The 263,749-nt window shown below is 49.8% G+C and overlaps 14 protein-coding genes, 7 long non-coding RNA genes, 2 other non-coding genes and 1 pseudogene across 109 annotated transcripts in view, besides 56 other annotated features; 13 read left to right on the top strand and 11 right to left on the bottom strand.

The window, feature by feature from the left end:
- The window catches only part of ZNF594 (zinc finger protein 594), a 17,786-nt gene extending 11,116 nt beyond the window's left edge, over positions 1-6,670 (top strand). For 2 of the 6 annotated variants that reach the window (XR_001752666.3, XR_007065504.1), the window contains exons 3-4: positions 1,299-1,485; positions 4,883-6,670. The gene's annotated coding sequence lies outside the window, so the exon portion shown is untranslated. Of the gene's footprint in view, positions 1,219-1,298; positions 1,486-4,882 lie in introns of those variants that run through there. The other 4 variants (XR_001752667.3, XR_007065505.1, NM_032530.2 and 1 more) reach the window with 2 other exon arrangements.
- USP6 (ubiquitin specific peptidase 6) lies at positions 5,762-64,721 on the bottom strand. Of its 12 annotated transcripts, NM_001304284.2 has the most exons (38): positions 64,013-64,721; positions 62,463-62,553; positions 59,965-60,126; positions 59,003-59,378; positions 55,481-56,187; positions 54,815-54,932; positions 53,114-53,249; positions 51,620-51,801; positions 50,664-50,817; positions 50,314-50,386; positions 50,069-50,151; positions 48,318-48,357; positions 47,763-47,843; positions 47,203-47,310; positions 46,757-46,866; positions 45,471-45,519; positions 44,825-44,945; positions 44,019-44,113; positions 43,567-43,632; positions 43,003-43,102; positions 42,480-42,632; positions 41,079-41,498; positions 39,254-39,328; positions 38,612-38,750; positions 38,251-38,356; positions 35,890-36,063; positions 35,174-35,348; positions 34,579-34,730; positions 33,559-33,670; positions 31,986-32,197; positions 25,147-25,331; positions 19,139-19,225; positions 17,749-17,869; positions 12,630-12,821; positions 11,698-11,986; positions 9,838-10,274; positions 9,074-9,166; positions 5,762-7,948 (listed from the first exon to the last, which is right to left on the bottom strand). In NM_001304284.2, the coding sequence occupies exons 10-38, from the start codon at positions 50,383-50,385 to the stop codon at positions 7,775-7,777; spliced, it is 4,221 nt and encodes a 1,406-aa protein (NP_001291213.1). In that variant the 5' UTR covers position 50,386; positions 50,664-50,817; positions 51,620-51,801; positions 53,114-53,249; positions 54,815-54,932; positions 55,481-56,187; positions 59,003-59,378; positions 59,965-60,126; positions 62,463-62,553; positions 64,013-64,721; the 3' UTR covers positions 5,762-7,774. The 12 variants fall into 12 exon arrangements, with proteins under 12 accessions (NP_001291213.1, XP_011522355.1, XP_011522353.1 ...); XM_011524053.3 differs by lacking the exons at positions 54,815-54,932; positions 62,463-62,553; positions 64,013-64,721 and having other exon boundaries at positions 59,003-59,187; positions 59,264-59,378; positions 59,965-60,407; XM_011524051.3 differs by lacking the exons at positions 54,815-54,932; positions 62,463-62,553; positions 64,013-64,721 and having other exon boundaries at positions 59,003-59,160; positions 59,264-59,378; positions 59,965-60,407.
- Positions 14,692-14,892: a silencer, noted in NCBI's record as "peak2704 fragment used in MPRA reporter construct". NCBI's record gives its function as "represses an SCP1 promoter by STARR-seq MPRAs in K562 erythroleukemia cells {active_cell/tissue: K562}" and the evidence as "EXISTENCE:reporter gene assay evidence [ECO:0000049][PMID:32103011]".
- Positions 41,233-41,903: an enhancer, noted in NCBI's record as "H3K4me1 hESC enhancer chr17:5042145-5042815 (GRCh37/hg19 assembly coordinates)". NCBI's record gives its function as "activates a minimal SCP1, AML or CMV promoter by ChIP-STARR-seq in naive H9 embryonic stem cells {active_cell/tissue: H9 hESC(naive)}" and the evidence as "EXISTENCE:reporter gene assay evidence [ECO:0000049][PMID:30033119]".
- Positions 42,576-43,246: an enhancer, noted in NCBI's record as "H3K4me1 hESC enhancer chr17:5040802-5041472 (GRCh37/hg19 assembly coordinates)". NCBI's record gives its function as "activates a minimal SCP1, AML or CMV promoter by ChIP-STARR-seq in naive and primed H9 embryonic stem cells {active_cell/tissue: H9 hESC(naive and primed)}" and the evidence as "EXISTENCE:reporter gene assay evidence [ECO:0000049][PMID:30033119]".
- Positions 43,247-43,918: an enhancer, noted in NCBI's record as "H3K4me1 hESC enhancer chr17:5040130-5040801 (GRCh37/hg19 assembly coordinates)". NCBI's record gives its function as "activates a minimal SCP1, AML or CMV promoter by ChIP-STARR-seq in primed H9 embryonic stem cells {active_cell/tissue: H9 hESC(primed)}" and the evidence as "EXISTENCE:reporter gene assay evidence [ECO:0000049][PMID:30033119]".
- Positions 49,744-50,244: an enhancer, noted in NCBI's record as "H3K4me1 hESC enhancer chr17:5033804-5034304 (GRCh37/hg19 assembly coordinates)". NCBI's record gives its function as "activates a minimal SCP1, AML or CMV promoter by ChIP-STARR-seq in naive and primed H9 embryonic stem cells {active_cell/tissue: H9 hESC(naive and primed)}" and the evidence as "EXISTENCE:reporter gene assay evidence [ECO:0000049][PMID:30033119]".
- On the top strand, positions 57,637-75,019 carry ZNF232 (zinc finger protein 232). Of its 16 annotated transcripts, none has more exons than NM_001320953.2 (6): positions 57,637-57,776; positions 68,402-68,953; positions 69,534-69,677; positions 70,885-71,359; positions 71,701-71,827; positions 74,220-75,017. In NM_001320953.2, the coding sequence occupies exons 4-6, from the start codon at positions 70,943-70,945 to the stop codon at positions 74,927-74,929; spliced, it is 1,254 nt and encodes a 417-aa protein (NP_001307882.1). In that variant the 5' UTR covers positions 57,637-57,776; positions 68,402-68,953; positions 69,534-69,677; positions 70,885-70,942; the 3' UTR covers positions 74,930-75,017. The 16 variants fall into 16 exon arrangements, with proteins under 16 accessions (NP_001307882.1, XP_047292624.1, XP_047292630.1 ...); NM_001320954.2 differs by lacking the exon at positions 57,637-57,776 and adding an exon at positions 64,305-64,392 and having other exon boundaries at positions 68,479-68,953; XM_047436668.1 differs by lacking the exon at positions 69,534-69,677 and having other exon boundaries at positions 68,479-68,953; positions 74,220-75,019.
- ZNF232-AS1 (ZNF232 antisense RNA 1) lies at positions 66,371-68,818 on the bottom strand. Of its 2 annotated transcripts, none has more exons than NR_135657.1 (3): positions 68,635-68,818; positions 67,301-67,367; positions 66,371-66,595 (listed from the first exon to the last, which is right to left on the bottom strand). It is a non-coding gene; the product is annotated as a ZNF232 antisense RNA 1 (long non-coding RNA). The 2 variants fall into 2 exon arrangements; NR_135658.1 differs by having other exon boundaries at positions 68,652-68,818.
- Positions 68,515-68,564: an enhancer, noted in NCBI's record as "active region_11566". NCBI's record gives its function as "activates an Ori minimal core promoter by ATAC-STARR-seq in GM12878 lymphoblastoid cells {active_cell/tissue: GM12878}" and the evidence as "EXISTENCE:reporter gene assay evidence [ECO:0000049][PMID:35858748]".
- Positions 75,020-84,378: 9,359 nt separating the features above from the next.
- Positions 84,379-102,286, bottom strand: ZFP3 (ZFP3 zinc finger protein). Its single transcript, NM_153018.3, has 2 exons — positions 102,178-102,286; positions 84,379-89,256 (listed from the first exon to the last, which is right to left on the bottom strand). The coding sequence occupies exon 2, from the start codon at positions 89,246-89,248 to the stop codon at positions 87,740-87,742; it is 1,509 nt and encodes a 502-aa protein (NP_694563.1). The 5' UTR covers positions 89,249-89,256; positions 102,178-102,286; the 3' UTR covers positions 84,379-87,739.
- Positions 101,947-102,818: an enhancer, noted in NCBI's record as "H3K27ac hESC enhancer chr17:4981230-4982101 (GRCh37/hg19 assembly coordinates)". NCBI's record gives its function as "activates a minimal SCP1, AML or CMV promoter by ChIP-STARR-seq in primed H9 embryonic stem cells {active_cell/tissue: H9 hESC(primed)}" and the evidence as "EXISTENCE:reporter gene assay evidence [ECO:0000049][PMID:30033119]".
- Positions 102,510-102,579: an enhancer, noted in NCBI's record as "active region_11565". NCBI's record gives its function as "activates an Ori minimal core promoter by ATAC-STARR-seq in GM12878 lymphoblastoid cells {active_cell/tissue: GM12878}" and the evidence as "EXISTENCE:reporter gene assay evidence [ECO:0000049][PMID:35858748]".
- ZFP3-DT (ZFP3 divergent transcript) lies at positions 102,640-105,075 on the top strand. Its single transcript, NR_186458.1, has 2 exons — positions 102,640-102,866; positions 104,813-105,075. It is a non-coding gene; the product is annotated as a ZFP3 divergent transcript (long non-coding RNA).
- Positions 117,672-118,432: an enhancer, noted in NCBI's record as "H3K27ac-H3K4me1 hESC enhancer chr17:4965616-4966376 (GRCh37/hg19 assembly coordinates)". NCBI's record gives its function as "activates a minimal SCP1, AML or CMV promoter by ChIP-STARR-seq in primed H9 embryonic stem cells {active_cell/tissue: H9 hESC(primed)}" and the evidence as "EXISTENCE:reporter gene assay evidence [ECO:0000049][PMID:30033119]".
- Positions 118,448-118,985, bottom strand: LOC100421332 (zinc finger with KRAB and SCAN domains 1 pseudogene; annotated as a pseudogene).
- Positions 124,905-125,199: an enhancer, noted in NCBI's record as "tiled region #9431; HepG2 Activating non-DNase unmatched - State 4:PromP, and K562 Activating DNase unmatched - State 12:CtcfO". NCBI's record gives its function as "activates a minimal TATA promoter and a strong SV40 promoter by Sharpr-MPRA in HepG2 cells, with weaker activation in K562 cells {active_cell/tissue: HepG2 | K562}" and the evidence as "EXISTENCE:reporter gene assay evidence [ECO:0000049][PMID:27701403]".
- Positions 127,371-149,947, bottom strand: LOC105371501 (uncharacterized). Of its 3 annotated transcripts, none has more exons than XR_002958101.2 (4): positions 149,856-149,947; positions 149,582-149,732; positions 149,084-149,179; positions 127,371-127,634 (listed from the first exon to the last, which is right to left on the bottom strand). It is a non-coding gene; the product is annotated as an uncharacterized LOC105371501 (long non-coding RNA). The 3 variants fall into 3 exon arrangements; XR_934174.3 differs by lacking the exon at positions 127,371-127,634 and adding an exon at positions 148,136-148,831; XR_007065586.1 differs by lacking the exon at positions 127,371-127,634 and adding an exon at positions 148,136-148,831 and having other exon boundaries at positions 149,084-149,732.
- Positions 136,955-137,103: a silencer, noted in NCBI's record as "fragment chr17:4946945-4947093 (GRCh37/hg19 assembly coordinates)". NCBI's record gives its function as "represses an EF-1alpha promoter that drives an FKBP-Casp9 reporter gene in an ReSE screen in HepG2 liver carcinoma cells and K562 erythroleukemia cells {active_cell/tissue: HepG2 | K562}" and the evidence as "EXISTENCE:reporter gene assay evidence [ECO:0000049][PMID:32094911]".
- On the top strand, positions 138,339-148,151 carry SLC52A1 (solute carrier family 52 member 1). 5 transcript variants are annotated; one of them, XM_047436338.1, is made up of 6 exons: positions 138,339-138,417; positions 145,682-145,892; positions 146,040-146,276; positions 146,395-147,274; positions 147,369-147,492; positions 147,584-148,151. In XM_047436338.1, exons 3-6 carry the CDS (start codon positions 146,147-146,149, stop codon positions 147,794-147,796), a joined length of 1,347 nt encoding a protein of 448 aa, XP_047292294.1. In that variant the 5' UTR covers positions 138,339-138,417; positions 145,682-145,892; positions 146,040-146,146; the 3' UTR covers positions 147,797-148,151. The 5 variants fall into 5 exon arrangements, with proteins under 5 accessions (XP_047292294.1, XP_047292295.1, XP_011522253.1 ...); XM_047436339.1 differs by lacking the exon at positions 145,682-145,892; XM_011523951.3 differs by lacking the exon at positions 138,339-138,417 and having other exon boundaries at positions 145,327-145,892; positions 146,044-146,276.
- Positions 148,836-148,975: an enhancer, noted in NCBI's record as "active region_11564". NCBI's record gives its function as "activates an Ori minimal core promoter by ATAC-STARR-seq in GM12878 lymphoblastoid cells {active_cell/tissue: GM12878}" and the evidence as "EXISTENCE:reporter gene assay evidence [ECO:0000049][PMID:35858748]".
- Positions 148,996-149,085: a silencer, noted in NCBI's record as "silent region_8064". NCBI's record gives its function as "represses an Ori minimal core promoter by ATAC-STARR-seq in GM12878 lymphoblastoid cells {active_cell/tissue: GM12878}" and the evidence as "EXISTENCE:reporter gene assay evidence [ECO:0000049][PMID:35858748]".
- On the bottom strand, positions 152,352-182,803 carry KIF1C (kinesin family member 1C). 2 transcript variants are annotated; one of them, XM_005256424.3, is made up of 24 exons: positions 182,597-182,803; positions 181,707-181,740; positions 180,783-180,903; positions 180,401-180,533; positions 179,905-179,981; positions 179,352-179,531; positions 178,629-178,694; positions 178,111-178,289; positions 177,911-178,022; positions 177,064-177,141; positions 176,837-176,902; positions 176,680-176,755; positions 176,108-176,186; positions 175,753-175,898; positions 173,669-173,838; positions 173,411-173,490; positions 173,211-173,286; positions 167,021-167,100; positions 165,916-166,010; positions 160,674-160,757; positions 160,075-160,261; positions 159,875-159,947; positions 158,044-158,661; positions 152,352-157,285 (listed from the first exon to the last, which is right to left on the bottom strand). In XM_005256424.3, exons 4-24 carry the CDS (start codon positions 180,504-180,506, stop codon positions 156,602-156,604), a joined length of 3,312 nt encoding a protein of 1,103 aa, XP_005256481.1. In that variant the 5' UTR covers positions 180,507-180,533; positions 180,783-180,903; positions 181,707-181,740; positions 182,597-182,803; the 3' UTR covers positions 152,352-156,601. The 2 variants fall into 2 exon arrangements, with proteins under 2 accessions (XP_005256481.1, NP_006603.2); NM_006612.6 differs by lacking the exon at positions 181,707-181,740.
- Positions 157,754-158,318: an enhancer, noted in NCBI's record as "H3K4me1 hESC enhancer chr17:4925730-4926294 (GRCh37/hg19 assembly coordinates)". NCBI's record gives its function as "activates a minimal SCP1, AML or CMV promoter by ChIP-STARR-seq in naive H9 embryonic stem cells {active_cell/tissue: H9 hESC(naive)}" and the evidence as "EXISTENCE:reporter gene assay evidence [ECO:0000049][PMID:30033119]".
- Positions 159,585-160,784: an enhancer, noted in NCBI's record as "CDK7 strongly-dependent group 2 enhancer chr17:4923264-4924463 (GRCh37/hg19 assembly coordinates)". NCBI's record gives its function as "activates an origin of replication core promoter dependent on BRD2, BRD4, P300/CBP, MED14 and CDK7 cofactors, with strong dependence on CDK7, by STARR-seq in HCT116 cells {active_cell/tissue: HCT116}" and the evidence as "EXISTENCE:reporter gene assay evidence [ECO:0000049][PMID:35650434]".
- On the top strand, positions 160,660-161,539 carry KIF1C-AS1 (KIF1C antisense RNA 1). Its single transcript, NR_120665.2, has 2 exons — positions 160,660-160,804; positions 161,102-161,539. It is a non-coding gene; the product is annotated as a KIF1C antisense RNA 1 (long non-coding RNA).
- Positions 168,457-168,516: a silencer, noted in NCBI's record as "silent region_8063". NCBI's record gives its function as "represses an Ori minimal core promoter by ATAC-STARR-seq in GM12878 lymphoblastoid cells {active_cell/tissue: GM12878}" and the evidence as "EXISTENCE:reporter gene assay evidence [ECO:0000049][PMID:35858748]".
- Positions 176,133-177,332: an enhancer, noted in NCBI's record as "CDK7 strongly-dependent group 2 enhancer chr17:4906716-4907915 (GRCh37/hg19 assembly coordinates)". NCBI's record gives its function as "activates an origin of replication core promoter dependent on BRD2, BRD4, P300/CBP, MED14 and CDK7 cofactors, with strong dependence on CDK7, by STARR-seq in HCT116 cells {active_cell/tissue: HCT116}" and the evidence as "EXISTENCE:reporter gene assay evidence [ECO:0000049][PMID:35650434]".
- Positions 176,472-176,672: a silencer, noted in NCBI's record as "peak2701 fragment used in MPRA reporter construct". NCBI's record gives its function as "represses an SCP1 promoter by STARR-seq MPRAs in K562 erythroleukemia cells {active_cell/tissue: K562}" and the evidence as "EXISTENCE:reporter gene assay evidence [ECO:0000049][PMID:32103011]".
- Positions 179,876-180,486: an enhancer, noted in NCBI's record as "H3K4me1 hESC enhancer chr17:4903562-4904172 (GRCh37/hg19 assembly coordinates)". NCBI's record gives its function as "activates a minimal SCP1, AML or CMV promoter by ChIP-STARR-seq in naive H9 embryonic stem cells {active_cell/tissue: H9 hESC(naive)}" and the evidence as "EXISTENCE:reporter gene assay evidence [ECO:0000049][PMID:30033119]".
- Positions 180,487-181,098: an enhancer, noted in NCBI's record as "H3K4me1 hESC enhancer chr17:4902950-4903561 (GRCh37/hg19 assembly coordinates)". NCBI's record gives its function as "activates a minimal SCP1, AML or CMV promoter by ChIP-STARR-seq in naive H9 embryonic stem cells {active_cell/tissue: H9 hESC(naive)}" and the evidence as "EXISTENCE:reporter gene assay evidence [ECO:0000049][PMID:30033119]".
- Positions 182,341-182,440: a silencer, noted in NCBI's record as "silent region_8062". NCBI's record gives its function as "represses an Ori minimal core promoter by ATAC-STARR-seq in GM12878 lymphoblastoid cells {active_cell/tissue: GM12878}" and the evidence as "EXISTENCE:reporter gene assay evidence [ECO:0000049][PMID:35858748]".
- Positions 182,491-183,360: a silencer, noted in NCBI's record as "silent region_8061". NCBI's record gives its function as "represses an Ori minimal core promoter by ATAC-STARR-seq in GM12878 lymphoblastoid cells {active_cell/tissue: GM12878}" and the evidence as "EXISTENCE:reporter gene assay evidence [ECO:0000049][PMID:35858748]".
- INCA1 (inhibitor of CDK, cyclin A1 interacting protein 1) lies at positions 183,231-192,623 on the top strand. 9 transcript variants are annotated; one of them, NM_001167986.2, is made up of 9 exons: positions 183,231-183,257; positions 183,624-183,912; positions 184,823-184,947; positions 186,278-186,359; positions 190,488-190,601; positions 190,824-190,863; positions 191,129-191,325; positions 191,809-191,974; positions 192,199-192,623. In NM_001167986.2, the coding sequence occupies exons 4-9, from the start codon at positions 186,316-186,318 to the stop codon at positions 192,346-192,348; spliced, it is 711 nt and encodes a 236-aa protein (NP_001161458.1). In that variant the 5' UTR covers positions 183,231-183,257; positions 183,624-183,912; positions 184,823-184,947; positions 186,278-186,315; the 3' UTR covers positions 192,349-192,623. The 9 variants fall into 9 exon arrangements, with proteins under 9 accessions (NP_001161458.1, NP_001381719.1, NP_001381717.1 ...); NM_001394790.1 differs by lacking the exon at positions 183,624-183,912 and having other exon boundaries at positions 191,174-191,325; NM_001394788.1 differs by lacking the exon at positions 183,624-183,912.
- Positions 183,401-183,490: a silencer, noted in NCBI's record as "silent region_8060". NCBI's record gives its function as "represses an Ori minimal core promoter by ATAC-STARR-seq in GM12878 lymphoblastoid cells {active_cell/tissue: GM12878}" and the evidence as "EXISTENCE:reporter gene assay evidence [ECO:0000049][PMID:35858748]".
- Positions 190,808-193,009, bottom strand: CAMTA2-AS1 (CAMTA2 antisense RNA 1). Its single transcript, NR_187235.1, has 3 exons — positions 192,528-193,009; positions 192,161-192,337; positions 190,808-192,066 (listed from the first exon to the last, which is right to left on the bottom strand). It is a non-coding gene; the product is annotated as a CAMTA2 antisense RNA 1 (long non-coding RNA).
- Positions 193,059-193,598: a silencer, noted in NCBI's record as "silent region_8059". NCBI's record gives its function as "represses an Ori minimal core promoter by ATAC-STARR-seq in GM12878 lymphoblastoid cells {active_cell/tissue: GM12878}" and the evidence as "EXISTENCE:reporter gene assay evidence [ECO:0000049][PMID:35858748]".
- Positions 193,078-212,756, top strand: CAMTA2 (calmodulin binding transcription activator 2). 12 transcript variants are annotated; one of them, NM_015099.4, is made up of 23 exons: positions 193,078-193,160; positions 194,467-194,561; positions 194,770-194,873; positions 197,710-197,777; positions 197,861-197,996; positions 198,593-198,664; positions 198,922-199,075; positions 199,394-199,528; positions 200,132-201,069; positions 202,123-202,249; positions 203,561-203,695; positions 206,253-206,368; positions 206,984-207,168; positions 207,500-207,578; positions 207,762-207,984; positions 208,217-208,521; positions 210,217-210,413; positions 210,668-210,851; positions 211,052-211,123; positions 211,233-211,253; positions 211,416-211,603; positions 211,772-211,846; positions 211,934-212,756. In NM_015099.4, exons 2-23 carry the CDS (start codon positions 194,531-194,533, stop codon positions 211,995-211,997), a joined length of 3,609 nt encoding a protein of 1,202 aa, NP_055914.2. In that variant the 5' UTR covers positions 193,078-193,160; positions 194,467-194,530; the 3' UTR covers positions 211,998-212,756. The 12 variants fall into 12 exon arrangements, with proteins under 12 accessions (NP_055914.2, XP_006721541.1, NP_001164637.1 ...); XM_006721478.5 differs by having other exon boundaries at positions 198,578-198,664; NM_001171167.2 differs by lacking the exon at positions 193,078-193,160 and adding an exon at positions 193,292-193,799 and having other exon boundaries at positions 211,774-211,846.
- Positions 206,072-207,039, bottom strand: LOC124903901 (uncharacterized). Its single transcript, XR_007065588.1, has 2 exons — positions 206,951-207,039; positions 206,072-206,393 (listed from the first exon to the last, which is right to left on the bottom strand). It is a non-coding gene; the product is annotated as an uncharacterized LOC124903901 (long non-coding RNA).
- MIR6865 (microRNA 6865) lies at positions 210,603-210,667 on the top strand. The gene has a single exon (NR_106925.1). It is a non-coding gene; the product is annotated as a microRNA 6865 (primary transcript).
- Positions 210,692-211,891: an enhancer, noted in NCBI's record as "BRD4-independent group 4 enhancer chr17:4872157-4873356 (GRCh37/hg19 assembly coordinates)". NCBI's record gives its function as "activates an origin of replication core promoter dependent on BRD2, P300/CBP, MED14 and CDK7 cofactors, and independent of BRD4, by STARR-seq in HCT116 cells {active_cell/tissue: HCT116}" and the evidence as "EXISTENCE:reporter gene assay evidence [ECO:0000049][PMID:35650434]".
- Positions 210,692-212,536: a biological region, named in NCBI's record as "BRD4-independent group 4 enhancer GRCh37_chr17:4872157-4873356".
- On the top strand, positions 210,982-211,051 carry MIR6864 (microRNA 6864). The gene has a single exon (NR_106924.1). It is a non-coding gene; the product is annotated as a microRNA 6864 (primary transcript).
- Positions 211,182-211,858: an enhancer, noted in NCBI's record as "H3K27ac-H3K4me1 hESC enhancer chr17:4872190-4872866 (GRCh37/hg19 assembly coordinates)". NCBI's record gives its function as "activates a minimal SCP1, AML or CMV promoter by ChIP-STARR-seq in primed H9 embryonic stem cells {active_cell/tissue: H9 hESC(primed)}" and the evidence as "EXISTENCE:reporter gene assay evidence [ECO:0000049][PMID:30033119]".
- Positions 211,859-212,536: an enhancer, noted in NCBI's record as "H3K27ac hESC enhancer chr17:4871512-4872189 (GRCh37/hg19 assembly coordinates)". NCBI's record gives its function as "activates a minimal SCP1, AML or CMV promoter by ChIP-STARR-seq in primed H9 embryonic stem cells {active_cell/tissue: H9 hESC(primed)}" and the evidence as "EXISTENCE:reporter gene assay evidence [ECO:0000049][PMID:30033119]".
- Positions 212,537-213,213: an enhancer, noted in NCBI's record as "H3K27ac hESC enhancer chr17:4870835-4871511 (GRCh37/hg19 assembly coordinates)". NCBI's record gives its function as "activates a minimal SCP1, AML or CMV promoter by ChIP-STARR-seq in primed H9 embryonic stem cells {active_cell/tissue: H9 hESC(primed)}" and the evidence as "EXISTENCE:reporter gene assay evidence [ECO:0000049][PMID:30033119]".
- Positions 212,537-213,300: a biological region, named in NCBI's record as "H3K27ac hESC enhancer GRCh37_chr17:4870835-4871511".
- Positions 212,711-212,790: a silencer, noted in NCBI's record as "silent region_8058". NCBI's record gives its function as "represses an Ori minimal core promoter by ATAC-STARR-seq in GM12878 lymphoblastoid cells {active_cell/tissue: GM12878}" and the evidence as "EXISTENCE:reporter gene assay evidence [ECO:0000049][PMID:35858748]".
- Positions 212,801-213,300: an enhancer, noted in NCBI's record as "active region_11563". NCBI's record gives its function as "activates an Ori minimal core promoter by ATAC-STARR-seq in GM12878 lymphoblastoid cells {active_cell/tissue: GM12878}" and the evidence as "EXISTENCE:reporter gene assay evidence [ECO:0000049][PMID:35858748]".
- On the top strand, positions 212,936-221,527 carry SPAG7 (sperm associated antigen 7). The gene is made up of 7 exons (NM_004890.3): positions 212,936-213,033; positions 219,900-219,967; positions 220,206-220,294; positions 220,435-220,519; positions 220,642-220,731; positions 220,837-220,993; positions 221,110-221,527. Exons 1-7 carry the CDS (start codon positions 212,949-212,951, stop codon positions 221,217-221,219), a joined length of 684 nt encoding a protein of 227 aa, NP_004881.2. The 5' UTR covers positions 212,936-212,948; the 3' UTR covers positions 221,220-221,527.
- On the top strand, positions 213,040-214,931 carry LOC124900387 (uncharacterized). Its single transcript, XR_007065587.1, has 2 exons — positions 213,040-214,352; positions 214,434-214,931. It is a non-coding gene; the product is annotated as an uncharacterized LOC124900387 (long non-coding RNA).
- Positions 213,214-213,891: an enhancer, noted in NCBI's record as "H3K27ac hESC enhancer chr17:4870157-4870834 (GRCh37/hg19 assembly coordinates)". NCBI's record gives its function as "activates a minimal SCP1, AML or CMV promoter by ChIP-STARR-seq in primed H9 embryonic stem cells {active_cell/tissue: H9 hESC(primed)}" and the evidence as "EXISTENCE:reporter gene assay evidence [ECO:0000049][PMID:30033119]".
- Positions 214,570-215,247: an enhancer, noted in NCBI's record as "H3K4me1 hESC enhancer chr17:4868801-4869478 (GRCh37/hg19 assembly coordinates)". NCBI's record gives its function as "activates a minimal SCP1, AML or CMV promoter by ChIP-STARR-seq in naive and primed H9 embryonic stem cells {active_cell/tissue: H9 hESC(naive and primed)}" and the evidence as "EXISTENCE:reporter gene assay evidence [ECO:0000049][PMID:30033119]".
- ENO3 (enolase 3) lies at positions 223,624-232,043 on the bottom strand. 6 transcript variants are annotated; one of them, XM_011523729.2, is made up of 12 exons: positions 231,460-232,043; positions 228,839-228,925; positions 227,863-227,958; positions 227,644-227,702; positions 227,412-227,481; positions 226,908-227,041; positions 225,456-225,678; positions 225,149-225,346; positions 224,610-224,811; positions 224,072-224,180; positions 223,864-223,922; positions 223,624-223,775 (listed from the first exon to the last, which is right to left on the bottom strand). In XM_011523729.2, exons 2-12 carry the CDS (start codon positions 228,921-228,923, stop codon positions 223,706-223,708), a joined length of 1,305 nt encoding a protein of 434 aa, XP_011522031.1. In that variant the 5' UTR covers positions 228,924-228,925; positions 231,460-232,043; the 3' UTR covers positions 223,624-223,705. The 6 variants fall into 6 exon arrangements, with proteins under 6 accessions (XP_011522031.1, NP_001361453.1, NP_001967.3 ...); NM_001374524.1 differs by lacking the exon at positions 231,460-232,043 and adding an exon at positions 230,123-230,201; NM_001976.5 differs by lacking the exon at positions 231,460-232,043 and adding an exon at positions 229,529-229,634.
- Positions 228,368-229,102: an enhancer, noted in NCBI's record as "H3K4me1 hESC enhancer chr17:4854946-4855680 (GRCh37/hg19 assembly coordinates)". NCBI's record gives its function as "activates a minimal SCP1, AML or CMV promoter by ChIP-STARR-seq in primed H9 embryonic stem cells {active_cell/tissue: H9 hESC(primed)}" and the evidence as "EXISTENCE:reporter gene assay evidence [ECO:0000049][PMID:30033119]".
- Positions 230,484-230,713: a silencer, noted in NCBI's record as "silent region_8057". NCBI's record gives its function as "represses an Ori minimal core promoter by ATAC-STARR-seq in GM12878 lymphoblastoid cells {active_cell/tissue: GM12878}" and the evidence as "EXISTENCE:reporter gene assay evidence [ECO:0000049][PMID:35858748]".
- Positions 230,764-231,173: a silencer, noted in NCBI's record as "silent region_8056". NCBI's record gives its function as "represses an Ori minimal core promoter by ATAC-STARR-seq in GM12878 lymphoblastoid cells {active_cell/tissue: GM12878}" and the evidence as "EXISTENCE:reporter gene assay evidence [ECO:0000049][PMID:35858748]".
- Positions 231,264-231,433: an enhancer, noted in NCBI's record as "active region_11562". NCBI's record gives its function as "activates an Ori minimal core promoter by ATAC-STARR-seq in GM12878 lymphoblastoid cells {active_cell/tissue: GM12878}" and the evidence as "EXISTENCE:reporter gene assay evidence [ECO:0000049][PMID:35858748]".
- Positions 231,634-231,883: a silencer, noted in NCBI's record as "silent region_8055". NCBI's record gives its function as "represses an Ori minimal core promoter by ATAC-STARR-seq in GM12878 lymphoblastoid cells {active_cell/tissue: GM12878}" and the evidence as "EXISTENCE:reporter gene assay evidence [ECO:0000049][PMID:35858748]".
- Positions 232,014-232,353: a silencer, noted in NCBI's record as "silent region_8054". NCBI's record gives its function as "represses an Ori minimal core promoter by ATAC-STARR-seq in GM12878 lymphoblastoid cells {active_cell/tissue: GM12878}" and the evidence as "EXISTENCE:reporter gene assay evidence [ECO:0000049][PMID:35858748]".
- On the top strand, positions 232,223-235,101 carry PFN1 (profilin 1). Of its 2 annotated transcripts, NM_005022.4 has the most exons (3): positions 232,223-232,490; positions 233,933-234,125; positions 234,756-235,101. In NM_005022.4, exons 1-3 carry the CDS (start codon positions 232,359-232,361, stop codon positions 234,851-234,853), a joined length of 423 nt encoding a protein of 140 aa, NP_005013.1. In that variant the 5' UTR covers positions 232,223-232,358; the 3' UTR covers positions 234,854-235,101. The 2 variants fall into 2 exon arrangements, with proteins under 2 accessions (NP_005013.1, NP_001362920.1); NM_001375991.1 differs by having other exon boundaries at positions 233,933-235,101.
- Positions 232,624-232,693: a silencer, noted in NCBI's record as "silent region_8053". NCBI's record gives its function as "represses an Ori minimal core promoter by ATAC-STARR-seq in GM12878 lymphoblastoid cells {active_cell/tissue: GM12878}" and the evidence as "EXISTENCE:reporter gene assay evidence [ECO:0000049][PMID:35858748]".
- Positions 232,724-232,953: a silencer, noted in NCBI's record as "silent region_8052". NCBI's record gives its function as "represses an Ori minimal core promoter by ATAC-STARR-seq in GM12878 lymphoblastoid cells {active_cell/tissue: GM12878}" and the evidence as "EXISTENCE:reporter gene assay evidence [ECO:0000049][PMID:35858748]".
- Positions 234,314-234,393: an enhancer, noted in NCBI's record as "active region_11561". NCBI's record gives its function as "activates an Ori minimal core promoter by ATAC-STARR-seq in GM12878 lymphoblastoid cells {active_cell/tissue: GM12878}" and the evidence as "EXISTENCE:reporter gene assay evidence [ECO:0000049][PMID:35858748]".
- Positions 235,064-235,233: an enhancer, noted in NCBI's record as "active region_11560". NCBI's record gives its function as "activates an Ori minimal core promoter by ATAC-STARR-seq in GM12878 lymphoblastoid cells {active_cell/tissue: GM12878}" and the evidence as "EXISTENCE:reporter gene assay evidence [ECO:0000049][PMID:35858748]".
- Positions 235,294-235,383: an enhancer, noted in NCBI's record as "active region_11559". NCBI's record gives its function as "activates an Ori minimal core promoter by ATAC-STARR-seq in GM12878 lymphoblastoid cells {active_cell/tissue: GM12878}" and the evidence as "EXISTENCE:reporter gene assay evidence [ECO:0000049][PMID:35858748]".
- Positions 235,394-235,443: an enhancer, noted in NCBI's record as "active region_11558". NCBI's record gives its function as "activates an Ori minimal core promoter by ATAC-STARR-seq in GM12878 lymphoblastoid cells {active_cell/tissue: GM12878}" and the evidence as "EXISTENCE:reporter gene assay evidence [ECO:0000049][PMID:35858748]".
- RNF167 (ring finger protein 167) lies at positions 235,531-240,661 on the bottom strand. Of its 21 annotated transcripts, none has more exons than NM_001370304.1 (12): positions 240,393-240,485; positions 240,027-240,266; positions 239,760-239,880; positions 239,596-239,676; positions 238,287-238,412; positions 238,089-238,176; positions 237,812-237,902; positions 237,469-237,574; positions 237,234-237,327; positions 236,286-236,357; positions 236,115-236,195; positions 235,531-236,038 (listed from the first exon to the last, which is right to left on the bottom strand). In NM_001370304.1, exons 3-12 carry the CDS (start codon positions 239,841-239,843, stop codon positions 235,737-235,739), a joined length of 1,125 nt encoding a protein of 374 aa, NP_001357233.1. In that variant the 5' UTR covers positions 239,844-239,880; positions 240,027-240,266; positions 240,393-240,485; the 3' UTR covers positions 235,531-235,736. The 21 variants fall into 21 exon arrangements, with proteins under 21 accessions (NP_001357233.1, NP_001357237.1, NP_001357232.1 ...); NM_001370308.1 differs by having other exon boundaries at positions 239,760-239,830; NM_001370303.1 differs by lacking the exon at positions 240,393-240,485 and adding an exon at positions 240,523-240,661 and having other exon boundaries at positions 239,760-240,266.
- Positions 235,998-236,541: an enhancer, noted in NCBI's record as "H3K27ac-H3K4me1 hESC enhancer chr17:4847507-4848050 (GRCh37/hg19 assembly coordinates)". NCBI's record gives its function as "activates a minimal SCP1, AML or CMV promoter by ChIP-STARR-seq in naive H9 embryonic stem cells {active_cell/tissue: H9 hESC(naive)}" and the evidence as "EXISTENCE:reporter gene assay evidence [ECO:0000049][PMID:30033119]".
- Positions 236,314-236,363: an enhancer, noted in NCBI's record as "active region_11557". NCBI's record gives its function as "activates an Ori minimal core promoter by ATAC-STARR-seq in GM12878 lymphoblastoid cells {active_cell/tissue: GM12878}" and the evidence as "EXISTENCE:reporter gene assay evidence [ECO:0000049][PMID:35858748]".
- Positions 239,578-239,707: an enhancer, noted in NCBI's record as "active region_11556". NCBI's record gives its function as "activates an Ori minimal core promoter by ATAC-STARR-seq in GM12878 lymphoblastoid cells {active_cell/tissue: GM12878}" and the evidence as "EXISTENCE:reporter gene assay evidence [ECO:0000049][PMID:35858748]".
- Positions 240,041-240,235: a silencer, noted in NCBI's record as "fragment chr17:4843813-4844007 (GRCh37/hg19 assembly coordinates)". NCBI's record gives its function as "represses an EF-1alpha promoter that drives an FKBP-Casp9 reporter gene in an ReSE screen in K562 erythroleukemia cells {active_cell/tissue: K562}" and the evidence as "EXISTENCE:reporter gene assay evidence [ECO:0000049][PMID:32094911]".
- Positions 240,588-240,657: an enhancer, noted in NCBI's record as "active region_11555". NCBI's record gives its function as "activates an Ori minimal core promoter by ATAC-STARR-seq in GM12878 lymphoblastoid cells {active_cell/tissue: GM12878}" and the evidence as "EXISTENCE:reporter gene assay evidence [ECO:0000049][PMID:35858748]".
- On the top strand, positions 240,707-243,623 carry SLC25A11 (solute carrier family 25 member 11). Of its 3 annotated transcripts, none has more exons than NM_001165417.2 (8): positions 240,707-240,904; positions 241,541-241,693; positions 241,778-241,984; positions 242,151-242,241; positions 242,324-242,414; positions 242,500-242,599; positions 242,679-242,730; positions 242,857-243,623. In NM_001165417.2, exons 1-8 carry the CDS (start codon positions 240,843-240,845, stop codon positions 243,010-243,012), a joined length of 912 nt encoding a protein of 303 aa, NP_001158889.1. In that variant the 5' UTR covers positions 240,707-240,842; the 3' UTR covers positions 243,013-243,623. The 3 variants fall into 3 exon arrangements, with proteins under 3 accessions (NP_001158889.1, NP_003553.2, NP_001158890.1); NM_003562.5 differs by having other exon boundaries at positions 240,707-240,937; NM_001165418.2 differs by lacking the exon at positions 241,541-241,693 and having other exon boundaries at positions 240,707-240,937.
- Positions 240,798-240,867: a silencer, noted in NCBI's record as "silent region_8051". NCBI's record gives its function as "represses an Ori minimal core promoter by ATAC-STARR-seq in GM12878 lymphoblastoid cells {active_cell/tissue: GM12878}" and the evidence as "EXISTENCE:reporter gene assay evidence [ECO:0000049][PMID:35858748]".
- Positions 241,374-241,899: an enhancer, noted in NCBI's record as "H3K27ac-H3K4me1 hESC enhancer chr17:4842149-4842674 (GRCh37/hg19 assembly coordinates)". NCBI's record gives its function as "activates a minimal SCP1, AML or CMV promoter by ChIP-STARR-seq in naive H9 embryonic stem cells {active_cell/tissue: H9 hESC(naive)}" and the evidence as "EXISTENCE:reporter gene assay evidence [ECO:0000049][PMID:30033119]".
- Positions 241,900-242,425: an enhancer, noted in NCBI's record as "H3K4me1 hESC enhancer chr17:4841623-4842148 (GRCh37/hg19 assembly coordinates)". NCBI's record gives its function as "activates a minimal SCP1, AML or CMV promoter by ChIP-STARR-seq in primed H9 embryonic stem cells {active_cell/tissue: H9 hESC(primed)}" and the evidence as "EXISTENCE:reporter gene assay evidence [ECO:0000049][PMID:30033119]".
- Positions 242,426-242,951: an enhancer, noted in NCBI's record as "H3K4me1 hESC enhancer chr17:4841097-4841622 (GRCh37/hg19 assembly coordinates)". NCBI's record gives its function as "activates a minimal SCP1, AML or CMV promoter by ChIP-STARR-seq in primed H9 embryonic stem cells {active_cell/tissue: H9 hESC(primed)}" and the evidence as "EXISTENCE:reporter gene assay evidence [ECO:0000049][PMID:30033119]".
- GP1BA (glycoprotein Ib platelet subunit alpha) lies at positions 245,730-248,476 on the bottom strand. The gene is made up of 2 exons (NM_000173.7): positions 248,388-248,476; positions 245,730-248,154 (listed from the first exon to the last, which is right to left on the bottom strand). Exon 2 carries the CDS (start codon positions 248,146-248,148, stop codon positions 246,190-246,192), a length of 1,959 nt encoding a protein of 652 aa, NP_000164.5. The 5' UTR covers positions 248,149-248,154; positions 248,388-248,476; the 3' UTR covers positions 245,730-246,189.
- Positions 246,211-246,430: an enhancer, noted in NCBI's record as "active region_11554". NCBI's record gives its function as "activates an Ori minimal core promoter by ATAC-STARR-seq in GM12878 lymphoblastoid cells {active_cell/tissue: GM12878}" and the evidence as "EXISTENCE:reporter gene assay evidence [ECO:0000049][PMID:35858748]".

The following is a 263,749-nucleotide window of genomic DNA, read 5'->3' as shown; positions in this document are numbered from 1 at the left end:
CCTTTTTTTTTTCTGTCTCAGAACTGACACTAGAATATGGTCCCAACGATACAATTTTTTAAATTATTTATTTTTTAACATACAAAGAGATGAGGTCTCACTATGTTGCCCAGGCTGGACTTGAACTCTTGGGCTCAAGCACTCCTCCCTCCTCAGCCTCCCAAAGGGTTGGGATTACCGGCATGAGCCACTGCACCAGCCCCAGGGGTCTAATTACTTGAGAATGTTTTAAGGGATGTCTATCATTATTAAAATCATTATAAATCACTTTGGCAACAACCCCAAAACTAAATTATTCATGGAAAGAGCCATTTCAATCTTGACTTCCTAGTCGAGTGACAAGTTTAAATGTGGGAAAAAACCCTGTGAAAGTAATGAGTGTAGGCCAGGTGCGGTGGCTCGTACCTGTAATCCAGCACTTTGGGAAGCCAAGGTGGGCAGATCACGAGGTCACGAGTTGATCATGAGGAGTTACTATGCCCAGCCAACATACTAAAACCCCGTCTCTACTAAAAATAACAAAAATTAGCCAGGCATGGTGGGGCACGCCTGTAGTCCCAGGTACTTGCGAGGCTAGGGCAGGAGAATCACTTGAACCTGGGAGGTGGAGGTTGCGGTGAGCCAAGATCATGCCACTGCACTCCAGCCTGGGCAACAAGTGCGAAACTCCATCTCAAAAAAAAAAAAAAGTCTAACTCTTCTGCTTGTCTTTACAATGCTGTACAGTGAGAGCTAATGTTTATAAGGATAAACAGGATACTTACAGGGATTTGAAGGTAATTTAATTCAGTGGTTTCCAACTTTTTAATCACCAAGGCCTTCTTTTTACTCCCCTATGTCCTGTGTCTTAAAAGATTATGTTTACCAAACTGCATTTATTAAAGAATTATATTTTGCTACATAAAGGCATGTACAACACAAATCATGCTTCTGACTGGCACCATGTAGGCAGACCTAGGTACTAAAATTCCAGCCCAAAGCAAATAATTTACCATTTTCATTAGTCTTTTTATTCCTTTTGTGGGCAAACATATCGTCTATGTTAGGCTTTTTGAAATATTAACTATGACTTGTAAACTCCAGATTAAAAACTAACCAATTCATCTTTGATGGAGCTTGAATCAAACTAAGGGTATTGGACTTTTGAAAGATTGAAATTTTTGTTACAGTATGGAATGTTTTTAACTGAATGTTGAAATAAAAGTTATTTAAGAATTACTTAGTGACTGTTTAGTATGTGCCAGGGGCCGTAATTAGATGGGGCTGAAGAAAGATAGTCATTGTTGAATCTTCTTCAGGTAGACCAGGTCCTCCTTGAGGTTCTCAGGCTGCATCTCCAGGTTGGCTCCGGCCAGGGTCAGCTTGTCCAGCCCCTGGTGCAGCTCCAGAGACCCAGCCTCGCTTGGTGCAGAAGTCATTGGCAGCCAGGTGGGCATCATCCACCTGTAGCCAGCACTTCTCCATTCTGCCAACGTCTCCGGCCTGGTGAGTCTGGATGTGAGCGCATCCCAGGGGGCCCAAGGCACAGAGAGAGAGAGGAACGGGGTGGAGGGAGGGAAGTGTGTGCAGGGGCCAGGAGCGCCAGGCTGCTCGGGCTTCCCGGCCCCTGCAGCCCGCCAGGAGCTGTGGCCAAGGCAGAGGCCTGCCCTGCTGCTGCTGGCGCTGTCACCTCCCTGTGGTCCTGCCTTCTGGGTCCTTGAGGGCCTCCTGTCATCTGGAACTGGAAATAAGTTAGTGAAGCGACGTTTTGTGAATATTTATTGGCCTTTGCGTCTTTGTCTTCATTTTCAGTGCTGGCTTTTCTGTTGGGTCATTTGTGTTCTTATGTTGATTTGAAGAATTTAAAAAGGTATTCTATAAATTAATCCTTTATGGGGTCATTTCTAGTGCAGATAGTTGTTTCTTAGTCTGGTCATTGTACCGTAATTTTATTTCACATTTCTTTCTTGCTGGTAAATAAGAATCTAATTGATTTTATATATTGATTTTGTATCTTGTTACCTGGTTTAATTCACATATTCATAGGCATCATTTTTGGATTGTGGTGGGTTTTTCATGTACTTATGTACATGTAGTTATGTACTTATGTACTTAAATACTTAACGTACTTACATACTTATGTAGTTAGTGTCAGCCACATATAATAACACCTATATTGCTTAAATGTTGGTTCTTACACCTTTATTTTTCTTTATTTTCTTCTTTTATTGTCCCCATCACACCTCCTGAACACGGTGTGTCTGGTTCTGATTCCAGGGAACAGGTTTCAGTGATCCTGTATTCCTTATGTAGTTTATTATAATTTCATTTTAGACAAACAATGAGATTAAGGAAGCTGCCTTCTTTTACATATGCTAAGAGTTATTTATGACTAATTGTTGAATTTGAATAAATGCTTTTTTTTACATATACTGTAAATAATCATATGTTTTTCTCGTATTTTTCTGAAAATAGGATATTTTATGTGAACTATTTTTGGATGTTAACCAATCCTGCATTTTTTAGTATATCCCACTTGGTATCCATGTGTTACATTTCCATATGTGGTTTAATTCATATGATATGGTTTTTTTTAGAATATTTGTATTTCTGTTAATGAAAGAGTGGGCCTATAATTTTTTTTTCTAAGGTCCTGTTCAGATTGTGGTGTCAAAGTAATGCTGGCTTCACAAAAAAAAAAAACTGAAAAATATTTCCTATATTTCTTCTCTTTGGAAGAGTCTGAGAAATTTAGGTGTTTTCTTCCTTAAATATTTGGAATATTTCTTTAGGTATGGAATTTTCCTTGTGGAACAGTATTTTTGTTGGCTGGTTTGACTTCTAATAATTCAAATCCTTCGGTATATGTAGGAGTTTTCTTGTTTTATGTTATTTCTGTGTCCGTTTTAGTAAGTTTATTTTTATTTTTATTTTTTGGGGGACAGAGTCTCACTCTGTCTCCCAGGCTAGAGTGCAGTGGCGCAATCTCGGCTCACTGCAACTTCCGCCTCCTGGATTCAAGCAATTCTCCAGCCTCAGCCTCCTGAGTAGCTGGAGTTACAGGTGCGTGCCACCACCCCGGCTAATTTTTGTGTTTCTAGTAGACACGGGGTTTCACTATGTTGGCCAGGCTGGTCTCGAACTCCTGACCTCGTGATCCACCTGCCTCAGCCTCCCAAAGTGCTAGTATTACAGGTGTGAGCCACAGTGCCCGGCTGTATTTTTTAGTAGAGACGGGTTTTCAGCATGTTGGCCAGGCTGGTCTCGAACTCCTGGCCTCAGGCGATCCACCTGCCTCGAACTCCCAAAGTGCTGGGATTACAGGCGTGAGCCACCATGTCCGGCCTAGTAAGTTTATTTTTCAATGTGATGTTATTTGAATCTCTGTTGTCAAACTTGTAGTCCTAAGTATTTCACCGAACCCTCCTAGTGTCTTAATACACTGCTCTATGGAACAGGCTTTTGTTTTGGTTCCGGATATTGGTTTTCTGTGTCTTTCCTCTTTGCCTCAGTTGGTTTCACTAGTGGTTTCTTAAGTGTATTAATATTTATAAACCAACTTTTTTTTTTTTTTTTATGAGACAGAGACTCACTGTGTTGCCCATGCTGGAGTGCAGTGGTGCGATCTCGGCTCACTGCAAGCGCCGCCTCCCTGGTTCAGGCCATTCTCCTGCCTCAGCCTGCCGAGTAGCTGGGACTACAGGCACCCGCCACCCCGCCTGGCTAATTTTTTGTATTTTTTAGTAGAGACGGGGTTTCACTGTGTTAGCCAGGATGGTCTTGATCTCCTGACCTCGTGATCCGCCTGCCTCGGCCTCTCAAAGTGCTGGGATTACAGGTGTGAGCCTCTGCGCCCAACCCTATAAACCAACTTTTATCCTTGATTTGTTTCTGTTGCTTTTTTTTTCCTATTTCATTGATGTCTGCTCTTTATTACTTTCTCATTCTTTCATTTTGATCGTTTTTAATTCTTGAGAAGGGAGTTTATGTGATTGACTGTCAATCTTTTTTTCTATTCTAACATACTCCTTTAAGGCTGTAAATTTCTCTCTAAGCAGGGATTTATCTGACAGCCCACATTTTCCATCAGGTGTTTCCAAACCCTGTGTCTGCAGCCGCATTGACCTCCCAGTGTCTCCACCCTGTATCACCTACAGCCATGCCAGGCTTGTGTGTCTCCATCCTTGTGCAACAGAGACCCTGTCTCTATTTAAAAAAAAAAAAAGAAGAAACCTAAAAACAGACTGGCACTTAAAAGAGTTGTGCTTCATTTTTTGACTTTCCGTATTAATTTTCTGTTTGTTTGTTCCTTAAACAAGCTGCCACTGCTGCTGATTCAACATGTTTCATTTTATTCTTTTTTTTTTTTTTTTTTTTTGAGACAGAGTTTTGCTCTTGTTGCCCAGGCTGGAGTGCAATGGCGTGATCTCGGCTCACTGCAACCTCTGCCTCCCGGGTTCAAGCAATTCTCCTGCTTCAGCCTCCCAAGTAGCTGGGATTACAGGCATGCACCACCATGCCTGGCTAATTTTGTATTTTTAGTAGAGACGGGGTTTCTCCATATTGGTCAGGCTGGCCTGGAACTCTCAACCTTAGGTGATCCGCCTGCCTTGGCCTTCCAAAGTGCTGGGATTACAGGTGTAAGCCACTGGGCCTGGCCCATTTTATACATTTTTAATGTGTATTCTTGTTTTTGGAAAATGTGAACAGAGTACTATTAAACTCTTTTAGCGTCGGTGTAGCAAGGAGGTAAAGAAACAAACAACAAAACAAACAAAAAATCCCTCTTTGTGAAATAGGATTGAATATCGTTGGATTGAGCACTTACCAAGCAACTGTGCCAGGGTTTGTGTCCTTCATTTAATTCTTACAAGCCTGAGTGTTCCGTATTTTAACTTTATAGGTGAACAAATAGAAGCTGAGGGTGAAGGACCTACAGCTGTCACCTTCATCTCTTCTCAACACTGCCAGATGTCTCCTTGGATCTCCCAGACAGACAACAAGGGGCATCTCTGGTTTCTCGGTGCCCGCTAGAAACCTAGGGTCATTTCAAGGCATTATGCAAATGAGAAGCTTTCCTTCTCTTCACCTCATCTCCTGATCTGCACAAAAATGACTGTAGGACCCACTGTAGGTACCAATGTAGGCACCAATCCTCAGTTTACCACCTGCTCTCTACTTGCTTCCCTGCCATAACTTTCTAAAAGGGATGTGAGCCATGTTTAAAGTCACCTGGTCACTGGAGAGATCTTGTTCTACCCTCTACATCAGTGGTTGCCAACCTTTTTGGCACCAGGGATGGGTGTTGTGGAAGACAATTTTTCCACGGACTGGGGGGATGGGGGGAATGGTTTCAGGATAAAACTGTTCCACCTCAAATCATCAGGCATTAGATTCTCATAAGGAGCACACAACCTAGATTGCTAGCATGCGCAGTTCACAATAGGGTTCTTTCTCCTGTGAGAATGGCGTGCCGCTGCTGATCTAACAGGAGGCAGAGCTCAGGCGGTAATGGGAGCAAGGGGGAGCGGCTATAAATACAGCTCGCCACTCACCTCCTGCTGTGCAGCCCGGTTCCTAACAGGCCATGGACAGTACTGGTCTGTAGCCCAGGAGTTGGGGAATCCTGCTCTACAGAGTTTCCAACCTCAGAGATGAAGCATCCCCTCTGTATACAAGTCAGAAAGAAATTATTCAAGTAGGAGAATTAAAACAGGATCACAGAGAGGGAGGCTGAAGAATTTGACTTTCTGTGTTTACTTGTATGAGGAAAAACAGCACATAGAGGCAACCACAGTATTTAATTTGTTTGGATAATAGTTAACAGATAAACAGGTACACCCCATATACAATTACCAATACTTTTGATACAGTTCATATTTCAGTACATCAACACTATTTTATTTACACTCTATTTATGTACATTAACATCTTTCTAAAGTCAGTGCATTGTCAACAAGTTTTATACAGTAATTTACAAGGTGAATGTAGTTAATAGTTAATTTAATAAATTTTCCGCTAGTTCATGAATTAAAAAAATTAATTACAACCAGTATAACACAAATCACACAACATTAGTAGATTGTGCTACCTGTTTAAATAAAACATCTGTAAAGAAATTATTTAAAATCTTCCACTTTTTAATGGGACATGTCCAGGTAGGAATGGACAGATTTTATTTACTGAAAATCTTGAAACTATAAAGTGTGCATTTTGTCTGACTTTATTACATTAGACAATTTAGGCCACTCCTACCTACTTGCAATTATATTTTTTCTGAAAAGGATTTCAATTTAGGTAGCCATTTAAGATAACCTTTCCAAATGCTCTGAGAACTAGATATTAATAGTTACTGGCCTCAGATATCAGAACACAAATGCTTAGTTACATTGGTAATTACTACCTATGAGGAAGAAAGGGTAATGGAATCTGGCAATGAGAATCAACTTGCAGGGTCTAAATGAATAAACAAAGACCAAAAATAAGGTGAAACATTTCCTTCAAGTATATATTAAGAAACTACATGAAAAAAATTCTACCTCAAATAAATAATATTTATACTTTTGTTCCAATCTTAAATAATTAGAGGGAAAAAATGAAGTAAGCAAAGAAACATAACTTTCAATGACTACTGTAAAATTTAAAAAAAGACAAATATCAAAATAAAAAAACCAGTGGACATGCAAACAAAGCAAAACTAAAGTTGACTTCCTAAAACCACCAATTTCATTAAATATACTTATGAACTCCTAATGTCTGGGATGTGTTTTGTTTGTAATTTATAGCCCTTAGAGCCATCAAATACACACAAGCAAGTTCATTTGCATGTGTTCTCTCTTTTTTAAAGTGCAAAACAAACACAGAAAAGAATAACCACTAATTGTGAAACGTGATCTAGCTCCGATGCCGCTTACCTTCCCAGAAGCTCTTGTTGCAACATGTGCATGTGAAGATGGTGCAAATATTGGCAACTGCTCCCCTTCCCTCAGCATGGGCGGGGCCGGGGGTGCAGAATACATTTCTGAGGATACTTGAAGTAGCCTAAATGTAAGATGCCTCCACTGGGAGGGCCCTGGTAGCTGGATTTCCCAGGATGTTTTTCTTTCTACTGGGTCTCCCTCTGGTTGGAAGGCACATAGCTCTTAAGAGAGCCTCCCTTTCAGACTGACCACTCTATGCCCCTGCCACCAATGACTGGTTGTGTCTCAAACGTAAACACAATGGCAAAAACAAAAAGCAAGAAAAAGAAAGGGTATGGAAACAGTTTAAAAAATAAATTGAAAAATCCTTGTCCATGCCGTAAGAATCATTTGCACACCTTCATGATCTTGCTTTCTCCATCTTGTCAATATAATGGAATAAAACTTCAGGAAAAAGGAGGTAGCGTATCATGTCGTCCCTAGACAACATTATAATTGTTTGTTTTTTCCTCTGACTCCAAGGAAATCTTTAATATTTGTTATGATTATTGGTAAACTCTATACTCACTACATATTTGTTCATATCTGGACAAGCACAATTCAATTCTTATTTGGTCCCAGGTGGCTGGTGCCACACCTTTTGTTTACAGGCTAATGGTGGGATCTGCCTGAAAGTTCTCTATCAGACAGCTTGTATGAGACTTCAAAATACAATTGTTTCTACTCTTCAAGTTAACTATTTTAATTAGAATTTTTGTTCTAACAGGATAAAATAACTACATTTAGCTTGTCTTTCAGTGACACTTTTGCCAAGTATCAGCTACAAGGAGTCATCTCCCTCGCCACCAAGCTGTCTAGCAGCCAGAGTGGTAGCTTTACTGTAACATAGAGTACTTTTCGTAATCAGACTCAGAGTCTTCATCCGTACTGCTTGTGTCTGCCATCTTTTTGCCATCAATCTTTGGCAGAAATTGTGCGTAGTCTATCCCCTGCTGCTCATAGAAAAGAATGTAGGCAGAGTCGGTGTCAATTTCATCAGGGTGAAGTTCCTGAAAGGGCAAGAAAAACCTTTAACAAAAAGCCATCACTATTATGACTCTAAATCCTTGCCAGGAAAGGGAAGACCAACCCTCTGTAATTACTAACCTGATTGCTTCCAATAAGCTCACTAGTTTGGCTGTCTCACACCTGCCCCTTTAAAATGAGCCCCATTATTTCCAATGTTTGCTTTGGGGAAAATATTTTGACCATAGACAAGTCAAAACAGAATGACCTAAAACCCCATCAAATTCTAATTATTTATTTTGTATGTATTTATTTTTTTGAGATGGAGTCTCGCTCTGTCACCAGGCTGGTGTGCACTGGTGCAATCTCAGCTCACTGCAACCTCTGCCTCCCGGGTTCAAGCGATTCTCCTGCCTCAGCCTCCCGAGCAGCTGGGACTACAGGCATGTGCCACCACATCTGGCTAATTTTTTGTAGTTTTAGTAGAGATGGGGTTTCACCATATTAGCCAGGATGGCCTCTATCTCCTGACCTCATGATCCGCCCACCTTGGCCTCCCAAAGTGCTGGGATTATAGGCATGAGCCACCGCGCTCGGCCCAACCCCATCAAATTCTAACAGTCTAGAAGATAGGAGCTTTTTGCATTAACTAACTACTTTTTTTTTTTTTTTTTGAGACAGAGCCTTGCTCTGTTGCTCGGGCTGGAGTGCAGTGGTGCAGTCTTGGCTCACTGCAACCTTCACCTCCCAGGTTCAAGCCATTCTCCTGCCTCAGCCTCCCGAGTAGCTGGGATTACAGGCATGCGCCAACATGCCCAACTAATTTTTGTATTTTTAGTAGAGATGGGGTTTCACCATGTTGGCCAGTCTGGTCTCGAACTCCTGACATCAAGTGATCCACCTCCTAAGCCTGCCTCAGCCTCCCAAAGTGCTGGGATTACAGGCATGAGCCACTGCGCCCGGTCAACTAACTCTTTATTTTTCCTCACTACTCATGTTTTCATTCCCTGCTCTGCATATCACTTTTGTTCCTTTAATACTGACAGCATCTATATATTAATTCTAACAGAAATATCTATTTCCTATTCAAGAGATAGTCCATTATTTCAACAAATGTTCCCCAGTTCTGTTGATATTCTAACTTTCATTCAAAGATTGAGAATGTTTACCTCACAGCTGCTGTCATTATAACAGTACCACTTGCAGTTTGGGTTTTTGGCATAAGTGATGTAATGGCCCCCACTCAGAATTCCTGAATGGCACTGTAAGAGATAAGAGAGTGGAGGTATGTTAGTAGTTAACTGTACTATGGCCAGGGTATAGCACTAAGATCTGAGCAGGAGAACACTGATCATGTAAATGATCAATAGGTGAGAAAATATTTTAGAACCCTCTTTCTCTAAAACCAAAATAAGCAAAAAGCAAAATACAAAAGTCATAAGCTCCAAGTCTTGTGTGGATAAACAATCATTTTATAATTGTAATTACTATTATTATTATTATTATTTTGAGACAGGGGCTTGCTCTATCACCCAGGCTGGGGTGCAGTCGAGTGATCACAACTCTCTAAAGACTTGACCTTCTGGGCTCAGGTGATCCTTCTGCCTCAGCCTTTCAAGTAGCTGGGACCACAGGCACATGCCACCATACCTCGCTCCATTTTAAAATTATTTGTAGAGACGGGGCCCAAGCAGCTGGTCTCAAACTCCTGGGCTCAAGCGATCCTCCTGTCTCAGCCTTCTAAAGTGCTGGGATTACAGGTGTGAGCCACCACACCACATCTGTGAGCCCAGATTTCAATGTTAACTTTGTCTATCACTAAGCTCAATGCTAGGAAATTAGCAGGACCTGAAAAATACTTGCTGATGAATACATGAAGACAAGTGAACAAAACACAGACCACTCTCTGAAAACCGTATAATAAACCACTTACTGAAATTGCATATAGATTATAAATAGGCTTAATATGAGTGTCTTCTCTTTGGTCATCAGTGCTGTCTTCTTCACTGTGGTTTCCAAGCTGACCATTGCTGTAGCCATCGCCACAGCCATTGCCACATGCTTCATGCTCATAAAGGAATCCATTGGCCAAAGCTACCTCATGGTCCTGAGGAGTGACCAGCTCTGGTTGGCTGCCCCCCCGCATATGCCCTCGGCTCAAGGCGTCAGCCAGCTCACAGATCTGCCCAGCCCCATTCTCTTTGCTGGCATCCAAGTTCTTCTTACTACTTGACGGCTTATTTTTGCTGCCAATCTGGGGCAGCCGGAGCCTCCCTTTGCTCCTCCCCAAAGTCCGTGGGCTGCTATTAGGGCTGCTGTTTTTGCTGGAGGGACAGCTGGTTCCACTTTTTCTTGATGAAGAAGGAGAACCTGTGAACAGGACAGAAGAAAAGATTCACAAATCCAAATGCCAGAAAGTAAGCCAGCCCCAAATGCTAACTCCGAGGTTAGCTTTGCAACTGTACACACAAAGGTAAAGACAGGGGAGTCATGACTGGCTACCCTTTGGTTCCTATTGTGTAGCCAGTAAGTTACATTTTTGTCTTCTTCAATGCCAAGTCCCTATAAGCAACAATGTCCTGAAAATGTAAAGTGCATTATAGGGACTCAGAAAACAGCAGAAAGATGATTATGATTTATGATGATTCAGTTGAAAAAAATCCAACTATTAGAGTAAGGAGTTTTCCAAATACATATTCCTCTCCTTTGTAAAATTAGACAAAAAATGTGACCACCATTTACTGAGTACTTCCTATTGTTAGGCATGGTACTGGGAATTTCCTGCTGTCCGTTGTTACCTCTGTGTCTCACAAAAATCCTGCAAGGCTTTAAACCTTTTAGTTATAGCCTCTTACCCCTACCCCCTTTTATACCTTTAAAAATTATTGAGAACCTTTAGAACTTTTATGTGAATTTTATCTATCAATATTTCCTGTATTAGAAATTAAAACTGAGGAATGAAAAAGTACAATACATTAGCACAGACTTCACTGTCAAAGTGACGATATTATTCCATGTCATGTTTTCTCTTACACCATTGTACATCTGTGAGAGAAAAAAAGTGAAAAAGCACATATTTTCTCAGTATTTTTATGAAAATCATTTTGGGCCAGGCACAGTGGCTCACACCTGTAATCCCAGCACTTTAGGAGGCCGAAGCAGGAGGTTCACTTGGGTGCAGGAGTTCGAGCCCAGCCTGGGAAACATGGCGAAGCACCATCTCTACAAAAAATACAAAAATTAGCCAGGTGCAGTGGTGCATGCCTGTAGTCCCAGCTACTCAGGAAGCTGAGGTGGGAGGATTGATTGACCCCAGGAGGTCCAGGCTGCAGTGAGCTGTGATCTGTGTTGCACCACTGCACTCCAGCCTGGGTGACAGAGTGAGACCCTGTCTCAAAAAAACAAAAAATAAAATAAATAAATAAAAAAGGAGTTTTGATCCTCTAGACCCCCTGAAAGATGGGGAACCTCAGAACTTTCACTATAAGGGGACAAGACAGCAGCTACCATTCCTGTTTACCATACATCAGGCACTGTGTGAAGTGCTTTACTCTCCATGTGTCAAACTCTCAACTCTGTAAACCTGGCATTATCTCCATTTTACAGATGAGGAAATAGATTCAGGGAGGCTGAATCTCTTGCTACAACTTACATAGCTCAAATACAGATAGGTCTGATTCCAGATAGGTTCCTTCCACCCAACCAACCTGATGTTCCAGAACAGAAGACAGAGAAACATATGTAGCCTACAGGAGTCCCAAGAAAGCAACTGCATAAGGCCCCCAGGCCTCACCTTTTGGGCTGCTGCTGATGTTAGCGCTGAGTGAGGATGGGCTTTTGCTTAGGAGCATGTCCTCTTTTCCAGCCGAACTCTGCGCATCCACTTTCTTCACCTCTCTTGCCAGAATCCTGGGCTTGGAGAGCTCATCCCCCTGGGGTGTGAGTGGTTTATGCTGGCAGAGGGCCGGGTCTCGTGGTACCAAAAAAGCACTCGGATCAAAACTTTCCCGAAGAAATCTGACAATTTTCTGTGATTTTATCCACTGATCATTTACAAATTGAAATCGCTTAAGGTGAATAATCTGGAGAAGTAAAGGTAGAAAACATCGCATTAAAGGGTTCTGAAGATACAAAATTTACATGGAAAAAACAAGTCAAATACATGTGAATGTTTGGAAATATATAACAGAACATTTACTCTTCATTATTTTTTAAAGACTTCAAAAATATGGTTTCATAAAGGCCTCTACACAGGCCCTAGTGCACTGGCGTCCTTGTGCACACGCGCTCAACTCAGCAGTGTGGCCACAGCCACGTGACTATGTGCAGTGGGTATTGCCCCCGGGCTCAGTTGCTCTTCTAGAGTCCACAAAGGGCTAGCCTAAGCTTCCTCTCTCCACAGAGCCAGAAGTTCACCCTCTCCTGAAGTTCACATTCACCACGTTGTACCCCTTGTGGCAGTTCTCACATCGCACTGAATTGCAGTTACTGGGCTACATGATTGATCTCTTCTTCTAGGTTATGAGCTTTTTAGGAAAAGGAACTACCAAATATTTGTAGAAAGATTCATCTCTGTATTCAACATAAAAACCTTGTACAGAATGTGTTTTAAACACTGCTGCAGGAAAAGTCTTATTCTCAAAAATAACAAAACCTCCTGTTTGTTCATGTCTTCTTTCTTTTATGCTAGATTCCTGCTCTCTCAGAGGCAGGACCGTAACATACCAGGAAGGGTGGAAGCCTCCAGAGATCCAGCTTCTTTGTTGCTAAGCAGTGGGTCTTACACTTGGAACAGTAGTACATCTCACTTTCCCCTAGCTCTTCCTCACTGGTGAAAGCACGGAGACAGCTGTCCAGGTTGATGGGCTCGGCTTGCGCTCGCCGACTCTGCTCCACACTCTCATGCTTATCTACAACCTGTAGGTAGAGGGAACAGGAGGAAAGGGGTGTGTGGGAAGGCATTTAAACTGGTGATCTAGCTATGCATCAACCGCTCGGTCACTCACCCTTATTTTACTCTTTATAAGGAAAAAGAAAATACAACTGGCTGGGTATGATGGCTCAGGCCTGTAATCCTAGCACTTTAGGAGGCCGAGGTGGGGGGAATCGCTTGAGTCCAGGAGTTCAAAACCAGCCTGGCCAACAGAGTGAGACCCTGTCTCAGTAAAAGAAAAATCTAAAAATTAGCTGGGCATTGTGGCGCATGTCTGTAGTCCCAGCTACTCAGGAGGATTGCTTGAGTCTGGGAGGTAGAGGTTGCAGTGAGCTGTGATTACGCCACTGCACTCCAGCCCGGATGACAGAGAGAGACCTTGTCTCAAAAAAAGGGAAAAGAAAACACAACCCAAACTAGAGTCCGAGCAAATACAACACCTACACATTTATTCACAAATGTTACATCAGTAACATTCTGGATAAAATTTCTGTTTATATGACCATAACTTTTCTTGAAAGATTTTTGAATGCTTCAAAATGACAAAAACAAAAAGAATTGAATTTATTTAACAACTTTGGAATCCTATAAGGGGTTACATGTGAGCTGGCCCTCAAGCCAGGGGTGCTGATAGTAAGCCATTTATTTTTAATCAGAAAGCCAGAGCATTATTAGTATGCTGCAGAGTTTACGAGGCTAGGAGAAATAACATGAAACACAGAAACCAGAGCTGGATGAAATGAGGGCACAGAAAAGCTCACCATGAGAAGACAACACAGCAGAGCATGAAACACCACAGGGTACAACTCATTTGCATCTGATCCCATGTAACACAGAGTTATCAGAATACCAAGTCTATAATTATCTGTCTCCTCCCTCATGGGGCCTTTTTATCTGAGATGGCAACAAAAGGAAGAACAAGCTCAAGAGTGTGCTGCTTTTGTTGAGAAGGCCTCTAATACCCACCCAAACCTTTGGGGTCCTGTTAATCAGCATGTTAGGCTGTGGAGCAAGAAGGAGTCAAGTGTAAGAAAGGAGAGAGAGCAAAGAATGGGCGGGGTGCAGGGATGTATGTTGGGGGTGGTGTAGAATGAAGAAGGAGAGAAGGAAGGATCTAGAATGCAGCAGAAGAGAAAGAATTTTTCCCTCTCCATGCCTGGCTGCTACCTGACAAACAATCAAGAACCATAGAGCTGGGATCCTTCTGTTTGTCCCTCTAATGTATGGGAAGGTGGGTGAAGCATCAGGGTTATGAATGCTACCGTTAAGACTTCACACAGTATATATTTGTGTCCCAAAGCACAGCCCGGACCACAAGGCCCACACTGACTGCCTCTCTGTGGCAAATGTCACATATGTCCATCACCCACCCTATTTATTGCTCCTCCCTTCCAGAGGTGAACTTCCTCCATGAATTTCCCTTCCTGAAACTCATGATGGGAACCTTAGGCTGCCTGGAATACAAATTGGCACAGCTCAAGACATTCAGCTTAGCATGGGTTTTCAGGCGAGACTTTTTCCCTACATGAGAGTCACGAGGCTGTCAAATGCTGTTATAAACTAGCAAGGTTGGGTTTGATCATGCAGTTACGGTTCTAGCACTGCATAACTACCCAGGCTAAAGAGCTCATTTAAAAAGGGGAACTTAGAGGAAAATTCTTTTTTTAGAAAAGGAAATCTGGCTTGGACTTGGGTTATAGACTTCTTTTTTGAGTACAAATTCTGTAGTAACAAGATATTAACTGTCATCATCTTTTGAACTGGTCACTCAAGGAAAAAACACGTGCTTCAAAAGGAAACGTGCTGTATCATCGTTGTTGGAATGAGTAGAAAAAGGGGTGTATCATATACGATAGTGTTTCCTTTCTCATGGCCAGTTAAACATTATCTCTATTATCTCTACCAGGAATACTTTATGGCCAACCACAAATGAGAGTAAGCTAGTAAAGAATGTTGAATTTTATTGACCATATTTTCTGGGGAACACAGGCTACAGTGCTAGAGGAAGACAGGGAGGAAAGATGGCTGATAAACAACATATTTGTGGACTGTACTGACAGTAATTTCTATTTATCAGTAAAAGTTCCCAAAGTGATAAAGATTCCCTTTACCTCTTGGGATCTATGCTTAGATCCTCTACTACTGTTTAAATAGTCTATAAATTACCTATAGGAACCCTCTTCTTTTTCAGAGTTGCTTTAAAGCTCATCTTTAACACAAAACACAGGAAATGAAGTAATAGTTTTCATATAAGACTATTAAAGAGAGAGGCCTAAGAATTTGTCTAGTTTAATTTTTTTTTCTTTTTTGTTTTTGTTTTGTTTTGTTTTGTTTTGAGACAGGGTCTTGCTTTGTTACCCAGGCTGGAGTGCACTGGCGAGATCACAGCTCACTGCAGCCTTGATCTCTTGGGCTCAAGCAATCCTCCATCCTCAGCCTCCCAAGCAGCTGGGACTATAGGTGCACACCACCACACCTGGCTAATTTGTGCATTTTTTGTAAAGACAGGGTGACATCATATTGCCCAGGCTGGCATCTAGTTTCATTTTCTACTGAGGAATCTGAGGTCCAAACAGGAGAGAAATATAAAGGATAAGAGTGATTGCCCCTCTATTTTTTTCTGATTACTAGGTATAATATTCATGTGGAAATTTTGGAAAGCAGAGAAAAATGTAAAAAGGCAGGGAATCCTGTTATATTCTTAATACAAAGGCAACCCACTGTCAAAATATTGGCAGATTTTCTTCTGTCCTTTTTCCTAAATAGTATTTTTTTCAATATTGAAGGTATTATTTCCAGTATATGCAACTTTATGTCTTGTTTTTAAAACAATGTTCACATATCGTAAGCATGTTCCCATAAATGTTAGCAAAAACTCCTAGTAATCATTTTCAACAACTGCATTATATTTTATCCAATGAATACACCATGCTTTATTTAACCATTCCTCTAATGTGAGACAAATATAAGTTGTTAATAACTTTTTACTCTCCTAAAAAATGCTATGATGATATTTGCCTGCAAATTATGGAGTAATTACAGAGTATTCTCCCCTCAGATAAATTCCTAAAAGGGAAATCACTGGAATAAAAAATATAAAGCATATGGGCAATAATCCCAATTTAAACCACAGTATCTCTTTTGTCTACATGACTTTCTAAGCACATGCAGAAACCCTACATGTAGTGGAGCCCCGATTAGGCATATGGCCCCACTCCCTAGCAAGGCATCAACAGCCCTTCGTTTCCATGGTATCCTAAGTGCATCACTGAAAGTGGAAGTAGGGTAAGATTTAACAGGTCACGTAGGCCGTTTCCTATAAGCAGGATGTCCTAAAGAGCTTTTCCGATTGCACACTGGATTTGTTAAAAAGAGGAAGAGATTTATAGAGCCAAATAATTTATCATCATTGACAGTAATGTCAGAATAATGCCCTGTCAGATTTTGTGCTAACAAAGATTTATGAATCTATCAACTCGTAAAATTTTCCCTCCTTGCTAGTGAGCATGATCTAGAACATTAGTTTCTCTTCAGCTTTCTTTAGCTTTAGCCTAGTGATCTTTCATTTGACAAGTATCCACAAATTATACTTATTCCTGGCTAGAAAGGGCTCCCAGGAACCTCGGTGTGTGGGGCATATTTTGGGATCTAAATAGGAAACTAGGTCTAGAATTGGTAGTTTCCCCAGTCCTCCATAGCATAACAAGACAGAAAAGTCAGTTACCATTATTAACTTATCCAAAGGGAATGCTTTAAAAACTAGTAAAGGAAATTTCCAACTATCAAGAGCCATAAAAATGCAAAAACCACTACAATTCCTCATGTGACTTAAGGAACTCCTTTGACTCTGTTGCTTTTACCTCTCCATCAGATTCTTAATGTCTTTACCTTTCAAATAATATTTGGTTGATTAAAAACTGCCTGAGGCAAGCATTTTTAGGTATGGAATTAAAATTATTTCTGAAGCAACATTTTCAAAATTTAAAAATTGCTCTGGCCAGACAGCGACAATAGAAGAATGTGAAGTGTGAAGAGCGGCCATTGAGATGTGCTCTTAGGTACCCAAAATGGAAACATTTCAATCCTTTCTCTAACTGTTCTGATCACTCTGCCTATTAAAGGGAGCAGCTACAGCCCTGGGACACACTTGAACTAAGTAACTGTGGTTACCTGGTTACCAAATGCTGCAACTTCGATAATATTTAACAGAGAGATGCTTATTGATATGTCATGGCCAGACACAGTTTTGTTTCAAGATTCACTTATTAATATTTTTGAAATTTAATGCCTGCTATAGTTTGGATATGGTTTGTCTCCACCAAAATGCATGTTGAAATTTGATTCCCAATGTGGCGTTGTTAGGAGGTGGGGCCTAGTAGGAGGTGTTTCGGTCACAGGGGTGAAACTCTCATAAATGGTTGGTGCCATTCTTGCAGTAGTGAGTTCTCTTCTGAGAACTTAGTTTCCAAGAGAGCGGGCTGTTAGAAAGCGAGGATCTTCCTCCTGTTTGGTCCTCCCTCTTGCCTGTGTCTGTTCTCCTTTGCTCTTCTCTGCCATGTTATGATGCAGCACAGAAGTCTTTGCCAGAAGCCAGGACCATGTCCTTGAACTTCCCAGGCTGCCGAATAGTAGTAAGCTAAGTAAACCTCTTTTCTTTGTAAGTTACCAGCCTCACGTACTCTGTTATAGCAACACAAAATGGACAAAGACAATGCCCCAATACAATGAACTCCAGAAGCTGGAAAATGAAAAAGCTCAAGCAAACATGTCAATATATTAGGTGCCATAGAGGATGCCAATGAAGGTTTTTCTGGTTGTTTTTAAATTGTCAAACAGAAATGGCATAATAGTTACACTGGGGGAAATTTCCCATATAAAAACCACCATTTTACGGTGGCCCTAAATTCTTACCCTTTCCTGGGATGTTTGATAGCGAAGGTGAAGGGCTGTGGGGTGCCAATCCACAGCAATATAGGCATTTCCAATGAAAGCTCTGTCTTCCCCACAATCAATTTTACAGCCTCTGCAAAATCTAAAAAGGGGGGAAAGATCCACAGAGGAAGAAATAATTATGAAGGAATTTAAATTTTCTTAATAAAAAATATTCTCCCTTCCTACTTTTCTGCTTTCCTCTTGGGCCTCACAATTTGTCATGGGCTTCTAACTTCAGACTCTGATAAATGTAAGGATACTTATTAATAATTATTATCATTTCAGGGAATCATGCTTTTCACTTTTCAAGTCTTTATTTTTACAAAGTACTTGATAACCATCTGTTAATCACAGGAAGATGTGAACTTTATGGCAAATAAATGACATGGGAATTGGCTGTTTGAGATACTACAGCATGCAAGAAATTCCAAATTCAGTTATTTAATGCTCTGAGGTAGGACAATTTATCTGGTATAACACCTATCTCCTTGTTTGTAAAATGGCAGATTAAATAAATGCATATAAAAGTTTACAGAGGCTGGGCATGGTGTCTCATGCCTGTAATCCCAGCACTTTGGGAGGCTGAGGTGGGTGGATCACCTGAGGTCAGGAGTTCGAGACCAGTTTAACATGGCAAAACCCCATTCCTACTAAAAATGCAGAAATTAGCTGGGTACAGTGGTGTGCAACTGTAGTCCCAGCTACTCGGGAGGCTGAGGCAGGAGAATTGCTTGAACCTGGGAGGCAGAGGTTGCAGTGAGCCAAGATTGAGCCACTGCACCCCAGCCTGGGTGACACAGCGAGACTCCATCTCAAAACAAAACAAAACAAAAAAGGAGAGGTGAATTTATAGAGTAATAAATGTTTGTCACAAGTTATGAATTTGGTATGGACTGTAGTTTATAAAACCAGCTAAGTCTCAAAAGCAAAACTTATCTATTGACCTCAAAAGGAAGTGAAAAACTTTTTTTGAGACAGAGTTTCACTCTTGTTGCCCAGGCTGGAGTGCAATGGCGCAACCTTGGCTCACTGCAGTCTCCGCCTCCTGGGTTCAAGTGATTCTCCTGCCTCAGTCTCCCAAGGAGCTGGGATTACAGGCACACACCACCATGCCCCACTAATTTTTGTATTTTTAGTAGAGATGGGGTTTTACCAGGTTAGGCTGGTCTCAAACTCCTGATCTCAGGTGATCCACCCGCCTCGGCTTCTCAAAGTGATGGGATTACAGGCCTGAGCCATGGTGCCCAGCCACAGTTCTTAAGTTTCTCATTATTCACTATTTACTTCTCAAAATTGGAAATCTTAGGAAAATTGTATAATATCTAAAGCTGAAATTCTACTAAAGTAATTCTTTTGCAGGTCACTTTACCTATACTGTGGGCACCAAGCACAGGAGTTCCCATCTTTCTGCACAACTCGTAGAGTGAATGGATATTGATAGCCCATACAGTTATCACTGAAACAGAAGAGAACAAAAAGAGTGTAAGAAGCATTTCTGGTTCGAGGTCCAACTCCTTTTCATCTTCTCTTGAAGTAATCCTAGGAAGGGGCATTTGCCACAGCAGTATGCTCATGTTGACAGCTCAATGTTACTTACCCTAATCCATTAGCTGCAGCCCAGTACCAAATACACTCTGGCTTCCCATCCTCTATCTGGGCTTACAGAAGGGTAGACAGACTGCCAGATGTCTCTAAGGGAGTCCATGTGGCCCACGAAAATTTTACAAGGTAAGCTAATCATGAAATCAAATACCAATTATCCTTCATTCTATCAGAGGATTTAATTCACATTAAACTAAAATAATTAGATCTTTCCATGACAAGAACACTGACACATTGCAGAAAGCTGTATATTTAGAAGTCTTCTTTAATCAGAATTGCTGATGTGGTACATGCTAAGTACTGCCTTAACTACTCAGAGTTATAAGCTACATACCATTTTTGGAGTAACTTCTTTTTTTTATTATACTTTAAGCTTTAGGGTACATGTGCACAACATGCAGGTTAGTTACATATGTGTACATGTGCCATGTTGGTGTGCTGCACCCATCTCACACCAGTTAGAATGGTGATCATTAAAAAGTCAGGAAACAACAGGTGCTGGAGAGGATGTGGAGAAATAGGAACACTTTTACACTGTTGGTGGGACTGTAAACTAGCTCAACCATTGTGGAAGTCAGTGTGGCGATTCCTCAGGGATCTAGAACTAGAAATACCATTTGACCCAGCAATCCCATTACTGGGTATATACCCAAAGGATTATAAATCATGCTGCTAGAAAGACACATGCACACGTGTGTTTATTGCAGCACTATTCACAATAGCAAAGACTTGGAACCAAGCCAAATGTCCAACAACAACAGACTGGATTAAGAAAATGTGGCACATATACACCATGGAGTAACTTCTTTTAACTGCCAATGATTATGTCAAGATGGCCTTGTGAATTTTCCAACTTTTAAAAAAATTTACTCATCCTTGCCCTAACAAGGAGCAGTGCAACAATTTATACATATTATCGAAATATAAGCTGTATGTCTTAGATGTATATACAATTCCTACTTGTCAATTATAGTTCAATAAAGCTGGGGGTGGGGGAGAAGGAAGCAATGCAAGGAATATAACATAAGAGTGGCATACTTTACAGCTCATCTGGCAAATGATAGTGGTTATTACATGGGCTATTGAAGGTAATGAAACCATGATAAAGAGTCACTGTAAGGGCAAAAGTGAGAATCACATCTGGCATAAGAGTTCCCATCTTTCTGCATAACTCATCCAGTGAATGATCACTGATAGCCTGTACTGTCTAGTACCATGTCCAACTCAGGCCAGCAATAAGTGAGGAATCAAAAGAAAGATAATGGGATAAAACAATCAAGTAGCACTCTCATAGAAAGCTGTGCAACACTTCTCTTCTAAAAATTTCTTTTACCTTTTTGCTCTAACTGAACGAAGCCTGGCTTTCTTGAGAATCCTGCTCCCCCTGCAGACTTTTTCCATTTTTTTTTTTTTTTTTTGAGACGGGGTATCACTCTGTTGCCCAGGCTGGAGTGCAGTAGCATGATTATGGCTCATAGCAGCCTCCACCTTTCTGGGCTCAGGTGATCCTCCCACATCAGCCTCCCAAGTAGCTAGGATTACAGGCATGCACCACCATACCTGGCTAATTTTTACATTTTTTGTAAAGACAGCATTTTGCCATGTTGTCCAGCCTGGTCTTGAACTCCTGGGCTCAAGTGATCCTCCTGCCTCAGCCTCCTAAAGTGCTGGGATTACAGGCTTGAGCCACCACACCCTACCCTCTGAACTTTTTATTCTCATACGTTCCAGAACCTGGAGGTAAAATAGATCTCTTCCTTATTCCTATGCCACTTGTACATGATCTCTTCTTCCTTCCTTTTCTAAAACATTCCAGCTTCTTTGTATCATGTGCTACTGAATTATGCCACCTGCTATTCCTCCTTGGAAGGTACATATCTTCTTTACTCACTACAGATTGCAGCACCTAGTTCACTGTGTTTTTTCTCCACCACTTCTCCTGTTATTATTCTTGGTGACATCAGCATCAATGCAATTAATACAACAGTAACTTGGTCTTCTCTCTTCCAACAATAACTTCCTCCACCCCATATGTAAACCCTCTCCAAATGTCATATTCTAGACCTTGTGAATACAAACTTTTCTACCTCCAAAATCTCAATTCCCGGTATCCTACTTTGCAACCACAACCTCCTATCTTTTTGGGTTACTTACTACTTATTCAAACATCCCTATTCTAATGATTCTTTCACCCAAGAGAAACCTCCAATCGCTGCCCTGAAATCCTCACTTGCCTCTTTACCCACTGTCCCTGAAAATAATCACTCTTCTACATAGACCCTTAATTCCAGGATTTTGTCCATTTAATCTAAAATTTCAAATTTATTGACATAAACACTCAAGAAGTTGAGAACTATGCAATGAAATACCCCATGTATTCTTTACACAACTATAAAAATCATCAACTCCAGGCCACTCTTATTTCATCCATAACTTTACCAAGTACCACTAGAATCAGGTGAGAGCTACCATGCCTGGCTACCTTTCTTAACGTCCAAAGGACCGTTCTGTCTTTAACCCACTCCAATCTCTACTCCTTTATCTATACTAAAATAGCTTTCACAAAGATCACCAAAGACCATTTTATCAAATCCAGTGGGCAATTCCCAGTCCTCTGTAGCATTTGAAACAACTATCACTCCTTTCTTGAAGTACTTCCTTCACTTAACTCCTGGTTTTCTTCTTACATTACGGGCTGCTTCTTCTCAATCTCTCTCTCTCTCTCTCTCTCTCTCTCTCTCTCTCTCTCTCTCTCTCTCTCTCTCTCCCCCTCTCCCTCTCTCTCTCTCTCTCTCTCTCTCCCTCTCTCTCTTTTGAGACAGAGTCTTGCTCTGTCACCCAGGCTGGAGTACAGTGGTGTGATCTCAGCTCACTGCAACTTCCACCTCCAGGGTTGAAGTGATTCTCATGCCTCAGCCACCCAAGTATCTGGGATTACAGGCACATACTACCATGCCCAGCTAATTTTTGCATTTTTAGTAGAGACGGGGTTTTGCCATGTTGGGCAGGTTGGTCTTGATCTCCTGGCGTCAAGTGATCCTCCCACCTCGGCCTCCTGAAGTGCTGGGACTACAGGCATGAGCCACTGCACCCAGCCTCGATCTCTTTTGATGCTTCTTTTTCCCTTTTCAATCTCTAAATGTCGGAATGCATATGAACTCAGTTCAGAGTTCATGTATAGATCATGGGAATCTTCTCTATTTAAATCTCACTCTCTAAATGTTAATCATCTGGTCTCAGGGCTTTAAATACCACCTATTTGTTGATGACATCTATGTTTATATCTTCAGCAGAGGACATTCAAGTTAATTTTACACTTGAATATATAATAGACTTCTTGAATTTAACTTGATTCCTGTCTTTTCTTGCCAAAATCTGCTCCTTCTCCAGTTTTCCTTTTTCCATTAAATGGTACCACCATTCACAAACAATTGTTCAGGGTAAAAAGCCAGCCTGGGCCGGGTGCAGTGGCTCACGCCTGTAATTCCACCACTTCGGGAGGCTGAGGTGGGATCATGAGGTCAGGAGATCGAAACCATCCTGGCCAACATGGTGAAACCCTGTCTCTACTAAAAATACAAAAATTAGCCGAGTGTGGTGGTGTGCACCTGTACTCCCAGCTACTCGGGAGGCTGAGGCAGAAGAATTGCTTGAACCTGGGAGGCAGAGGTGCAGTGAGCTGAGATCATGCCACTGCACTCCAGCCTGGCGACAGAGCAAGACTCCATCCCGCCCCCCGCCAACCAGAAAAAAGAAGTCAGCCTGGATTCCTCTTTCCCTATACTCCACATCCAATTCATTAGCAAGTCCTGGGAAAGGCCCACATCTAGAAGCTTTTTAATTCAATTACTTCACTTCAAATTTAATCTTGTCCAACTTTCATCTTTACTAAACAAAACATTCATTAACTAAACTGCTTATCTATTATTTGCAGTTTTCCTTTACGATTTATTTAAATCTTAAATACTTTAAATAATTATTTAAATAACTTATTTTGGCTGGGCGCGATGGCTCATGCCTGTAATCCCAGCACTTTGGGAGACTGAGGCGGGCAGATCACTTGAGGTCAGGAGTTTGAGACCAGCCTGGCCAACCTGGTGAAACCCTGCCTGTACTGAAAATACAAAAACTAGCCAGGCGTGGTGGCAGGCACCTGTAATCCCAGCGACTCAGGAGGCTGAGGCAGGAGAATCACTTGAACCCGGGAGGTGGAGGTTGCGTTGAGCCAAGATCACACCACTGCACTCCAGCCTGGGTGACAGAGCGAGACTCCGTCTCAAAAAAATACAAAATAAAAATAAATAAATAACTTATTTAAGTAAAGATTTATTTAAATCTTTAAATTTAAATCTGGCCAGGTGTGGTGGCTCACACCTGTAATACCAGTACTTTGGGAGGCTGAGGTAGATGGATCACTTGAGGCCAGGAGTTTGAGATCAGCCTGGCCAACATGGTGAAACCCAGTCTCTACTAAAAATACAAAAATTAGCTGGGTGTGGTTGCGAGCATCTGTAATCCCAGCTACTCAGGTGTCTGAGGCATGAAAATCACTTGAACCTGGAGGCGGAGTTTGCAGTGAACCAAAATCACACCACTGCATTCCAGCCTGGGTGACAAATTAAGAATGTCTCAAAAAAAAAAAAAAGATGTATTTATCCTAAGCCCTACCCTAATCATCAAAAGACCCCACATCATAACAAATAAGTAAAGAACTTTTTTTAGTTACCATAAAACAGAACTCTCATTTGTACCATGATGGCAAGAAAATGATCTACAGGCTGGGTGAGGTGGCTCACGCCTGTAATCCCCGCACTTTGGGAGGCTGAGGCAGGCGGATCACCTGAGGTTGGGAATTTGAGACCAGCCTGACCAACATGGAGAAACCCCATCTCTACCAAAAAAACAAAATTAGCCAGGCATGGTGGTGCATGCCTGTATCCCAGCTACTCAGGAGGCTGAGGCAGGAGAATCGTTTGAACCCGGGAGGTGGAGGTTGCAGTGAGCCAGGATCGTGCCATTGCACTCCAACCTGGGCAACAAGAGCAAAACTCTGTCATAAAGAAAAGAAAAAAAAAAAAGAAAAGAAAATGATCTACAATTTGATTGAGATAAAAATAAGACATCATCACAATCCCAAAAATTATTCAGAGTAAATGCATTTACTAATCAAATAGAACAGTGGTAGGAAAAAGGGAAAGAAAACAGAAAATGTTAATTATTTTTATCTAGATTTATGAAATTACTTCACGTTAAAATGACATGGTAAGGGAAAAAGAAAAAAGAATGACATGGTATGGAAATAATCCAACAGAATTATTTTTTGTATCATGAGACTTTTCAGAGTTCATGTATGCAGTCGCTCTCATTCTGAATTTCAGAGGACTGAGATTATACACATTTCCTGGTGAATTCATACTCTCTACTTCTGCAACACAGAAGACAAGGATATTACTTGAAGCATTAGCAGGACGAATCCAGGCAAAAGATTAGAGAATGGAAGGATTATTAGACACTAGAATGTTTGGCAAAAGGAAGCTGTATTGTCCCTCCTACTCCAAATATCAAGCCAAATGGTTGAATTGTATGCTCTCTGAGTGGTTCTTCCAAAATAAAGTATTTATTTAAAATAAATACTTTAAATAATTATTTAAATAACTTATTTTGGCTGGGCGCCAAACTTGACATGGGCTGGGCCCTATCTGTCATGTAGAATTCATATAAATTATTTTTCTAGAGTTTGGAAACCACAGGTTTAGATGGATCCCCTGAACTCACCGATCCTGGGCATGAATACTAGCTTCCTGAGGTGGGAGTGGTCTTGCTAACCAGGATACTTGAATCCAAACCGCATCATATAGGTCTTTCTTCCGGGTATGCACAGTGCATGGAACAATCAATGGCATTCCAAAGAGGCTGGGGCGATTCTCCTGAGGTGACAGGAAATACAGTTCTGTCCTCATCTGTATGTACAAACGAGAATAGAGAGTTGAGAAGACAGGCCTCTGATTCCTCCCTTTAGTTCTTCTAACTCTGCCAATGATAGGCATTATCACCATTTCAAATTAGTCACTATCACATTCTTCTCTATGTTTATAAAACCATCTTTATTGACACAAAGAGAACGGTTTACAGTGGAGTCATTAAAAGCGCTGAGGTATTGCCAGTTTTAGAGTTGTTGCCTATTCTATCAAACTTGGGTTTCAGCAATCAATATATTCAAACCAGAGTTTTCTCTGATAAACATTTCTCACATACACTGAATCACATGTAAAAACTAGTAATAGCTTCATAGCTAAAGGCTTTTAAACAATTGAGACTCTTTCTTTCTCCAGAAAATATGCCAGTAAGCTGGGTGTGGTAGCTCACGCCTGTAATCCCAGCACTTTGGGAGGCTGAGGCAAGAGGATCCCTTGATCCCAGGAGTTTGAGATCAGAATGGGCAATGTAGGGAGACCCCATCTCTATAAAGAAATAAATACAATTAGCTGGGCATGGTGGCATGTGTCTGTAGTCCCACCTATACAGGAGGCTGAGGTGGGAGGATTGCTTGAGTCTGGCAAGTTTGGTACAGTGATCTGTGATCGTGCCACTACATTCCAGCCTGGAAGGTAGAGTGAGACCTGTCTCAGAAAAAGAAATGAAAAGATGCCAGTGGGGGGAAAAAAAAAAAGACTATCTCAACTATAGTTTTCTAGGGATAAACTGTCGATAGTGGTTGTTGGAGTGGCAATTCCCAAAGTTTTGGAGATTTGTGAAACCTAGTAATTCTATTTTGTAACAAGCTTATCCACCTTCCTAAAAGCAGTTAAGTGATTTTAATCCTTTTTGTTTGTTTTTTAAATACAGGATAGGATAAAAGTAAGGTAAAAATTTTAAAAATTTGCTTTGAGTATGTTAAAGAGACATTTATGATATTCCTTAATATAGAGATACTGCACAGAATTATCCTGGAAATGGCTGTTTAATAAACATTTAGTATAATGGAATGGTTGGTGGGAGTTCAAGGTTATCCAAAGCTGCTGAACCTTTGAATATTTAATTCTCTAAGAAGTTTGGTATTTATTGAGTAATTAGAAAAGCTAAATCAACAACTTATCAACTCACTAAGGGTTAAGTTAGCTAGTTTCTAAGTAAAAAGACCCTTCTTTATTCAGATTATTAAGCATTTTATTTTGCCATTTTCATTTAAGCTTAAATACATAATTTTAAGACCCTATTTCATATGTTACTATTATTATGAGACCCAGAGAAATCCAGACAGAGTTCAGTACAAATATTTCACAAAATTTTAAAACATAGCTAAACCCACACAATTTTCATCCTCTCATTAAGGAATTTCTCCTAGTGCCCTAGGGCCCATACTTTCTCAGTTACTACTGAGATAAATTCTACTCCCAGTTATTAACATGGTTAGAAACTTCAAGCCAGGGCCAGGTGCAGTGGCTCATGCCTATAATCCCAGCACTTCGGGAGGCCGAGGCAGGCAGATCATGAGGTCAGGAGTGCGAGACCAGCCTGGCCAATACGGTGAAACCCTGTCTCTACTAAAAATACATAAATTATCTGGGCATGGTGGCACGCGCCTGTAGTCCCAGCTACTTGGGAGGCTGAGGCAGGAGAATCACTTGAACCCAGGAGGCAGAGAGTACAGTGAGCCGAGATCGTGCCATTGCACTCCAGCCTGGGCAACAACAGCAAGAATCTGTCTCAAAAAAAAAAGAAAAAGAAAGGAACTTTAAGCCAACGGCTACTAATTCAGAGAAAAATAAAAATCAGAGGTAAAAGGGTACATTTCTGGCTGGATGCGGTGGCTCATGCCTGTAATTCCAGCACTTTGGGAGGCCAAGGTGGGTGGATCACCTGAGGTCGGGAGTTCAAGACCAACCTAACCAACATAGAGAGACCCTGTCTCTACTAAAAATACAAAATTAGCCGGGCGTGGTGGCGCATGCCTGTAATCCCAGCTACTCGGGAGGCCGAGGCAGGAGAATCACTTGAACACAGGAGGCGGAGGTTGCGGTGAGTTGAGATCGTGCCACTGCACTCCAGCCTGGGCAACAAGAGCGAAACTCCATTGCAAAAACAAAAAAAAGTACATTTCAAATAATTATCACAAAGCAACTAGCTTTCTGTTATCACTGAGTTTAAGAAACAGAATATAGTGAGCACTCAAAAGCCTCCCATTTGCTTCCTCCAAATCACAAATTCTCCCTTCCTCACAAAGGTAACTATTATTCTAAATGTTACAGTAATCACTTTCTTGCTTTCCTTTACAGTTTTATATCCTATGCAGAAGTAAATAAACACTAGATTTCATTTTCCCTGTTTTAAAAGTTTTTATATTTATAAATAGAATTACTTAATTCATTTTTTTTGTTTGTTTTTTGAAACTGGGTCTAGCTCTGTCATCGAGGCTGGAGCATAGTGGTGTGATCTCAGCTTGCTGCAACCTCCACTTTCTGGGCTTGAGAGATTCTCTTGCCTCAGCCTCCTGAGTAGCTGGGACTACAGGTGTGTGGCACCACACCGGCTAATTTCTGTATTTTCTGTAGAGATGGGGTTTCACCATGTTGCCCAGGCTGGTCTTAAACTCCTGGGCTCAAGCAATCAGCCCACCTCAGCCTCCCAAAATGCTGAGATTACGGGTGTGAGCCACTGTGCCTACCCTAATTCTTTTTTGTCTGGCTTCTTTCCATCAACATTAGGTTTACGAGATTCATTTATACTGGATATAACTACAAATCCATTCATTTTCATTCCTGTATAATGTTCTTTTATCTTAATATATCTCAACTTCCCAATCCCTTCTACAACTAATGGACATGTAATGTTTTCATTTTGGGGCTACTATAGATAATGCTGCTATGAATATTCTTGTGCATCTCTCCTGGTACACATATCTTTTGGGTGGATACCTACAGGTAGAACTGCTTATCTTTAACTAGAAAATTGTATTCCAAAGTAGTTGTATTAATTTATATTCTCATCAGCATGGTATGAGAGTTCCTGTTGCTCTACTTAGCAACCCTGTCAGTCTGTTTAATTTTACCTGTTCAGGTGAGTGCACTGATATCATAATATTGTTTTAATTTACATTTCACTGATTACTAGTGTCATTGATCACTTTTTTTTTTTTTTTTGAGACGGAGTCTCGCTCTGTTGCCCAGGCTGGAATGCAATGGTGTAATCTCAGCCCACTGCAACCTCTGCCTCTGGGGTTCAAGCGATTCTCCTGCCTCAGCCTCCCAAGTAGCTGGGACTACATGCACCCACCACCATGCCCAGTTAATTTTTGTATTTTTAGTAGAGACGGAGTTTCACCATATTGGCCAGGCTGGTCTTGAACTCCTGACCTTGTGACCCGTCCGTCTCATCTCGGCCTCTCAAAGTGCTGGGATTATAGGCATGAGCCACCGCACCCAGCCAAGTTATCAATTTTAATGAAGTGCAATTTAATCTTTTCTTTATATGCGTAATGTCAGGAATGAATTCACCATTATTATCTTCCAAGGGCTGTTTCATTGTTTTGCTTTCAAATTTAGCTCTATAGACCACCTGAAATTGTGGCGAAAGGTAGGTGCCAAGTTTCATATGGATATCTAATTGTCCCAGCACCACTTGCTGAGAAAACTTTCTCTCACCACCCTGCAATGTTCTCTTTGTTATAAATCAGGTGTTCATACATTTGTGAACTGGTTTCTGGGCTCTCTATTCTATCCCAGTGGTCTATTTGTCTTTTCTTGTACCACTGTGACATTATTTTAAGTATCATATCTTTGTGAAATAAATCTTGATATCTGGATGATATCCAATCTTGATGATATCCTCATACCTTATTCTTCTTCAAGAGTATCTTGGCTATTCTGGGTGCTTTGTATTTCCACATATGAGAATCAGCTTATCAACTCACACACACCACACACACACACACACACACACACACACACACATGCAGACTTTGCATTTTTATTGGGATTGTGCATTAAGTCATCTGTAGATTAGTTTGTAGAGAACTGACATCTTAAAATATCGAGTCTTCTAATCCATGAACATGGTTTATTCCTTCCAATATTTAAGTCTTTAATTTCTATCAATATTTTATTTTCTATATAGATGTCTTATGTGTCATTTTTAAAGTTTATTCCTAGGTACTTAATTTTTTTCTCAGCATTTAATTTTTTTGATACTAAGATAAATAATATCTGTAGTTGAGTTGAATGGTCATCCCTAAAACAGTATATCCATGTTCTAACCCCTGGAACCAGTAAATGTGACCTAATTTGGTAAAAGGATGTTTGTAGATATAATTAAGTTGAGGATGTCAAGATAAGATCATCCTGGATTATCTGGGTGGGCCCTAAATTCAGTGATAAGTATCCTTATCAGAGAAAGACAGAGAGAAGGAGAAGGCCATGTGAAGAGGCAGGGATTGCAGTTATGTAGTCACAAGCCAAAGAATGCCTGGAGCCACCAGAGGTTAGAAGAGACAAGAAAGCATTCTCTCCTAGAACCTTTGGAGGAAGCCCCCACCCTACTGAAACCTTGGTTTCAGACTTCTGGCCTCCAGAAGGTGAAAGAATAAATTTCTGGGCTGGGTGCAGTGGTTCACACCTGTAAACCCAGCACTTCGGGAGGGCGAGGCAGGCAGATCACGAGGTCAGGAGATCAAGACCATCCTGGCCAACATGGTGAAACCCCATCTCTACTAAAAATACAAAAATTAGCCAGGCATGGTGGCGTGTGCCTGTAGTCCTAGCTACTCGGGAGGCTGAGGCAGGAGAATTGCTTGAACCCAGGAGGTGGAGGCTGCAGTGAACCGAGATTGCACCACTGCACTCCAGCCTGGGTGACAGAGCGAGACTCTGTCAAAAAAAAAAAAAAAAGATATATTTCTGTTGTTTAAAGCCACCAAATTTATGGTAATTTGTTATAACAGTCCTAAGAAACCAATACAGTAGTACCTTTTTTACAACTTCATTTTCTCTTGTTGCTGCTATACAATCAATTTACTTGATCTAGAAGCCCTAATTTCCTTTACTTTATTTTATTTATTTATTTATTTATTTATTTATTTATTTATTTATTTTTTTAGACGGAGTTTCGCTCTTGTTGCCCAGGTTGGAGTGCAATGGCACAATCTCAGCTCACAGCAACCTCCACCTCCCAGGTTCAAGCGATTCTCCTGCCTCAGCCTCCTGAGTAGCTGGGACTACAGTCGTGTGCCACCATGCCTGGCTGATTGTTGTATTTTTAATAGAGACGGGGTTTCACCATATTGGCCAGGCTGGTCTCAAACTCTTGACCTCATGATCCACCTGTCTCAGCCTCCCAAAGTGCTGGGATTACAGGCATGAGCCATTGCACCTGACCTTTCCTTTCCTTTATAAAATTAGGACACTAAAGTCCAAAGAGCTCAATCAGCTATCTAGTGGCAGAATTAGAACTAAAACATAGGTTGCTAAATTCCTAGTTCAGTGCCCTTTCTACTCTACCAAGTTGCCACTATACCCGAAGACTACCTCTTTAACAATTATCCACTGACCACAGTTTTCAAACCTTCCTTTTTCTTTTTTACCAAAGAGTCAACCTTTAATGCAATAGTTATATATTAGACTATCAAGAAAGGAATTATGCACAACTTGATTTTGCCGAAGAACATTCTTGTGTCCTCTAAGAAAAAAAAAACAAAACCCAAAACAAAAAACTTTTCCAAAGCCATCCGCGTTTATGTGGCAGTGAAGATGTACATACCTACATAAACACACAGGAAACATAAATTTTGTGTGTGTTGGTTTTTGTTTTTTTCTAATTTTTTTAGAGACAAGGTCTCACTTATTGCCCAGGTTGGAGTTGAGTGGTTATTTACAGGTGTGAGCATCATAGCATATTATAGCTTCAAAATCCTGTCCTCAAGGGATCCTCCTAAACATGTCTGGCTTAGGAGATACTTTGTTTTTGTTTTTGTTTTTGTTTTTTTTTGAGATGAAGTCTCGCTTTACCACCCAGGCTGGAGTGCTGTGGCACAATCTTCGCTCACTGCAACCTCTGCCTCCTGGGTTCAAGCAATTCTCCTGCCTCAGCCTCTCAAGTAGCTGAAACTACAGGCGCATGCCACCATGCCCAGCTAATTTTTGTATTTTTAGTAGAGATGGGATTTCACCATGTTGGCCAGGCTGTTCTCGAACTCCTGACCTCAGGTGATCCACCTGCTTCAGCCTCCCAAAGTGCTGGGATTACAGGTGTGAGCCACTGCACCTGGCCAGGAGACACAAATTTTTAAAGAAAGTAGTACTCAGATGTGCTGACTATCCTGTTGCCTCTTAATATACGGATGAGGAATGTCATTTCATACATTAGCCATCATGAATAATACTAAATCCTGGCTCTGATCACTTATATTAGCATATATAATACATTGAAAATACATTCATAGCAACAGGTTTTGAGGACAGGATAGAAAAGTAAAAAAATAAAATTTGTAAAAGTATTAAATTTTTAAAAATTAAAGAAAAAAGAGAAGAAAATGCATTCAATGATGTTGCAAAGACAGAAAATGGCTATTTCACAAATGACACTAGCAAGACTGGCAGTGAGTTGCCTAACATTTAACTAACCATTTTTCGGTGGACTGCAATGATGTAACCTGTAAAGGGGCTGTCAGGAAGAGATGGCATGTGACCATTAACCATTCCATTTGTGAAGTTCTTCTCAGTTCCACATGGCACAACAGTGTTTGGCATTCCATTGGGGATGAATATTGGTTTGGGTAGGTCCCCATTGGTAGTTAGGGTGAACATTCCATTTGTAGATGGTGAAGAGGAGAAATCTACAAATTCAAAGATAAGTACAGCATCATAAGCTTGTGGTATTTTCATCTTTGCTCTTTTCTCAAGTATCCTGAGGACGAGAGACAGTGTAGTCTCTTAACACAGGGCAGGGAGAAATCATAGTATAAATAATTCTAGATTTATTGGAAGATTTTAATTTCCAGTTTTACTTCCCTAACTCACACTTTTGACCAAATGAAAAGGAAAGAGTAACTGCTGGAAACTATTAAGCAGAATTTTTGCAGAAACCTGTATCAGCACCATGTTGTAGCACACAAACAGTTCTACCACTTGTTTTCTTTTCCTTCTGTTCGCCTTTGAAGACACCGTCCAATACAGTAACCTCTACCCAGATGTTGCATTTAAAATTTAAATTAGGCTGGATGAGGCAGCTCACATTTGTAATCCTAGCACTTTAGGGGGCTGAAGTAGCAGAACCCTTGAGCCCAGGAGCTAGTGACCAGCCTAGGCAACATGGTGAAAACCCATCTCTACAAAAGATACACCATAGCTGGGCATGGTGGTACACATTTGTAGTCCCAGCTTCTTGGGAGGCTGAGGTGGGAGGATTGCTTCAGCCCATAAGGCAGAGGCTGCAGTGAGCCAAGATGATGCCACTGCACTCCAGGCTGGGTGACAGAGTGAGACCCTTTCTCCAAATAAATAAATAAAATAAAATAAAAATTAAAAATGCATTATTCTCAGTCACACTAGCCACATCTCGAGCTCTTAACAGTCCACGTGATTGGTGGATACTGTATTGGATGGCAAAGATCACAGAAGTTTCCACCACTGCAGAATTCTATTAGACAGTGATACTCTAAATTAAAACTAAAATTAGATCATCCACCAACTCACCGTCAGGACTATCTACCTACTACACGTCAATGAAGGGAGCCTCATAAAGCCCTTTATAGTTGGGGAATTAGCCTAATTAACCTAATTGTAAGTAATATAAAGAATAGACAAAGCATACTAGTGGCTAAAAGACTCAGTGAGTGATCACATTAAATTACATATAATATTGGATTTCTTTCTAGCTATATCTATTGTTTATATTTTCTGGTAGTATGTTCCTCTCATACTAGCTGTTGCCATGTTAGTATTAGATAAATGTTCAAAGAGATCTGAATTCCAAGGGTATATTAGCTAACAACTACCTATCTAACTGAAGTCACTTGGGTTCTCTAAATTTTAGGTTTCTCATCGAAAAAATATGGAATAATCAGTAAGGTTTCCCTTGAGTTCCAAAGTTCTTCTGCTATAACATCCTCAGCATGAACAAATATAAAAAAGATGACAACTCTTAGACAAATATTTAAAGGTGCAGTCATGAGAAGGAGTTCTAGTTCTATCTTACCTATTTGTGTTGGACTAGAAGCTGAAATTGGAGATGAAGGGACAGGAATTTCAAATGCACACAAAAATCCGCTCACTGAGAGTTGTACTTTTTGGTTATCCTGAGGAAAGTTCTACAGAAACAGCAGCAAGATGAGAAGGGGGAGATGTTTCAGATAAAAAGGAAAAGTTCTCTCTCTAATGTATTTCAAAAGAATGTCTTAGGTCCTTTCATCCATAAAACCAACGAGATGATTGAATAATTTTTCAACTACATAAAGGATGAATGCTTGATAAAAATAACTGAAAACTAATCTCAATTGTTGAACTATTATCTCTTTTCACAGGAAGAAGTGTGTTGTACATGACTGACTTCTTCAGTTTTGTCCTTTGTCTCAGGGATCTAAATTCCAACCCTCAGAGACGCCATTGTTGCATTTCATATTAAGAAAATGTCAATGAGGTGAGAGTGTGTTCAGAAATCCCAAAGATGAATATAAATAATAGCAGTTGCAGGAGCTTAATTTAGAGTAAGCAATATATTTATTAGATTATTTGTTTCCCCAGCTGGTTTGTAGAAAGACATGATTGGTGTCAATTTGTCTTTACTCTTAATTTCTTAGTGTGTTAAAAGACCAAATATATATATTCGTAAATACATAAAATGCTTTAACCTAGGAAGAATTCTAGTAACAGTGGTAATATAGAAGAGCTGTGAAGTGTAACAGCAGCAGTCTTTGGTAATAGCAGCAGTCTTTGGAGGAAACCTATACTATAGTGACACAGCTAAAACACTCCATATAGGCAGCCTTACATATTTCCCTTCTTCAAAAATACCACCATCAGTATTATCCCTTTATTCTGGTAGAAAACTCTTTTAAGTTTCTGGGTTGGAAAACTTGGCATTTTTTGTTGTTGTTCAGTTTTCGTTATGTTTTAGTATCTCTCTTGGTCACATAACCTAACAACTGATCATCATAATTGAGAAAAATGTCATCTTTGAAGGATAGAATCAAAAGTTTCTTAGAGTAGTTAACATTACCTTTATGTTGGAATCATGTACTTCTGCTAGTAGGATTTGTTCTGAATTAAGTCCACAGAGATCCCTCAGCTGTTTTTTTAAACCTGTGTACTTTTCATCCATATTCAGTCTTAGTCCATACCGTACAGGGGTAGTACCATCTAACTTAATCACTAGTAAAGAGAAAAGATCTTTTATCAGTAAAATGCAGGTTTCATTGAAAGCCTTAAATGCTGTGTACAGATATATCTGACCTGTAAATATAATAGCAAATATTTCAGCCTAGAATTTTTATTTTATGGGTAAACACTAAAACAGATGGTACTTAGGGATAATATTAAGTGAAATCAGTATTTTTTTGGTGTTCATCTGACATAAAAGTGTGAGTGGCTTTGCAGGGTTTTAAAGAGAGTTGCTGGCATATTTGAAACCAAAAAAACATGCCCCAATCTACATCTTTCAAACCTCAAGTCATGCCTAAAATTAGGTTGCTCGATTATAATATGCTGACTACCAGTCTTTATTTGTAAACAAATAACTATGCTTACAAATTCAGGCTATTTAAATAAAGTAAATTTAATGGAATCAAGTAATTTTTCAGAACTTTGTGACCTACCTGTTATTTCTAAGTCCATGTAACTGTCCATTGGTAGTGGCAAAGACAAAAAATTGAAAGGGTCAAATCGGACACTTATATGCCCACATGTCTTGCATTTGACTTGAGATCTTAGCTGCCCATGGAACAAATCCACAATAATTGATCTATTTCTTCTTAGATGGTTGTCCCAGGCCTAGCAATAAAAAAGATGAGAATTTTCTCTCAAAATCCAAAAGAGAGGCATTTCTATATAAATTCACAGAAACTGGTTAAATATATTGGATTTAAAAGTAAAGAATATAATCCTTACTCTTCATTTAACATAAAATATTAAATTGAGATGGAAAATCCTATTTTTCATTTGTTCTTATCAAGGTAACAATGGTAAATATTAAAGTTATTTGTCCATTAATAAGTATAAAGCATGCCTATTGGTCACTGTATGCATTACTTTAGCAATTACGGGGACTCTTTAAATTCCACTGGACAATTATTCCTACATCCAGTCCCATAAAGTTTACAATGTGAAATGGCAACAGTTTTCTATATTCATTAAAGGTATTTTTGTTTTGGCATTATCACATAACAATTAAGCATAGAAATAGAAATTCCTTAATTTTTGCAGTAAAATTCTGATCTCAGAATAGTTTAGTTTGCATTTAAGTTGTGCTACATGTATTTGTGGTCAGAACATTTTGTCTATTGCTTACATTAGAAACTCAAAACTGACAAACCTCTGCAGCTACTTCCCAGTCTGGTCGGCCATCACTGTCCTTCAGTTCCACATATGGCTTTTCATGGACTCGGTTGAGATCTTCATGAAGACCATCCAAGAGAAAAGCCAGAAGTTCTTGGGAGTCTTGTTGCTGAAACCCATCAAACTTGGGAGCATATTTTGCTATGGTCCGCTATAAATATAAGAGAAGTCACAGTCATTATTTCCTACCCATAAAATTTGGAATGAACATGTCCTATAATCCAATCAGAGCCATTGTAAGAAAATAAATAGTATAGTACTTAGTCTGCCTCCATTTCAACAAATGTATTTTGGATAATCATGAAATCTTTTGAATCTTAATGTCAAATGACCAAAAAAAAAAAGAGAAGTATTTTGGCCAATACTGTGTCCTCAGTTCAGTATCATGTAAGCAAACTGTTCTTCAGGCACATAGATGTTATTTAAGACAGAAATATTAAAACAGCATTTGCTCACATGGAAAGACATCCTGTTCTATAATGTTTTACACATTTTTATATGCATATAAAATATGTATATTTTACAGGTACATAATATATACATAACATGCATAAAATAATGTGTATATAATAATACATAGCATGTATAAAATAATATGTGTATATATTATTTTATATAATGTAATGTTGTCTTCAACAATTACATTTTCTGGTCTTGTTGCATCCTAACTTTTATTAACCGCATTAGAATTATTTAGAGGATATAAATTAATTAGAATAGTGCCTGGCAAGAGGTAAGTAGTCAAATGTGTAGCTGTTATAGTTAATAATTTGTAATATAAAAAGCTTTTGCTTTGTATTTAAATAAAAATAATGAATAATCCTAACTTCACCAAAATCTACTACATGTGATATTAATATAAAACTTATATTCATTAGTTTCATTCATTCATTCTTCTACTTTTTTTTCTTTTTGGAGACAGAGTCTTACTCTGCTGCCCAGGCTGGAGTGCAGTGGTGCGATCTTGGCTCATTGCAAACACCACATCCCGGGTTCAAGCATTTCTCGTGCCTCAGCCTCCCAAGTAGCTGGGATTACAAGCATGCACCACTAACCACTATGCCTACCAAATTTTTTTTTTTTTTTTTTATTGATCATTCTTGGGTGTTTCTCGCAGAGGGGGATTTGGCAGGGTCATGGGACAATAGTGGAGGGAAGGTCAGCAGATAAACAAGTGAACAAAGGTCTCTGGTTTTCCTAGGCAGAGGACCCTGCGGCCCTCCGCAGTGTTTGTGTCCCTGGGTACTTGAGATTAGGGAGTGGTGATGACTCTTAACGAGCATGCTGCCTTCAAGCATCTGTTTAACAAAGCACATCTTGCACCGCCCTTAATCCATTTAACCCTGAGTGGACACAGCACATGTTTCAGAGAGCACAGGGTTGGGGGTAAGGTCATAGATCAACAGGATCCCAAGGCAGAAGAATTTTTCTTAGTACAGAACAAAATGAAAAGTCTCCTATGTTTACTTCTTTCTACGCAGACACAGCAACCATCCGATTTCTCAATCTTTTCCCCACCTTTCCCCCTTTTCTATTCCACAAAACCGCCATTGTCGTCATGGCCCGTTCTCAATGAGCTGTTGGGTACACCTCCCAGACGGGGTGGTGGCCGGGCAGAGGGGCTCCTCACTTCCCAGTAGGGGCGGCCAGGCAGAGGCGCCCCTCACCTCCCGGACGGGGCGGCTGGCCGGGCAGGGGGCTGACCCCCTCACCTCCCTCCAGGCCGGGGCGGCTGGCCGGGTGGGGGGCTGACCCCCCGACCTCCCTCCCGGATGGGGCGGCTGGCTGGGCGGGGGGCTGATAATTTTTTTTAGTAGAGACAGGGTTTTGCCATGTTGCCCAAGCTGGTCTTGAATTCCTGGCTTCAAGTGATCCACCCACCTCGGCCTCCCAAAGTGCTGAGATTACAGGCATGAGCCCCTGCGCCCAGCCTACTTCTTTGTATTCTACAGATATAACTATCTTAGTTATGTTGAAAATGTATTGGATTGGATGTAATTAATAAGACTCTGAGGTCCACCTTGCAGTTAGAATACTGCTAATAGTGAAGTATTACCAAAAAAGGTTTACTCTTCATATAAGATGTTTGACAAATTAGTAAAATGAATGACATCCCAAATTTAGAGTGTACCTTTGGTCTTTATCCTACCCACTGCATATACAGTAGTATTTTGCAAATATTTAAACAAGCAAAAGAATTTGGCCTCTTGTTTATACCAAGTAAAGGATCCAAAAACGTTCATTAAGCTAAAAGGCTAAACACAAAAAACAAGTAGAGAAAAATGATTAAACAACTATTTAGGAATTAAATACTTTTATATTATTTTAACCTGCTTACCCGAAGCTTTAATGGGGCAACACTCTTCTGAGTTCCACTCCAGAGTTCCTGCACTAAATCACCATAGCATTTAGCCATATGCCCCTTCATACCAATGGGATTTGTCCTAGAAGTTTGAGAGGAAAATTTGTTGCCAAAGATTCTCATAAATCACAATCATGTGGGCAAAGATGCCTAGCATCTCACATCAAAATATCTTTTCTTTTTGAAACAAGAGATGTATTCCTTGGCCTATTTCATATTAAATAGGGCAAATAAGATAAAATCTTTCTCCCGCAGGGTGAAAAAAGAGGAAATTTAGGTGATAGTGGGTTTATATCAAAGTCACAGGTTAAGAGGCCAGTGACTCAAGAAAGTTTACCTGTTGAGTTCATAAAGATGTCTCCCTGAGATAAAATACTGTGTCAGTGGCTGTGTGTTACTAACGCACTGGATGCTTGAGTTCATGAAGCATGTGTTTCCCAGGTTGCTTAGACCTGTGGCTCCCTTTTCTGTGGGAACTGGAACAAACAATATGAGAACCAAAGCTTAGCTGTAGTAATATGCCATGGCACAAACAGTTACTTATATTCAATGAAAAGATTTTTTATAACTCTCATAATCAGCTAAATGGTGCTAATAATTCTCTAGCAGGTCTTTGAAATGCTAGAGAAGGCTTTTCATGGTATGTCTGGCAACAGTGATGATCCATGCTCATTTGTAACCCAGAAGCAGCAATTATTCTTTTTAATTGCTATGATTTTTCAAAATAATTCAAACAATTATTCTTCTAGCATGTCTTTTAAAACATATAAATTATTAAATTGCAGAGTTAGAAAGAAATTTAGAAAATAATTTGATGGTGGGTTTGCCAACATCAAATGCTGCTTCAGGAAAAAAGAAAAAGAAGGGCCCTAATTACTTTTGAACTAGAAAACCAAAAGTTGTTAGCACTTTAATAGTTGAAAGAAGAAAAAAAATACATTTAAAATAATCTCTTTAAAAAATAATACTGGAGACTTACCCTTTTGTCTATCTATTTTACTACTATTTGCTGTAAAAGACATCTCCTCAGGCCAACTCATATCTTTGTTGTGAACTGGAAGGACAGATAGGAATGTGTTAATTTCTTATCTGTCTAATTTACACCCACTTGATTGCTTCTGTTTTTTTTTTTTAAAGACATCTTATTCCTAAATCGGAAGTTTTAAAATCTAGCTAATTTTAGTACATGCATTGCTTAATGATGAGGTTACATTCTGAGAAATGCATCATTAGGTGATTTTGTCTTTGTATGAACATCACGGAGTGTACCTACACAAACCTAGGCTATGTATGGTATAGGCTGTTGCTCCTTGGCTACAAACCTGTACAGTATGTTACTGTATTGAACACTGTAGGCAACTGTAACACAATGGTAAGTATTTGTGTACCTAAACATGTTAGAACATAGAAAAGGTACAACTAAAAATACAGTATTATAATCTTATGGGACCACTGCAGTAAGCCATGATTGCACCACTGCACTCCATCCTTGGTGACAGAGTGAGACTTTATCTCTTAAAAAAATTTAAGAAATTCAAGCTAGAGCAGCTGATGGATATTGAGGCCTAGATTCACTGTCAAAGTGTTTCTTAAAGGGTGCTCTCCAGAACACCATGGAAAACTCATTGACTGTATAAGTTTGAAAATCCCTGCCCACAGGTCTACCCTTGTGTATGAGTAATCAGCTCTACCATTCAGCCCAGGTGTGTGTTTACTGGACCATCTGCAGGAAGCTGAAGAGGCATGAGCTGAAGGCAGAGGGTGAGTCCAAGATGGGATCTTAGGACAGGTATGAGAAGTTAGGCGAAAATGGGACAATTATAGCCTTAATAACCTTAGATAATAGTTCACATTATTATTTAGTTAATAGGATTGTACTCCCATTACATTTCTTAATTTTTTTTAAGAGATATTGTCTCACTCTGTCACCCAGGCTGGAGTGCAGTGGTACAATCATGGCTCACTGCTTCTTGGAACTCATGGGCTCCAGCAATCCTCCTGCCTCAGCCTCCTGACTAGGTGGGACTATAGGCACATGCCACCATGCCTGGCTAATTTCTTTGACTTTTCTCTAGAGACAGGGTCCACCTATGTTTCCCAGGCTGGTCTCAGACTTCTAGACTCAAGTGAACCTGAACCTCCCGCCTCGACCTCTCAAATTGCTGGGATTACAGGTGTGAGCCACCACACCCGGCCTAAATTTTTTATGGGCCATGCTATTACAAAACGTCATTATTAGGGGCAGCTGGATGGAAGGTGTAGGAGGACACTGTAGTGCCTTTACAATATTTCTGTATATCTAAAATCATTTCAACAGGAAACATTTATTTCAAAACGTGAAGGTGGTTATCCTTCCATGAGTTTAAAGACAGGCTCATGGTGTTGTCAGAATTCAGAACGCTGGTCGTGGGGCTGGGGGTGCTGGGATGGGGCTGGGCATGGTTGGCTTTGTGATCTGGGGGCTGGTGTGTTCCATCTGTGCATGTCTTTCAAGCTGCACGCTTTCTTAATAAATTTTCATAAGTTTAACAAAAAATAAAACAAGGATGCGAAGCCTGCTTGGATTGTTAAGCCTCGGGAAATTATCCAGCCATGAGCCCTGGCCCAGATGCTTCTAGAAGCCTGGAGGGAACTGAGAACTTTCCAAGTAGAGGTGGCAGAGGCAAGGCCCTGAAGTGGGAGCGCACTGCTGCTCGTCCCTAGCTGCAAAGGAGGTATCCCGGTCGGAATCAGTGCTGGGTGCACTGCAGGGCCGGGAAGTCCATGCCCACATTGTGGCTCAGTGCAGTGAAAGCCAACCTCACCCTCTCCGCAGTGTTCAGCCTGCCAGCAGGTGGCCAGCTGGTCCTCCTGGGATATGGCACGGACCCAGCAGCTCCATTCAAAATCATAATGGGGGAACCAAGGGCCCCCTATATCCAGGTCCGTTGGGAGCCGGGGCATTGACTTCCACTCCAGGAATCTCCAGGAACCCTGAGGTCCTCCCTGAGCCAGGGCCAGGCTGGGCACACCCTGAGTGCCCACAGGGTACGTGTCTTCCCGGACAGCCCCACCAGGACAGGGCGTGGAAAAACGAGATGCCCATGGCGGGGAAGCTGAGCAAATGGGCCGCTGGAACTGGGCTGGTGGGCCTGGAGGGGCCTGCCTATACCCCTTGCAGAGGGTCTTCCCACCACGTGAAGCCGGCACAGGCCTGGGTGCCAAGGACCCTTGCTCGCGTTTGGCTGAAAGGAAAACAGACGTGGTCAGCATCTCCAGTGAGCCCATGCAGGCCTTTCCGGGCTGGGCCCCACCTGCCTGCATCTCTGGAGTCCTTGGGGTCTCTGTGTGGCCCCTGTGGTCTGACACTGACGACACGCCTGTAGTCTGCTGATCCCAGAGGGAGGGGTGTGTGCTGCCTGGCATGGGGAAGCCGTTGGGGCATGGTGGGTGGCTCCTGGGACTGCCCCCAGGGTTCAGACTGGCTGGGGGCTTCCTGCCACACACCTTCGTCCCAGGGCTGTTGGGCCTGGGATATGGCCCCCCATCAGAACTCAAGTGGGAGGGGCCTTGGATGTCACCCAGCTCCTTGCCACCTCACATGGGGACCTGTCTCCGCAGTGGGTGACTGGGCCCGGACGTGGGTCACCCTCTGCCCCCCTGGGCTGCCCAGTCCATGCCAGGACTGACCGTTCCCACATCTGGCTGAATTCTTGGCTCTGGCTCTGGGCCCGGGGTCCCGCCTGTGCCCTCTCCCTGAATGCCCTGTGGGTCAGGGACACCCGATTCCCTTGTCTCCCTTGCTCAAGGCTTGTTGTCCTGGCAACCTTGGAGGAGCGTGCAGGAGTGAGGGGCCTCTGCTGCTCTCTGAGGCTGTGGGTGCTTGCAGGGAGGGGCGGGGTCTCCCACAAATGGGTCTGGCTCATCTAGTAACTTTGAGGGCCCTGTGAGGGAGAGAGCGAGACACCGTGGAAAGTGGGAGGGGGCTTGTTGGAGGGTCTTGCCCACATCCCTCTCCTGCGTGCACAACACATCCAGTATACACGCACTGAGTGCCTGCCCTGAGGACCGGTGGGCCTCCTGTACTTTCTTAGAGTCCAGGAGGAAGAGGAGGAAGAAAAGGTGAAGAGGAAGGCCCAGGTAGTAGGGTTGCTGGTCCGGGGCACCCGCCCACTATTGACTGCCCCAGAGGCTGACATGGGAGGGGACATGGCACTGGAGCCCACCTGGGGGTGGCAGGTCCCCTTGCTTCCTTGTTAGTTTCTTCGTAGAGGCCCTAAGATGCTTGAGCACGGTGTCATCGTTCATGGCCCAGGTATCGAAGAATTGGTTCCGCAGACGTGCCCACAGGCCACACCTGGATGTCTTCATGAGGCGCTCTAGGGACAGGGTGGATATCAGGCCAGGAGAGTTCCCTGGGAATGGTCACAGCTCATACCCTGTGGCCACTTCAGTCTCCCACTGGGCGGTGCCGAATCCTTTTGTGGCCACCCCAGGCATCCAGATGTACACAGGAGACTGTGGCTGGGGGGTGATCTGGACAGGGAAGTGCTCACCACACTCTCGACTTTCATCTGGGTCATGTGGGGGATGGGCTCGGTGTCACAGTGCCCTGCCCAGCCCACCTGGCCAGACCTCCCTCTGGGCCAGAACAGAGGATCATGAGGACAGTGTGAGGAAGCTGCCCTTGGGCCAGTCGGGGTCTGACTGCAGGGCTCCCCAGGCCCCACTGGGCACACGTAGACTTACTCTGCTGAACCTTAAGAGCAATGCTGGTTATTGGCATCAACACCTGTTCTCCTTCCACCAAATACACGTCCCACAGGCGCAGGGTGAGCCCGAGAGAGATCTGTGGGGACAGCAGGTATGAGAGAACCTGGCCCTTCCAGGCTGGGGCTGGTGGCTCGAGCTGCGCACACTGGGGCTTCAGTCTCCAGAGTCAGTGACCTTCCCCATGAGGGTCACCTGAGCCCTCCAGAATGCTGAGTCAGAAAAGGTCTTGCAACTTCTCATGGGGGGGTACTCATTTGAGTGGGTATGTGGCTCCTGGAGAGAGGGGCTTGCCCAGGGCTTGAGGCTTCCCTGAGCCCTCTCAAGTTGGGTCCTGACCCAGTCTGCCCATGAGGCTGGACCTGAGTCCCAGCCATTGCCCTGGGATGACCCCTCTTGGGCAGAGGGTTTTGCTTGTGTGTCCTTCGGGGACCCGCCTGAGCCTCCTGTGGGCTGGGAGTGAGCCAGACCCCCGGGCTGGGGAAGCACGGCACTGCAGGGCAAGGAGGGTCCCTGAGCCAGGGTCTCCCTATGCCTCCTTACCCCGTCAATCAGGTTCCGGAGAAGGCAGCCTAACGAGGCACACTGCCCGCATAGACCTTCCTTGTCCTGATGGGATGAACAGAGGTGCTCAGGGCCCCCTGGGCTGCCCTAAAAACCTCCATCTTCCAGGGCCTCTGAAGACCTTTCCCCTAGTGCAGAACACTGGGCGGTGTCCAGAACTCCCCACAACACTGTCCCCTTCCCACACTCCCGGTGGACACACTGCCCTTTGCCCTGCTCTGCAGGAGCTGGGCCCCCATCCCTGTGCCTCTGTCTCCTCCAGGGCATGAAAGGAAACCAACTCCCAGCCCATGGAGAACCCGACGTCCCAGGTCAGGCCCTAGCTGGGACTCCGCCAGTCACCAGTCCCACAAGGGACTCCAGTCCCCCTGCTCCTACAGCCCCACAGGAGGCAGGGCCTCTGAGAAGAGCCGAGGGGACCATAAACTCACCTGATGCCACATGGTCTTGGGTTGTGACTTGGGTACCACATGCTCCTGTTGGTCTTGGAGCCCCTGGACTGTCCCACCATTTGGGCTGTGGAATCCTGAGAAGCCCCCAGCCCATCATGAAATCAGAGCCTTCCCCCAAGGTGTGGAGCCATCAGCTGAAAGAGCTGGGCAGCTGCAGAGGCCCCCAAACCCCAAGGCCTCCCGCCCTCCCATCTGGTGACCCTACCATGCGGCCTTTGCCCTGGGGAGGTGGGACAGGAACATCCCCTGGAGCCTGGCTGGAGGTTCCCCTGGAAGCCTCCTGGGCCAGGGTGCAAAAGGGCAAGCCTGACTTTGAGGCCACAACAGAGCGGCCAGAACAGGGTGGGTGCTGAGCTTCCTGGTCATCTCCTGGAAGTGGGGTCGGGCCAGGGGACACGGGATGGTGAGATGCTGCCACCTGGGCTTGGTCAGCCCATTTGTGGGCACCAAGGGCAGCAGGAGCCCAGGCAGCTGGAGGGCAGGAGGACCCTCAGGGAGGGGAGAGTCAGCTGAACAGAATCAGAGCCGGAGGATGTGGCTCCAGGACACAGAGGGTGGCCATGGGGAGGATGAGATGCCCTCTGCTGATGGGGATGAAAGGCATCTGACTTGGGTTGTGGGGGTCAGCTGCGGACTCCTGTGGGACCCTCAGCAGAGACGTCCTAAATGCTCCCAACAAGCTGGCAACACAAGGAGTGTGCCTTGGCTGAAAGCCGAGATCACCTGGCCACAGTGGCTTTCCCGGGTCTGGCTGCGTGAGGCCCCACGGGCAGCTGTTCACCTACCTGGCAGGGAGTGCCTCTCACTGGCCAGCAGCTGCACCAGTGCCCAGAATGCGTCCTCCTCAGGCAGATAAAGGAGGAACAAGGCGGTGATGTGGCTCAGGTCCCTGCAGTAGCCCACCTCCTGCAAGAGCCAGAGTCACCATGGAAGGACATCACCTGGGAGGGCTGAGGTCACCTGGGAGGACTCATGTCATTGGAGAGGGCAGAGGTGACTGGGGAGGCTTCCTCTGAAGAAGAGGCTTCCTCAGGATGCAAATTCATTTCATGACAAGAGCAAAGTCCATCAGGCACTTCAGCACCTTGTCCAAAATGTCTCCTGAGAGCACCGTCCTGCGTGTGACACTGCCAAGCTCCTTTGCTTTGGAGCAGCCCCAGGAGGAGGGCGTCATTTCTTGTTCTGAGAAGTGGTGGTCAGGCCCAGGTGACACCAGGAGTCCAGGCCCCAAGTCCTTTGTGTCTCAGCTTGACCCCTTGAGACCACCCCCTTGCTTGGAGGTTTATGCCAGCGGTGACCTAGAATCCTACCTCCTATATCCTGGTGAGTCACAAATACCAACTTTAAAAGAAGCAACGACACCCCCACCAGACACCCACTCCTGTGAATATGGAAATACAGCCTGGGAACCTCACTGCCGGGAATACTCACCGGGTTATACTCCGAATAGGCCAGGAGGATGTAGAATAGTTCCCTCTGCCTAGGAAACACAGAAAGGGGGCTATGGTTTGGTTTGTGCAGATGCTGTTAGTTTCACTTTGTCTACAAATCCTAACAAATCCCATTTCAGGTTCAGATGATTCACCAGATAAGCAGTGAGCTCTTCAGGGCCTGAGACTGTTGAAGAAATGTTTCAGTAAAATCCACATCTGTGACATGCAAATAGCCCAGTTCTACAGTGAGTTGACCGATCCTTTTCACGCTGAATGATTTTTTTTTTCTTTTGCACACACACCAGTTCAGTCTTTGGGTGCACAGTTCCTCCATGGTTCCAAACCAATGTGCAGTCTCCCGGCCACCGCTCCAGCCCCTCCTGGAGCGACTCCATCATCTTCCAAATCTCCAGGGTTTCCCCTATGCACCCAGCCTCTCCCCGATCCGTCAGCCCCTGGCCACCCAGACTGCTGCTCAGTCCCTATGGTTTGGCCTTTTCCAGAATGGCCTAGGAATGGGAATCCTACTATGGTAGCTTATTGGGTCTGGCTTCTTTCCCTTAGCAAAATGCATCTAGGATCCACCCACGTTCGTGCAGGCATCACTGGCTCGTTCCCTTTTCTCACTGGGTCTTCCGTTTGAAGGGAGGACCAGCCTGTCTCTCCCCATTCCCGTGTTGAAGGCCATCCCCGAAGGCTCCATGTGTGAGTGATGAGGAATCAAGCAGTGAACCTGGCATGCAGGTTTCATGTGGATGTCAGTTTTCAAATCAGTGGGTTCAATATCTGTGACACCATGGGGATGTGTGGTTCAAGTCCACTGAGCTTTGTGAGCCACTGCCCAACTGGCTGCCAATGTGGCTGTGCCATGTCATGTTCCCAGCAGACCTGGATGACAGTTTCCAGGACCCCTAATTCTCCCAGCATTTGGTGCTGTGTTGCCTGGGGAGGCTCATGGGCCCTCCATCCTGCCACCCTCCTGTGGGTCCTACCATGGGTCTCCGTGGGTCAGGGAGAGCACCTTTCACCATTGCGTGTGATTTTCTTTGCTGTTTTCTGTCTCCTCAGGATCCTCCTGGGTTCTGGCCCCACATGTTCCAGCCTGGCCCAGGGCTTGGAACCAGGGAGGTGCTCGGTTCATGGTGCCGGCTGCTCCCTGGGCCAGGAGAGCTCTTGGCAGCTCTGTCATCCCTCCTGGGTGACCCTGGCTTCTGCTCCGGGGAAGTCCCCATCCCTCTCGTTCACCCCATCTCTGCTGGGACTGTGTGGCTCCCGTAGGCTTACTTGGCTCCATATCGATCCCTAAAGAAGACATGGTTCCGGAGAGTCGTCCTCACGTCCAGGTCGATGTGGTGGATGTGTTCAGATGACCTCTTGCCCCTCTCCTTCATGATCTGTAGGGCAGGGCCAAGAGGAGGAAGCAGCCTCAGAACAGATGGAAGACTCCCTGCCCCAAATGGCAGTCAGCCCACAGTCAGCACTTCGGGAAGGAAGGAAAGAAGGAAGGTTTCCTTCTGCAGAAAGCTGCTTTTTGGCTTGCTACTGAGGCCAGGGAGGGTCACCACAGCCGAGTTTGTCTGTGGTGACTGTGTCACCGTCCATGCCCAGGATGTGCATCTAACCATCCCCTCCCACCCCCCCACCCCAGGGTGGGCTTGACGTTCCCTCCAGCTGGAGACCTGGGCCCCTGACACGGCCTGTCCTGTTTGTTGTGCTCTGGCTGAGCATACCTGGTATCTTCCGGGGTTTTTCAACTTGATTTCCTGAATGTTCAGGAGGACTGACCACACCGGGCCCCGGATGTTCATGGGAATTCCCTTGTACACTCGATCTATGAGCTGTGGGCAGAAAAGAATCTGGTGTCACAGGCCATGGGGTGACCCCAGTGAGGACCAGAGCCTGGGGATTCTGGAAATTGTCAGTTTTGGCCCCATGATTCCTCAGTAGAGGCGAGATCAAGCTGGGACAGGGTCTCCCTTCCCAGGACTGAAAGAGTGGATGGACACTCAGAGTCTAAACTCTGATCCGAACCTTTTCCTTCCTTCGGGTCACCAGGGCATCCCTAGCCTTGAGCTCTGGGTGGTCCCAGCCCTAGATTCAGATTCCCTCCCAGCAAGGTGACACTTGCACGAATAGGCAGGCAATCTGGTGACCAGGCCTGCAGTCCTCTGGGCGAGGACAGTGTGCCACCCGCCCTCTGAGAGGCTGACGGTGCCAGGCCACAGCCATGGGTGCCTGTCCCCTGTTTCTGCAGAGAGTGCTTCCAGGGGCCTCTCCCTCCACACATTACTTTGCTACTGTGCTTATATGTCTCCCATTCTCCCAGCATTTCCATCCACTTGCTCGTTCGTGTCATCTCCCGCCGAATTTTCTGTCAAATGAGGCATGTTGGAGTTAGTGGAGCTGCCAGGCTTCCCAGAGCCGCCCATGGATGCTGAGTCTTGGGCTCTGGAGCCCTGGTGGGACCCAACTGGAAGGAGCCAGGGAAGGGCAGACCCTAAGGGCTGAGAGCCTTTGAGCAAATGAGCACCAATGGGCTGGCTTTGGGACCCCGGGACATGCCATCCTCAGGCCACAGACACACCAGTCTTAGGTCCCAGCCTCTAGGTGGGGTCCTGACACAAGCGCGCAGCCACCCCCCAAGCCAGGACTGTGGTTCTCACTTTGGAATTTTATCAAACTGCCAAAGTTACAGCAACTTGGGGTCAGGTCTCTGCTGCCCCTCCCAGTGACAGCGTGTTGCCCTCACCCGCCACCGCCCAGGCCAGCTGCTTCCTCTGCCTCACTGACCACCCGCCCAGTCCCTACGTCCCTGGACCAGCCCCTCCACGCATCAGGCTCTTACCTTCGCCTCCCGTGCAGTCACAGGAGGCAGCTCCGTCTCACTGTAAGGCAACCCAGGCAGAGCTGAGGACGTGCACAGGGCCTGGAGCCGCCCAAGCCTGGGAGCCGACCCCCAGAAAGGACTGGCTCTGTCCCTATCCAGCTCAGGGCTCAGCCCGGGAGAAGGCACAGGGAAGGGAGGACAAGGGCCTTCCTGTGGCTCTGACTCCCAGGAGGGGCAGGACCTGGGAGAAGAAGGAGTGCAGGGACAGCCTGGCTGGGGTTACTGGGGCCCCTGGCATGGGGGGTGGTCAGGCCACAGTGGGGCTGCCCATCCTGGACTTGAGGTGGTGCTTTCTGCTGGAGCTGAGAAAGGTTAGCCCTGAGATGGGATGGGGGCCACCCAGCATGGGCGACCGGGCCCTGACAGGAGTCCCTCAGGGAGTGACCACATCACCCCGCCAGGGTCAAGGAAGCCTGCCCTGAGACCTTCCCGGTATACTCTGGGTGCACTAAGGGCCCATCCCACTTGACAGCCCCAAGGCTCTTGCAGGTTCTGACGTCTCAGCATCCACCTGCCTCTCCCTGCATCTGAGCCACACACCCTGCATTTCAGAAGTGGCACGGCTCATCAGCTCCCTCCCACCCTACCTCCCCTGGGATCCTCTGTCTCTCCATCCTATGATCCCTGAGGGATGGGCTCCTGGCTGGGCTCCTCTTACCTGGCCCCAGATCCCTTCCCAGCACCAGACCCAGGGTCTTTAGTCACAAGCCCTGCTGCCTCCCTGGCCTCACCGTGAGAGGCCCAGAATGGGGCCCTGCCCATCTTCTCCCCCATTCCCCTAGGGCCACAACTCCCACTGTCCCCATGCCTTTCCCCCTTCCCCATGGGGACACTGAGGGCTGTAGATATAAGGACATGGGGGAGAACAGGGGTAGGTGGGCCCTCAGAGACCTGCTGGACAACAGCCCTGAGGCTGGCCAAGCATCCACCTGCCTCTCCCTATACCCGAGCCACACACCCTGTGTTTCAGAAGTGGCACGCCTCATAAGCTCCCTCCCACCTTATCTTGCCCGGCATCCGCTGTCTCTCCATCCTATGATCCCTGAGGGTTGGGCTCCAGGCTGGGCTCCTCTTACCTGGCCCCAGATCCCTTCCCAGCACCAGACCCAGGGTCTTTAGTCACAAGCCCTGCTGCCTCCCTAGTCTCACTGTGAGATGCCCAGAGCGGGGCCCTGCCCATCTTCTCCCCCATTCTCTTCGGGCCAAAGCCCCCACTGTCCCCACACCTTTCCCCCTTCCCCATGGGGACAGTGAGGGCTGTAGCTCTAGGGAAATGGAGGAGGACAGGGGCCGGTGGGCTCTGAGAGACCTGCTGGACAACAGCCCTGAGACTGGGCCAGGTGTCTCCTCACCCTGTGGCCACAACCCTTGGATCTCACTGGGGTTGTCTCCTGGTAGACAGGACCAGAACCTCAGGCTGCCCCGCTCCTCTTGTGCTCACTTGCCGACAGAACTGCTGAGAGCCCAGGGGCCTGGCCTAGCCCAGTCTCCATTCCCACCAGCTCCCTAGTTGGGCCTTCCACCTCTGGCCTAACAACAACCTCGGGCTGGACCTGCAGGGGAGCCAGGGAGGAGTTCTGACCCTGGAAAAGAGGTTGGCCCGACCTAGCGAGACATGTCCTGCATCAGAAAGGCCTTTCTAAAAGCAAACCCATCCCTGAGCTGAGACAGCTGCTTTAGGGGTGAGGGGAGCATAGAGGATGACTCACTGCAAAATGCCAAAACGATCAATGCTGCTGTTGATTCCAACGGGCTCAGGCCCCTTGTCCTCTGGCAGCCCAGCTCGGTGTCCCTGTAACCCAGAGGGAGCCTTGGTGAGGGGTCCAAGGTAAAGGGTGCAAGGGCCTGGGGGTATTGGCCACCCGTCCCTGCCCTGTGCTCCTAGGGAACCCAGGACCCTTTGACCAGGGCGCACTGGAAGAGGCCTCCCTCCAAGGAGCAGACCGAACTGTACCTTGTCATACTTCATAAGTATGTCCTTCCGCTCCTGTGCCTGCAAACTATCTGCATTCTCTACCATGTCCATCCTGTGAGACAAAATTGTCTAAAGGTTACACTGTACCCGACAGCTTCGGAGAACACCTGAACCGCTCCCACCGGGCTCCCAGATGCTGGCTGGTTGTATAACCTTCATTCCACCACTGCACTCCGGTAAAAAGGGGCCAAACCCCATGGCCCACACCTCCATGGGTCTCTGCAGTCTGAAGCCCCAAGCAGGGGTGGGCATCTTCCCAAGGACTCGAGAAGAGTGGGACCTGGACAGAGAATCCGGTTGTCCCCATATGCCATGAAATGGGCACACACCTGCCCCGGCAGGTTGAATGGTGTCCACCTGCCAAGGGTGAAGAGCCTGTGATGGTCTATTCCAGGGATGTGGATGTGAACTGCGGTCAGGCACCAGAGGTCTCTGTACGATCGGCCTCCTGGGATGTTCAGGGCCACAGAGATGCCCAGTTTCCTACGGGGAACAAGATCTCTCCTGACTGCTCCATTCTACCCCGCTCATCACTTGGGCTACCATGGCCCTTCAGTCTAACCAGTGAAGCTGCTTTAGCAATAACACCATTTGAGCAGGAGTGTGTTTGGTTTTGGGGATGAAAATGATTACTGTCTCCAAAGCAGCCACTGTGCTCATGGAAACCATGTCTCTCAGGGAGGGACTGTGGACTCCACCATTCTGAGCTGTCCCCACAGGAGGGGGCTTCATTTTCCTGGGTCACTGATGAAGAACAGTGGGTCCTTGCTCCTGGAGGACATCTAGATGGACCGTCCCTCCTGAGAATACTCAGGGCAAAAGGAAAGCGAGGCCAGACAGAATAAGAAATACTTGGGGAGAGCCCCAGTGCCTGGACCCCTTTGAACACAAGGGAAGATAGTCTCCCCTCAGCCAGCTCTCCAGGGCTCCTTCACTTTCCACAACTGCCCAAGGGCAGAAGGCTCCCCATGCCACTCCCAGACAAGGGACTGTGTGTGTCCAGTGGGTCCCACAGTGACCATCAAGACCCAGCTTAGGCCCCAGGTGTGTTCTGAGGACCCTTCCCTCCTCCCCACCCACAGTGGATCCATCCCAGTGTCTCTGCCAGGGCCAGGCTCTGCCCCATTGGGATCGGAAATCTGGGCAGATTTGGGATCTAGAGCAGGGAGGTCTCAGGGTTGAGGCCTGAAGTCTAGCATGGCACACAGCAGGGCTGAGAGCAAAACCCAGGGTCTTGTCTGGATTCCCAGGCCAGTTACTGCCTCTCTGACCCCAGACGGCTCACCTGTCGAATGGGTACATTCGGGAACAGCACCCACTCTACGAAGCCACCATGAAGACGAAAGAGAAAATCGTCTACATGGGCAGTGTAGAACGGGCGCCCGGTGAGTGCTCAGGGATGACCCTCCTCTGTAGCTGCCCAGAGGCCAACACCGCCCATACCATAGCCACTGTCCCCAAGTCAGCCTGGAGGGAAGAGAGCAGGTCACACTCACCTGATTCTGATGAATCAGCTGGCCTGGGTTATGCCTCTCAGGGAGAAAACCTTTGAGTCCACAAAACCGCTTGTGAATACCACTGCGTGTGTGTAACTGCCGTAGAACACAGACGCAGTCTGGAGAGCGGATAGGTGCTAAGCACCAGTGACATTCTGAGGTCATGGCACGCATCACAATGGGGCCTTGCCTGGGTCAGCAGGGCCCAGAGTCAGGGTCCTCCGCTGCCTGAGGCGTCAACATGCCTGCCTGCAATGTGTTTGTGCACATGCGTGCACATGTGTATGTGGATAAACATGTCTGTGCACGTGTGTGTTGCTTCTCTGGCCAGGCCCGGCTGCCCCACTCATGTGTGCACCCAGTTCCTCATCACTGTCACCCCCGGAGCCCAGGACCAGCTTCAGACCTCCCTGACCTCAGCCCTCCCCGCCCAGGGTGGTCCTGGGATACACATAGGAGTGGAGGGAAGTGACTGCTGCTGTTGAATCTCAGAATACAAAAGCTAATACTATTACTTAATGGTATTTTTAGTATCTCTAATCGTCTTTTTAGTGTCTCTAATGGTATCACTTTTTCATTTCTGATATTTTAACTGGGTATTTCTCTCCATGACCCTTGGATATTCTAGCTAGAGGATCATGTGCGGAAAGTGCCAGGCACACAGTAGGGGCCCACTTTTCTAGACATGTTATCTAAAACCTGGCTCAGCTGTCCCACCCAGGGCCTAGGGGATGCCAAATTCCAGGGTCCAGAAAGAGCTTGGGATAAAATGAACATCCAAGGGGAGGGCTTTGACCTGGGCTTAGTCTGCCTGTGCCATCCAAACGGAGTCTCAAGTCCTGAGACAGGGCGTCCAGATGCCCAGTGCAGGGTCCCCCTGATCAACACCTGCTCCCCTGTACTCATTAGCAACCTCACCCACCCTACTCTCAAAGCACTTGGCCCTCGTATCTGGGAGCTCTGCAACTGTGGATTCAGCCAACAGCAGATGGAAAATATTCAGAAAACAAATCGGATGGTTGTCTCTACTGAACATGTGCAGACGTTGTTCTTGTCATCATTCCCTAAATACAGTATCACAACCATTTATATAGCATCTGCATTGTATTACACATAATGAATAATCTAGAGATGGTCTAATGTATACGGGAGAATGTGCATAGCTTATATGTAAATACTAGGTCATGTTATGTCAGCGACTTGAGCATCCATGGATTTTGGCATCCCCGGGGACCCTAGAACTAATCCTCCATGGATACCAAGGGATGACTATATAAACTCACTCAGGAAGGCTTCTCACTGGAGGAAGGGCCCAGTTCAGGACACACAGGGACATCTCCCTGGACTGCTGTCCATTCATCCATCCATTCATCCATTGTCTCCCCCGACTCCCCATCTCAGACTGTCCCAATGACAGCCCTAGCAAGAAGAGACAAGAAACAAGACAAGTTCACGTTGTCCAGTTTTGAGGTCTTGGAAGAAGTTGCACCAGTATGAGAATAGTGGGTCAGTTTTCTCCAGGATCCAGAAAGCATATTAGGCAGCCTCGGGGTGAGGAAAGGAGCCCAGCCTCTCCAGCAGCCACACAGACCTGCAGCAGGATGGGGCTGGGGCTGGTTTGGGGCGGAAGATAAGTGACAGCCAAGGTTTGTCAGCCTGCAGAGGGGTGGCTGACTCATGGACTAGGGGCGGCGGAGCCCAGTGGTTGCCCTTAGTTCTTGGATCCTGGGAGACTTCTGGAGCCTGGATCTGGACAGCCTAGGGGTGGAGGTGATGAGGGGCAGGGGTGGGACGGGAGGCCTTGCATGACTGGGTGCAGGGCAGGAAGCCAGCCAGGGACTGCTTTGCAGTGGCGGCTCCCATCCCCATTCCCACCCCAAACCCACCCCTCCCCCCACCCTGGTGCGGGGTCAGTCGTGGGCAGGTGTCCTCTGCTTTGGCCTTAGCAGATCCCAAGATGGAAGCTGGCAGCCACGTGGGCATGTCACTTGCGCCAGCTTTGTCCTGCAGTTTCTGCTTCCTGGAGCGTGGGGCGCCCACCCAGGAGAGCATGGGCACACCCCACACCTCTCACTTTGAGGGTGCTGGGAGGTGGGGGACCAAGGTCCTGCAGCCCTGTGCTTGTGCCGTGAAAATTAGCCTAGGAGTCCTGTGTCCAGCCGTCCACGTGGAGCCCCAGGAGCCTGAACAGTGGCATGAAGCGAGATGAGGAGAGAGAGAGAACTGGAAAAGGAGAGAGAAAGAGAGATGAGGAGAAGGGAATGAGAGAGAGGAAGAGAAATTGGGAGAGAGACAGAGGAGGCTGAGAGGATAAGGAGGGCGAGAGATGGGGAGAGAGACACAAAACGCAAAGAGACAGAGAGAGACGTGCATGAGTAGGAGGTCGAGTTACTCTTGATCCCAGTTCCCAGTGAAAACTGTAGGTCACCGTCACCTAACCACACATACAATAAAGTCTTCTGCCTGCTGCTTAGAGCCCTGAGAATCCCTTCTCATGGAGCATAAAACCTTTGACTACAGCCCTTCCTCACTACATTTTTGTTGTCTCTTCTGGTGAACCGTGATGTCTTGTCTATTGCCTTCCTGGGCTCAAGGATCCATAAAAAACCGACGCCTCTTTTGGGGAGGATCTGCAGTGCCTTCCACTCACTAGGCTCCCCAGGAAACTTGCGCACTTGGCTTGGGCCCTAAGCAGCTGGGTACATGCTGGGGCTCTGCTTCTCTCTTTCAGTAAGAAGGAGAACTAAGAAAGAGACTGAAGCATGGTCTACGGAGAAGGCACTTGCGCAAACACCAGGAGAATGAGGGTCCTGAGTTGTCTTCGTTTCTCCTAAAAGCATGCATTCCCGGCTGGGCGCGGTGACTCACGCCTGTAATCCCAGCACTTTAGAAGGCTGAGGCGGGCGGATCACCTGAGATCGGGAGTTCGAGACCAGCCTGACCAACATGGAGAAACCCCATCCCTACTAAAAATACAGAATTACCCAGGCATGGTGGCACATGCCTGTAGTCCCAGCTACTCGGGAGGCTGAGGCAGGAGAATTGCTTGAACCCAGGAGGCGGAAGTTGCAGAGAGCCGAGATTGCGCCATTGCACTCCAGCCTAGGCAACAAGAGTGAAATTCCATCTCAAAAAAACAAAAAACAAAAAAAACCCACGCATTCCCTCCCAGGCCACCCTAGTGAGGGCATGAAACACAGTGTGTGTGTGTGTGTGTGTGTGTGTGTGTGTGTGTGTGTGTGTGCATGTGCGTGTGTGTGCGTGTTTGTGTGTTGCAAGGGTTACAGTGGACAGGATGTGGGAGGGCAGCTGCAACTCCAAGCTGTAAGTCTTTCTGATAGAATGCCTAAGATTCCTTGGACCACAGCAAGAGAGTGTTTTCATTTGCACCCATTTTTATTAGCATTTAAACCTGTATTTTTTGTAGCATGTAAACTTTAAGCTGCTTAACTATTCCTTAAAGCATTTACACCAGTGGTTCCCAACCTTTTTGCTACCCGAGACCAGTTTTCTTGAAGACAACTCTTCCACGGACCCGGGAGAAGGGGAAGGGATGATATGGAGATGATTCAAGCCCATTACATTTATTGTGTGCTTTATTTCTATTATTATTTTACTGTAATATATAATGAAATAATTACACAACTCACCATAATGTAGAATCAGTGGGAGCCCTGAACTTGTTTTCCTGCAACTACGTGGTTCCATCTGGCAGTGATGAGACAGTCACAGATCATCAGGCATTAGGTTCTCATAAGGAGCACGCAATCTAGATCCCTGGCATGCGCAGTTCACAGTAGGGTTCATGCTTCTGTGAGAATCTAACGGCACCGCTCATCTGACAGGAGGCAGAGCTCATGCGGTAATGCGAGGGATGGGAAGTGGCTGTTTCTACAGATGAAGCTTTGCTCACTGGCTGGCTGCTCACCTCCTGCTGTGTTGCCTGGTTCCTAACAGTTGGGTATCCCTCATTTACCCAGCAAGATAAATACATTATTATGTCAATTGAAATTATTCACCTTGAACCACCCAAAATTACCTTGCATACCTACACCCACCCAAGGGTCCCGCAGCACACTTTGGGGGCTGTAGATAGTAAGCCTGGAGCTCCGTGGAGCATTCCATCCCTTCACCATCTGTGGGCTAACAGGCTGCGTTAGTTTCCCAGGGCTGTTTTACAGTACCACAGACTGGGCACCTTCAACAACAGAATGTTACTGTCTCACAGTACTGGAGGTCATGAGTGTCAGTCCAAGATCAAGGTGTCACCAGGGTGGGTCCCTTCTGAGGCTGTGCAGGAAGGCTCTGTTCCAGGCCTGTCTCCTGATGTGTGGGTGGACGTCTTCTCCCTGTGACTCTTCATTAAGGGTGATTCTGGTGAGGGCTCAGAAGAGGAGACTTGGACAAAATGTTGGTAGATAAATGTGTCAGTGGAAACCAGAGGGTAGACAGGAATCCATCCATGCCCAGGGCTTTCTGGGGACAGACCTGTCCAAGCAGCTGCCATTCCCAACCGAGTTCTGTTTCTGGAAAGCCAGGCAACAGCTGGGGCTGGGCCCTCTGGGATTTGTTTAGTGACCCGATTATGTGGGAAGCCTGGACTGGGTGGTTGGGTGGGGGGTGGTACCGCCCAACCTCATTGCATCACTCACTTCCCAGGCCCTGTCCTGGTTCTCAGCCACCCTGTCCCAGTGGGTGCTTCAGCCCACTCACTGACCAAGTGAGGGACTGACTCGAGGTTACAGAGTGCTGTGTTTATGTGACCTGAGAGTATGTGTGCACAGACTGTGCCTGCAGTGTCCTCGTATAGTTGAGCATGTCCATGTCCTGCCCGTGGGTAGGCAGCCTGTCCACACATGCCTAGGAGTGTGACTCCGTGTCCTGGTAGGGTCCCCTGATTACTTCTATGGGTGCGTGTTTGTGCGTCTTGTTAGGGGTCCTTGTTAGGGGTATGGAAGATTCTGCCCTGGGTGCCCTTGATCACGTGTGTGTGTGTGTGTGTGCGTGTGTGTGTGTGCGCACGTGCGTGCTTGCGCGCGAGCATGCATTAGGGGGTGTACGGTGTTAACAGCATCCTCAACCAACTCTGTATGTGTGCATGTTTGTGTGTGTGTGTGTGTCCTACAGGTGTGAGCCAGTGGATGCTTCCACTACGTGTCTGCACACGTGTGCGTGCACTTGCATTGTCCTTGCACACCTGCGTGTGTCCCGTGAGAGCGAACGAAGCCCAGCATGTGCTGGCACCTGCAGGAACGTGTGAGTATGCGTTCTGCGGGTCCCTGTCCTGCTGGCTCCCCGCTTGTCCCCAGGGAGTGCGCACACGGGGTCCCAGGCCGGCGTGCCCCCCCGGTGTGAGTGCGAGTGAGTGTGGCCCCACGCAGCTCTCTCCGCTCTGCACTGCCTGGGCAGCCCGCACACTCACCCTGCGTGTTTGCTGCCGGGTGACGCGGGCTGGGCCGGCCCCCTGCCTGCCCGCCCCTGGCACTCACTGGCGCTGGCCTTCACGGAGGCCCCGCCGCGCCACGCCACGCCACGCCGGGCCTGCTGAGCCGCCCCCGGGCCGGGGTCACTCCGGGCCAGGCCGTGCCCGGGCGGGGAGGCGCTGCCTCTACCACCCCCCCACCGGCGGTGCGGGGAAAAGGCGACCATTTGTATCCAGGAGCATGTGGCCACCGACGTGTGCCCCAGCCCCACCCGCCCCATCCAGTAGATCTCTGGCTACTTCCCCCACTTCCCGCGGGACCTGCCCCATGACGCCCCCGCGCGCCCAGCCACTGCCAGCGCCGGCCGCTGCCGCCGCCCCTCTGACGGCGCCCGCGACGACGACAAGGATGGGGCCCATCTCTTCGGAGCCTAAGGATCCAGCCCAGGTCCAGCCCTGCGCAGCCGCCCACCAAGCTGCCAGAAGACGAGCCGGACGCCCAAGGCTACGAGAGGACGATTGCAGTAAGTTTCCAACTCGCCGACTTCGCCCCCTCCACTGGCTCCGGCTTGGCGGTCCCCGGCTTCGGGGTGCTCTCGGTCCCTCCCCCTCGCGTCGTCGCGTTCTTCCTTGGCATAACCCCCCGCCGCGGGGCCACAGACCTCTAAGAGCTCAGTGCGCTCTCCGCGCCCTACCCACCGGCCCCGACCCCTCGCCCTACCGGACCTGAGAGGTGGGAAGTTTGGGGATACCCGCTGCGGGTGTCCCATTTCCGGGGCTGGGCTCCGGGTGGGAGCTTAGGCGCGGGCAGCTGCTTTTGTTCCCGGGAAGGGCGGAGCTGTGTCCAGGGGAGACACGCGTTGCAGCCGGCCGTTCCGGGAGGGCCCCGCAGCGGAGGGTCGGGGCTGGGTTGGGCTGGGGAGGGGGCCCAGGGCTGGGGCCGGTTCGGCCTCCCGGGTGGCACGCGGGCCAAGGAACTAAGAGGACCGCCGGGCCGCTTGTCCTTTGGAAAAACCTTGATGGAAAAACCTTTTCGGGGAGCAAAAAGCTGCAACGTGTGACTAAGCATGGAGACTCCAGGATACTGCCAGCTGAAGGCCTGATCACCCTTCCCACCTGCAAACCCGACCACCACCCACCTTGCTCTTCACCCTGTGGCTGATGGTGTCACCACTCACACAGTCATCGGAACCAGAAATCCAGGGCCATCAATGCCCACTCCTTCATGTGTTCACCCCACACTTACTGAGTCCTGACTGTGAGTCACGCTTACCCTGAGATCCAGGCATCCAGTCCTGCTGTTTTGAGCTATAACCTCTCTTCTGCGTGCACCACCTTCCTTCCCCTGCCACCCCACCGACCCACCCTCCACCCCGCAGGACTTCTCTGGCCACACTCCCTGCTCCAGCCCCCTGACACATCTCTCTGGCCCCACCCTGACCCCTCTGATCCATTTCTCCCTCTGCAGCCAGAGTGAATGTTCTAAAATATCTTGATGTTCATTCCCCTCTTCAGCTCCAAATCCCTCCATGGCTCCCCATTGCCTACGTGATCTAATCCAGACGCTTTAACTTGGCATTCAAGGCTCCTCAATCAGACTCCAGCCTGCATTGTCAGTTTCACCTCCTGCAAACCCCCACAGGTTCCCACATTCACACCTCCTGAACTTCACTGGTGCTCAGACACCAACTTCTTCCTAGGTGAAGTGGGCCCCCAGCCCGCCCCAGCAGGTACCCGGGTGCACACTCACTGAGCGTCCTCAACCTCTAGCAAGCGGCTGTAGGTGGCGATCTCCTGCTCCAGCCGTGTCTTCACGTCCAGAAGGACCTGGTGCTCATGGTCCTGGTGCTCCGCGTCGCAGCAGAGCTCGCACAGCTGCTGCTCCATGCTTCTGATGAGCCCCTGCAGCTGGGCCAGTTGGGTCCCGTAACACACCTCCAAGCAGGGGTCTATAAGGCTGGGCTCACCCTGGGGTGATAGGTACAGGGTGGGGAGGGGACAGAGGCCCTACCTTGCTGAGCTGGGATGGCTCAGGTTCTGCACAGAGATGTAGAGCTCCATATCTCTATCCTGCCGCTCTGCAGGGCCTCTGTGTTGGTGGCCACCTCGCAGTTCAGCCCCTCTCTCTGGAAGGCAGAGTGGGCCACAGGGGTTTCAGGAGATTTTCAGAAGTGGGGCACAGGAAAGGGGCTGAGAACCATATCCTAGCCCCTCCCTGGCCTCTATGGGGCCCCAAAGGCACCTGCACACAAAGACCCTCTGCACCCACGTTGGACCTTGGAGGAATTCAGCCTGCTCTGCGGTTGTTTGCATTTCTTACCCCTACCGAACTGCGGCACCTCAAAGACAGGCACTGGGTGTTATTCTTTTGCACCTATTGCTGTCCCTAGGACACTGGAGACACTCAGCCTGTGCTTGCCAAGGGTATGCGTATGTACTCAAATACACACATCCTGTAAACAGCTGTGGTGGAAACCCAAGACCAGACTTGTAGAGACCTGGATCTATTTTGCAGGCCACAGTGAAGGGCTGTGTGAGCTTGAGTCCTCTCTGAGCCTCACATTTTACATCGAAATCATGAGGGGCTGGTCCAACTGGTTTCCAAAGTCCTTCCAACTGGGACAGCCTGTGGATCTGCCAGCGTTCCAGCTGCACCAGCATGCAGCACATGTGCCCACATGTGTGCACACCTGCTTACATATGGCCACCCACCATGCTGAAGAAACAGCCCTTGGCATCCTTGTAGCTCTTCTCCACCAATTTCTTGTCCTGGTCATGCATCTCATTCAGGATCCAGCTCAGGTTCACTCCAGGCACAGTGTCCATCTTCACACTGACATCCTCATCCACCTGACCTCAAAGGGCCTTCATTTCCTGGGCAGAGAGGACAGCAGGAGCTCACCCAAGGCCATCCTGGGGAAAGACCCTGGGGCCTGCCTTCTTTCCCTCGGAGAGACAGGTGCAGATGACAGACAGACAGACAGACAGACACAGATAGGCCAACAGCTCCTCACCCTGAAGGTGGAGGTGGATATTGTCATTACTCAAACATACAGGGCTATGAATATCAGCAACCTCCCACAACACACACTGTGACTCGGGACTGGACTTCACCCATCCCCAACAAGTGCTAAGCCCTGAGAGATAACAACCCCCCAGCACAGTGGAGGATGACCACAGGCGACCTCACTCACTGCCCTGACCTTGCCCCCACCACTGCCTTGCCCCCACCACCAACCCCACAGCACAGGCATGCAGAGAGCAACCCTACGTTGGTGTCACCGTGCCAGGCCCCATTAGCAAATGTTAATCTGCTGGAGGAAAGCAATGTATAACCAGCCTCAAAGCCAGGGGGAAACACCTTCCGGGTGTCCTGCTTCTTGGGGAGTAGGCTTCCCCAGCTTAGAGCAGCACAGAACTCGGCTGAGAAGGAAGCCACAGGAGAGGGCACGTAAGGCCTCCTGACTGCCCCGGCAGGACCTTGGATCTCTATCCTTGGGTTGAGCCTTGGAGTTCCTGGGACCTAGAACCTTCTGGAAAGGAGAGGCAGGAGAGGGGGCAGAGAGGTGGGGTGGATACAAGTCCGACAGACCTGAAGGAGGGGTCCCTGTGCAGCCGTAGATAAATCCCTTAACCTCTCTGAGCTTCAGTTTCTTCACGGGTCAAAAGGAAGAAAGAGTATCTTTCTCCCAGCTGTTTATCAGCTGAGATGATGGCTGTGAGTCACTTGTAGTGCTGGGCAGAAGTTCCTTGTTTTAATGACTATCACTATTATAATTAATTATAATAATTAGCATTGTGTGTTCTTACACTGAGTTACTCATTAGTTAGTTAACTGCAGTGAGCTGAGCCTCAAGGGACAAATGAAGTCTATTTGGGAAGAGGGGCTCCTCCAGGCCTCACCCAGGGTCCTCTGAGGGTCAGGGCTAGGCATCCATAAAAGATGGGAACTGGACTGGAAGCATGGCCCAGCCCAGGGGGTTTCTGGGCCCCAGCCTCGCTTGCTTCCAGGTGAATTTCTGCTGCATTCCCTGAGCTGACCTCACTTTAGTGGGGGCTGAAGAAGGACAAAAGAGTTAATTTTCAGATAATCAGGTAATTCATGAAATAAAAGCCCACCTATTCAAAGCTTTTATAGGTAGCAGAAGCTAATGTAGTAATGTCCAATTTGTAAACCTGAATTCCACAAAATAAAACCTACCTGTTAGGGAGCAGTCTACTTTGGAACTTTGAGAAAAGAGCCTAAATGATCAAAGTTTGCCTTCATAAGATTTTAAACAGCTAAAGAACCAAACTCCAAGAGGACCAAAACTGAGAAAAAGTCAGAGTCTGATAATCTCTTTGAGGAAGAGGGGTGATTGGAGTGTGGCTTAGGAGAGGTTTCTTCATATAAATACTTGATAGTGATAGAGGCAGGACATGAAGTTGAGAAATTCTAAGCAGATGTGGCAGGCCCCCAGTGAAACCCCATCTTTGAGCCGAAAAGCCTGAAACCCACAGCCCAAAGTGAGAACTTCTATTCCTGTTTGCTTACTCCCTCCCGATTGGTTCTTTCTGAATAATGTCTTCTTACCAATCAAATGTTGCCTTTTCCAAAAATACCTATGGCTGCCCCACCCTCATCCTGTGCCTATAAAGACCCCAGACTCAGTCAGTAGATGAGAGAGATGGCCAGACTTTCGGGAAGAAATGGCCAGACTTTGGGGAGAAGATGACCTGCCCTTTCTACCCCCTCTCTAGCTCCCCTCTCCGCTGAGAGCCACTGTGATCACTCTGTAAAATTCTCCACCTTCACCATCCTTCAAGTGCTCCACACAACCTCATTCTTTTTGGATGCCAGACAAGAGCTTGGGACCCACCAAGTTTGGCTACCCAAAAGGCTGTCACACTCACCCTTTGCCCTCACCAGTGGCAGGTAGCCACCCCACGCAATGGGGCTAGGGGCCAGCTGAGCTGTTAACACATACCCATCCTCAAACAGTGGCGCTAAGAGAGCACTGTAACACTCCCTCTGGGGATTTGGGATCACAGGCACCCCCACTTGGGCAGCACCGCAGACCCCAAATGGAGCTTGCTCCTGCAGCTGCCCAGAGCAGCCAGCTAGATCCTGCAGTCGTTTGCTCATGCCTGGTCTGGTCACAGGCTCCGCAAAGAGCTTGCTCATGCTGGTGCCTGTAGTGGCCAGCCAGATCCTGCACTTGCTCACTCACCTGCACACTCCTGCAAGAGGTTGAGCACAGTGGGCTGAGTAAACAGGGCACCCCTGTCTTGAGTCCCACGAAGGAATCAAGGAAAAAAATCCTGTATCAATAGGAAATAAGACTGTCACTACCATCCCTGAGGGAGAGAGCACATGACTATGGTAGAATAAGTGAATGCTAGCCAGTAATCTGCCAATATAGTCCACTTGTCTTGATTTTTTTTTTTTTTTTGAGACGGAGTCCCACTCTGTTGCCCAGGCTAGAGTGCAGTGGCATGATCTCGGCCCACTTCAATCTCCGCCTCCCAGGTTCAAGTGATTCTCCTGCCTCAGCCTCCTGAGGAGCTGGGAGGAGCTGGGATTACAGGTGCATGCCAGTACACCCAGCTAACACCATGTTAGCCAGCCTGGTCTTAAACTCCTGGTGATCTGCCTGCCTTGGCCTCCCAAAGTCCTGGGATTACAGGTGTGAGCCACCCCACCCGGCCTCACTTGTCTTGATTTTTAATGCCCTTAGAGTGAGGCCACCATCATCTCTTGCTTGTACTATTATCGCAGCCTCCTAACATGCCTCCCTGATTCCAACGCTTCTCTACAGGGCAGCTGGAATGTTCTTCCTTCAGAACAAATCTGATAGTGCCATCCCCCTCTCTAAATTTCCACAGTGATTTCCCACTAACTTCAGCCTGAAGTCCAAAGTCCTTATTGTGACATATATATTCTGATGCGACCCCATTTATTCACTTGTGCTGTAAATATTTATTGAGCTTTTTTTTTTTTTTTTTGAGACGGAGTCTCGCTCTGTCGCCCAGGCTGGAGTGCAGTGGTGCAATCTCAGCTCACTGCAACCTTTGCCTCCCGGGTTCAAGTGATTCTCCTGCCTCAGCCTCCTGAGTAGCTGGGATTACAGGTGTGTGCCTCCACACCCGGCTAATTTTTGTATTTTTTGTAGAGAGGGGGTTTCACCATGTTGGTCAGGCTGGTCTCAAACTCCTGACCTCATGATCCACCCGCCTCGGCCTCCCAAAGTGCTGGGATTAGAGGCTTGAGCCCCCTCGCCCAGGCTTATCGAGCTTTTAATATGTGTTAAGCAGCGGGTGCTACAAAGCAGGGTGAGCATAAATGGACAAGTCTCTGGCCTGATGGAACTTATAATTGTAGAAGAGAAACTAATTAGAATCATTAATAAAGTTGCAACCATAAGTGCCAAAAAGGAGAGGCATATGATACTACAGTGGGGAGTCTCACCTAGCTGGGGAAGGCTTTCTGCAAAGTACTTACCTTTCCTTCCTATTATTTACCCATGAACTCTCTGCAGTTCCCCAAGAATGTAGGCACCGCCCTCTTGCCCTGTGGCCTTTCCACGAGCTGTTCCCTCTGTGAAGATTGCTCCCTCCGTACCTAGCTCCATCACTTTTCAGTACTTGCTATGTGTTGGGTACCGTGATAAGCACTTACCATCAATTTTCTCTTGTATTTACCTCAGTGAGTGCAACTGTTAACCCTGTTTTATACATAAGAAACTACGCTCTAGAAAGGCAAATTTGCCCAAAGACTCACAACTAGTAAGTGAAGAAACGAATTCAAATTCCGGTCGGCCCGACTCGAAAGCGGTCTTGGCGGTACAGTCTTGGGTCTCCCAGTTCCTTCCTGTTCAGGCCTCACGTATCTGCCCGCCTTTCCTGACAGACCCCTGGTGAGGGTCTAGTGCCTCCACGGGCCACGGCCATCGTAAGGCAGCAACTGTAACTTGTCGCCCGCCCCACTAGGCTGAGCTCTTCCCGGACAGGCACTGGCCTTTTCCCTTTCGTCGGCTCAGTGACTCCAGGTAGACGCCCCTCAGACACCACACGAGACGGCGGCTCACATGGGCCAGAAGTGTTTCCCCTCTCCCCCAGCGGCTTGTCTAGGAAAACATGAGGACTCGGTTCGACTCGATGGTGCGGGCCTAAGCCCCGGGAAGCCGGGAGTGGTGAGGCGGGCCGCCGGGAGCGGGGCCGGGAGTGGTGAGGGGGGCCGCCCGGAGCGGGGCCGGGAGTGGCGTCGAGCAGAGAGCCCGCAGGCGGGAAGTCCTCTCAATGAGCGTCTCGAGCGCTGCCCGCGGCCCCTCCTGACTGCTAGTTGGAGCGGGGACAGCATGGGCGCGGCCGCCAAGGTAGCGTCGAGTGAGGGGAAGACTGATGGGCGCCTGGAGACGAGCTCCCACAGCGGCCACGCATTTGGAGCTGGGCGTCGGGGCCCGCCCGTCCCGCCGCGCCGCTAGCTGTCCCCTCTGCCTGGCCTCCGTGCCTTGCGCCCCTTTGTGCCGTCCAGCCCTACAGCTTTGAGGCCCTTTCGGCGCACGCACCCCGCCCCGATCCCCCGGCGCTATCCCAGCCTTGACGGCCGGGGAGGCTTTCCCTAGCCCGGCGCCTCGAGGACCGCCTCAGTGGCCAAAGGCGGCGCGGGGTGCGCCCGGGCTGTGTCCCCGGGAGGCTGGACCGCCAGTCCGCGCATGAGGCCATCTGTGAGGCACGAGTGCAGGAGAGTGAAGGAGACCGGGGCGTGCTGAGTAGGGACCTCCCTCAGTGACTGGAAGGTTATTCATGGGGCCTTCTGACACTCTAAAAACGAAATTTCTCCGGGGTTTGATGAGTATCAGGGTGGTGGCTTCTTGAGTTTTGAGCAGGCATCACAAATCAATCCCTCTGGAATACAGAACTGCCTCTGTTCCGTTTTGGGTTTTGTGTGTGTGTGTGTGTGTGTTTTTGGAGACGGAGTCTTGCTCTGTTGCCCAAGCCGGAGTGCAGTGGCGCCATCTCGGCTCACTGTAACCTCCGCCTCCCGGGTTAAAGCTGTTGTCCCGCCTCAGCCTCCCGAGTAGCTGGGATTACAGGCGCCCCCCACCACGCCAGGCTAATTTTGTATTTTTAGTAGAGAGAGGGTTTCACCATGTTGGCCAGGCTGGTCTTGAACTCCTGACCTCAGGTGATCCACTGGCCTCGGCCTCGCAAAGTGCTGGAATTACAGGCACGACCCACCACATCCGGCCCTCTGTTCCTTGTTTCGAAATAACTCAATTAAAAGTCAGAGGCTCACTGGCCACATCTCCTTCCACCCACCCACCGCCCCACCCCCCAAAAGATGCCTCTAGCAAATAAAATGAGACGTCCTGATGCCTTCCTGGCTCGTTCCAGAATTTTTAGCTTTGACTTTTGACGTGGGGTCCTTCTACCTAAAGTCCCCGCCGTCACATCAGCCCCCAGTTTTCCTCTGTCTTAGCTCGGGCTGCCGTAACAAAATACCATAGACTGGATGCCAGACAACAGAAATTTATTTTCTCAGTTTTGGAGGCTGCAAGGCTGTGACCAGGGCCCAACATGGTCAGGTTCTGGTGAGAGCTCCCTGGCTGCCTTCTCACAGGGTCCTCACATGGCAGAGAGAGAGGGACCCAAAGCCCTCTGGTGTCTTTTTTGTTTGTTTGTTATTTTTTGGGACGGAGTCTCACACTGCTGCCAGGCTGGAGTGCAGTGGCCCGATCTCGGCTCACTGCAACCTCCACCTCCCAGGTTCAAGTAATTCTCCAGCCCCAGCCTCCCAATTAGCTGGGATTACAGGCACCCACCACCACACCCGGCTAATTTTTGTATTTTTAGTAGAGAGGGGCTTTCACCATGCTGGCCAGGCTGGTCTCGAACTCCTGAGCCCAGCTGATCCACCCGCCTCGGTTTCCCAAAGTGCTGGGATTACAGGCGTGAGCCACTGCGCCTGGCCAGAACTCAGTCCTTACAGAACATCAGAGAATCCATACAAGGTGAGAGAGAGGCCTTATAAATGCATTGGGTGTGGGAAAGATTTGAAGGGGAGCTCACAACTTATTCAGCATCAAAGAATTCACAGTGGAAAGAAACTTTGTGAATGCAATGAATGTTCAAAGACTTGTAATCAGAGCTCACACTTTATTCGACATCATAGAATTCATAGTGGAGAAAAGCCCTATGAATGTGACAAGCATGGGAAAGCCTTCAGATGGAGCTCAGACCTTGTGAGGCATCTGGAAATTCATATTGGAGATAAAGTTTTGGAATGTAGCGAGCGTGGAAGAATTTTCAATCAGAGCTCAGGTCTAATGCAGCACCAAAGAAACCATACAGAATCATAACCCTAGGAAGACAGTAATGATAAAGATGTCAGTATGTACATATAGGAAGAGAGAAGGAGAGTTTGTTTTTGTCCTAACTATTTGGAAAATTGTAAGCTTCCTAAGAGCAATTTTCATCTGATTCAGTGTATAGTACTTAGTCTCAGGTCATGTGCAGATATGTCCTTCCCAAATGCTTACCACAAGATAAATCAGAAATCTTGACTGGAATAAGCTTCTAGTTCCTTTGCTTTATCATGAGAGGTTCCACACCACAGGAAAATCTTGTAAATGGTGGAAGCTGCATAAAGCACCATCATCATCACAAAATGGTGTCCTTGTGTGTCCTGTTTAGCAGCACCGAGAATCTAATAGCTTTCCCCTTGTCTGTTTTTCCTTACTATGAATTGTGCCAGGGGAACAGTAAAATGGGTATGATATCCTGAACTCTAGGGTGGATGTCTTTCTGGGACAGAATCTAATCCAAAAGTCTGCAAATGGACTTGAGGTTTTCACATTAGTATAAATGTCAATATGTAGTTTAGGGAATTTGCCTTATTCCTCCATTCCTAGCAAAATTAGATACAGAAGCAGCTAATTAAATCAGGAAAAGGAAACTGACAGTAAGTCATAGGACCCATTGTCTTCTCTCATGTAAAAGTAGAAGTTGTGATTCAATCTGTTCTGTAGGATTTAAAAGTATAATGGCACATTGAAGTTTGACATACTGAAATTCAGGCTCTGTCAATTTCATCTCTGTAACCTTTATTGTTTCTGAGTCTTGAGTTTTCTCATCTGTAAAATCAAGATAATGACATTAATACAATCCCTTGTGGAGCAACTGTGAAGACTAAATAAGACAATTTCATTAAGTTCCTGGCATAGTTCTAGACACGTAGTAGACATTCAACAAATGATAACTATTTTTATCCATAGCTCCTACGTGCAGTAATTATCAATGGCACTTTGAAGGAAAAAAGATAATATATCCCCCAGCCATGGGGGTGTCAATGCGCATTTTCAAGGATACTATATCTTGGAGAAACAAATTTAATAATCTGAGAATCTGAGAACTGTTACTATGGTACTACACAGTTGAACAACAATTTTTCTTGGAGAGACTAGGATTAAGCTATTTTATAAAAGTATTGAGAGACTGGATCAATCAATATCCTGCAAAATTGATAGTGAGATAAATTTATTTTTAATTAATTTTTTTTTTGAGACGGAGTCTCACTCTGTCGCCCAGGCTAGAGTGCAGTGGCACAATCTCAGCTTATTGCAACCTCTGCCTCCCGGGTTCAAACGATTCTCCTGCCTCCTGAGTAGTGGGGACTACAGGCGCCCGCCACCACGCCCAGCTAACCTTTTTGTATTTTTAATAGAGACAGGGTTTCACCATGTTGGCCACCATGTCTCAAAAAAAAAATAAAAAATAATCGGCCGGGCGCCTGTAAACCCAGCACTTTGGGAGGCCGAGACGGGCGGATCACGAGGTCAGGAGATCGAGACCATCCTGGCTAATATGGTGAAACGCCGTGTCTCCTACCAAAAAAAAAAAATTAGCCGGGCGTGGTGGCGGGCGCCTCTAGTCCCAGCTACTCAGGAGGCTGAGGCAGGAGAATGGCGTGAACCCGGGAGGCGGAGCTTGCAGTGAGCCAAGATCGCGCCACTGCACTCCAGCCTGGGCGACAGAGCAAGACTCCGTCTCAAATAAATAAATAAAATAAAAAATAACAACAACAAAAAAACACCAACCCCTATTTCCCCCATCGCAATAAAATTAACCTTAGAATTCTTTTTTCTCCTCCCCTCCCCCTACGCCCCAGGAATTGTACAGGCTAGTGGTTGGGGAATATTTTTTCGTGGAAGGGACCGTCTTCCTTAGCTGTGGCCCTCTCATCAGGTCTGGGAAGAGGTAATTGGAAAATAGAACTCATGGAGAAGTGTTACCACAGGCCATGGACAAGGCCAGAATTTCCCTGACATCTGTCCGCCAGCACCGCCCTTCAGGTACAATTCCACAAGAGACCCCCCAAACTTGATGAAGTCACCCGCTTACAAGGGCTCACTCTCCACCTGCGCAAGGACTGCAATTCCCAGGGGCCTCCAGGGCACCCGGCCGCTCCAGTCCAGTCGTGCAGGCGGCGCGCTCTTTCTCGCTCCGCTCAAGTCCAGGAACCGGTTCCCGGGCTCCCAGCCTCTCGGCAGCGCCCACGCGCCTGGGCCAAAGTCCGCGAACGGAAGCCGGCGGCGAGGAGGATTCTGGGAGTTGGAGGCCGAGGCTGCGACCTGCGCAGGCGCAAACCTGCCCCTGGGGTGAGGGCTGTAAGTGGCGCGATTCGCGGCAGCGCCCCGATGGAACCTCCTGGTCCTGTGAGGTGAGTGTTGGCGGCGGCTTCCCCGAGGTCCACCTGGCGGCTTGGCTTTTGCCCGTCCCGCAGGCAGCGGCGGCTCTGCAGTGAGCAGGCCTGGCAGGCAGCTCCGCGGTTGTGTGTGGAGAGGGGTTTGGGTTGCCCGTGGTGCCCGCGCTGCGCTACCTGCGTTGCGTCGCGTCACGTGCCGTGGAGGGGGGTCTTGATGTTCCTCTTCTCTTTTCTCGAGACCCTTGGGTAGGGAGTGAAGGGTGGGAAGGGGAGTTGTACCTGGCCTGGACGACAGCCCCCTCCCCGGGCGGGCACCTGCCCGAGGCCGGGGTAGAGAAGTTTTGCTGGGGCCAGCGGCGCCGGGCATCACCCTGGGAGACGCGAGCTCCGCGTTTTTCCTCGCGCCTCCTTTGTCTTAGGCCAGCGGTCCCCCTTTGTGCTCCTTTCGTGGCCTCTGATGCGTTCCACCTCCTTCCCTGTGTGAAAGGAAAATAAAATCTCAGGACCCCAAACTTACTATGACAAAGGGAAAAGTTAAGCTTGGAAACTGAGTCACGGAAAAAAACTGCTTTTCCTTTTGTTCCTAAACCGATAGCTGCAAGATAGAAAGCAACATATGCCCCCAGGTGGCCTCCCTCACCCTGGCAATGGAAACGAACAGCCGAGCTTCACCGGACAAGACTAGAAATCGTTCCTCCACCCACCCAGAGACAAAGCATATTTGACTTCTTCCTCTACTGTATGTCTACCTTATCTTGTGTAAAATGCAGATTTACTGAGCACGAGACAAATTCATAATTGACTTCCTCTTTTCACGTGCAACATGTGGATTCAGTGAGCTCTAATCAAATCCTCACAAGAATGTGGCCACTTACCTCACCACATACCCTCCCTCTTCTCTCCTCCTTCCCCTCCTGCCAGCTTTCTCCCCATTAAATTGAAGCCCTCAAAACCCTCTTTGGTAAAAGTGCGAGCCACGGATCCTACTGTGGCTTGTGTGTCTTTTTCCTGGGTGCATCCTCAACCTTAGCAAAATAACCCCTAAATTGGTTGAGACCTATCTCAGATGCTTTTTTGGTTTACACCTGTTAGATTTCCTTGACGCAGGCCACTGTACCCGAGACTTGTTCATAGCTGCCCCTTAATAGGGCTTTGGCATTTGAATGAGATCCAGCTCCTTAAAGGGGACTTATATTTTTCTTTTGCTGTAGCTACTACTTCAGAAATTTTTGAAAGCAGGGAGGAGCCATCTCAGAGGAGGCTGCCTCCCCAACACATTCCACCTTGCACTGAAAGCTGCTCGGCTCTGGGCTCTGCATCTGGAAACTTGGGTTTTGCTTCAAACTTATTTCTTCCAATAGTCATTTCTTCCCATAGGCCCCCAGAACTTTTTTTTTCTTGATACATTTTTCCTGTCAATGGCATTTAATTAGTTGTATTATAGAAAACCACTTTACATCCCCGTTTCTACCACGGTGCAAGTTTCTCAAAAACATTGACTTAGTGCAGCAGAATTCTGGGGAGGGGTGGAAGAAAAAGCGGGACTACAGGGCATAGGACAGGGTTTGGCTCTTTGGAGTGTTGAGTATATGTATATGTTTAATGAATGAAAAAAGAAGAGGAGGACGGGCGCGGTGGCTCATGCCTGTAATCCTACCACTTTGGGAGGCCGAGGTGGGTGGGTCACCTGAGGTCAGGAGTTCAAGACCAGCCTGGCCAATATGGCAAAACCCCGTCCCTACTAAAAATACAAAAAAATTAGCTGGATGTGGTGGCAGGCGCCTGTAATCCCAGCTACTTGGGAGGCTGAGGTAGGAGAATCGCTAGAACCCCGGGGGTGGAGGTTGCAGTGAGCTGAGATCATGTCACTGCACTCCAGCCTGGGTAACAGAGAAAGACTCTGTCTTAAAAAAAAAAAAGAGGAATGATTTCTTCTTATGTTACAGGGGGCCCTTGCAAGATTCCAGCTGGTATGAGCCTTCTGCAGAGCTAGTGCAGACTAGGATGGCTGTATCACTAACAGCAGCTGAAACTCTGGCCCTTCAGGGTACACAGGGACAAGAGAAGATGATGATGATGGGACCAAAGGAAGAGGAACAGTCTTGTGAGTATGAGACCAGGCTACCTGGGAACCACTCTACCAGTCAAGAGATCTTCCGCCAACGCTTCAGGCATCTCCGCTACCAGGAGACTCCTGGTCCCCGGGAGGCCTTGAGCCAACTACGAGTACTCTGCTGTGAGTGGCTGAGGCCAGAGAAACACACGAAGGAGCAGATCCTGGAGTTCCTGGTGCTGGAACAATTCTTGACCATCCTGCCTGAGGAGCTCCAATCCTGGGTGCGGGGACATCACCCTAAGAGTGGAGAGGAGGCTGTGACTGTGCTGGAGGATTTAGAGAAAGGACTTGAACCAGAGCCGCAGGTGGGAAGGGGGATTTGGTCTGTTATGGGAGCCAGATTGATGACCTTCAGGCTGGACCGAGGGGCAGCTGTAGGGGGAGGTGCCAAGTTCAAACCTCTCTTGGGCCAGGTAGAGCAGTTAGTATGTGTTTCTGTGTCTGTCTTTTCTGCCCTCGAGCCCTGAATGAGAAAGAGACTCTAGCTCCTCTTCTTCCCTTGTGCTGACTCTGAGGAGGCTCTCTAAAGTCTCCTTGGAAGCTTTGGTCCAAGGAGGGTCACATCTGCAAGTGTCCAGGCAGGGGACAGAAACCACACTAGTAATTTGAAGAAAATTTAAACTGAGTGGTGCCTGATCACCTCCAGGTCCCAGGCCCTGCACATGGACCTGCACAGGAAGAGCCATGGGAGAAGAAGGAATCTCTGGGAGCAGCCCAGGAAGCACTGAGCATCCAGCTCCAGCCTAAGGAGACCCAGCCTTTCCCAAAGAGTGGTGAGGAGCAGGATTCTGTGGGGAGGGAGAGGAGAAAGAGGGACTATAAAGGGCACAGTACCTAGTACCTGTAAAGGGTAAATAGTAGTAGGTGCTTAAATGTTTGGTATCATCACAGCCTTACTATTCTTATCTCTTAGGTGAGAGACTTTGCCTGTTTCATCACTCATAAAATTAGGAGTAAGAATAAACTACCTCATAAGATAGCTCTGAGGATTAAGCTCAACTTGGGTCTTATCTGGATATAAAGCCTGGCCAGCATCTCTTAACTTTAGAGAGCCCTAAATCAGGACCAGGAAATAGCTCATTCATTTATGCCTTATCATCTCCACTGCACTTAACTCCTAGTCTATAATAACTCTGCCCTGAGCTAGAGGCCAGCCTTGAGATCCTTTTTTTTTTTTTAAACTCGCTGAGGCCTCGCAAAACACTTTTTAAGCCATAAAGCACTCCTATGTGAGATACAGCCTGTCATCACCTTTACCACCTCTTCCTCATGTAAACAGCCCTATCTGAAACTCTCTTATGTGTGCCCTCACCTTCTACCCTTCAGATTCACTACAGAAACTTCCTTCTTGGCCTGCATACATACCTGCAAACAACCTCTCCTCTCTCCCAGCGGCGAACACTAGACTTAGAGCCTCAGGGGCGTGAACTCTCCTTGTTGACCTCTGTAGCCTTGTGACCGTATTGTGAATATGCGGCTAACCAAGAAGAGTCTACTTGATATTTGCTTTTACACCATAACTGCCCCCCCATCACTATCACCAAACCAAGGCATTTGAAAAATCAAATTCTTCTTAGTTACAAAATGGGAAAAAATAGAAATGGAGATTAATTAGACTCTGTCCCAAAAGTATGTTTCTACTTCTTAGCTCTTCTTTCTTCCTTGACTTTTTTCCAGACTTTTTCTTGTCTCCTTTACTTCTGTTTAGTAAGCCTCTATTCATTTATCAATTTTATTACTTTACTCTCAAAAAGAAGCTAGCTATTGTGTGATTTTTTTTTTATATATAGCAAGCATATTTCAGATTTTTTTAACCACAGCATTTAACCTGAAAAAATGAATTTTTAAAAAATCAAATGATCTTGGCTGGGCACGGTGGCTCACGCCTATAATCCCAGCACTTTGGGAGGCTAAGGCAGGTGGATCACTTGGGTCAGGAGTTCAAGACCAGCCTGGCCAACATGGTGAAACCCTGTCTCTACTAAAAATTCAAAAATTAGCCAGGTGTGATACGCGCCTGTAATCCCAGCTACTGGGGAGGCTGAGGCACGAGAATCACTTGAACCAGGGAAGCAGAGGTTGCAGTGAGCCAAGATCATGCCACTACACTCCAGCCTGGGCAACAGAGCAAGACTCTGTCAAAAAAAAAAAAAAAGTCAAATGACCTTGAGTTATCTTAAAGCAATTGGTTTCTGTTCTCCTTAGGCTATAGGGAGCATTACAACAGATAAAACATAAAATGTGCTATGGACATTTAAAAACAAAAAGGCAACACACTCTTTTTTTTTTTTTTTTTTTTTTTTTCCTTTTTGAGATGGAGTCTCGCTCTGTCGCCCAGGCTGGAGTGCAGTGGCGTGATCTCGGCTCACTGCAAGCTCCACTTCCCGGGTTCACGCCATTCTCCTGCCTCAGCCTCCTGAGTAGCTGGGACTACAGGCGCCCGCCATCATGCTCGGCTAATTTTCTGTATTTTTAGTAGAGACGGGGTTTCACCGTGTTGGCCAGGATGGTCTCGATCTCCTGACCTCGTGATCCACCCGCCCTGGCCTCCCAAAGTGCTGGGGTTACAGGTGTGAGCCACCACGCCCGGCAACACACTCTTTTTCCCTTTTTAAGGAAGAGAAAGGCAGAGAGCACCAAGCAGATAGGAGGCAGGGAGCTGGAAGTCCTCCCTTTGATAAAGGAGGCAGTTAGTTGAGAGTCCTCTAAAGAGGCTATAGATTGATGCAGCTGGGAAACGGATGGGAAGAGGTGAAGGTTGCAGAGCCAGGAAGGGCACAGTTTTTTTTGCCTTTAGAAACCTCCCTTTTCCTTAACCCTAATGATTCTTTCATGTTTTTCCCTTTCTTCACAACATCATTCCCTGATTCCTTGAAAATATGAAAAATCCTAAAAAGACCATGCATTGTAATTGCTTTCATTTTTTCAATAAAACTTCTTTAGTGTTTCATTATGGAGAAATTAGGGGAAAAAAAGCAGATAAATGGGAGAAATTAAAAAGAAGAAACCCTCTCCTCTGTATAGTCCCATCACCAAGAGATAACTGTTGGCAATATCCAGTAAATATTCTTCGAATGTTTGTCATATATATAGTTGTTTTTAAGCATTTGTTTTCATTCCAGAAATATACATTTTAATCTAAGTGTCATTTCTTCATACATCCAGAACAGGTATATTTACATTTTCTGTCAGTTGTTACAGAAGATGGCCCAGAGCCCAAGGACAAAGGATCATTGCCACAACCACCCATTACTGAAGTGGAATCACAGGTGTTCTCAGAAAAACTTGCTACTGACACCTCTACATTTGAAGCTACCTCTGAGGGTACCTTAGAACTGCAGCAGAGAAATCCCAAAGCGGAGAGACTGAGGTGGTCCCCTGCCCAGGAGGAAAGTTTCAGGCAGATGGTTGTCATCCATAAGGAAATTCCCACAGGGAAGAAAGACCATGAATGTAGTGAATGTGGTAAAACCTTCATTTATAACTCACATCTTGTTGTCCACCAGAGAGTTCATTCTGGAGAGAAACCCTATAAGTGTAGTGACTGTGGGAAAACTTTCAAACAGAGCTCAAACCTCGGTCAGCATCAGAGAATTCATACAGGAGAGAAACCCTTCGAATGTAATGAATGTGGGAAGGCCTTCAGATGGGGTGCTCATCTTGTTCAGCATCAGAGGATTCACTCAGGAGAGAAGCCCTATGAGTGTAATGAGTGTGGGAAGGCCTTTAGTCAAAGCTCATATCTAAGTCAGCATCGGAGAATTCACAGTGGAGAGAAACCTTTTATATGTAAAGAATGTGGGAAAGCTTATGGATGGTGCTCAGAGCTCATTAGACATCGGAGAGTTCATGCCAGAAAAGAGCCTTCCCATTGAATTGAAGGGGAGAACGTCTCCAGACAGAATTCTACATCGGTCTAATCTACTTTAGGACTGGATCCCATAAAAGTTATAAGTTCCTTAAGATTTTTCCTGTGTCTTTCTTGATTTTGGAAAAACTGTTTACTTAGTTCTGCCTGTAGATCATCCCTTCATGTCCTCTGATGAAGATACTGATATTAATTAGGATGCTTTGGATGCAAGTAGTAGCCAAGTTGTTTTGCTTCTTTCCAGCATGATCTGCCTAGTTTGCCCACCAATAATGTCTACCTCATTAGAATTTTGTTGTTGTTGTTGTTTGAGACGGAGTCTTGCTCTGTCGCCAGGCTAGAGTGCAGTGGCACGATCTCAGTTCACTGCAACCTCCACCTCCCGGGTTCAAGCAGTCCTCCTGCCTCAGCCTCCCAAGTAGCTGGGACTACGGGCATGTGCCACCATGCCCAGCTGATTTTTTATATTTTTAGTAGAGACGGGGTTTCACCATGTTGGTCAGGCTGTTCTCGATCTCTTGACCTCGTGATCTGCCCACCTCTGCCTCCCAAAGTGCTGGGATTACAGGCCTGAGCCACCATGCCTGGCTACTTCATTAGAATTTTTTTTTTTTTTTTTTGGAGATGGAGTCTCGCTCTGTAGCCCAGGCTGGAGTACAGTGGCGTGATCTCGGCTCACTGCAAGCTCCGCCTCCCGGGTTTACGCCATTCTCCTGCCTCAGCCTCCCAAGTAGCTGGGACTACAGGCGCGTGCCACCACGCGTGGCTAATTTTTTTGTATTTTTGGTAGAGACGGGTTTCACCGTGTTAGCCAGGATGGTCTTGACCTGACCTCATGATCCGCCCACCTCGGCCTCCCAAAGTGCTGGCATTACAGACGTGAGCCACCGCGCCCAGCCTTCGTTAGAATTTTTCACCTGGCACTGAGCAGCTGCTCGGGAAGTGTTAGTTATATTTGTATTTATTGTGAATGGGTCTTTCGTCTGGCTCCCTTTTTTTTTTTTTTTTTTTTTTGGTAGAGATGGAGTCTCACTATGTTGCCCAGGCTGGTGCCAAACTCCTGGCCTCAAGCAGTCCTGCCGCCTTGGCCTTCCAAAGTATAGGGATTACAGGCATGAGCTGCAGTGCCTGACCAGTTCCGGCCGTTTCTCAGACCCAAACACTAGTTTGGGTCTGCTGGCTCAGACAGGGTCACATCTGCCAGTGTCCAGGCAGGGGACAAAAACCACACTAGTAATTTGAAGAAAATTTAAAGAAGTATTAACTAGTAAAAAGGGATTATCTGCTAAAGGGAGTAAAGAGATCTCTAAAGAATATAGGGGCTGGGCACGGTGGCTCACGCCTGTAATCCGAACACGTTGAGAGGCCGAGGCAGGTGAACCACTTGAGGTCAGGAGTTTGAGACCAGCCTGGCCAACATGGTGAAACCCCGTCTCTACTAAAAATACAAAAAAAAAAAAAAATTATCCGGGCATGGTGGTGCGCGCCTATAATCCCAGCTATTCGGGTGGCTGAGGTAGGAGAATTGCCTGAACCAAGGAGGTGGAGGTAGCAGTGAGCCAAGATCGTGCTGCTGCACTTCAGCCTGGGAGACAGAGTGAGACTCCCTCTCAAACAAGAATATAGGAATAGGCCAGGCATGATGGCTCACTCCTGTAATCCCAGCACTTTGGGAGGCCAAGGTGGGTAAATGGCTTGAACCCAGGAGTTCAAGACCAGCCTGAGCAACATGGTGAAACCCCATGTCTACAAAAAGATACAAAAAATTAGCCAGGTATGGTGGTGCGTGCCTATAGTCCCAGCTACTTGAGAGGCTGAGATGGGAGAATCACCTGAGCCTGGGAGGTTGAGGCTACAGTAAGTCATGATCACACCACTGCACCCCAGTCTGGGTGATGGAGTGAGACTCTGCGTCAAAAAATACAGGAATAGCAGAAAAGGGAACAACTACTACCTCTAGGGCTGAGGGAGAATTCTCAAGAAGCAAACTTCTAAGAGTCCACACCCCCCTGACCAAGATTGAAATTGAGACCTTATTGTATAGGGTGTGGCTAGTCCAGTGTTGTGCTAGAGCCGGTCGGTACAGGCTGGCAAGAGCCAGTTTTGTGCATCCCTTCCCAAGTCTGCACTGAAGTTAGCCATGGTGGGAGTATTCACGCCATGGAAATCAGCATATGCAGCAAATGGGAGACTTTTTGGTTTTGAACTAGCTATTAGCTAGTTGATAAATATCTACCAACACAAGCCAGGCACAGTAGCAGGTACGTATAGTCCCAGCTACTTGGAGGCCAAGGTCGTCCAGCCTGGGCAACATAGCAAAATCCTATCTAAAAATTAAAAAAAAAAAAATTTTTTTTTAAGTGTACCTGTTGTATAGAGTGCAAGGGACAAATGCATTTGATGAGGTTGGAGAGATGAAGTGTAGCAGATATCAAGGCCTTTTAAGCCACCTAAGGGATTTGGATTTAAGAGCAGTAGGGAGCCATTACTAGGGAGTGACACCGTCAGTTACTCAGTTGTGTACTTCAGAAAGATCACGTCATCTGCAGTGTGGAAAACTGAAAACGGACTCTTATTAGGAGACTTGTAACCTCCAAGTAATATGGCTACCTAAACTGAGGGAGTGGCCTTGGGGATGTAGAAGAGGAGACAGATTTGGAAAGTATGAAAGGGGCAAGATCAGTAGGACTTTTGGGGGTAGATCTGACTGCCAGGCAGAAACCAGCCCACCCTCCCTCTAGACTCCAGCTCAGTTTATGCTTCAAGCCAAACAGTGCAAATGGCTCTAAGTTTTCCTACCAAGAGCCTTAGGCTCTGTCCAGGAGCCCCATTCTACAGGCCTTTCTCAGGCACCTGCCTCTGTACACACCCAAGAGGACCCTGAGGCCAGAGGTGGCAGAGTAGCTGCCCTACAGACAGTGTGGCCGTAAGCCCTGGGGGCGAGGGAGGAGAGCTGCAAACCAGGGAGCACAAGGAAATGGGGAAGCTTTGGGCTTAGGGTTAAGGGAGTCACTTTCCTCTTCCAGGCACCCGAAAATTACTGAAGCGGTGTTTGAACTGTACTACTAACCTTCAGAAGGAGGCTTTATGTTGCAATGTTACGGATGAAGAAAAAGACTAAAATAGATGAAATAGTTTGTCCAAGGCCACATAATTGATAAGTGCCAGAGCCAAGATCTGAACCTAAATATGATTTCAAAGCCCGTGCACACGGTACTCTTTACTCAGAGCTGCAAGGAAGAAAAGTGGGGCTTTTGCATTTCTAACTTGAATTGTGGAGCAGAGAAAGCCAAACTCACTGTCCCAATCACCACTGCTTCCCAGACACATGAGTGCTTGGTCCCACTGATGAGACTGTCTCTACTGCCCAGGAACCAATGCAAAATTTAATTAAATTTAAAATTAAATGTAATTGAATGGGCATGGTGGCTCATGCCTGTAATCCCAGCACTTTGGGAAGCCAAGGTGGGTGGATCACCTGAGCTCAGGAGTTTGACACCAGCCTGGCCAACATGGTGAAACCCTGTCTCTACTAAAATTACAAAAAATTAGCTGGGTATGGTGGCGGGTGCCTGTAATCCCAGCTACTCAGGAGGCTGAGGCAGGAGAATCGCTTGAACCCAGGAAGCGGAGGTTGCAGTGAGCCGAGATCACGCCACTGCTCTCCAGCCTGGACAACAAGAGCGAAACTCCATCTCAAAAAAAAAAAAAAAAAAAAAAAAAAAAGATTAAATGTAATTAATTCTTGTTAATTCTTCAAATTAATGCTGTCACCTTAATTGCTTAATGGAACAATGAGAAATGAAGGTCTTTATTTAAAAAATGAAAGCCTTGAAAGAGTTCCATCAGCCACAGAATTGGCATACACATAAACCTTACATCAAATGAGCAAATCTGGCTGGGCGCAGTTGCTCACGCCTGTAATCCTAGCATTTTGGGGGGCTGAGGTAGGCGGATCACTTGAGCTCAGAAGTTCCAGACCAGCCTGGGAAACATGGCAAAACCTCATCTCTACAAAAAATACAAAAATTCGCCAGGCATGGTGGCACACACCAGTAATCCCAGCTACTTGAGGGGCTGACAGAAAAGGATTGGTTGAACCTGGGAGGTGGAGGCTACAGTGAGCCGAGATTGCGCCAGTGCACTCTAGCCTGGGTGACAAAGTGAGACCCTGTTAAAAAAAAAATAGAAACAAATTTCTTTTTTCTGCTTCCAACCATGAAACCATGATGGAGTAACAGGGACTGAATTTACCATCCCACATTAAAAAGCCAGATAAAATATATGAAACAATAATTTTCAGAACTGGGCAACAGGCAATGTGAAAGAGCCCTGAGGGAAGGGAAACAAATGAGAGGAGTCCTCGCACTGGCCCAGTTTTCTTTTCTTTTTTTTTTTTTTTTTTGAGACAGGGTCTCATGCTGATAGTTCACTGCGGCCTCGACCTCCTAGACTTCCAAGTAGCTGGGACTACAGGTGCACAGCACCACACCTGGCTGATATTTGTATTTTTTGTAGGGACAGGGTTTTGCCATGTTGCCCAGGCTGGTCTGGAACTCCTGGGCTCAAGTGATCCTCCTGCCTGGGCCTCTTAAAGTGCTGGGATTACAGGCGTGAGGCACCGCGCCTGGCCTGGCCCAGCCCAGCTTTCTATAGGGTGAGTTTCTAGGCTGCAGTGCCAGAAGGAGGAACCCAAACAGCCAGCAGACTCCCTGAGTTGAGGAGACAGACTTGAGAATTCAGAGAGGATGTGGTAGAAGAGCACCAGAGAGGAGAGAGTCGCACAGGGCTCCAGAGATCTGCAGGTAGTTCCCTCAGTTCAACTGAGGACTGATCAGCACAAGTGTTCACAGAATGTCTCCCTCTGGACCCAGCCCTGGACTGGACAATGCCTGGGACTCGAAGGTGATTCAAACCTAGTGTCTGCCCTTGGGGAGGTCCCGGTCTAGTGGGGAAGATGGACTAAGTCAACAACTGTGAATCAATCCTTGGCCTTAGGAGCCCTTGGGAGGAAACTGCTACTGCCAGGGGATTGGAGGAGTGTCAGGGAAGGCCTCAGAGGACAAGCCCTTTGCAATGGTCCTTGAAGCTAGAAGTAAAGAAGGGTGGGGGTGGGTGTTAAATGGACAGCGGTGCCCTGGGAGGAGGGATGGAGTCTGTAAAGGCAAGGAGGCATCAAAGTGCTGGGTGTATGTGAGTATAAGCAGATCAGGGTGGCTCGTGCATGGTGCTGGTGCCGGTGCTGGGATGGGAGGTTCTGGGACCAGTTGTCAAGGGTCTTGAATGCCACAGAAAGGATTTTTCCCCCAGGATGCCATGGGCTCCAGGGGCAGGGTGAGAGTGGGGAAAAGCGTCCTGAGAAGTAAGGGGTATGATGAGAGCTGTAATTTCCAAAGCGTGGGGAGGATGGACAGGAGGCTGGTGAGGAGTATGAAAGAAAGATTTTTGAGGAGGATACAGGCAAAAGATCTGATTTCTTCTTCCTTTGCTTTTCACGGCTGATAGGGATGTGTTTTTTTGTTTGTTTTTTGAGATGGAGTTTCGCCCTTGTTGCTGAGGCTGGAGTGCAATGGCACAATGTCGGCTCACCGCAACCTCCACCTCCTGGGTTCAAGCGATTCTTCTGCCTCAGCCTCCTGCGTAGCTGAGATTACAGGCATGTGCCACCTCGCCCGGCTAATTTTGTATTTTTAGTAGAGACGGGGGTTTCTCCATGTTGGTCAGGCTGGTCTCGAACTCCCGACCTCAGGTGATCTGCCCACCTCAGCTTCCCAAAGTGGCATGAGCCACAGCGCCCGGCGTGGATGTGTTTAAAGCAACCTGTGGCTATCTTGTTTTTGAGTAAATGGTATGATAAATTCCCTCAACTAAAGAAAGGTTTTGGTTCACCTGTTCAACACTGTACTTGCCCACATCACAGAAAAATCAGATCATCATTTGTTGCCTCTTATTCATTCATTCATTTATTGATTTTTGAGTGGCAACCCTGGGGTGAACACTATTCTACAAGTTAGCCCTGTCCTCAAGGAGCAAAGCAAAATTACTGCCCCCAGTGAAGAAGAGGAAAGATCAAAGTTTCATGTCACAATGAAAGTGTCCTACAGTGAGTAAGTCCCCATATCCCTGGGCACTGTGCATGCTCGGATGCTGAAGTTGATGAGAACTGGGCTGGTCTTTCCCACACTGGCATTCAAAGGTCCTCTCCAGTGTGAATTTCCTGATGAACTCGAAGGTGAGAATTCCATCTCAAGGCTTTCCCACACTCTACATACTAGTGTTTCTCACCAGCGTGAACATGAATGCAGAGGAATCTCCCACCTCCACCTGAAGGCATGAAGCTCTCCCAGGTCCTTCCCACATTCAGGGCACTCCTGGGATTCCCCTGCCTTCAGAGTCAGTGGAATGGAACCTAGATTTATAGTGCCTACTCTAACTAAATCCCTCCGCACCCCCATCCACATTCCAGCTTGGAGAATGCGCGACATACCCAGCTGACAAAGGGCATAGAAGCATTTGCTCTTTTCTTTCTACTTTTTCTATTTTTTTTTTTTTTTTCCTGAGACAGAGTCTCGCTGTGTCACCCAGGCTGGAGTGCAGTGGCGCAATCTCGGCTCACTGCAACCTCCACCTCCCAGGTTCAAGCAATTCTCCTGCCTCAGCCTCCCGAGTAGCTGGGATTACAGGCGCGTGCCACCATGCCCGGCCAATTTTTGTTCTTTTAGTAGAGACAGGGTTTTACCATGTTGACCAGGCTGGTCTCAAACTCCTGACCTCAGGCAATCCACCCGCCTCAGCCTCCGAAAGTGCTGGGATTACAGGCGTGAGCCATCTCGCCTGGACCGCATTTGCTCCTTTCTTGATGATTCTCTGGATAATCTGCCAGAAAGCCTCCCAGACCTCTGCCCACTCCCAGCACATAACCACCGTCCCTCTTAGCCAAAGGCCTCAAATGATCAACTCCACTGTCTCTGACACTCATAACTTCCATACTTCTCTTTTTCTTAATTTTTTTTTTTTTTTTTTTTTGAGACGGAGTCTCACTCTGTCACCCAGGCTGGAGTGCAGTGGGGCATTCTCAGCTCACTGCAACCTCTGCCTCCCAGGTTCAAGCGATTCTTCTGCCTTGGCCTCCCGAGTAGCTGGGACTACAGGCGCCTGGCACCACGCCGGGCTAATTTTTTTGTATTTTTAGTACACACAGGGTTTCACCAGGTTGGCCAGGCTGGTCTCAAACTCCTGACCTCGTGATCCACCCGCCTCAGCCTCCCAAAGTCCTGGGATTACAGGCGTGAGCCACCGCGCCCAGCCCTTGGTTTTTTTTTTTTTTTTTTTTTTTTTTTTTTTGAGACGGAGTCTGGCTCTGTCGCCCAGGCTGGAGTGCAATGGCGCGATCTCGGCTCACTGCAACATCTGCCTCCCGGGTTCAAGTGATTCTCTTGCCTCAGCCTCCCGAGTAGCTGGGATTACAGGTATACGCCACCACGCCCAGCTAATTTTTGTATTTTTAGTAGAGACGGGGTTTCACCATGTTGGCCAGGCTGGTCTCGAACTCCTGACCTCAAGTGATCCACCCGCCTAGGCCTCCCAAAGTGCTGGGATTACAGGCGTGAGCCACGGCGCCCGGCCCTCCATACCTATCTTCTTAGCCCCTCTGACAGTCTTAGACGACAGTGACTTCTTTCTAAAGCCAACCCTGCCTTTCGTGTTTTGAGTCTATGCTTCCCGACTGCAAATAAGTTTAATTGTAATAATTAGATATTAAATAGTTATATTAGGCCTGGTTTGGTGTCCAGAAGAGCCTGGGCCGTGGAAGGGACTCCGTAAATATCCGTGAGATGTGAAACGTCCTCACAAACTGCAAATCCCAGCAGGCGGAGAGACAAAAGTACAGGCCCATTGATTTGCCCCCAACTGCCACCCCGACCCCACCCCGCACACGCACGCGGGAGCCTCCGCGGACGCCCCAGAGCCCGCCCGGTGCGGTGGGGGGGCGGGGTTCCTCGGCCCTCAGCGTCCGACCCCACTGGTCCCCGGCAGAAAGACCCGCCGGATGGCAGCTAATCCGCGCATGGCGCGCCGCCCTCAGCCCTCGAGCCCAACCCCCGGCTGCCGAGGTCCTGCGCTAACGAGGGGTCCTCCCGGAGTCCTAGAGAGGCCTCGCGACAGACACGCTTCCGCCTGCGCCGCCGGGGCTCTTACCTCTCGGATACCGGGCTGGCTGGCCTCTAGCGCATTTGGGGACTTTTTGGAGACGACAAGTACCAACAGAGTTGGGTCCACCAGAAGACACCTGCCTGTGAAGAGTACATGGTGTTCTTGTCCGCGGTACTGCAGGAGAGTGGAGTGGCCGTGGATTCCCAGGACTAGGAGACAAGGACATGGGAAGGACGCCTGGGGGATTGGAAAGGGGCCCGAGCTCGGGTACCGGGGCTCCTGAAATGGGCTTCCGCTGTCCGCTCGGTCACTGCCCTCAAGCCACCTTCCTCCTTCCCTTATGTGCATCGTGCTGGCTCAGCGCTTCGAGGAGAGGGACAGGTGGGCGCCACGCTGCATGGCCGCCCTGCGTTTGGGACCCTTTCCTGCTCCGCAGCGCTGACGCCGCTGGACTGTTCAGGCGCCCGCTAGTGTCGGCGCTTACCCGCCGCGCCCAGCGCAGGTGCTTCACGTCGCAGGCGGCCAGCGAGTGGTTGACGACTGTGTCCACCTGCGCTGCTGAGGCTGCTCCCTTCCTCATGTGATCGCCAGAATCGTCCCCGCTCCTTCCCACTGGGCTTTTACTGAGGTCCAGCTGACCTCCATTTGCAGGGGTTCACCCAGGCAGGTCTTTTTGACATAGCTTCATTCCAAAAGCTGAGGGGTGCGGTGAAGAGGAAATTATTGGGGAAGTGACTCGGTCTTTTTTTTTTTTTTAAGTTAAATGTTTGATTTGGGGAACAGGGTTCAGAGGATGAGTTTCAGGAAGTCCATAAATTATCTGAAACTGCATGTACATTTTTCCGGGCAGAGCTTTCCTGGTTCTCAAAGAAGATTCATGACTTAACAGCATTAAGAACCTGGCATCCGCCAGGAGTCAGAACACTTGTAAAAATTTAATGGTAAACAATCAGCAGCACCCGCCGCCACCCTGAAATTTCAGTAATAAGGTGATTTTTTGTTAAAGGCCATACAAATGGTCCGGAATATTTTAAGTTGCTAATCATGAAGAAAAACGTGTATACCAACACACGCACAATAGATAACACTTGTCCTGTTATTTAAGATGAAGGATCTCACCAAGCAAAGCAGATCAAGGACACAGAATGTACACTGTATGCAAAACCAGAAGCTAACAAGCATGTGGGGGTATTTAGGTAAGGTGAAACTTACAAGGTGGGGATGAAACTGGTAAACAAAGTCCTTATTAAATCCATAGTGAAACATAATGCAATTTGGAATAAACATGACAAAGGCATTGTATCAATAAAATAGTAAAGAAATATTTTATTTACCTAAGGTGTTAGTATACCATTAAAATTAGGGAAGGAAGAAAATTTTGTACATGGGCATAGCTTCAAAAATTCTGAAGGGTATTTCTGGGTATTTAGATAGGACTTTTAAGATTGAGGCCTGTGCGGTTTTTTAATGGGTCTAAAATTAAGACAATTCATGTCCTTTCCTTGATAGTATTTGCACAAATCATCATTACCAGTCACGACTGTGGTCAGATGCTGACTCCCAAGTAAGTCGAAGAGGGAGGCAAACAGAAGGAAAAGAGAAATCTTCCTGAGATATCTGGGTAAGACATGAAGAGGACAGAGAATTGAGGTTAAGGATTTGCGTATATGTACCTAATAAGATACAAGTGATTTCATTCACCAGAAATCTGGGGCGGGGCGGGGAATATGTATCTATATATGGTAGACTTTTCTGGGAATGAGACGTGAGACCTCCCCCTTAAGAACATGGTCAGGTACAACAGGTCACTAAATTGCCTCCTAATGTTCAAATGAATGAATGGTGAACTAGAGGAAGTTTTGCTGAGCAGGAATGGGTTTAAGAGGGTAATTGAGCTAGGGCCAGGGGAGGCGAGGTGATGGATTGGATATCTAGTAGGCAAAAAGAAGTTGAGGTGACTGAGCCTTGAGAGGGGAGGACAAGAGGAAAACCTTCATTGGTTTGGCCAGTAAGGTACTTCTGAGAACAAAATGTCTAATAGGATGCACAATGTGAACTCTTCTCCTTTGCTTACACACTATCTTCAGTGAAGTCCATATTGCTCAGGGGTGTTTGTGTGCATAGATTGTTTAGGAGAAGCTTGAAGGGGTGCCAAATTCTCTGTCAGGGCTGACAAGAGGTAAATGTGGAAATAAAATATGCAAACACGGGAATCAGGCATGGAAGGGATAGGTGAGATCCAGGTTTCATGTGAGAAAGATACGGTCTGGGCACAATTCAATTTGTGCTCCAGCAATGAAAAAGGAATAAGACGGCGCACTTCACTTGTAATCAACCTAAGGGAAGAAGTAAATCAAACAACTTCCCTTACTAAGAGTGTGACTGCTAGAGGCAGAGGTATCTGGAAGGATGTGGAAACTCTGCAATCATCTATTTGTACAACCCTTTTCTCAAGCCAAGGATATAAACCTGGGAAGACACCTATATTGGAGTACAGAATAAACCCATTTGGTGAATTTTTTTTGGCTGTGATCAGTTCTGTTACCAAGGACATGATTTAAATTTGTTATATTCAAATCTACATAGAAATCAGTAATAGAAACTGTGCAAAGGGTTTCAGATAAGGCAGTAATGAATCTGCCTACCTGCGGCATAGCACAGTGGTTAAGAGCATCAACCAGGTTTGGAGTCTTGGCTGTCGCTCTTACTAGCTGTGGAATCATGGGTCAATTACTTAACACTGCCCCTTCTTATCTTTTAAATTGGGGTAAGAATACCCACATCATTGATGGTTGCACCACTATGTAAATTAAAAATCATTCAACTGAACACTTAAAACAGGTGAATTTTATAGTACGTAAATTATACCTTCATAAAGCTTTAAAAAAATGAGTACCCACATCATAGAAATGATGTGAAAATTAAAATGTAAACTGGCACTCTGCCTGTCAGGTAGTAAACACTCAATAAATATTAGTGACTAATATTAGTGTAACAAAGATGAGGTTAAAGAATAATAAAGATATATAAAGTTAAATTTTTAAAGAATTAAGGAATTATCGGGCTGGTTGAAACTTTTGAGATCACTTAGTTCAACTCTTTCATTTTACAGAGGAGAAAATTGGAGACCAGCAGGTGAAGTGCCTTGTTCAAGGTCTAGCGCTAAGACCAGCCCCCAGGCCTGTTGGGCCCCCATTAGTGCAATTCCCACTGTCACCCACGGCCTCAGAAACATGGACACATGGAAAATGTAGGCTGTTTCCTTGGAGAAGAAATAAATACAGAACACAAAAAACATGCAGACATAGCGAAGAAAGAATTTCAAGGCCGGGCATGGTAGCTCACACCTGTAATCTCAATACTTTGGGAAGTTGAGGCAAAAAGATTGCTGGAGCCCAGGCATTCAAGACCAGCCTGGGCAACATAGCAAGACTTTATCTCTATTTTTTTAAAGTTATTCAAGAAAAAAGAATTTCAAGGCCAAGGGGCAAAACCAAGAAGAGGCTACGACATCCTGACTTAGCCAGGGCCTCCAGTGCGGTCCAGGTCATGAGAACTTAAGTGCTTTGGCAAGGCCAGACCCTGGTTTGTCATCAGGTGAACTGACTCATCACTGTAGCCAGGTGCCCGGAGGAGGTGAAGCCACAGTCCTGTCTGCTACTTACTGTCACAATATCTGTCAGCAGTGGCAGGAGATGGGGCTAAAAATATATGCAGCAGAATTCTTAGGAGCAGTCAGTCTGAGCACCCCTGAAGTGTGGACAGCTCCTGAAGAGCTGCTTCTGCCCATGCCGAGCAGTGTGACCTCAATTGTTTATCCCCTGGTGTTGCCTAATCGGCCCCTCTGGATTCTAAGGCCTTCACTTATAATCCCGTTGTAAATTGCCTGTCAGTTCCTCCATCATGGCAGCCTCTTCAGATGAATAAGGAAGCCTGACAGATGTGAAATGAGCCTGCTTCTTCATTAATGCTGCCATCTTCTAAAGTAACTTCATAGCAGGGCTGGACGACTTTGAAGCTAATAACAGCTTACTAAATTATTCCAATGCTAAACAGTGGACAGGAGAATGAGGTGTGTCTTCTAAATTATGACTTTCTAATATTTCAGGGGGTAACAGTCAATGAGTCAACTCTCATTCTTAGGAGGTGGTGGAATCCTGTTCCCACAATTTTGCTGAAGAGTAATTTAGGAAAGATGGCTGGTACAGACCCTTAATGTTTGTTATGTGATCCACTGGGGGAGGAGAAGGGGAAGGAAGGACAGAGGGGAAATTAAGGCCTGAAAGAGCTTTTATGATTTAACTTAGCACACTGAAACCTCTCAATGAATAATTCATAAAAGTGCCTCATTAGTGCCTGCAGTCCTAGCTATTTGGAAGGCTGAGGCAGGAGGACTGTTTGAGCCCAGGAGTTCAAGGAAGCAGTGAGTTACGACTGTGCCACTGCATCCCATCCTGGGCAACAGAGCAAGACCCCAATGCTTAAAAAAAAAAAAAAAAAAGTGCCTCATCTTCTTCAACCAACTATTTAAAATCAGTGGGAGGACAGAGGAGGTTCTGTCCATTCATTGGATTTGAATACTTGGGGTGCATATTTGCATATTATGAACAAATGAATAAGTTGGACTTTAGCTTTTCCACTAAAAGCTTTCCTATTTTGCAGATTACTCCATACAGTGAACACTTTGATGTCGGAGGAGGTGAGAGCTCCGACTAAAAGTCTTCTGACATTCTTGGCACTCATAAGGCTTCTCTCCAGTGTGAATTCTCTGATGTATGATAAGTTGGGAATGCTGGCTAAATGTTTTCTCACACTCGCTACATTCATAAGGTTTCTCTCCAATATGAATTTTCTGGTGGAGAAGCAGCTCAGAATTATCCCAAAAGGTTCTTGCACACTCATTACATTGATGGGGTTTCTCTCCAGTATGAATTCTCTGGTGGACAATAAGGTGAGAGGTCCGCCTGAAAGCCTTTCCACACTCAAAGCATTCATAGGGTTTCTCTCCAGTGTGAATTCTCTCATGTCTAAGAAGTTCTGAGTTCCCCCTGAAGGCCTTCCCACATTCCTTACATACATAGGGCTTCTCACCAGTATGAATTCTAATATGTCTAATAATCTCTGAGTTCTGGCCAAAAGTTTTCCCACATTCATTACATTCATAGGGTTTGTCCCCTGTATGAATTCTCTGATGCCGGATAAGCTCAGAACTCTGCCCGAAGCCCTTCCCACATTCATTACACAGATATGGTTTTTCTCCAGTATGAATTTTCTGGTGTCTAATAAGGCCTGAGCTATGCTTGAAGGCTTTGCCACACTCATTGCATTCATGGTATCTTTCTTCAGTATGAATTCTCTGATGCTGAATAAGCTGTGAACTAACCCTAAAGGTCTTCCCACATTCATTACATTCATATGGTTTCTCTCCAGTATGGATTCTCTGGTGTAGAATAAGGGCTGAATTTTGACTGAAGGCTTTACCACATTCTTCACATTTATAGGGTCTCTCTCCAGTATGAATTCTATGATGGTGAATAAGGTGTGAACTCTGAATGAAGGCCTTTCCACATTCATTACAAGCAAAGGGTTTTTCTCCAGCATGAATTCTCAGGTGCCGTCGAAGGCTTGAATTAGTTCCAAATGTCTTTCCACATTCTTTACATTCAAAGGGTTTTTCTCCACTATGAACTCTCATATGCTGGATGAGATGTGAGTTCTGATTAAAGGCTTTCCCACATTCTTTACATGTATGAGGCTTTTCTCCCACAGAACTTCTCTGTGTTTTGTTAGATTCTAAAATCTCTAGGAAGTTTTGGCCAGAGGTAGCAAATGCACTAACTCCCTCTGTTGTATCTCCCTGATGTGTAACCAGATTTGGGCTGGGACTGCAGCCTCTCTCACTCTCATTATTCTCCCGGTCTTTCTCACTTGAGGGTGATTTCTTAAAGATCATCAACCCTGATGGAAAGTCTCTCTCCTGAGGAGACATCTGCTCTATAACCTCTTCCATGGACTCTCTCGAATGTCCCTCCAACATGTCTTCTTCACATCCTGCTCCAAACTCATGACCTTGGTAAACCACTTTTGGAAATTTTTCTAATAATGACCCATGTGGCTCAGATTCTTCAGAAATTTCTTCCTTGGGAATCACCTCCTTGTTCTCAGTCCCCATCTCACAATCTGAAATGAGAGAGGTAAGTATGTGAAGGGACCGTATCATATTTAAATGAAGCTAACACTAGAGGACAACAGAGCTTTGATGTAGTTCTCATAGCACTCAGAAACAGTCTTGGTCAGGGGAGGAGGGCAGCTGAGGCAGGAGGATTGCTTGAGCCTGGGGAGGTCAAGGCTGCAGTGAGCTGAAATGCGCCACTGCACTTCAGCCTGGGTGACAGGGCGAGACCCTCTCAAAACAAAAAAACAAAACAGAAACAGTCTTGATATCTGGCGAAATGACAAGATGCTGCCAAAGAGAAGATCCAGATTTAGGATTATGGTGGACATGCTAAACAGTGGATGCTGACAGGAGTGAGAAAAGATTTCAAGAGAGAAGTAGGAAATGGATGGTAAAGAGATGCTGATAAAAAAAAAATCCATAATATTAACGGTGAGTTGGGTTAGAACCTGAAGGTGATTAAAGAAAACATCTAGGGAAAATGGTGGCCATATTAATAGATAGGTATACGATAAATATTGAAAGAAGGGACAGAAATGACATGGTGGTTCACATCTGTAATCCCAGCACTTTGGGAGGCCGAGGCGGGCGGATCATTTGAGCTCAGGAGTTCAAGACCAACCTGGGCAACATGGCGAAACCCTGTCTACTAAAAATACAAAAACTAGCTGGGCATGGTGGCGTACACCTGTAGTCCCAGCTTCTTGGGGGGCTGAGGCAGGACAATTGCTTGAACCAGGGAGGCGGAGGTTGCAATAAGTGGAGACTGCACCACTGCACTCCAGGCTGGGTGACAGAGTCAGACCCTGTCTCAAAAAAGAAAAAAAAAGGACAAGTTAATATAAATAACTTTTGGGTGTACAGGGGAAGTAACTGCAAAATGAGTAACAAGAGGACTATTCTTAGTCCTGTTCTCTGGTACTCATCAGCTCTATAGAGCAGGAGAGGGGACATAGAGGGCTTACCTCTTCAAAAGATTAATGTGTCTTAGCTATAACTAGCACAGAAGTACCGCCTTTGGCTCCCTGACATTTGGAGCCACTGGCTTTAAACTTCTCCAAAGGGCTACTGAATTGTGTCAATACCATTTACTGAATAATTCTTTCCCCTACTGATTTAAAATGCCACCTATGCCATAGTCTAAATATCCATCTATATTTGGGCCAACTTCTGGATTCTATTCAGTTCCACTGATCCTTGTCTTCTCTAATATCAAACAGTTCAACCTGTTAGCTTTATTAACATTTTTAATATATGCTAGAGAAAGTTATCTCAGTTTTCTTTTTCAGACCTTTCCTGTCTATTCTCATATCTTCCCAAGTAAACTTTAGTATAAATTTGTAGTCCAAACTTATGCTGATGTTGTTTTTATGTTCATCATGTCTCTGTACCTCTTTTCATTTAGTGAGATTTTCTTACATTTTGTAACTGGCTATTACTTATATATATAGCAATGCTGTTGATCATTACATATTAATTTTGTAATCAGCTCTCTTATAGTATTTTCTTAATACCTTCATAGATTACTTAAAGAGTGCATTTTTGGCAGGGTGTGGTGGCTCACACCTGTAATTCCAGTACTTTGGGAGGCAGAGGTGGGAAGATGGCTTGAGCTCAGGAGTTCAAGACCAGCCTAGGTAACATAGGGAGATCTTGTCTCAACTAAAATTTTTTAAAAATTGGCCAGGGGCAGTGGCATGTGTCTGTAGTCTCAGCTACTGGGGAGGCTGAGGTAGGAGGGTCACTTGAGCCCAGGGGGTCAAGGCTGCAATGAGCCGTGATTGTGCCACTGTACTCCAGCCTGGGTAATAGAGCAAGACACCTTGTTTCTTGGGCAGGGGTGGGTGGGAGGAGAGTACCTTTTTAAAACTTTTACAAAGATTTTTAGTTGTGGCAAAAATGTTTAGTTGCCTACCCCAATATTATTCCCCATTGCCTTATAACAGAATAATAAATTTATATAGTGTGGCAATTAGCCTAGCTAAAAAAATACATTCCCCAGCTTTTTAATTTTTGCAGTTGGGATTGGCCACATGATCATATTCTAGCCAATGAGACAGTGAGATGCAAATGAAACCACATGGGACTACTAGGAAATCTCCTAAAGGATGAGGAGATACATTTCTTCCATCTTGTCTTCCATGCTGTTCCCAGAGCATGATGTGATAGCTGGACACCATCCTGGACCATGAGTATACTGGCATAGCCTAGGACTGGGGATCACAGCTGGAAGGAACCTGGGACCCTGATGACTCCATGGTACTGCCATACCAATCCTGGAATGCCAGCCTCTGGACTTCATTTATCTAAGAGAGAAATAAGCTTTTGCCTTGCTTAAGATATTGGGGGTTTTTTATTATTATACGAGGCCAAACCTATTCCTAATAAAACTGTCCTGGGGATTTGGCTGTCCCCACCACAGACAAGGGGTCCAAATGCCAGGAGAATAAGCCTGACCTTTGTTCAGATGGTAAGCAATCTGGAACTAATATTAAAGTGGCCTTTGCTTAGGGCAGTCTATTTGTGCACTACGGCAAATCTGAGGAATACAATCCTCCCGTCAGTGAAAGTGTTCACTGTGGAAGGTGATTCTCAAGGGGGCATGGGAATGTATGGAACTTCATCCTTTAGACATTGCAGAACTATGGGATGGTTTTTTAAACCAAGGAATGACATGGTCCCTAGTCAGATTAGCATTCCACGCAGATGCACACTCGTGGTCGTTTAGTGGCTGAAGTAGAAAGCAGTGGGCCTGGCCGGGCGTGGTGGCTCACGCCTGTAATTCCAGCACTTTGGGAGGCCGAGGATGGTGGATCACGAGGTCAGAAGATCGAGACCATCTTGGCTAACACGGTGAAACCCCGTCTCTACTAAAAATACAAAAAATTAGCCGGGCATGGTGGCGGGCGCCTGTAGTCCCAGCACTTTGGGAGGCCAAGGCGGGAGGATCACGAGATCAGGAGACTGAGACCATCCTGGCTCACACGGTGAAACCCCATCTCTACTAAAAAAAAAAAAAAAAAAAGAAAGCAGTAGGCCTGCACATAGGAAGATCAGCTGGGAGGCTGCTGCAGTCATCAAGGCAAAAGGTGATGTGATCTCACTAGAGCACTAGTAGCAGTGGGGAGGAAGAGACAGGCTGGGGAAATACGGAAGAGGTCAAATTCTGCAAGACTTGGTGTGTGACTGGAGATAGGTGTAAGGAGGGAGGACTCAAAGATGGTGCCCAGATCTCACTCAATTTGAGGGATGGTAATTAGATGGACGGTGGTGCCACAATATTCTGAATACTGGGAGAGGAGCTAATATAGCAATAAAAGATGATCAGTGAGCTCTGTTTTGGACAAAATGAGTTTCAAGGTATCCACAGAGAGGTATCAAAGAATCAGTCAAAATATATTGGTCTAAAGCTCAAAGTAGTCAGGACTAGAGATACAGACTTGAAAGTACTCAGCCTGAGTGTAGCATGAGAACCATCAGAGGCTGCGAACAGAAGCCTAGGAGTCAAAGAAACAGTCACGAGTGCTCCAGTTATCTTCCATTTTCCCTCTAGATCTTCTTTCCACCTTTCTCCCTGTCCCTCTTTGCCCCAGAAACCTAACCTGTATGGAACACATCAACAGAGCCTCTGGCTTCCAGCTGTGGTCCACCAATGAGGAGCCCCAGCAGGGGTCTGGAAGCAGGGACGAAAGGGCAGGGCAGGAGAAAGGGGTCAGGGTTCCTTCCTGTGAGGTCGCCTTGGGTTGGTGTTGTCCCTCAACTGAGGTCCCTACTCCTCTCAACTCTATCCTACTCAGTAGTCTCACTGTCTGGGTTCCAGTAACCTCTACTCCCTCCTCTCTCTTCAGGCCCAGGGCTAGTGACTATTATTGCCAGCCCTGGGTTCTTCAATGACCTGCCCACACCTAGATCATTTATAATTAACCTCGCTGCAAATAAACCCTCCTCAAATTATCCTAATTTGAGTGAGCTGTTTCCTGTTCAGACTCCGTTCATAAAGGGGTGAGTAGAGGAAGAGAATGAGCCAAGAAGATAAAGAATGGTAGGGAAACTGAAAAACCAGAATAATGTGTCACAGAAGTCACTTAGGCATTGGCAGAGGGAATTTAAAAATATCGAGTGAAGGCTAGGAACGGTGGCTCACGCCTTTAATGCCAGCACTTTGGGAGGAGTAGGTGGGAGGATCACTTGAGCCCAGGAGTTTGAGACCAGCCTGGGAAACATAGCAAGACCCCATCTCTACAAATTAAAAATTTAGCCAGGCATAGTGGCATGTGCCTGTAGTTCCAGCTACTCGGGAAGCTGAGGTGGGAGGATCACTTGAGCCTGTGAGGTAGAGGCTGCGGTAACCTATGATTGAGCCACTGTACTCCAGCCTGGGCAACAGAGTGAGACTCTGTCTCAAAAAAAAAAAAAAAAAAAAATCAAATGCAGTTGAGATTCGCTAGGATAAGAATTAGAAAATGTCTACTGAGGCTGGGCACAGTGGCTCACGCCTGTTATCCCAGCACTTTGGGAGGCCAAGGCAGGCAGATCATGAGGTCAGGAGATCGAGACCATCTTGGCTAACACGGTGAAACTCCGTCTCTACTAAAAGTACAAAAAAAGGAGCCAGGCGTGGTGGCGGGCGCCTGTAGTCCCAGCTACTCGGGAAGCTGAGGCAGGAGAATGGCCTGAACCCGGGAGGCGGAGCTTGCAGTGAGCCAAGATCACACCTCTGCACTCCAGCCTGGGTGACAGAGCGAGACTCCGTCTCAAAAAAAAAAAAAAAAAAAAAGAAAGAAAATGTGTACTGAGACAATAGATAGTCACATATGAACTGTGAGCACAGATTCAGGGGAATGACAGTAGCAAAAGCCAGCTGGTAGTGGACTGAATAATGAATTTGCTGCTTCTTTAAAAAAAAAAAAAAAAGTGGATGAAAGGAGAAGACCAAGACGGACAGTGCTATAGAGCAAGGCTTTCCTCTGATGGAAGAGATATGAACATGTTTATATTAGAAGGAATAGGTCCAGCAGAGAGACAGGGGTTAAGAGTGAAGAAAGGATGAGATTACTGAAGAAACAAAGACCCTGAGCAGCAGAGGAGGCTGGAGTCATGTGGTAAGGGAAGGGGAAAGGTGGAGATTTGGGGGCGACTTTGGACTCCCCTTCTCTCTGCCCAGCCTCCCGTTATCCACAGGATGTTGGTTACTAACACCATCCGGCTCGGGCACCTCTAGTCACTCATCAGGGCAGCCTGGTAATGCCCCCCTCCCCAGACACCTGGAAGGAACCTGATCTCCTACTGGAATCCTGAAGTCTTAGAAGCTCTTTGTGCTACACCTGAAAATGAGGTGGAACTTTCTTTGACCTTCCCCATCTCAGCATCTTCTCTCATTTTCCCATGAAGTAAGAGAGGGCACCTAAAAACTGTACTTCTCCTTTTTGTTGAAATCTTTGAAAATTATAGGTAATGTGTATCTATACAATTGTAAGAATCCATTGTCGAGAATTTAGCTATCTTCTTCCTCCATGGTACCATCTGAGTTGGGAAGTACTGTCTTAAATACATTTCTCTCTCATCCCTACCCAAGAGCAAGTTCCACAAGCTGCCATTTCAGTCTCCATCTGCTTCCAACCCCCTCTCTGGCCTTTCCTTTTCATCCTCATGCCTCCTATACTTGCTTATTTTCCATCATCTAGTTCTTTACAAAATCAGCATTCGTAGAGCTGACACGTGTACCACGATAAATGGAAAATCACTTTTTCTTAGCAAAACAAGATACGACAGAAGTTAGGTATGTATTTATCCCCAGTCAAGTAACCAGGACCTAGTTTAAAACTCAAATTCAGGGCCGGGTGTGGTGGCTCACACCTATAATCCCAGCACTTTGGAAGGCCGAGGTGGGCAGATCACGAGGTCAGGAGATCAAGACCATCCTGGCTAACACAGTGAAACTCCATCTCTACTAAAAATACAAAAAATTAGCTGGGCGTGGTGGCGGGCGCTTGTAGTCCCAGCTACTCAGGAGGCTGATGCAGGCGAGTGGCGTGAACCCAGGAGGCGGGGCTTGCAGTGAACCAAGATTGCGCCACTGCACTCCAGCCTGGGCGACAGAGCAAGGCTCCGTCTCAAAAAAAAAAAACAAAACTCAAATTCAGAAAGTCTCCCCTGGCCAGGCACGGTGGCTCATGCCTGTAATCCCAGCACTTTGAGAGGCTGAGGCAGGCAGAACCACCTGAGGTCAGGAGTTCGAGACCAGCCTGGACAACATGGTGAAACCCTGTCTCTACTAAAAAAAACACACAAAAAATTAGCCAGGCATGGTGGTGTGCACCTGTAGTCCCAGTTACTGGGGAGGCTGAGGCAGGAGAATCGCTTGAGCCCAGGAGGCACAAGTTGTAGTGAGCCAAGATCACTCCACTGCACTCCAGCCTGTGCAACAGAGTAAGATTCCATCTCAAAAAAAACACAGAAAGCCTTCCCCCACTAAATCTTACCCACTCTGATCATTCTTTTACTTTGCATTCTGCCAGCAACACAGTATGTCATTTGTCAAATACTGCTCTATGGGTATCTTCTCAAATACAAATCAAAGCCAATCTCCATTTGGTTGATTCTTCCAGAGGCACAGCCATATATTAGGCCTCAGACTCATATGGAAACACCACTTCTCATAGCCTAAATTCAAATTCCCAAATACAATTTTCTATCTTTCCGTTTCTCACTTCCTCACTTTCCTAAATCTGAAATTAAATGTTTCTGAAGAGAGATAAGATGGAGGTGCTACTGGAAGAGTAGAGGTTGACCACTGGTCCTCAGTTTGGGCATGACAGGCAGACCTCTATTGGGTTTCCACAGCTCAGAATAGGACCCTCAACTTGGCAGACCTAAATTTGTCTTTTCAATGCACCCAAGGAAAGCAAGCTCAAAAAGCCTCATTCAGGCCGGGCGCGGTGGCTCACGCCTGTAATCCCAGCACTTTGGGAGGCCGAGGCGGGCGGATCACGAGGTCAGGAGATCGAGACCATCCTGGCTAACACGGTGAAACCCCGTCTCTACTAAAAATACAAAAAATTAGCCGGGCGTAGTGGCGGGCGCCTGTAGTCCCAGCTACTTGGGAGGCTGAGGCAGGAGAATGGCGTGAACCCGAGAGGCGGAGCTTGCAGTGAGCCGAGATCCCGCCACTGCACTCCAGCCTGGGCGACAGAGCGAGACTCCGTCTCAAAAAAAAAAAAAAAAAAAAAAAAAAGCCTCATTCACAACGTACTGATGTATAAACCAGATATCTATTAATTAACAACAAGAAATAAAATTTATAAAGGACCATATTACCTAGATGAAAATCTACATGAGCCAGGCACAGTAGCTCATGCCTGTAATCCCAGCACTTTGGGAGGCCGAGGCAGGCAGATCACCTGAGGTCAGGAGTTCAAGACCAGCCTGGCCAACATGGTGAAACCTCATCTCTACAAAAATACAAAAATTGGCTGGGCATGATGGTGGGTGCTTATAATCCCAGCTACTCGGGAGGCTGAGGCAGGAGAATCAGTTGAACCTGGGAGGTGGAGGTTGCAGTGAGCTGAGATCGCACCATTGCACTCCAGCCTGGGCGACAGAGCCAGACTCCATCTCAAAAAAAAGAAAAGAAAAGAAAAGAAAAGAAAAGAAAATCTGCATGGAAAGCCACATAAAACCCTGAAAATTGCTTAGGAGCCCTGAAATCATGGCAGGAAGATCTTGTTAGATGAATGTCTCTTAAACAATGGTTCCTGGCCTGGAACTAGGCTAGCTGCGTGAGAATCCACTGAGAAATCTGTTAAAAATACTAATGTCCAGGTCCCATCTCAGATCTCTCAGAATCAGAATCTCTAGTGGGACCAAGAGATCTATATTTTAAACAAGTACCCTAGGTGATTCTGATGCCCAGCCAGGTTTGAAAACCACTGTTACAAAGTCTTTTTTTTTTTTTTTGAGATAGAGTTTCACTCTTGTTCCCCAGCTGGAGTGCAGTGGTGCAATCCTGGCTCCACCTTCCGGGTTCAAGCAATTCTCCTGCCTCAGCCTCCCAAGTAGCTGGGATTACAGGCTTGCACCACCGTGCCTGGCTAATTTTGTATTTTTAGTAGAGATGGGGTTTCTCCGTGTTGGTTAGGCTGGTCTCCAACTCCTGACCTCAGGTGATCCATCCACCTCGGCGTCCCAAAGTGCTGGGATTACAAGCATGAGCCACTGCGCCCGGCCTACAAAGTCTTAATGACTGGAGTTATCCTACTCTTAATGTGGTGTATCCATCTTTACCCAAAACCTGGCCTACAGGCAGATCAACACAGGTGTCGAGCAGCAGAATTATGGGTACATTGCCAGTTCCTGCTCTGACTTTTTTCCTCTTCTCAATCTAGATTGCCCCTCCCCTCCCCTAAACCTGACAGCAGACAGATATAATACAACTGACTGCATACCTCTTCTGAGTTAAAAACCACCTTTCTCTTATGCTTAACAAACTGACTCTAGTTACTGTAACTGGACCTGATTTTGCCCAAACTGCATCAACCTGCATTTACAGCAATCTCTTGTAGCAATATCACAACTTTTTGAACTTATCTGCCAAAAAGCCACACAGTGATTTGTAGTAAAACATTACGGCATAATCTGGCAGCTGACTGACAACCTGATTACATCTTTTAAAAATTCTGTTGGGACTGGGCACGCCTATAATCCCGGCACTTTGAGAGGCTAAGGTGGGTACATCACTTAAGCCCAGGAGTTTGAGACCAGCCTGGCCAACAGGGCGAAACCTGTCTCTAGAAAAATTACAAAAAAATTAGCCAGCCACGGTGGTGAATGCCTATAATCCCAAGCTACCTGGGCAGCTGAGGTGGGAGGATCACCTGAGGCTGGCAGGTGAAGGATGCAGTGAGCTATGATCACACCACTGCACTCCAGCCTGGGTGACAGAATAAGAGACCCTGTCTCAAAAAATTAAGTAAAATTTTGTTGGGAGCAAAGATTGGGACTTGTATTACAAAACGTCCAAAAAACTCACTTCTTCAACAAATTGTCTCTGTATGGCACGCTAGAGGATTTTCCACTGCAGAGGGATGCACCATGGTAACCTTAAGGAGATGCGTGAGTGGTGTCTTTATTTATTTTATTTTACTTATTATTTTTTTGAGACGGAGTCTCACTCTGTCGCCCAGGCTGGAGTGCAGTGGCGTGATCTTGGCTCACTGCAACCTCTGCCTCCTGGTTTCAAGCGATTCTCCTGCCTCAGCCTCCCTAGTAGCTGGGATTACACACGCCCACCACCAGGCCCGGCTAATTTTTTATATTTTTAGTAGAGACAGGGTTCCACCCTGTTAGCCAGGATGGTCTCGATCTCCTGACCTCATGATCCACCCGCCTCGGCCTCCCAAAGTGCTGGGATTACAGGCGTGAGGCACCGTGCCCAGCCTGTTTTTTGTATTTTTAGTAGAGGCGGGGTTTCACCATGTTGGCCAGGCTGGTCTCAAACTCCTGACCTCAAATGATCCACCCACCTCGGCCTCCAAAAGTGCTAGGATTACAGGCGTGAGCCACCATGCCTGGCCGGTGTCTTTCTTTTATAAAAGAAGAAAAGGGCCAGGCGTGGTGGCTCACGCCTGTAATCCCAACACTTTGGGAGGCTGAGGCGGGTGGATCACGAGGTCAGGAGATCGAGACCATCCTGCCTATTACGGTGAAACCCCGCCTCTACTAAAAACACAAAAAATTAGCCGGGCGTGGTGGCAGGCACCTGTAGTCCCAGCTACTCGGGAGGCTGAGGCAGGAGAATGGCGTGAACCCGGGAGGCAGAGCTTGCAGTGAGCCAAGATCGCACCACTGCACTCCAGCCTGGGTGATAGAGCGAGACTCCGTCTCAAAAAATAAAATAAAATAAAATAAAATAAAATGAAGAAAAGAACAATTGTGAAAAAATGTGAGAGAAGAGAAACCTACAGGCCACAGGCCCATTCTTAAGCAGATCACTCATAGGCAAGGATACAAAATAAAGTCAAGGATCTAGAAGTTGATTTCCATTCAACAATCTATGTGCCCAAAGATGTTACAGAAAGTGTCTGTGTACCCCCTCCACATATTTCCATCTGAAGACCACTGCACTATAGCATTCCGGACAGAAAGTGGGCAAGCAAGAGGCCAGGAAGTACAGGAGGAGTAAGAAAAGAAACAGACATCACGGCTAACACGGTGAAACCCCACCTCTAGTAAAAATACAAAAATTAGCCAGGTGTGGTGGAAGGCACCTGTAGTCCCAGCTACTCGGGAGGCTGAGGCAGGAGAATGGTGTGAAGCCCGGGGCAGGCCGAGCTTGCAGTGAGCCAAAATTGTGCCACTGCACTCCAGTGCAGAGTGAGACTCCATCTCAAAAAAGAAAAAAAAAAAAAAAGAACAGAAACAGAAAAAACATTGGGATTTCAATGTAGCATGCACGGGGTGGGATAAATATGGAGGGGAGATGAGCCAGGCAGCACTGACATTTTGATGTGGAGGCTAATGATAAGCTCTCACCATGTGCTAAGCAACTTACAGACATTAACCCTTACCACCACCTCATGAAACAAGCAAGCTGGAGAGCATCAGAGTGAAGAGGGGCCAATCACCATGCTCTCCTGACTTCTTTCAGTGGCAGTTTTGGCAGCCTGAGAATCCAGGGAGATGTGTGGTGGAAGACTGAGGAGGCGAGGCCTAGGGAGGTTAGTCAGGACAGAGCTGAGATGACTAAGTGAGATACGGATGGAAATGAAGGGGGGCTGGGAGGAGTGGGGTGCTAAGAGATGGAGGTTACAGAGAGGGTGAAGGATGTGATGAGCACCTTCTTTGTGCTCCAAGGGAAGGTAACCAAGGGAAGGTATCTGGGAAACTGGGATGAGGTTTTATTTTGAAATGTCGAAATTTTAATACCTCAAAAATAATATCCTTTGAAACTCATTAAAATTTATGATGAGAAATGGAAATGTTTTGGATGTCAACTTGCAAATGTATAAAGAGACACAAACCTTCCAAAATTATTTTACGGGGTATGTGAGCAAAAATATTTGCAGTGGCTTTGCTTTCCTTGCCAGAGATCTAACCTCATCCAAGAGCTCCAGCAGGACACTCCAACTGAGTTAACCCAGTCAAATAAATGCCCTAATTCTTGCAAGGCACTGGTTCAGAAACAGCAAGGATTCGGGAATTCCTGGTTTGGAAATGGACATCCACCTTCATCTGGGTCAATATTTTGAGGACGTTTGCTGGGAGCTTCTGGGAATAGTTTCCTGCCATCCTGAGAGAACCATAGGAAAATACTTCCATATATTATTGCCTGTACCTGCTGCTGCCATCTCACTACCAGCCTGTGGATGAGGGCAGCTAAAGCTCAGAAAAACAAGGGAGATGCTGCCAGGGCCACTGGATTAATCAGTCCTGAAACCACGATACCTATTTTTTTTTTTTTCTTTGGAGATGGAGCCTCGCTCTGTCTCCCAGGCTGGAGTGCAATGGCGCAATCTTGGCTCACCGCAACCTCCGCCTCCCAGGCTCAGGCGATTCTCCCACCTCAGCCTCCCAAGCAGCTGGTATTACAGGCATCTGCCACCACGCCTGGCTAATTTTGTATTTCTAGTAGAGACAGGGTTTCACCATGTTGGCCAGGCTGGTCTCGAGCTCCTGACCTCAGGTGATCCGCCCACCTTTGCCTCCCAAAGTGCTGGGATTACAGGCATGAGCCATCACGCCCAGCTGACCCCCTCCATTTTCTTCCCTGACCCCCAGGCTCTAAGGCAGACAGCTACTCCTTCACCTTGTAGCAGCTACCCCACTGCATTATTAATTTTTCATACCTATTTTCTTCTCTAGACCATAAGCAAGGATGCTGTTCCATTCATCCTGGTATTCTGAGTACCTAGCATATTTCAGATACCTGGTAAATGTTAAGTGAATTTGTGTAACTGTCTTATATATATAATGAATCTGCAATACCTCCCTTTTTTCTGAGACAGGGTCTTGGCTCTATTGCCCAGACTCACTGCAGCTTCAACTTCCCAGGCTCAAGAAAATCCTCCCACCTCAGCCTCCCAAGTAGCTGGGACTACAAGCATGCGCCACCACACCCAACTACCCAACTAATTTCTTTGTTTTTTGTACAGATGGTGTCTCACTATGTTGCCCAGGCTGGTCTTGAACTCCTGTGCTCAAGTGATCCTCCCGCCTAGGCCTCCCAAAATGCTGGGATTACAGGCATGAGCCACTGCACCCAGCCTCTGTAATACTCTTGATGGCTAACTGGATATTTCATTCATCATTATATCTAAAGAGCCTAGGATAGTGTCTGACACATAGCTGGTGTCGATAACTGTTTGTAAAAATAAGTTCCTTTTCCCAATCTGGGTGATATTTAATTTATGGCACTGTTAACCTCCTTTCCTCTCTTCTCCCTCTGACCCACAATAGGGCTCTATCTTTGCAGCTCAAACCTGTCTCCTTTTCACGACCACCCCTCATAAGCCAATATCTTGTCTGGCAGCACAGGGCACAATCTGCCACTAGGGCGTTAAGTTTGTGACACTGCCCGCCATTTCGTCCTAGCGGTTTACTTGGGGGTGGAATGTCTGAGAAAACCACAGCTCCCACGGGTCCCCACCTCGGTACAGAAGGGAGTGTCCCTGCTTCTCCCACCCCCACGGCTGACAGGCACCAAACCAGAGCTGGGACTGTCCCTGGCGGTGTCCAGGCCCCACCCTCTCTGTGTGCAGGTGGAAATGAAGGCCTGGGGGCGGGGGGAATGGAGGGAGGCATAAACTTCAAGGTCACACAGCGAACCCCGGTCAGAACGGGCCTAAACGTAGGGTTTCCGCTCGGCTCTCTAGGGAGCTGGGAGCCCAGCCCCCGCCTACCCCCACAGCCGCGACGGAATGAGGTCTCACCGCAGGCCGCTACTGCCCCGCGCTCGCTCACTCCGCTGAGGCTCCGCGCTGCTGGGCCGCTCGCACAGAGCCCGCAGCTGTTGTCCCGGTGTCACTGGCGACGGGCATCGGCCACTTCCGGTACCCGGGCGGCACTCCAGCCAATCGGCGCGCGTCGCACTCCGCTGGAGGAACAGGTGGTCAGCGCACCGACGCCCCCTTGCCTTTTCCGGCTTGCTTTTCGCCGGTTCTAGCCCTAGCCCAAGTTCCACGTCGCCGCCGCCTGCCGAGCCGGCTCCCTGGAACAGCAAAGTGCACCCGTCGATGCCCACTTCAGCCCCGGAATCATTGACGACCTGAGTCCTCCGGGTTTCCTAGAACGGCTCCGGGGATGAACTTCCGCTCCGCGATCTGCCGCTCTGCGCCCTCGTGTCGCTCCCCAAGCATTGCTCTAGGCTCAAGAACTCGAGAATCCGCTTCGCATTCCCGCGGGGACCGTTTGCGCGACCCTTTTAACTCTCCCAACCCGCATCGTTCTTATCCCATCCTTCCTTTCCACAGACTCCGTGGGTCTGATAAGCACAGGGCTGCAGATCCTGGGAACAGGTCTCTCCTCGGCGGGAGCGAAGGGAGACATGCTTTGAGTTCCGGAAGGGCTTGCAGGAGTGACGTTTGGCCTGAAATCTCAAGATTGCGTGGGAATTACCAAGGTTAAGAGTAAAGGCCTAGGTTAAGCTGCCGAGGCCACGGAAACAGCATTCTGCAGCTAGCCTTCCTGGGTTCCCTGAGCAAGCTTGGCCCATTCTCACCTCAGAACCTTTCCTTGTTACTTCCTCTGTAATTTTGCACAGCCAGCTTGTTTTCTTGTTTGTTTGTTTTTTGAGATGGAGTTTCGCTCTTGTTGTCCAGGCTGGAGTGCGATGGCGCCATCTCCGCTCACCGCAACCTCCGCCTCCCGGATTCAAGCGATTCTCCTACTTCAGCCTCCCCGAGTAACTGGGATTACAAGCATGTGCCACCACGCCCGGCTAATTTTGTATTTTAGGTAGAGACGGGTTTTCTCCATTTTGGTCAGGCTGGTCTCGAACTCCCGACCTCAGGTGATCCGGCCGCCTCGGCCTCCCAAAGTGCTGGGATTACAGACATGAGCCACCGCGCCCGGCCTCCAGCTTGTTTTTGTTTGTTTTTTGAGGCGGAGTTTCGCTCTTGTCGCCAAGGCTGGAGTGCAATGGCACGATCTCTGCTCACTGCAACCTCCACCTCCCGGGTTCAAGCGATTCTCCAGCCTCAGCCTCCAGAGTAGCTGGGATTACAAGTGCCAGCCACCACGCCCGGCTAATTTTTGTATTTTTAGTAGAGACGGGGTTTCACCATGTTGGTCAGGCTGGTCTCGAACTTCTGACCTTAGGTCAGACCTTAGGCCCACCTTGGCCTCCCAAAGTGCTGGGATTACAGGCGTGAGCTACCGCGTCCAGCCAGCCAGTTTGTTTTTAGGTGTCAGTTCCAAGATCACCACATTGAAGACTTTCATTCTATATAATGTTGCCTCAGAGTACACTATCCTTCCCAAATATCAGTTACAAAGGACTATGATTAGCCCTGTTTGGGTCTGGTGCTCAACCATGGACCAATCAAGGGGGAAAGGACCGTGTGATTTACCAAGCCTGGTCACCTGCCTTCCCGCAAGGATGACGGCGGGCTTCTGTGTTTGCCTCACCATAATCCTATGAAATAGGGAAAGGAGTGACCACCCTTAGAAGGGAATATTGTGTTTGTATGCCACACACAATCTAGCAGAAAGAAAACTTTCTCTTGAATTCATCATTGCCATTAGGCCCTAGACTCTAGGGTCCATCACTTTAGCCACTCTGGTACTAAAATCCTTAACTCCCTTGCCCTACTGTCTGCAACTGCATGGGAAGTTTGTTAACTCTGATTCAATCAGAATATCTATTTTCCGGCCGGGCGTGGTGGCTCATGCATGTGATCCCAGTACTTTGGGAGGCTGAGGCAGACAGATCACAAGGTCAGGAGTTCGAAACCAGCCTGGCCAAAATGGTGAAACCCATCTCTATTAAAAGTACAAAAATTAGGGCCAGGTGCGGTGGCTCACACCTGTAATCCCAGCACTTTGGGAGGCGAAGGCGGGAGGATCACAAGGTCAGGAGTTCGAGACCAGCCTGGCCAATATGGTGAAACCCTGTCTCTACTAAAAATACAAAAATTAGCCAGGCATGGTGGTGCATGCCTGTAGTCCCAGCTACTCGAGAGGCTGAGGCAGAAGAATCACCTGAACCTGGGAGGCGGAGGTTACAGTGAGCTGAGATCACGCCACTGCACTCTCGCCTGGGCGACAGAGTAAGACTCCATCTCAAAAAAAAAAAAAAAAAACTACAAAAATTAGTCAGATGTGGTGGCTCGCACCCGTAATCCCAGCTACTCGGGAGGCTGAGGCAGGAGAATCGCTTGAACCTGGGAGGCAGAGGTTGCCGTGAGCCAAGATCACGCCACTGCACTCCAGCCTGGGCCACAGAGCGAGATTCTATGTCAAAAAAAAAAAAATCTGTTTTCCTTGCCCATGCGGCTAATGGTGAGTGGGAAAAATATATTTTGTTTAAGAGTCCTAAGGTAATCTTATGGTCTCTGCTTTCCACAGGCCCAGAAATCACTTTCTGTTTCCCTACTCAGCTTGTCTACCATTTTCCACGGTTGCCATTGCAACCTTCCTCACTCTGCTCAAAACTTTCTCCAAGCCGTGATCCAAGAAAAGTCCATTTCCATCAAAATCATTGCAAGCTACATTTATCCCAAGGAAAGACGCCCAGACTACAAAAATATCCTGCCGCAGAACCAAGGGTGGAAGATATTTGGTTTTACTGAGCTTTATCTAGTACACCTGCATTAATGGGTGTCTGCCTCAAGAGCCTAAATCGTGATTCTCAACCTTGACTGTGGGGAAAAGCAAGAGAGATCAGATTGTTACTGTGTCTGTGTAGAAAGAAGTAGACATAGGAGACTCCATTTTGTTCTGTACTAAGAAAAATTCTTCTGCCTTGAGATTCTGTTAATCTATAACCTTACCCCCAACCCCGTGCTCTCTGAAACATGTGCTGTGTCAACTCAGAGTTGAATGGATTAAGGGCGGTGCAAGATGTGCTTTGTTAAACAGATGCCTGAAGGCAGCATGCTCCTTAAGAGTCATCACCACTCCCTAATCTCAAGTACCCAGGGACACAAAAACTGCGGAAGGCCGCAGGGACCTCTGCCTAGGAAAGCCAGGTATTGTCCAAGGTTTCTCCCCATGTGGTAGTCTGAAATATGGCCTCGTGGGAAGGGAAAGACCTGACCATCCCCCAGCCCGACACCCGTAAAGGGTCTGTGCTGAGGAGGATTAGTATAAGAGGAAGGAATGCCTCTTGCAGTTGAGACAAGAGGAAGGCATCTGTCTCCTGCCTGTCCCTGGGCAATGGAATGTCTCGGTATAAAACCCGATTGTATGCTCCATCTACTGAGATAGGGAAAAACTGCCTTAGGGCTGGAGTGGGACCTGCGGGCAGCAATACTGCTTTGTAAAGCATTGAGATGTTTATGTGTATGCATATCTAAAAGCACAGCACTTAATCCTTTACATTGTCTATGATGCAAAGACCTTTGTTCACGTGTTTGTCTGCTGACCCTCTCCCCACAATTGTCTTGTGACCCTGACACATCCCCCTCTTCGAGAAACACCCACAAATGATCAATAAATACTAAGGGAACTCAGAGGCTGGCGGGATCCTCCATATGCTGAACGCTGGTTCCCTGGGTCCCCTTATTTCTTTCTCTATACTTTGTCTCTGTGTCTTTTTCTTTCCTAAGTCTCTCGTTCCACCTTACGAGAAACACCCACAGGTGTGGAGGGGCAACCCACCCCTACACTTGACTGCACATTGGAATCACCTGGGGTCTAAAATCATGGCTGTCTGGTGCCTCCCACATAGACTCTGTTGAAATTGATCTGAAAAAAGATCTGGACGTGGATTGTTTTGCTTTTAACTTTCCAGGTAATTCTGACCTACAGCCATGGTTGAAAACCAATAGCATAGGCCAATGGTTCTCAAAGTGTGGTCTCTAAACCAGCAGCATTAGCATCACCTGGGGACTTGTTAGAAATGAAAATTCTTAGGCCCCACCCACAGATCTTCTAAATCAGAAACTCTGGAGTTGGAGCTCAGAAATGTGTTGTGGCTTTTTTGTTTTGTTTTGTTTGGTTTGGTGGCTGTTGTTTTTTGAGATGGAGTCCACTCTGTCGCCCAGGCTGGGGTGCAGTGGTGCCATCTCAGCTCACCACAACCTCCGCCTCCTGGGTTCAAGTGATTCTCCTGCCTCAGCCTCCCGAGTAGCTGGGATTATAAGTATGCACCACCACACCTGGCTAATTTTTGTACTTTTAGTAGAGATGGGGTTTCACCGTATTGGCCAGGCTGGTCTTGATCTCCTGTCCTCAGGTGATCCACCTGCCTCGGCCTCCCAAAGTGCCAGGATTACAGGTGTGAGCCACCAAGCCCGGCCCAGAAATGTGTGTTTTAACAACACTTCATGGCTCTGATGCACAATAAAGTTTGAGAATCATTGGCCCCAGCTTTGGCAGTGCTTAATCTGACCTGCGCTTGTGTGTGAGTTAGGAAGGAAAAGGATAAGTTGTCTCCTCTCAGCCACTCCCCGGCTCACCGTTTGCTTTATTTTATTTTATTTTGTTTTGTTTTTTGAGATGGAGTCTTGCTCTTGTCGCTCAGGCTGGAGTGCAATGGCGTGATCTTGGCTCACCGCAACCTCCACCTCCGAGGTTCAAGCGATTCTCCTGCCTCAGCCTCCTGAGTAGCTGGGAATACAGCCACGTGCCACCACGCCCGGCTAATTTTTGTATTTTTAGTAGAGACAGGGTTTCTCCATGTTAGTCAGGCTTGTCTGGAACTCCTGAGCTCAGGTGATCCGCCCACCTCGGCCTCCCAAAGTGCTGGGATTACAGCCGTGAGCTACCACGCCTGGCCCACCGTCTGCTTTATTACACTAGCCAACCTAGGTGCCACCTGGAGTAATAGGAATCTACTGAGTGAAGGAGACAAGGACATATGGTTTGTAAATACTGTTCCCACTTTCAGCCTGTATGAGGATGTGTATGACTGGGCAGGGGCTGATGTTTCACGGTCTACTAACAGGTTCAGGACTTCCACAGAATTGGCTTTATAGGTGAGTATGAGCAGTTCTGTTCCTCTTAAAAAAAAAAAAAAAGGTAGATAGGAACACTGACCACCCTCCTGAATTCACACAGAGACAAACACATGGAGAAACCAAAGACACACTGCACTATTTCACCCTTGTCCCTTCTCTTCTATCTGTAGAATATGTGAGAAGGAGGGCTACAGGCACTGGCTGCACTCCTTTCTTACATTTTTATTTTATTATTTTATTATTTTATTTTATTTTATTTTTGAGACAGAGCTTCACTCTTGTCGCCCAGGCTGGAGTGCAATGGTGCAATCTTGGCTCACTGCAACCTCCGCCTGCTGGGTTCAAGCGATTCTCCTGCTTCAGCCTCCCAAGTAGTTGGGATTACAGACATGCACCACCACTCCTGGCTAATTTTTGTATTTTCAGTAGAGACAGGGTTTCGCCGTGTTGGACAAGCTGGTCTCGAACTCTTCACCTCAAGTGATCCACCTACCTCGGCCTCCCAAAGTGTTGGGATTACAGGCATGAGCCACTGCGCCCGGGCTCCGCTTCTTATCACTGCCAGCTGCTTCCTTACTCCTGCCTTTCTTCTTTTAACTAGGCCAACCTCACAGAACATCCTACATACCCAAAGTCTCACTCAATGTGACACAGACGAATCTTGCCTCATGTGATTTAACTATTTCCTACAGACACACAGCTGTCCTTGAGGTCCAGGACCATGTCACATGTCTTTGAGAGTTCTGCAGGAGGCACTGGTGGTGCTGGGCCTCTGTTCAGTGGAAACTTGATGGACAAAAATATTCATATCTCACCTCTGCACAGTAACGTGACTGGCTGAAGCTGAATCAAGGTTCAGTTACATCCTTGGTGTTCCCCCTTACACCTCCAGCTGTGAAGATGTAAGGAAGTAGAGCAAAGGAGCAACTTCCTACTCTGGAGTTAACAATTATACAGATGGTCCCCAACTTAACAATGCTTCAACTTGCAAGTTTTTGACTTTACAACAGTGCGGGAACAATACACATTCAGTAGAAAATATACTTCTTTTTTTTTTTTTTTTTTTTTTTTTTGAGACAGTTTTGTTCTGTTGCCCAGGCTGGAGTGCAGTGGCACAATCTCAGCTCATTGCAACCTCCACCTCCCGGGTTCAAGCACTTCTCCTGCCTCAGCCTCCTGAGTAACTGGAATTACAGGCACATGCCACCACGCCTGGAAAGAGATCAAAATTCAGAATTTGAAGTATAGGCCGGGGGCGGGGGCTCACGCCCATAATCCCAGCACTTTGGGAGGCCGAGGTGGGCAGATCACCTGAGGTCAGGAGTTTGAGACCAGCCTGGCCAACATGATGAAACCCTGTTTCTTTTTTTCTTTTCTTTTCTTTTTTTTTTTTTTTTTGAGATGGAGTCCTGCTGTGTCACCCAGGCTGGAGTGCAGTAGCATGATCTAAGCTCACTGCAACCTCCGCCTCCCGGATTCAAGCCATTCTCCTGCCTCAGCCTCCCAAGTAGCTGGGGTTACAGGCACTCGCCACCTGTAATATTTGTATTTTTAGTAGAGACGAGGTTTTGCCGTGTTGGCCAGGGTGGTCTCGAACTCCTGACCTCAGGTGATCCACCTGCCTGGGCCCCCCAAAGTGCTAGGATTATAGACATGAGCCACTGCACCCGGCCTGAATGCATTTTCAACTTACAAAATGTTCACCTTACGATAGGTTGATCAGGATGTAACCCCATTATAAGTTGAGGAACATCTGTATCAAGGAGGCCAGAGCAACCAATTCTGAACCTGACCCAGCAAGATCACGTTTTTACTGTGCTTGGATGACAGATCCTTCTTGGGCAAGTTCTTTAAGCCTAAGAGGTGCGTTGGGGTCCTGTAAGGTCCATGTCTGTCTTAGGTGAAACCACCGTCCGTTTCACAGTGGGAGAAATGCAGCACCACCCAGAAACCTCAGCCTCCCAAAAACCACCATGAGAGGGAAGACAGAGAAGAAAAGGCTGGCTTAGAGGAGGGGTCAGTACTGGGCTTTGAGAAGGTGAGCGGAAAGTTGAGGTTGGGGGCGTGGTGTGGCACTGAAACTAGACAACAGCAGAGGGTATAGGGAAAAAGTAATCAGAGGACAAAGGAGAAGAAAGCTGCATCCCAGCATATGAGGCTCATCACCAGGAATCTGGAGTCTTAACAAGGTCAGCAAAATAATCGGCAGGATTGCCACCACGGGCAAGACATCACTGAGCCACGTGTAATAATGTTCTTGTCCACTTCTCAGATCCCCAAATGTGCCTTAGAGCCCCACACAGCACAGTATTCCAGGCAGCTGCTACTATTTGTCTGAATTTGCACATGAGTGACGTTATTTGCCATCGCAGGGTCAAGGCAGTCCTATGTGAATATTTCTGAGGCTCTTTTCTGAGAAAATAGGAAGAAAATCAAGTCCCAGGGTCTCCCACATCATAGGGACACATAAGCTCCCAGTGTGACCAGAAAAGCATAAGACTGCCGGAACAACTCCTATTTCTTCACATTTACTTTACTTTACTTTTTTTTTTCTTTTTGAGACAGAGTCACGCTCTTGTCGCCCAGGCTGGAGTGCATTGGTGCCATCTCGGCTCACTGCAACCTCCGCCTCCCAGGTTCAAGCAATTCTCCTGCCTCAGCCTCCTGAGTAGCTTTATAGTTTCAGGTCTTACATTTGAGTCTTTATTCCACTTTGAGTTGATTTTTGGGTATGGTGCGAGATAAGGCTCTAATTTCATTCTTCGGCATGTGGATAGCCAGTTTTCCTAACACCATTTATTAAAGAGACTGTCAAAAATAAAAATAAAGAGACTGTTTTTTTCTCACTGTGTGTTCTTGGCACCTTTGTTACCAATCAATTGACCACAATTGTTAGATCGATTGGCTCTAACTCTGCTTTCATGGTGTTATTTTCCCAGCTCAAGATGTGGCTCATCAAAAACATCTTCAGGCCGGTGGCTCATGCCTGTAATCCCGATACTTTGGGAGGCCAAGGCAGGCAGATCACCTGAGGTCAGGAGTTCGAGACCAGCCTGGCCAACATGGTGAAACCCCCGTCTCTATAAAAATACAAAAGTTAGCCAGATGTGATGGCGGACGCCTATAATCCTAGCTACTTGGGAGGCTGAGGTATGAGAATCGCTTGAACCCGGGAGGTGGAGGTTGCAGTGAGCCAAGATCGCACCACTATACTCCAGCCTGGGTGACAAAATGAGACTCTGTCTCAAAAAAAAAATAAAAATAAAAATAAAAACATCTTCAGGGAACTACTCAGTCCTCCAACAAGATTCCTTCTCAGTGATGCACCTTTGTCCTTGGGCTGACGCCATCCTCCATACCCCAGTTACTCACTCTTCATACTGTTGTTTTCCATTAGGCCACACACCTGCCCACAATGCTATCCTTGTTCCCACTGCGACTACAAACCATAACTGTGATGATACCTCAGGACCTCTCTCAAATAAAGGGTCCCTTTGTTTCTGGGGCTTAATTCTGTTGCCAACAGCCACAGATTCTCTCTCCGGACAAATCTCGGGATCATGGCCTTCCTCCCTCATTCAAACTCACTCTACCATCTGCAGTAGTGAGTCATTCAAACCATGGTTTTTGATTTCACTATTTTAATGCCATATAAGAAATCTTGAGGTATAGATCTCACACAGGTGAGCAAAATATAGGCTTTGAGTTTGGTTTAAAACAACAATAACAAAAAAAATCCAAACTTTATATGTACCCAACATAGTTTACAAAATCCTCTCATATGTGTTAACTATGGTCAGAGTCCCTTGAAGCTTAGACTGTCTATGGCAACTGTAGATAAGGTATTTGCAGGCAAGGGAGGCCAGAAGTTTAGTGACATGTCAAAGTTTACTCAGATCGAGGCTGGGCGTGGTGGTTCACACCTGTAATCCCAGCACTTTGGGAGGCCAAGGCAGGTGGATCACCTGAGGTCAGGAGTTCAAGACCAGCCTGACCAACATGGAGAAACCCCGTCTCTACTGAAAATACAAAATTAGCTGGGTGTGGTGGCGCATGCTTGTAATCCCAGCTACTTGGAAGGCTGGGGCAAGAGAATCGCTTTAACCCAGGAGGCAGAGGTTGCAGTGAGCTGAGATTGCGCCATTGCACTCCATGCGGGGCAACAAGAGCAAAACTCCGTCTCAAAAAAAAAAAAAAAAGAAGAAGAAGGGAAGAGGTCAGGATTTGCACCTATATCTGCCGATTTCTCATCAGGCTCTTCTCACTACAACCTGATAGCCTTCCTAAAGTCCCACTTAACACACAATCTGCCTCTGCTCCTTTATGGGACCCTGAAGATTCCCAGGCCTGTTTTGCTACTGTTTTTGTTTTGGAGGTTTTTGTTTGTTTGTTTGTTTGTTTTGAGGCGGAGTTTCACTCTTGTTGCCCAGGCTAGAGTGCAATGGCATGATCTCAGCTCACTGTAACCTCTGCCTCCCAGGTTCAAGGGATTCTCCTGCCTCAGCCTTTCAAGTACCTAGGATCACAGGTGCCTGCCACCATGCCCGGCTAATTATTTATTTATTTTTTTTAGGAGAGATGAGGTTTGCCATGTTGGCCAGGCTGGTCTTGAACTCTTGACCTCATGTGATCCACCTGCCTCAGCCTCCCATAGTGCTGGGATTACAGGTGTGAGCCACCGCACCCAGCCTTGCTACTGTTTTGACCATTATTCAGCTAATGGTCAAGATGTGTCCAATTAAATTTTTTAAAATTAATTTAATTTATCATTTTTTTAAAAAAAGACAGGCCTCACCATGATGCCCAGGCTGGTCTCAAACTCCTGGCCTCAAGTCATCTTCCTGTCTCAGCCCTCCAAAGTAACAGGATTACTGTGAGCCACCACACCCAGCCAAAAAAATTTTTCATAAACTACTCAGTCTTCCAACAAGATCCCTTCTTTATGATGAAATCTTTCTCATAGTCAGCTAATGGTCAAAACAGGAAACTTCAAATCTAACATTCAGCAAATCCACATTTGCCTTATGTGTGCATAAAGCATCCCCCTTCTACCAAAATAAAACCCTGTACAATGATGGCGTTTGGGTTACTTAGCTGGCTTCAATACTTGAGTTACTTTAAGACCTCATTCGAAACAAGCACACGCACAAAGCCATCTTGAGTCCTCTCTTCTCACTCCAACCACTCCTCCACTGCCCTTCCTGACTCTTAGCATTTGAGTTAAGTTGACTTGTTGTAGCTTGCGTTGTCTTGTGAGAATATTTGTTTTTCCTTTTTTTTTTAATTTTTTTGAGACAGAGTCTTGCTCTGTTGCCTAAGCTGGACTGCAGTGGCGTGATTTCGGCTCACTGTAACCTCTACCTCCTGGGTTCAACAATTCTGCCTCAGCCTCTCGAGTAGCTGGGATTACAGGCACCCGCCACCACGTCCAGCTAATTTTTGTATTTTTAGTAGAGACGGGGTTTCACTATGTTAACCAGGCTGGTCTCAAACTCCTGACCTTAAGTGATCCACCCACCTCAGCTTCCCAAAGTGCTGAAATTACAGGCGTAAGCCACCATGCCCAGCCATTATAAGAGTATTTTCCATCTCCTCACTCAGTTCTCCACCCTTAGGCATTGCACCTGTGGCACAGAACTGACCAGAGATGGTCTGTACAGGTTGACTGACAAATGCTTACATGGGGCCGGGGCAGTGGCTCATGCCACCCAACATTTTGGGAGGCCAAGGCGGGTGGATCACTTGAGGTCAGGAGTTCAGCACCAGCCTGGCCAACGTAATGAAATCCCATCTCTGCTAAATCCCGTCTTTGCAAAAAATACAAAAAATAGCCGGGTGTGGTGGCACAGGCCTGTAATCCCAGCTACTTGGGAGGCTAAGGCAGGAGAATCACTTGAATCTGGGAGGCAGAGGTTGCAGTGAGCCAAGATCACACCATTGCACTCCAGCCTGGGCAACAAGAGCTAAACTCCATCTCGAAAAAAAAAAAAATCCTTATATGGAAAGTCTTCTGAGATTACCTCGAATTTTAACAGTGACCTTCAAGAAACAGTACCTTAACACAGAAGTCTAATGGCAGGAATTTTAGGCACAGGGTAAAAGTGGTAAAAAGAGCAAAGTAGCCAGCTGACTTTTCAGAGCCCCTCACATCACATTAGATCAATAGGTTTTCTTGGTTGGTTTTTTGTTTTGTTTTATTCTGTTTTTAGACCAAGTCTCGCTCTGTCGCCCAGGCTGGAATGCAGTGGCATGATCTCAGCTCACTGCAACCTCTGCCTCCCGGGTTCAAGCGATTTTCCTGCCTCAGCCTCCCAAATAGCTGGGATTACAGGCGCCCACCACCACACCTAACTAATTTTTGTATTTTTAGTAGAGACAGGGTTTCACCATGTTGGCCAGGCTGGTCTCAAACTTCTGACCTCAGGTGATCCACCTGCCTCAGCCTCCCAAAGTGCTGGGATTACAGGTGTGAGCCACCACACCCGGCTTTTCTTTGAGACAGAGTCTCACTCTGTTGCCCAGGCTAGAGTACAGTGGTGTGATCTTGGCTCACTGCAGCCTCCACCTCCCGGGTTCAAGTAATTCTCCTGCCTCAGCCACCCAAGTAACTGAGATTACAGGCGTGCACCACCATGCCCAGCTAATTTTTGTATTTTTAGTAGAGACAAGATTTCACCATGTTGGCCAGGCTGGCCTTTAACTCCTGACCTTAAGTTATTTGCCCACCTCAACCTCCCAAAGTTCTGGGATTACAGGCGTGAGCCAGCCCCCACCCCCGGCCTCAATAGTTATTTGAATTCAACTTCTGTGTAGGATTGGATGAAAAACACTGACTGACACTAGAGTCCACAATTTTTTTTTCTTTCTTTTTTTCTTTTTTTTTTTTTTTAGAGATGGAGTCTTGCTCTTTTCCAGACTGGAGTACAGCGGCGCAATCTTAGCTCACTGCAACCTCCGCCTCCCGGGTTCAAGCAATTCTCCTGCCTCAGTCTCCTGAGTAACTAGGACTACAGGCTCATGCCGCCACGCCCAGCTAATTTTTTGTATTTTAGTAGAGACGGGGTTTCACCGTGTTGCCCAGGCTGGTCTCGAACTCCTGAGCTCAGTCAATCCACCTGCCTCGGCCTCCCAAAGCACTGGGATTACAGACGTGAGCCACCACGCCCAGCCTCAATAGTTATTTGAATTCAACTTTTTTATAGGATTAGATGAGAAACAATGGCTGACACTAGAGTCCACAATTTCTATATAATATCTGAAGGTCAGAGATCCAAAATGCAGAAACTAGATGACTGACTTATGAGACTGGTTGATCTTGACTGTGGATATTAGAAAACTTAAAATAGGGGAGACTTTCAAATGGAATTGAGGTGAAGTATGTGTGCAACCAGTGTAAGGAGCAGATGTTTGCAGATATTTCTTTTATTTTTATTTTTGAAACGGAATCTCACACTGTTGCCCAGGCTGCAGTACAGTGCTGTGATGTGGGCTCACTGCAGCCTCCAACTCCCAGGCTCAAGTGATCCTCCCGCTTCAGCCTCCTGAGTAGCTGGAGCTATAGGTGTGTGCCACAATGCTCCGCTAATTTTTTGCATTTTTTGTAGAGGTGGAGTCTCCCTGTGTTGCCCAAACTGATCTCAAACTCCTGGGCTCAAGCAATCCTCCTGCCTCTGCCTCCCAAAATTCCAAGATTACAGGCAGGAGTCACCATGACAAGCCTGCAGATATTTCAAATCCATCTGGGTTTCTGCTTCTCCTCATCTTTCTTGTCTCATTAGACATACCTTTTAAACTCTATTTGGCATTTCCTTATTTTTCCATAGGGCCACCCCTGAATCAGCAATTTTGTAAAGTTGTACTCAACCGATGCTCAAAACTAGACTCTTCTCCACTTGTGATTGAGCATGTAATTTGACCTAACAGTGCTGGACCCAAGGAAGTTGAGATTGTTCTTGGCAGTGTCTTTGGTGCCAAAATGTTGGAAGAATCTGGGCCCATTTCCAGCACTAATGGGCAATTGTTGAAAGTCACCAGATCCCACAAGGGTAAAAGCAGCATTACCAGCAGAGATGGACAAACATGTCCAAACTGGGTAAGCAGGTGACATCTCCCATCATCCTAATAATCACTGCTTAATATGGGATGTGGGTTGTAAGAATGACAGGAGACGGGCTGAACCCAGAGGGGCTGGGCTGTGCGGAGACGGATATAAATGATTGTATTAGGACTTTTCAAAATCAAGGGAATTCCCTTCTCTTGACAAGGACTAGGTGTTAAATTATGCAATGCAGTGGACATTTCAGCCTTCTCAGAGAACAAAGAACAGTTCTGCCCCTTTAGTCTCTACTCAAAACAATTGCACCCAACATTCACATATTATTTTGTTTCAGCCCAGCCTTCAGCTTGTGTGACTGGCCAACTGCCCTAAAATCATCTAACACATGAATTCTTTTTATTTTATTTTTATTATTTATTTATTTTTTTTCTTTTGAGATGGAGTTTCACTCTTGTTGCCCAGGCTGGAGTGCAGTGTCACAATCTCGGCTCACTGCAACCTCTGCCTCCTGGGTTCAAGCGATTCTCCTGCCTCAGCCTCCCGAGTAGCTGGGATTACAGGTGTGCACCACCACGCCTGGCTAATTTTTGTATTTTTAGTAGAGATGAGGTTTCTCCATGTTGGTCAGGCTTATTTAATCTCAATTACCTCCTTAAAGGCCTTATCTCTAAATACAGTCACATTTGGGATTAAGGCTTCGACATATAAATTTTGGGGGAATGCAGTTCAGTCTGTAACACCATGCCTCACCCCAGATCAATTAAAATTTGGAGGAGGAGGCTGGGAGCGGTGGCTCACGCCTGTAATCCCAGCACTTTGGGAGGCCAAGGTGGTGGTATGCAACTGTAGTCCCAGCTACTCAGGAGGCTGAGGTAGGAGAAACACTTGAACCCAGGAGGCGGAGGTTGCAGTGAGCCGAGATTGCGCCACTCACTCCAGCCTGGCGACAGGGCGACAGTGTGAGACTCTGTCAAAAAAAAAAAAAAATTTGGAGAAGGAGGGCAAGCATTGGTACCTTTTCTTTTTTCTTTTCTTTTCTTTCTTTTTTTTTTTTTTTTTGAGACACGGTTTCACAGTGTTGCCCAGGCTGGAATGCAGTGGCATGATCACAGCTCACTGCCTCCCATCTCAGCTACCTGAGTAGCTAGGACCACAGGCATGCACCACCATGCTCAGCTAATTTTTTTTTAAATTTTTTGTAGAGACAGGGGTCTCACTATGCTGCCCAAACTGGTCTGGAACTCCTGGGCTCAAGCAATCTGCCCACCTCGACCTCCCAAAGTGCTGGGATTACAGGCATTAGCCACCGTGCCCAGCCAGCATTGGTACTTTTAAAAGAGTTCTCCAGGCTTGGCCAAGCATGATGGCTCATGCCTGTAATCCCAGCACTTTGGGAGGCTAAGGCAAGAGGATCACTTCAGGTCAGGAGTTTTGAGACCAGCCTGGCCAACATGGCAAAACCCAGTCTCTACTAAAAATACAAAAATTAGCCAGGCGTGGTGGCAGGCACCTGTAGTCCCAGCTACTCGGGAGGCTGAGGCAGGAGAATCGCTTGAACCTGGGAGGAGGAAGTTACAGTGAGCTGAGATGGTGCCACTGTAGTCCAGCCTGGGCGACACAGTCAGACTCCATCTCAAAAAAAAAAAAAAAAAAAAAAAAAATGAGCCCTCCGGGGTTAAGAACCACTCATAAAGCATGAGCTTTGAAGACAATCCCACACTCCCCTTGGGCTTCTGCTATTTCCCATGTACCTAGGAAAGTGCCCTGAGCTCTGAGTTTAGGTTCCTCTCCTATAAAATGGGAGTACTATTAGCACACAGGGTTCATGTGAGAATTAAATGAGATACTGCAGACAAAGCACTTCACACCTGCCAGGCTGTCGCAGGTACTATACAATGGCAGTTCCCACTCAGCTACTCCTGCCATGAAGAAGGAGACAGAGAGATTTTCCTGAGGCAGCAGGCAACAGTTGGAAGAAAAGGGGAGCAGGAAAGGGTGTTTGTGTGAGGAAGGTTATCCTTTGCGTGAGGAAGCACAATTAAGTAAACTGAATGTTGAAAGAGAACAAGAGGCTGGGCGTGGTGGCTCAGGCCTGTAATCCCAGGACTTCGGGAAGCTCAGGTGGGCGGATCACCTGAGGTCAGGAGTTGGAGACCCATCTGGCCAACATGGCGAAACCCCGTCTCTACTAAAAATACAAAAAATTAGCCTGGCGTGGTGGTGCACGCCTGTCGTCCCAGGTACTCGGGAGGCTGAGGCATGAGAATTGCTTGAACCCGGGAGGCAGAGGTTGCAGTGAGTCGAGATCGCGCCACTGCACGCCAGCCTGGGCGACATAGCAAGACTCTGTCTGAAAAAGAAAAGAAGGCCAGGCACAGTGGCTCACGCCTATAATCCCAGCACTTAGGGAGGCCAAGTCAGGTGGATCACGAGGTCAGGAGTTCAAGACCCGCCTGACCAATATGGTGAAACCTTGTCTCTACTAAAAATACAAAAATTAGCTGGGCATGGTGGTGCATACCTGTAGTCCCAGCTACTCAAGAGGCTGAGGCACGAGAATCGCTTGAACCCGGGAGGTGGAGGTTGCATAGAGCCGAGATTGCGCCATTACACTCCAGCCTGGGCAACAGAGCGAGACTCTGTCTCAAAAAAAAAAAAAGAGAAGGAGATATGTTTACAGATTTAGGCGTCTTCTTCCCTACTCGGGAATAAAGAGGCAGTTTTCTTGCTGGGCATCAGGTGGCGCCAGCAACCTACAGACAAGAATTTCAACTGTGGCCGGGAAAGTGGATGAGGAAGGACAGTTGAGTCCCAGGTCTCCCTGATGCAGCTGCCACTTTGTCTAGACAGAGAGTCTTCAATCATTTGTCTAAATTTCAGTTAACCCATGAAATTCAGTATGTGGACTAATCCACCTCCTCTAGATTTTTTCTAATTATTTTGATATCAAGAGATATGTATAAACATGCATACTCTTATGTTTGTGGTGTTTTCTTAGACTGGCCGAAGATATTCTCTTTCATTGCAGTCATAGGATTATTCCCTGAGACGAATTATTTGATATTGTCATAAAGATTGACCTAGGCCAGACAGCATTTACCCATCTGTTACATTCAAACAGTTTCTCTCTGATATGAATTATCTGGGGTAGAGTAAGGCATGAACTATAATTGCAGGACTTCCAATATTTATGTCACTCACAGGTTTTCTCCCCAGAGGTAATTCTTTGATGTGGACGAAGATTTGAGCTCTGATTAAAGGCTGACCACATTCAATAAATTATGGGATTTCTCTCCTGAGCAAATTCGGTGATGTAGAATAAGATGAGGATTCTGAGGAAAGGCTTTCCTGCAGTCTTTACATTCAAAGGATTTCTCTTCTAACATGAAGTCTCTAGTAAGGCTAAATTATAGCTAAATATTTACCTGCACTCCTTACTTTTTTTTTTTTTTTTTTTCCTTGAGACAGAGTTTCGCTCTTGTTGCCCAGGCTGGAGTGCAATGGCGCAATCTCGGCTCACTGCAACCTCCACCTCCCGGGCTCAAGGAGCTCTCCTGCCTCAGCCTCCCGAGTAGCTGGGATTACAGGCACGCACCACCACGCCTCGCTAATTTTTTTTTGTATATATATATATTTTTTGTTTGTTTGTTTGAGACAGAGTCTCGCACTGTTGCCCAGGCTGGAGTGCAGTGGCATGATCTCAGCTCACTGCAAGCTCCGCCTCCGGGTTCACGCCATTCTCTGCCTCAGCCTCCCGAGTAGCTAGGACTACAGGCACCCACCACCACGCCTAGCTACTTTTTTGTATTTTTAATAGAGACGGGTTAGCCAGGATGGTCTCGATCTCCTGACTTCGTGATCTGCCTGCCTCGGCCTACCAAAGTGCTGGGATTACAGGCGTGAGCCACTGCGCCAGGCCATTTTTTTCTATTTTTAGTAGAGATGGAGATTCACCATGTTGGCCAGGCTGGTCTCAAACCCCTGACCTCGGGTGATCCGCCCATCTGGGCTTTCCCAAAGTGCTGGGATTACAGGCGTGAGCCACTGCATCTGGCCGACACTCCTTACTTTCACAGGGTTTTTTTCCAATGTGAATTGTGTGATGTTCAGTAAGACCTAAGCTCTAGCTGAAGGCTCTTCCACACTCGACGCCCTTACAGGGTTTTCCCCCCAAATGAATTATCTGATGTTGAACAAGTTGAGATCACCACCTGAAATATTTTCCAGCCAGGGGTGGTGGTTCTTTCCTGTAATCCCAGTACTTTGGGAGGCCGAGGCAGGAGGATGACTTGAGCCCAGAATTTCCAAACCAGCCTGGACCACATAGGGAGACCCTGTCTCTACAAAAACTAAAACAATTAGCCAGGCATGGTGGCACGCACCTGTAGTCCCAGCTACTCGGGAGGCTGAGGTGGGAGGATCGCTTGAGCCTGAGGGGTCGAGGCTACAGTGAGCCATGATCATGCGACTTTACTCCAGCCTAGGCAACAGAGCAAGACTCTGTCTCAAAAAAATGTTCCCACATTTATTACATTCATAAGTCTTTCTACTATGAATTCAACAATATCTAATGAGCTCTAACTTCCCTTTGAAAGTGCTCTCACTGCTGGGCGCGGTGGCTCACACCTGTAATCCCAGCACTTTCGGAGGCCAAGGTGGGTGGATCACAAGGTCAAGAGTTTGAGAACAGCCTGGCCAATATGGTAAAACCCCATCTCTACTAAAAATACAAAAATCAGTGAGCATGGTGGTGGATGCCTGTAGTCCCAGCTACTCAGAAGGCTGAGGCAGGAGAATCACTTGAACCCGGGAGGCAGAGATTGCAGTGAGCAGAGATCGCACCACTGCACTCCAGCCTAGGTGACAGAGCAAGACTCCATCTCAAAAGAAAAAAAAAAGTGCTCTCACATCTACTCTGTTCATAGGATTCTTCCATAATATGAATTCTCTGATTAGAGTATAGCGTTATGGACTGAATATATGTGTTCCCAAAAAATTCATACGTTAAAGACCCAACTCATGGCATGGCTATATTTGGAATAATTAATTGGAAGTAATTAAGGTTCAATGAAGTCATAAATTTGAGGCCCTGGCCAGAAGCAGTGGCTCAGACCTGTAATCCCAACACTTTGAGAGGTCAAGACAGGAGGATGGCTTGAACCATGGAGTTTCAGACCAGCCTGGGCAACATAGTGAGATGCCATCTCTACAAAAAATTTAAAAATTAGCTGGGCATGGTGGTGCATGATTGTGGTCCCAGCTACTCAGAAGGCTGAGGTGGGAGGATCCCTTGAGCCAAGGAGACCGAGGCTACAGTGAACCATGATCACTGGAGCCAAGGAGACTGAGGCTACAGTGAACCATGATCGCTGGGCTACTGCACTGCAGCGTGGGCGACAGGGTGAGACCCTGTCTCAAAAAAAGAGATGAAGAAGAAGGAGAAGGAGAAGAAGAAAGAAGAAAGAAGGAGAAGGAGATGGAGATGGAGAAGTAGAGGAAGGAGGAGAAGGAGGAGGAGGAGGAGGGGGGAGGAGGGAGGAGGGAGAAAGGAAGAAGGAGAAAGAAGAGACACCAGAGAGCTCTCTCATCCTCTCCCTTTCTCCCTCCCTCTCCCCAGCACTCCCCTAACTGCCCCACCACCACCTCCCCATAACCTGCACACTTGCACAGAGGAAAGGCCACGTGAGGACATAGCGAGAAGACAGCCATCTGCAAGCCAAGCAGAGAGCCTTCCCCAGAAACCAAATTGGGTGGAACCTTGATACTGGACGTCTACCCTCCACAGCTGTGAGAAAATAAATGTCTGGTTTAAGCCACCCAGACATGGGTGCCTGTGTCCTTGAGACAGAGGAAAAATGATGACATGGTATTTCATCATGGCAGCCTGAGCAAACTAATACATATGGTGTTAATTTTCTTTGCCACGTATGTCACGTTTTCACCTAGCTCACTGGTAAAGATTTTTTTTTTTTTTTTTTTTTTGAGACAGAGTCTCACTCTGTTGCCCAGGCTGGAGTGCAGTGGTGCGTGCAGGGGTGTGATCTCGGCTCACTGCAACCTCCGCCTCCTGGGTTCAAGCTATTCTCCTGCCTCAGCCTCCTGAGTAGCTGGTATTACAGGCGCACTACCAAGCCTGGCTTTTTTTTTTTTTTTTTTCAGTAGAGACGGGGTTTCACCATCTTGGTCAGGCTGGTCTTGAACTCCTGACCTCGTGATCAGCCCGCCTCAGCCTCCCAAAGTGCTGGGATTACAGGCATGAGCCACTGCGCCGGGCAAGATTATTTTTAATGATACAACTTTGTTGGGGGCAGGGGTGGGAGGTAAGAGCACTTGTTCATTGTTAGAGGATTGCAAATTGGTACAAATTACAGGGAGAGCAAATCTTCCCAAAGGTAATAGTCATGCACCCTTTGACTGAGCAAATCCACTTCCCAAACGTATTCTGCAGATACTCTTGTCTGTAAATTTACATGAATACAAAGTTATTCGGTGCAACGTTGTTCATAACACCAAATAGTGTGAAACAGTTTAAATGTATCCACAGGGAAGTGGTTTAATTAATTAAGATACACCCATAAAATGGGTTAACAGTCAGGGTGGCTCATGCCTGTAATCCCAGCACTTTGAGAGGCTGAGGCAGGTGGATCCTTTGAGTCCAGGAGTTCGAGACCAGCCTGGGCAACATGGTGAAACCCTGTTTCCACACAAACAAAAATATAAACATTAGCCGGGCGTAGTGGTGCTTGCCTGTAGTCCCAGCTACTTAGGAGGCTGATGTGGGACGATCAGTTGAGCCCAGGAGGCAGAGGTTGCAGTGAGCCAAGATTGTGACACTGCACTCCAGCCTGGGAAACAGAGCAAGAACCTGTCTCAAAAAAAAAAAAAAAAAAGGCTGGGCGTGGTAGCTCATGCCTGTAATCCCAGTACTTTGGGAGACCGAGGTGGGTGGATCACCTGAGGTCGGGAGTTCAAGACCAGCCTGGCCAACATGGTGAAACCCTGTCTCTACTAAAAATACAAAAATTAGCTGGGCATGGTGTCACATGCCTGTAATCCCAGCTACTTGTGGGGCTGAGGTAGGAGAATCGCTTGAACCTGGGAGGCAGAGGTTGCGGTGAGCTGAGATCATGCCATTGCACTCCAGCCCGGGCAACAAGAGTGAAACTCTGTCTAAAAAAAAAAAAATTAGCTGGGCATGGTGGCACGTGCCCGTTATCCCAGCTACTCGGAAGGCTGTGGCAGGAGAATCGCTTGAACCCGGAAGTCGGAGGTTGCAGTGAGCGGAAATCGTGCCATTGCACTCCAGCCTGGCGATAGAATGAGACTCTGTCTCAAAAAAAAAAACAAAAAAAAACATAAAAAAGTGGTTCCCAAAAACACTGTGGCTTCCAAAGTGGGAACCAACAGGGCAGGACAGCCTGTGTCCTCAACAAACTCGGAAATTTGTGCTGGGGGAAGGAATATTGGGTCATCACAAGAGAAACCAATGGGGTTAGTGGCAGGACTGAACAAAGGATAAAGCAGTGATGATTCTTTTCAACAGGGAAGTTCTCAGTGTGGGCAGCCTGTGGATTCAGTACTCTCACCTATCCCTGACCTGCCTTTAGGGGCTGTGGCCCTTCCTACCATATGCCCTCCCTACCTGCCGCTTTGCCCTTTGGCCATTTCTTCTCTTCTTGTGTTTCTTTCCCACTTCTACTCTTATTTCTCTCTTCCTCTCAACTTTTTCTTCTTCCTAGAAGGTTTGTGTTTTTTTTTTTTTTAAACTGGTGAAGTTCTATGCTGAAAATCACAGAAGGTTTAGAGTTCCCTAAGGGCCAAAAGGATTGCTGACTCTTACTAAACTTAGTAACCTTAAACGAAATTTGAATCCACTAGAGGAGCCTAGTAAAAATCAATCAAATGGATGGGCGCGGTGGTTCACGCCTGTAATCCCAGCACTTTGGGAGGCGGAGGCAGGCAGATCACGAGGTCAAGAGATCGAGACCATCCTGGCTAATATAGTGAAACCCCGTCTCTACTAAAAAGACAAAAATTAGCCAGGCGTGGTGGTGCGCGCTTGTAGTCCCAGCTACTCGGGAGGCTGGGGCAGGAGAATTGCTTGAACCCGGGAGATGGAGGGTGCAGTGAGCTGAGACCACACTACTGCACTCCAGCCTGGCGACCGAGCAAGACTCCGTCTCTAAAAGAAAAAAAAAATCAGTCAAACATATTTTAAGATCTCTGCATTTATTGAGCACACTGGAGTTACACTCAGTCTAATGGAAGAGGTGGACATGTAAAATCAAAGTTATCTGAAGTAAAGTACTTAATATAATGCTCTGCATGCTCAGAGCACTACAGGCACGCGCCACCTTGCCTGACTAATTTTTGTATTTTTTTGTAGAGACCGGGTTTCACCATGTTGCCCAGGCTGGTACAGACTGTAGTTAAGAGTATATATATCCGTAGGCTGGGAGCCGCGGCTCACGCCTGTAACCCCAACACTTTGGGAAGCCAAGGCAGGTGGATCACTTGAGCTCAGGAGTTTGAGACCAGCGTGGGTAACATGGCAAAACTCCATCTCTACTAAAAATACAAAAATTAGCCGGGCATGGTGGTACCCACCTGTAATCCCAGCTACTCAGAAGGCTGAGGCACGAGAATTGCTTGAACTCGGGAGGCAGAGGTTGCAGTGACCCGAGATCATGCCACTGCACTCCAGCCTCGGAGACAGAGTGAGGCTAAAAAAAAAAGTATATATATATTAAATATTATATTTGTTATGTATATATAACAAATTTGTGAACCTGAACAAGAAACTGACAGCAGTAAAAGAAACACAGACCAGGCTGGGCGCAGTGGCTCACGCCTGTAATCCCAGCACTTTTGGATGCCGAGGGGGACAGATCACCTGAGGTCAGGAGTTAAAGATCAGCCTGACCAACATGGAGAAATCCCATCTCTACTAAAAATACAAAATTAGCCGGGCGTGGTGGTGCATGCCTGTAATCCCAGCTACTCGGGAGGCTGAGGCAGGAGAATCACTTGAACCCGGGAGGCAGAGGTTGTGGTGAGCCAAGATCACACCATTGCACTCCAGCCTGGTCAACAAGAGCAAAACTCCAAAAAAAGAAAGAAAGAGGCCAAGTGCGGTGGCTCACACCTATAATCCCAGCACTTTGGGAGGCCGAGGCAGGCGGATCACGAGGTCAGGAGATCAAGACCATCCCGGCTAACACGGTGAAACCCCGTCTATACTAAAAATGCAAAAAAATTAGCCAGGCATGGTGGCGGGTGCCTGTAGTCCCAGCTACTCAGGAGGCTGAGGCAGGAGAATCACTTGAACCCGGAAGCAGAGGTTGCAGTGAGCCGGGATCGTGCCATTGCATTCCAGCCTGGGTGACAAAAGCGAAACTCTGTCTCAAAAATTAAAAAAAAAAAAAAAAAAAAAAAAAGGAAAAGAAAAGAAATGAAAAAGAAAGTGAAGGGGAGAAAAGCATCTGTAAAAGCCCAAGGGTGGTAGGATGAGAGCTCGTTTCCCTGTGCACCTGGGGATGCACACTCCCCTGGAGGACCAGGGAGGCGCCCTCGTCCTCTTAGGGCCACTCTAGGTGAGGAGAAGGAACCGTCTATTGTCCTAGAAAGGCCGATCCTCTCTAGGCTTCCAAATCGATGGTGAGCTGGAAGAGTGGTGATGCGGCTCATCTTCAGAGCGCTTTCTTGTGCTGTCGTTGTCCTCCAGAGAAGAGGTTGGGGGCTGTGCAAGATGGGACAATGACCACCCAGGGTAGGCCCATGTCATAGTATGGCAGTGCCGAGGCCTTAAAAATCTATGGTTTTTTGTTTTTTTTTTTGAGGTGGAGTTTCGCTCTTGTTGCCCAGGCTGGAGTGCAGTGGCGCGATCTTGGCTCACCGCAACCTCCACTTCCCGGGGGTTCTAGCAATTCTCCTGCCTCAGCCTCCTGAGTAGCTGGGATTACAGGCATGCACCACCATGCCCGGCTAATTTTGTATTTTTAGTAGAGACGGGGTTTCTTCATGTTGGTCAAGCTGTTCTCGAACTCCCGACCTCAGGTGATCTGCCCGCCTCGGCCTCCCAAAGTGCTGGGATTACAGGCGTGAGCCACCACACCCAGCCAAATGCTGAGTTCTTATCATGAGTGATGATGATGAGTTATGGCTATTTCGAGCTGCTAGAGGCCTGCCTTTTTTTTTTTTTTTTTTTTTTTTTTTTATTGTAATGCAGGACGGGAAATGCAACAAACAGCCTCCATGTTCTTGCTGTCTGGGGATGGTATGAGACGTATTCCTTCCTCAGGGCCTTTGCATATCCTATTCTCTCTTCCTAGAATGCTCTTCCTCCAGAGCCCTTATGTCTCTTTCACCTCTTTTATACTCTACCCAAAAGTCTGCCATCCTATCTAATAGTTCAGTGTCCTACCTCCCTCCAGTCACACACTTTATAGCCCCCTTTCTCACTTTATATTTTCTAAACAGTTGTCTTTGTTTTGTTTTGTTTTTGTTTTTGTTGTTTTTGTTTGAGACGGAGTCTCGCTCTGTCACCCGCACGGGAGTGGCTGCTCCTGCATCCTCCACCTCCTGGATTCAAGCGATTCTTCTGCCTCAGCCTCTCAAGTAGCTGGGAATACAGGTATGTGCCACCACATCCAGCTAATTTTTGTATTTTTAGTAGAGACAGAGTTTTGCCATGTTGGCCACGCTGGTTTCGAACTCCTGACCTCAGGTGATCCACCTGCCTCAGCCTCCCAAAGTGCTGGGATTAAGACATAAGCCACCACGCCCGGCCCGTACTACATATTTTATTTACTTTTTAAATTATTGTTTTGTTTTCTCCTCTGATTGTATAATTCACGAGGGCAGGGATTATTGTTAGGTTTTTTTTTTCACTGCTCTGTCCCCAGAGCCTAGACCCACACTATCTAGGTACATACAAATATAGAGAATGAGGGCCTACAGTGGAACACAGGACTGTGAAGTAGGTCCTGGGAAAGATACAAAGAGGTGTGAGATGTTACCCTTGCCTAAGAGGAGTTACAGATGAGGTGAAGTCAGTACACTTAGGGGCACCCACCTCAAATGAAAAGTGAAATCTGGCCGGGTGCAGCAGCTCATACCTGTAATCCCAGAACTTTGGGAGGCCAAGGCAGATGGATCACCTGAGGTCAGGAGTTCGAGACCAGCCTGAGCAACATGGTGAAGCCCCGTCTCTACTAAAAAAAAAAAAAAAAAAAAAAAAAAAAAATTAGCCAGGTGTGGTGGTGCATGCCTATAATCCCAGCTACTTGGGAGGCTGAGGCATGAGAATTGCTTGAACAGGAGGCGGAGGTTGCAGTAAGCCAAGATCGTGCCACTGCACTCCAGCCTGGGCAAGAGGGAGACTGTCTCAAACAAAAAAAAAAAAAAGAAAAGAAAAGTATTCTCAGGTGCCAAGCCGAGTGTACCAAATGCAAATGCTGTAAGAGGAAAGAAATCAGTGTGGGCTGAGCAAATGGGAGCTCCAGAATATCTGTTGAATGAACAAGCTGTTAGGACTTGCTGGCTGTAACTATAATCAAATAAAAGAAGCAAGGAGTCAAAAAGGACACGGTTTGAGCCGGGATGACTGGAAAGTCAGGGTACTACTGGCAGGTGAGAAAGTTGGGTTGGGCAGGGCATATTAGGTTTCAGGCATATTAACATAACTTCTGCTGGGCGTGGTGGCTCACGCCTGTAATCCCAGCACTTTGGGAGGCCAAGGCAGGCAGATCACCTGAGGTTGGGAGTTCCAGACCAGCCTGACCAAAAATGGAGAAACCTCGTCTCTACTAAAAATACAAAATTAGCCGGGCATGGTGGCAGGCGCCTGTAATCCCAGCTACTCGGGAGGCTGAGGCAGGAGAATCACTTGAACCTAGGAGGCAGAGGTTGTGGTGAGCCGAGATCACGCCATTGCACTCCAGCCTGGGCAACAAGAGTGAAACTCCATCTCAAAAAACAAACAAACAAACAAACAAAAACATAGCTTCTGTGTCTCTGGCTCTTGGCCCCACTCATCAGTGTAGACCCACAAATCCAGACAAAGTACTCACCAGCTATTTGTGCAAACCCCTAAAGGATGTCTTACATGTCCCAGTGAACGAGTCTGGTCATCTGTGGACTGACACCAGCCATTTTCTGCACTTCTTTATTCTCAGGACTCCTTCCGCTGAGTATCAGTTTGTCCTAGCTCCTGGCAACAAATAAATGTCAGGTATTCTTCCTCTGTTCCAAACCTTTCAAAGCTGTAGAGAAGCTGTTATTATAGAGTTATAAAATATTAATGCCACAAGAAACTTAAAAATCAGCCAGTCCAAGCCCCTCATTTAGCAGTTGCCCAAAATGAGGCACAAAAATCCGGAGACCTCCTCGTGGCTTGGTGTAGTGTCCAAGCTGAGATCTGACCAGCACTTTGGGAGGTCATGGCAGGAGGATCACTTGAGCCAGGAGTTCCAGATCAGTCTGTGCAACATGGCAAAACCCTGTCTCTACAAAAATTAGCTGGTTGGCTGGGTGCAGTGGCTCACACCTGTAATCCCAGCACTTTGGGAGGCTGAGGTGGGCGGATCACCTGAGGTCAGAAGTTTGAGATCAGCCTGGCCAACATGGTGAAACCCCATCTCTACTAAAAATACAAAAACTAGCCAGGCATGGTGGCACATGCCTATAGTCCCAGCTACTCGGGAGGCTGAGGCAGGAGAATCCCTTGAACCTGGGAGGAAGAGGTTGCAGTGAGTTGAGATCGTACCATTGGATTCCAGCCTGGGCAACAGAGTGAGATCCTTCTAAACAAAAAAATAGCTAGATATGGTAATGCAACGCCTGTAGTCCCAGCTACTTGGGAGGCTGAGGTGGGAGGATTGCCTGAGCCTGGGAGGTCGAGGCTGTGTTGACTAATGATCACGCCACCGTACTCCAACCTGGGCAACAAGAGCGAGACTCAGTCTCAAAAAAAAAAAAAAAAAAAAAAAAAATCTGTAGTCCTGTTGCCCTTTATTCACTTGGCTTATAGGTGTTATTTTGTCTTTCATTTTCTTTTCTTTTTTTCTTTTTTTTTTTTTTTTTTTTTGAGACGGAGTCTCGCTCTTGTTGCCCAGGCCAGAGTGCAGTGGCGTGATCTCAGCTCACTGCAGCTTCTGCCTCCCTGATTCAAGCGATTCTCCTGCCTCAGCCTCCCGAGTAGCTGGGGTTACAGGCGCCCACCACCACGCCCGGCTAATTTTTGTATTTTTAGTAGAGACAGGGTTTCACCATGTTGGCCAGGATGGTCCCGAAGTCCTGACCTCAGGTAAGCGACCCGCCTCGGCCTCCCAAAGTGCTGGGATTACAGGCCTGAGCCACGGTGCCTGGCCTATCTTTCATTTTCAAAGCTTGTTTTTGAGTGGTGGCATGGGGCACACCCCTGTACTGCTAATGCAAAGGAATATTAGAATCACCATTTGTGAAAGAAACTTGGCAGTCTGTTACAAGAGCCTCAGCTATGTCATACAGTTTCACCCAATAATTCTATTTCAAGAGACTTATCCAGGAAAAAAAAAAAAAAAAAGACCAAAATAAGAAAAGCTTTGTAATGAGCCCTTGTTGCTTTTACCTACCCAGTGCCTCTGTTCCTCTTCTGGTAACTGAATTCCTCCTTCATCTACCAATTTATAGCAGCAGGGTTTGAGATTCTTTCACTGAATTCCAACCAATCAAATTATCTGAAAAGTATTATTTTTCTTTTTTCAGACAGGGTCTCGCTCTTTCACCCAGGCTGGAGCACGGTGGTGTGACCCCAGTTCACTGAAGCCTCAACCTCCTGGGCTCAAGGGATCCTCCCACCTCAGCCTCCTGAGTAGCTGGGACTATAGGTGCACATCAGCATGCCCAACTAAATTTTATTTTTTGTAGAGATGGGGTTTCGCCATGTTGCTTGGGCTGGTCTCGAACTCCTGGGCTCCTGCGATCCGCCCATCTCAGCCTCCCAGAGTGCTGGGACTACAGGCATGGGCCATTGCACCTGGCCTTTAAAATATTCTTTTCTTTTCAAGTGAGAAATGGTATCCTACTGATGTCTTAATTTGCCTTTCTTTGATATATACAGTCAGGGAGAGCATCTTTTCCACATGTCTATTGGCCATGTGTATTTCCCATGAAATATTTCATACCACCCCCCTCACCATTTTACAATATGATCTTTATCAATGTCACAGTGATAGGATATGTCTCTAACCTGTATCTTTTATTTTCTTTCTTTCCTTTTTTTTTTTTTTGATACGGAGTTTTCCTCTTGTCGTCCAGTCTGGAATGCAATGACATGATCTCGGCTCACCACAATCTCCGCCTCCCGGGTTCAAGCAATTCTCCTGCCTCAGCCTCCCGAGTAGCTGGGATTACAGGCATGTGCCACCATGCCCGGCTAATTTTGTATTTTTAGTAGAGACAGGGTTTCGCCATGTTGGTCAGGCTGGTCTCGAACTCCTGACCTCAGGTGATCCACGCCCCCTTAGCGTCCCAAAGTGCTGGGATTACAGGCACGAACTACTATGCCTGGGATTAACCTGTATCTTTTGACTTATTAACTTGTCTGTGCTTACTGGAGTGGCACTCTGAGCTGAGCCTGGACAGGTGAGACTATTTCTAGAGGTTTGTCTATTCTATATATTTCATATAAACAGGATCATACAATATGTTGGAATTGCATCTTTATGTCTCTTTTCAGTAGTCCAATGGCACAATCTCAAAAACAGTCTAACTTCTGAACTTTTGCATACTGTTTGTTTGTGTTCTTCACATCTGGATTTGGCGTTCCCACGCTGGAATGCTGTTTGGGGGGATGATACGCAATCTTCTCTCAGTCTCCATGGTAATCGCTCTGAACTCACCGCCCAGCTGTAGGGCAGCGCTTGCATGTGATCATGATAAACTGCAATATGCATTCAACTGAAATAGAAAAGCAGCTCAAGGATGCACAGCGAAGCTGTGGTTTTTTTTGTTTTTGTTTTTGTTTTTTTGTTTTTTTTTGAGACGATGTTTTGCTCTTGTCGCCCAGGCTGGAGTGCAATGGCAAGATCTCGGCTCAGTGCAACCTCCGCCTCCCAGGTTCAAGTGATTCCATGCCTCAGCCTCCTGAATAGCTGGGATTACAGATGCCTGCCACCACACCCGGCTAATTTTTGTATTTTTAGTAGAGACGGGTTTTCACTGGTCTCGAACTCCTGACTTCAGGTGATCCACCTGCCTCGGCCTCCCAAAGTGCTGGAATTACAGGTTTGAGCCACCGCATCTGGCCTGCAGTGAAGCTTTCTAAGTCTATCTTTTCCTTTCTCCTTTCCTTCCTCGTGTCCCAAAGGCAGGAATATGCCCCTCCTCTTGAAGTTCCTCTGATTGTCCAGTCCTCCACGGAAAATCTTATTATTTGTTTATCAGACCAGAAGCAAAATAAATGCCCTTGAAAGGTGACAAGCAACAGCGTGAGGAGGACCTCGCTTGCCCAGGCAGCTTCCTCCAATCCCACCCTTGCCCCACACCAGAACAGAGGATAATTTCAGCACCCGTGCCTGGGAAGACACCCAAAATGAGTGTCTGTAGTTTGTCCCCTCTTTGAAAGAATGCAGGGCTTGAGAAGGCTCACTTTCCCTGCAGGCCTCTGTCTGGTGCCAGATGTAGGCTCTGTGAAAAGAAGCACAGCTATAACCGGGAGCCTTAAAATAGTCAAAGTTTCTATAACAGAAATTATTAGTGGTGTAGGGGAGCAAAAACAGGCAAAAGAATAGCTGCTTTGAGCTTCAGGCTTTCATTGTGGTTAATAGACAATTGAAATCAAAGAAACATGTTTACTTCTTTTTTCTTTTCTTTTTTTTTTTTTTGACAGGATGTTGCTCAGACTGGAGTGCAGTGGTGCGATCTGGGCTCACTGAGGCCTCAAACTCCTAGGCTCCAGGCTGGGGTGCTGTGGTGTGAACTCAGCTCACCGCAACCTCCACCTCTGGGCTCAAGCGATTCTCCTGCTTCAGCCTCCTGAGTAGCTGGGACTATAGGTACACACCACCACACCTGGCTAATTTTTTTTTTTTTTTTTTTTGAGACAGAGTCTTCCTCTGTCACCAGTCTGGAGTGCAGTGGCATGATCTTAGCTCACTGTAACCTCCGCCTCCTGGGTTCAAGCCATTCTCCTGGCTCAGCATCCCGAGTAGCTGGGATTACAGGCGCCCACCACCACACCCAACTAATTTTTGTATTTTTAGTAGAGACAGGGTTTCACCATGTTGGTCAGGATGGTCTTGGTCTCCTGACCTCGTGATCTGCCCACGTCGGCCTCCCAAAGTGCTGGGATTACAGGTGTGAGCCACCGCTCCTGGCATTTTTTTTCTGTAGAGATGGGGTTTTGCCATGTTGCCCAGGCTGGCCTCGAACTCCTGGGCTCAAAGCAATCCTCCCTCCCCGGCCTCCCAAAGTTCTTGGATTACAGCATGAGCCACCATGCCTGGTGGAAATCCATGTGGAACATGTTTGTTTTCCCTCCACTGGGTTGTAGCCCAGCTTTCACTCCACTATTTGTGTTATTTCTCCACCTCCCACTTCAGCACCTCAGTCTCTTTCATCCTAAGAAAATCCACCTCACCCTGTGGAATTAAAAACATTTAAACCAGCCAGGCACGGTGGCTCACGCCTGTAATCCCAGCACTTTGGGAGGCCGAGGCAGGTGGATCACCTGAGGTCAGGAGTTCAAGACCAGCCTGACCAACATGGTGAAACCCCGTCTCTACTAAAAATACAAAAATTAGCTGGGCATGGTGGTGGGCGCCTGTAATCCCAGCTACTCGGGAGGCTGAAGCAGGAGAATCGCTTGACCCCAGGAGGCGGAGGTTGCAGTGAGCCGAAATCGCACCATTGCACTCCAGCCTGGATGACAAGAGCAAGACTCCATTTAAAAACAAAACAAAACAAAAAACAAAACAAAAAAAAACCCTTTAAACCAAAGAATTTGGATGCAGATTGAAATGGTTAGAAAATGTGGCCGGGCATGGTGGCTCACGCCTGTAATCCGAGCACTTTGGGAGGCGGAGGCAGGTGGATCACCTGAGGTCAGGAGTTCAAGACCATCCTGGCCAACATGGTAAAACCCCGTCTCTACTAAAAATACAAACATTAGCAGGTGTGGTGGTGTGCGCCTGTAATCCCAGTTACTTGGGAGGCTGAGGCAGGAGAATTGCTTGAACCCAGGAGGCCGAGGTTGCAGTGAGCAGAGATCGCGCCATTGCACTCCAGCCTGGGGAACAAGAGTAAGACAACATCTCAGAAAAAAAAAAAAAGAAGAAGAAGAAAAGAAATGGTTAGAGAATGCAAGGCCCTGGGTTAGTCATTAGCCTTTGTTTTTCAGAAGGACAAGAAATAAGGTGGGGAAATTTTTACATACCAGTGGCCATAAAATTTAAGTTAAATCTTGACTTATTCTGTATCTTGGCCCGCTAAAACTGGGTTTCAGTTTGTTTTGATTTTCTATAAGGGGCAAGGAGCTTTTCCTTCCTCCTAGAAAGGTCATTTTCATAACTGTGAGAATTGTCACTTTGCAACCTTGAAACCTTGAGTCTGATCATGTTTATTACTAGAACCTACATCTGTTTGAGGGTTTGTTGTGGAAAACTGTCTTTGTTCCAGGAAGTCGTAAACCACATTGATCCTAAGATGCTGACTTCACTCCTGGACCGAATAGTTATTAACCCCAGTGGCATTACTATTCTAGCTCTAATTAACTCTACCAATATGAAAACATCTGAGGGTTCTCTGAAAATCAGGAAGCTATCTAAAGGCATTCCTTCTTGTAAAACACACACACACACACACACACACACACACACCCCACATCAATTAATAAGTAAATCTAGGCTGGGTGCCATGGCTCATGGCTGTAATCCTAGCACTTTGGGAGGCCAAGACAGGATTGCTTGAGCCCAGGAGTTCGAAACAAGCCTGGGCAACATAGAGAGACCTTGTCTCTACAAATACTTTAAAAATTAGCCAGGAGTGGTGACACATGCCTGTGGTCCCAGCTACTTGGAAGGCTGAGGCAGGAGGATCACTTGAGCCCAGGAGGTCGAGGCTGTAGTGAGCCGTGGTTGTGCCACTGCACTCCAACCTGGGTGACAGAGCGAGACCCTGTCTCAAAAGTAAATCTACACTCTACTTTATTTTATTTTATTTTATTTTATTTATTTATTTTAGACAGAGTCTTGCTCTGTTGCCCAGGCTGGAGTGCAGTGGCGCAATCTCTGCTCACTGCAACCTCCGCCTCCCAGGTTCACACCATTCTCCCGCCTCAGCCTCCCGATTAGCTGGGACTACAGGCGCCCGCCACCAGGCCCGGCTAGTTTTTTTTGTATTTTTAGTAGAGACAGGGTTTCACCGTGTCAGCCAGGATGGTCTCGATCTCCTGACCTCGTGATCCACCCGCCTCGGCCTCCCAAAGTGCTGGCATTACAGGTGTGAGCCACCGCGCCTGGCCAATCTACACTCTAAACTGCAGACCCAAACCAAGTAATCCACACAAATATCTAGGACAAGAAAAGCTCCCTGGGAGGGTTTCACCACTTATCAGTAGATCGGTCAGAGCAGATTTGGAGGTCGAGGAAGAAGCCCCTTGGGCAGGGGAAATGTCTCATTCCCCCACAGTGTTTCAGTAGCAAGGACAGCTTCACAGCTCTGACACATTTTTTTCTTTTAGACAGAGTCTCGCTGTGTCACCCAGGCTGGAGTGCAGTGGTGCAATCTCGGCTCACTGCAACCTCTGCCTCCCGGGTTCAAGCAATTCTCATGCCTCAGCCTCCCGGGTAGCTGGGATTACAGATGCCCTCCACCATGCCTGGCTAATTTTTGTATTTTTAGTAGAGATGGGTTTTCACCATGTTGGCCAGGCTGATCTTGAGCTCCTGACCGAATGATCCACCCGCTTAGGCCTCCCAAAGTGCTGGGATTACAGGTGTGAGCTGCCAGCTCTGACACATTTTGAAGGAGGAAGGGCCTAGGAGCTAACACTGACAGTGCTTACCATGTGCCAGGCATGGGGCCAGGTGCCCATCGATGCCTCAGCACAACCTCATGAAGTTGGCATCATTATGTCCCTATTACTGTTGGGGACATTTCAGCACAGAAAGCTTAAGTGACTTCCCAAAGTCACACAGCTAGCGGGTGTCTCAGATTCCATGCCTTTGGCCACTGCAGTTTACTGATAAGAGGGAGCCATTCTTTTGGTCAACAAATATTTGAGCCGGGCGCGGTGGCTCACACCTGTAATCCCAGCACTTTGGGAGGCCGAGGTGGGCGGATCACTTGAGGTCAAGAGTTCGAGACCAGCCTGGCAACATGGTGAAACCCCTTCTCTACTAAAAAAATACAAAAATTAGCCAGGCATGGTGGCTCATGCCTGTAATCCCAGCTACTTGGGAGGCTGAGGCACGAGAATTGCTTGAACCCAGGAGGCAGAGGTTGTGGTGAGCCAGGAGCATGCCACTGCACTCCAGCCTGGGCGATAGAGTGAGATTCAAAGTCTAAAAAAAAAAAACAAACAAAAAACCACAAACATTTGAACATCTACCATAAATTAGGTAATAAGGAAGCTACATAAACCAATACGGCCTTTGCTCTTGAGAGGGGAAAATGTAATGGGGGTAAATTACTAGGGGAAAACAAGATAAGCACATAAGTAAACAGTAAAGCAGGACAAGATTCAGCTTCCTAAGAAGGGAACATAAATTTTTTCTTTTCTTTTTTTTTTGAGACGGCATCTTGCTCTGTCACCCAGGCAGGAGTGTAGAGGCACTACCTCGGCTCACGGCAACCTCCGCCTTCCAGGTTCAAAAGATTCTCCTGCCTCAGCCTCTTGAGTAGCTGAGATTACAGGCGCACGCCACCATGCCCGGCTAATTTTTGTATTTTTTTTTAGTAGAGACAGGGTTCGCCATGTTGGCCATACTGGTCTCAAACTCCTGAACTCAGGTGATCCACCCACCTCAGCCTCCCAAAGTGCTGGGATTACAGGTGTGAGCCACCATGCCCAGCCAGTAAATTTTTTCTATGGGAGTTCAGAGGAGGGAAGAGAAGCCCTCAGCCTACACCTGGTGAGGAAGATGAAGAGGTTTCACTCAGGAGGTAGAAGCTGAGCTGGATCTTAAGGAAGGGCAGTTTATTGGCCAGGAGATGCTTGGGGAAGGACATAAGTCACCTTACGCTCAGAAAAAGATGTGACATCTTGGGGAGGCCCATTTGACCCAAGGGTTCTCATCACGGACTAAAGTGAATTGAAGGTGAGAGGTCAGGTGGAACAGAGCATGAACCAAGACCCAGGTCTCCTGGTGCCCAGTCTCAGGCTCCTTTCACTACTCCTCACTGCCTCGTCACCCAGAACATTCCCCCGTTTAGGCTGTGGGCTCCTGATCTTAGTCACAACTGCCCCGAGGCTCAAGGACTTCAGCTCTGAGGTGAAAGGTTGGGTTGCTTTCGAATTCCTTCCCAGGCTCCTGTGTCCAACTGGAGGTAGACTTCCAGCTCTGGCCACCTGCCAAGAAGCTGAAGGTGACTTCAGGCAAGCCACAGCCTCAGTTTCCTCATTTGTACTGCTCTTCTGGCATCTATCACGCCCACCCTGATGGAGTCATGTTAGGAGATCATGCTGCCTTCTCTCTCCTACTAGGCTGCAGTCCCTATTAGAGGAGAATCTGGGTCTCACTAAAAGGGTGAATAAGGTTCAATCCCTAAAGGCAAGGAGTCCAGGGTCAAGGCACGACATGACAAGCACAAAGTCTATAATTTCATGATCACATGGTAAGTGTGGTGATAAGGTAAGCTTAAAAAGAAAGGGGGGCTGGGCGCAGTGGCTCACACCTGTAATCCCAGCAGTTTGGGAGGCCAAGGCAGGAGTGTTGCTTCATCTCAGGAGTTTAAGACCAGCCTGGACCACATAGTGAGACCCTGTCTCTACCAAAAAATAAAAATTCTAAAAAAATCGCCAGGTGTAGTGGCATGTACCTGTAGCCCCAGCTACTGAAGAGGCTGAGGTGGGAGGATTGCTTGAGCCCTGGGGATCAAGGCTGCAGTGAGCTGTGATCACACCACTGCACTACAGCCTGGGCAACAGAGCAAGATCCTGCAGAAAGAAAGGAAAGGTGGCCAGGCACGGTGGCTCACGCCTATAATCCCAGCACTTTGGGAGGCCGTAGGCGGGTGGATCACCTGAGGTCGGGAGTTCAAGACCAGCCTGACCAATATGGAGAAACCTTGTCTCTACTAAAAATTCAAAATTAGCCAGGTGTGGTGGCGCACACCTGTAATCCCAGCTACTCGGGAGGCTGAGGCAGGAGAATCGCTTGAACTTGGGAGGCGGAGGTTGTGGTGAGCCAAGATGGCGCCATTGCACTCCAGCCTGGGCAACAAGAGCAAGACTCCATCACAAAAAAAGTAATAATAATAATAAAGAAAAATAAAGAAAGAAAGGGAAGGAAAGAAGGGAGGGAGGGAGGGAGATACTTAACCCAGTCTGAGAGAGTCAAGGCCTCCTGAGGCTACAGCAGCTAAGCTGAGACTCACTGTTGAGTGGAAGCCAGCCAGTAGAGGGGGGCTGTGAGGTGTGGAGGATCTTCCAGGAAGAGGAAAGGCACAAAGGTAGGACACAGTGTGGGGTCTGCAGAGAACCATAAGCAATTTGTTGGGAGGCCGAGAGTGCTAGAAAGGAGGTAGGAGAGGAAGGACAGGGCCAGGCCTTGTAAGATTTTACTTATGTATATTATATGCCTTTGTGTCATCCAAATACATAACAAAATGCATTCTATACAGTGGGCCTTCCATAAATACTTTCAAAAATGAATACGATGATTGGCTGGGCGTGGTGGCTCACACCTGTAATGCTAACACTTTGGGAGGCTGAGGCGGGTGAATCACCTGAGGTCAGGAGTTTGAGACCAGCCTGGCCAACATGGTGAAACCCCATCTCTACTAAAAATACAAAAATTAGCTAGGCGAGATGGTGGGTGCTTGTAATCCCAGCTACTTGGGAGGCTGAGACAGGAGAATCACCTGAACCCAGGAGGCAGAGGTTGCAGTGAGCCAAGATTGCACCACTGCACTCCAGCCTGGACGACAGAGCGAGACTCCGTCTCAAGAAAAAAAAAAAAAAAAGAGTACAATGAGATGATGGATTAAATGTTCTCGAAAGTTCTTTCCAGCCCTTGAAAGCCAGTGTTGCCACTCAAGGCCCCGCTGAGATTTGAGTTCCAAATATTCCCCAGTCTTTAATGGAAGAGTATCAAACCTCATCTATGGGCTTATCTCACAAAATGTTTGCTCTGTAGAGGTATCTGTTCGGGCAGGAGACAAGGCAATGTTAAATTCACCCTAAAGGTTTAAGTTGTACCAGTTGGCTGGGTTTTCTCTGCCCCCCAGGTGAGTTGTCAAAACCAAGCCAGGCCCAGAGACAGTCACGCTGGAGGGGTAAGAACTATGGCCTTTTGCCAGGCGCGGTGACTCACACCTATAATCCCAGCACTTTGGGAGGCCGAGGGGGGCAGATCACCTGAGGTTGGGAGTTCAAGACCAGCCTGGTCAACATGGAGAAAGCCTGTCTCTACTAAAAAAAAAAAAAAATACAAAATTAGCCAGGCGCGGTGGCTACTACTTAGGAGGCTGAGGTAGGAGAATCACTTGAACCCAGGATGCGGAGGTTGTGGTGAGCTGAGATCGCGCCATTGCACTCCAGCCTGGGAAACAAAAGTGAAACTCCGTCTCAACAAAGAAAAAAAAAGAGGACTATGGCCTTTTAACCCACAGGGAAGGGTTCAAGATCCAGGAGAAGCCAGATTGAAGCCAGAAGGAATAAGATAAGGATTCAGACTGATTGGGCTTACCTCCTCCCCTGAGCTCTGAGGCCAGGTGTTCCTGAGATAGAGGAGAGGGTGGAGAGCTGCTGCCGGAGCAGAAGGCAGAGGAAGACAGTACATTCATCTGTGGTGAGCTTTCTCTACACAGACACGGGAAGTGGGACAGGGGTTCAAGAGGAAGTCAGTAGGAAGAGTTTATCCCCTGCACAACAGTTCATGAATGAAGGGCCTTCAAGTGCTTACTGTAAGGCCAGCCCCGTGCCCCAGAAGGCTGCAGGGATTGTGTGCGCCCTCTCCCTATCCATCCCCAACACGAGAATGCTAAATGCTGCAGTGAGGTCTTCAGAATAGAAGCCCTAACCATTGTCTAGGATTCCAGGTACTTTCTGGGTAAAGAAATTAGGGGCAGTGAAAAATTGGAAGTTGGACGGCTGGGCATGGTGACTCACGCCTGTAATACCAGCACTTTGAGAGGCTGAGGCAGGAGGATTGCTTGAGCCTAGAAGTTTGAGACCAGTCTGGGAAACACAGTGAGACCATATCCTTAAAAATAGGCCGGGTGCGGTGGCTCACGCCTGTAATCCCAGCACTTTGGGAGGCCGAGGCAGGTGGATCACTTGAGGTCAGGAGTTCAAGACCAGCCTGACCAACATAATGAAACCCATCTCTATTAAAAACAAAAAAATTTTGGGGTGTGGTGGCTCACACCTGTAATCCCAGCACTTTGGGAGGCCGAGGCAGGTGGATCACCTGAGGTCAGGAGTTCGAGACCAGCCTGGCCAACATGATAAAATCTTGTCTTTACTAAAAATACAAAAAATTAGCTGGGCAGGGTGGTGGGTGCCTGTAATCCCAGCTACTCGGGAGGCTGAGGCAGGAGAATCACTTGAACCCAGGAAGCGGAGGTTGCAGTGAGCCAAGATCGCACCATTGCACCCCAGCCTGGGCAATAAGAGTGAAACTCCATCTCAGAAAAACAAAACAAAATAAAACAAAACAAAGAAACAAAAAAAAATTCGCTGGGCATGGTGGTGTGCACCTGTAGTCCCAGCTACTTGGGAGGCTGAGATGGGAGAATCACTTGAACCCAGGAGGCAGAGGTTGCAGTGAGCCAAGATTGCACCACTGCACTCGAACCTGGGCAACAGGGCAAGTCTCCATCTCAAAATAAATAAATAAATAAATAAGTAAAAATAAAAGTAAAAAATTAGCCAGCCGTGGTGGCTGGCACACACCTATGGTCCCGGCTGCTTGGGAGGTCAAAGCTGGAGGACCACTTGGAGCCCAGGAGTTCAAGGCTACAGCAAGCTATGATCTTGCCACTGGACTCCAGCCTGGGCGACAGAGACCCTGTCTCAAAAATAACAACAGGCCGGGCACGGTGGCTCACGCCTGTAATCCCAGCACTTTGGGAGGCCGAGGCGGGTGGATCACGAGGTCAGGAGATCGAGACCATCCTGGCTAACACGGTGAAACCCCATCTCTACTAAAAATACAAAAAATTAGCTGGGCGTGGTGGCAGGCACCTGTAGTCCCACCTACTCGGGAGGTTGAGGCAGAAGAATGGCGTGAACCCAGGAGGCAGAGCTTGCAGTGAGCCAAGATCGCACCACTGCACTCCAGCCTGGGTTACAGAGTGAGACTCCATCTCAAAAAAAAAAAAAAGTGCTATTCGGTGCTATAGGGTTATGATAGGTTTATGGTGAACTGAACTGCCAAGTAACAGCCTTAGGGCTGTGTGGCCACAACAGAGTACCAGGTAGCCCATCTACCAAGGAGCAGAGGGATCTTCCAGGTGAGGATTCTGCACCTTGGCGAGTTAGACCTTCGGTCCCCTTGGTTATTCCCCGTGCACCAGACCCCAAGGCCATCCCTTGCTCTTTTCTGAAAATTCAGGGAGAAGCTAAGGTTTGAGGCACGTAGTGTCGAAACCACAATGACAGATCTTATCATTTGCATTAGTCCTCTCACCCCACGCAAGAACAAATTTGGACTAGGAACGGTGGTTCATGCCTATAATCCCAACACTTTGGGAGGCTGAGGTGGTAGGATTGCTTGAGCCCAGGAGTTTGGGAGCAGCCTATGCAGCAGAGCAAGACCTAGTCTCTACAAAGAATTTAAAAATTAGCCAGGTGTGGTGGTGCACACCTGTGGTCCCAGCTACTCAGGAAGCTGAGCTGGGTGGATCACTTGAGCCTGGGAGTTTAAGGCTGCAGTGAGATGTGATGACACCACTGCACTCCAGCCTGGGTGACAGAGCAACACCCTGTCTCAAAAAAAAGAAGGAAAAGAACAAATTTGATCTAGGGACCCGCCAGTGCTCAGTGATGTTCTCCTTCATTAAGTAATGTTCTTCCACTTTCTACTTCAAGTATCCATCCCTCAGTGGGGCCCGCACACAAGGCACTTTTGTAATCCTACACATCACAACCACCCCAGGCACACATCCAACAATGACCGTTCACCATTTATAGCCGGCTCCTTGACTCCCTCCATGTGGGTCTTGCCTCTCCTGTCGCGGCCTCTCTAGCATTCTGCCTTTCTTTAGTTGGAGCTCTATTCCTAAGGACATGGTGATCTCTTTTGTCCCAAAGTCATTCCAAGAGAAGCATCTGCACTTTATAATTTTTCTTTCCCTCTTCTGCAAGGTCCCTAACATATAGGGAACTATTGTCTATACATTGTCAATTACTGACTGGGCGCGGTGGCTCATGCCTGTAATCCCAACAGTTTGGGAGGCCGAGGCGGGCGGATCACCTGAGGTCAGGAGTTCGAGACCAGCCTGGCCAACATGGTGAAACCCCATCTTTACTAAAAATATAAAAATTAGCCAGGCTTGGTGGTGGGTGCATGTAACCCCAGCTACTCGGGAGGCTGAGGCAGGGGAATCACTTGAACCCAGGAGGCGGATGTTGCGGTGAGCCGAGATCACACACTGCACTCCAGCCTGGGTGGCAGAGTGAGAAATTGTCAATTACTGATTTGCAGATAGGCAGTGGCAGGGTGTTTGGCCAAGGGGTGAGGTGATCACCTACGTTAAGGGGACAGTTCCTGCAGTTAGACCGTGACCAACACTGAAATCCTGGCTCTGCTCCCTACCTGTGGAAGGTTGGACAAGTGACTGAATTTTTTTTTTTTTTTAGAGATGGAGTCTCTCGCTGTTGCCCAGGCTGGAGTGTAGTGGCACGATCTCAGCTCACTGTGACCTCCGCCTCCTGAGTTCTAGTGATTCTCCTGCCTCAGCCTCCCAAGAAGCTGGGACTACAGGTGCGTGCCACCAAGCCCAGCTGATTTTTGTATTTTTAGTAGAGACGGGGTTTCACCGTGTTGGCCAGGCTGGTCTCAAAGTCCTGACCTCAGGTGATCCACCTGCCTCAGCCTCCCACAGTGCTAGGATTACAGGCATGAGGCCACCGCGCCCGGCTGACTGAATCTTTATGTGCCTCGGTTTCCAGTTTCCTTTTAATGGAGTATTGATAATAGTAGCCACTCCATTGGACTTTTGGGAGGATTGTTTGTTAATATTTTTTAAATATTTATGCCAGTACCTGGCATATAACAAGAAAAGTGTTGGATAGGCCAGGCGCGGTGGCTCACGCCTGTAATCGCAACAGTTTGGGAGGCCGAGGTGGGCGGATCACGAGGTCAGAAGATCGAGACCATCCTGGCTAACACGGTGAAACCCCGTCTCTACTAAAAAATACAAAAAAATTAGCCGGGTGTGGTGGTGGGCGCCTGTAGTCCCAGCTACTCAGGAGGCTGAGGCAGGAGAATGGTGTGAACCCAGGAGGCAGAGCTTGCAGTGAGCCGAGATTGCGCCACTGCACGCCAGTCTGGGCAACAGAGCAAGACTCTGTCTCGAAAAAAAAAAAAAGAAAAGTGCTGGATAAATGGTGTCTTTTCTCATCCTCTTGGAGTATTAGAAACATCATTGTTTGGTATTACTGTGGGAAACTAAATGTGACCCCATTTCTGTCTGGTTTAGCCTTTCCCTAAGCAGTGAGGGCAAGCTTGGTTGCACATCAGAGTCACCTAGGAAGCTTTCAAAATTTATTTTACTATTTTTTTTTTAAGAGACAGGGTCTCCTTCTGTTGCCCAGGCTGGAGTGCAGTGGCATAATCATGGCTTGCTGCAGCCTCAAATTCCTGGGCTCAAGTGATCCTCTCACCTCAGGCTCCTGAGTAGCTGGAATTACAGGCACACACCACTGTGTCAGGCTTGTGTTTTTTGAAACACAGATTTTAGGCCGGGCGCAGTGGCTCACACATGTAATCCCAGCACTTTGGGAGGCTGAGGCGGGCGGATCACTTGAGGTCAGGAGTTCAAGACCAGCCTGGCCAACATGGTGAAACCCCGTCTCTACTAAAAATACAAAAAATTAGCCGGGCGTGGTGGCAGGCGCCTGTAGTCCCAGCTACTCGGGAGGCTGAGGCAGGAGAATGGCGTGAACCTGGGAGGCAGAGCTTGCAGTGAGCCGAGATTGAGCCACTGCACTCCAGCCTGGGCGACACAGTGAGACTCCGTCTCAAAAAAAAAAAAAAAAAAAAAAGGAAGGAAGAAAGAAAGAAACAGATTTTAGGGTATTATTGGAAGAAAGAAAGAAACAGATTTTAGGGTATTATTGGTTTATTTATTCAACAACAATTTGAGCACGTCCTATGTGGTATAATGATCACTGAGAATAGGGTAGGTAGTGAAATAGACAAAGTGCCTCCTCCGCGCAAACGTACATCCTAGTGAGGGAGATAGACCAGCAAACTTGTTCTGTAAATGGCCAGACAGTAAACATTTTAGGCTTTGAGGGCCACACAGTCTCTGTGGAAACCATTCAGCTCTGCCCTTATAGCAGGAAAGCAGGTGTAGACAATAGGTAAATGAATGGGCTTGGCTGTGTTCTGATAGTATTTTATTTATGGACACTGAAATTTTTTTTTGTTTGGGGGGGTGGATGGAGTCTCGCTCTGTTGTCTCGACTGGACTGCAGTGGCACAAGCTCAGCTCACTGCAACCTCCACCTCCCTGGTTCAAGCGATTCTCATATCTCAGCCTCCCGAGTAGCTGGGATTACAGGCGCCCGCCACCATACCCAGCTAATTTGTGTATTTTTAGTAGAGACGGGGTTCACCATGTTGGCCAGGCTGGTCTTGAACTCCTGATCTCAGGTGATCAGCCCGCCTCGGCCTCCCAAAGTGTTGGGATTACAGGCGTGAGCCACCACGCCTGGCCTACCGAAATTTAAATTTCATATGCTTTTAGTTTTCACGGGTTAGGAAATACGATTCTTTTGTTTTCTTTGTTTTTTGTTTTGTTTTGGTTTTAGACAGGGTCTCACTGTCACCCAAGCTGGAGTACATTGGCACAATCATGGCTCATTGCAGCCTTGACCTCCTGTGCTCAAGGGATGCTCTCACCTCAGACGCCTGAGTAGCTGGGACTACAGATATTGATTTTTTTTTCCAACCATTTAAAAATGTAAAAACAGCTGGACGTGGTGGCATGTGCTTGTAGTCCCAGCTGCTCAGGAGGCTGAGGTGGGAGGATCCTTGAGCCCAGGTATTTGAGGCTGCAGTGAGCTGTGATTGTGCTACTGCACTTCCTTTTGAGGAAGACACTTTCTCAAAAATAGTAATAAAAATAAATAAATAAATATGTGAAAACCTGTCTTAGCTAGCAGGCCATACAAAAATGGGTAGTAGGTCAGGGTAATCCCTGAGATGGTCAGTGAGTAAACAAGTACAAAATATCATTAAAGGGCCAGACATGGTGGCTCACGCCTGTAATCCCAGCACTTTGGGAGGCTGAGGCGGGCGGATCACCTGAGGTCAGGAGTTCGAGACGAGCCTGGCCAATATGGTGAAACCCCATCTCTACGAAAAATACAAAAATTATCCAGGCGTGGTGGCAGGCGTCTGTAATCCCAGCTACTCGGGAGTCTGAGGCAGGAGAATGGCGTGAACCTGGAAGGTGGAGCTTGCAGTGAGCCGAGATCGCGCCACTGCACTCCAGCCTGGGCGACAGAGCGAGACTCCGTCTCAAAAAAAAAAAAAAAAAAAAAAAAAAGCAAAAATTAGCCAGGTGTGCACACCACGTCCAGCTAATTTTTTTTCAACCATTTAAAAGTGTAAAAACAGCTGGCCAGGCACGGTGGCTCACGCCTGTAATCCCCAACACTTTGGGAGGCCGGGGCAGGTGGATCACCTGAGGTCAGGAGTTCAAGACCAGCCTAGCTAACATGGCGAGACCCTGTGCACTAAAAAGACAAAAATTAGCAGGGCATGGTGGTGGGCGCCTGTAATTCCAGCTACTCGGGAGGCTGAGGCAGGAGAATGGCTTGAACCCGGGAGGCAGAGGCTCGTGCCATTGCACTCCAGCCTGGGCAACAAGAGCAAAACTCCGTCTCAAAAAAAAAAAAAAAAAAAAAAAGTGTAAAAACAGCTGAGCGTGGCGGTAGCTAGGTGTGGTGCGTCTGTAGTCCCAGCTACTTGGGAGGCTGAGGTAGGAAGATTGCTTGAGCCCAGGAGTGCCAAGCCAGCCTGAGCAACATAGTGAGACCTTGTCTCTACCAAAAAAAAAAAAAAAAAAAAAAAAAATTAGCTGGACATGGTGATGCTCGCCTGTGGTCCCAGCTACTTGTGGGGGGGTGGGGAGAGGCTGAGTGGGAGGATCCCTTGAGCTTGGGAGGTTGAGGCTGTAGTGAGCCGCGATCGCGCACCGCTGCGCTCTAGCCTGGGTGACAGAGTGAGACCCCGTCTCAAAATTAATTAATTAATTAAAACAACAAACAACAAAACCCCAGCTGTGTGGGCTCTGGGCTGGGCCGCCTCCCCGGCGGAGGGGGCTCCCTCTCAGGCAGACCGCCAGCCGCTGGGTCCGGGGACTGCCGGATCCGGAGGTGCGGGGACCCCTGCGCACCTGGCGGCTCCCGGGATGCCCCCCTGAGGCAGGCGGGAGGGCAGCACGGAGACGCCCCTCCGGGCAGAGCCCGCCCCAGCCACTCCCCTCTCCAACTCGACCTGCCTCAGCAAGTCCTGAGTGTCGCAAAAGCGCTAGGGTTGCAAGTGGCACCAGAGACGTGCCCTTGTCCCGGGGTCCATTTGAGGGTGAGCGTGTTGGTGCCGAGCTGTTTTTTTGTTTTGTTTTGTTTTGTTTTGTTTTTGAGACCGAATCTCGTTCTGTCGCCCAGGCTGGAATGCAGTGGTGTGATCTTGGCTCACTGCAACCTCCACCTTCCGGGTTCAAGTGAATCTCCTGCCTCAGCCTCCTGAGTAGCTGGGATTACTGGCACCCACCACCACGACCAGCTAATTTTTGTATTTTTAGTAGAGACGGGTTTTCACCATGTTGGCCAGGATGGTCTCAATCTCCTGACCTCAGGCGATCTGCCTTCCTCAGCTTCCCAAAGTGCTGGGATTACAGGTGTGAGCCACCGCACCCGGCCAGTGCTGAGCTGTTTTGACAACTTGGACCCCGGGTCCTCTGTGGGTAGGAAAATCAGCTCCCTCTTTGCTCCTCTGGGGCAGCTGCACCTCGGGCCAGCTTTCTGCCTGTCTGCCTGCCGGCACTGCTGGGTCGCTGTACCCAAACGCACAGCCGGTGCCCCGTGGTAAGTCCTGGCTCCCCACCTTCCCCGCCCGCCCCCGGCCACCTCTCCCTCCAGTTGCCCTGGTCTTAGCAGTCTGACCGACTTGTCTTCTGACTCCGGTTCTGTCCCACCAGCCTATTACCTGCCAGCCTGTCTGTTTCCCTCCAGCTAGAAGGTCTTCAGTTTCCAGAAGAACCAAAGCATCTTTGGACCTACCTAGGGAAGGACCTGCCTGTGACCTTTGCCCTGTCCTGGAGGGTCCAGCTTTGGGCTGAATGGCAGCACCCACGCTGGGCCGTCTGGTGCTGACCCACCTGCTGGTGGCCCTTTTTGGCATGGGCTCCTGGGCTGCTGTGAACGGGATCTGGGTGGAGCTGCCTGTGGTGGTAAAAGACCTTCCAGAGGGTGAGTGGGAGGGAGGTACAGGGAAGCGTGGGGCAGGTATGCCCAGAAAGGTGGCCTGTGGCAGCTCTTTGTCCCTTAGCCACTGTGCTCCTGACATGGCATCATTCCTTCCCTGCAGGTTGGAGCCTCCCCTCATACCTCTCTGTGGTTGTGGCGCTGGGAAACCTGGGTCTGCTGGTGGTGACCCTGTGGAGGCAGCTGGCCCCGGGCAAGGGCGAGCAGGTCCCCATCCAGGTGGTACAGGTGCTGAGTGTAGTGGGCACAGCCCTGCTGGCCCCTCTGTGGCACCACGTGGCCCCAGTGGCAGGGCAGCTCCACTCTGTGGCCTTCCTAACTCTGGCCTTGGTGTTGGCAATGGCCTGTTGTACCTCTAATGTCACTTTCCTGCCCTTCCTGAGCCACCTGCCACCTCCTTTCTTACGGTCTTTCTTCCTGGGTCAGGGTCTCAGTGCCCTACTCCCCTGTGTGCTGGCCCTAGTGCAAGGTGTGGGCCGCCTCGAGTGCCCACCAGCGCCCACCAATGGCACCTCTGGGCCTCCCCTCGACTTCCCTGAGCGTTTTCCTGCCAGCACCTTCTTCTGGGCACTGACTGCCCTTCTGGTCACTTCAGCTGCCGCCTTCCGGGGTCTCCTGTTGCTGTTGCCATCACTACCCTCTGTAACCACAGGGGGCTCAGGGCCTGAACTTCAACTGGGATCCCCAGGAGCAGAGGAGGAAGAGAAGGAGGAAGAAGAGGCTTTGCCATTGCAGGAGCCACCGAGCCAGGCAGCAGGCACCATCCCTGGCCCAGACCCTGAGGCCCATCAGCTGTTCTCAGCCCATGGTGCCTTCCTGCTGGGCCTGATGGCCTTCACCAGTGCCGTGACCAATGGCGTGCTGCCTTCTGTGCAGAGCTTTTCCTGTTTGCCCTATGGGCGCCTGGCCTACCACCTGGCTGTGGTGCTGGGCAGTGCCGCCAACCCCCTTGCCTGCTTCCTGGCCATGGGCGTGCTGTGCAGGTGCAAAAGGGTCCCCAGGCTTGGTGGGTGGAACTTAAGGTTGGGGTCCAGGTCCCAGAACAGCCAGCCCTGAGTCTCTGCTCATCCCCAACAGGTCCCTGGCAGGGCTGGTTGGTCTTTCTCTGCTGGGCATGCTCTTTGGGGCCTACCTGATGGCACTGGCAATCCTGAGCCCCTGCCCACCCCTGGTGGGCACCACTGCAGGGGTGGTCCTTGTGGTGAGCAAGTGGAGACATGAAGTGGGGAGGAGGGTGTCCCCTGGAGCAAGTGCATGTCATGCTCAGCCTGCTGCTGTGTCCTCCCTTGCAGGTGCTGTCGTGGGTGCTGTGTCTGTGTGTGTTCTCATATGTGAAGGTGGCTGCAAGCTCCCTGCTGCATGGTGGGGGTCGGCCGGCATTGCTGGCAGCTGGTGTGGCCATCCAAGTGGGCTCCCTGCTTGGTGCCGGTGCCATGTTCCCTCCCACCAGCATCTACCACGTGTTTCAAAGCAGAAAGGACTGTGTAGACCCCTGTGGCCCCTGAGCCTGGGCAGGTGGGGACCCAACTCCACCCCACCTGTCTTCATCGTGAGGCTGCCACAGTGCCTGACTACTTGTGGCCCAGGCAGGCTTCCCCCAACACAGGAACGCTCATGGACACCTGCACACTCCACAGAAGACGTTGGCATGTGAGGCCAGGGTGGGCACCAAAGACCAGGCCCAGAGCCAGGGGACAGGTTGGGGCTGTGGGCTTGGACCCAGGGCCTGAGACCTTTGTGGGATTTGTGCAATAAAGTGTTTTTATTTAAAACCAAAAACAAAAACAAAAGCCTAATGAAAACCTTATAAGAAATATATAATGAAATCAGGAAACTGGATTAAATAATTTTTCATACATATATTATCTAGTGTGCAATTAGATTTAAATACAGATTGTAGTGCCTTTCTTATATCCACAGCTTATCTCTTCTTCTGTGGGTTTTCTTGTCAAAAACCTTTCTTACTCAAGTGAGTCTCTGTCATTTGCTATGGGATTGGCCTTTAAAGACAACGGAGTCTCACTCTGTTGCTCAGGCTGGAGTGCAGTGGTGCAATCTCGGCTCACTGCAACCTCTGCCTCCCGGGTTCAAGCGATTCTCCTGCCTCAGCCTCCTGAGTAGCTGGGATTACAGGCGTGTGCCACCACGACCGGCTAATTTTGTAATTTTAGTAGAGACGGGGGGTTTCACCATGTTGGTCAGGCTGGTCTCGAACTCCTGACCTCGTGATCCGCCCGCCTTGGCCTCCCAAAGTGCTGGGATTATAGGCGTGAGCCGCCGCGCCCAGTGGAAACATGGATTACTTCAATTTTCTTCCTTCTGCTTTTCTGTATTTGTTAAATTTCAAATAAAGCAAACCCTGATCCAAAACCTCCTCTAATAAGCGGGGATTGTTTCCCCTAAGGTCGATCTACCCCCTAGCACAGTCCCTAAGGCAGAAGAAGCTGCTCAATGAAGGCTTCTCTTCCTTTTCTTTGGAACTCAAGAGCACCCACGAAGGGGAAGAAATGCTAATTCTGAAAGGAGTCAGGTCCTCCCTTCTGAAAAACGAAGATGACAGCTAGTCCTGGGGGAAGAGGAAATCCCCGCAGGGCTCCCGCCCACCTCCGGACCTTCCTCCAGACACGCGGAATACAGAAGCCCAAGCCCGGCGCCGCGTCACCCCAGCCAGCCTTCTGCGCGTGCGCCCTCCCGCCTCGCGCCCCCCGCCCCGCCCGCCTCGCACCTCCCCCACGCCTCGCACCCACCCCCCGGCCTCGCACCCCCACCGCCCGCCCGCCCGGGAGACTCACAGGCGCGCAGGGCCGCAGGGGTCCCCTCGGCCACTCGTTCTCAAGGCTCCGTGAACGCGCAAGCAAAGACGTCCTTCGAGGGAACCTTTTCTCCTCCTGGCGGACAAGAGTGGAACGACAGGGCTTGAGGAGAAGTTTTGCCAGGTTGGGGGTGACATCTTTTGAAACTTGACCTCGTTTTTTATTTTGTTTGTTTGCTTGCTTGCTTGCTTGAGACGGAGTCTCGCTCTATTGCCCAGGCTGGAGTGCAATGGTGCAGTCTCGGCTCACTGCAACCTCCACCTCCTGGGTTCAAGCGATTCTCCTCCCTCAACCTCCCAAGTAGCCGGGATTACAGGTGCCCACCACCATGCCCGTCTAATTTTTGTATTTTTAGTAGAGACGGGCTTTCACCATGTTGGCCAGGCTGGTCTCGAACTCCTGACCTCATGATCCGCCCGCCTCGGTCTCCTAAAGTGCTGGGATTACAGGCGTGAGCCACTGTGCCTGAGACCTCACCTCGTTTTGCAAGCGCCTCTCTTCTTTCTCAAGGCCTCATATCCGGTTCAGAGTAAAGAAAAAGGGAAGGCACCAACCTTGAGCTCCTAAAATGTGCTAGACCCTTTACATGTATTATCAGTAAATCTTCCCAACAGCTTCATTATTCGTCCTGTTTTGCAGAAAAGGAAATTGAAACTCAGAGAAGGTGACTTACCCAGAGTACCACAGCTAATTAGTGAGACGGCTGGAGCCCAGGTCTGTGTGCTCCAGAGATTCTGACTGCAGCCCTCACCTGTTGGCTCTGGACTTGGAGAAAGGAGAGCTGCTTCTCTGCAGCTGAAGAGGCTCTGCAAGAAGCCCAGAACAGGCAGGGCGCTATAGCTCACGCAGGTAATCCTAGCACTTTGGGAGGCTGAGGTGGGAGGATCACTTGAGCCCATAAGGTTGAGACCAGCCTGGGCAGCATAGCAAGATCACTGTCTCTACAAAAACAAAACAAAACAAAACACAGCCAGAGTCAGGCATGGTGACGCACACCTGTAGTTCCAGCTACTGGGGAGGGTGAGGCAGGAGAATCCCTTGAGCCTAGGAGTTTGAGGCCTCAGTGAACTATAGACCCACCACTGCACTCCACCCTGGGTGACAGAGCAAGACCTTGTCTTTAAGAAACAAAACACAAAACAAAACAAAAACAAAAAAACAGAACAGCTTCCCTGGTCATTTGTAAAGAACCTTTAATGGATTGTACCACAGGGCAAGACTTTCCCAGTTATCTCAAAACATATTCCTTCTCCAGAGATTAAGGTGGGGAGGGCAGGTGGGGGAAGGAATAGGAGGAGTTGAGGTGGAAATTCTCATTGGTGAGGCTGTTGGGGACACAGCAGGATTTGTTTTTTTTTTGTTTTTTTTTTTTTTGAGACTGAGTCTTGCTCTGTCACCCAGGCTGGAGTGCAGTGGCGCAATCTCAGCTCACTGCAACCTCCGCCTCCTGGGTTCAAGCAATTCTGCCTCAGCCTCCTGAGTAGCTGGGATTACAGGTGTGTGCCACTATGCCTAATTTTTATATTTTTAGTAGAGACGGGGGTTTCTCCATGTTGGCCAGGCTGGTCTCGAACTCCTTACCTCAGGTGATCCACCTGCCTTGGCCTCCCAAAGTTCTGGGATTACAGGCATGAGCCACCGCGCCTAGCTGTTGGGGGCATGGCAGGTTAATGTCAGCTCCTACAACTGTGAAATTGTTGAGGGATGAGAGAAGCAGTTTCTACAACTCACATCTAGTGACCAGGCTTTTAGATGAAATGTACTATCCCAATGATGCCACAGTCTCCTCCTGCCTTTCAGTAGAGACAGAAGTGGGTAGCAGGAGTGAGAACACTCCTGTACAAGGCAGAGGCTGCTGGCCTTTGACCTGGAGAGATGGACACTATGCCAACCTTAACTGAGTAGCCGGAGCTGTTAATGAGGCAGCAGAGTACCAGAGGTGCAGGGAGAGCCTGTCAGCCAGATTAAGTAGGATATTTAAAGCCAGCCTGCCTTGGGTAGTGTTTAAAACCTATTGGTACAGGAAGCAGGACCTTAGTGACATCCAGGGGACCACAGACTCTGAAGGAAGAAGATGATGGTGCAAGCGTTGTCTGTGACTTGTCAGGAGTGGCAACCTTTGGGCATGATGAGTGAAACCTATTCACGGTCCACCTGAACCAAAATGGCATCCAGTAGCTATGGACACTAACTCTTTAAAAGGGAAAAGAAGGCTACTTTTAGGGCCAGGTGCGGTGGCTCACGCCTGTAATCCTAGCATTTTGGGAGGCCGAGGCAGGTGGATCACGAGGTTAAGAGATCAAGACCATCCTGGTCAACACGGTAAAACCCCGCCTCTACTAAAAATACAAAAATTAGCCGGACATGGTGGCACGCGCCTGTAATCCCAGCTACTCGGGAGGCTGAGGCAGAAGAATCGCTTGAACCTGGGAGGCAGAGGTTGCAGTCAGCCGAGATTACACCACTGCACTCCAGCCTGGCGACAGAGCAAGGCTCTGTCTCAAAAATAAAATAAAAATAAATTAATAAAATAAAATAAAAGGGAAAAGGTGACTGGCTCACGCCTATAATCCCAGCATTTTGGGAGGCAGACATGGATGGATTGCTTGAGCTCCGAAGTTCCAGATCACCCTGGGCAGCATGACAAAACCCTGCCTCTAGAAAACTACAAAAAATTAGCTGGGCATGGTGGCATGCACCTGCAGTCTCAGCTGCTCAGGAAGCTGAGGTGGGAGGATCACTTGAGCCTGGGAGGTTGAGGCTGTAATAAGCTGTGATGGCACCACTGTACTCCAGCCTGGGCGACAGAGTGAGATTCCTTCTCGAAAATAAATAAAAGTTAAAAAAAAAAAAAAAAAAAAAAGGCCAGGCATGGTGGCTCATGCCTGTAATCCCAATACTTTGGGAGGCTGAGGTGGGCGGATCACTTGAGGTCAGGAGTTCAAGACCAGCCTGGCTAACATGCCAAAACCCCATCTCTACTAAAAATACAAATATTGGTCGGGCATGGTGGCACATGCCTGTAATCCCAGCTACTTGGGAAGCTGAGGCCGGAGAATCGCTTGAACCCGGGAGGCGGAGGTTGCAGCGAGCGGAGATCATGCCACTGCACTCTAGCCTGGGCGACAAGAGCAAAACTCCATCTCAAAAAAAAAAAAAAAAAGGTTGGGGGGAGAACAATTTCAAACCAAACCAAATTTGAAGCTCTGAATATAGAAAGGTATAAATAAGACTGGTGGAGAAAAAATGTATTTGATCCCCAAATTTATTCAAGATACAAAAGTTCCAGGTGACAACAACAACAAAAAACATGTCTAAAAGAATAACCAACATATGTCGGTATGGTGTGAGAAGCTAAAAATAAAATAGTAACCAACAAAAGGAAAGCAGCTCCAAAGAAAGACAATGAAGAAAAGCAAATTAATTTCCAAGAAAACCAAGGATGACAGTGTAGAAATGTCAAGACGGAGTGAGCTAGAAAACTGAGATTGTTTGGGTGACTTCTCATGATTCCAGAGGAGGCCCACGAAATAGCTGCTGTCACTCACAGGACAGCCTGGGCAATTTGAGAGGGAACAGAAACTAGACGCAAGTTCATGAAATGCCTGGGAAGATTGAATTTGAGGAGAAGGCCCCATGGATTCTAAGCGAGGTGATGGTGATGTCTGATGTTCTTTTTATTTTTATATATACATTTTTAAGACAGGGTCTCCTGGTGGTGCAATCACAGGTCACCGCAGCCTTGACCTCCCAGGCTCAAGCGATCCTCCCACCTCAGCCTCCCAAGTAGCTACAGGTGTGAGCCAGTACACCCGGCTAATTTATATATTTTTGTAGAGACAGGGTCTTGTTATGTTGCCCAGGCTGGTCTCAAACTCCTGAGCTCAAACAGTCCTCCCGCCTCCGCCTCCCAAAGTGCTGGGATTACAGACATAAACCACCGCACCCAGCCAATACTTGATGGCCTAGAGGGGTGAGATGGGGTTTGGGCTTTAGTTATGTTGACCTGGGTTGGAATCCTAACTTTGCCACTTAAGAACTGTCTGAATTTGGGCAACTCATTAATCTAAACCAACCTCAGTCTTCAGGAGCCAGGCACGGTGGCACATGCTTGCAGTACCAGCTGCTTGGCTTGGGAGGCAGGATTGCTTGAGCCCAGGAGTTCGAGTTCAGCCTGGGCAACATAGCAAGATCTTGATTCTAAAAAAATAAATAAATAGGCTGGGCGTGGTGGCTCACGCCTGTAATCCCAACATTTTGGGAGGCAGAGGCGGGTGGATCACCTGAGGTCAGGAATTCGAAACCAGCTTGGACAACATAGTGAAACCCTGTCTCTACTAAAGATACAAAAAATTAGCCGGGTGCGGTTGTGGGCGCCTGTAATCCTAGCTACTCAGGAGGCTGAGGCAGGAGAATCGCTTGAACCCAGGAAGCGGAGGTTGTAGTGAGCCAAGATTGTGCCATCGCACTCCAGCCTAGGCAACAGAGCGAGACTCCGTCTCAAAAAATAAATAAATAAAAATAAATAAACAAAACCTCAGTCTTCCCATCTGAAAAATGCAGACAAAAGACCTATTTTACCGGGGTACTTTAAAGACTAAATCAAATGCATATGGAATGCCGGCACAGGTAGCACAGATGAAAAATAAACAGGCACTACTCTGAATAAAATCTAAGTAAAGTTTGCCCACAGTATTATTTTTGATTTTTATTTTTTGTAGAGATGGGGGGGGCAGTCTCACTATGTTGCCCAGGCTGGTCTCAAATTCCTGGCCTCAAGTGATGCTCCCACCCTAATATTCCAAAGTGTTGGGATTACGGGTGTGAGCCACTGTGCCTGGCCCGTGCACATTATTAAAGACTGACTTGGAAGGCTGGATATGTGGATTTTTTTTTTTTTTTTTTTTTGAGAGAGTCCCACTCTTGCCCAGGCCAGAGTGCTGTGGTGCCTTCACAGCTCACCACAGCCTCAATCTCCATGGGCTCAGGTGATCTTCCTACCTCCCTAGTAGCTGGAACTACAGGTACACACCACCACACCCAACTAGTTTTTCTATGTTTTGTAGATACAGGGTTTCACTATGTTGCCCAGGCTGGTCTCGAACTCCTGGACTCAACTGATCCTCCTGCCTCAGCCTCCCAAAGTGCTGGGATTACAGGTGTGAGCTTCTGTGCCCAGCCATAAGTGGATTTTTAAAATTATGGATAATATACATTTACATAAGTCAAGGTCTTTAGGGAAAAATAATCCGTCTTTTAAATTAGCAAGCTATTTTTCTCATCTCAAACCCCACAGCATTCTCGGTAACACTCAACTCAGCTCCCTCTGACCTCCAGAAAACTTGGTATTCTATCATTTTCTTGCTCACATTGAGTCTCCCTGGCCAGATTTTAAACTGCTCAAGCAAACACTGTTGCCAAACCATCCATTACATTCCAGATCTTGAGTCACTGTCAACAGGTCTGTGAAAACCTGGCAGTCAGAGGTGTCAAAGTAAAGGCAGGAGCATCAGGGTGTGGAAACCTAGAGTAAACCTAATCGTTCCTTCGCCCAGAGCCGTGGTTTGGCTGCAGTTGGGATATCTATGGTTTTGGCTGGAGACTGACCCCAGGAAGCTGTGAAGCAGTAGCTCAGAGCTTCAAGTGGGTCAAAGTGTTTTCCTGAGAACAGGATGAAAATGTGGGGACTCCAGAGTCTGGCAAGCCAAAGGCAGTGCTGTAGTACAATCTAACCTGCAAAATCCTGGCAATGTGGCATAGTCAAGGGCTCGCTGCCTCAAGCCAGAACATTAAAACAAGCAGGCAACAAACAGTTTTTTAATTTTTCTTGAAATGGAGTCTCGCTCTGTCGCCCAGGCTGGAGTGCAGTGGCGCAATCTCAGCTCACTGCAAGCTCCGCCTCCCAGGTTCATGCCATTCTCCTGCCTCAGCCTCCTGAGTAGCTGGGACTACAGGCCCCCGCCACCATGCCCGGCTAATTTTTTTATTTTTATTTTTAGTAGAGATGGGGTTTCACCATGATAGCCAGGATGGTCTCGATCTCCTGACCTCGTGATCCACCTGCCTCGGCCTCCCAGTGCTGGCATTACAGGCGTGAACCACTGCGCCTGGCCAACAAACAGTCTTAACACAAATAAAATAACGACTGGGAACAATGATGTAGCCTGCCAGAAGGCAGGTAACACAACCAGGATGAAAACAATCAGGTAAGCGCAGTATGCTTGCCCAACCCATTCACTATCAAGAGAAACTGGCTGCTTGGGAGACCTTTCAAGTAAGTTAGGTGACTTAAAGCAGAACTCCTCTGTACCCCACAAATCCTTCTGTATCTGTCAGCAACAGCCAGTTAAGCATTGACAGGCTGGCGGTCCCTCTACCTCCCCTCGCATCCCCGCTTCTGTGCTTTGTCCATAACAGACAGTGGTGCTGCTGGCACAGACTGAGACACTGGGTAAGCAAACATGAAAGCAGGGGAGGCCGGGCGCGGTGGCTCACACCTGTAATCCCACCACTTTGGGAGGCCAAGGTGGGCGGATCACTTGAGGTCATCAGGAGTTCGAGACCAGCCTGGCCAATATGGTGAAACCTCGTCACTACAAAAAAAACAGTAATGAGCCGGGCGTGGTGGCACATGCCTGTAATCCCAGCTACTCAGGAGGCGGAGGCTGCAGTGAGCCAAGACTGTACCTCCAGCCTGGGCAACAAAGCAAGACCCTGTCTCCCAAAAAAAAAAAGCGGGGAAAAGATCGGGCTGCGCACCCTGAAGGAAGAGACAGGAGGGTGAAGTTCAGGAAGACAAGATGGAAACATTCTTATATCCAGATCTGGGTGGTGCCTGCACAGAGCACACATACAATACTTCACTGATAAGTATGCTTAAGACCTGTGCCATTGCCTTATATAACCTACACCTCCATGAAAACCCAAAACAAACAGGCCACAAGCTCCCTGTTTGCTATCCTTTATTAAAGGGCCCACATCCTCATGGGACTCCAGCCAAACCAGTCAGGTCCCCCAAATATAGCAGGAGGCCTGGAAGGGGAGGGGAATGACTTATGATCCTACCATGCCTCCCAAGAAACAGAAACCACCACAGACAGACAGACAGACGGACAGGGGCTGGGGAGAACTTGCCTCACTCTCAGTCCTCTCCCACTTTCCCCCACTTGAAAAGAAAGTCAAACACTGGCTACGCAGCACCCCAGCCCCCCACCCCACCCATAGCAGCGTTTGTGGGACACACCCCCTTTGCAAGGGGTGGCCCCGAGGCAGCTTCCTATCTCTCTCTTCACTTTGGTTTGCTCCTGGCAACTCCGTGCCCTCTTCCTTTCCTCAGCCTCCGGCTCGGTCTCCCCCTTGTCTTCTATCACCTACTCGGACCTTCTCTCTCATCTCCTGGGCCTCCCTGCCCCAGCACTTCTGGGGAAGCAGCGTCTCGGGCGTCTTCCCTTCTCCTAGCAAGGGGCCCCACCAGGCCCTCTGCCCAGGATGTGGGACTCACACAGCTGCCCCACTCTCCTTGAGGTCAGGGGCAGAACGCTGCCGTCTCATTCGTGGGGGAGTAGTGTATGGGGGGTAGCGGGGCCCTGGGGGCCGCTGGGCTGGGTAGGGTTGGGGTGGCTGGGGATAAGAGTTGTGCTTTTTGGGCTGGAAGTGCTGGGGTTCAGGCTGTGCAGAACCCGCTCCCCGGGATCGGCCCCCTCCATCCAGGGAGTTCCTGCGGGGATGGTGGGACCTTCGGGGACTCGGAGGCCGGCGGGCAGGGGTGGCTGGATGGGGAGTGACCTCCTCAGGGGGTTGGAGCGGAGTTGGAGCCTCCCCGCTCCCCATCCCTGGCCAAGACTCCCGGTGCTGGGGGTTGCTCTTGAAGGGGAAGCGTAGCTTGCAGTCGTGAGGGGGCACAAAGCGGGCTGGGGGCCTGCGCAGCCCCCCGCCCCGGCCCCCAGAGCCCTGCAGTCCCTGCAGCCGTAGCTGCTCCTGCTTGAGCCAGCGAAGACGACCACGACGGAAGGCAGGGTCCTCCTCCATGAGCCGTGACACCCGCTCCCAGCTTGACAGTGGTGGCGAGGGGGGCCGGGCTGACGGCATGCGGTCACTGGGGGCTGCCTCCTCTGCTGCCTCTGATCCTTCAGGCGGGGCCCAGGGGACCTCACCACCTTCTTCATTCTCATCCTCATGATCCTGGGAGGGAGGAGTGAGAAAAGGAGAAGGGATGTGAGGAGAGCTGAATCCTCAGGACATGTGGATTCAAGAGGGACCTGGAGTGGCTGGATGTCAAAGGGTCCAGAGAAAAGCCTAGAGATAAGGAAGCTCGAAAAATAGTGGTTTAGGGCCGGGCGCAGTGGCTCACGCCTGTAATCGCAGCACTTTGGGAAGCTGAGGTGGGCGGATCACAAGGTCAAGAGATCAAGACCATCCTGGCCAACATGGTGAAACCCCGTCTCTACTAAAATACAAAAAAAAAAAATTAGCCGGGTGTGGTGGTGCGCGCCTGTAGTCCCAGCTACTCAGGAGGCTGAGGCAGGAGAATGGCTTGAACCTGGGAGGCGGAAGTTGCAGTGAGCCGAGATTGTGCCACTGCACTCCAGACTGGCAACAGAGCAAGACTTCACCTCAGAAACAAAACAAAACTGCAAACTTTATATCAGTGGGTCTTAGACTTCACTGTATTTCAGAAACACCCAGAGCTTATTATAAATGCAGATTTGTCCCCAAAGATGTGGATTCAGTAGGTCTGGGGTGGAACCCGGGAATCTATTTTAATTAGCAGCCTGGTGACAGCGAGGCATGTGGTTCGTAAACAATATTGAAAAAAACGTACTATACTTCAATGCAATTTTTTCCAGACTTGGGGAAGGTTAGGCTCTGAGATGGAAGGTTCAGACTCCTAAAGTGAAGAGCCGAGGGAGGAGAGAAGGGAGGCAGAAGGCCAGTCCTACCTGGGCCAGGGGGATGACCCTCTCCATGCGGAGCATGCGGTCCCGCAGGGCCTGCAGCTCCCGGTCCTTGCTGCTGTTCTGCAGCTTCACCTCCTGCAGAATCCCCGTCAGCTTGTCGATGTGGGCCCGGAGGTCCTCCACCTCCGCCCCTCGGGCTCCCTCCTCACTGCCACCACCACTGCCAGCTCCACCTCCTTCCTCCTCGCCTACAGTGTCCCAGACATCCCGGGCCACAGCCCTCCAGGCGTCTCCGGGGCCGTCTGGCTTGCCATAGGTGCGACACAGCTCCCGCATCTTGAGGGCGGCCAGGGCCTCAATCTCAGCCCGCCCGTGGCGGAAGTCAGCCAGGGCCACCTCGTAGCAGATCTCCTTCACCGCCTGCATCTTCAGGTCAGCCATGGTGGCCCAGCGGGGGTCTTTGCCCTGCAGCCTGCGTCGCTGGGGGATCTGATAAACCCTGCGAGGGGCCCTGCGCTTGCCACTGCTGGGCAGACCACAGCGTTTGACAATGGTCTGGACCGTGGTGGGCGGCAGCTGCTCCCGCAAGGAGGAGATGAGCCTCCAGCTCTCTTCACAAGAGCGCTTGTCAGAGTCATCCCCGCTGTCCGAGTCTGCATACTGGGGCCAGAGAAAGAAAGAGGAAGAGAGGGCTAAGGACATCCAGAGCCCATGTGTCTTGGCCCAGTGTGTCCTAAGTACACTGGAAACACGCCCATCAGGGAGCCTGGGTTCAAGTCCTGCTCCACCCCAACAGCGCACCCTTGGGCAGACTGCTTAACGCTGCTCTTCTAGACAACAGAGATAGTGACGGGATCTACCTCCCAGATCCACGTGGAGTACTTAGAACCATGGCCGGCACCGAGAAAGTTACCATAAGTATTAGTTGTAGCTAATCGAGTGTGGAACTTTGTGCAAGACTTAAAAGACCATTGAGGGGTGGTGGCTCGTGCCTGCAATCCCAGCATGTTGGAAGGCCAAGGCAGGAGGATCACTTGAGCCCAGGAGCTGAAGACCAGCCTGGGTAATGTAGTGAGACCCCCACCTCTACAAAAAATAAAAAATGTAGCCAGGCATGGAAGTGCACACCTGTGATCCCAGCTACTCAGGAGGTTGAGGTGGAAGGACTGCTTGAACCCAAGGAGTTCGAGGCTGCAGTGAGCTATGATCAGGCCACTGCACTCCAGCCAGGGTGACAGAGCAAGATCCTGCCTCAAAAACAAAATAGAAAGTCCATGGCCGGGTGCGGTGGCTCATGCCTGTAATCCCAGCATTTTGGGAGGCTGAGGCAGGCGGATCACCTGAGGTCAGGAGTTCGAGACCAGCCTGGCCAACATGGTGAAACCCTGTCTCTACTAAAAATACAATAATTATTAGCCAGGCATGGTGGCGGGCTCCTGTAATCCCAGCTACTGGGGAGGCTGAGGCATGAGAATCGCTTGAACCCAGGAGGCGGAGGCTACAGTAAGTCGAGATCATCCCACTGCGTTCCAGCCTGGGTGACAGGAGACTCCATCTCCAAAAAAAAAAAAAAAAAAAAAAACCACAACAATCTTAATACCAACACAGGTGGTACTTGGATATGGTGAAAATCATAAACTTGGCACGAGAAACTGGAGTATGGGAAGGCCTGGTCAACTGGAGGAATCTTCCTTCCTTCCTCACAATGGATTCTTCCTGTAGTCACATCTCTCTCCTGGCTTTTTCCTCTTGGACCCTTCCCCTTACCCCCATGCCCATTTCCCACTCTGGCTCAGCGGTGAGCACTGCACTCGGACTCAGGCTTGCGGCTCATCTGCCCATCAGCCCATCCCCAGCCCCTGCTGCCCCTCACCAGTCGCTGCTGCTCCAGCAGAAGATCGGCTTCTTCCTTTTCTTTCCGGTACTGATTCTCCAGATCCTGCAGCCTGGGATTGGACAGGGAGGGAAGGAAGAGCAACCTTGGTGAGTATCTGACAAGAGGAGGACACGGGCCCAGAGGCCCGGGAGGGACGGCCTAGACGGCCATGGGGCACGTGGGTAACCCCCTCGCACCTCTTCTCCATTTCCAGCTTTATGTCGATGCCTTGCTGCTCCAGCAGTTCCTTCTGGGCAAAGTTCCAGTCGACTGGCTCAGAGGGCGGTCCTGGGGGTGGGGGGACCCCTCGTTCCCGTTCCAGCCTTGCCTGCTCCGGGTGGTTGAAGCGGAAAACGTGGTTCTTGCCCATCACAATCCTATTCCCTAGAGATGGGAGGAGGGAAAAGTAAACTCGCTTCCCATCAGCACCAAATCCATCCCTACACCCAAGGCATAGAGAATCTGGCACAGGGGCTGTGACACCCTCCCCTTCATCACCCCAAGTCTGAAGGCAGTTGGAGCCTATGCTCCCCTGGCTGACACCCAGGGACCAACCCCATTCTTGTCAACCAAAGGGAATTGCAAGAGCTTGGCATCCTCTTCCTGTTCCCTGGGGCGGAAAGAGAAACCAAGACCTGACTCCTTGACCTTCACTTCCCAGTTCCTTCTTTATATCCCCGTGCTATTTCTGATGTATTTCAGGGTCCTCCTCTAGGATGCACCCAGAAGGACCTCCCTTGAGACTTCCTACACACAGCCACGCCCCAGAACCCTCAATCTGCGACACATCTTCTACCTGACTTCAGCACCAGCGGCTCCGTCACAAGCTTCCCATTCACATATGTCTCAGCTCCTTCACAAGGCTCCAGAGTGACCACCACTGAATGGAGGGGCAGAGGAAGGGGAAAGATTAGACCCTGGAGGAAGGTGGGTCATGGTCACAGATTCCCACCTTGCCTTACCCCAAAAAACCACACATGCACCACCAGTCCCACCCCCAGTACCTGTAGGGGGTGCCATGGCCCCTCTGGTGGCAGGCAGCACGGGAAAGGAAGAGCAGAAGGAGGGTTAGAGCCCCAACTACAATTCCCAGAAGCCTCTGCAGTGGCTCCTGACTCACCCACCTCTATCCTCCCCAGCAGCAGCTTAGAAAACCAGTAATTGTCAAAAGGATTCATTCCTCATGTTTAACTGCTCAGAGGCCCTGTCATTTCTGCCTTCCAGATGTCCATTCCTACCTTTCCCACTGACATTATCCCTGGTGGGGCCTGGGCTCCTCCAGCAGGCTTGTAGCCCACCCCTCTGCCTCATGCATCTTGCAAACTGCCACCTGACTCATCTTCTCAAGCCACAGCTGACATGTGACAAGAGAAAGTCAACCCAACCCAAACATCCATCTAGCTGCTCCTCAGTACAAATCACTGAGCCTGCCAGTTTCTGGGGACGCGAAGATGCACGAGGCAGCTCCCTGTCCTCGAGGAGCAGTGGCCATTGCCGCAGAGGAACCCTGGTATCCCAAAGGCCCAGGCTCTGCAGCTCCTTAGCCAGGGATGCTGAACAAGTCAATTTAACTTCTGTGATATTCTATAAGATGGGATAATGAAGTCTGAATGAAGAGTGGTTAGAAGGCCCAAAAAAGTAAACCATAAAATAACATGCAAACATGTGTTTTATTATTATAATACTTATACTGGAAGTAATAGAGAAACACAGAAACTGGGATGAACTATAATATCAGGCAGGGATGGGGACAACGGATGCTGCTGGGAGAACAAGGAGAGCAGAGGACTCAGCTTAGGAGCAGAGGGAGACTCAGAAGCCGATGGGGAGAGGGGCAGCCAAGGGCATCACGGTGGGTCGGGGAAACAGCAGCAGCAGAGGTGGACAGCAGGACGGGATGCGGGTGCCTAGAGGGGGTGCCATCTATCCCCACCTTTTCTTCATTTCCCATCATGCCACAAAATTCATTTATTGATTCAAACCCACATATGCCACACTCCTACTATCTTCCAAACACTATTTTACTAGGTCTCAGAAATACATTGGTGATATAAAACAAAAAATCCCTGCTCTCATAGAGCTTACTTCTGTCTGGTAAGACAGACAATAAACAAGATAATCTAAAGTCATTTAATCGTGATGGATGGCTTTTCTTTTTTCTTTTTTTTTTTTGAGATGGAGTTTCACTCTTGTTGGAGTGAAACTCTTGTTGGAGGCTGGAGTGCAATGGTGCGATCTCAGCTCACTGCAACCTCTCCTCCTGGGTTCAAGCAATTCTCCTGCCTCAGCCTCCTGAGTAGCTGGGATTACAGGCATGCACCACCACACCTGGCTAATTTTGTATTTTTAGTAGAGACGGGGTTTCTCCATGTTGGTCAGGCTGGTCTCCAACTCCTGACCTCAGGTGATCCACCCGCCTGACCTCAGGTGATCCGCCCGCCTTGGCCTCCCAAAGTGCTGGAATCACAGGCATGAGCCACTGTGCCTGGCCAGATGCCATTTATTAAAACTAAAAGAAGAGGGGGGGAAAAAGGCATTTAATTCTATTAATATTTTTAAAAGCAGATAATCTAAAGTCCTCTCTAAAGGGAATAGGGTTGGGCACAGTGGCTCACGCCTGTAATCCCAGCACTTTGGGAGGCCGAGGCAGGTGGACTGCTTGAGCTCAGGACTTTGAGACCAGCCTGGGCAACACAGTAAAACCCTGTCTGTACGAAAAGTACAAAAATTAGCCAGGTGTGGTGGCACAGGTCTGTAGTCCCAGCTACTCAGGAGGCTGAGGTGGGGGGATCACTTTAACCCGGGAGGTTGAGGCTACAGTGAACCATGATCATGCCACTGCACTCTAGCCTGGGTGACAGGGCAAGACCCTGTCTCAAAAAATAAAAATGAAAATGAAAATAAAAAAGGAGGGAATACGTGTTATGCAGGGAAAGTGGGGCTGGGTGAGAAGACTGCTCCAGCTTGGCCCAGGCAGCCTTACCCTGAACCCATGATAATCTGACAGTCTAGGGCAGAGCTCACAGCACAGCCCCTGGTGCCTGCCATCCTGTGTCTGAATCCAGTTCTGCCATTTTGTGTCATCTTTTGCAAATCACCTAACCCCCGAGAGCCTCAGTTCTCTCACCTGTGAGCTGTGTGAGAAAATGCGGACGCACAGAGTAGATGGTCAGTAAAAACCATTCTTCTACATCCATACCTGTCTGTGCTGCCCCCGTCCTCTCTGCCTGTTTCTGGCCAGGTCTTAAATCTGCTGTTAAGAACTGAGGCCCAGGCTGGGCGCGTGGCTCACGCCTATAATCCCAGCACTTTGGGAGGCCGAGGCGGGTGGATCATGAGGTCAGGAGATTGAGACCATCCTGGCTAACACGGCGAAACCCCGTCTCTACTAAAAATACAAAAAAATGAGCCGGGTGTGGTGGTGGGGGGGCGCCTGTAGTCCCAGCTACTCAGGAGACTGAGGCAGGAGAATGGCGTGAACCCGGGAGGCAGAGCTTGCAGTGAGCCGAGATCGCGCCACTGCACTCGAGCCTGGGCGACAGAGCGAGACTCCGTCTCAAAAAAAAAAAAAAAAAAAAAAAAGAACCAAGGCCCACAGGGACTAAACCATCACAATCCCCACCCTTGGCAACACAGAATCATTGGCTGCCTTTACTGTGACCTATGTCAGTCTTGCACACGGGTGTCATCTCTCCGCACTGTAGCTCCTTGCCCATGGGCTGGCTCTGCTGAGGTGTATTTTTGGTGGCCTGTATGGCTTTCATATCTCCCCCAGCAAATGGCTTGAGGTTGCCGCAGAACAGGAACTTGGCAATAACTCACTGGGCTGAACTGATTCAACAGCTTTCAACCCAAAATGCCGGAAGCATTTGCTGTCACTGAGGACTTGAACCAGACCAGAACAACTGCCTTGATTGGCTGACCCTGAACCATATGGAAACCGAAGAGGCATGTCTTTTTTTTTTTTTTTTTGAAACAGTCTCACTCTGTCACCCAGGCTGGAGTGCAGTGGCGCAATCTCAGCTCACTGAAACCTCCACTTCCCAGGTTCAAGCAATTCTCCTGTCTCAGCCTCCTAAGTAGCTGGGATTACAAGCGTTCGCCACCATGCCCAGCTAATTTTTTTGTACTTTTAGTAGAGACGGGGTTCCACCATGTTGGCCAGGCTGGTTTCAAACTCCTGACCTCAAGTGATCCACCCACCTCGGCCTCCCAAAGTGCTAAGATTACAGGCATGAGCCACCCCACCAGCCCCAAGAGGTATGTCTTAAACCTCACTGTAAGACGCACATGATAGCGTCTTTTGTTATTTTTTAAAATGTGCTGGCCGGGTGCGGTGGCTCACGCCTGTAATCCTGGCACTTTGGGAGGCCGAGGCAGGTGGATCACAAGGTCAGGAGTTCAAGACTAGCCTGACCAACATGGTGAAACCCTGTCTCTACTAAAAATACAAAAATTAGGGCTGGGTGTGGTGGCTCAAGCCTGTAATCCCAGCACCTTGGGAGGTCAAGGCAGGAGGATCACCTGAGGTTGGGAGTTGGAGAAACCCTGTTTCTACTAAAAATACAAAATTAGCCGGGTGTGGTGGCGCACACCTGTAGTCCCAGCTACTCGGGAGGCTGAGGCAGGAGAATTACTTGAACCCGGGAGGCAGAGGTTGCAGTGAGTCGAGATCGCACCACTGCACTCCAGCCTGGACGACACAGCGAGACTCCATCTCAAAAAAAAAAAAAAAGTGCTGACCATACACACCCCAGGTCCCTTGTCCCCTGGAAGGTGTTAGGCCAAGCACTCCTAGGTCTCTGAGGCACAACACACACACCAGGTCCAAGCTGACAGACAGCACATGTGTACCACGTCCTTCCTCCCTGCCCAACTCATTTTCACAGAGACTTTGCTTGAGCTTATGTGAACCCAAATCATTCTATTTTTTTTTAAGTGTTAGAACTAAAACAAACTGGTGGCCTCAAAAATACACCTCAGCAGGTGCAGTGGCTCACGCCTGTAATCCCAGTGCTTTGGGAGGCCAAGGTGGGCGGATCACATGAGATCAGGAGTTCAAGACCAGTCTGACCAACATGGTGAAACCCCGTCTCTACTAAAAATACAAAAATTAGCCTGGTGTGGTGGCGCGTGCCTGTAATCCCAGCTACTCGGGGTTGAGGCAAGAGAATCACTTGAACCTGGGAGGTGGGGGCTGCAGTGAGCCAAGATCATGCCACTGCACTCCAGCCTGGGGGAAACAGTGAGACTCCGTCTCAAATGATAAAAAAAAAAAAAAAAAAAAAAAAAAGCTGGGGGCAGTGGCTCACGCCTGTAATCCCAGCACTTCGGAAGGCCGAGGCAGGCGGATCACCTGAGGTCAGGAGTTCGAGACCAGCCTGACCAACATGGGAGAAACCCCGTCTCTACTAAAAACACAAAATTAGCCAGGCATGGTGGCACATGCTTGTAATCCCGGCTACTCGGGAGGCTGAGGCAGGAGAATTGCTTGAACCCGGGAGGTTGAGGCTGCAGTGAGCCCAGATCGCGCCATTGCACTCCAGCCTGGGCGACAAGAGCGAACACTCCGTCTCAAAAAAAAAAGAAAAAGAAAAAGAAAAAGAAAAAGAAATCTCGGCAGTCATAGCTGGATAGAGGCAGGTTTTCCACAGGGACAAGTTCCGATATTCAAATACAGGTTTTTGTTTAAAAAGGATCAGAGTGCTAGTTGTGGTGAACAAGATCAAGAAGGGCAGGATCTTCTCTTCAGCAAAATCCCACACTCTGGCTCACTAGTGTCCCATTTCTACCTTAGAACCCTCGCCAGTGCCTGACCACACAGTAGTCTGTCTTCTCAGGGTGGGTGCAGAGGGCTGGGCCTGTGGTATTCCTCCATTCATACCCATGAGCCCCAAGCCCCTCTGAGGACAAGGCCACATCCCCTCTTTATATGGCTGCACTCCCTGGTGCCCAACCCAGACCTCTGAGTTCAGTGTGTGGGGTGGAACATGGGGCCTCTCTCCCTGTCTGGCCTCTCTCACCCCCTCAGCCATTACCTTCTCCATCTGGCTGGGGGATGCTCCGGAACAGACAGTGTTGCTCCCGAATGAACTGTCCGGTCAGCTTGATGTCCATATCTACTTGGCCGACCCTGGGGAAGCAATGGCCAACGTTTGTGAGCATGTGCCAGACTTTAACCAAGCCCCTCCTGAACACCAGTTTATCCAACTCAATGAACCAAGCCAATTATTCCCATTTCACAGATGAGGAAGCAGAGGCTCAGGGAGGTGAAATGGCTTGCCCGGGTTCATTCAGTGGGCAGTGAAGTGATGCTGGGATCTGAGCCCAGGTCTGCCTGACTCTGAAGCCATGCTCTTAGTCACCATGTTATACAGCAGGCTCGCCAACTTCTCTTGAAGCTGGGAGAGCATGCAGGGCTGTGGAGGCAGCTGTTTAGAGATCTGAGTTATCTCCAGGGACCACCAGGGAAGGGAGGCACCAATGTGGCTAACCCTCAGCAGCCATACCCCAAAAGCAGAGGCTGCCCCCCGGGCCACTGGGTACATGCTACCTGGGTACAAGCAAACCTGGGAGAAACGGGCACCCTCAGCCACAGGCCTCCACCCATCCTTAGGTTGATGATCCTGAGAGCTCACTCCCTACCCAAGATGACTACCAAGGACAGCCACGAATGCCTGTGGTGGGAGGGGAAGGGCACCCTCACCCCTTTAGGGGAGGCACCGAGCCCCCATGACTTCATAATACCAGCCCAAGGAGCCACATGCCCTTAGCTGCCCAGCCCTCAACCGCACAGACCAGGCCGTGTTTCCCTTCTCCCGCCCCCAGGGAAGGCCCCACCAAGGGAGGCCAAGGCAATGGCATCAGGGTCTAAGAATGAGGGGGTCTATGTTTCCCAACTCTCCTGCCCCAGTAAACAAGGTTGTCTCGCCCTAACCAAACTGGCAGGTGGAGGCAAGACAGCCACTGAGCAGGCACGCTTCTCTTGAAGCTGGGAGAGCGTGCAGGGCTGTGGAGGCAGCTGTTTAGAGATCTGAGGTATCTCCAGGGACCACCAGGGAAGGGAGACACCAATGTGGACAACCCTTGGCAGCCACACCCCAAAAGCAGAGGCTGCCCCCCAGGCCGCTGGGTACACGCTACCTGGTGACGCCATCTTTGATGTGGTAGAGCAGACACTCAGACATCAGAGGGTCTTCGTTCAGGTTCACCAGGTGGGGAGTCTAAGCGGGGAGAGAAAGGTGGTCAGGGGGAGCCAGCCAGGGGTGCTATAGAAAGGAAGAAAGGGAGCGGTGGGAGGAGACACCCCTCCAGTCCTGGCACTGCCAGCTGCGCCCCCTCACTCTGGAGAGCTCTCCTGCCCTCTGTACTCCTCCCATCGTCATCCCTCCACCCCGATGACGTTCTTTGGTTCCCACCTCTCACACCAACCGCCTTCAGGACAGCCTGATCCACCCTCTCCTCACACAAGGGGCCGACAAAAATTGCCCCACCCATCCAGCTGCATCCAGGTCAGCAACCCTTCCCAAGGCCTGTCTCTTCAGAAGCACCTCGACCCACCAGGCTCCCTCACCAGAAGCCCCGGACCCCCTGCATTCTCTTCTTCCCTATATTCCTCTGTCTCAGGTCCCATCATTTCTTTCCTCAAAATGTACCTTGCAGCTTCTGGAGAGTTGGGGGAGACTGAGTGAGCAGACTGGTACTCCCCACCTTTCATCAACCTTGAATTTCCTACACACATGAATTACTTTCACAATTTAAAAATAAAAAGTGTCACTTCAACTTAAAAGCAAATGGAACAAACATGTTTCTCGAAGCAGACTCATTGACTCTTCCCCAGTGACTACCCCTCCCTGGGCTGCTTCACCTCAAGCCTGGGTCCCTGCAGCACCCGCCTGGGGCTGTCCCTGCCTAAGGCCCCCAGCCAAGTCCATCCTGAACACCTGAGTGATTGTTACGCTGCTCTGTGCTGAAAACCCGGCCCATTCCCTTCTCCCACAGCACCTTCTCCTGACTTGTTTCCATTATAACAGCCCTGCCCTTGCTGGGCAGTACTCTGGATGGCGTACAGGCGACGCTGCCTCTGTACCCCCATTCATGCCACTGCTGCCACGCCTGGGGAAGTCTCCCTTCCTGCCAGCTGCTGCCGTGCCACACACCTCTCCATCCCTCGGCACCACCCTGCACCAGGCCCACCTGCCTTCCTGCCACCCCTTAGGTCTCCCAGCTTCCTGCCCACACCTCGCTATGGCCATGTCTTTGCCTCTCTGCTGAGACCTCTCCAGCTGGAACCCCAGGCCCGCTGGACTTGAGCCTACTTTTTCCCCTGGCATCCCTGGGCCTCCTCCATGTCCCGGCTCCAGTCCATCTGTCCAAGCCCCCCTCCCAGGCTCTCTCCCAGACTCTGTACTTCCACTCAGCGGACCCCTGAGCACTCCCTCCAAAGTAGGCCTCCTGCATCCCTGACTGCCAATGTCCCCAACAACAGACCGCCTCCCGCCCCGCCCCCACCTGCCAAAATCATTCACTTCCTTCACGTTCCTCCCAGTCTGTCTGAAATGCAACTTCCTCCGGGAAGTTTTCCTAAGCCTTCCATCAGAACACAAGACCCCTGCCTCTGCTGCAGAAGGACTGACTGTGGCCTTTCTACCTCACCCTGGTGAAGCGCTAGGCGGGGTACAGAGATGAGTCAAGCCCAGGCACTGCTGTCCAGTCAGTCAGGAAATGAGAGTCAGCTAGGGGAGGTGAGGCTTGGCGTGGAAACACCATTACAAGTGGGAAACGGATGCCTCATGGAGGAGTTTCTGATTGTCTCATGCCCTTGTTTAAGTTCGTTTATTCATTCATTTGTTCCCAGGGGGTTGAGTGCCACTGTGTTCTGGGAGGGACTCACATGCAAAGAGGAACAAAGTGAAGAACTATGGGATTTCAAGGGGATCAGGAGGACTTAATGGAAGGGTAACATGGGAGCCAGCCTTTGAGGACAAGGAGGGCGTGGACATGCACAAGAGCGCTCCGGGTGAAAGCAGCCTGGACAGAAGCATGGAGGCAGAAAGCACAGGGTACAGAAGGGAAACAGCACGGAGTCGAACCTCTATTTCTCTGGGAGCCACTTAACACTCAGAGCCCAAAGCTGTGTCCCCCAGAGGTGTCTGTGTATCTTGTGCATCCGCCCTTCACCCAAGTGCTCCAAGGATCACTCCTGCGACACTTCTCCTGAGGGACTCCCATGCCCCTCCCTACACTGCAGTGTCAGGCCTGCTCTGGGACTGGCAAACGCTGATGGGCTCCGGAAGCAGAAAGCAATCTATCCCTGGGGAGAGGGAACACGATTTGAGGCGGTGCTTTTCAACTTTTTCTTCAGCCCTATAACTCTTTGTTCAAAATGAAACCTTCTCTAGAAGCCTAGGACATCAAGCAGATAAGCAAGAAGCTGCTCAGGCCCAGGCTGGGGGTGAGAGCCCCAGGGTCTGGTCCTGTCCCTATCCTCAGCCCCTGAGAAGGCAGCTCAGAACCAGGTTTGAACACCACTGATTTAAGCAATCCTTAGCCCTGGTGGTGGGGGTCTTAGCAAGAGGAGGCTCCCTCCAAGACAAACTGTAGTTTTTTCCTCTAAGACCCAACTATTCCCTGTTGGAGCTACTCACACCAAACCCATTTCCCCATGAGTCTAACAGTTCTCTCTTCTGGCTTTAGACCACATGGCTTTTAAACATGAGAAGAGTTCATCCTCACCACCTTGAGAAAAATGTAAAAGTGAACTACCTTAAGACACCTTCTCACCAATCACACAGGCAAAGAGAAAAGTCTTACTAAGCCAGAATGTGGGAAAGGGCGAGGGGAAATGGGCTCTCTTGTATGTTACCCTTGGGAGTATAAATTGGTATGGTTCAAAAAATTAGCCAGGAGTGGTGGTGGGCGCCTGTAGTCCCAGCTACTTGGGAGGCTGAGGCAGGAGAATGGCGTGAACCCGGGAGGCGGAGCTTGCAGTGGGCCGAGATTGCACCACTGCACTCCAGCCTGGGCAACACAGCAAGACTCCATCTCAAAAAAGTAAAATAAATTGGTATGGTTATAATCTTCAGAGGGCACTTTGGCAATATAGATTAAAAAAAAAATTTTTTTTTTTGAGACGGAGTCTCGCTCTGTCACCTGGGCTGGAGTGCAGTGGCATGATCTCGGCTCACTGCAAGCTCCGCCTCCCGGGTTCACGCCATTCTCCTGCCTCAGCCTCCCAAGTAGCTGGGACTACAGGTGCCCGCCACCACGCCCGGCTAATTTTTTCTATTTTAGTAGAGATGGGGTTTCACCTTGTTAGCCAGGATGGTCTCGATCTCCTGACCTCGTGATCCGCCCGCCTCGGCCTCCCAAAGTGCTGGGATTACAGGCGTGAGCCACCGCACCCGGCCTAGATTAAAATTTTACATGGCTACCATTTGACCCAAAATCTCCATTTCTAGGAATCTGCTCTACAGATAACACCCATTTGTAAGACTATGCATTGTAGCCTTTTTTTGTAGTATCAAGGAATGGGAAACAATCTGAATGTCCATCAGTGGGAAGCTGGTTAAATACATTATCCTACATCTACACAATAGAATACCCTGACACCGTGAAAAAAATAAAGGAAGCTTTAAAATAAGGTATGCAGGCCAAGCACAGTAGCTCACACCTGTAATACCAGCACTTCAGGAGGCCAAGGCCAGTGCATCATTTGAGGCCAGGAGTTTGAGACCAGCCTGGCCAACATGGCGAAACCCTGTCTCTACTAAAATACAAAAATTAGCCCGGCGTGGTGGTGGGTGCCTGTAATCCCAGCTACTTGGGAGGCTGAGGCATGAGAATCACTTGAACCTGGGAGGCAGAGTTTGCACTGAGCTGAGATTGTGCCACTGCACTCCAGCCTGGGCGACAGAGTGTGACTCTTGTCTCAAAATAAATAAATAAAATAGATATGCAACTACAACTATTAGAGAGGCCGTGAATGTGAGTAAATGTGTATAGTTCTATATAACATATGCCTGTACATGTGTTATAACATCTCCTAGACAGCATCTCTAGGAGAACATTTTTTCTTTTTTTTTTTTTTGAGACAGAGTCTTGTCTGTCACCCAGGCTGGAGTGCAGTGGTGCGATCTCAGCTCACTGCAACCTCTGCCTCCCGGGTTCATGTCATTCTACTGCCTCAGCCTCCCTAGTAGCTGGGACTACAGGCGCCCGCCAGCACACGTGGCTAATTTTTTGTATTTGTAGTAGAGACGGGGTTTCACTGTGTTAGCCAGGATGGTCTCAATCTCCTGACCTCGTGATCCACCCGCCTTGGCCTCCCAAAGTGCTAGGATTACAGGTGTGAGCCACCAGGCCCGACCCAAGGAGAATATAGTAAGAACCCATAATGGGCCTGGCACGGTGGCTCACACCTGTAACCCCAGCACTTTGGGACTCCGAAGTGGGTGGATCACGAGGTCAGAAGTTCAAGACCACTCCGGCCAACATAGTGAACCCCATCTCTACTAAAAATACAAAATATTAGCCGGGTGTGATGGTGTGCGCCTGTAATCCCAGCTACTTGGGAGGCTGAGGCAGAAGAATCGTATGAACCCAGGAGGCGGAGGTTGCAGTCAGCCAAGATTGCACCGTTGCACTCCAGCCCGGGTGACAGTACAAGACCCCGTCTCAAAAAAAAAAAGAACTCATAATGAAGGCTGCCTCTGAGGGGAAACTTAAGGGTGGGAAGGATGGAGAGTTACTTTTTTTTTTTTTCTATAACAAAATGCTGTAAATTGGAGACTTTTCACTGTACACACCTTTTAGAACTATTAGAATGTTCTCTCTGGTGTGTATTACCTTTATAAGAACAATTAAAACAAGAACCCCCTCCTTTGGTCCCCAGGCTTTGGCAGGTGGCATCTCTGCAAGCTCTCCAAGGAAGAAACCTCCACCCCACCAGTCTCCCCAGTCCTTTCTGCTTTTCCTCCATCCTTGCAACCGTGGTGGAAGCGGCCCAGCTCCAGGTATACAAAGGTGGCTGGAAGCCATGCTGAGCGCATCCGTAGCCCCTCTTTCCACCTAGGTGTGGCTGGGTCCCAGAAGAGTCTGGATCCCTCAGAAGGACCCCAAAGCCCCAGGGTACCCAGCCCCAGACAAGACCCCAGACACGCAGCCTGGCCTACCGCCCACAGCTCTTTCACTCCCTCAATGTGGCTTGGGCCAGGCAAGGCAAAACCCCTCTCCTCTTTTCAGAACAGGGGTTCAGTGATCCCTGCTTGCTTAGTCCCCCAGATGGACCTGACTTTACAAAACAGAGAGGAGCCTTCTTCTGGTAACCCATCACCTCTTCCAGGCAGCCCCCAGTGACACTGTCTGGCTCAGAGCACAGTGTATCTGACTTAGGGCCTGATCCTCTGCTGCTTCACACCATGGTCCAGACGGGCTGGGCTGGTTCCCTGGTGGAACTGGAAGTTCATGCTCTGCTCAAACTGGCCTCTGCACCATCCCTTCACTGGTATACTGGCCTCTGCACCATCCCTTCACTGGTATGCACCGGTACAGCGGTGCTGGCTGTCTATATCCAGTGTCCTTTCTGACTGGTCAGTCCCTATGCCGGATGGTTATTAATATTTGGAGTATCATTCCTGCCTCCACCTGAGCCTGACCTCTCCCGCCCTGCTCCTTCCTTCCTTTCAGCAAAGATTTATTAGGTACCTAAAACCTGGCGGCAGGCACGTGTCAGGCACTGGCGTGTCCCACTCACCCCAACATGTACCCCAGGCTCTTCAACCTCATGTTGGCCCTACTCCTCCATACTTCCCAAGTCCTGTCCATCTTTCAGGTTCCACTTTCCAAACCACCTTCTCCAGGAAACCAGTTGCAGCATAGCTCCAAGCTACACGGGTGCCTCCATCTATAACCAACCCCTCGCTGCACTGGCAACCACTGTCTTACAATGTAGTGCTCATGCCTCCTCTATTCCCTTTAGTCTTGTCTTCCCAAGTTATCCTTCTGAAAAATAGATTTCTTTAGTTATCTTTTTGAGCATGCACAGAATACAAAACTCAAATGATACAAAAGCATGCTCTATTGCAACCAACCTCCGATTTCCCAGGTCCTCTCCCTCTCCTGAGGCTGACTGTTGAATGGCTGAAGGGAGAAGGCAGGGATGACTAAACAAGACGGAGAGGAGGTGGCAGGGGAGGGGACAGAAATGATGGAGGGACAAGCCGGGGACCTCAAAGGGAGCGATCAGGGACAGCACTCACTACCCTGCACCTGCTGCCTCTTTTCTAGGCATCCAGAGAGCTCTCTAGGCCTCCTCGCTCGATTCCTCACTCACCTTCTTTGGAGAGAAGACGCCCACAGTTCCCCCATCCTCCCGGACGGCCACCCCCATCTCAGCCAGCAATGCTTCTCTGTGGGCAGAGGAGAGGCAAATGTCAGTCTTACCTTCACTGCCCGTGACCTCCTTCCCTGTGGGGCCTGACCTCCCCCATGGCCTCCAACTCCACCCAGGACCCCAACTGTCGGCCCTCACACCTCTCCATCCTCAGGGCTTCTGTCTTGCGTAGCTTCTCCTCCCATGTCTCGTTCAGCTCAGCTATAATCTTCTCTGTCTCCTGGGGGCGTAAGGTGGGTAGGTTTCAGGATGGTCTGGGACAAGCAGACCCAGGGTAGGGACAACCTACCCTGGGGCCATGCTACTCCTAGAATTCCTTCTTTCTCAAGCTTGACTTTGGAGAAGTAAACTCCCAGGAATGCCCAGACCCCCAGCCCTTGCCAGCTCCAGCTTCCCACCTGCAGCCTCTCCATGGCTTCCTCAGGCCCAATCTGGGACTCCGTGTTGGGGGAGAATGACGGCTCCAGCTCCCCATTATGTGTGGTGGGTGATGAGGGTGAAACTGGAGCTGGGGGAGATGACACAGCTGGCAGGGCGCCTCTGACACTCCCTTCTTCCGTCTTCAGGCCTGGGAGGGAGAAAGAGGAAAAAGAATGAGGCTAAGGAAAGAAGGAGCTGATGAGAGACATCCAGGAGACCAAGAGCTTCACAGAGGACCAGTCTGTAAGGACTACAGAAGACTGCTGGTCAGCCTCCTACCAGGCAAGGAGCCCTCCTACTGCAGCCATGGTAAATGGGCACCCAGTCTCTCTACTTGAACTCCAGGGGTGGAGAGCTCATTACTGAAGGAGGCGGCCAGTCCTTTCCACTATTAGATGATTTGCACCATCAGAAAATTCTTAGGTGGGGCTAGGTGTGGTGACTCACACCTGTAATCCCAGCACTTTGGGAGGCCCAGGCGGGTGGATCACCTGAGGTCAGGAGTTCGAGACCAGCCTGGCCAACATGGTGAAACCCCGTCTCTACTAAAATACAAAAATTAGCCTGGTGTGGTGGCAGGCACCTGTAATCCTAGCTACTTGGGAGGCTGAGGCAGGAGAATCACTTGAACCCAGGAGGTAGAGGTTGCAGTGAGCCGAGACCACGCCATTGCACTCCAGCCTGGGTGACAGAGCGTGACTGTCTCAAAAAGAGAAAATTCTTAGCTGGGCCGGACACAGTGGCTCATACCTATAATCCCAGCACTTTGGGAGGCCAAGGTGGGAGCATCACCTTAGGTCAGGAGTTCAAGACCAGCCTGGCCAGTCTAGAAACCTCTGTGTCGAACTTTTTTTTCTGAGACGGAGTCTTGCTCTGTCGCTAGGCTGGAGTGCAATGGCTCCATCTTGGCTCACCGCAACCTCCACCTCCTGGGTTCAAGTGATTCTCCTGCCTCAGTCTCCCGAGTAGCTGGGATTACAGGTGCGTGCCACCACACCTAGCTAATTTTTGTATTTTTAGTAGAGACGGGGTTTCACCATGTTGGTCAGGCTGGTCTCGAACTCCTGAACTCAGGTGACCTGCCTGCCTTGGCCTCCCCAAATGCTGGGATTACAGGCGTGAGCCACTGTGCCAGGCTAAAACCCCCGTCTCTACTAAAAATACAAAAATTAGCCAGGTGTGGTGGTGGGCGCCTGTAATCCCAGTTATTCGGGAGGCTGAGGCAGGAGAATCTCTTGAACCCAGAAGGCGGAGGTTGCAGTGAGCCAAGATGGAGCCACTGCACTCCAGCCTAGCGACAGAGCAAGACTCCATCTCAAAAAAAAAAAAAAAGAATTCTTAGCTGTGCTGAGCTGAAACTGGTCCCACGTCATGTGTGCTAGTGTTTCTAGTTCTGCCCTCTGGGATAAAAAGTCCTTACTGCTTTCTCTTCTGCAAGAAAATCCCTCAAATGTTGGAAGGCAAACATCACTAGCTACCTTATCCTTCTCTTTCCAAGAACACTCATACTCCCCACACTGTGCCCTTCAGCACCCTAACTATCCTCAATGGGATGATCTCAAGACTGAATGCAGGGTCCATTCCTGACCGTCAACATGGATTACACATCCTCTGATTTGGACACTATTTCCATCAGTGAGGCTGAGCATGACATACCAGAAAGCACTCCACTGAGATCTGTTAGGCTATGGTCCACTTCAACTCTGACGTTTTGCAAGAACTTCTGTCAAGAAAGTCACCCAGTAGCCTAGCCTCTTAACAATTTACTGTTTGACCTGTAAGCATATATTGCCATTTTTTCCTGTAACAGTCATTTCATTACTTCCAGGAGCCTGACAGGTCCTTCTGGATCCTCATCCTCTCCTAGAGAATTAGTCCCTCCCAGCTCTGTAACATCTGAAGACATACGTTCCCTCTCCACATCTGTGTCCACGTCACTGAGCACATGAAAGGTTTCATAGTGTGTGGTCCCTCCCTGGCTCCAGGACTGGGCAAAGGCAAGTGAGGAGGGATGGGGTGGGCCAAGGGGCATCCCTGAGCTGCCCCTCCCTGGAACCTCGACCTTCCAGAGCAGAGGCTGACAGTCCCTGAGCCATCAGCAGTTCCCGCAGCCGGGCTACTTCCTCCTGCAGCTCTCTAATCAGCCGGGCATTAGGGTCCTCGTTGATGATGGCATTGCAGCGGATTTGCTTGGTGCGGTCAGCATACCTGGGTGACAGAGGAGCAGGGTCGGTGAGGCCTGGGGGCAGGGGACCCTTGGTCTGCTGTTTCTCCTTCCCCCTCTCCCAGGTCTCAAGATATTGTGGCAAGGCTCCGGCATCTCCCCCGTCTCACGAGCAGGGTCCTGAGCAACTCGCCTCTGAACTCCTGGCACTCTTCCTATGCTGCCCCATCCCTGCTAGAGCCAAAAGCCTCACCTGAGGGTGCTGAGAGTCTCCTCGTAATTGATGTCAGCAGGGCTCAGGGCTGCAATCATGGCTGTGCGTGAGTTCCCCCCTGTGAATGGAGTGCATGGAAAAGCTTCAGCTGAGGGAGGGGCTAAGCAAAGTCAGACCGGGTCACAGGGCTGGGGCCCACTGCCCAGGCAGAGGTCTTACAGGGTCATGGTCTGAGGTAGGGGAGTCTAGCGGGGTGGAGCTAACCATGACATCTGGTTATGGGAGGGGATGAGGTCAGGGAGATATATCTGCAGGACAGTCACAGAACCATGGAAGGGGGATGAAGTCAGCAGTGCAGCAGTGGGTGTGAGATCAGGGATCAGGGAGGGGTCATGAGTAGCCAGGTCAGTGAGGCCCTTGGCTTGACGGGAGGGTATGGCCTTGTTCTCAGCATCAGGAAATCTTCAAAGGATGTTCCCTTTGAAGGGTCAGGGGGAGAAGTAAGACAACGGGATTTGGGATTCTCGGCATAGCAAGGGGATTTGTCAGATGTATCAAAAGAGTTTGTGGGATGTGTCAGGGTCGGCAGAGAAAGAGGAAGAGGCCCTCACCCAAATTTTCCTTGAGCAGCCAGGTGAGCACAGAGTCCCTGTAGGGGATAAAATCCGACTTTCGCTTCTTTGATTGCTGGGGGATAAAAGGAGGAAGGAGGTTAGGGTGGGTCACTCCCCTTTCCCAAGCCCCTTCTTTCCAACACCCAGGTCTCACCATATCTGCAAGGGCCGAGATCACTTTCCCTAGTGTAGTCAGGGACTTATTGATGTTGGCTCCTTCCTGGAAAAGGATGAGGAATGTGGGGATGAGACCCTCTTCTCCCAATGTGATCCACTTCCGCTTCCTACCTCCCCAGTGAGAGTCTCAGGTTCCGACTGGAGACCTCCACATACAGCCCACAACACTGCCCCACAACAAACCACCCTCTGAAGGCCCCTCACCTTCAGGCGCATGCCCCGGGCCCCTGAGGAGTCGGCTCGCTCACTCCCAGCAAGGTCCACCAAACTGATCTTACTGACCTGGGGTCAGAGGAAACAGGCAGGAGATAAGGTGCGGGTGGGGGACGGGGCAGGGAAATCAGGGAAGCACCCAGCAGGAATGTGGGCAGCTGGCAAGGGCTAGAGAGAGCCAGGAGGAGGCGAGGGAGGAGGCCGGGGGAAACAGAATACGTGACAACAGTGAGACGGTGGTTACTCACTCAATTACAAATAGCTACAGGCCCACCGCAGGCATGGACAAGGGACACACAGGGGATCCAAGCCCTGTCCTGGGTCTCGTAAGAACAGCCGGGTGTGGTGGCTCACATCTGTAATCCCAGCACTTTGGGAGGCTGAGGCGGCTGGATCACCTGAGGTCAGGAGTTCAAGACCAGCCTGGCCAACATGGCGAAACCTCGTCTCTACTAAAAATACAAAAAAATTAGCTGGGCCTGGTGGCGCATGCCTGTAATCCCAGGTACTCGGGAGGCTGAGGCAGGAGAATCACTTGAACCCGGGAGGTGGAGGTTACAGTGAGCTGACATCGCACCACTGCACCACTGTACTCCAACCTGGGTAACAGAGCAAGACTCTGTCTTAAAAAAAAAAAAAAAAGACAAGCAAACAGTAGAGGGGGACAGACTGATCTGACGGAAAAACAGGGTAGGGGTGGGGCGCGGTCATGGTAGTCCTGAGGAGGCACTCAACCCAGCATGGGCAGGGAGGGCCCAAGACCCTTCTACCATGTCACTGTCCCTGTTGCCAGGGGAGGTTGCATCCGGTGGGGGAGTGGGGGGGGGGGCGATCCCACCTTCTCCGAGTCCAGCCCCGTGAGCTGGTCATGGCAGCGCTGTGTGAAGACGATGGTAAAGACGGCATGGGAACGGCTGCTGGTCTCATTCATGTTGGTGGCAGCCACAGTCCTTAGGGTAAAGAAAGCAGTCACTGGATCCTGCCTCTCACCTTCCCAACCCTGGCCCCCTTGCCCTCTGCTCCATCAGCCTGCCTCACCGTGCTTTATTTCCACAGTCCATGAGGTCAGCAATGTCTGCGTAGGAGGTCACAGCCAATTTGGACAGGTCCTGCACGTACGGGCCCAGGATGGGGTGCTCCCGGACCCGCAGAGAACCCCGACTCTTGGGGTTCAAGAGGTCTCGTACCCGCTCACAGTAGATCTCCATATAGCTCACCTGAGTGGGAGAAGCAAATGAGAAGTAACAAAACTAGCAAAAACAATGACAACGCAACTTAATCTGACTCCACTGGACACGATCCAGGTGACTGCAGCTAATACACAGTGCGAAGCATTCTGCAGATGCTAGCTCAGCGACCTGCCCAACAAGCCAGGAGGTGTGTCCGATCAACAGCGTCTCCCAGATGAACATACGAAGCTGAAGGACAGAATCACTGCCCCAAAGTCACAGTCAGTAACCAGCAGAGCCAGGATTAGATCCCAGGCTGTCTGATTCCAGCGACAGCCCTCAGCAGTCTGGACCCCTCTCAGCCCTGCCACCAAGACCCGGGCTTACCTCCACAGAGTAGGATAGCTGAGCACTCTGGTTCTCACTAACGCGAGAGAAGAGGTCCTCACAGAGCTGGAGGGGGACACAGGGAAATACAGAGAAGCTCCTGTTCAGGGCACACCTAAAGTGTCCAGCCACAGGCCAGGCCCAGTCCCAAGTGACCCCATTTAACCCTTGCTACAGCCTTGAGGGAGGGGTTATTCCCATTTCACAGATGGGAAAACAACCTCAGAGAGGTCCCCACTTGCCCAAGATCACAGGCTACCGTTCAGCCAGCCAGGGTGCAAACCCCAGGAGTTCTGACTCCCAAGCCCGTGTGCCAGGTTGCTATGCTGGACAGCCAGGGACAATTATGGTTAACTCCGTTATCCCAATTGGCGTTTCTACAGTTAACACTCTGCTGGTGGTACACAAGCCTGCAGGAGAACTATACTCACAAATTATTATGAAACCAAGTAAAACAGTAGTAAGTCGTAAAACTGGCGCTCGAACCCAAGGCTCACTGATGCCAAAGCCCTGCTCTACTCACTGAGGCTCGTTGCCTCTGATAGGGGCGAAGACCCTCCCACCCCAGAGGGTTGTCCAGCTTGCAGTCAACCTCTATCTCCCATCACCAATGGCCTCAGAGCCAGGTCTCTGTTCCATAATCCTCCGACCCTAGTCCTTCCTTCCTCAGAGGGCAGCTAAAGATGCTCCTGCCCTGGCTGCCCCACCAGGTCCTAGGCGTACCTGGGGCACGATGCCCTGCTGCCCTGGCTCCTGTCGCCCCATCATGGTATAGGATTTCCCAGCCCCGGTCTGCCCATAGGCAAAGATGCACACGTTGTAGCCTTCAAAGGCGTGGAGCAGCATCTCTTCTCCAATGTCCCGATACACTTGCTGCTGAGATGCAAACTGGGGGTCCTCCGTCTAGGAGAAAGTGGGGGCAGAGAAAAACAGAGTAACCCTGGATGTCTTTATCCTTTGTGTCTCTGTCCCAAGAGTCTTGCTTCCATCACTGACGATTCCCCAAATGTCCTGTGTGCCCTCCCACCCTCATCATTGTCCTTACCACCCCAAGGATCCTATCCAGCCCCTGCTAGTCCTAATTACCCCAAGGGATTCCGCCTTCCTGTCGAGGCCTCAATCACAGCCTAAGGGTCCTACCACCCCCACCCAGGATCATCCTCCCAATTCACCCTGACTAATCCCCTGGGGGTCCTATTTCTTAACATGTCCCCTCCCCAGGACCTAAATCCTCTGTCTCTCACTGCCTTGCTCTTCCCCCAGCCCAACAACCCACCGAAGTGTGTGACCAGTAGGAGTAGTCAAAGGTGAAGCTTTTGGGGGCATCCTTGCTCTGTTTAGGATTGATGATGGCTGAGGGGCAGGAGAGGGTAAAGGAAGGAAAGTCAAGGTCAGGTATTCCCAGTCCCTGCCCATACCCCAACCAGCCCCTGGAATCCAAGCATCCCACTCCTCACCACTGTCCTGACTCTTCTCTCCCCTTTAACATTCCCCACCCCCTCCAGCCACCAAAGCTAATTTTGGCTTCCTAGGACCCGCCCCCACTGAGCTGCCTCCCTGGATTGGGCAATGGAGGGCTCCAGGCCAACATTCCCCCTCCCAGGGACTGGGAACACGGGAAAGGCCAGCCTGCCCCAGCCCCCGCCCTTACGACTAGCACCTGCTCTGTGCCCAGCATTACCCTCCTCTTAGTTTGGCCCAGCGGGACTGGCCTGTGTGGTGGGCCCGGCCTTCCCTGCCTGTGCCCAGCCAGGCCCCGGGGACTCACTCACAGGTGGTGTTGCCCTGCATGCTGACCACACACTTGGCATCCTGGCTGGTCTCACGGGCGTTAAAGGGCCGAACCCTCACTGCCACTTTCACCGAGGCACCAGCCATAGCTCCAGACACTCCTGCCCTCCTCAGCTGGAGGACAGAGAAAGGAGTGGTGGGGTCAGAACCACTGCAGGGACCCAGACATTGCCTCCCAGCTTCTTCCCGGAACCAGTCTCTTCACATCTCCCCCAGAGCCACCCAGCCTCTCAAGGACCCAGCTCTTATTCCCTTGGCTTTCCTCCCAAATGTCACTGTCTTGAGAGACTCCCAAAGGTATTTCTGCCTCTCTCCCCAGCCATATTCCAGCTTGCAGGAACCTGGGCGGTCTCCCCCAGTTACCTGGCGTCCTGGCCCCAGACCAGGGGGGCTGTATCAGTTCTGGCTGCCACCGGCCCTCGTAGGGGGAGCCCCATCCTACTCCTGGGGCCTGGCCACACCAGCTGGGGCTCTGGGAGATACCCTGATTGCGGGGGAAGAGTTGTTAGAAGGCACCTGTGGTTCCAGAGACCCGTCTGGGGTTCCCAGGTTGGAGGGCCAAGGTTACGGGGGGAATAGCAGGAAAAGTACGGACAGCTGCCCCTCTAGAGTGGCTGAATGCAATGTGAATCCAAGGGCAGGGACGGTGATATTTTTATTCCTTGTCACTCGCAAATGTACTGAACGTTCAGATAGAGGACAGAGAGAGAAAGAGGCTGGACAGAGGGCAATTCAGAGAGAGGGGCACATGGGCAGAGACGTGAGGGGGGTGGGAAGAGAGAGAGGAGGGGCAGAGAGTCACAGACACCAAGAAAATTAGAGAAATAAGACAAAAGGCAAGCCTGAGGTCATGCTATGAAGGAAAGAATGGGAGAGGAAAGGAGGAAGAGACACAGCACAGCAAACACACGGTGTTAAAGAGACAGGGTGGGGAACTCCGGCGCCAAAGCACAAACTGGGAGCCCAGAAGAGAGACCAGAGAGGAAACTGCAAATGCAAAACCTGTCCTCAAATTCCCCCACAGTGTCGGCAAGGGAGAATCTAGTTTCCACCTGAGGCCCACAACCTCCATGCACCAGGCCAGTAGTGCAGATGGGCAAAGTCCAAGGACTGTAGGTAGGGCCCAGGACTGGGATCCACAGGGCCAGCTGTGTGGGCTCTAAGCCCCTTGCCCAGCCCCCAGCACTTCCTCCTCAGGATCCGGGACAATGAGCAGGGGAGGGTGGGGTCATCCTGTAGCCATCAGACCAACCCTCAGGGCTCCACCCTTGGGGCGCCCAGAAATACCTGTGTTTGAGGGTAGAGGGTCCCTGGGGCCTCCCTAAAAGGGAGAAAGAAAAGGAAGCCGGCTGGCTGGTGCCAGCCCCAACCTGGGGCTAGTGCTATGGCGTCCACTGCCCTGGGGAAGGTGCCAGGCTGGAGCCCAGGAATGTGGGTGATCGGGTGCCCACACCCTGGGAGGAGAGGCTGAGCAGCCCACGCCCACGGACAACAGGGAGGAGGACCACGAAGGATAAGGGATGCGGAGCCCCCTCCTGTGGCCCCAGTGGACCCCAAACTCCTGTCACGCTGGGCCTCCCCTCACCAGTCTTCCTGGGCAGAGCATGGGAGGGTGAGGGGCTGGTCTGTCCCAGGACAGGAAGGGAGTAGCTGGAATCACAGAAGCTGGCTCAGGAAGAACAGCCCTGACCCCCTAGACCCTGACCAGGGGAGGGAAGGACACTGGTGGGGACAAGCGATGGTGACGCCGTTGCTGCAGCTAATGGGACAGGGATGGGGTGGCACGGCTGGGGGCCAGCGGGGTAAGGGAATAGAGGTAGGGACAGGGGTCGGCCGGTGCAGCTGTGAAGGAGCCGTGGGGTACAAGGAGGATACTGGGCGGCTGGGGTGGGGCCGACCGGCCCGAAAGGGGGTCTTGGGCCACCTGCACCTTGCCCACCCGGCGGTTCTCACACAGGTCCCCGCCCGGCCTCTCAGGGCGGCCATGCGGACCCGTCCTCCTGTCCAGCCAGCCGGCGGCCGCCCGGGCCTGGCACCTCTCTGCGCCTCCGCGGAACAAACAGCACATGATCCCGACTCTTGAGCCTAGATCGCGCCGCCGGACCCCGGCTCCCCGCCCCCCAACCCGGCACATTCCTCCGCGGGCGTCCCTTCCCTCCCCCTTCCCCAGCCCTCACCTCGGCGCGGCGGGGCTCCCGGAGCAGCTCGGCGGAGAGGGACAAGCTTTCCGGGAAGCGTGAGGCGGAAGCGGGAAGGATCTGGGGCCGGTTCGGAGCTGCCCCCGCCCCTCGCCGGGTGCCCGGGCGGCGGGCGGCGGACTCGCGCCCCGGGGGCGGCAGCAGTAGCGGCGCCAGCGGCCGGCGCCCGCCCGGGCAGCGCGAGCTGGGGCGGGAGCGAGGGGCGGGGGACGCGCGAGCGCGCGCGGAGGGGCGGGTACGCGCGGTCCCGGGAAGGAGCCGGGAGCGACCCGGGCTACTCTTGTTAAAGGGGCAACGCTCCTGGCCTGTGGGGCCCAGCGAGCGGGAACGTGGGGACCGAGCTGCGGACGCAGAAGGGCGAGCAGACGCCGCAACCCAGGAGGGTTGCAGACGCCTGAAGAACAGGGAAACGTCGGGGGCTGACCCGCGGGGGCACCCAGGCCCCGGCCCAGTTCCCGTCGCCGCCGTTGGAGGCGCGTCCAGGGGGCGGAGCCTCCTGCCGAGGCCCGCCCAGAAGGTGGCTCCGCTCAGGCCCCGCCCTCAGACGAGCACCGCCCGCCGGCTCCTCCCGCGGCTCGAATCGCCGTCTCTCTCCTCCCCGCCCCGCCGAGTTCTAGAATTCGCCGCGCAGCTGCTTCAGGTGCTGGGGCCAAATGCGGCCGGCCGTGGCGCGGCTACTCGGGCGCTCTGTCCCCGCCTGGCCCTCAAGTTCGGCCGCCCTGGACGCCGCCTGAGGCCCAAACAACCCCTTCAGGCCCGGGTGCCGCCTAAGGCCGGAGCTGCCCTCTCAGACCCGGGGCGTCCCTCAGGCCCCAGCCTGCCCTTCAGCCTGGGCCCACCACCTCAGGGCCCCTCTCGAGGGAAGCAGCCCCCAGTCGTGCCCTCGGGCGGGGCTGCCCGGAAGGTCCGGCCACGCCCGGTCCACCTGTCGAGGGTCCCCGTCGCCCTTTCAGGCGCAGGCCGCGCCCTCCGGCCCGGCGCTTCCCTCCAGCGGGGCTCCAGGCAGCCCCTCAGCCCCAGCCGGACCCTCGGGTCCTCATCCACCCTCGCAGGCGCAGGCCGTGGCTACCCCGAAGTCAACTGTGGAGGATCCTTCCTGGCTTCCTTCAGCTCCATCCTGCCCTTGGATCTAGGTCACCCGCTTGGACCCAACTATCTGAGGCCCGAATGCCCCGCAGCTCCCGCTGCTCCCTCGCGTTCTGCTGACCCCCCTCCGAGTCAGGACATCCCCTTTAGACCCCACTTTAGGCCCTTTCAGCCCAACTCCAACTAGCCCCATCTGCCGCTTCCGCACGGTATACTTCTCTCCGCTTTTGACCTCACCTGCTTTCCCAGCCCATCCCTAGTTCCCTTGGATAAATACTAGTTCACCTCTACAGTTCCAGCTGGCTGCTTCTGTCCTTCGGGAGCCTATGTGCACTCTCTCCTAACTTATCTAGTATTCTTTTTTTTTTTTTTTTTTTTTTTTTGAGACGGAGTCTTGCTCTGTTGCCCAGGCTGACCTCGGCTCACGGCAACCTCCGCCTCCTGGGTTCAAGCGATTCTCCTGCCTCAGCCTCCCGAATAGCTGGGATTACAGATGCCTGCCACCACACCCGGCTAATTTTTGTATTTTTAGTAGAGACTGGGTTTCGCTGTGTTGGCCAGGCTGGTCTCGAACTCCTGACCTCAAGTGATCCGCCCACCTCAGCCTCCCAAAGTGCTGGGATTACAGTCTTGAGCCACCGCGCCTGGCTTTTTTTTTTTTCTTCTTAGAAACAGGGTCTCACTCTGACGCCTAGGCTGGAGTGCAGTGCAGTGGTGCGATCTTACCTCACTGCAGCCTTGACCTCCCGGGCTCAGATGACACTCCCACCTCAGCCTTCCGGGTACAAGCGCACACCACCACACCTGGCTAAACTTTTTCGTATTTTGGTAAAGAGGGGGTTTCGCCATGTTGCCCAGGCTGGTCTCAAACTCCTGGGCTCGAGCAATCCACCCACTTCCGCCTCCCAAATTGCTGGGATTACAGGCGTGAGCCAGTGTGCCCAGCCTTAACTGCCCTTTCTCCCCACCCCAACTGGCCTTCAGGTCATCTTTGGCTGTCCCTATATGCAACTGACCTCCCTATCCACAGGCATTCCCAACTGCCCCCTCCTTCCCTGTCACCAGTTGACCATTATGTCCACACTTAACTTTTTTTAATTTCTTTTTTTATTTTGTTAGAGACAGAGTTTCACTCTTGTTGCACAGACTGGAGTGCAATGGCGCGATCTCAACTCACCGCAACCTCTGCCTCCCTGGTTCAAGCAATTCTCCTGCCTCAGCCTCCTGAGTAGCTGGGATTACAGGCATGTGCCACCATGCCCGGCTAATTTTTGTATTTTTTAGTAGAGACAGGGTTTCTCCATGTTGGTCAGACTGGTCTCGAACTCCCGACCTCAGGTGATCCACCCGCCTCAGCCTCCCAAAGTGCTGGGATTACAGGCGTGAGCCACCACACCCAGCCAACTTTTTTTTTTTAAATAGAGATGACGTCTCTCTGTATTGCCCAGGCTGGTCTCCAACTCCTGAGCTCAGGCAATTCTCTTGCCCCAGCCCCGCAAAGTGCTGGGATTACAGGTGTGAGCCACTGCACCCGGCCCACACAATTAACTTTCACTAACCACTCATAGTTGATTCATTGAGAACCCTCAATTCTGTCACTTCTCTTACCCCCAAATGCCTCCACCCCACCCAGTCTCCACTGTCATCATTTTTCAATTTCATTGTCCCATATTGCCAGTTGTCGCTTAACTGCCATCTGTAAATTTCACTTATTCTGCACATTTAGCTTCAGAAGATTTGCTTTCTCCTTTATCTTTTTACCACATCCACTTTTCCTGTGCTCACTATCTTCAACCTAAATGTTCAATTAACAGTCCAGCACTACAAATACCTTTTTTTTTTTTTTGAGACAGAGTCTTGCTCTGTTGCCAGTCTGGAGTGCAGTGGTGCAATTTCAGCTCACTGCAACTTCCTACTCCCTGGTTCAAGTGATTCTTCTGCCTCAGCCTCCGGAGTAGCTGGGATTACAGGCATGCGCCACCATGCCCAGCTAATTTTGTATTTTTAGTAGAGACGGGGTTTCTCCATGTTGGTCAGACTGGTCTCGAACTCCCAACCTCAGGTGATCTGCCTGCCTCGGCCTCCCAAAGGGCTGGGATTACAGGCATAAGCCACTGCGCCCAGCCGCTACAAATACCTTTTAAGCTCTCTCTTTTTTCAGCATCCATACATTCTTTTTCCATTCTCTAGATCTGCTACTGGCCTCATCCCTACAGACATTATATGAATGAATGCCTTTTTTTTTTTTTTTTTTTTTTTTGAGACAGAGTCTTGCTCTGTCCCCCAGGCTGGAGTGCAGTGGCGCGATCTCGGCTCACTGCAACCTCCGCCTCCCAGGTTCAAGCGATTCTTCTGCCTCAGCTTTCTGGGTAGCTGGGACTATAGGCGCGCGCCACCACACCCGACTAATGTTTGTATTTTTAGCAGAGATGGGGTTTCACTATATTGGCCAGGCTGGTCTTGAACTCCTGACCTCATGATCCGCCCGCCTTGGCCTCCAAAAGTACTGGGATTACAGGCGTGAGCCACCACATCCAGCCCGAATGAATGACTTCTTTTCCATTATCCTCCCAGCACCAAAAAGGAGACTAACTACCCAGCCCCGTCCAGTCATGCAGGTGCAGGATGATGGAGTCAACCTCATCCCCTTTGCCAAGTGAGTCCTCCCACTGGGTGGGGAGCATGGGGATGGGATGGAGGGGATATTGCATGCCTGGGTCCTTCCCTAAGAGGATTAGGAAATAAAGAACGGGAAATGCAATGCCTGGTCTCAGGGGATTGATGATTCATTAATTTATTCAACAAATAGTTTGAACACTACAATGTTCCAGGGACTGTATTAGGCACTGGGGATTCAGCAACTAGCAGGATAGGGGTCCTGCTCTTGTAGAGCTTACATTCTAGAGAGGGGAACACAGAATGTGCAAACAAATACAATTTCAGCTAATGATGGGTACTATTTAAAACATAAAACAGTGGGCCAGGTGTGGTGGCTCACTCCTGTAATCCCAGCACTTTGGGAGGCCGAGGCAGGCGGATCACCTGAGATCAGGAGTTCGAGACCAGCCTGGCCAACATGACAAAACCCCATCTCTACTAGAAATACAAAAATTAGCCAGGCATGGTGGTGCTCGCCTGTAATCCCAGCTACTTGGGAGGCTGAGGCATGAGAATTGCTTGAACCCAGGAGGCAGGGGTTGCAGTGAGCCAAGATTGTGCCACTGCACTCCAGCCTGGGCGACAGAACAAGACTCCATCTCAAAAAAAAAAAAAAAAAAAAAAGGCCAGGCACGGTGGCTCACACCTGTAATCCCAGCACTTTGGGAGGCCGAGGTGGGTGGATCACGAGGTCAGGAGATCAAGACCATCCTGGCTAACAAAGTGAAACTCGTGTCTACTAAAAATACAAAAAAATTAGCCGGGTGTGGTGGCGGGCGCCTGTAGTCCCAGCTACTCGGGAGGCTGAGGCAGGAGAATGGCGTGAACCCAGGAGGCGGACCTTGCAATGAGCCGAGATCACACCACTGCACTCCAGCCTGAGTGACAAAGCGAGACTCCGTCTCAAAAAAAAAGGCCGGGCCCAATGGCTCATGCCATAATCTCAGCACTTTGGAAGGCTGAGGTGGGCAGATCACCTGAGGTTGGGAGTTTGAGACCAGCCTGACCAACATGGAGAAACCCCATCTCTACTAAAAATACAAAATTAGCCAAGTGTGGTGGCGCATGCCTGTAATCCCAGCTACTCGGGAGGCTGAGGCAGGAGAATCGCTTGAACCCAGGAGGCAGAGGTTGTGGTGAGCTGAGACCGAGCCATTGCACTCCAGCCCGGGCAACAAGAGTGAAACTCCGTCTCAAAAAACAAAAAAACAAGGTCAGGCGTGGTGGCTCACACCTGTAATCCGAGCACTTTGGGAGGCCAAGGCGGGCGGATTACCTTAGGTCAGGGGTTCAAGACCAGCCTGGCCAACATGGTGAAACCTCGTCTCTACTAAAAATACAAAAATTAGCCGAGTGTGGTGGCGGGTGCCTATAATCCCTGCTACTCAGGAGGCTGAGGCAGGAGAATCACTTGAACATGGGAGGCAGAGGGTGCAGTGAGCCGAGACTGTGCCATTGCACTCCAGCCTGGGCGACAAGAGTGAAACACCATCTCAAAAAACAAAAACAAAACACTATGCTAAGTGTGGTGGCTCATGCTTATAACCCCAGGACTTTGGGAGGCCAAGGTGGGAGGATTGCTTGAGCCCAAGAGTTTGAGTCTGCAGTGAGCTATGATTACAGCACTGCACTCCAGCCTGGGCAACAAAGCAAGTCCCTGTCTCTAAAAAGAAAGAAGGGAGGGAGGGAGGGAAAGAAGGAGAGAAAGAAAGAGAATGGAAGAAAGAAAAGGAAAAGAGGGGAGGGGAGGGGAAGGGAGGAGAGGGGAGGAGAGGAAGAAGAAAGAAAAAATAAATAAAACAAGTATAGGCCGGGTGCGGTGGCTCACACCTGTAATTACAGCACTTTGGGAGGCCAAGGTGGGAGGATTGCTTGAGCTCAGGAATTGGAGACCAACCTGGGCAACATAGTGAGACCTCATCTCTGATAAACATTTAAAAGAATTAGCCAGGCATGGTGGCACACGCCTGTAGTCCCAGCACTCAGGAGGCTGAGGCAGGAGGATTGCTTGAGCCCAGGAATTTGAGGCTGCAGTGAGCTATAATTGGGTCACTGCACTCCAGCCTGGGTGACAGAGTGAGACTGTCTCAAAAAAGAAGAAGAAAAAAAACGGTTTGGATTTTATTCAGTGGAAAAGTTTTAAGGCAGAGAGTGACATGACCAGCCTTTTTTCCTTCAACTTTTTTTATTATGGAAAATTTCAAACAAACACAGTAGAGAAAATAGTATCATGAACCCCATGTACCCTTTTCAGTCAGCTTCAATAATTATCATTGTATGGATAATCTTTTCATCTCTATACCCATCTAGCCCCCTATTTCTCAAATTCTTTTGAAGTACATCTCAAACCTTATATTATTTCGTATGATCATCTCTCACAGTTCTGTGCAGAATATATTGTTGGGGGATGGGAATGGAAGCAGAGACGGGGGGAAGAGACCATTGCAACAGTCCAGGAAGGGGAAGATGACCTGAAATATATGGTGGTAGGAGTGGGAATGATGAGGAGTGGTCAAATTCAGGTACACAGTATTTTAGATGTAAAACTGACAGGAACTGCTGATGGATTAGATGTGGGAGGTGAGGGAAAGTGAGACATACCATGTTTTTGGTCTTAGCAACTGGGCATTTGAGTGCTTTTCATTGAGAGGAGGAAGGTTGGGGAGGAGATGTTGAGTGGAGCCCAGAGAGGAACCAGGGCTGGATATATAGATTTGGGAGTCATCAGCTTATTGACAGCATGGTACTGGGTGAGATCACCTAAGAAGAGATGAAGACAGAGAAGATAAAGGGCCCCAGGCCTAAGCCCTAACATACTCCATTTCTTAGAGATCAGGAGGGCAATCATCATTCAGCCTGTGGGGTTTGGAAGTGACGAGCAGTGTTCTCAAACAGCTCTGCACACTCCTATTTACAAGGATATTAGTCCTTTTGAGATGGGGAGACAAATGAAGTAAACAGAGGTTCTCTCCCCTGGATCCTTGCATTGACCTAAATGAATCCTATCTGTCATATAACCTGAGTAGCCAAGGCCTTCCTCTTTAACAACTCTGCTTGCTAAATATTACCTTCTCTAACTATGAGGTATAAAGCAAGCTTGTCCAACCTGCGGCCTAGGATGGCTTTGAAGCAGTCCAACACAAATTCATAAACTTTCTTAAAACGTTGAGATTAGGCCGGGCACAATGGCTCACACCTGTAATCCCAGCACTTTGGGAGGCCGAGGCGGGTGGATCACCTGAGGTCAGGAGTTCAAGACCAGCCTGGCTAACATGGCAAAACCCCGTCTCTACTAAAAATACAAAATTGGCCGGGCGTGGTAGTGGGTGCCTGTAATCCCAGCTACTCGGGAGGCTGAGGCAGGAGAATCACTTGAACCCGGGAGGTGGAGGTTGCAGTGAGCCGAGATCGTGCCATTGCACTCCAGCCTGGGTGACAAGAGTGAAACGGTCTCAATAAATACATAAATAAAATAAAATATTATGAGATTTTTTGCAATTTTTTTTTTGAGACGGAGTTTCTCTCTTGTCACCCAAGCTGGAGTGCAATGGCGCGATTTCGACTCACTGCAACCTCCTCCTCCCGGGTTCAAGTGATTCTCCTGCCTCAGCCTCCCGAGTAGCTGGGATTACAGGTGCCCGCCACCACGCCTGGCTAATTTTTTGTGATTTTAGTAGAGACGGGGTTTCAACATGTTGGCCAGGCTGGTCTTGGACTCCAGACCTCAGGTGATCCACCCACATCAGCCTCCCAAAGTGCTGGGATTACAGGCATGAGCCACCACGCCCGGCCAGTGTTAGTGTACTTTATGTGTGGCCCAAGACAATTTTTCTTCTTCCAATGTGGCCCAGGAAGCCAAAAGATTGGACATCCCCGATATAGAGCTTAAACTCAGTGAGATCTGAGGGTCAAACTATAGCCAATCTCCACCCTCAACCCAGCTTCAATTTCCTTTCAAAGCAGAGGCCTTACCACCTTCTTCAGCTAAAGTGGTTAAGAGAGGACATGGCCCGAGGGAACCTGGGCAGCTTTATAGTCCCATGGAAAGATGGCCCCTGAATCCTTGGGATGAGTAGACTGCTGTAAGGGAAGAGCCAGACCCGAGCCTACCTTGTCCTCACCTCAGGTGTTCCAGGGTGGTCAGCCGATCTCCACCCCCAAGGTTGCCTTCCCAGAGCCTCAGACCCATGCCCCAGCGTTATGGAGATGTCTTCTGGAAGAACCTTAATCAAAGGCCCACGTGAGTAGAGGAGAAAATGGAAACTAACTGGATGTGGTCTTAACTGGATTAAACTACCATAAACCCATATAGCAATAGGCCCTAGTCTGCGGTTAATTTCCCACTGGCTGGTGGACATTGTAGCTCCTAATGACAGAAAGGAGGTCGGGAGAGATTATTAAAGAAGCAATATGGATGGACATGTCCCCTCTGCACTTATAGCCCCCTTTTTGTTCTTCACAGCCCCACTTGGCTGGAGGAGCAGCACATTCCACCCATGCTGGTAAGACAGACCCTCTGCCGTTTAACATTTCTCTGTTAAAATTGCACCCACTGCTGTCCTGTCCCAAGCTCTCCTTATTACCGCTTCCCTCTGTTATTCCCCAACCAGTGCACTGACCAGGCCTTCCTTTCTATGAATCAGTCATCATGTTTTCGAGATCACAGGGGTCTTCCCAAGACCCCAGACTCCCTACCTAGTTCAATCCAAGCTCCCTTGAGAGAGCCAGTTCTTCTTTCTAGCTCTTTTTCCCCATTCTCTGGCACAGAGAGCCACTGGTTGCTCCCAGCTTGGTCTGTATCCTCCTGAGCAGCTCCCACCCCCTGAAATGCTTTGGAGAAGAAAGAAGAGGAGGCCATGTTTGGAAGGAATGCAGCAGCAGGGCCTTGGGGGAGTCCCCGCCCGGGTGAGGGCTGTCACTTACCACCTGGAGGACCTAAGAAGGCGTCAGAGCATCATCAACGAGTAAGGAAGGGAGACATCTGGGTTCTGGGAGTCATGCAGGATTTGGGGGCAGAACAGTTTGAGCTAAGGAAGGGGTTGACAGCTTTGAGGGGAGGTTTGAGGGGAGCTTTGAGGGGAGGTTGCTTGGAAGGAAGCTGTGGGCTTTGGTGTGATTGAAACAGATTTCTGTAATATGGAAAGAAGGAGGGAACTGCAGTAAGGAGGATGAGCCACATGAGCTGGAAGGAGTGGAAACTAGATCACTGAAGACAGGAAAGCAAACCATAGAACTGGAGGACAGTGGGGAGGTTGGGGTCACCTCTGGGTTCCTAGACAATATGCTTCAGTCTGAGGGGAGCAGAAAATTGGGAGTGGAGGGTTAAAGGTCAAATGACAACTCCCTGGAGTCCCAGCAGGAAGTATTTCAGAACAGAAAGGTGAAGAATGGAGAGACAGGAAGCCTGGCCTCCAGGCACTTCTCTCCTCAGCCTAAAGTCTCCACAGACTGAAGAAGGCCCAGTGGGGCAGCTCTGGGGCTGCATCTGAGCCAGTGGTGCTTGGCGAAGAGGGCTGTGGATTCCCCAGCACCAATGAATACCCTGATCTGGAAGAGGAGAGAGCAACCTATCCACAGGAAGAGGACCGTTTTCTCACTCCTGGCAGGGCCCAGGTATTGTTGGAGTGGAACTGGGTGGAGTGAGGGAGTGATGTGGGTCTCTGGTCTTGCATGGAGATGCAGAAGCTGAGAGCCAGGCTGGAGAGCTGGATTTGAGAGAAACAAAAATAACGTAGGTGAGAACCAGAGACTTCGAGGTACCTAAGCTTGGGTACTAGGAAATCTGGAAAGAAGACCTACTTTTCCATTTTCTTTTTCAATTTCTCTCATCTTGACAGCTGCTTTGGTCTCCCTGGAGCCCCCTGGATCAGGAGGAGGCTTGTGCCTCCAGGCAGCTGCACTCTCTGGCCTCGTTCAGCACTGTCACAGCCAGAAGGAACCCCCTTCACAATCCCTGGGGGATGGAGTTGGCAGCGTCTGAAGAGTAAGGAGAAACCACCGATGCCGAGAGGCTAGTGGTGCCCCAGGGACCCAAGACTAGTTCCGTCACTAGAGTCACCCTCATTGCTGACATGAAGGCGTTTCCCCTTCCTTCGTCTCTCCAACTGCCTTTCCCATCCTCTGAACTAGGCATTAACAGCCCCCGTGGGCTCCCATCTCAACCCACCGCTCTCACAGGAGCACCCCAAGTCCTGTTTTCCTCCAGGCCCCGCTCCTGGCCTTGTATTCTCTCTGCTCTGTTATTAAAAAGCAAGCAAGTGGAGCCCGAGTTGTCTTTCTTCTTGGGATGCAGCGATGGAGAGGCCAATGGGGAAGGAGGGCTCCTTTCGCTTTCTCGAGGACCCAGCTACAATGAAGTCGGGCTGGGTCCCCAGACAAGGAGTCTTGTCCGAGGCGAGAAGGGTCCTGCTCCCAGTCCAGCGTTCCTCGCCCGGCCCCTCGGGTTCCAGCACTGGTGGGCTGCCCCCGCCCCGTTCTCTCGAACTGGGAGTCAGTCGGCCGAGCTTCCGCCTCCAGGACCCTGGAATCCTGCCCCTCAGTGCTGCTGCCCTTTTGGGGACTTCCCAGCAGTCTGTCCCTCGGCCTGGCTCAGAGCCCTAGAAGCCGAGTCCCTCTGCCCAGCGCCCCACCCAGAACTCCACGTGTGCTGACCCCAGGTTCCCTTCCTGACCCTCATCCCCTTAATTGGGAGGCCCCGCCCCGTGCGCAGTGACGTTAGACGCCGCTGTCAGCCGGCGCTGGGGGGGGTCGGTGTGGGGTAGAATGGCCGCTGCCGCCGTCACCCGCGGGACCCCGGGAGGTAAGAGCCAGGGCCTCTCGCCCGCCTCTCCGCCCCCGCGCCAGAGGGCGCAGCTCCTCCAGGTCCCGACGCGGAGCGCCGCGCCAGGGACCACCGTCCCTCTTCCCGGTTCGCCCTCACCTCCCGCTTCCGTCCTCCTCCCCCGCGCCAGGGGGCGCCGCTCACCGCAGGGCCCCACGGCGGACCAGCGCGTGCCGGGGACTGTCCCGGAGACCCCCGCACCCGGCACCTGCACTGTCCCTCGCCCACCGCGTGCCCGCGGACTCTGCTCCCGGCTTCTCCAGAACATCCCTCTATGCGGGCGGGACCCTCCCACCTCGGAGGTTCTCCTGGGACCACCACTCCGCCGGGGGGCCGCCCAGAGTGCCAAGCGTCCGATCCGGCGCCGCCCAAGTGCAGCCCAAGGACCCGCTCCCGCTCCGCACCCTGGCAGGCTGCCTAGCCAGGACTGCGCACCTGCGCCCTGGGGCGGAGTCCTTACCCCAACCCCAGCTTCACTGCACATAGCCGAGCCCGACGGGCCTCCTCCCATCTCCATCCTGGACACCTGGCGGAGCCCGTGCTGAGAGCCTCCGCCAGCTCCCATCTGTTCCCCGAGGAGGGCGGGGGGCTCAGGCTGGAGCCAGAGCGGTAGATGGGGTAGGCTAGGCCTGGAGGCCAGGGGAGGCAGAGGCGTTTGGGGAGAGGGAGCTACGTAGAGAGGGCTGTCAGCCGGAGGGTGGGTTGTCCTGAGGGTGGGAATCTGGGTGTCTGGCCCAGATTCTATCAGGTCCTAACCAACCTGGAGGAGAGAATAGGTTAGGTTCAGTTATCAGATCTGCCCTTCCCCTTGGAAAAATCAAACAGAGAAGGAACTCAGGGCGTGTCTTCTAAAGGCCTAGCTTCTACCGGAGGTAGAATCTCCTGCCCTGCCCCCAGGATCCAGGCTCTCTTGCCAAACCATCCTCCAAGGACCGGATGGCCTGAGTCCCAACCCCCAGGACCTGACCCAACCATAGCCCCAGTCTGTGCAAAAGCTCAAGGTTTAGGGCCTCTGAGGCCCAAGCCCTGCCAGTCTTCTCCCCGCTCCCCCACCCCAACCCATTTCTTCCTGCTCACTCTTCCTGTCCAGTCTGCTCACTCATATTGGCTCCGGGCACTGTGTGTTGTTCTCTCTTCTACTGTCACATCACAGTCAGCCCCTCCCTCCCTTTCCTCATCCTTCCCAGATACTATGACCCAGTTCTATACCCACTCCCTACCTCATACTTCTCATCCTGGATTAATGTGGGGGCTTCTGCCATGACCTTGTTCTCTCCCTTCCCAGCACAGACTCCCCCTCCCCCCGGCCCCTCAGGCCGGGGGTGACCTTGCCCCCTGGAGCCCTCACCATGAATACCAAGGACACCACCGAGGTTGCTGGTAAGTTCACAAACCAGGTTCCCAATGTGGCCACAGCCTTTCGTTCTCCCCACGCTTTAGTGGCCCTCTAATTCTTGGATTTTCTGTTCTCCTTAGTGAGGTTTCAGTTTTCCCCAGTGCTCTGTATTGCCTTCAGCCCTTTCCCCTTGGACTATCACAGGGATGCCCCAGGGTAGCACACTAAACCCTCCCTTCTAATTCCCTTTAGAAAACAGCCACCACCTGAAGATCTTTCTCCCCAAGAAGCTGCTGGAGTGTCTTCCTCGCTGCCCGCTGCTGCCTCCAGAGAGGCTACGGTGGAATACAAATGAGGTTTTCTAGGGAGGCTGGGGGTTGGGGCCCAGCAAGACCTAGTAGGCTGGAGGAGGGTGAGTGGGGGGTCTTTCCGTGTCTGTCAACACTCCTAAGTGCAGAGCACCATTCTAAGCTCTTTGGGGATCCTAGGAGAGGTATAAAAACATGGATCTTGGCCGGGCATGGTGGCTCATGCCTGTAATCCCAGCACTTTGGGAGGCTGAGGCGGGTGGATCATCTGAGGTCAGGAGTTCAAGACCAGCCTGGCAAACATGGTGGAACCCCGTCTCTACTAAAAATACAAAAAGCAGCCAGGCGTGGTGATGTACGCCTGTAATCCCAGCTACTCGAGAGGCTGAGGCGGGAGAATTACTTGAGCCAGGGAGGCGGAGGCTGCAGTGAGCTGAGATCACGCCACTGCACTCCAGCCTGGGTGACAGAGTGAGACTCCGTCTCAAAAACAAAAACAAAAAGACATGGATCTTGAAGGAGCCCTCTTTTCTGTGGCATAGCCACCTGGGTAAAAACAAAAGCTACTGCCAGTAAAGTATTCCTTACATACTGGGCACCGTGCTAAACATTTGGCCTGCCTTGTCTCATTTAATCCTCTAACGGTTCTATAGAGCAAGCCCTGTTATTGCTCCTATGTTATTGATGAGGAAACTGATTTACCTCATAGTTTATCTAACTTACTCCAGGGCCTTTTTTTTTGAGACGGAGTCTCGCTCTTGTTGCCCAGGCTGGAGTACAATGGCGCGATCTTGGCTCACTGCAACCCCCGCCTCCTGGATTCAAGTGATTCCCCTGCCTCAGCCTCCCAAGTAGCTGGGATTACAGGCATGTGCCTCCACGCCCGGCTAATTTTTGTTTGTTTTTTTTTTGAGATGGAGTCTCGCTCTGTCGCCCAGGCTGGAGTGCAGTGGCGCGATCTCGGCTCACTGCAAGCTCTGCCTCCCAGGTTTACGCCATTCTCCTGCCTCAGCCTCCGGAGTAGCTGGGACTACAGGCACGCCACCACACCTGGCTAATTTTTGTATTTTTAGTAGAGATGGGGTTTCACTATGTTGGCCAGGCTGGTCTCGAACTCTAGACCTAGTGATCCGCCCATCTCGGCCTCCTACAGTGCTAGGATTACAGGCATGAGCCACCACGCCCGGCTGGAACCTTTGTTATTAACCACCACTGATACTGGCTCTTTCTGGAGGAGGCACAGTCCTTGTGTTACACATTTTCTGTATTCTGCATACTTACTGCCTTGTATGTAGTTGGTTGTTGATATTTATCAATTTGATGTCAGAAGAGGACTGTCAGTAAAACGATGCGTGTATGTGTGTATGTGTGATTGTTGTAAGTGCTATAGAGCGTTTAGGAAGGTCCAGTGTGGTCAGCAGGGCTTCATGGAGCATCTGAAAAGGGGTTTGGTTTATAGAATGGCTATGATTTCCAGATATGGAGAGGTGTGCACATGGTACCTGCCTTGTAGGGCACTAACATGCAGGAGGTAACTATTCAAAGCATGTTCAGGAAGGAATCAATGGATCCATCTGGCAGGAATTGTAGGAGCAATATGGGTAAATAGTGGGAACAGTGAAAGTTTGATCCCTTGTTGGGAAGAACCTTGGAGTCAGGCTAAAGAATCTGAAACTCCTGCCAGGCACAGTGGCTCACGCCTGTAATCCCAGCACTTTGGGAGGCTGAGGCGGGTGGATCACGAGGTCGGGAGATCAAGACCATCCTAGCTAACACAGTGAAACCCCGTCTCTACTAAAAATACAAAAAATTAGCCGGGCGTGGTCGTGGGCGCCTGTAGTCCCAGCTACTCAGGAGGCTGAGGCAGGAGAATGGCATGAACCCAGGAGGAAGAGCTTGCAGTGAGCCGAGATGGCGCCACTGCACTCCAGCCTGGGTGACAGAGCGAGACTCTGTCTCAAAAAAATAAATAAATAAATAAATAATCTGAAATTCCTGGCAGTGTCAAACCACTGAAATTTTTTGAGTCAGGAAGGGGCACAGAGGCCAGGAGTGGTGGCTCATGCCTGTAATCCCAGCACTTTGAGAGGCTGAGGTAGGCGGATCACCAGAGGTCAGGAGTTCAAGACCAGCATGGCCAACATGGTGAAACCCCGTTTCTACTAAAAATACAAAAATTAGCTGGGCACGGTGGCAAGTGCCTGTAATCGCAGCTACTCTGGAGGCTGAGGTAAGAGAATTGCTTGATCCTGGGGGGCGGAGGTTGCAGTGAGCTGAGATCATGCCATTGCACTCCAGCCTGGGTGACAGAGTAAGATTCTGCCTCAAAAGAAAAAAAAAAAAGTCTGGGCACGGTGGCTCACGCCTGTAATCCCAGCACTTTGGGAGGCCAAGGCGGGTGGATCACCTGAGGTCAGGAGTTCGAGACCAGCCTTACCAACATGGTGAAATCCTGTCTCTACTAAAAAAAATACAAAATTACCCGGGCATGGTGGCGCATGCCTGTAATCCCAGCTACCCGGGAGGCTGAGGCAGGAGAATTGCTTGAACCCGGGAGGCAGAGGTTGCAGTGAGCTGAGATCGCGCCATTGCACTCCAGCCTGGGCAACAAGAGTGAAACTCCATCTCAAAAGAAAAAAAAAGGGGCACAGGAATGAGATTTTTGGAGAGTAAAATAATTCACAAAAAAATGTTAGACTTTTGTCTTAGGACAAAAGAAGGGTTCTTAGGAGGGCAGTGGGTCTTGCTGGGTCCAGATACCTAGAAGCATCCTCCACTAGCTGCCAGAACTCAGCAGAGAGTGAGACACTGACAGGATGACCAAGAGGCCAGGCTGAGACTCTCTGTGAAGGAGATGCCCAGCTGAGTGCCTCCTCTCCTACAGGAGATTGCATCCTACCTGATCACCTTTGAGAAGCATGATGAGTGGCTGTCTTGTGCCCCAAAGACAAGGTGAGAAAGTTTGAGAACATGGGGGAGTGGCAGGGGTCCTGGGTTCTGTTCACAGAACTCCAGGGCAACCCTTCCCTTCCCAGGCCTCAGAATGGCTCCATCATCCTCTACAATCGCAAGAAGGTGAAATATCGGAAGGATGGTTACCTCTGGAAGAAGCGGAAGGATGGGAAGACCACCCGAGAGGACCACATGAAGCTGAAGGTCCAGGGCATGGAGGTAAGAGAGTCAGATATTCAGCTCATCTTCCCGAGCCTGCCCTCCTCCACCCTTAGCTGGGCTCTAGCCCGACCTGGGCTTGGTGGCATTGTCCACCTCAGTCCCCTCCCAGTTACTCTTCCCTTCTCACTCACTTTGGGTCGGCTGACATTGCTTTGGCCACTCTCCACTTCCCATTTCCCTCCGTGACTCAACTATCCAGGCCGTAGGCCATGCCTCCCTTCCAGAACACTGATGCCCAGGCCCCTCACTGCTCTTGTGTTTCCCTCAGGGATCCCAGCAATGATGCTCTCAGCACAGGTTTCTCTTCCCCAAATCATTGCCCCTCATCTCAGATGCATTCTTGCTCTGCCCTCTGGTTTCTAGATAGTCCCGTATCTCAAATCTGGTCCTCACTATAAGGCCCCAGCCCCACTGCTCATCTATGACTCAGGGTGGCTGGGATTCAAAAGGGGTGGGGAATAGGTGGGGGCGAGGGTGGGGGAAGGGTTGAAGAGGAACTGGTGGAAAGATTGGGATTCCTGCAAAGGGACTGAACAGAGGAAGAGTTGGGGAGCAGACTAGCCCTCCCCCCACCCCAGCCTGTCTCCTGGCAGTGTCTCTATGGCTGCTACGTTCACTCTTCCATCGTCCCCACATTCCATCGGCGCTGCTACTGGCTGCTCCAGGTAAGGACGGAAGAGCCCAGGGAGCCACCCTCTTCCTGACTCTTTGAGGGACACGGGTCTGAAAGAAGGAAGTGAAAGGATGGCTGAGTTCTGAGTGAGGAAAGGAGCCTGGGAAGAAGAGAAAGGGGCTTGGGGATGGAGAGAGTCAGAAATTGGGGGCGAGGTTAGGAGGGTGCCCAGGAAGAAAGTGAGGATTAGGAAGCCAAGCCCCTGGACCTCAGGACCCCATGGCTCTGTGTGTCCCCTTATACTCTCAGAACCCTGACATCGTCCTTGTGCACTACCTGAACGTCCCAGCCCTGGAGGACTGTGGAAAGGGCTGCAGCCCCATCTTTTGTTCCATCAGCAGCGACCGTCGAGAGTGGCTGAAGTGGTCCCGGGAGGAGTTGTTGGGACAGCTGAAGCCCATGTGTAAGGCAGCAGGGTGGGGATAGAGCTCCAAGGGGAGAGTAGAAACAGGGCTCCCAGAGGGGCCATGGTTCTGGACCCAAAGCCTGAGGGCTGATCATCTCCCTCCAAGCTGGGAGGGTGCTAGGATTCCCGGTGTGTTCTCAGGTATTAGAATACGGAGAAAGGACTAAAGCAACATATCTGAGCAGTCTTGAGGCTGCTGGCCTCTGTTCACCTGGCCAGAAGTCTTGAAGCATGTCAGGTGCTTGGAGGAGCCATCAAGGTACTCTGGGGCCTGTTTCGTGGGGATCCCACAGCACTTCCCCCTAACTTCTCTAGTTCATGGCATCAAGTGGAGCTGCGGGAATGGAACAGAAGAGTTCTCTGTAGAACACCTGGTGCAGCAGATTTTGGACACCCACCCAACCAAGCCTGCTCCCCGAACCCACGCCTGTCTCTGCAGTGGGGGGCTTGGTAAGTTACTCCCTGACCTTTTGGCTGTCTTCCCACCTAGCCACACTGCTCTTACGCAAGCCAGGGGGATATCCATCTTGATGGGATTTGCATGCTGATTTGCAAGTCTTTTGCATGTCCCAGAAAGATGGGCCAGATGAACAGACGTTCCCATCTGGGTGCACACTGGCTCGGAATCAGCCTTGCACTCAGCTGTCATGGCAGCCTCTGCCCTTCCTGTCTTCTACCTTCAGCAATTCCTGTCCCCTCAGCACCACCAGTGACACCCAGCCTTAGCCTTCCTCCTAGTTGGCACCCCCTTGGTTCTGTTCTTTTGTCCTTTTCCTATGCCTTTAACTTTTGCTTTTAGCTACTCTCCCAAGCCCTCAGTTCTCTGGAGCGTTCCTCTGGTCCTGCTTGTTTTGAGGGGAAATGGAGAGGGGGAGGGGGAATAAAGGGTAGGGGTAGAGAACAGACATTTCTGATGCCTCCCAGTGGCTACAATCAGTATTACACCTCTGGTTTATAGGGACGTCCCAGGAAATACTTTTAAGGGCCTCAAGGTAGAGAAGGTGCGGAATGATGTGTCTTATCTCCTCTCCCTCCTACTCCTCTCCACTCCAGGTTCTGGGAGCCTTACCCACAAATGCAGCAGCACGAAACACCGCATCATCTCTCCCAAAGTGGAGCCCCGAGCTTTAACCCTGACCTCTATCCCCCACGCTCACCCCCCAGAGCCTCCTCCACTGATAGCCCCACTTCCCCCAGAGCTCCCCAAGGCACACACCTCCCCATCTTCTTCCTCTTCTTCCTCCTCATCAGGTTTTGCAGAGCCCCTAGAAATCAGACCTAGCCCTCCCACTTCTCGAGGGGGTTCTTCAAGAGGAGGCACTGCTATCCTCCTCCTGACAGGACTGGAGCAGCGGGCTGGAGGCTTGACGCCCACCAGGCACTTGGCTCCACAGGCTGATCCTAGGCCTTCCATGAGTTTGGCAGTGGTTGTAGGCACTGAGCCTTCTGCCCCACCAGCTCCTCCCAGTCCTGCCTTTGACCCTGATCGTTTTCTCAACAGCCCCCAGAGGGGCCAGACATATGGAGGGGGGCAGGGAGTAAGCCCAGACTTCCCCGAGGCAGAGGCCGCTCATACCCCCTGTTCTGCCCTAGAGCCTGCTGCTGCCCTGGAGCCCCAGGCAGCTGCTCGGGGTCCCCCACCACAGTCAGTAGCAGGTGGGAGAAGAGGAAACTGCTTCTTCATCCAAGATGATGACAGTGGGGAGGAGCTCAAGGGTCACGGGGCTGCCCCACCCATACCTTCACCCCCTCCCTCACCCCCACCCTCACCTGCCCCCTTGGAGCCGTCAAGCAGGGTAGGAAGAGGAGAGGCCTTGTTTGGAGGACCTGTTGGGGCCAGTGAACTGGAGCCCTTCAGTCTTTCATCATTCCCAGACCTTATGGGAGAACTCATCAGTGACGAAGCTCCAAGCATCCCTGCTCCGACCCCCCAGCTGTCTCCTGCTCTTAGCACCATCACAGACTTCTCCCCAGAGTGGTCCTACCCAGAGGTGAGACTCAGGCTTACCTCCTCCCTCCTCCCTCCTATTTGTCTTCTGACTCCCCAAAACAAATTGTATTAACTCTTACCCCGTGGTCTGTGACCTAGTTTCCCTCAGTTTTCATGGCTTCTTAGGCTTCTTAGTCCTCTACCTAATCTCTCTCTTTTTTTTTTTTTTTTTTTTTGAGACAGTTTCGCTCTTGTTGCCCAGGCTGGAGTGCAATGGCACAATCTTGGCTCACTGCAACCTCCGCCTCCCGGGTTCAAACGATTCTCCTGCCTCAGCCTCCTGAGTAGCTGGGATTACAGGTGACCGCCACCACGCCCGGCTAATTTTTGTATTTTTAGTAGAGATGGGGTTTCACCATGTTGGCCAGGATGGTCTCAAACTTCTGACCTCAGGTGATTGCCTGCCTCGGCCTCCCAAAGTGCTGGGATTACAGGTGTGAGCCACCGTGCCCAGCCGCCAATCTCTTTTTTTATGTAGAGTGAAGCTGCTTTCCTGTTTCCAGAGTCCTCAGCAACTTAACCTTTTTTCTGTTCCTCTCCCTTCCATGTGTTAGCATGGTTTCTGGAGTCTCCTAGGACCTCATTCCCTTCCTGACTGTTTTCAGGGGTAGGGAATTGGGGCTGTGCAGCCTGGAGAAGAAAAGAAACATCAGGGATGTGATTGCAGACTTTGAGTAGCTGAAAGACTGTCTTCAGCAGTGGAGAAGTTCTGTTTTATGCTGCCTTTGAGAGGAAAAGGAGGAAGTACAGTGGGGGTGAATTAGCCCAAGAACAGAACTTCCTTCTGGTGACAGCTCTGTGGTAGCTTTGGGGGAGGCCCTGAATTCCCAGCTACTGGCAGATTCAGGTAGAGACCAGGCAACCACTTGGCAGGAATGTTGGGGAGAGATAGACTCACTGACCTCACCCCACTGGGTCCTGTCTATCCCTGGACCCCCAGACTCTAGCACAGGACCTGCCATATAGTAGATACCCTGTAAGGGTCTGAATAAATGAATGAGTGAGGGGATGAACGCCCAACTCCAGTCACATGGTCTCTGACTTCTGTCTGCAGGGTGGGGTCAAGGTGCTCATCACAGGTCCTTGGACCGAAGCCGCCGAGCATTACTCCTGTGTCTTTGATCACATCGCAGTGCCAGCCTCACTTGTCCAGCCTGGTGTCTTACGCTGCTACTGTCCCGGTATGAGGATTGGGAACCGTAGGGGGAGGGACTGACATGTGGGCAGTTAGGACAGATCAGGACCTCCAGGCTTCCAGAAAGCACTGGGAACAAATGGGTTGTTTTGAGAGCACAAGGACTTCATCCAGTCCTGAGGTTGAGCCCCAAGCTCTCCCAGCAGGCAGAAGAGCCCAGACTTAGGTGTCAGAAGATCGAGGTTCTGGTCCAAGAAGTCTACTCCTTAGCTAACCAGTGACCTCAGATGAGTCTGATCCTTCCTGAGGTCCTTGGCCTCCTCTCCTGTAAGGTTAGGCATTGACCAAAGGGATTTCTAATGTCTGTCCAGGCTTTCTGGCTTAGAGCCAGAGTCTCCAACTCCAATCCAGGGGGAATGAGAAAGAAGAAATGTGGGTTTCCTCTAACCAGTCTTGGGACTGAAGGACATTGGCTTTTAGAACTGTGCTGTCCAGTATGGTAGCCATTAGCCACATGTGCCTATTAATTAAAGTTAAAGAATACTTAAAATTCACTTCCCCAGTCTCACTGACCATGTTTCAAGTGTTCAGTAGCCACACATGGCTCGTGTTACCCTATTGGATAGTGACGATATAGAACATTCTTGTCACTGCAGAAATGTTCTATTGGACAGCACTGGTCTAGACTTCATTGCCAAGGTTCATCTCTGCCCTTTTGCCACCAGCTTTGCCCTTACCCTACACTCAAAAATCAGCCTTACTAGGGGACCTCAAGGACCACCAAAGTGACAGGTTGGCAGCTTTGCTGTCTACGAGTGTGTTCTCCCCCAGTCTCTACAGCAGCATCCAGCATGTGTGTAAGGAAAGGGGATGAGACCAGAGAATCTGGGGACTGGGAGAAAAAGTCTCAGCACCTGGTCTTAGGATCAGGGCCTGCTGGTTCCATGCTTATGGCCACTGGACACTGTTCATGAGCGGCTAGCTCCCCTTTCCTCCATCTCAGTAACAGGGTCATAACTTCCAGACTCTGATCCGGGGATCAAGAGGATTTTCCAACATCAAATTGTTCATAACTAGTCTCTTGACCCTCAGTTTCCAAACCTTCTTGCTGAATAACAAATATCTTCAACTACAGGGTCTAGAATCCAAGGGATCTCTGGCCCATAGTACGTATTAAGTTCTCAAACAAATGGACTCCCTTCCCAGTTAGTGCCAAGGCCACTGAAGCCAGGGGCCTCTTGGCCCACAGCAGGGCAGTAGGGGAAATAACTATGGAATAATTGTCTGTGGCTGACACAGGTAGCCAGAGAAGGAGCCAGGGAAAGAGAGCCCTTCTCGCTGATCCTACCCTCTCCAGCCCATGAGGTAGGGCTGGTGTCTTTGCAGGTGGCAGGGCGGGAGGGGCCCCTTTCTGCTTCTGTGCTCTTTGAGTATCGAGCCCGCCGATTCCTGTCTCTGCCTAGTACTCAACTTGACTGGCTGTCACTGGACGGTGAGTACCCAGCCCTCTGAACCCAAGTATCCAGCCCACAGCCTTTAAGCATGACATGCTCCTAGACCACTCAGGGTTCAGGTGGCCATCACTGAGCCCCCACTTTACCATTTTTTTTTTTCAATTCCTATTTCATTAGTGATTTCTAAATGTGGCAGCAAACTTCCCTTACCTCCTCTTCCCCATAAATCTTGGGGTCATTTTTATACCAGTTCTTGACCTGCCTTCTCCATCCCAAAGGGTGGAATCTAGACAAGGAAGGCTAAGAGGCAGGGCAGGGACAGGGTCTAGAGCAATATATAGGTGCTATGCACAAGTTTATGTACTTATTTATTATTTATTTTTCTCTTCTTTTTTGAGACGGAGTCTTGCTCTGTCTCCCAGGCTGAACTGCAGTGGCGCGATCTCAGGTCACTGCAACCTCCACCTCCTGGGTTCAAGCAATCCTCCTGCCTCAGCCTCCCAAGTAGCTGGGATTACAGGTGCCTGCCACCAAGCCTGGCTAATTTTTTGTGATTTTAGTAGAGATGAGGTTTCGCCATGTTGGCCAGGCTGGTCTCAAACTCCTGACCTCAAGCAATCCACCCCGCCTTGGTCTACCAAAGTGTTGGGATTACAGGCGTGAGCCACCACACCCGGCTGTACTTATATATTTAAATTTCTATTGTTTTTCCTTTTCTGATATAAAGACGTGTTCATTAACAGAAATTTGGAAATTACACAAAAGCACAAAATAGAAAATAAAAATTTCTGGCTGGGCGCGGTGGCTCGTGCTTCTAATCCCAGCACTTTGGGAGGCCAAGGCGGGTGGATCACCTGAGGTCAGGAGTTTGAGACCAGCCTGGCAAATATGGTGAAACCCTGTCTCCACTAAAAATACAAAAATTAGCCAGGCGTGGTGGTGGGTGCCTGTAGTCCCAGCTACTCAGGAGGCTGAGACAGGAGAATTGCTTGAACCCGAGAGGCGGAAGTTGCAATGAGCCAAGATTGTGCCACTGCACTCCAGCCTGGGCGACAGAGCGAGACTCCGTCTCAAAAAAAAAGAAAAAAATTTCCTATACTACTACTTCTCAGTGATATCCATTGCTAATAACATGGTGTACTAACACAAACATAGAGGCACATACATACGTGTATCTATGTGTGTGTGTATTTATTTATTTAAATCTGGGAGTTTTTGTTCCTGTTACTGGTTCTCTCTCTTGTGGCCTTGAACATTGTTTCTGTCTGCACCTGCTGCTTTCTGCTTTCTCAAGGTTAGCTTTTCTCTATCTCTTCCTCTTGGTGTCTTTGTTGTTGCCTCTTGGCTTCTCTCAGTTCTGCTGCCATCTGTGTTATCTTAGTCTCCCTCTGTCCTTACTTCTCTCTCTCCGGAGCTCTGGTCCTTAGTTTCGCCTCACTCTTGGAGCTGGACCCCACACAAAGCCCGAGTGTGTTGGGTTGCTTGTCTCTGACTTGAGTCTGCCTACCTTGGGATCTGGCCAGGCCTCTCAGTCCTGTTCTGTCTCTGTCCTGCCCTGTGACTGTTCATCACCTTATTTCTCTGTCCCTGTCTAATCTACGTTTTACCGTCTCTCCTATGAGTCTCTTCCATCCCTCTTCTTTCCATTTCTTCTTGAACCAATATCTTAACTTGCCTGTCTTTTATCGTCCTTTCTTACTGCTTGTTTGGCACTTTTCCCCCAGCCCTCCTTTGTCCTTTCTCTCCTCTCCTTCACTTTATCTTTTTTGCTCTCTCTCCTCCCTTTGTTTTCCTTGGGTTTCTGTTCATCATTCTCTGTCCTCCTATCACCTGTGTACCTTCATCCCCTTCTATCCTGGCATCTCAGAACATCTCCAACCTTCACCGTTTGTGTCTGTTTTCCTACAGCTCTGATCCCCTCCTGCCTCCCCTTCTTGTCCTTGTTTGATCTCAGGAGGGGACAGATATAGCTTGGGGGGATATGTGTGTACGTGCGTATTTGTATATGGGGCGGGGAGGAGGAGGAGGAGAAATGGACATGGCTATATGGCTATCCATCTCTGTCACCTTCCGTCCCCCACCATCGTCTTTGTGGACAGCTGCGGGGGGCTGGGAGGAAGGGGAGGTACTTTTCAAATCACAGTCCCTGAGCTTTTTGGGGCAGTGGTTATTAAAAGGGAGGGACCCTGGAATCCTTCACCTTCACCATGGGGGACAAAGGTAGTGTCTGCTGCAAAAATTGACAGAACATTTTGCCTAGGAAAAGGCTGGGGGGAAGAGTGTGTACGGGTGGGATTTGGGACATCTGGAGGCTGGATGACCATTTGGGAATCCTACTACCTCTGTACCTTGAAGGAAACAGTTTTGGTTCCAGATCTGGGTTCTAGATCAGTGGGTAGTATTAACAGCCCTAGTTTAAGGACTGAGTCCTGGTGGGCTTTATTTAGGTGAAGGGGTAAAGGAGCTGTTGTTTTGGGGAAGATAAAAGAATATGGTTCTGTGTCCTCATCCCCAGATCTTGGGACAGGTCTACTTTTGGTGTTCAGGGCATCACCTAGACTGCCCACTCAGCCTCCCATACCCGTTCCCCCTCAGACAACCAGTTCCGGATGTCCATACTAGAGCGACTGGAGCAGATGGAGAAGCGGATGGCAGAGATCGCAGCAGCTGGGCAGGTGCCTTGCCAGGGTCCTGATGCTCCTCCAGTTCAGGTACTTCTGTGAGGAGGGAGGTGGTCTACGGTGGGGAGCAGGGGGAGGACACAGCTAAAGAAAACATCTAGTGCCCATGACTCTCCTCCCTCTCCTGTCCCCAGCCTCCTCAGCCTGTCTTCCCTCTCCCTGACGTCACCCTGTTCCCATCCCCACCTTGTGGCAAGAGTGGCTATTCTGGGCACCCTCTTGGCATGACGGGCTTCAGACTATTTCTGGTCTGAAGAAGGGTGGAGGTGAAGGAGAGGGCGGGGGAGGGGTCAGGAGCACTGGGGCTCAGATCTCTGTGGGTCCCAAGTTTCTGAAAGAAGAGGGCTAAGGCTCAGAGAAGGCTCTGGCTTCTGAGGGGGAGAAGCCATGTGTGAACATGGCACTAATCTGAGCTGATGGGAAGGCACATGGGCAAGATTGTGTGAGGTCTGGCTGCTGGAGGAAGTGGCTGTGGGAGCAAGAGACACAGGCCACAGAGGAACTTCAACTGATGGGATCCTAGAGTGGGACATGTGGGGAGGGGGCAAAATTAGAAGCTGGGAGGACAGATGTGAGGTGGCCAAGGCCACCTCAAGCCAGGGGAGTAGATACCTGGGTCTCTGCCTAAGAGTGTGTATATCGCAGGATGAAGGCCAGGGGCCTGGGTTCGAAGCACGGGTAGTGGTCTTGGTAGAAAGCATGATCCCACGCTCCACCTGGAAGGGTCCTGAACGTCTGGCCCATGGAAGCCCCTTCCGGGGCATGAGCCTTCTGCACCTGGCTGCTGCCCAGGGCTATGCCCGCCTCATCGAGACCCTGAGCCAGTGGCGGTGAGCAAGGGCAGCTGGGTGAGGGCTGGGCAGCCTCTGGGACAGAAGTGTCAGGGGACTGAAGAGGAATTGGAGGACCTGGGGCCCTACCAAGAGGGAGTTGGGGTCATTGTGGGAAGGGAGGGGGTTGGGAGAGGACTTATATTTTGGGGAACTTTCATATCCTGACTTACAACACTTTGACTTCTTGACCTCCTTAAGCTAGTGTCCTTGACTGCCTCTTCCCACCGGCCCTGTACAGCTTGCCTCCTAGTGCCTTTACTTCTGATGTTCCTGCTTTGCCCACTTTTTCCCTCATTGGGCTCTGCTGTCTCTCTCCCAAACCCTCCAGGAGTGTGGAGACTGGAAGCTTGGACTTAGAGCAGGAGGTTGACCCGCTCAACGTGGATCATTTCTCTTGCACCCCTCTGGTGAGGATGACGGATTCCTGAGCGCATATGGGGCAGGGAGCAATGGGAACAGCCCTTGAAAAGGAAGATCCTGAGGAATGCAGGGAGTGGGGTGGGCTGGGGCCTGAAGACCTGACTACCTGGAGGAAGAGCCCCTGGCCTCACCTCCACCTCCGTCTCCGCCTGTCCCGCCCCCTTCCTCAGATGTGGGCTTGTGCCCTGGGACACCTGGAAGCTGCTGTGCTCCTTTTCCGTTGGAACCGACAGGCACTGAGCATTCCCGACTCTCTGGGCCGTCTGCCATTGTCTGTGGCTCATTCCCGGGGTCATGTGCGCCTTGCCCGCTGCCTTGAGGAACTACAGAGACAGGAGCCTTCGGTGGAGCCCCCATTTGCCCTATCGCCACCCTCCTCCAGCCCAGACACTGGTGAGGGTGGCCCTAATCTTTTGGAGAGAGGGATGTAGGTAGGAGGATAGGCCAGGACAAAGCCAAAGGGTGTGGGAAACGAGTAAGAGAGGAGACAAACCACAGAGGCAGGGATGGGAGATAACAGAAGCAAGAACAGACGGGGACCGAGAACAGGATGGGGAAGGCAGGAGACTTGAGCGAGGGATGGCCGTGGCTCCGGCTGCCCTCACTCTCTTCCCTCCCCACACAGGTCTGAGCAGCGTCTCCTCGCCCTCGGAGCTGTCGGATGGCACCTTTTCCGTCACGTCAGCCTATTCTAGTGCCCCAGATGGCAGTCCCCCCCCTGCACCTCTGCCAGCCTCTGAGATGACTATGGAGGACATGGCCCCAGGCCAGCTTTCCTCTGGTGTCCCAGAAGCCCCCCTACTCCTCATGGACTATGAGGCTACCAACTCCAAGGGGCCCCTCTCCTCCCTTCCTGCCCTCCCACCAGCTTCAGATGATGGGGCTGCTCCAGAGGACGCTGACAGCCCACAGGCTGTGGATGTGATCCCGGTACTGCTTATATTGATGGAGTTATGGGGGCTAGAAGTGGAGTAGGAAGGGTGAGGCCGACTTCCATGAAGCAGAATCAAAGTCTGGCTTCAGTTTAGGAAGGGCCTATTTACTTCATTTTGGGACAGGCAAGGTAGCCTTTTGCTTAGCTCCTTTTAGACCATGTGACTTGGAAGTCATGAGGCAGCGGAGGTTGAAAATTCTGGCTGGTCCCACAATACAGATGTTGGAAAAAAAAAATTTGGCCGGGCTTGGTGGCTTACGCCTGTAATCCCAGCACTTTGGGTGGCCAGGGCGGGTGGATCACTTCAGGCCAGGAGTTTGAGACCAGCCTGGGCAACATGGCGAAACCCCCTCTCTACAAGAAATACAAAAATTAACTGGGCACTGTGGTATGTGCCTGTAATCCCAGCTGTTTGAGAGGCTGAGACACAAGAATCACTTGAACCCAGGAGGCACAGGCTGCAGTGAGCCGAGACTGCACCACTGCACTCCAGCCTGGGTGACAGACTGAGACTGTCTCAAAAAAAAAAAAAAAAAGACAAAATAGTAAGATTTAAAATATAAAAAGCATTAAAAAATATTCTGGCTGGGTGCGGTGGCTCACCCCTGTAATCCCATCACTTTCAGAGAACGAGGTGGGAGGATCACTTGAGAACAGGGGCTTGAGACCAGTCTGGCCAACATAACAAGACCCCATCTCTACACAAAATAATTTTTTAAAAATAGGCATGGTGGCACACACCTGTAGTTGTAGCTACTTGGGAGGCTGAGGTAGGAGAACCCCTTGAGCCCAGGAATATGAGGTTGCAGTGAGCTGACTGTGCCATTGCATTCCAGCCTGGACAAGAGACCCTGTCTCTATAACAAAAATTCTAGGGAATATCTTCAGTTAGAGCTGGTTTGTAGGAGTTAACCGTTGATCTATGTAGGGACAAGGTTCTAGGAGAACCAAGATGACGGAGGGCAGCTGGGAGTTGTGTGGAGAGGTAAGGCTGGCAAGATGAGGGTATTTGGCAGTGATCTGATGCAGGAAGGAGGCTTGCACATGATAAAGCTAAGAAAGTCTTGTGGAATGAAAGTGAATCTTCAAGTATAGCCTTGTACTTCTCTGATAGAGACTGGGGACATACCTGCTTTAGAGAGACTAATGGAGTAAGTGGGTGGCACTTTAAGTACAAAAAACTTAGGGAACTCCACAAGTAGGTTGTGTTGAGTGTGTCCAGCAGGAAGTGCTGGAGTATAGGCTTCAGGGCTGGAGCAAAGGCCAGACTGGAGCCATTCATCCGGGTAGTAGTTGGCAAGTGTTGGAATGGTTCTTGGAGAGTTGAAAGGGAGCTGGGGGTGGGCACAGCCAAGCCTATGGGGAGCATGTGCTGGTCAGCTGGCATGGGGCAGGCCCAGGTAGGACAGTGGATGGTTGGCCTGAAAGGGTGTCAAGTCCTCCATTTGTTCAGCTTTGAATCCCCACTTGGAGTATCTCCTTTTTATCCTATATTCTCCATAGCATCTCAGCACAGAGGGACCCCCAAGTGGGAGCCCCATCAGTATAAATGAATGAGTCTGGAACAGTGGCCCAGAAAGACAGGGTTAGCAGCACCTGGCAGGGAGAGAAGGAACAAGATAGGAATGGACTGAGGTTACAGCTGGCAGCTGGGGCCCCTAAGGACTCACTCAGCTTCTCCCTTCTTCCAGGTGGACATGATCTCACTAGCCAAGCAGATCATCGAAGCCACACCGGAGCGGATTAAACGAGAGGACTTCGTGGGGCTGCCCGAGGCTGGAGCCTCAATGCGGGAGCGGACAGGGGCTGTGGGGCTCAGTGAGACCATGTCCTGGCTGGCCAGCTACCTGGAGAATGTGGACCATTTCCCCAGCTCAACCCCTCCCAGGTGACTAGCTCAGGACAAAGCCTCCAGATTCTTCAAAGGAAGATGGGAGGAAGGGAGAAAGCTGGCTTTCCCACAGCCAAAGCTCCATTCTGGCTGAGGCCCCAGGGCCTTGGAGAAGCGAACTGAACTGGCTGATGAACTCTGAAGTCACTCTCCAGACTCAGTTGCTGGTGGTTTTCCTTCGTAGCCATCCATAGGTGGCAGAGGAGGGACTTCAGATGCTTCATGACACCCTCTTTCCCTACCGCCTACAGCGAACTGCCCTTTGAGCGAGGTCGCCTGGCTGTCCCTTCAGCACCCTCCTGGGCAGAGTTTCTCTCTGCATCCACCAGTGGCAAGATGGAAAGTGATTTTGCCCTGCTGACACTATCAGATCACGAGCAGCGGGAACTGTATGAGGCTGCCCGAGTCATCCAGACGGCCTTCCGAAAGTACAAGGTCAGGGGCAGGGGTCTCAGGATGAATTACACAATCTCCAGTCAGGGGAGACTGGGCTCCCAGGGCTTTTGGAGGATGAGTAGTCGTGCAGACAGGCCTTGGATGGGGTAAAGGGTCAGGGGAACCCCAGGAAAGTTGAAGGGACAAGTCAGATATGCCATTATGTGGGTCATGAGGTGGTGAGACTTCTCTCCCTTCAGGGCCGGCGGCTGAAGGAGCAGCAGGAGGTAGCAGCAGCTGTAATCCAGCGCTGTTACCGGAAGTACAAGCAGGTGAGACCCTTCTCCCTCAAAAGTGTAACCAGCAACCCACCAACCCACACCCACGCCTAACCATTCCAGAATGTTGCCAGAGCCCTAACTCCCCTTCTCTCTCCACAAGCTGACCTGGATTGCACTTAAGGTATTAGGCATGAGCTCTGAGTGTGAGGTCTGTGATGATTCAGTCTTTCCTTGAGTGTGTGGGTTACAGAGAGTCTTGCATCAGCCTAACTTGGGTGAGCCTCAGGGCTTTGGGTCTCCGTCCCTCTATTTCAGCCCCTGTCCCTCCTCCCCACCCCTGCAGTTTGCACTCTATAAGAAGATGACCCAGGCGGCCATCCTGATCCAGAGCAAGTTCCGAAGCTACTATGAACAGAAGCGATTTCAGCAGAGCCGCCGAGCGGCTGTGCTCATCCAGCAGCACTACCGCTCCTACCGCCGCAGGCCCGGCCCTCCCCACCGGACTTCGGCCACCCTGCCTGCCCGCAACAAGTAGGGCCCAGCCCCAGCCCTCTGTGCCCACCCACTGCATCCACGCCATTCCCCCTTACTCATCCTCTTGATCATCATGCCTCACTGCCATTCCCTGCCTAGGGTTCCTGGGGGGGCCGAAGGCATGCGATGCCTTCTGTGAGGTCCATCTTTTGTTTCTTTCACCAGAGGCTCCTTTCTCACCAAGAAGCAGGACCAGGCAGCCCGGAAGATCATGAGATTCCTGCGGCGCTGCCGACACAGGTACTCATCCCTTCTCCCCCTGGGCTTTTGCGTTGCCACCCGTCGTGATCCGCCAGTCTCCTCTGACTCCTATCTTTCTCTCTGCAGGATGAGGGAACTGAAGCAGAACCAGGAGCTGGAAGGGCTTCCCCAGCCGGGACTGGCCACATGACCTGGCCACCGCCTTTCTCACCACCCTGGGGGCGCCTCGTGCAGTCTTAACAGGGAGAGGGCTTTCTGGGGCAGGGGGAGCCCCTGTCGGCAGCTTTCCTGTTCACCTTTGTTGGAGCCCTCTGTAGGCCTCCTCCCTCCTCCCCACGCCTTGCTCCCACACCCCTCTCCTCGTCCCTCCTGGTCGTGCCCCGTCTCTTTTGGTCCTGGCTCCAGAAAACCCGCGCCCCACATACCTGCATCTTCCGCTGTGACCTCCGGAGCCCTGCCTGCCCCTGCTCCCCAGCTCCTCCTGCCTGCACCCGACTCGGCCCCCTCCTGACTTGCCTTATTTATTTGTTCGACGCGTCTCTGAATGTATCCGCCTCGGTTCCCACCACTGCCTTCGCTGCGCACGCCCCTCGTGTTTCAGGGCTGACCGTGTCCCCACCCGACTCCGCATGTTTGCGTCTGTTTCCTCCCTCTCTGGCCCTGTCTTACCCCATCACCCGACTCTGGCCACTGACCTCAGGGCCGAAGGGGAGGTGGTGTACATAGGAACGCGTTGCGGAGTCCGCCCCGTCCCCCGAGGGGAGGGGTCTTGTACATACTGTAACATACAGAGTATAGTGAAGAATCTATTTAAGGCGCCGCGGGGAGGGCTGCACGGCCGGGCTTGTGGTTCTCTAGCGCGGCGGGGGCCTCCTGCCGGCTCCACGGGCACTTTCTACTTGTGCATGGGCTTGGTTTATACGAATTGCCATTAAACATCGCTGCACCAGCCAGCCTCCGGCCTCTGTCTGCGGGGGCGGGGCGGGGCCTAGGCCAGCTGGAGGCCGCCATGCACCGCGGGCCTGGGATCTGCGCCCAGGCCAGGCGGGCCCAGGGTTTTCCGCCTCCGACGTGTTTCCGGCCTTAAAGGCATTCCGCCCTTCCCTTTAAGACGCACCGCCCCCTCTCAGTCACTCCCAAGATGGCGGACCTACTGGGCTCCATCCTGAGCTCCATGGAGAAGCCACCCAGCCTCGGTGACCAGGAGACTCGGCGCAAGGCCCGAGGTGAGGATCCCAAATTCACAACCGCCTTCCTTCGCCCGGTTCTCGGGACCATACTTCTCCCTCTTTGGACGATGCCGCCTCCTCAACCTTGAAAGACCCCTCACAGGCCCCTTCCGAGACCCTCAGAGTCCCTAAAAGGGCTGCTGACACGCCCGCTGTTCTTAGCGGACAGTGATTGGCTACCTGAAAGATAGCGCCAGCCTCCTGCCTCTTCTCCCGACCCTGGCCTTCCGCAGTCCTTGTTTCCCATTAGCCGGCCGTCCCGCCTGTCCGCTGCTGACCTGGTCTGATTGGTAGGGTGCCTCCAACCTGCCGCATTCCTGCCCCGCTCACCTCTAGCTCTATTTCGATTGGATTTAGGACACGCCATCTACTGTGCCTTCATCTCTATTGGCTATCTCAACTTAAAGCTCTGCCTCCTCAGGCCTGTTCGACCTTCCTTCGAAACCACCCCAGCCTGCGAATTCCCATTGGTTGCAGGGTCCTCTGTGTGTTCTTGCCCCTCCTGCTTAATTTAACCCAGTCCCTTCTGCCTCCCTCCGACAACCTTTTTCCCATCCGTAGCCTTAAATTCCCGAGCTGCCCGGGCGGATCGTAGTGTTGATTGGAGGGATGAGAATACCCGCCGGGTCCGATTGGCCACTGTCTCCGCCTGCGTTCTCGGAGTAGCTTCCCTGCGGGTGGGCTGGAGTTCGGCGGCCGGCGTAGGGCGCGGCCCTGCAGGGCGGTGGGAGCCTCCCCGGGGCTGCTCGTGTTGCAGCTTGGGATGATACTGGCGGAACGCAGGACCCCAACTCCCAAACCTGCGGACCTTGACCACGGACGAGCCCTGTCCCAGCTCCCCACGTGCCCCAGGGGGACCAGAGCAGGCAGGACGCCTTCCAAGTATTCAAGGGCCGCTGGTTGCCTACGCTTCGTCCCCTTGTTTCTTGAACAACCGTTAGGGACCAGGGGTACCCCTCAGGGAGGCCACAGTCCGGGGCTGGGGCGCTCATTGATGCAGTGATCACACGTAAGTTTAATAACCAACTTGATAAGTGCTCTGAGAGAAAAATAACTGTGAGAGCGGCCACCTGAGGTTCTCCCCCAATCTGCAGTGAGCCGAGATCAGAACAGGTAATTCCGTAAATGAGAGAGAGAAGCAAAGCGTTACAGGCAGAAGAGTCTATTTGAAATCTCTGAGAAAGGAGGAAGCATGATGGGAATGGGGAACTGGAATTCTCTAATGCTCCGATGACTGTCTAAGTGGGGGATCACCCGGCATTGACAGACTGGGAAGCTTAAATGAGTCACTCGCCTGAGGTCACATGGTTAGTTTGGTAAGTGGCAGGGTTTCAAACCCAGGTATGACTGGGCTCGAAGCCTATGTTCTTGACCATAATCTTGTGCCACTTCTCTAGATGCAGAGAAGACTCGAAAACCAGTTAAAGAACAGTCAGTGGGGCCCGGCCTTGTAGCTCACACCTTTAATACCACCACTTTGGGAGGCCGCGGCGGACGGATCGCTTGAGCCCAGGAGTTCAAGACCAGTCTGGGCAACATGGAGAAACCCCATCTCTACAAAAAATACAAAAATTGGCCGGGCTCACGCCTGTAATCCCAAAACTTTGGGAGGCCAAGGCGGGCAGATCACGAGATCAAGAGATCGAGAGCATCCTGGCCAACATGGTGAAACCCCGTCTCTACTAAAAATACGAAAATTAGCTGGGCGTGGTGGCGCGTGCCTGTAGTCCCAGCTACTCAGGAGGCTGGGGCAGGAGAATCAGTTGAACCCAGGAGGAGGAGGTTGCAGTGAGCCGAGATTGCGCCACTGTACTCCAGCCTGGCGACAGAGCGAGACTCCGTCTCATAAATAAATAAATAAATAGATAAATAAATAAATAAATAAATAAACATTAGCTGGGCTTGGTGGCGCGCTCCTATGGTCCCAATTCTCGGGAGGCTGAGGTGGGAGAATCGCTTGAGTCTGGGAGGTTGAAGCTGCAGTGAGAGGTGATTGCGCCACTGCACTCCATTTTGGGCGATGAAGTTGAGACTGTTTCCAACAACAAAAGATGAAATGCGCTGATGGTCAGTGAGGACAGAGGGATGAGAGCTCATAAGCTGTCAGGCCCTGGGGCTCCAGAGGATAACTGAACAGTAGATCAACAGGGTCCCTGCCCTCCAGGAGCTCATACTATGCTGAAGGAGACAAAAAAAAAAGAAGTTATGATACGTTAGTTCTCTGTCTATGCTGCTGGGTGTCTCAGCCAAAGGAGCTTGGAGCCCAGGGGAAGAAGTAACTGACTCACGGTAGATCTCAATGTTTGCAAGAGGAGGAAAAGCATTCCAAGCAGAGGAACAACGTGTGCAAAGGCATGGAGTTATTTGAAAAATGGGGAGAGGGCTCATGCCTATAATCCCAGCACTTTGGGAGGCTGAGGCGGGCAGATCACTTGAGGTCAGGAGTTCAAAACCAGGCTGGCCAACATGGCGAAACATCGTCTCTACGAAAAATACAAAAAAATGGGCGGGCGTGGTGGCTCACGCCTGTAATCCCAACACTTTGGGAGGCTGAGGCGGGCGGATCACCTGACGTCGGGAGTTCGAGACCAGCCTGACCAACATGGAGAAGAAAGCCCATCTCTACTAAAAATGAAAAAATTAGCCAGGTGTAGTGGCACATGCCTGTGATCCCAGCTACTCGGGAGGCTGAGGCAGGAGAATCACTTGAACCCGGGAGGCAGAGGTTGCAGTGAGCCAAGATTGCACCATTGCACTCCAGCCTGGGCAAAGAGAGCGAAACTCCATCTCAAAAAAAGAAAAAGAAAAAAAAAATTAGCCGGGTGTGGTGGTTCACACCTGTAATCCCAGCTACTCGGGAGGCTGAGGCATGAGAATCACTGGAACCCGGGAGGCAGAGGTTGCAGTGAGCCGAGATCGCGCCACTGCACTCCAGCCTGGGCACACAGCGAGACTCTGTCTCGAAATAAATAAATAAATGATGGGGAGAGGTTCAGTGCAGCTGGAGAGGATTCAGATCCTGGGGAAGAAGGAGGCCTTAAAGATGTAAAGGATTTGGCCGGGTGCGGTGGCTCACGCCTATAATCCCAGCACTTTGGGAGGCCGAGGCGGGTGGATCATGAGGTCAGGAGATCAAGACCATCCTGGCTAAAACGGTGAAACCTTGTCTCCACTAAAAATACAAAAAATTCTCCAGGCGTGGTGGCGGGCGCCTGTAGTCCCAGCTACTTGGGAGGCTGAGGCAGGAGAATGGCGTGAACCCGGGAGGCGGAGCTTGCAGTGAGCGGAGATTGCGCCACTGCACTCCAGCCTGGGCGACAGAGCGAGACTCCGTCTCAAAAAAAAAAAAAAAAAAAAAAGATGTAAAGGATTTGAAATGGCAAAAGAGAAAAAAATTTCAGGCTGAGGAGCAGGAGTAGGAAGAAGCATGCACCCAAATCTCTAGAGGTAGTAAAATCACATCGTGGGGAAGACAGGCAAGCATGGAGGGCCCGGGTTAGAAATTCTTCCTCCTCCTCCAGAGGCAGAGGGGATCTGGCGCAGAGGCAGGATCTAAGGAAGAGGAAGAAAGTTAAATAAGACCCTTAGCCAGGCGAGGGGACTCACAGCTGAAATCCCAGCACTTTGGGAGGCTGGTCTTGAACTCCCAGCCTCAAGTGATCCTCCCACCTCGGCCTCTCAAATTGCTTGAGAAGCTTGAGTCTCTGCACCCAGACCTGGCTAATTTTTTTAAAAAAAGTTTTCTGTAAAGATGGGGTCTCGGGCATCTTCAGGCAAGAGGCAGGCAGATACCTTGAGCCCAAGAGTTCAGAAAAAGAAGACCCTTCACAGCTAACCTTGGACACCTACACTCCCAAAGGAGAAGGGTGTCAGATTATCTATTTCAGCTTCATCCTGTCTATAGAAGTGGGAAGTGGGGGATTTTACAAAATATAGAAAGTTAAATAATTTCCCCTTTCCAGCTGGGCACGGTGGCTCAAGCCTGTAATCCTGGCACTTTGGGAGGCCGAGGCAGGTGGATCACAAGGTCAGGAGTTCGAGACCAGCCTGGCCAATATGGTGAAACCCCATCTCTACTAAAAATACAAAAATTAGCTGGGCGTGGTGGCACATGCCTATAGTCCCAGCTACTCAGGAGGCTGAGGCAGAAGAATCGCTTGAACCCAGGAGGCGGAGGTTGCAGTGAGCCAAGATCGTGCCACTGCACTCCAGCCTGGGCGACAAAGCGAGATTCCATCTCAAAAAAAAAAAAAAAAAAAAAAAAATTCCCCTTTCCTGTGTAAACGAGATGACAGACTCTTTGAGGCCAGGGTCTTAGTCTGTTTTCCTCACCTTCCCAGATGCATTATGGTTTGTTTTTGTTTTTGTTTTTGACAGGGTCTTGCTCTGTCACCTAGACCTCTCAGGCTCAAGTGATCTTCCTACCTCAGCCTCCCGAGTAGCTGGGACTACAGGCATGCATCATCATGCCTAATTCTTTATTTTTTATAGAGACAGGGTCTCACTATATTGCCTGCACTGGTCTGGAGCTCCTGGCCTCAAGCAGTCCTCCCACCTTGGCCTTCCAAAGTACTGGGATTACACACGTAAGCCACCACGCTCAGCCCAAACATTTATTTAATGCCCACAATGTACAAAGAACTAACTATAGTCCAGGCATGGTGGTTCACACCTATAATCCCAGCACTTTGGAAGGTCAAGGTGGGAGGATTACTTGAGGCCAACTGGAGACCAGGATGGGCAACAAACTGAGACCCCATCTTAACAGAAAACTTAAAAAAAAAAAAATTAGCCAAGGCTGGGTGCAGAGGCTCAAGGCTTTCAAGCAATTTGAGAGGCCCAGGTGGGAGGGTTATTTGAAGCCGAGTTCGAGACCAGCCTGGGCCCACACTTGTAATCCTAGCACTTTGGGAGGCTGAGGCGGGCGGATCACGAGGTCAGGAGTTCGAGACCAACCTGACCAACATAGTGAAACCCCGTCTCTAATAAAAATACAAAAATTAGCTGGGTGCTAATTGCACCCAGCCTGGGTGACAGAGTGAGACTCCGTCTCAAAAATAAAAATAAAATAAAATAAAAATACCATCCTGGGCAACATAGTGAGACCTCATCTCACAAATATTTTTAATTATTTTTTAAACAGTAGCTGAGCATGGTGGCACACGCCTGTGGTCCCAGCTACTTGAGAAGCTAAGGTAGGAGGATCCCTTGAGCCAGGGAGGTCAAGGCTGCAGTGAGCTGTGATTGTGCCACTGCACGCCAGCCTAGGCAATAAAGTGATATCCTGTCCCAAAAATAAATAGGCCGGGTGCAGTGGCTCACGCCTATAATTCCAGCACTTTTGGGAAGGTGAGGCGGGGGGATCACTTGAGCTCAGGAGTTCAAGACCAGCCTGGCCAACATGGTGAAACCCCATCTCTACTAAAAATACAAAAATTAGCCGGGTGTGGTGGCACATGCCTGTAATCCCAGCTACTTGGGAGGCTGAGGCAGGAGAATCGCTTGAACCTGGGAGACGGAGTTTGCAGTGAGCTGAGCTCATGCCACTGCACTCCAGCCTGGGTGACAGAGTGAAACTCCATCTCAAAAATAAATAAATAAATAGATATTTGTTAATTGGTTTCCCCAGTGGAGTTGGGAAAGGGGGTTAAGCATTATTCTGATCTTTGTCACTCCCACTAAACTGGGAGCTCTTGAAGGGCCACATTGTGTCTTAATAATCTCAGTACTTCAGGGTCTCGCCTGGTGCCAGATACAGTAGTCCCTACTTCTCCCTTATCCAAGGTTTTGCTTTCCAAGGTTTTAGTTACCTGCAGTCCAGAACTGTTATATACAGTAAGATATTTTGAGAGAGAGAGAGAGCATAGCCACAAACTTTTATTTCAGTACATTGTTATAATTGTTCTATTGTATTATTGTTATTCTTAATCTCTTTTTTTTTTTTTTTTTTTTGAGATGGAGTCTTGCTGTGTCGCCCAGGCTGGAGTGCAGTGGCGCCATCTCTGCTCACTGCAAGCTCCGCCTCCCAGGTTCACGCCATTCTCCTGCCTCAGCCTCCCGAGTAGTGGGGACTACAGGCGCCCACCACCACACCCAGCTAATTTTTTGTATATTTTTTTTTTTTTAGTAGAGACAGGGTTTCACCGTGTTAGTCAGGATGGTCTCGATCTTCTGACCTCATGATCCATCCACCTTGGCCTCCCAAAGTGCTGGGATTACAGGTGTGAGCCACTGCACCCGGCCATCTCTTTTTTTTTTTTGAGACGGAGTTCACTCTTGTTGCCCAGGCTGGAGTGCAATGGCGCGATCTCAGCTCACTGCAATCTCTGCCTCCCAGGTTCAAGCGATTCTCCTGCCTCAGCCTCCCCAGTAGCTGGAATTATAGGCGCCCACCACCACACCCGGCTAATTTTTGTATTTTTAGTAGAGATGGGGTTTCACCATGTTGACCAGGCTGGTCTCGAACTCCTGACCCCAGGAGATCTGTCTGCCTCGGCCTCCCAAAGTGCTGGGATATAGGCGTGAGCCACCATGCCTGGTCTATTATTCTTAATCTCTTACTGTGCCTAATTTATAAATTAAACTTTATCATAGGCATGTATGTATAGAAAAAGACATAGTATGTATAGGGGTCAGTACTATCCACAATTTCAGGCATCCACTGAGGGTCTTGGAATGAACCCCTGTGGATAAGGGGGACTATTAGATAGAATAAACATCAATAAATGCTTGATGAATAAACGCTAATCCTACCTTCCCAGCCTGACACCTCCCAGTGGACACCACACTTCACTTGAAGCCTTAGAAACCTTTCCCACCCATGCTTCCAGCCCTGGCTTCATGTTGCCATTTCTCACCCCCAGAACAGGCCGCCCGCCTGAAGAAACTACAAGAGCAAGAGAAACAACAGAAAGTGGAGTTTCGTAAAAGGGTGAGAACAACTGGAGTGATCAAAGGCAGACTCAGGAAGGACTTCCAATAAGTTAAAATTGGAAGGTTGAGGACTCAGTTTTGCTGAAAATGTCTTGAGAGAGGTGACGCATGGAAGCCAGTGGCTTGGAGGCTGGGGAGGGTGCTGGGGAGGCGTAGAAGGGCCCAGGCTCAGCTAGGGAGAGGGGTACTTGGGTGGAGCCATTGTCTCATATCTGCTTCCTTTCCCCTCTCCCAAGATGGAGAAGGAGGTGTCAGATTTCATTCAAGACAGTGGGCAGATCAAGAAAAAGTTTCAGCCAATGAACAAGATCGAGAGGAGCATACTGTGAGTGTCCCTGGGCTGGGGGAGGAAGGAAATGGGTGGCTAGCGGGGCATGAAAGGGCCAGCGGGGGGCTCCTCCAGAGGAGGGCACTAGGCCCGCTCCTGGCTCAAGATGCTCTTTCCCCTCTGCCATCCCATCCCAGACATGATGTGGTGGAAGTGGCTGGCCTGACATCCTTCTCCTTTGGGGAAGATGATGACTGTCGCTATGTCATGATCTTCAAAAAGGTAAAGGGCCTGAATTCCTCATTCTCTCCTCTCCCCTTTGTAGCCTTATCCCCCCTCCCCGACCAAGGAATGAAATGAAACATTTGTATGGACTCTGACCCCATCATTCTGCTCTTCTTCAGGAGTTTGCACCCTCAGATGAAGAGCTAGACTCTTACCGTCGTGGAGAGGAATGGGACCCCCAGAAGGCTGAGGAGAAGCGGAAGCTGAAGGTGAGCTATGCTTTGCAGCCCTTGGGGTCCAGAAGCCCACCACCTGGGAGGGGTGGGGGTTTGGGCTGGGGCCCTGAGCACCAGTGCCCCCACTTTCACCCCTAGGAGCTGGCCCAGAGGCAAGAGGAGGAGGCAGCCCAGCAGGGGCCTGTGGTGGTGAGCCCTGCCAGCGACTACAAGGACAAGTACAGCCACCTCATCGGCAAGGGAGCAGCCAAAGACGCAGCCCACATGCTACAGGCCAATAAGACCTACGGCTGTGGTGAGGCCACAGTGCGGCTGGGGGTGGCTGGGAGAGGAGCATAGGATGCGGCAGGAGGGCAGTGGAGGCTGAGGTACGGATTTCTAGGCCCGCCCTACCCTCCTCTCTGCCCCTAGTGCCCGTGGCCAATAAGAGGGACACACGCTCCATTGAAGAGGCTATGAATGAGATCAGAGCCAAGAAGCGTCTGCGGCAGAGTGGGGAAGAGTTGCCGCCAACCTCCTAGGCGCCCCGCCCAGCTCCCTTTGACCCCTGGGGCAGGGCAGGGGGCAGGGAGAGACAAGGCTGCTGCTATTAGAGCCCATCCTGGAGCCCCACCTCTGAACCACCTCCTACCAGCTGTCCCTCAGGCTGGGGGAAAACAGGTGTTTGATTTGTCACCGTTGGAGCTTGGATATGTGCGTGGCATGTGTGTGTGTGTGTGAGAGTGTGAATGCACAGGTGGGTATTTAATCTGTATTATTCCCCGTTCTTGGAATTTTCTTCCCCATGGGGCTGGGGTACTTTACATTCAATAAATACTGTTTAACCCAATGTCCTGGTTTGTTTATACACAGAAAGGTGGGTCCTGGAACCACTGGTAGAGAAGAAGGGGAATAATTTTCAGTTGAACAGCATAAAATTGCTGTTTGTGTAGGTTAAAGATGGCCAGTTGGAACTATCAGAGGTTTTTTGTTTGTTTGTTTGTTTTGAGACAGAGTCTTTCTCTGTTGCCCAGACTGGAGTGCAGTGGTGTGATCTCGGCTCACTGCAACCTCTGCCTCCAGGGTTCAAGCGATTCTCCTGCCTTAGCCTCCTGAGTAGCTGGGACTACAGGCATGTGTCACCACACCCGGGTAATTTTTTGTACATTTAGTAGAGATGGGGTTTCACCATATTGGCCAGGCTGGTCTCTAACTCCTAACCTCAGGTGATCCGCCCGCCTCAGCCTCCCAAAGTGCTGGGATTGCAAGAGTGAGCCACTGTGCCCGGCCCAGAGGGTTTTGTAAGATGCTGTATTTTAAGAGTGCAATCGGGCTGGGCATAGTGGCTCACACCTGTAATCCCAGCATTTTAGGAGGCCAAGGCTGGAGGATCACTTGAGGTCAGGAGGTCAAGATCAGCCTGGGCAACATAGTGAGACTTTCTCTCTACAAAATTAAAAAATTGGTTGAGCGCAGTGGCTCACACCTGCGATCCCAGCACTTTGGGAGGCCAAGGCAGGAGAATCGCTTGACTCCAGGAGTTTGAGATCAGTCTAGGCCACAAACCTTCTCTACAAAAAGAAAATAAAATATACAAAATTTAAAAATTAGCCATACCTGGTGGTGTGCACCTGTAGTCCCAGCTACTTTGCAGGCTGAGGCAAGAGAATTGCTTGAGCCCAGGAGTTTGAGGCTACAGTGAACTATGATCGCATCACTGCACTCCTGCCTGGGTGACAGATCAAGAAGCTGGCTCAAAATAAATACATGAGAGTATAATCGCTGGAGTCAAATACCTTGGCTTTGGATCCTAGCCCTGCCAGCTGCCAACCGTTACCTTGGGTAAGGCATTTAACCTTTTGTGCCTCAGGTTTCCTCACCTATAAAATAAGGATAATTATGGCAGCTATCTGACAGAGCTGTTTGAACAATTGCACAGGGCAATATATGTCAAATATTTAGAACAGTTTCAGATCCTGTAAGTTCTTTTTTTTTTTTTTTTTTTTTTTGAGACAGAGTTTTGCTCTTGTTGCCCAGGCTGGAGTGCAATGGCACGATCTCGGCTCACTGCAACCTCTGCCTCCCGAGTTCAAGCGATTCTCCTGCCTCAGCCTCCGAGTAACTGGGATTACAGGCATGCACCACCATGCCTGGCTAATTTTTGTATTTTTTAGTAGAGATGGGGTTTCTCCATGTTGGTCAGGCTGGTCCCGAACTCCCGACCTCAGGTGATCCGCCCGCCTCGGCCTCCCAAAGTGCTGGGATTACAGGCGTGAGCCACTGTGCCCTGCCAAGATCCTGTAAGTTCTATAGGAGAGGCAGCCACTGTCATTATCACTCTCATCCTCACAAAGCCCTCCCTAGGACTGCAGCCTCACTCTAGCATCCTCTGCAGACCATTTACTTCACAGCCAGCTTCCCCTTCATGGTGGTGGCAGGACCCCAGTCCCCACCCTGCTCCCCTCTCCTGGAGCTGGTTTCTTATTCCCTCTGAAACTCTTTATTTAGTTTTTTTGTTTGTTTTTGTTTTTTTTTGTTGTTGTTGCTTTGAGACAGGGTCTTGCTCTGCAGCCCAGGCTGGAGTGCAGTGGTACGAACATAGTGTACTGCAGCCTCAACCTCCTGGGCTCAAGCGATCCTCTCAACTCAGCCTCCCAGGTATCTGGGACTACAGGCGAGCGCCACCATGCCCGGCTCCATTGGCAACTCTGCAGCTTCATTTTACCATATAGCATCTGCTTCCCCTACCTCCTTTGGAAATGTGAACACCTCTGTTGTTCTAGAACCACCCAGCTTCCTCTGTGAGTCCCTCACCTCCTCTTTGTCCTAGCAGGTTACATATCTATTTGCCTCCCCTCCCCGCCCCCATCTCGCCACCTCCTGTTTTCCCCAGCTCAGCCCAGAAACCAGCATCCCCTAGCTCCCACAAAGAAGCACACAGCTGTCTTGGTTGGCACCAGTGTTTATTTCAGGAAGCAGGTCTGGAAGACCTGGGTCTGTCCAGTGGAGTCCTGGAGCCTCCAGCTTCTCACTTGGCCTTCGGGTTACGGAACTTGCGTCCAGCAAAGATTGCCTTGTCCCCAAGAGCCTCCTCGATCCTAGAATGCAGGCAAGGTTAGGGCTGCTGAACTTCCAACCTAACAGCCTCCAGCACCCCAATGCCCAGGCCCACTGTTCCCGCTGTACCTCATGAGTTGGTTGTATTTGGCCAGACGCTCCGAGCGGCAGGGGGCGCCAGTCTTGATCTGATGAGGGAAGAAGAATTTGGAGGGTTAGGTGAGGCTGGAAAGGAGGGGTTGGACCTGGCCCCAAGGGAGCATTAACCTCAAAGGCAGGAGGCCAGGGACCCCAAGAAAACTTGGTGAGACACTCAGTAGAGAGAAGCTACAAGTACCTGTCCTGTGCAGAGCCCCACCACAAGGTCAGCAATGAATGTGTCCTCAGTCTCCCCAGAGCGGTGGCTCACCATCACCCCCCAGCCATTAGACTGAGCCAGTTTGCACCTGAGTGGAGAGGACATTTGATGTGGCCTTCTAGAACCTCCTCAGTGGGAAAGCAGGGGTTGGGTGGGGCCTCTCCCTTCTGTTTTGGGTAGCAAGCACTCTGCAGGGAGGGCAGTGACTAAGTTCTTTGGGAAGTAGGAGAGGAAAAGACTTATCTTGATTTCGGGCTCTTGAGATGCTGCTGAGAACAGCGGAATCTGAGAGAGGAATGGTGTGGGCTGGGGGTGGGGGGTCATGACAGAGCCACAGGGGCAAAGCTCTTGGAGTCAGGCCAAGGATTAGTCAAACAAAGTCTTGAGATCAAGGTGTGGGTAAGTCAGGTGCCAGGGGAAAGGTAAGCTTGGAGTTGGTGGGTAAGACTGTAGCTGGAGTGGGCAGAGCTGGGGCAGAGGCAGGCTATGGTGAGCCTCAGGGTCAGGAGGCACTCACGCCTGGATCGATTCGGTCACCGAGCCGATCTGGTTGACCTTCAGCAGCAGACAGTTGCAGGCCTTCTTCTCAACGGCCTGGGCAATCCTCTTGGGGTTGGTGACTGTCAAGTCATCCCCCACAATCTGGATGTTCACCCCCGAGAGGAAGGAGGTCCAAGTGGCCCAGTCATCCTGGTCAAAGGGGTCTTCGATGGAGACCACTGGTGGGGTTTGGAGCAGAGACAGGGCAGAGACAGAGCAGAGACAGGGCAGAGACAGGGCAGAGACAGAGCAGAGACAGGGCAGAGACAGGGCAGAGACAGGGCAGAGACAGAGCAGAGACAGGGCAGAGACAAGGCAGAGACAGGGCAGAGACACGGCTAGAGGTCAGAAGGAGCCTCATGGAGGGGTGACAGGGCAGAAGAGCTTAAATGGGGATTTTAATGGGGCTAAGAATTGGAAGGATCCAAGTCGATGGCAAAGCAGGTCACTGAAATCAGTATATTAGGCAGCTGCACGGGATTCGGGCAGGAACACTGGGACACCCGAACGCCTCACCAGGATAGTTCTTGATAAAGCTCTTATACAGCTCTCCGAGCTTCTCCCCAGTGATGTGCCGTGCGGGATCATCAGGCGACTTGAAGTCAAGATCGTACTTCCCATTGCGATAGAACTCAGATGCTGCCACATCCATGCCGATCACCACCTTGTCTGGGTAACCAGCCGCCTGGATGGCCGTCTTCAGCAGCTCCAGGGCTGGGGGAGGACCAAGAAAGGACCTGAGACTCCAGTGCCCCTTGTCTGCAGCCTCCCCTGCCCATGTGGAGATCCAGGGGGTCTGCCCCCCAGGGTGCTCAGCACTGACCCTCATTGTTCTCCAGGATGTTGGGTGCGAAGCCACCTTCATCACCCACATTGGTGGCATCCTTCCCATACTTGGCCTTGATGACCCCCTTGAGGTGGTGGTAGACCTCGGCGCCAATGCGCATGGCTTCCTTGAAGGAGCTGGCTCCCACAGGCAGAATCATGAACTCCTGCATGGCCAGCTTGTTTCCAGCATGGGAGCCCCCGTTGATCACATTGAAGGCCTGAGATGGGGAGAGGGTGTCTGGACCTGGGCCGGGGCATGAGAGCTCAAGAAGGGACAGGGGCGGGGGGTGTTGGGGTGGAAACCTGGCTTCCCTACTTACTAGCTCAGTGGTCTAGGATGAGTAGTTTTGCTCAAGAGCCTCTTTCCTCATTTCTTTCTTTTTTTTTTTTTTTTTTTGAGACGGAGTCTCACTTTGTCACCAGGCTGGAGTGCAATGGCGCAACCTCCGCCTCCCGGGTTCAAGTGATTCTCCTGCCTTAGCCTCCCTAGTAGCTGGGACTATAGGTGGGTGCCACCATGCCTGGCTAATTTTTGTATTTTTAGTAGAGACGGGGTTTCACCATGTTGGTCAGGCTGGTCTCGAACTCCTGACCTTGTGATCTGCCCGCCTCGGCCTCCCGAAGTGCTGGGATTACAGGCGTGAGCCACTGTGCCCAGCCTCTCTTTCCTCATTTCTGTAAAATGGGGATAGCACCTACTTCCCTGTAGGATCTTTTGCTGAAAATTAGAGAAATTGAATGTAAAGTTCTTAGCATGTGCCTAGTATATAATAGCTAACACTTTTATATAGCACTTACTACATGCCACGCACTAAGTACTTTACATGTATTAGCCCATTTCATTCTCAAAACACCTCTATTCATTGGTATCGTTATTACCCCCCATTTTACAGATGGGGAAACTGAGACAGAGCAGTTAAAGAACTTGCCTAAAATCATACAACTAATAACAGGCAGAGCCAGGATTCAAACCCAGCAATCTATCTCTAGAGACCATGCTCTTATGCAATCCTCCTAGTAAGTAACAAGAAATGGTAACATTATTATTGAGATTAAATTCAAAGAGTTTCCATTCATCAAGAAGGCACTGGTTTAAGAAGGACTCAAGAAGATACAAAGAAATGCCAAGATCTTTGCCTCAAAGAAACTCTCAATATGATTTGGGTGTAGGGTGTGGGGTTGGAACGAGGCTGGAGTTATCGAGCCTAGGATTGGAATGGGAAGGAACTGGGTTATATGGCAGGGAAGGAAGCACATAGAGCCTTCAGGGAAGGTTTGGATTGTGGAAGAGAGGGAGGGGTGGGACCACAGCAGGAGAGATTCAATTTCAGGAAACTGCTTCTTAGGAGCTGGTCTGAAAGGTGGATTTTCCAGGGGGGCCAACCCTGGCTGGGCGGGGTTGGCTCTGTCCAGGCGAGATCTGGGAAGGGCGGGTAGCTGCACTCACTGGCACTGGGAGTATGAGGTCAGGGTTCCCAGCGAGATCTGCGATGTGGCGGTACAGGGGGACCCCCTTCTCAGCTGCTCCCGCCTTACACACGGCCAAGGACACGCCCAGGATGGCATTGGCCCCAAACTTGGCTGGAAGGAGGCAAGCGGGAAGAAAGGATGAGAGCTTCTGCAGGGTTTGGGGTGGCTACTCCAGGAAGACGCCAGAGCTCCAAACCACTGAGCATGAAGAATTGGTTAACAGATCTCTCCCCAACAGCCTGAGTAGCCCTGGGAACCCCCACCCCGGGGGAATGTGTCAGCTGCATGTCTGTGTCCACAGCCCGGCCCAGGCCTGGCAGAAGGCAGGCATAGGAAATGCCTGTGGAATGAACACAAATCCATCCAGCTGCGGTGTGACCCAAAATGGGGGACCCAGAAATAACCCATCAGGCCTCACCCCATGGCCTCTCGCCATCTCTCCCACACCTCATCCCTTCCCCACCGCTAGCCCTTCACTCACACTTATTCTCGGTCCCATCTAGCTCAATCATAAATTTGTCAACTTTTTCTTGATCCACAACGCTTAGTTTCTGGAAGGGTGAGTTTGAGAAGGGAGAGCAGAGGTCAGATTTCTCAGAAGTCAGGGCACATGCAGGGGAAGGATAAGGGAAAATGTTTCGGGAGAGGCCTGTCTGGGCTGAGGGAGCAGGGGCATGGGGAGGAGGCTGCAGCGAGCGGGCTTCCCCACTTGCCTTTTGCAGCAGAGCAGGGCCCAGAGTATTGTTGATGTTCTCCACAGCCTTCAGGACTCCTAGACAGGCCAGAGGATGAGTTTTGGAGCTCAATCAACTGGGCCCCTTTCTGTGGACCCCAGCTCCTCAAGAGCCTTGGGGGTTCCAGTCCTCTACCCATTGTGCACCCATGTCCTAAAGCCGCCCACACAGGCTCCTTCTGCGCTGGTGTCTCCTCACCTTTCCCCAGGTAGCGGCCTTTGTCTCCGTCTCTTAGTTCCAGAGCCTCATAGATACCCGTGGAAGCCCCACTGGGCACAGCTGCTCGGAATCGGCCTGGGACAGGAGGAATTGGAAGATCACAGGGATGGCTGGGCGCGGTGGCCCATGCCTGTAATCCCAGCACTTTGAGAGGCCTAGGCAGGTGGATCACTTGAGATCAGGAGTTCAAGACCAGCCTGGCTAACATGGCGAAACCGTCTCTGCTAAAAATACAAAAATTAGCTGAGGCCGGGCGCGGTGGCTCACGCCTGTAATCCCAGCACTTTGGGAGGCCAAGGCGGGCGGATCACGAGATCAGGAGATCGAGACAATCCTGGCTGACACCGTGAAACCCCATCTCTACTAAAAATACAAAAAATTAGCTGTAGTCCCAGCTACTCGGGAGGCTGAGGCAGGAGAATGGCGTGAACCCGGGAGGCGGAGCTTGCAGTGAGCCTAGATCGCGCCACTGCACTCCAGCCTGGGCGACAGAGTGAGACTCCATCTCAAAAAAAAAAAAAAAAAATTAGCTGGGCGTGATGGCACAGGCCTGTAATCCCAGCTACTTGGGAGGCTGAGGCACAAGAATCACTTAAACCCGGGAGGCAGAGGTTGCAGTGAGCTGAGATTGCACCACTGCACTCCAGCCCGGGCCACAGAGCGAGACTCCATCTCAAAACAAAACAAAACAAAAAAAAGGACCTCACAGGGAGTCTCTCTACCTCTCAAAGGGCTGAGGTGTCCTCTCTGAGCTCAGGGACAGGAGGCAGTGCAGAGAGAGACTCCTGCTTCTCCTAGCTTCCAGCTCTGGTTCCACGTTGGAAGAAGGGGGCTTGGGAAGAAGTCTGGGAAAGGGAACCCGAGAGAAAGGAGAGGATATGGCACAGAACTGGGGGGCAAAGGCCAAAGGGTTGGGGTCTTCGGAGGCGAGCCTATCCAATGGGCCTTGTGTTACCCTTGGCCGTGTGCAGGTCCACCTCCACCGTGGGGTTGCCCCTGGAGTCCAAGATTTCCCGGGCAAAGATTTTCTGCATGGCCATGGCTGCAGGACAGGAGGTGTGAGTGAGTGTAGACAGTTGATCTCTTAAGGAACCAGAAATCCCTTGCCCTTTAAGATTCTTCCCCACTCCAAGAAGGCAGGTGCTGGAGCTAAAAATACCCTACAAAAAGGTCACAGACCAAAGAGGCAGGCGCAGCCCCCTCCCCCACTCAGAACAGCTCTTATTCCACCCTCCCATCCTAAGAATCCAGGGGCCTCTTATCTATAGCTCCTGGGATGCCACCGCTCACCAAGCCCCCACCTCCCCCAAGCCTCCACTTAGGCCTTCTCCTTCCACCCCTCTGGTCAAGCAGTCTGTTCTCCATGGCTGGTGGCCTTCAAATCCTTTCTGGTTCTCATTTTCCTGCTCCGAAATCTCCTTGGGCCCCCAATTCCCTATCAGGTTCCAGCTCTAGCTGCCCTTTTCTATCCATCCCTGCTGCCCTCCTCACAGCCTCCTTTCCCTAGATCCTTCGGTGTTCCCAGAGTTTGTCCCATCTGCTTGCTCCAGCCGCCCCTTCCCCCAGCTTTTTCAAGCATCTCCAGTCCCAGGAGGAAAAAAAGCAGAAATGTCCCCCACTTCCTCCAAGCCAATACCATGCTCACCCTTTACTACCTCCACCCCCAGGGCTGGAAGATTCACCCGACCTGGGATGTCTTCGCTGGAGGTTTGGATGGAGCTCCGAGTCTAGGTGGCAGCTGGGACAGTGTCAGCTCACCCCCTCTCAGGCTGCGCATTTATCCCTGAGCCACTCGGTCCCCAGCCAGCCCCGCCTCTCTTTCTCTCCATCCTCCCCCCTTCACACTGGGCTGGCAGCCAAGTGCCCACTACAGCCTGAAGCAGAAGCCTCTGGCCCTGGGCACCTGCCCCCTTACCAAAGGTCAACTACTATCCCCCACTTTCTGTCTCCCAATAACAGTCCCTGTTCTAATTCCACCCTTTGGGAGGAGCAAGGGAGGGGCTACAGATGAGGGGTCTCCCCCCACCCCAGGATTACATTCCCCTTTTGCAAACGTCAAGAGGAATGAGTGACCTTTAGGAAAGGCCAGGGGTAACCTGAGCCCTGCAAGGCTGGGGAGGGGGCCTGGAAGAGGGGCTGCAAGATTGACGTCCACACATGCTCAGATCGCTGGGCGGGCCTCTGTCCTCAGTGGGGGAAAGGACGGGACCCCCCACCCCAGAAGGCGAGAGGGTCTCACCTCTTAGGGTCCTCATAACGGCCATTCTCGGCGCCGCCCCATCCTACCCTCTCCAGGCCAGCCAGCGCCGGGATGAGTTAGGGGACAGGAAACGAATTTAGACAGGCCCTTTCGGCTGGCAAGGCGCCCGACTGATAACGCTGGGACAGCACTTGTCGCCCGGCGTGGGGACTGTCGGTCAGAGCCCCTTTCCCCATCGACTGTGGGCGCTCAGCGCACGGCCCCAGCCCATCAATGAATGGGGCTGAATCAACAGTGAACAAAAATGAATGGACCGAGGACGGGTGGCCTTTTGTGAGCTTCTGCACGCCTGGGGCTCTTCCGGCGCCCCACTTGTAGCACTGCGGGGAGGTAGGTCTCTGCCCTCGGTAGAGATCTCCACTTTGCCGGCTCTGGGGCCAGTGCGGGGTCTGCCCCGAGCTCCTCTGCAGCCATACCAGCCGACCGGCGGGGGACACACGGCGCCTCGGCCCGACTCGGAGGCCCTTCCCGTCGGCGCCGGGGCAGCGCGCGCCCGGTGACTCACCCCCGCCGCCCTCTCCCCACCCCTGCTCCCCGCCCCGCCGGCCCGCGCGGCCTCCCAGCCCCCACCCCAGGCCACCTGCCCCGCCACCCGTCCAGTCTCCCCTCTCGCCCCGCCCCCTCATCTCAGGCCGCTCCTCCCGGGATTTTTCCACCCTGGGGTAGGGGTGCGGTGGGCCAGGGGTCAGGAGATGGCGGGCGGGGAGCGCCGCCACGTGCCCGGGTGCGGCCCCGCCCGAGCCCGCCAGTGACTCAGCCGCGCGGCTGTCGAGGAACACGGACTCGAGGGGCGTCGGGGACTGTGGGATTCGGCGTGGACGCCAGGGATGCGCGCCGCGCTCGGGAGGAGAGAGAAAACCAACCCCCTTTCCGCCCGGGCCGCGCTCGGTGACCCCTTGCCCCTAGCCCAGGCTCCGGAAGCCGCCCAGCCCTCGGCGGCGGGTCGGAGGAGGCGGTTTCACCGCGGCCGCCGCACGGCCGTCCCGCCCGTCCCGCCCTCCCCAGGTGGCTGTGAGCGCACATCTGACTGCGAAGAAACCCAAAGGGCCCGAAGTGGGACTTTCCCCTTCTTGAAAAAGTTGCCACTCTTGCAACTTGAGTATTCTTCCGCCTCGAAAAATAGCCCCGCCTGTTAAGCCCCGCGGGTGTCCGCGCTCTGTGACCTCTGCAGACACAGGCCAAGGGGCACGGCCGGTGATCCAGACATTGCCTGCCTGGGGCGGGCGGGGCTGGGATGTGGGGTGAGGCCCTGGGCTAGAGCCGATCCAGAGAAGGGACAATCCTCTAGACTGAGAATGGGCCCTGGTGAACCCAACCTGCACGACCCGAGAAGACGCTGGGGACAGAAGTGGCCCCGGTGGGTGCCTTCAGCTATGAGAGCGACTAGAGGATTTGGCCAAACTCTTCTTTGCTTTCTTATTACTTGAATAAGTAAAATCAAGGGTGGTGAGGCGGCAGCGCGCACGGCTTCGCCCCCGCCCCTTCCGCCAGGCGGGAGACACGTCCCCAGCCCGCCTTCCTTTCCCGCAGGGTCCACACGGGTCGGGCCGGGCGCGCTCCCGTGCAGCCGGCTCCGGCCCCGACCGCCCCATGCACTCCCGGCCCCGGCGCAGGCGCAGGCGCGGGCACACGCGCCGCCGCCCGCCGGTCCTTCCCTTCGGCGGAGGTGGGGGAAGGAGGAGTCATCCCGTTTAACCCTGGGCTCCCCGAACTCTCCTTAATTTGCTAAATTTGCAGCTTGCTAATTCCTCCTGCTTTCTCCTTCCTTCCTTCTTCTGGCTCACTCCCTGCCCCGATACCAAAGTCTGGTTTATATTCAGTGCAAATTGGAGCAAACCCTACCCTTCACCTCTCTCCCGCCACCCCCCATCCTTCTGCATTGCTTTCCATCGAACTCTGCAAATTTTGCAATAGGGGGAGGGATTTTTAAAATTGCATTTGCAAAGTTCGGTGTCTGGGCTGGCGAGTGGGGGAGGGAGGGAATGGGGAGTAGGCCCCGCCCCTACCGTCCTTTGCAAATAAAAATCTAGCGGGGCGGGGGGGGGGAGGAGCAGGAAGTGGCGGTGCGAGGGCTGCTGCACAGCGAGCGGAGCCGCGGTCCGGACGGCAGCGCGTGCCCCGAGCTCTCCGCCTCCCCCCGCCCGCCAGCCGAGGCAGCTCGAGCCCAGTCCGCGGCCCCAGCAGCAGCGCCGAGAGCAGCCCCAGTAGCAGCGCCATGGCCGGGTGGAACGCCTACATCGACAACCTCATGGCGGACGGGACCTGTCAGGACGCGGCCATCGTGGGCTACAAGGACTCGCCCTCCGTCTGGGCCGCCGTCCCCGGGAAAACGTTCGTCAACATCACGGTACTGCGAGGCCTGCGCGGTCCGGGGCACTGCTCCGGTTTGGACCCTGAGGGAGGGACTTGGGTGGGGGCGGGCGCGGTCTAGGGCGCGCAGCGAGAGGCCCTGACTGGGTGCTTGCCCTGGAAGCGGCGCGAATGGCGGCTGCACGTGAGTGGGTCCCTCAGTTGCCCGTAGGTCCTATGCCCCAGGCGGCGGCGCCCATCCCGCCCGCTACCCCGCTTTCCGCGACGGGGCGTTACATCCGGGGCACAGGGCGGGGAGGGGCGCGGCGCCCGGTGCGGCGGCCCACTTCCGCCTCTCCCAGGGCGGGGCGGGGACGCGCCTCAGTTTTTACTGGGGATTGGGATTGAGAGGGGACCCGGGGATCCTTGGACCCCCAGCTCCCCGTCCGGCTGCCAGCCCGCGTCCCTCTACCATTGTTTCTCCTGGTGCGGAAGGGAGCCCCAGGCGCGTGGTCTTGGTCCCTTGCCCACCCTCTGTGGGCTTCTGGCCCCTCCTAACTCCGTTAGAGAGGGCGAGGCCACCACACGCCCCCCCAGCTCAGCACGTTGGATTCAACATTCCTGCGAGGCCAATCCCGGAAGTCCCCTCGCCCTCCCTTCCCGCCATCCGGCGGGGCCTGGAGCAGGGGAACTTTGTGAGAAGTTCTGAGACAGCATAAGCGAAAGTATATTGGTTTACTACCGCTGCTCCCACCACCATCTCCCTGTCCACACTGCCCGGAAGTGGGGAGGGGGAGCGGAAGTTCAAAAGGGGGGGGAAGGGGGTTTCCGGGCGGGAGGGGACCGGATGTGGGGGCTTGGGGTGAAAGGGGGAGGGGGGAAAGGTTCCCGGGGTACCTAGACCCGAGAGCTGGCCTGCCGGGTCTGGCCCCTGTCCACCTTCAAAAGTTTTCCAACTTTCCCGGAAAGCCCCCAGGGGTCTGCTTCCTCATCTCAGAGCAGAGATACCTGGAGCTAAACTCTAGGTTACTTGGAGACCCAGGCGTCCGGGCCCTAACAGCTCCTGCAGAACCTTTGACCAAATAAGGGCAAAGTTGCTTCTCTTGCCTCGCCCGCCCCCCTCCCTTCCCCTCTCCGCTTCTGCTTTTCCTGAAGGAGAGTTCTGAGCATCCAAAGGCTCCTCACTTACCTCACTGACTCCCTTTATTTCCTGGGTTTACTTTCCCCATTAACACTGACATCTAAATCTCTAGAGGAGTATGTCATCCCTTCCTCCCTGGTTCCATATTCTAAGTTTCAGAATCATGATCTTTTTCTGCACTAACGTCCCACAGTCCTCAGAGTTTCTCACAGTTCATTGATGTGTACTGAGTATATAATTTATACTTAGCCCCCACGGCGGGGTGGTTCTCAGAAGTGGAAGACAGGTGGGTCTTTGGAGAACACGGTGGGAATCTTGGTGCACTGACTAACTTGATGGGCGCTTGGTTCCTCTTCCAGCCAGCTGAGGTGGGTGTCCTGGTTGGCAAAGACCGGTCAAGTTTTTACGTGAATGGGCTGACACTTGGGGGCCAGAAATGTTCGGTGATCCGGGACTCACTGCTGCAGGATGGGGAATTTAGCATGGATCTTCGTACCAAGAGCACCGGTGGGGCCCCCACCTTCAATGTCACTGTCACCAAGACTGACAAGAGTGAGTTCCTGAGTCTTACCCTTCCTTTAGCTCCAAGATCTCTAATGTACCGCCTTCTGGTAATCTTGAGGGTGCTTTTTTGTGTGATTCCCCAACATGAAGGGAGTCAGACCAGTATTGTGTTCCTTGTCTGCTGGATGCTGGAACACGGGATAGTCCCTCCATTCTGTCTCAGTTCCTCATCTTGTAATTCGAAGTTGCTGAACTGCATTACCTCTTAAATTACTTACTGCCTTGAGCTCGGATTAGAAACTGTTTTCTAGGAGTATAGGTAGATTGTTGGGGTCTTGAATCATCGAGTTCATCGTTTGAGTTCTTTTGTTAGAACCTGGAGGTGGCATGCACATCCACAGCCCTTTCTAGCCTGAACACATGAATCAACAGTCTATGAGCCTTTGACCCCTAAGTTTTTAGTCTGTTCCTCTCCAGCGTTTAAGCTTGATTTTCCTCTTTTGAAAAGCCTTATTGTTTCAGGGTGACTGACAGCCTGCCTGTGTGTGGTGGGGGGGCGGGTTGGGAGAGATGAGGTTGGGTTACAGCCCCCAGGGCTGGACAGCTGCTGAACAGCTGGCAGGGGGTGGAATTGTGACACCTGGATCCTAGCCTCCTTTCTCTTTCCTCCTCCTCCAGCGCTAGTCCTGCTGATGGGCAAAGAAGGTGTCCACGGTGGTTTGATCAACAAGAAATGTTATGAAATGGCCTCCCACCTTCGGCGTTCCCAGTACTGACCTCGTCTGTCCCTTCCCCTTCACCGCTCCCCACAGCTTTGCACCCCTTTCCTCCCCATACACACACAAACCATTTTATTTTTTGGGCCATTACCCCATACCCCTTATTGCTGCCAAAACCACATGGGCTGGGGGCCAGGGCTGGATGGACAGACACCTCCCCCTACCCATATCCCTCCCGTGTGTGGTTGGAAAACTTTTGTTTTTTGGGGTTTTTTTTTTCTGAATAAAAAAGATTCTACTAACAAGGTGCTGTGTGATTTGAGCTTGGGTGTCAGAATGGGGGATAGGCACTGTGACTTGCCTCCTTTATCGTGGCTTGGGAGCAGGGAGGTTGAGGTACTACAAGGTGCAGGAATTTGAGCTTCTGGCCAGGTGGCCCTGCCCCTCCACAGTGGCATTTCCAGGCCTAAGTCCTCAGTGTGCTGGTCAAATTGGTGGATGATGGAATAGAGCCATCTGGACCAGAGAATGGGTGCAGGCCTGCAGGCAAGGCAGGGCTAGTTGAGTCATCCTTGTGGGTGGGGCTCCCCCTTCTGAGTCATAGCAAATGCCGGCTGGGGCTGTCCCCATGACTATAGGTTAGTGTCTCTCAGCATTCCCTTGCTCCTTATGGCTAAAGGGGTGATTCCACCAAAGGGTTAAGTTCACCTGTGTGAGAATGATCTTACCCTTCCTTAGTCCACAAAGAAACAATTTTATTAGCCCAAGAAGTGAAGACCCAGTCCCTCTGCTTGCCCCAGCTCCACCCCAAAGCCCCTCAAAAGGATAGGTGTGGGTAAGGGAGAAGCTTGGGATGGAATGTCCCCTATCCCTCAGAAGACTGGAGGGAAGACGACGGTCTGTGCAAATAGGTCACCAGAGGTGTATGTGTGGGGGGTTATTAGACCAGGATAACAGGGGAAGAGGGAGGGGACAGTGGGGGATCTGTTGAAGGCCCAGGAAAAACAAGGGGAGCTGGGGCTAAGGAACCAAAGGAGGTGGGAAGAGTGGGGCTAGAACCCAAAAGTGGGGTCCTTTCTGAGGCAGGGTGGTCCCTTGGCTCCCCTTCATCACCCTCCTCTTGCCCTTGAGTTTCTTCCTCTTGGTCTTCGTCCCCAGGACCCCGATGAACAGGCTGCTTGCAAATGGGGCAGGTCTTCCGGGTCTGAGTGAGCCAGGGGTCCACGCAGCGGCTGTGGTAGGCTGCAGAGAGGAACAAGGTGAAGCACCTGGTGGCTGCTGGTGGCAGAGGGGCATGGGCAGGCAGTGAGGGCCTCACCATGAGCACAGGGGAGTACCCGCAGCTTGTCCCCATCCTCATATTCATCCAGGCAAATGGCACAGACATCATACTGGTCTCCTGGGACAGAAAGAAAATAATCTAGTCCTTCACTGAGCCACAATGACCCAGGGCTAAGGCTTTTAAAGCCTTGCAAAAATTTCCCCTCACCTACAAAGCCAGTGGAAGAGATAAGACAGGTAGGCAGGATAAGGTCAGGGCAGAACATGGAAGAATTTAGGGCTAGAAGGGACAAGCAAAGAGAAGCAGAGGTAAGAAGGGAAGTGGGTTTTTGGGGAGGTGTGAGGGTGGAGATAGGGAGTGGAAGGAACGGAAATGGGCAGGGCTTCTGCCACAGCCTTATACGGGCACTGGAGGCCCCAGGGCCTAAAGCCCCAGCCCCTTGGTACCGGTTTCTTCCTTCTCTAACTGAATCCTCCCCATTCCTCCCATTTTTCTGCTCTGTCCACATCCCCTATAAGCAAAGTCTATCCCTCTATTGTTTCCCACAATTATTTCACTTAATCATCTTTGCTTTCCATCTCCTCTCCCGTCTTCGTTGTATTTATGCATAAAAACAGAAGAAAAGACAGCATCTCAAGCTGAAACCTTCCTACTGCCATCTTTATTTTTATTATTATTTTTTTGAGAAAGGGACTCCCTCTGTCGCCCAGGCTGGAGCACAGTGGTGCAATCTCAGCCCCCGACAACCTCCGCCTTCCTGGTTCAAGTGATTCTCCTGTCTCAGTCTCCCAATTAGCTGGGACTACAAGTGCACACCACCATGCCCAGCTAATTTTATTTTTTTATAGAGATGGGGTCTCACCACATTGCCCAGGCTGGCCTGAACTCCCGGGGTCAAGGGATCCACTTGCCTCAGCCTCCTAAAGTGCTGGGACTTTTCTGTTTTATCATGTCACCCAGGCTGGTCTCAAACTCCTGGGCTCAAGTGACCTGCCCACCTTGGCCTCCCAAAGTACTGGGATTAGAGGCACTTGGGATTACGTGAGCCACTGTGCCCGGCCACTGCCATCTTTGTATACCCTATCTTCTGGGCTCAAAGTCCTTCAGAACCAGGTAAACTGTGGGAAAAGCCCTCTTCTCCCCTAACCCCCTCACCCTTCTGATAGTCATGTGTAGGAATCTGTTTCAGTTGCTCTTTGGTAAGTCGATTCCGCTGGAGCCGTTTCCGGTGCTGGATACAACGAGCTATCTGGGGGAAGCGGGGGTGGATGGACAAGGCTTAGGAACAAAACTAGACAATCTAGGACAAGCCACTCCCATCTCCCAACTCCAGATCCAGTCTGGCCTCACAGGCCTCAGTGCTTCCCATCATGTTCCCTCAGCTACTCACCATTACTGCTCCCATGGCCAAAACCAGCAGTCCCACAATCCCTGTGAAAGGGATGAGGTAATAGCCCAAGGGGAAGGTATTGTCTGGAACCAGAAGCACCCGAGCCCTGGGAAAAGGATGACCAGTCTCAGCAGGGCGAGAAAGGCAAAGGGAGAAAAAAAGAGGGACAAAGTAACTGGCTCTGGACAAAGCCCATAGGTGGGGACAGGAATGGGAAGAAAGTCAAAGAGGCAGGGAAGGAAGGACAGGAGGCTGAATGGTTCGGGTAATGAGGAGGCCTGGGCTCCAGGTTGGCATGGAACTGCTTGCTGAAGGAAGAATGGGAAGGAGGCACATGTCCTACCCCTTCTCGTAGACAAAGAGGGCACGCAGGTACTCGGAGCTTCTCTCCCCAATAAATACAGACGGGATCCAGATCTGCTGCTGGATTTCCTCTGCAGGGATCAAGGTGTTACTCTGGGGACTCACAACCTTCTACTCAAATCCTCTGGGAACCCTGGCATCTTGCACTTTGGCCCCACCCCACCTAAAGGATTGGCTTCTTTTCCTGAGGCCTTCAGCCTTCCCACCATCTCTGGGTCCTACTGAAAGCCCAGCTGTATAGATTCCCCCAGCCTTACCACTATTCCACACCATGTTCAGAAGTTCATTGGAATTCACATTGTGTACTACAGCGGCACCATATCCAGCCTTCTGGGCATTTAGGACCTAGGGAGACAAGGCAGAGGACAAGGAGCCATCATGGGCCTTACCTGTCTTCATTCCTGGTGCCTTTTTTTTACCCTCAGCTGCCCAGCTCCCCTTCCTCATTCAGCAACCTTGAGGTCAAAGTTGCAGTCGAATCTTCGAAGCAGCGCAATAAAGACTGACCCATTGACCGGGGCTGGGGGTGGTGGGGCAATGGGGCTGCAGGCATTGTCTGGGTGAGCCTCCACAAGGAACCCCTGAAGGATGGAAGCAAACAACAGTGAGATTTCTCCTTTCTAGATTCTGCTCTCTACAGGGGCCACCAAACACACCAGCCCACATGCTGCACATCCTCTATCCTCACTTCCTCCTCCTTCCTGGGGTCTGAGTGAGCATCCCACCATCACAACCTTCTCTTAGCCTCTTGAAAAGGCAATGACATAAAACATCCCTTCACCAAACTCTCCCATCATCCCTCTCGCTGTCCCAGATGGGCTAATCTGTACCCTATACTGCAAGCTAATGCAATTATTTTTGCCTTCTAATATTCCAATTGTAATTCAATTCTCAAACCACCCATGTCACTTTCTCTCAAGTTCTGTTTCACAGTCCCCTCTCCAGCACATACTCATACAGACACACTCCCCTCCCTTCAGTTTTCTTTTTGTTTTTCTTTTTTTTGAGATGGAGTCTCGTTTTGTCACCCAGGCTGGAGTGCAGTGGCGCGATCTCGGCTCACTGCAACCTCCACCTTCCGGTTTCAAGTGATTCTCCTGCCTCAGCCTCCCAAGTAGTTGGGACTACATGCGTGCACCATCACGCCCAGCTAATTTTTGCCATTTTAGTAGAGATAGGGTTTCTCCATGTTGGCCAGGCTGGTCTTGAACTGGGATTACAGATGTGAGCCACCGCGCCCGGCCTCTTCAATTTTCTAATTACCCATCTCACAAACAACTCGACTGCTACTAAGGCCCAACTGAGTTCTTGCTATGTGGCAGTCTTTGGGATGAAATACTACCAAAATTGCGTATCTACTTTGATCTTCACAATAACCCTAGGAAAACTTCTAATATCCCATTTTACAGTAAAACAAACTAAGGCTCAGAGAGATTAACTTGCCCAAAGTCATATAAGCAATAACTAGCACCTGAGACCTTCCTGATAAGGACCGTTGATCCTGCCTTCTGTCTTCGTCCACTTTCAGTCTCCCTGATAACCTCGGAGTTCCAGGGGTGGACACTCTGTCTTCTCCCTCTAGATTCTGGGTTCTACACTAGACGTGCTCAGTTCCTAACTTCATTTTCCTACCTCCAGTTTCACCCAGGACAAACCTCCCCAACCCCAGCCTAGGATGGAGGATCTTGCGAAATACTAAAAAAAGAAAAAAGACAGAAAAGGAAGGAAGGGAGGGAAGGAGGAAAAGAAAAGAAAGAAAATCACCTGGAGGCCCTCCTGGCTCAAGGTAGCCCCAAACAGAGCTGGAAGGTCTGCAAAGTCCATGCTGGCATTGTGGTCCGAGGTCTGCGGACAAAAAAGGCGATGTTCCCCTTCAGCCTGCAACCCTTCCTTTCAGCGCCCTTTCCCCATCCGTCCCTCAGACTCACCGCTCGAATGAGCCCCCGGGTCGGGGCCGCTCCCCACAGCACAGCGGCCACAACCACAGGAAGCGGGAAGGCTGCAGGGTGCATGGCAGCGGGAGGAAAGAGGCTGAGGAGGCCGCGCGTCCTGGTAGCAAGGAGCAGAAGCGGAGTTCTGCGCCCTCCCTGCCCCTCCTTTAGGATCCCAGGGGTCCAACCACCCCCAGGTCCCACTTCCCAGCTACATGGGGGCGCCGGGGAAGGAACACCAACTCAAAGAATGAGATATCCAACCCGTTTAGTGGAGCTGGGTGGGAGGCACTAAATGTATCCTTTTCTGGTACGGGGATAAAACGCGGAAAGGGGACGGAGCCTAACACAGGTGACAGAAAAACTTCGGGAAGGGTGGCGGAGCTCAAGGAGGTGGGACTTCCTGCTAGGTGGGCCGTGTTCCCAGCCTCTGGAAAAGGGCTTCCGGTAGAGAAAATCAGGCCGCTTTCAGCATTGGATGCTTGAGATGAAGGACTTCCGGTCCTAAAAGGCCGGTTAAAAAAAGGTTAGCGATGGAGGGACTGCCTGTGGAGATGGAAGGGGCACTGGTGGCCCAGAAGACGACCTAATAAAAGTGCCCGGAAACCCGGAGCCTCCTAGTTTACAAACCTCTCCTCCCTCTGGCCTCCGCCGCTCCTTCAAATCTCGCGAGAGTGCTCACCACCTCTCCCGTCCCCTCGCAGCTGAATAGTTGCTGTGTCTATCGCGAGAGCGCTCCAACTTGGCGAGCCGTACTCACTCGATCTCGCGAGACCTTCAAACAAACTCTTCTCTATTTTCCCGCGATTCTAATTCGGTGAAAACAGCGCCTTTCCTCTGGTTTCCAAATCAGTTACGCCCCTTCTCGCACGCTTCCATCAAGCTCCTCCTTCAGCTCCGCCTTACTCCCGGCCGCCTTTGCGCTGCGCGCCTGCGCCCGCGCCGGCTTCCAGCGGGTGTCGGACCTGAGAGCTGGAGGGGCGTGCGCGCGCCCTCGCTCTGTTGCGCGCGCGGTGTCACCTTGGGCGCGAGCGGGGCCGCGCGCGCACGGGACCCGGAGCCGAGGGCCATTGAGTGGCGATGGCGGCGACGGCGAGTGCCGGGGCCGGCGGGATAGACGGGAAGCCCCGTACCTCCCCTAAGTCCGTCAAGTTCCTGTTTGGGGGCCTGGCCGGGTAAGCTCAGGCCCCAGGGATGGGAAAAGAGGAGGAAGGGAAGGGCAAAAGGAACCGGGCCCGGTTCATCTCTGGGTCTGTTGCAGTGAACTGTGCCGGCACGGGGTCAGCGCGATCTCCAGCGTATTGCGAGTTCCCCGATGGGCTGCTAGGGCCCCATTGCAGGACCCTTATGGACTGCATGCAGGGTCGTTGCACAACCCCCGCCGGGCCAGCTGAGTTTCCCAGCGCATTGCTAAGCTCGGCCGGGCGGCAGGGGGTTCCAGGCCATTAAATGGCTCCTGCAGGACTACCTGGAGTCCTAAATCTTGGATGCCCCTTCCTCCCCTCCCTGTGTCGGACTGCGTGCAGCCCCAGGTCACTGCTTGACTGTCATGAAGCTGCTTGGAGCACTTTCATTGCATGGCCCCTACTGGACAACTAGACTTTTCAGACCCGTTGCACTTGGTGTACATATAGACTCTTATACACATGCTCACCAGCATCCTGATTCTTGAATCGCATGGCAGGCCCTGACCTTTGTAACCTCTTGCTGCCAGGCTCCAGTGGGCACTGGTAGATCTGGAATGCCTGGCCCTTCACTCCACCTCTGTCTTCCCCCAGGATGGGAGCTACAGTTTTTGTCCAGCCCCTGGACCTGGTGAAGAACCGGATGCAGTTGAGCGGGGAAGGGGCCAAGACTCGAGAGTACAAAACCAGCTTCCATGCCCTCACCAGTATCCTGAAGGCAGAAGGCCTGAGGGGCATTTACACTGGGTATTGGGGCCTCAGGATGGAGGGTAGACTGTGGGTTGGCAGCTCTAGACCTTGGCCTGATATGCTGACCCCTCTGCTCCTCAGGCTGTCGGCTGGCCTGCTGCGTCAGGCCACCTACACCACTACCCGCCTTGGCATCTATACCGTGCTGTTTGAGCGCCTGACTGGGGCTGATGGTACTCCCCCTGGCTTTCTGCTGAAGGCTGTGATTGGCATGACCGCAGGTGCCACTGGTGCCTTTGTGGGAACACCAGCCGAAGTGGCTCTTATCCGCATGACTGCCGATGGCCGGTGAGTTCCAAGTCTGAACCTAACCCCAGCCCCATTCCCTCGAATCTAGAATGAAAGGACCAGTTTTTTATCCCGGATCTGGAGCAGAGTGTTTACCTGTTCTGGCCTTCCTTTCTTTGCACCTGTGGGCAATCCTGATCTTGACCTCTTTCTGCCTTCCCACCAGGCTTCCAGCTGACCAGCGCCGTGGCTACAAAAATGTGTTTAACGCCCTGATTCGAATCACCCGGGAAGAGGGTGTCCTCACACTGTGGCGGGTGAGTGGAGGGGCTGGAGACTTGGGGGCTGTGAGGTCTGGTTTTAGGGGTTTCTGACTCTTCCCCGCTCCCCTCCCTCCAGGGCTGCATCCCTACCATGGCTCGGGCCGTCGTCGTCAATGCTGCCCAGCTCGCCTCCTACTCCCAATCCAAGCAGTTCTTACTGGACTCAGGTGAGATCCAGAGCTGGGCCCTTAGTTCCCAGCCTGGCCTGAGCCACCTCTGAGCTGACTGCCACCCCCGCCTCACCTCCCCCAGGCTACTTCTCTGACAACATCTTGTGCCACTTCTGTGCCAGCATGATCAGCGGTCTTGTCACCACTGCTGCCTCCATGCCTGTGGACATTGCCAAGACCCGGTGAGTGTGCAGCCTGGGCCTGGAGGTGGGTGGGAGGGTGCCCTTTCGGTCTCTCATGCCCCTGCGTCCTCTCCTGCAGAATCCAGAACATGCGGATGATTGATGGGAAGCCGGAATACAAGAACGGGCTGGTGAGGAAGCCATTCTGGGGGCCTGGGAGGGGGTGTCGGATCCCCTGGGAAAGGTGTGAAGGCAGCTGGGTGAGGGGGATGGGGACCTAGAGTCCTAGCCCCAGCGCCCTGCCTGTCTGTGTCTAGGACGTGCTGTTCAAAGTTGTCCGCTACGAGGGCTTCTTCAGCCTGTGGAAGGGCTTCACGCCGTACTATGCCCGCCTGGGCCCCCACACCGTCCTCACCTTCATCTTCTTGGAGCAGATGAACAAGGCCTACAAGCGTCTCTTCCTCAGTGGCTGAAGCGGCCGGGGGCTCCCACTCGCCTGCTGCGCCTATAGCCACTGCGCCCTGGGGGCCTGGGCTCTGCTGCCCTGGACCCCTCTATTTATTTCCCTTCCACAGTGTGGTTTCTTCCTCTGCGGTAAAGGACTTGGTCTGTTCTACCCCCTGCTCCAGCTTGCCCTGCTCGTCCTGATCCTGTGATTTCTCTGTCCTTGGCTATTCTTGCAGGGAGCTGGAAAACTTCTGAGGATTTCTGGCCTCCCCCTGGGTTTTAGTTTCAGGGCACACAGGACAGCAGAAGATCCCCTTTGTCAGTGGGGAAACCAAGGCAGAGCTGAGGGGACAGGGAGGAGCAGAAGCCATCAAGATGGTCAAAGGGCCTGCAGAGGGAGATGTGGCCCTTCCTCCCCCTCATTGAGGACTTAATAAATTGGATTGATGACACCAGCCCCAAATCTGGAGAGTCTGGGGGGTGGCTAGGAGAGGGGAGGAGACTGGACAAAGAAGCTGGAGAATAGGAACTGGAGTTTTTAAGAAAAATTGTTAAAGAAAAAGCAGCCGCTGGTTTTTTGCAAATGCTGTATAAATCTGTCATGCCACAGCAGCTGACAGGGCCAGAAAAACTCAAATCCCAGGCCCGGTGTGTTTCCTCCAGCCACTCGCCCAAGAATGCCACCGATGCCCAGATCATCTCACATAATCCCCAGGAAAAGCCCCTCGGTCTGATGACTGCTTCTGCAGCCTAAAGAGGGAGGAAATAAAGAGACTTAGAGAGGAAGTCAGACCACTGTGGGCTGGAGGCAGTGCAGGTGGAAGGCCAGGGCTTAAGTGGGTGGGCACTGGAAGCTTGAGGAAAGGGGAATGCTGGCCAGAGACCTGATCTGGGTCCTTGGCTGGGGAGAGTGAGAACCTTGTCCATTTCTTTAGAAGATGTGTGGTTCCCAGGCCAGCCTTCAAGGAGCCTTAAAACCTCTTGGGGCACAAGAGAGTTTGGGAAGGTCAAACTGAGGAGTGCTTGCCAGGCTAGGGGACAGGCAGGCAGCAGGTGGGAGCTGTCCCTTTGGCAGAGCCTCATCAGCAGAAGAGGTGGAGCTCAGCATCCTGGCGCCCCTGCTGCTGCCTCTGTGTACACTGTCCTGCGCCTTGGTGGCTATTGTGAGATGCCTGAAGCCTAGACCTTGTCCTTAAGGAGTTCCTGGTCCAGAAGACAAGATTATACAGGAGCAGTTGGGAAACTGAGTGTAGCAATAGTGTTGCAGGGTAACTTGGAGCACCTGGCCTCGCCTGGGAGTAGTGACTTGCAGACTGAGTGGTTAGACTGGCTGGGGATGGGGCAAGGATAGCACACCTGGCTGGACTGAGGGCAAAGGCTTAGAGTAAAACACTGTTGGGGAGCAGGTGATCTATAGGCTTGTGATAGTTGGAGCACAGACTGTGAGGTATCTCCCTTGAGATGAAGCTGGACTGTCAGATGGGGTCAGTGCTTGGCACTCCCTGACTGCCAAGCTCAGGAGTTGGTCCTCCACCTGGGGAGAGATTCGGTCAGACTTTCAGGTTTGGGAGATCTTCAGGACCATCTGGAGGGGGATGGGGGTCTCCATAGTCCCATTCTCTGGGCCCCAAGCCTTGGATTGGGCTGGAGACAAGGCAGGAGAGGAAGCCACACCAGTGTGTTTAGAGAATGGCAGGATTTATGAGAAAAGAAATGGGGTTCCATTTGCCTGTGTCCCAGCCTGAGAGCAGGAAACCCAAGACTATTCAGTCACACCAAGATGGTGCATGCTGCAGGGTCCACCCCTTGCTGTCCTGCTGACCTGGGCAGTGAGGAGAGCTGCACTTCTGAGGCTGCAGGTGCAAAGCAGGCACCCACCTTTGCCCCTAGTACTGCAGGCTGCTGCCAGGTAGGTCCCAGCAGTTGTCATTAAACTCCAGGAAGGCAATTTTTGAGCTGGATCTGATGCCTGGGGTGGCCTGGTGGGTGGCCAGCCCTGGAGGAGAGGAGGCACCCCAGGCAGGGGAAGTGTAGGCTGTAACTGGAGGTCTATTGGATAAGTAGTTGTGACCAGGGTAGGGCATTTGGAGCCTTGTGAATTCTCATGACAGGTGCCCCAGCCACTCTTCACCAAAAGAAGCCAAGTTGTTTTGAGACAGGCTCTCACTCTGTCACCCAGGCTGGAGTACAGTGGCACCTTCAGGGCTCACTGCAGCCTCCATCTCCCAGGCTCAGGTGATCCTCCCTCCTCAGCCACCCAGGTACCTGGGACCACAGGTGCATGCCACCACACCTGGCTAATGTTTTGTATTTTTTGTAGAGGTCGGGTTTTGCCATGTTGCCAAGCCTGGGCCAAACTCCTGGGTTCAAGCAACCCACCCGCCTCAGCCTTCCAGAGTGCTGGAATTACAGGCATGAGCCCCTGCACCCGGCCAGAAGTTTTTTTTTTTTTTTTTTTTTTTTAGACGGAGTCTCACTCTGTTACCCAGGCTGGAGTTCAGTGGTACGATCTTGGCTCACGGCAACTTCCGCCTCCCAGGTTCAAGCGATTCTCCTGCCCCACCCTCCCGAGTAGCTGGGGTTATAGGTGTGCACCACCACGCCTGGCTAATTTTTGTATTTTTAGTAGAGACAGGGTTTCACCATGTTTGCCAGGCTGGTCTCGAACTCCCTACCTCTGGTGATCCACCCGCCTCGGCCTCCCAAAGTGCTAGGATTACAGGCATGAGCCATCACTCCCAACCCTAAAATTATTTTTTATTATACAGATAATATACAATAATAGTGGAAAACTAGAAAATGCTAAACAGGGAAAAAGAAAATAAAACCACCCATATTTGTAACATCCAGACACAACGAGTGCTCACATCCTGATAAATCACTTTCCAGATTTTCTTCTGTGCATAGATGCATGTGGGAACCATGCTGTATTCTGCCAAAATGGTTCACCGTGAGATCTGGCAGCGCCCCATGCAGCATCGGGAGCTTTGTCTTGTCCCCCCGCCAAGTCCATGTCATTACCCCTTCTGCTTTGGCTGGGACTGAAATTGTGTGCCTGTGTTGTGAAGACAGGGCTTCTGATACAGAAAAAGGAACTAAGACCCCTCCCTATCACCCTGTGTTCCTTACCCCTCCAACCCCCAACTAGATTCCAATAGGAGAGCCCACAGGCTCTTCTCTCAAGGTCCCCAAACCTCCCACCCTCAGAGGCTGTGGCCAGAGTACCTAATGCTCACTGTGCTCAGCAGGTCCTGACCACGACCCTGACTCAGAGCTGAGGGCCTCCTTCCTGCCACTAGAGGCCCCACACGGCCATTAGGCCGTACCCACAGGAAGAGGCTGGAGCGGAAAGTGGGAAGCGAACCTCGAAGGAAGAGCAGCCAGGCCCGGGGCACTGTCACTTGCCGTCCCCTCTGCAGCTCCAGGTGTGTGGTTTGTGTGGCTGTGGTCAGAGCAGCACCTTGGCCAGAGTCCAGGGCCTGTGGTTTCACATGCCCAACCCAGCTCAGCAGCAGGATGAGGACCACAGAGGCAAAGAGCAGCCAGAAGAGACCCAAGACATAGAAGCCCAGGGGGAGGAGGCAGCAAAAGTCGGGGTGGAGAAAAGGGTCATTTCTGGAGCTCTCCAAATGCCCTTGGAGCACCCCACGGAGCTTTGGTGGCTGATCAAGTTCAGGGATGGTTTTTTTGGTGGATTCTAAGAGTGATACGGGTTTTGTGGTAGTTAAAAATGTGCTTTTTGGAGTGATCAGGCTTGTGGCAGACACCAGGATGGTCGGGCTTGTGGCGATGGTCGGGATTGGGGTGGGCTCCGGGGTGGTCGGGCTGGGGGCGGGCTCTGAGGTGGGCTCTGGGGTGGTCGGGCTGGGGGCGGGCTCTGAGGTGGGCTCCGGGGTGGTCGGGCTGGGGGCGGGCTCTGAGGTGGGCTCTGGGGTGGTCGGGCTTGGAGTGGGCTCCAGGGTGGTCATGTTTGGGGCGGGCTCCGGGACGGGCTCTGAGGTGGTCGGGCTTGGGGTTGGTTCAGTAGTGGATTTTGGAGTTTTGGAGAATGTGATGGATTCCATGTGAAGTGTGAAATTTGGGGTCCATCTAGGTGGGAATGTGGTCTGCTCCTTAGTGGATTCTTGTGTTGGATGCAAGGAGGAGGGCATTTGGCTGTCTAGAGAAGCAGTGGACCATGAGTAGAATAGACCCCAGGGGGTTGTATGGGCTTTGGTGGGGAACTTGACCACAGTCCTTGTGGCACGCACCTTATCGCCCTCAGTGTCCTCTTCTGGGTAGTAATCATATAGGTCTGTGTCACCTTCATCACCAAGGGTGGGGCACCCCTTTCCTGGGTATTTGTAGACGGGAAACTTGTCTGAATTGTCACACTGCACACTGGCCACGTTAGAGGTCATGGCCTTGACGTCCACACCTTGCTTCCATACGTAGACATTTTCAGCATTGTCCTGCAGCCAGCGACGAAAATAGAGGATCTCACAGTTGCATAACCAGGGGTTCCCGTGGAGAAAAGCAAAAGGCAGGAGGTGGGACCCAAAAAAGCCCTTTGGTATTGTATACAGCGAGTTCTCTTGGAGGAGAAGGGTGTCGAGATTCTCCAGCCCATTCAGGAGCCCAGCGGGGAGCTCAGTCAAGTTGTTGTTAGCCAGACTGAGCTTCTCCAGCTTGGGTGTGGGCGTCAGGAGCCCTGGGGGCAGGGTCTTCAGCTCATTGCCTTTCAGGTAGAGCTCTTGGAGTTCGCCAAGACCACGCAGGGCACCAAGAGGCAGCGAGGTCAGCCGGTTGAAGGAGACGTCCAGGACGGTGAGAGCAGGCAGTGTCTGCCCTAGCAAGGGCAGGCTTTGCAGCTGATTGTGGGATAGATCCAGGGTCCCCAGCACTGGCAGCGTCCCATCGACCTGGAGCTTGGTGAGCTCGCACCTATCTAGGTTCAGCTGAGTGAGGCGAGTGTAAGGCATCAGGGTTGCCAGGGAGAAGGTGTACAGGAGGTTCTCACTCAGGTGGAGGATGGTTGTGTCTTTCGGCAGGTCTGGAGGCAGCGCTGTCAGATTCCTCTTGTCACAGTTCACTTCTAGGTGGCTGGCCACTTTGGAGACCTCACAGATGGGGTGGGGGTGTAAGGGGCTTGGCAGCAGGAGCAGCAAGAGGAGGAGAGGCATGAGGACCTGTGGGCAAGGGAGCCTTGAGTGGATCCCCCTGCATCCCCTGGAAGCATCCCCCCAGGCCCCAGCCCCCTTCCCCCTGCAGCTTCGCTTCCAGAAACAGCATCCACACCTCCTGTCCTCCCTACTCCCATCTCCCACCCTTGCCTGCAGAACTTAAAACTACTAGCTCCAGGTCCTTGGCTCTTTCCCCTCCCTCAGACCCCTCTCCTGCCCCAGCACCAACCCCGGCTTACAGGCAGGCAGAAAGACCTCCGAAGGCACAGAGCGTCTTCTAGGGTGCCACTCGACTCCGTCCTTCTCTCTTCTAGCCCCATGGAGGACTAAGCCAGTGGCAAGGAAGGGGATGGGGGTGAGGAGGAAATGCAGGCCTGATAGGGATTCCAGTGACCGGGAATCCCCTGGACACAAGCCCTTATCGCCTCACTCCACGGCTTTCCCCCAGGCCCTCTTTGTGGTTCTCTCTTCCGCTTTCCTTTTACACAGGGGAGATGGGGGTGGACTCCTCCAAACAGCCTTCTGCCATCTTTTAAAAACCTCTCCAGGGCCGGGCGCGTGGCTCATGCCTGTAATCCCAGAACTTTGGGAGGCTGAGGCGGGCGGATCACCTGAAGTCAGGAGTTCGAGACCAGCCTGACCAACACGGGGAAACCCTGTCTCTACTAAAAATACATTAGCCAGGCGTGGTGGCGCATGCCTGTAATCCCAGCTACTCGGGAGGCTGAGGCAGGAGAATCGCTTGAAACCGGGAGGTGGAAAGAGGTTGCGGTGAGCCGAGATCGTGCCATTGTACTCCAGCCTGGGTGACAAGAGCAAAACTCCATCTTAAAAACAAAAAAACCTCTCCAGATGCCCGCTTCTCTTCCTCTTCACAGCTGCATTCTGAGAGTTGCCTACTTTTAATTCTCTCCCACCTTTCTCTCTGCCTTCTCACCCCAGTCTATGCTGATTTCTTTCCCCTGCTACTCCATTGACTCGGTTCTTACCAAGGTCTTTAATGCTCTCCCTCCTCTACATCCATGGGAAACTTCTCCACTGTGATCTTACTTTATTTCGGCAGCCTGCATACCCATGGCCACTCGCCCCTTGGGATTCTCCTTTTGGCCTCTGTGACACATGACCCTGTAATTTTCTTGGTTTTCTTCTTACCTGTTTGGTTGGGCCTTCTCAGTCTCCTTCATAGATTCCCCTTCTTGAACAATTAAACTGCCCCCAGAGTTTGTGCTTAGGCTGTCTTCATTCCCAGCTAATTTTTATATTTTTAGTAGAGACGGGGTTTCACCATGTTGGTCAGCCTGGTCTCGAACTCCTCATCTCAAGTGATCCACCCACATTGGCTTCCCGAAGTGCTGGGATTAGAGGCATGAGCCACCGCGCCCGGCATTCTCTTCTTTTCTTACGCTATGCAACCACCTGAGATTATCCTCATCCATTCCCTTGCCTTCAACCACCACCTACAACCTAATGACTCTCAAATCTATGTCTCTAGTCCAGACCCTTCTCCTGAGACACAAGCACATATGTCCAGCTGCCTTCTGGACATCTCTACTTGGATGTCCCACAGACACCAAAACAATATGTTCAAAGCTGAACTCACCATCTCTCTCCAAATGGCTTCTCCTCCTGTGTTGCTCAGCCTGGTGAGTGGCACCATCATCCACTCATTTACCTAACCATTCAGTCAACACAAACAAAATCCCTAATAGTCATCTCTAACGTCTCCCGTCTTTCATCCCCATCACCAAGTCCTGGTGATTTTATCTCCCGTCTCTCTCAAATCTACTCTCCATCCACACCATCCTGCCAGCATTCCTAGTCCAAGGTTGTTGTTGTTTCTTGTTCATATCCTCCTCCTCCTCTTCTTCTTCCTCCTCTTCCTCCTTTCTTCTTCTTCTTCTTTTTTTTTTTTTTTTTTTTTGAGATGGAGTCTTGCCCTGTCTCCCAGGCTGGAGTGCAATGGCTCCATCTCGGCTCACTGCCACCTCTGCCTCCTGGGTTCAAGCAATTCTCCTGCCTCAGCCTCCTGAGTAGCTGGGATTACAGGCACCCGCCATCATGCCCGGCTAATTTTTCATATCTTTAGTAGAGACGGGGTTTTACCATGTTGTCCAGGCTGGTCTCCTTTGCTCTGTCTCCCAGGCTGGAGTGCAGTGGCGCAATCATGCCTCACTCAAGGACAAACTCCTGGACCCAAGGGATCCTCCTGCTTCAGCCTCCCAAGGAGTTGGGACTACAGGCATGCACCACCACACCTGGCTGATTTAAAAATTTTTTTCTAGAGACAGAAAAACATTTGTTTGTTGCCTAGGCTGGTCTCAAACTCCTGGGCTCAAGCGATCCTCCCACCTCGGCCTCCCAAAGTGCTAGGAGTACAGGCGTGAGCCACCATGCCCTGCCCAGGGCACCATCTTCTCGCTACTGCTTCCCTGCAACAGCCTCCTTGCTGGTCTCCCAACTTCCCAATTCCCTTTCTTCTCTTTATTCTCCACTGGAGTGGTCTTTCAGAACTGCACATTTGCTCATATCCTTCCACTGCTTGAAATCCACCAATGGGCCAGGCACAGTGGCTCACACCTGTAATCCTAGCAGTTTGGGAGGCCGAGGCGGGTGGATCACCTGAGGTCAGGGGTTTGAGACCAGCCTGGCCAACATGGTGAAAACCCATCTCTACTAAATATACAAAAAATTAGCCAGACGTGGTGGCCGGCACCTGTAATCCCAGCTACTAGGGAGGCTGAGGCAGGAGAACAGCTTGAGCCCCAGGGGGCATAGGTTGCAGTGAGCTGAGATCACACCCCCTCACTCCAGCCTGGGCGAAAGAGCGAAATTCTGTCTCTAAATAAATAAATAAATTCACCAATGGCTCCTCATAGATCTCAGGAGAAAGTCTAAAGTTCCCAACATGGCCTGCAGGGTCCTGCAAGGTCTCCCCTTTGCCTGCCTGTCCAGCCCCATCTGTTCCCACTCTGCCCTTACTCTTGATCATTCTCTCCTGTGCCTGAACTTTTTCTTCAACCCTTATCCCCTTCTGCCTAACTTTTACTTATTTGGCAAGTTCCAGCTCAGAATTCCTTCCTCTGGAAAGCCTTTTCTGACTTCCGAAGACCAGGTTAAATGTCTATTACAGAAAGTCAGACACCATGCCCTGCCTGTTGGTCCACTGCCCCTTCTGTGATGAGAATGTGGCCCTGCACTGTTCCCCAGTAGGAGCTCCATGCAGCCGCCTGAGCCTGCCCCTATCTGCTTCCAGCTGGTGACCGGACAAGGGATAGACACTTAAGCCAGATGCAGTTAATCCATAGATTTGCCATTTATATAATTTGCCCGCTGCAAAGGTATTGGAAAATGTGGGGAAGACGAGGTAGTATAGAAAGTGAGGTGGGAGTTTGTCTGGAGAGAAGCCATGAAATTGAATAAGGACCCCGAGCCCAGAGGCTGTTGATTTTTTTTTTTCTTTTTGACCCTCACCCAGGCTGGAGCGCGGCGGCGCCATCTCCGCTCACTGCAACCTGCTCATGCGATCCTCCCGCCTCAGCCTCCCGAGCAGCTGGGATCACAGGTGCACACCACCACGCCGGGCTAATTTTCGTATTTTTAGTAGAGAGGGCATTTCACCATGTTGGCCAGGATGGTCTTGATCTCTTTTTTCGCTCTTGTTGCCCAGGCTGGAGTTCAATGGAGTGATCTCGGCTCATGGCGACCTCCGCCTCCTGGGTTCATGTGATTCTCCTGCCTCAGCCTCCCAAGTAGCTGGGATTACAGGCATACACCACCACGCCCAACTAATTTTGTATTTTTAGTGGAGACTGGATTTCTCCATGTTGATCAGGCTGGTCTTGATCTTCCGACCTCAGGTGATCAGCCTGCTTCGACCTCCCAAAGTGCTGGGATTACCGGCATGAGCCACTGCGTCCAGCCTGCTCATATTTTATTTAGGACTTTTGCCTCTAAGTTAGAAAATAGGAGTGGCTTATAGATCTCTTTTGGGGATCTTTGTCTGTTTTTCTGTTTGTTTGGTTTTATGATCAGAGTTTATGCTAGCCTTGTAAAATAAATTGGAAAACTATATTCTCTGGAACAGTTATAGATAGGGATTTTCTGTTCTACATAGATTGGTGGAGTTCACCTATAAACCCATCTGGAGGCTGGGCACGGTGGCTCACGCCTGTAATCCCAGCACTTTGGGAGGCTGAGGCGGGCGGATCATGAGGTCAGGAGATCGAGACCATCCTGGCTAACACGGTGAAACCCCATCTCTACTAAAAAATACCAAAAAAATTAGCTGGGCGTGGTGGCGGGCGCCTGTAGTCCCAGCTACTTGGGAGGCTGAGGCAGGAGAATGGCATGAACCCAGGAGGCAGAGCTTGCAGTGAGCCGAGATCGTGCCACTGCACTCCAGCCTGGGCGACAGAGCAAGACTCCGTCTCAAAAAAAAAAAAAAAAAACCATCTGGATGTGGTGCCACTTCGGAGATAGGTTTTTGTGTTTTTTTGTGTGCTTGGTTTGGTGTGATTTGAGACAGGGTCTCACTTTGTCACCCAGGTGGAATACAGTGGTGCCATCATGGCTCACTGCAGCCTCAACCTCCCAGGCTCAAGCGATCTTCCCACCTCAGTCTCCTGAGTAGCTGGGACCTCAGGCATGTGCCACTATGCCCAGCTATTGTTTTAAATTTTTTGTAGAGACAGGGTCTCACTATGTTACCCAGGCTGGTCTTGAACTTCTGGGCTCAAGCAGTCCTCCTCTCTCCACCTCCCAGCCACTCAAAAGGCTGAGGTAGGAGGACTGTTTGAGCCCGGGAGGTCGAGGCTGCAGAAAGCCATGATTGCAGCACTGCACTCCGGCCTGGGTGACAGGGTGAGACCCTGTCTCAAAATAAAATAAATAAATAAATAAGTTCCTTCCCTAATATTCTTCCTGTTATTGAAGCCACCTTTGCAAAATTATGACTGAGACAGTGAAAGAGATCTAACCTAAGCAACTCCATCTTGCTTCTAAGCTTTAAGCTGTGCTTGTTCCTTCCTGAGCATAGGCTGAACTAACTTTGAGAGGAACTTAGTTTATTGTTTATAGTTACAGGCGTGAGCCATCACACCCGGCCTAGAGTTTATAGTTTAAAACAAAGACGGTAATAGCCCTTTCCCAAAACAAACCTACTTCTTGCCTGAGAACTAGACTGCCTTTGTAGTACTAACAAACTAGCCAAGAGATTACCAATTATGGTTTAGGAGTCCGGGCGCAGTGGCTCACGCCTGTAATCCCAGCACTTTGGGAGGCCGAGGTGGGCAGGTCACCTGAGGTCAGGAGTTTGAGACCAGCCTGACCAACGTGGTGAAACCCCATCTCCACTAAAGATACAAAAATTAGCCGGGTGTGGTGGCTCCCACCTGTAATCCCAGCTGCTCCGGAGGCTGAGGCAGGAAAATGGCGTGAACCCGGGAGGCGGAGGTTTCAGTGAGCCGAGACCGCGCCACTGCACTCCAGCCTGGCCGACCGAGCAAGACTGTCTCAAAAAAAAAAAAAAAAAAAAAGAAAGAAATTACGGTTTAGGAGTCATGCAGCTGGAGGCTACAGGATTCTGACCCTCCCTGGACTGCCCGTAAGATCAGTGCTTGAGACGTTTTGCCGACCCTGCACTTGATGGATCAGCTGGCGCCACCCAGATCAATAAACTGGCTCATCTGATCTTGTGGCCCCCACCCAGGAACTGACTCAGCACAAGAGGACAGCTTCAGCTTCCCATATTTTCATCTCTGACCTGATCAATCAGCACTCCCGGCTCACTGGCTTTCCCCCACCCACCAAGTTGTTCTTAAAAATTCCAATCCCTGAATGCTCAGGGAGACTGATTTGAGTAACAGTAAAACTCTGGCCTCCCACACAGTCGGCTCTGTGTGAATTCCTCTTTCTCTATCGCAATTCCCCCATCATGATAAATCGGCTCTGTCTAGGCAGCGGGCAAGGTGAACCCATTGGACGGTTGCCTTATTACCTGAGCCTAGCCCAGGGGTGTGACCTAATCACGGACAAGTGTACTCCTCCTAGGATTTCACGTGGTGAATAAGGTGGTACGAGGATGCAGAACTGGTCTTCATTCATTTCAGCAAAGTGTTCAGGAAAAGCTGTAGGGAAGTTCCTGCTACTAAGGTCCCCAAAGTTAGCTGATTCCTGAGCTATCCTGTGTTGTCAGTGTTCTCTTGCGTCCAGTGAGCTCCTGTATCTCTTTCCAAAAAAATTTCTGTTGGATTAGGTTAGCTAGAGTAGATTTCTATTACATGCATTTGAAGAAACCTAATCCAGTTCTTGTTTTTGTTGTTGTTGAGACAGTCTCACTCTGTCGCCCAGGCTGGAGTGCAGTGGCACAATCTCGGCTCACTGAAACCTCCTGCTCACTGCAACCTCTGCCTCCCGGGTTCAAGCGATTATCCTGCTTTAGCCTCCCGAGTAGCTGGGATTACAGGCACACGCCACCACGCCCAGCTAATTTTTGTATTTTTGTAGAGACGGGGTTTCACCATGTTGGCCAGGCTGGTCTTGAACTCCTGACCTCAGGTGATCTGCCCACCTTGGCCTCCCAAAGTGCTGGGATGACAGGTGGGAGCCACCGCACCTGGCCCCTAATCCAGTTCTCTAGTGTAGTTCATTTATTTTTCCTTCCTTCCTTTCTTTTTCTTTCTTTCGCTCTCTCTTTTTTTTTTTTTTTTTTTTTTTTTTTTTGAGATAGGGTCTCATCCTGTTACCCAGAGCCCAGACGGGAGTGCAGTGGAGTGGCATGATTGTGGCTCACTGCAACCTCCACCTCCCAGGCTCAAGCGATTCTCCCACCTTGGCCTGCCTAGTAGCTGGGACTGCAGGCATGTGCCACCACGTCTGGTTAATTTTTGTTTTTGTTTTTTTGTAGAGATGGAATTTGCCATGTTGCACAGGCTGGTCTTGAACTCCTGGACTCAAGTGATCCACCTGCCTCAGCCTCCCAAAGTGCTGGGATTACAGGCCTGAGCCTATGCGCCCACCCTAGTATAGTTCATTTCTAAAGAATTTGTAGCCGGGTGCGGTGGCTCACGCCTGTAATCCCAGCACTTTGGGAGGCCGAGGCGGGTGGATCATGAGGTCAGGAGATCGAGACCATCCTGGCTAACAAGGTGAAACCCCGTCTCTACTAAAAATACAAAAAATTAGCCGGGCGCGGTGGCGGGCGCCTGTAGTCCCAGCTACTCGGGAGGCTGAGGCAGGAGAATGGCGTGAACCCGGGAAGCGGAGCTTGCAGTGAGCCGAGATTGCGCCACTGCAGTCCGCAGTCCCGCCTGGGCGACAGAGCGAGACTCCGTCTCAAAAAAAAAAAAAAAAAAAAAAAAAAAAAAAGAATTTGTATAGAAGATGCCGGGCGTGGTGGCTCATGCCTGTAATCCCAGCACTTTGGGAGGCCGAGGTGGGTGGATCACGAGGTCAAGAGATTGAGAGCATCCTGGCCAACATGGTGAAACCTATCTCTACTAAAAATACAAAAAATTAGCCAGGAGTGGTGGCGGGCGCCTGTAGTCCCAGCTACTCAGGAGGCTGAGGCAGGAGAATCACTTGGACCCGGGAGGCGGAGGTTGCAGTGAGCCAAGATTGCACCATTGCACTCCAGCCTGGTGACACAATGAGACTCCATCTTAAGACAAAAAAAAAAAAAGAATTTGTACAGAAGACATTAGTTGGAGATGTATCCAAAATCCATTCAACTTTTACTCTTTTTTCTTTTGAGAAACTATTCCTACCTCATCCCTAGAATTTTTGGTGACATTGACTCTCAGCTGCGAGAGTGGATCTAAGCCACTTAATAGACTGCCTCCTCTCTGACACAGTTTAAGGACCCAACAAGTACCCTGACATAAGCTGATTAGGGTGTTCATGGTCATAGTGATTGGCCCAGGGATAGAAATAGGAAGTAAGTTGGTCCTTTCATGATGAAACCCAAGACTCTTGTTTGATGGTTAAGGTATACAAACCTTCTCTGAAAGTGGATGAGGAAATGTGTAACTCCAGGTGAGCTGTCAGCTGTTGGCATTATTCTGTGATTATGATGTGATCTGGCCTTCGGATGAAGCTATCATCAGAAAAGGTATGTGTTCATCAACAGTTGACTGGATAAAGAAAATGTGAGGTCAGATGTGGTGGCTCCAGCTTGTAATCCCAGCACTTTGGGAGGCCAGGGCCAGGGTGGGAGGATCATTTGAGCCCAGGTGCTGGAGGCTGCAGTGAGCTATGATCATGCCACTGCACTCCAGCCTGGGTGACAGAGCGAAACCCTGTCTCTAAAAATTAATTAATTAGGCCAGGCACGGTGGCTTGCGCCTGTAATCCCAGCACTTTGGGAGGCCGAGGCGGGCAGATCACTTGAGGTCAGGAGTTTGAGACCAGCCTGGCCAACATAGTTAAACCCTGTCTCTACTAAAAATACAAAAATTAGCTGGGCGTGGTGGCAGGCGCCTGTAATCCCAGCTACTCGGGAGGCTGAGGCAGGAGAGTCATTTGAACCCAGGAGGTGGAGGTTGCAGTGAGCTGAGATTGTGCCACTACACTGCAGCCCGGGTGACAGAGTGAGACTCCATCTCAAAAAAAAAAAAAAGTAATTAATTAAAGAAAATGTGATACACACACAAACACACACCATGAAATGCTATGCAGCCACTAAAAATAATGAAATCATGTCCTTTGCAGCAGCATGAATGGAGCTGGAGGCCATTATCCTAAGTGAACTAACTCAGAAACAGAAAACCAAACACTACATGTTCTCACCTATAAGTGGGAACTAAACAATGGTTACACATGGACATAAAGATGGAAATAATAGACATTAGGGGCTTTGAAAGAGGGGAGCTTGGGAGGGAAATGAGCATTGGACAATTACCTAATGGGGCCAGGCACGGTGGCTCACGCCTGTAATCCCAGGAGGCCGAAGCGGATGGATCACCTGAGGTCAGGAGTTCGAGACCAGCGGGGCCAACATGGCGAAACCCCGTCTCTACTAAAAATACAAAAATTAGCCAGGCTTGGTGGTGGGCACCTGTAATCCCAGCTACTCGGGAGGCTGAGGAAGGAGAATCGCTTGAACCCAGGAGGCAGAGGTTCTGGTGAGCCGAAATCGGGCCACTACATTCCAGATTGGGCGATAGAGCAAGATTCCGTCTCAAAAAAAAAAAAAAAAAAAATTACCTAATGGGTCCAGTGTTGACTGTTTGGGTGATGGGTACACTAGAAGCCCAGTCCTCACCAGGATGCAATATATTCATCTAACAAATATGTACATGTACCCCCTGAACCAAAACTAAAATAAACATTTCAGAAAAGAGCTTGGGGATGGTGGCTCATGCTTGTAATCCCTGCACTTTGGGAGGCCAAAGCTCGAAGATTGCTTAAATTTAGGAGTTTGAGACTGGCCTGGGTAACACAGTGAGGCCTCATCTCTACCAAAAACAAAAACGAAAACATTAGCTGGACTTGGTGGTGTACTTTTTTTTTTTTTTTTTTTTTTGAGACGGAGTCTTGCTCTGTCGCCCAGGCTGGAGTGCAATGGCGCGATCTTGGCTCACTGCAAGCTCCACCTCCTGGGTTCACGCCATTCTCCTGCCTCAGCCTCCCGAGTAGCTGGGACTACAGGCGCCCGCCACCACGCCCAGCTAATTTTTTTGTTTTGTTTTTAGTAGAGATGGGGTTTCACCATATTAGCCAGGATGGTCTCGATTTCCTGACCTCGTGATCTGCCCACCTCGGCCTCCCAAAGTGCTGGGATTACAGGCGTGAGCCACCGCACCCAGCCTGGTGGTGTACTCTTGTAGTCTCAGCTACTGAGGCAGGAGGATCGCTTTAGCCCAGGAGGCCAGGGCTGCAGTGAAACATGATCATGTCACTGCACTCCAGTCTGGACGACAGAGCCAGACCCTGTCTCCCTGTCTCAAAAAAAAAAAAAAAAAAAATTAGTCGGACATGGTGGCAGGCACCTGTAATCCCATCTACTCCAGAGGCTGAGGCAGGAGAATTGCTTGAACCAGGGAGGTGGAGGGTGCAGTTAGCCGAGATCATGCCATTGCACCCCAGCCTTGGTGGCAAAAGTGAAACTCTGTCTCAAAAAAAAAAAAAAAAGAAAAGAAAGAAAAAAATTATTTATTTTTTTGAGGAGAATTCAGGGAAGAAATGAGTTGGGTTTGTTTGTTTTGTTTTTCTATTTTATTTATTTATTTTTTGAGACAGAGTCTCACTCTGTCGCTTAGACTGGAGTGCAATGGCACAATCTCGGCTCACTGCAACCTCCGCCTCCCGGGTTGAAGCAATTTTCCTGCCTCAGCCTCCTGAGTAGCTGGGATTACAGACATGCGCCACCACACCCGGCTAATTTTGTATTTTTAGTAGAGACGGGGTTTCTCCATGTTGGTCAGGCTGGTCTCGAACTCCCGACTTCAGGTGATCCGCCTGCCTCGGCCTCCCAAAGTGCTGGGATTACAGGAGTGAGCCACTGCACCGGCCCTGAATTTTTAGTAGAGACAGGGTTTCACCGGGTAGGCCAGGCTGGTCTTTGAACTCCTGACCTCAAATGATCCACCCGCCTCGGCTTCCCAAAGTGCTGGGATTACAAGTGTGAGCCACCACACCTGGCTCCGTGTAGTTTTTTTTTTTTTTTTTTTTTTTTGAGACAGAGTCTTGCTTTCTCACCCAGGTTGGAATGCAGTGGTGTGATCACAGCTCACTGCAGCCTCCGCCTCCTGGGCTCAAGTGATCCAAACACCTCAGCCTCCCAAGTAGCTGGGACTACAGGTGTGCACCACTACACCTGGGTAATTTTTGTATTTTTGGTAGAGATTGGGTTTCCTCATGTTGGCCAGGCTAGTCTTGAACTCCTGACCTCAAGTGATCCGCCTGCCTCCCCAAGTGCTGGGATTACAGGCGTGAGCCACTGCGACTGGCCTAGACTAGTGTTTGACCAAACAACTGACTACTACTATTAGTCTGGCCAAGTTGACACATAAAATTATCCATCACATCATACCTTGGATGTTTATTGTAAACTGCAATACATTTTAAAGTTTACAATAGGCCAGGTATGGTGGGAGGACGGCTTGAGCCCAGGAATCCCAGACCAGCCTGGGCAACAGAGCAAGATCCCACCTCTAAAAAAAAAAAAGAAAGAAAAAAAGTTTATATTAAAAAAAAATCCATCTGAGAGACTTCTGCTTATGGGAAGATGGAGTACACTTTCTTTTACCTATTCCACCTGCTAAATACAACAAAACCCTGGATATTATACATAAAACACAAAAGCTAAACACGGTGGCAGGTTCCTGTAATCTCAGCTATTCAGGAGGCTGAGGCAGGAGAATCGATTGAACCTGGGAGGTAGAGGTTGCAGTGAGCTGAGATTGCACCACTGTTCTCCAGCCAGGGCAACAGAGCAAGAGTCTGTCTCAAAAAACAGAAAAGAAAAGAAAACAAAAATGAAAAATGAAAAAACAACCCACTATTCTAGATGTTGCTGTGAAGGTATTTTCAGATGTGATTAACCTTTAAATCAGTATGCTTGGAGTAAAGCAGATTATCTTTCATAATGTGGGTGGGCCTCATCCAACCAGTTGAATGGCTTAGGAGGAAAGGCTGAGGTTCCCTTGAGAAGGAAGGAATTCTGCCTCCAGACTGACTACCTCTGGACCCAGGATTACGTAAACTGTTCCCTTGGTCTCTAGCTTGCTGACTCCCTAGTCAAGGTTTTGGACTTGCTAGCGCACATAATCATGAATCATGTCAGCCAATTCCTTAAAATAAATATTTGTCGTGTGTTTGTGTGTGTTTGTGTGTGTATGTATACATCCTATTGGTTGTATTGGGTCTCACTCTGTTGCCCAGGGTGGAGTGTAGTGGCGTGATCATGGTTCACTGCAACCTCCTGGGCTCAAGCCATCCTCCTGCCTCAGCCACCCGGGTAGCTGGGACTACAGGCGCGTGCTACCATGTCTGGTTATGGTTCTGTTTTTGTAGAGTGCCCTGACTAGTACCCATGATTTTCACTTTCTGGAATTTTTTTTTTTTTGAGACAGGATCTGTCTCTGTCACCCAGGCTAGAGTGCAGTGGTGCAATCACGGCTCACTACAACCTCCGCCTACCAGGCTTGAGCAATCCTCCCACCTCAGCCTGCCCAGTAGCTGGGACTGCAGGCACATACCACCACACCAAGCTGATTTTTGTATTTTTAGTGGAAATGGGGTTTCGCCATATTGCCCAGGCTGGTCTGGAACACTCTTGCCTTGGCCTCTCAAAATGCTGGGATTACATTAGCGAGCCACCAAGCCCGGCCTCTGGAATTTGTTATTCTCTTTATGTTCTATGTGCATTTTAAAATAATATGTATTCCCTGTTGAGATAATATATACTCTCAAATCCTGTATACTTTTTCTTATTTTTTGTGTACTTGATCTGTCCATTTCTGGGCGAGGTATGTTAAAATCAAGCACCCCAATTGTGGATTGTTCACTTTATTCTTTATTTCCATACAATTTTACTTTATTTTAAAGCTATGTTTTTAGATAGACAAATGCCTATGACTATTAGCTAGTCAACTTGCTGGCTGCTGTAACATATTACCACAAATCGAGTGGCTTGCGAAAATAAAATGTATCCTCTCACAGTTCTGGAGGCCAGAAGTCTGAAATCGAGGTGTCCCCATGGCCACACTTCCCCCGGAGGCTCTAGGAGAGAATGCTCCCCTGCCTTTTCCAGTGTCTGGCAGCTGCCAGCATTCCAACGCTTTCCTTGCTTTTGGAGCTTTATCATTCTAATCTCTGCTAGTGTCTTTATATCACTTTCGCTTCTGTGTGTCTGTGTCTTCTCCTCTCCTGTCTCTTATAAGGACACTTGTCATTGATTTTCGGGCCCTCTTGGATAATCTAGAATCATCTCCTTATCTCAGGTCCTTAATTCATTTACATCTCAAAGTTCCTTTTTCCAAATAAGGTAACATTCACAGATGTCAGGGATTAGGATATGGATGTATCTTTTGAGGGGGGCCATCATTCAGCCCGCTACAACCATGATAGCTTCTTGGTATATTATACCTTTTATAAAGATGAAATATCCCCCTTGGTCCCTTTTAATGCTTTCTGTTTTGAATTCTTTTGTTTGGCATTAATATTGCTATATTTGTTTTCTTTATATTAGTATTTTTATGCCATAATTTATTCTCTTATTTTCCAGATTTTTTTTTTTTTTTTTTTTTTTGAGACGGAGTTTCACTCTTGTTACCCAGGCTGGAGTGCAATGGCACGATCTCGGCTCACCACAACCTCTGCCTCCCGGGGTTCAGGTGATTCTCCTGCTTCAGCCTCCTGAGTAGCTGGGATTACAGGTGCCCGGCTAATTTTTTGGTATTTTTAGTAGAGATGGGGTTTCACCATGATGGCCAGGATGGTCGCGAATTCCTAACCTCAGGTGATCCACCTGCCTGGGCCTCCCAAAGTGCTGGGATTACAGGCATGAGCCACCATGCCTGGAATTTTCCAGCTTTTTACCAACTTGTTTTTGTTGTCTCTTGCAAACAGCATGTAGCAGAATTATTTTATTTATTTATTTATTTATTTATTTATTTATTTTTGAGACAGAGTCTCGCTCTTTGCCCAGGCTGGTGTGCAGTGGTGCAATCTCAGCTCACTGCAACCTCCTCCTCCCAGGTTCAAGCGATTCTCCTGCCTCAGCCTCCCGAGTAGCTGGGACTACAGGTGTGTGCCACCATGCCTGGGTAATTTTTGTATTTTTAGTAGAGATAGGGTTTCACCATGTTGGCCAAGCTGCCCCTGAACTCCTGACCTCAGGTGATCCACCCTCCTCGGCCTCTTAAAGTGCTGGGATTACAAGTGTAAGCCACCATGCCCAGCTAGCAATCATTGATTTTTAACATAACATTTAAATGTAACTTTCTATCAAAATCTAGAATTAATAACTATTGATTGCCCCCAAAACAAGACAAGGTTCTTAGAATGTGTTTCGTTTTCTATCCCTACCCCTTCATCTTTCATGAGATATCACCGAGAATTTAAATTATAGATTACTACTTCCATTGTATTTTATGTATTTGTTTACTTATTTATTTATTTTTTGAGACAGGGTCTCGTTCTGTCACCCAGGCTGGAGTGCAGTGGTGCGATCATAGTTCACTGCAACCTCTAACTCCTGGGATCAAGCAATCCTCCCAACTCAGCTTCCTAAGTATCTGGGACTAGAGGTGCCCACCACCACATCCAGCTAATTTAAAAATTTTTAGGCCAGGCAGGGTGGCTTACGCCTGTAATCCCAGCACATTGGGAGGCTAAAGCAGGCAGATCACGGGAGGTCAGGAGTTCGAGACCAGCGTGACAAACATGGTGAAACCCCATCTCTACTAAAAATACAAAAATTAGCCAGGTGTGGTGGCAGGCGCCTGTAATCCCAGCTACTGGGGAGGCTGAGGCAGGAGAATCGCTTGAACCCAGAAGGCGGAGGTTGCAGTGAGCCGAGATCGTGCCATTGCACTCTAGCCTGGGTGACAAGAGCGAGACTCCATCTCAGAAAAAAAAAAAATTTTAGTAGAGATGAGGTCTCACTAGGTTATCCAGGCAGATCTTAAACTCCTGGGCTTGATTCTCCCACAACTGCTTCCATTTTAAAACATCAGTTAGAGCTTTCTTAGACTTACCAATGCATTAGCTGCTTTCCTTGCTTACTGTTGCTTTGTGAGTCTCATGTCTTCTGGGATTCTGGGATGACATCTGTCACTCCTTTCAGCTGCTCAGCACCCGAAGGCCTTTTCCTATGCTCCAGACCTCCCACATCATGAGCAAGACCCTGCCTCTCACTAGCAAATGGGAAAGCACCAGACCCTTGGTTCCTTTGCAGCCAGACCCCAGGCATCTCTCTGGGGCTTCTCCAGGCAGGCTTTCCTGTTTGCCTGAAGGGCCACACCAAATCTGAACAGGGCACCAGGAGGCAATTCCACTTGGTCTCTACCTGCAGGATGGGCCTACTTCTAAGAGCAGCAACCATTTAATACGATATTTTTTTCCCCAGTGTCCTAAACACTTTTGAGTTAACATTAGTTGCCTAGGCTGGAGTGCAATGGTGTGATCTTGGCTCGCTGCAACCTCAGCTTCTTGGGTTCAAGCGATTCTCCTGTCTCAGCCTCCCCAGTAACTGGCGCGCCCAACCATGCCCAGCTAATTTTTTTGTGTTTTACTAGAGACGGGGTTTCACTACGTTGGCGAGGCTGGTCTCAAACTCCTAACCTCAAGTGATCCACCCACCTCAGCTTCTAGAAATGCTGGGATTACAGGTGTGAGCCACTGCACCCGGCCAGACATTATATTTCTAAGACATATTCATATTGATGTACCCACAGCTATAATTCATTCATTCGCAATGCTTTATTGTATTTAATGAGTAAAAGGCAGTTTTCCTTTCTGCTGTTTATGATCATTTGCCTTGTTTCCACTTTTTTCCCCCATTATAAATAATAGCCAGGCTCAGTGGCTCATAGATGTAATCCCAGCACTTTGGGGGCTGAGACAGGATTGCTTGACTGCAGAGGCTTGAGACCAGCCT

Source organism: Homo sapiens, chromosome 17, assembly GCF_000001405.40.
Source record: "Homo sapiens chromosome 17, GRCh38.p14 Primary Assembly".
NCBI lineage: Eukaryota > Metazoa > Chordata > Mammalia > Primates > Hominidae > Homo > Homo sapiens.
Note: the sequence above shows the minus strand (reverse complement) of the source record. Positions and strands in the feature narration are given on the sequence as shown.

Excerpts from the sequence above, each read along its gene's own strand:
- USP6 (NM_001304284.2), bottom strand. The coding sequence starts at position 50,385 with ATGGACATGGTAGAGAATGCAGATAGTTTGCAGGCACAGGAGCGGAAG. Across the intron at positions 50,152-50,313 it reads TACTTATGAAGTATGACAAG|GGACACCGAGCTGGGCTGCC; the intron begins GTACAGTTCGGT and ends TCTGGGTTACAG. Across the intron at positions 19,226-25,146 it reads AGTATTCATGCCCAGGATCG|TGATAACTGTATGGGCTATC; the intron begins GTGAGTTCAGGG and ends CTTCTGTTTCAG.
- ZNF232 (XM_047436668.1), top strand. The coding sequence starts at position 68,931 with ATGGAACCTCCTGGTCCTGTGAG. Across the intron at positions 68,954-70,884 it reads GAACCTCCTGGTCCTGTGAG|GGGGCCCTTGCAAGATTCCA; the intron begins GTGAGTGTTGGC and ends CTTATGTTACAG. Across the intron at positions 71,360-71,700 it reads GACTTGAACCAGAGCCGCAG|GTCCCAGGCCCTGCACATGG; the intron begins GTGGGAAGGGGG and ends GATCACCTCCAG.
- ZFP3 (NM_153018.3), bottom strand. The coding sequence starts at position 89,248 with ATGGGGACTGAGAACAAGGAGGTGATTCCCAAGGAAGAAATTTCTGAA.
- SLC52A1 (XM_047436339.1), top strand. The coding sequence starts at position 146,147 with ATGGCAGCACCCACGCTGGGCCGTCTGGTGCTGACCCACCTGCTGGTG. Across the intron at positions 146,277-146,394 it reads GGTAAAAGACCTTCCAGAGG|GTTGGAGCCTCCCCTCATAC; the intron begins GTGAGTGGGAGG and ends CCTTCCCTGCAG. Across the intron at positions 147,275-147,368 it reads GCCATGGGCGTGCTGTGCAG|GTCCCTGGCAGGGCTGGTTG; the intron begins GTGCAAAAGGGT and ends CATCCCCAACAG.
- KIF1C (XM_005256424.3), bottom strand. The coding sequence starts at position 180,506 with ATGGCTGGTGCCTCGGTGAAAGTGGCAGTGAGGGTTCGGCCCTTTAAC. Across the intron at positions 173,839-175,752 it reads GTCAGCCTCTGCTCTGGAAG|GCCTGAAGACGGAAGAAGGG; the intron begins GTCGAGGTTCCA and ends TCTCCCTCCCAG. Across the intron at positions 160,262-160,673 it reads GCCGCTGGTGCTGAAGTCAG|GGAATAGGATTGTGATGGGC; the intron begins GTAGAAGATGTG and ends TCCCATCTCTAG.
- INCA1 (NM_001394789.1), top strand. The coding sequence starts at position 186,316 with ATGCAGGTGCAGGATGATGGAGTCAACCTCATCCCCTTTGCCAA. Across the intron at positions 186,360-190,487 it reads AACCTCATCCCCTTTGCCAA|GTGTTCCAGGGTGGTCAGCC; the intron begins GTGAGTCCTCCC and ends TCCTCACCTCAG. Across the intron at positions 191,975-192,198 it reads TCACTCCTGGCAGGGCCCAG|CTGCTTTGGTCTCCCTGGAG; the intron begins GTATTGTTGGAG and ends TCATCTTGACAG.
- CAMTA2 (NM_001171167.2), top strand. Across the intron at positions 202,250-203,560 it reads CTTACGCTGCTACTGTCCCG|CCCATGAGGTAGGGCTGGTG; the intron begins GTATGAGGATTG and ends TACCCTCTCCAG. Across the intron at positions 210,852-211,051 it reads CGGCCTTCCGAAAGTACAAG|GGCCGGCGGCTGAAGGAGCA; the intron begins GTCAGGGGCAGG and ends CTCTCCCTTCAG.
- SPAG7 (NM_004890.3), top strand. The coding sequence starts at position 212,949 with ATGGCGGACCTACTGGGCTCCATCCTGAGCTCCATGGAGAAGCCACCC. Across the intron at positions 213,034-219,899 it reads GACTCGGCGCAAGGCCCGAG|AACAGGCCGCCCGCCTGAAG; the intron begins GTGAGGATCCCA and ends TCTCACCCCCAG. Across the intron at positions 220,295-220,434 it reads AAGATCGAGAGGAGCATACT|ACATGATGTGGTGGAAGTGG; the intron begins GTGAGTGTCCCT and ends ATCCCATCCCAG.
- ENO3 (NM_001374524.1), bottom strand. The coding sequence starts at position 230,147 with ATGGCCGTTATGAGGACCCTAAGAG. Across the intron at positions 228,926-230,122 it reads CGTTATGAGGACCCTAAGAG|CCATGGCCATGCAGAAAATC; the intron begins GTGAGACCCTCT and ends CCTGTCCTGCAG. Across the intron at positions 227,042-227,411 it reads AGATGGGACCGAGAATAAGT|CCAAGTTTGGGGCCAATGCC; the intron begins GTGAGTGAAGGG and ends GCCTCCTTCCAG.
- PFN1 (NM_001375991.1), top strand. The coding sequence starts at position 232,359 with ATGGCCGGGTGGAACGCCTACATCGACAACCTCATGGCGGACGGGACC. Across the intron at positions 232,491-233,932 it reads AAACGTTCGTCAACATCACG|CCAGCTGAGGTGGGTGTCCT; the intron begins GTACTGCGAGGC and ends TTCCTCTTCCAG.
- RNF167 (NM_001370303.1), bottom strand. The coding sequence starts at position 239,843 with ATGCACCCTGCAGCCTTCCCGCTTCCTGTGGTTGTGGCCGCTGTGCTG. Across the intron at positions 237,575-237,811 it reads CTCTTTGTCTACGAGAAGGG|GGCTCGGGTGCTTCTGGTTC; the intron begins GTAGGACATGTG and ends TCCTTTTCCCAG. Across the intron at positions 237,328-237,468 it reads TGGCCATGGGAGCAGTAATG|ATAGCTCGTTGTATCCAGCA; the intron begins GTGAGTAGCTGA and ends CGCTTCCCCCAG.
- SLC25A11 (NM_003562.5), top strand. The coding sequence starts at position 240,843 with ATGGCGGCGACGGCGAGTGCCGGGGCCGGCGGGATAGACGGGAAGCCC. Across the intron at positions 241,694-241,777 it reads CTGAGGGGCATTTACACTGG|GCTGTCGGCTGGCCTGCTGC; the intron begins GTATTGGGGCCT and ends TCTGCTCCTCAG. Across the intron at positions 242,242-242,323 it reads GTGTCCTCACACTGTGGCGG|GGCTGCATCCCTACCATGGC; the intron begins GTGAGTGGAGGG and ends CCCTCCCTCCAG.
- GP1BA (NM_000173.7), bottom strand. The coding sequence starts at position 248,148 with ATGCCTCTCCTCCTCTTGCTGCTCCTGCTGCCAAGCCCCTTACACCCC.